Raw genomic sequence first — 284,976 nt, forward strand, 5'->3', positions numbered from 1 at the left:
TCTCAGAAACGTGATTCACTGCACCAGATTTTATAGGCAGAGGGCCTGCTTCTCTACTGCCTTGCATGTAGCGTAGTTATTTGCACTTGGGTGGGTGCTCCAGTCTCATCTGCCAGTGTTTTACCCTCCTTTGTACAGATTTGTAAACATTAGGAAGTTAGAATGGTGTTTCACACCCACTTTGCACAGATGTAAACAGTGACAAGATGCAGGTGAGGGGAGAGCCAGGCTCTAATAGGTGTCTACACTGCAATCAAAAACCCACAGCTGCACCGGAGCAGTTGGGTTGGGTTGGTGAGGCTCAGGCTACAGGGCTGGTTAATTGCAGACTGAGGCTGCAGCTCGAGCTCTGGGACCCTCCCACCTCACGGGAACTGGAGCCTGAACATCAATACCACAATTAAAACAGCCCCTTAACCTGGTCCAGCTGTGGGTTTTTAATTGCAGTGTAGACACACCCTCAGGGTACATTACCATCCACTCTCCACCTCATGTGAAGACACAGCTAAAAACCTCTTTTCCTTCTTTCCTGTATTTCACATTTCCACTTATCTGCTAACGTTGCAAGGCATTTTGGGATACAGTTCATATGAAAGGCACTCCACCAAATAAATGTCCCATTGAAAGAAACACAACTATTGCAGGCAAGGCAAAGTCAGCCCATCCTTGCGCTGAAGCGTAGCCACAGTTCCCCAGATCATCTTTCTCCAGGCACCCCCACACACTTAAACTAATTTTCAGCACCTAGTCCAGGAGTCCTTCCTTCATGGACCCAGGAATAAAAAGTGACCAAGTGCAACAGCAGTTTCCCATCACCTATGTACCTGGGATTGCAGACAGGAGAGGTTAAAGTAGAACCAAAGGATGGAAGTGCCTGACGTGCACGCCAGGCCAGTCACTGGCATGGGCTTTATTTGTACGCCTAATGACAGTGTAAATGATTTGCCATGGCTTGTAAGCGAGGCACAGACAGTTCAGAAGTCATGAGGGTTCTCCCCCAGTGTTTTTGTTTTATGTCCTTGTGTCTTCCAAGAGTCAACCACCATGCAACGTTGAGATGAAAACCACATTATCCTGGTCCTGGAGTTTATAATCCAGCTCGCCCTGCAGGTCAAGAAAGAATGAGAAATGGTTTAATAGGCATTTCCAAACAGAGACTGCAAAAGAAGAATGTCTTATAACAGATGCCAGAACACTAGGGACTACAGAGGGTTACTTCTAAGAAAGGCAAGGTGGAGTAGACAGGAGAGGGAGCTCTCATACATTCACTGTCATGGGGAAGTGCCACTCTCAGAATGGACTATTATATCTGCAGACTAGTTAGTGACTATTTATGGTGTGTGATGCTGGGCTGAGGGGGAAGACATTAGCCTGTTTGCCTAGGCCACATCTGCACTAAAAAGTTAATCTGACCCAGCTACGATGCTCTGGGGTGTGAAAAATCCACACTCCTGAGCAGCATAGTTAAGCCAACCTAACGCATGGTCTAGACAGCACAAGGTGGACAGAAGAATTCTTCCCCGCTTTAGACATAATCCTAGTGCAGCAAAAACTGCAAGGGCCAGCTTAGCTTGTTCTACCTCAGCATGCTTCTTTGGCTCACCTGAGCATGGTCTTCACCTCCCAAGCACTCACCTTGTTATAATCAATGGCTCTTACAATTGCCCAAGGCTGTGAAGCAATGTTGGTGCCCCGCTAAGCAAGTGATTATCTCAAGCATGGATGACACACCAGCTGTGGGCTTCACTCCTCTGGGAACTGAGTTGAAGGTCAGGGAGTGTGGGTGATCTTCTGGGGGACTGAATGGCGGTTGAGCCTCAGCAGGTTAGATAAAGGCTCCAGGCTTTAGAACAGCCACAGCCAGTACAACACATGGAGGAACTCCTCCCTCCCATTGCCCACTACTAGATGCTTAGCTTGGGGTAAGAATCTAGAATAGCTTCCCAAGAACATCCACAAATCAGGCAGAGCAACATAACAAAGAAAATAAAACTGAAGTAGTACAGACCATTAGTTCCCAGTCTGCATCATTGATGAGCACCAAAATTCCTGGCCGCCTGCAGAACACAGAGAAGTTGTCAGGCAATAGGATTGCTAAAAGCTGCAAGGAGTTACCACCACTGGCTGTTAAAAAGCAGACCACAGGCAGTCTTGTCTGTGAAGCTGATGTGAAAAGGGAATCATAGCACAGAGGTGGAAACAGGGACAGGCAGCACCCTTTCTAGATCAAATAAAGGGGAAACTAGATTGATCCCAGAGCTCATTTGAATCAAAAGACACCATTCATGAGAAGGCTCTGAGATGACTCCATTTCAATACCACATAGAAAAGCCAGGTAATTAAAGCCCATGCACTGCAATCGAGTGCAGAGAGGTCAATTCAGAGCTAAGGAAAGCAATTGTAGTGCCCCGCTAAAGGTTGTAAACACCCAGGATCAACTCAGAGCTCCTGATTAGAGGCAAAGGGATTCCCCTTCTTTGATCTTCAGTGTCCTGCAATTGTCTCTCCTGCTACCCGGGGACCTGGCACATGCTTCAGCTCACAGAGACCTGTGAGGAATGTTAAACATCCCAACCTCCATTCTGCAGCTGGGAATTGCCTGCACAGCACATTGTGCTCCATTTCTTCTGGCCTTTTCCAATGAGATTGGCCCCATTTTAAAAATAAAATAAATTTCCCAGCAGATCTATTTGTTGGTGCTTCTCAGAGTGACTGATCCAAGCCCAGTGATGTGAACAGAGATTGCGCTGTGCAACACAGACACACAGCCGGAACAGGGGGATGATCTACTTGCTAAAACCTCAACCCTGCAATCTCCACACAATGCCAGTACTTGAGGTGACAGGGAAGGGAAGGAGGCCGTGAGTGCAGGGGGACCTCGTGCTGTGGGTCATGAGGAGACAGACATTTTGTGGAATTGGGTTGGGTTTAGGTTCAGAAGGAGCTGGAGTTCTCATAGTCAGACCTGGCAAAGAGCACAATCTGGATAATTCTCTAGAATATTAACCCATCTCCCTCTACCACTTTGCACTTGCATAGTCCCTGTCATCCAAGGAAATCAATGCCCTTTAAAAACAAAGCCTCCTATCCCTCCTTCGGGGTAGTATTTATCCCCGTTTTACAGATAGGAATGATGAGGCACAGAGAAGCTAAGTGATCTGCCTTTGGTCATACAGCAAGACAACAGCAGAATTAACCCTCTTTCCCTATTCAAGTCTGGCGTATCCTCTTCTGTGTCATTTCTTCTAGAATATGCCATATTTCAACTGATATAACTTTCTGCCTGCCACCAGCAGTAACATACATGCCCTCTGCACTAGGACTTGCAGATGGAAACATGAGCAAAGTCTTTAACATCTGTACTTACACGGTGTCCCCCTGAATAAATAATTCTGGTCTCTCTTTTAATAGATTCTGTTTGATCCACTTTAGCAGGTTTCTGATGTCCCCTGAAAGGAGAGAGGATGACAGTTTATAGACTAGCTTCCTTATCAGCACCAAATATCCACTGCTGTTTCACAGGAGTGCAAATACCAGGGTCCCAGCCCTCACTCTGCAGTTAGCAGAGATGCCATGCTCTTCCAGGGTCTTCAAGGGAATAACAGAAGGGATCCTCAAGAACCCACCCAGATCAGCATCCACCAGGAAGGGGCATCTCTTTTGTTAGGAGGCACACACCATGCACACTCACATCCCCATATACAGAGTTGGTTGGACATGCAGACCTGACCACAGAAATTGCAAAAAGCCTCTCACAGTTAATGGAACAGGAATCAAACATTTAAATTGCAAACTTTAAATGGTTAGGATTAAAACAATACAAGCGTGAAGATGAGGAATTCAGTAGTCTCAATGAGGACGACACAAGAAGCTAAGTTTGAAGCTTCTAGTGTTGGCTGTCTGAAGCAAGTACTAAAATGGATTGAACACACGTGGTAAAAGTGTCCCCCTTTCCCTCTCTTTCCCCTCCCCACACAAAATGGCGGTATAACTCAAAAGTGGCTGAATTGATTTCACTCAAGTCTCCTAAAAACATTCACCCTTGGGCTGCGACAGGCATGGATACTTGCATGGTGTGTAAGAATTTGTTTGAGAAATTGAAGAGGAAACTAACAAGTGGGTTAGAATGTGACCCTCCCTGGAACAGAGTAGCAGCCGTGTTAGTCTGTATCTGCAAAAAGAAAAGGAGGACTTGTGGCACCTTAGAGACTAACAAATTTATTTGAGCATAAGCTTTCATGAGTTATAGCTCACTTCATCAGATTTTCCACTGCATGCATCCAATGAAGCGAGCTGTAGCTCACGAAAGCTTATGCTCAAATAAATTTGTTAGTCTTAAGGTGCCACAAGTACTCCTTTTCTTTTTCCCTGGAACAGTCACTTTGATAGACACATGCAGGATACAAACAGACGACTATATTTGTAAACGTCTGCTCATTTTGGGCATCCCAATAAGAGACATCTACATCCCGGGGCTGGCTTTGTGTTTGTTAAGTTTTGAAGTGCAGAACACCCACTTTGGCAAGGGAGCTCAGTGGGAGATGTGAGCATTTGCCACCTTTGAAAGCCAGGCCCAGGATGTCTGAAGGCAGGCTGGCACTTTTGAAGGTTTATACTTTTGAAAACGTAACCCCCATAAGACATAGGCAAACATCCATGAATATACAGACACATGCATAAACAGAAATGTTAGAGGTAAGTGTAGTTCTACTCAAGCCCTTTATAATCTCCTTTGGCATCCCACCTTCAGCTTGGACCCTCTGCTCCCCCACCACATCCCCACGCACATGCTTTGTTTGATAGCTTCTTTATTAAAGCTCAGCCTTTATCTTTCTATTTCAGTAGGTGACAGGAAGGATTTGTCTTCATGTAAAAGGAGGAGGAGACACTGCTAGCAGGTTTTTATAGTAACAATTTTACTTTGTGAGGCAAAAACAATTTCTTTAGTGATAGCATCAGTTAATTTCCTATTGGAGAGGGGAGAAGCGTCAGAGGGAGAGAATAATCCATTGCAGAGTTTGGAGAAGCTGACAAATTACAACGTGGCGTTCTCCTGCATTTGCCTCTATATTTCACTGTTCCACAATCCACTTCATCATTCTGAATCTACAATCAGTTATTCTCCCAGGGCTCCTTTAAAGAGCCTTTTGAAAGCCCACAAAAAGCTTTATTTGTTTCAAAGGCACAAGGAAGTGTTCCCAGTGCACAAATCCACCTATCAGATATAAGGGCTTGAACCCCCTCTAACTGTATCAAAGGGAATAATGGGATGTATTTGCACATCTCTCTGTGGGTTATAAATGGTTCCTAGTCACTGTAAACATTTTCACAACCCTCTTTTACAGGCTGAGCTAAAATACTATTTTTGGTGCAGTTGTCACATGACTGATCCATGAAATAAATACCCTTGTAATAGGGTGACTCAGTCTTTGCACTGTGTCAGCACATTGTGTTGTGCTGTCAGGGAAGCTCCCTGGAATAGAGCTTTGTTTCTTTACAGTAAACCTACACAGAGGTAGGTGCTGTCTTTCACATTTGTGACTCTCCCCACATGAAGAGTAAACTCTACTCTGCTGTAAACAGGTGTAAGTCAGTTACAGGGAATGGAGATACACCTTCCCAGGAAAAAAATCCCCATCCGTTGCAATTTAAGTGCGTCTCCTCCAGAGGATTCCTTCCATTTTTTCCTCTTTCACACATCCTCTATGGCCCTATGTTGCTGGCTTCCTCTAAAGCACTGGGACGGATGTATTCTAGGCGGCCAGAGGGGATTGCCTAGAGAACCATGCCAAGTGATGCTGCCTCTCAAAACTGGGCAGTTTCCATCATGAAGGGAAGATAGTTTCATGGCAGCAGATTGCCCTGTACATTGGATCTTCACCAACGGTCAGAACGGGGATTTCTTTTTAATCAAATATCATTTAGAGAAGTTTAGTTTAGCAGCATGGAATATACTATCTTCCAAGGTGACCACTTCCCTGGAGACAGGGAGCAATAGATAGACGGCATACGGGGCAGGTCAGCCAGCCACCAGAACAAGAGCGAACGAATGATGTCAACCTTCCACTGAAAAATGAGGCTGCAACGTACAGCCCCCAGGAGCTCACCCCCAAACTGCTTTCACTCTCCATCACTATGAAATGCCAGCCAGGGAATGAGAATGAGAAACATTCCCACAGGAGGAGTGCAAAAGGGAAAACCATACCCACCACAGCCACACTATGAAGGGCCTTATACTTGTAAGCAATGCACTTGCATGAGGGCACAAAACAATGAGGTAGATGATAGAGTAAACAGCCTCCTTCTCCGGGGCCCTTCAGGACAGATCGTTTAAACACAAGCACAGTGCATCAGGAAACATGAGTTTAAGACAGGGCACTGGTCTGAATACCAGCTGAAACCCAGTTTAAAACGGGAAACGGAGAAAAATAATTGCATCAGCATCCAGCAAGTCCAGCAAGCACAGAATGAATCTTTTCGTCCTTTGGATACAGCTATTCAAAACTGAGGAATAAGCTTGGTGTATCCACTACTACATCACAGCTGGTCTTCTGCTACAGAATGCTGCATGGCCAAAGGGGTTGGTAATCTGCAACTCTGCAGGTCTTCGACTGCCTAATGCTTCAAGCCTACAACTCTGCATATTGTTGTTTTCATCTCATACATTTTTTGAGATGTATTTATAGAATATTGAAAACTGAAATATCAAGCATGACATGTATAACTTCCTTGAGAAAATACCAAACCAAAAAGGTACAGACATTCTGATGTTCAGTATTGGAATTACATATTATGTCCACTGCAGTTTTACTTTATTTGTACGACCTAAATTAATCTACGAATCTACTACCTTTTGGAACCACAATTCGAATATGCAACTAAACCTAATTGTAATGTAGTGTACATTAATTAGTTTTTAAAATAGAAAATGCCTTAAACCGGAACTAATTAGTTTTTCCCAGGGCAGGAAAAAAAACCCAAGATTTTACCAGGTAAAAGCCACACCATCCCTGCACTCCGCCAGCTGGACAGAGGATAGCCACCCAGAAGAAGCTTGCAATGTGGTGTGGCTGGCTTATTTCAAGACTGTACTGGAAGATTCCCCCCCACCCTTCCACAATAAATACATTATTTTCAGCCCCATCTGTGCCTTCAGTTACAGAGCCCAGACAGCTTGCACCCACACACAGAAGAACACTCACACCAACACCCCCCCAGAAGTCTCACACATGTGCATAGGAGAACTATACAATCTGGAGAAATTAATGCAACCCCATGCTCCGAGTGTCCATAGCCTCTGTTTGCCAGAAGCTGGGAGAGTGCGACAGGGATGGATCACTTGATTATCTGTTCTGTTCATTCCCTCTGAAGCACTTGGCATTGGCTACTGTTGGAAGATAGGATACTGAGATGGACCATTGGTCTGACCCACTATGGCCGTTGTTATGTAAGCTTTCCCTCCCCATTTATTTTTTGGCTATCCCCTCAGATCCGAAGGGCAATGTAACTCTCACTCCTTCTCCAAATCCTATCTCAAGACTCACTTCTTTCAGCTGTTCTTCCAGCACTGAATTCTGCTCCTGCCCTCGTATTTATCTTTGCTCCTCAAAACTACCAATAATATAATTTAAAGAATGAAAAATGACAGATCCAAGAAGCATGCACAGACAAAATACAAAAACTGAATAAGAATACTTAGATTGCAAGGTCTTTTGGTTGTTCTGCATTTGTACAGGGCCTGGCACAATGGGGTCCTGGTCTGTGATTGGAGCTCCTGGACTCCCAGAAAAAATAGTATGCACATCTAAAGCACAAGTCCTGCTCTTTTATTATCACAACCCTTATCTTTCCTACAGCAACCCCCGCTTTTTGTTACACCAGCTGTGCTATGTATAATTTGGTTTGTAAGCTCCTCGGGCTAAGGTCCTGTTTGTCTGTAAATCACCATGCAAGTGTATGGATCTGCAGAAATAATCAATTGGAAGGAAAGCCAGTTAAACTGACCACCCCCTCCTGTCCACCGCCAAGCTGAATCCTCACCACTGGGACACCAATTTTATACTTTATCTAAACTGCTTATGAAAGTGGACCCACATCATCAGAACAGGAGTATTTAATATTTACAGAAGGGCAATTTCACAATGTATGCTGCCCCTTGGAGGTGACAGATCACGTATTTTGTGCAATGGAAACTCTGTGTTGCTTATTGAACATTATACAATAAAAATAATGTTAAGACATAGGAAACTGGATGGCTCAGAGGATTGATAACAGGATCTTGAGCTGTTTTCCTTTAGTTCACCACTTTAAACCCAGCCCACTTAATAATGGCCAAGATTTGTTAACATCATATGGCCTCAGTGAAATTACTTTAGTAGTTTCAGTCCAGTTCCCAGCAGACAAATATCCAGACCATAAAACCCACCATAACTGCCAACAATGGGGCCAATTAGTGCTAATCTCAACAGAGGTGCCAAGGGCAGAATGGGCCACAGCAGCTGAACTACCCTCTGACCTCAGAGGACGTCTCTGCAATTTGGGGTTGAAGAACAATGGTGGGGAACCCTGTTTCTGTTCTGTGGACAGAGAGAACTCCGTCTTCAGGGCTATCAACCCAGTGCCTTTCACCAGCACAATATTCACAGGAACATTCTGAAGTTCATAGAAAAGCCAAGACAAAATAGCAAATGTGAGTGAACTGACCGTTCAAGTGCCTCGTGGGGGCTGAAAGCCGTAGGGCCACTGTATACGCACAAAACAAACAGCCCAATGGGAAAGAACAGATCCACGAAAATGAGCATATTTTCAGTGACACAAAGCCACTTGCTTGTCATGCAAGTGGACAGGATGTGAGAGCTGCAGTGAGCATATACCCAAATCCCAGGCTTGTTTTTAACCCACACAAGCTGCATTATAAATATCCCTGAATGTGGTTGAAAGATCTGCATAGTCTCCAGCTTGGTCTCCTCCAAAGTCTGATCTGCCATATCTAACTTTTCTGTCAGGAAGAATCAGCTGAATGTCCTCTTAGAGAAAGTAATGTGGGACTCCATCTGCGTGCTGCCTTGTACAAACACCTGGGCTCATTTGCACCCTCAGAACCATAGCTGAAACCTATAGATCCTTCCCTGCTCAATAAAACCTCCTGGGCCTGACGGATTCATCAGTGATAACTCAGCATAGAACGCACTTGCTGTAAGCAGAGAGAAACCAGTCATGGCAGGCAGGTGCCTGGAATAAGAAACACAGGGCCAGCTTTTCGCTGCAAAAGCTCACCAACCAGGTAAACATGCAGGAACCCAAACGTTGCCTGAAACACATACTCGCTGATCTTGCACTAACGTAATATCAGTGAATGTGAAAACACAGCCCTCCACTAACAAAGAAGCTGTACAAACACACAGAGGGCTGTGTGTGTGTGTCACTGGCAGATTTACACACACAAATACAACATACGCATATCGGCACCTCCCTCATACATTAACAAGCAGATGCACGATCCAACCCTCCTGCTAGGGCTTCCAGAGGGTGTATTTTCAGTAATATCCTTATTTTAGGTGCAGAACAGGAAGCCTATTTCAGAAAAACAGGGGACTCTTAAGGCCTAGATACTGGTCAGTTCTTTTCTGGTTTGTAATAAATAAGATGTATGCAGACCTGCTCACCAAGAGGTCAGTGTTGCAACAGCACAGCCGGTTTTCTCGGGCTGCCTTGCAGACACCCCCCCAAGGGGTACCATTTCTCTGACCCAGAATAAGATCATTTATCATACTGACCACGGCTGAGCTCCAATTTGTTGAGGTCACTAAATCTGGCCAAGCTCCATCCCACCCACATTCTCAGCCACTGGCCTGTAACCATGACAAAGTCCCCTCTTTGCGTGCCTCTTCTATCATTCCCTCTGGGAAGAGAATTTGTAACCCCTTTGCCAGGTTAGGTGGCTTATTTTTCAAAATATAAAAAAAAACCCAAAATACACCACTCAGGCAGGTGAGTGCCTTGTCCATTTTACTGAATTCTAATTAGCACAAGGGCCACATGTTATGAAAGGGCCCATTGTAAAAATGGACAAGGGGTTTCTCAGGCTAGTTAACGTGCAAAGTGAACCCCCAAAGCAGATGGCAGGGTACCATAAGCTGCAGCAGAAGGCCTGGAATGGCTTATATAAGCAGAATCAGAGGACAAGGGTTAAACTCTGGCTACATCTACACTCAAAGCGCTACAGAGACACAGCTGCACCGATGCAGCTGGCCTCTGTAGCGCTTCTGGTGAAGATACTCTAAGCCAATACTCTCCAGTCTGCTTAATTACTCCACCTCCCACAAGCAGCGGTAGCTATGCTGGCAGGAGAGACTCTCCTGCCGACAGAGTGCTGTCTACACCAGCACTTAGGTCGGCTCAACTGACATCACTCCAGGGTGTACCGAAGTAAGTTCTAGTGTAGACAAAGTCTCAGACTCAAGGCATGGTAACTCTGCATGGTGACCACAGCAAGGCCGAGAGACATTTTGAATCTGTTTTCACTGACATCTTCCAAGCCATTTCTGACATTTATAGGAGAATAAAAAAAAAGACTCCAATTTGGATTCTATTAACAGGGAGCTTTTAGTGACTTTGGTCAAAGAGAGAATCCAGATACTGGAACCATCAGCTTCTGTCTGTTAGAAGATAATGCCTGGGTCCTGGGTTTTTCTTACAATCACCTGGCAGAGAGATAACTCTCCCTCCCTCCTTGCCACCGCTTTTAACTGGAAGGGAGGGTCCATATTAGTGCTTCCTCCATTCCCTCTTATCCACAGCACAGGAAGAGACCAGATGCTGTGTTCTTCCATAACCCTTCTGTTAGCTAGGATGGAGGACCTCTGTCCTGGGCCCTGCATTTGGATGAGTCCTGGGCCCTGTCGGTCATCAGGAACATGTGGATCATGGGATTTTCTGTCAGCTCTTGTAAACTAGAAGGGAGCACTCAGATCCCGGATCTCACATTCCCTCCAGTTAGCTGGTAGGGAGATCACAAGTTCAAGGCCTCTTCAATCCCATTTGCCAGCCAGCAGCAAATTGTCAGATCCAAAGTGCTTCCATCAGTTCCTCTCATCTCTAAAGGGACCCTGATCTGATCCTCTGCGTAAAGCTAATCCCGCCACACTGCCGAAATCGGAGTTTCTAATCTTACAACACCCAATGCTATGGTCACTTAAGGCTTCTGAATAAATGCCAGTGCACTAAACTGTCTCTTTTTATTAGGATCATGGATCACTAGTAGTGGTACATGGTCCAGTCTCTTGTTCAAAATTATCTAAGGAAGGAGTTAAGGAGAATCTTACTAAAAGAAGGGACAATAGTTGGTGATTGTATTCAACAGGCAGTGAAGGCTGGATTAGGAATCAGAGAAGTTAGAAATGATGACCAGGGCTCTTCTAGTTTCTCTCTACTAGTCCAGGATTATTTCCTATGGAAGATTGTTTAGGGCTTTGTCCAGTCTAGTTTTAAAGGGCACAGGGAATGTGGTGCTTCCTCCACATCCCATGGGGGATTGTGCCATAGCACGCAAAGTTAGGAATTTTTTACCAATAGCCTAAATTCTCATTTTCTTAATTGCATCCTATCAACCCTAGTTATACAATACTGCATCACCCTAACTATAACCTCTTCCTGACATAAAGAAGTTGGTGTTCCCACCTAGCCACAGATACCCCATCTATTTCTCCACTCATCTATTCTGCATAACCTGGAATTGTTGATGATTAATGTGTGTAAGCCACTCAGGCAAATTCCCTGACAATTCAAAGAAAGCATTACTAAATGCAGACAGAGTCCATTTTAAATCCACTGTGGAAATGAACTTTCCTCTTACACACATTTCCCTACTGTGTTGGGAAAGAAACAGCTGAAAGAGAGGAAACCTAACCACTAACACCACAGACTATGTGGAATTATACATCCAAGACTCACTGCCCATGGAGGAATGTAACTATTCATACAGAAAGACTGCAGAGGGATCCCTCTGGTTCACACTTGCCCTGGCAGCATCTATTTATACAGAAACCTGTAGAGGGACTCCCCTGGTACAGGCTCAGTCTGGCACTGCCAGTTGAGCAAGACAGTTTCTTGCCCTGACTCCTCAGCCTCTTCCCATCACCTTTAAGAACTAGTGATTTGTTTATGGCTTGAACAGGATTAGTGGGGGAAAATAATTGATGTCCCATCCAATTGCTATTATGACTTTATTCCTCTGCAATACAAAAGCCACACAATTATCTGTGCCAGTCCTCGCCTCTCATTTTCAGCAGTTACTTTGCTAACGTTATATTTTCATATACAGCAAGGACCATTAAACCAATCCCCACCCCCCCCCACCCGAAACACCAACCTCCTAGGCCTTCCTTGAAAGGGGAAAAGAAAGAGCGCGAATGGGGGAAGGGGAGGAAGATTTACAATTGAATGGAGATAAGAATGGAGCAGTTTGTGGGATAAAGGGGCTGCAGAAAGAGCTTTACAGATGTGCAGAGGGACTGCGTCTCATTGTTTAATTAAGCAGAAAGTGGCTCTTTTGAAAAGCAATTTTGCACAGGAGCTCTGAGCTCAGCAAAGAGCTCCTGTGAGTGAGGGCAGGAGGAGAAAGGAACAGCTGGCACCCTGAACCGTGTGAAACGCATGCTAAGCAGTTTAAAGGGCCAGGAACCTCCTCATCAGCCTATGCTCTGCTGCCATCCTTTAAACAGTGGTGTCATGACAGCAAATACCACCAAGAGAAAAGCAGTGAGGGGTGGGGGTTGGGTGGTAGGGGATCGAAAGGTTATCCTAATAGGTGCCTGTGCAGGAGCACACTGGCTGGGAAGGACAGAAAAGCAAGGCTTTGTTATCAGAGGGATTTGGTCACACAGAAGAGAGATGGGCTTCTCAGTGCCTGGGAAGTTCCTTCTACAATGAGTCTGGATTAATCTGATCCATGGCAGAGGGTTAACGCAACTCCCATTACATTAAGCCTAGTAGGAAAGCACTGAGGTGACTCCCACAAGAGAATTTTAATTTTTCAATCTTTCCTTCTAACAAAAAAGACCTACAAATGAATCCGCTCAATCGGCTCCCTTAAAAATGACACACCCACTTCACTGGGACAACTGCCAGGACATACTGCATACCAGTGATTCAATGGGGGAGATGGCACAACTAGGCAGAACAGATTAAAGGACCCATCCACACAGTCCAAACTACCCTGGCAGGGACATATTAATGAGGCTTGGTAAGCCAGTCAACTGACTAGTCAAATTATGTCAATTGGCTGCCTATTACTTGACCATGGTCAAATATTGCCAAACATTCCAACAAGAAAGTCCTGATACAGACAGTGGCCTACCTTTTTATTGCATCTTGGCGTTCTTTCATTTTTTACAACATTTCATTTAATTTTTCGGAGTTAAAATAACTCCAGTAACTCGTTTTTTGTAATTAGGCAAACGTATCGAAGCCTAAGCCTAAACCTATTGGAGACCACAAAGTCTTACTCTTTTTTGTGACTGTTAGTACTATTCTAATAAGCCATTGCTTTAAAATATTTGACTGGTCAATTGACCAACTATTTCTGAAAAAAGAAAAGGAGTACTTGTGGCACCTTAAAGACTAACCAATTTATTTGAGCATAAGCTTTCGTGAGCTACAGCTCACTTCATCGGATGCAGTAGCTCACGAAAGCTTATGCTCAAATTGGTTAGTCTCTAAGGTGCCACAAGTACTCATTTTCTTTTTGCGAATACAGACTAACACGGCTGTTACTCTGAAACCTGACAACTATTTCTAGACTCGTCAAATGCCCAAACTGAATACTAATGGCACAGTGCCCTGATAGTGTCCTAATATGGATCTCCCCTGACATAGGAGATTTGGCTGTGCAGACTGGCCTTGTGAAAGAGGGGTCTGGGAGTCAGGACTCCCAAATTCTAATTCTACCTCTATACGAACAGGAGATGCTCTCTCTAGTAAGTCACATTACCTCTGCACTTCAGTTTTCCCCATCAGTAAATATATACTTAACTAGCCCATTGGGGTGTTGCAAGGAAGAGAATATTCACATAGTCCTTTGAAGATGGAAAATGACATGTCAGGTGGTTTGGAAGGATTAGTTTTTATTTATTTTAATGTCTGTGGATTAAGTCAACAATTATTTATTTTTTAATTTGACAAAAACTTTACTCTACCAGAAATATTTTAAACATTAATTTCAAAAAATTGAAAGAGAAGTTAGGAGTAATCAACTCAGCAATAAAATCATTCCAAAATACTGATTTCTTATTGACAGCCAAATGTTATCACCACTATTATTTTGTGCTTCTAGACAACTGGTGCCATCTTGTACGCTCAATTCTAGCTATCTTCCTGGCACTCAGGTACCACATTTGGGTCTGACTATCCCCTAGCCTACTCTATCTGAACGATTCTGTTCATACATTGGGGAGTGAGTGGGGGAGTGAGTGAGTGTATGTCCCCGTCCCTCTTTTGAGGTGCTGAGACTAATGCCGACTGATTTCAACAGCAGTGAAGAGCACTCAGCACCTTGCAGGATCAGGTGCTTGGACTGTAAATCCCTCGTATCATTTCCTGTGTCTCAGATAGCACCATGCACAGTCAAACTCAACAAATACGTTATTTTAATTCCCCCCCCCTCAAAATTGTGATGAACAATGGATTTTTCCCCTGTGAGATTTTGAGTAAATGGGGAAAATATACATATGATTATTGAAACTTATGGATTAAAATTTTATCCTTCCAAACCTGTGAATGCCAAGTACTTTAACACATCTAGAAGCTTCAGATTGGTCATTACTGCACACAATTGACACTTGGAACTTCTGCTCCAAAAGTAGACTCCTGCCACTTAAAGGAAAAATTCTCATGATCGTTAGCAGTGCAGGGCCTATGATACAGAGTTGAGCAGCTCCTTGCACAACATCCAGAGCCTCTTTAATCAGTGCTCTCACCTGAGCATACAAGATCCAGTAGTAAAAACGCTGCAGTGAGTTTTTCTAGTTACTCTTAGCCAACCTAACATCATGGATTTGAACCTGTGACTCTGCTGCAGGGGTTAAACGATGCTCGTTATTTTCCCATCCTTCCAACAGAGGAAATTAAATTCTCATGACCATAGACAAATCCAGCACTGTAAACCCAAGTGGGATGGAGGAAGGACCTCAGACATCACTAGCAGCAGCATTCATACAATGCTCTATTTGATTGTCGAAGCACGTGGTTAAATACATTACTGTGGTTTGTTTCAGGGGGATACTGCCAAATACATTTTCATAGTTTTTATTTAGGGTTTCTTTTCTTTATGCTTCATTGTTTCTAATAGCGCCTTTGATGCTTGAAATTAAGGTTTACTTTCTGAGCCAATTTAATCCTCTCTCCATGTGACATATCTCCTTCGCTGTCCTCTCCCACCTAGCAATGTTTTTATGCAGAATAAGTCAAAAGAGCGAGCTCCTTTAGTTTCTCTTTATCAGCATGATCAATGAGTTTATCAAAATTGTCAGCAAAATTCTGGGACAAATGTTCTTATTTAACTTGTGCTCTTCTTTCTGCATGGATCTGCAGCACCTGAGAAAAATACGATATGGTCTCACATAAAGTATGGTGATATGTGTACACGTACACACATACACCCAACACACAACCCCCTTTTTTGGGGGGGGAATATGTTCCTCAGGGGCAACATGATAAAAATCTCTACAAACCCCAGATAGCAAAGACAGCTGCTGCCAGGTGGCTCCATACATGGCCTGCGGTAGTCCCATTTGCAGCTCCCTCCCATCTGCCCTCTTTAACCTCCTCCAGACCCTCTTCCCTCTGGCCACTTAACACAAGAGGAGAAAGGGAGAAAAATCTTCATGTGTACATTAGCCAGGTTTAGAATCCAACCACATTTTCACCTCATGCCTAGAATCAGGAGATTAGCGTGTAGTAATCTCACTAATTAAATATAAAACCAATTTTTATAATGCAGAGAGCACTATCCAGGGCAAATTTGGAGCACAGACTATTTTATTCGTTTATACGTTCTTACGTATTTGTTCACCTAGCTCCCCATCCCCCTGCATCTGGGTGTTATACAAAATGTATACACAAACAATTAAATATAGTTGGGCCCAACGTCCCAGAGAGAAGCAGTTGCTCTGCAAAAAGAGGGACAAAAAATAACAACAACCCAAGAGGAAAGGAAGAGCAAGGGATGCCAAAATGGCCAAAAATAAACTTTACTAATAAAAAACAGTTAAAATGGGATGATCCTAGTATTCATGAGATCTGTATTGTTTTTCTTCAGTACACTACGACATGAACATATGGTGCAAAGTAAGTGACTAGACAAGAAACATGGTGAGTTTGTTAATTCTTTAAATACACAAGGCCCAGTGATGCAGTCCTTACTCAATCTGGAATATACCGGTTGCTAAAAATCGCACTGCAAATGAAGTGTGGGCAAGTCTAGAGGGGAGGAAAATCGTAATCAGAATGATGTTGATATCCCGAATCACTAAGGAAATACATTAATGTTGTATAATCACTGGAACAGTCACTGGTCACTCAGTCTAGCAGTGTTTTGTTTTTTATTATATGCAGGACTGAAAAGAGGATGTCCTGCACATAAGGCGAGCATAATTTTCAAGCCCTAGCTTTGTCATGCTTGTCTGCATGGTTTAAGTATATTCAGTTGTTTTAAATTAAAATCAAGAGAGCGATATGCCTATATAAGCACAGAGAAAACTGGCTAACAGGCAGCTTCATGGACAGACCAAGGAGAATACACTTCATGAAAATATTTAGAGGCTGCTGGGTATTAACAGCATTCAGAGGAGAGGGCAAAATTTTTGAAGAAAGGAACTCACTTTGTGGTTGCCTGGAGGATGGGAAAGGTGCTCAGTCTATTTATGTTTTGTATTTACTTTGAGGGTTAACTATTGTCTGCCAAGCTAGCCAATCAATAGCAGCATGGCTGAAACTGCCCTAAACCACATTGATTCCAGTTGTAAACTGAACAACTGCTGTACAAACTTACTTTCCTTTTCACACACATTTCATTTGCTGTCATGCTTTCAACTTATTTGAAAAGCTCTAATACTCACAAGGCTCTGGTTGACAGGGCAGGGTCACCTGATGTTTTTTAATGCCATCAAACAAGAGCTCTGCTCCACCTCTGAAATAAAAAGAGAATGCACAACTCATTCTTTGTTTTATTGTCCAGAAGTTATAAATGGGGTAGTTTACAATGCAAAAAATTCAGAACAAACACAAAATGGAACTGATTGTATTTCAAGTAGGACCATTGTCTGTCTGTTTTTGTCTATTTGGACTGTAAGCACTTTGGGGCAGCAACTGTCTCTTACTATTAGTTATCTGTATGGCTAGCTATGGACCAGGACCCATTGTGCTAGGCACTGTACAAAACAGAGGACAGAAAGATGATCCCTACATCAAAGAGCTGACAATCTGCTTGTTTAGTGCCTAGCATAACAGGGCCTCAAACTCAGTTGGGCCTCTAGACAGTAGTGTAATACAATTATATTAAAAACTCACAGACTCTAATACCTTGCCCTTCTATAACACTTTTCTAAGGATCTCAAAGTACTTTACTAACCTCAAACCTCATAACACCCTGTGGAATAAGTATTATCCCCAGTTTACAGATGGGAAGAAACAACTCATACAAGGTCACACAGCAAGTCAGAGGCAGAGCCAAGAGGATAATCCTGGAGTCCCAGCAGTTCCCTCTTGGTCTATCAACTACATAAATCGCTCTCCCAAGCATTACAGCAGAAACATATGCGCAGTGTGAGTAGCAAGCAAAACAAGGGACTTTACATGCAAGTTGCACAAAATATCACTCACCACATGCTCCACCCTCTGTACTTCCTCCCTGTTGAAGAGGCCAGTTCAAAGTCTCTGTCCTGATATTTAAACACTCCCAGAGATATCGCCTCTCCTTCTGCGACCATTATATTACAATCCGCCAGCACAATTAAAATGCTGACCAATAAACAGAGCCTTGTGAGCTTAGGAGGCAGAACTTTATCAGGAGTTGATCCCAGACTATAACAATTTTGGGATTTCAATGGGATTTGGGTACCTAACTCCCTTAGGCCTATGAAAATCCCAGGCTAAATGCAAAAAACTCATTTCTGTGGCTTAGACTTCCCTCAAACTCTCCTGTGAAGAAAGTATGATTCTACTTTACAGCCCCGATCAATTAATTTCTTGAGAATACAGGATTGTAAGAACCCTCTGTACGAAGAGGGTTACTGAACTGGACCAGGAATCCGGGCCTTATTCCTGAATCTGCCACTAACTTCTTGTGTGTCACCAATTTCCCCATTTATAAAATAGCGGGCAATTAACCATCTCAGTAAAGTGTTTGAGGCTTTATTGTTTATGAAGTGCTCTGTGCTGAGGAGGACTCTAAGACAGACCTGTGGGACTGATTTGATGACTCATTGTCATAGTGGCACCTCACTCGAAAGCACTGATATATATTTGAAGGGGCAACCCATCTGAAAAGGCAGAGATTTTGACTTTGCTGCAAAGGCACCAAGAGGTATTTTCCAGCAGGCCAGGACTGACTCACGAAATGGCCCATGAGAACAACATTGAAGGACCTCAGCATGCACCCAGCAGAGCACACCAGACAACTGGTAAAATGCAGGAGAAATTTTGTAAGGAAATAGCAGGCATGCTGAAAATGGGAAGAACAACAGAGTCTAACAGTCCCTGGCTTCTCTAGTTACGGTCCCTGAAAAGGAGGAGAACAAAAGGGTTGTGTGTTGAGTACAGAAAGCTTAAGGATGTCTTGGTTCCTGATGCATACCATTTACCCAGGATCAACACCACACTAGACACCATAGGCAGGGCAAGGTTCCTGAGCCTCCTAAATTTAACAAAGAGGTATTGTCAAATTCCTTAAACACTGAAGTGCAGGGGGGAAGAAAAAAAAAATCTGCCTGTGTTACTGATTGAGGACTTTTTGAGCTCACAGCGTTACCTTTTGGGTTAATCAATGAAGGAGCCACATTTCAAAGGCTGGTGAATCACGCATTAGCTGGGTTACAGGAGCTTGCTTGACCCTGCAGAGATGACATTGCCATCTTCAGCAATTCGTGGTCAGATCATAAAAACCCAGTTGGGAATTGTGCTGAAGAAATTCAAAGACGCTAGTGTCATGGCAAAAATGTCCAAGTATAAAATGGATGCAGCCAAAGTCCCTTATCTAGGAGGACATTTGGAAGAGGGGGCCAGATTTGCCCAGATCTATTGAAAGTAGAATTCACTATTAACTGGCCTGTACCAGAAACCAAAACATAAGTTCAGACATTTATAGGCTTGAAGAACTATTACCACCAGTTTATGGAAGGATTTAGCAACAGGGTGTCTGCTATCACAGACCTGTGCAAAAGAGAAAACCTAACATGATGCTGTGCACAACAGCCTGTCAGAAAGGATTTTCTTTGCCTTATCACAGCCTAAAACCTATTCTGGCCAAACCAGATTTTGACAAGGAGTTTGAACTGTGCACCACCACTTCCGACACAGGCCTGGGAGTGGTCCTGACGCAAGCAGGTGAAAACAATAAAAAGCATCCTGTTGCTTTCCTAAGTAAAAACCCTGATCCCTGGCAAACAGAACTCCTCTGTCATAGAAACCAAATGTTATGCAATTGTGTGGGCGGTCAAGCAGTTAAGGCCTTACTTATTTAACAGGAAGTTTAGGGTCCTAACAGCCCACTCTCCGTTGATACAGCTACACAAAACAAAAGGTATCAACTCCAGACTGAGACACTGGGGCTTAGCAATACAGCAATATGAGATGAAAACTGTACATATTAAAGGCAAAGAAAACATGGTGGCAGTTGCACTGTCCAGGCTAAAGGGCTCCAAGCTGATGCATATGGATTAGCCAGGGCTGATCCTACTGCAGTAGTGTAAGAAGGGAGGTGTGACCCAGGGACCTCGATGTCAACTGACAGAGGGGATGCATGTGGTTTTACAGGGATCTACTGAATCTGGTACATACATAATAATTTACCAACGGGTGACATGTAAGGTGTCTACCACAAACCAGTAGCTTACTGGTCATCACAGTCATTGCATGTATGGACAGGTAATATTTAAGATGTTGTATATCTATACTGGAAATTATGTTCTTAAAGCCTTGAAGTTAAAAGTAAGCCACCAGCTGGTGACAGGCCTTGAACAGATTTTGTTCAGACAGGTAGCTGGCAGGATATACTTTTCTCTCTGTCTGGTCAAGTGTATTGTGCACTGTATTTATTACAATGGAGGCTTATTTGCATTACTGAGCCGGATATTAGTCAAGAGATTGCAAAATACAAGAGCAGAGAGCTGTAGGAAAAAACTAAAACAGCAGTGGGGTATCCTGTTTATGAGTAAAGACAATAATTTGGGGGTATAACTGGGGTCCTGAGTTACACCCTAGATCCTTCACTGAGGAAATGAACTGTCATTGTGTTTGGTCTTATGAAAGGAGGTCACAACGAACCCAGCTGGAAAACACTGCAAAGACTCTGGGTGAGCTAAACTTCACTAAAAAGGAAATTAACTTGTTAAAGAAGTCTAGGCTCTAGAATGCATATTACGATTTTATTTTACATGTAACTTTGTTTTCAATACTTTTACTTGCTACTTCTCTAACCTCTATTTTTGTTAAATAAACTTTTGCTTATTTTCACTATAAACATATCTAAGTGCTATGCCATTTTAATAGTGGCGCTGTGATCTAATGTGTAACTAGTAAGCGGAGGGATGCTGTTCCTTTGTGAGCAGTGAATGTCCACTGGAACAGGGGCTGGACACTCCAGGTTGGAGAGTACCTAGTGCTAACCTGCAGAAGGACAGCAGAGTCTGCGTAGGCCAAGAAGGGAGTGCTCATGTTGCCAGTGGAGTCAGGGAGCTGACTCTAGGCAGACGCAGACAAGGCTTTCTCATGCTAAGGGCAGGTGGTAGTGAGCTGCCTCACAACCGTGGGTATGTCTGGGAAGTGTCACAACATTATATAACAAGGAGTCTGGTGACACCTTAAAGACTAACAGATTTATTTGGGCATAAGCTTTTGTGGGAAAAAAAAACACTTACCCATGAAAGCTTGGGCCCAAATAAATCTGTTAGTCTTTAAAGTGCCACCGTACTCCTCGTTGTTTTTGTGGATACCGACTAACATGGCTATCCCCTGATACTTAACATTATACAAGTGCAACATTGGACAATATATGCTACTGACTCAGTTCTGCTTTGTGAGGCCAAGAATTTAAGAACTACGTGCCTAAATAAAGATTCAGACACCTAAGTATGAGGTTTCAGAGTAGCAGCTGTGTTAGTCTGTATCTGTAAAAAGAAAAGGAGAACTTGTGGCACCTTAGAGACTAACAAATTTATTAGAGTATAAGCTTTCGTGAGCTATAGCTCACTTCATATGAGGCTTGATTTTCAGAAATGGTGAGCAAGCAGCAGCTCCCATGGAACTCAAGGGAAGCTAGCCAGTTCATCACTTTTGAAAAATCAAGTAATTTAAACCCCTAAATCCTTAAACTTTAACACAATTTTTAAAATCTTGGCATGAGTCATTCTGCCTGAAGTACAGGCGCTGCTAGAGGCTCATGCCCTACCAGTATTGAATTTGGAAGATATTTGATAATGGATTCATAAAAACTACCAAACTCTGTGCAGACACCATTTAATCCTTGGAAAGATTCTCAGTCTTAAAACGCAGAAAATATTTTATAACTTTTTTACAACTGAGATGTACAAGTATGAGTCAGATACCTTGTATGTCTCACAACAATGTAGATTGAAAATGGTCTCAAAAACATATTTTAAAAGCAAACAGGTGAATAACATGGAAAATATTGAATCTACATGTGACTGAGTCCCTTTAAATCCAATATCTAAAAATATCACAGTAGGAGTTTTTCTTGGCTCTGCTATGGAAGAGCACAACAGAACCTGTGTTATGCTCTCAGCAGTGCTACTTATAGGCAGCGACACTCCTAAAGACTGCTCTGTTGGTGTTCTTCCACCAGTTCACAAAAAAATGGAAGCAGCAATTATTAACCTTAGCTGAGATTCTTGGACGAGAACAAGTCACAGTAATTGTATGAAAAACATTTTTTTTATGTAACGAAAACAAGGTCACACTGTTACTGTAGAAATGTAGATGGAGAGATAAGGTCCTTCTGTAATGCGCTAACTGTGGAGAACTCAGCTGTGATTTACACATAGAGAGCTCATTTATGCATTTCCAAGGGAAGCAAAAATGCTTCTTACTCTTCTGAGAACTAGGAGAGTTACTGCAGCTGGAAGTGGGGAAAGATTGAGGAAGGACCACTTACAGAAATGAGCATTTAAAGGGTTATGAAGATTGCGTATGTGTATAGGGATGGGGAAACCAAGCAAAGCCTTTTAGCTTTTGTAAGAAAAGACTTAACAAAATGTAAGACCAAGACAAATGTTTTCACAAATGTTGAAAACTGACCTTACTGGTTTACTTTGTCTGAGCTAAAAGAACTGCAAAAAGCAAACAGTATAAACATTGAAAAATATATATAAAAATTATTTCAATTTTAATCAATTTACTATCCCAAAGGAAAAGGAAATGATTTATAATCTATTTTTGACATTCACAATGGGATAATCCATCAGTAAAAACAACCTCCCTCCCATTGTTCAGCGAGTGAAGAACAGGAGTTTTCTCTAGGGTAAGGCCATCTCAGTAATCCTGCCTGTTAACTGTGGTATCAAATAAAACAAACAAAAACATTTTGGGGCAACTGTACTAGTCTACTGAACTAAGACCTCACTTGTACCCAACACCTCCCGCTAAATTGTGCATGCTCTAATTTGATGTAGTCCTTGGGCAATTACAAGACTGAGGACTTTAACAGTGAAAGACAGTAATTGGTACACAAGAGCCTACAAAACTAAATGGGAGGTAGAAAGCAGTGACCAACAGAGAGGCTTGTCATTAACATAGGAAGGAGGAACAGAGTAAATGTTACAAAACCCTGAAATATCAGACCTGGTACTTATTGAATCTTGTTTTAAAATAAATTGTAAATGCCTCTGAACAAGTTGTGTGTCTTCCTGTGTTTTTACAGCACCTAGATCAAAGGGTGCCTTGTGTGCTACAGTACAAAATGAAACTACAGCAAAGCTTCAGAACTGTTTTTGTAAAACATGTTGCCTTATCTCTGTAAATGTGTTGATTGTTTAACATAATTTGTCCTTTTGCCAACAATGAATGATGACAGAAGTCCTAAATTTTCTGAAAACTCTGGATAGTCACATGTTAATTACAACCCACTCAACCCATTCCTGAAACCCCAGTGCCTCTCTCACATCTGCTTTCCTCATTGATTAGTGCAGACCAGCTCCCATCCTAGCTAGTCCCTCATTGTGGATCCCTTTAAGGCACATTTTAAAGCCTCTCCTTCTTGTGATGGCCCCCCATATGTGTTTCAATAGGATATTTAAAATCCTCCTGATGAAAGTTGTCCCACCTAGAAAGCATTCCCTGAAACTAAGTTTCTGAGAGACAAAAAATGCTAGGTCTAGAACGACACCTTGCTCCTAAACAGCAGGACAGACGATCCCTATTTTTCTTCTCATTCCCATTGTGAAAAGCATTCTAGTCTGTGCTCCAAAGCAGTGACCACACACCCAACCATAGTCCTTATCCCTCCAAAACCCAGTAACCCCCTAAACTCCTACCCAATCAGCATTATCGACTCTAGTGCCAGCCTCGTTCCCCAGCCCTGCACTATAATCACCCTAGATGTTGGGCCCCCTGCACCACCTCCAGAGTCCCACCCCCACCCGGTGCCGTGTTTTGTGCCCCAAATCCTCACGCTTCCTCCACTCTTCCCCCACGACCCTATGCCAGCCCCCTAACCCCAGGGCCCGCCTGGTCCCCCGGACCTGCTTGCCGCAGCCTCTAGTACATTGGTCTCGCCACCTGCCTGCACCAGTCCCCCCCACAGCTCCAGACCCACCAGGCTCTATCTCCGTGGCCAGTCAGCGTGTCCGCGGACCTCCTGGCCCACCCCACGGCCAAACACCCACAGAAGCGGCTCCCACTGCCGCGAGCCCCAAACGCCCGCAAGGCACGGCCGCTCTAAGGACCCCTGCTCCAGCCTCCAGGCCCCTCGCTGCAGCCCCTCACTCACCCAAACTCCACCAGCAGGGACATGGGCGCCGCCATCTTGGCGGAGGGGAAGCACGAAGCTCAACCCGGAAGTTCCTCCTCACTTCCGGCTACCTGGGGTTGCGTAGCAGGCGCGGCGGCCTTTGAGGGAGGGGATCCGGGTGGGAGGGCGGAGCCAGCGCCGGCCTTGAGAGGGCGGGGATCGCGAGTTTAAACCAATCAAAGGGCGGGCGCCGGAGCTGAGCCCCGCCCCTGGGGCTGGAGCCTGCGGCCTGTCATGTGGCCGGGGGGCCTTTGCGATCCTGAGGCTCCAGGAGCTGGGGCTTTGGGGAGGCACAGAAACTCAGTGGTACCATCACTGTGCACGCTCACGGGGCGCTGATACGGGGCTGTCCAGCGCCAAAGGCAGAGCTGGGGCACATGGCCCCCTGGTACTCAAAGGCAGAACCCCTGGGGGTGAGGGCACGTGGCCCCTGGTACCCAAAGGCAGAGCCCCTGGGGGTGAGGGCACATGGCCCCCTGGTACCCAAAGGCAGAGCCCCTGGGGGTGAGGGCACATGGCCCCCTGGTACCCAAAGGCAGAGCCCCTGGGGGTGAGGGCACGTGGCCCCTGGTACCCAAAGGCAGAGCCCCTGGGCGTGAGGGCACATGGCCCCCTGGTACCCAAAGGCAGAGCCCCTGGGGGTGAGGGCACGTGGCCCCTGATACCCAAAGGCAGAGCCCTGCAGGGAGGTGAGGGCCGAGGGCTCCCAAAGGCAGGGCCCCTGAGATGAGGGCGTGGGCCCCCAGCACCTGAAGGCAGAGCCCCAGGGGGTGACAGTATGCGGTCCCATGGCATCCAAAAGCTGTCTGCCAGTGTAGCATACCAAGCCTAGTTCAACTGGGTCCTGCTCCCTGATGGGGGCTTCTAGGTGCTACTCGAATGCAAATAATAATAATAACCTGGCTCTGTCCTGTTCTGACAGTCTCTCTGGAGGTTTTTTTCCTCCTGTTTAAAATATTTTATTGCAAAAATGGCATTGTCCCCACTCACTAGCTCAGTGTCCCACCTGCCTTGAAGCCGCTGGTTGAACACTTTCTATGTCCTCCCATTGCTTTAAAAGTTGTAGTAAACCAAAACATTCACCTGATGTCAAGCAGACAAATACAAGGAATATGATCACTATTATTCAATCGGTAAAAATGCGACATGTATGTGGTCTGAGTGGTCCACCCAAGAAGCAGCCCCCCCATATTGTGAGTTAGACCAGGAAAGGCCACTCCTAGAGTCTTGTGCTGCGGGAGTCACGTTATGACTAAGTATCCTAAAGACTTGTCATATTGAGGGCTGAACTGAAAATCTAGGGTTAAGCTACGTGCAGTTTGCTCAAATACACCCTGGTTGTTATAACTTTGTAGATGCAGGAACCAGACTAAAGCTTTGTCATGTGAGGGGAGAATCCAAAAGCAAAAGAGGTGTAGATTAGTGCCAGGACTGGGCTTGAGATGGAAAAGGCTTAGGGCATGGCGCTGGAAGAGTAGGGGATGGTTCCTGACAGGTGGGGTAATCAGGAAGGAGACAGCAGTGGGGAACCTATTTTAATTACACTTTCATTAACATTCACGTACCTAGTGAAGATGCAGCCACCAAAGGAGAAACACCATAGCAATGGCTTGGCTGGCCCAAGCACTGCTCCTTGGATGAAAGGGACAGAGAACGTGTTGGCATGGAGAACTGTAAACAAAGAGCATCCAGGATCAGAGAATAAGCACAGTTCACAACCAAACCCCAAGATACTTAAGTGGAAAAAGGCATTTGATTGGCAGATGAAAGTTTAAAGCTTCCAAGATGCCATGATCCAAAATGCCGCTGCTAAAATCCTCCCTCCTGCTGCTGCAACCAGGTCATCCCTCCTCTTTCCCCAGATCTTTTCACTGGCTTCCTATCTCCTTCTACAGTAAGTGGGCCTTATTCGCCTTTCAGGGCCTCTGCTTTTGGCTATATCCTCTGCTCTCATTTAATTTTAGAAGTCAGCTAACAAATGCCACTACTGTCAACCCTGAGCACACATAATCCTTCTGCAGCAAAGCTCCTAGCGAAACCAATGTTCAGTACAAAACCTGGATAGTTTGCAGAGTGCTTAGAAATTTTTCTGAATGGAGATGGGCCAGGACAAAACCTGAGATCCAAACAAGCCCTTGTAATATCTCTTCAACAACTCTCTGCTTCTTAGTAACACAATGGAAAAGAACCATGTCAGATATTTTCCAGTGGTGAACTCAGATTGACCATCATGTACCATCCATCTATCTAGTTATATGGTCATTTTTAACAGGAAAATAGGAAAGGCCAGAATGGATCAGACTAGTCCAGTCTCCTGTCACCAACAGTGGCCAGATGCTCCGAAAGAAGGTATGATTTTGCATATAATAAAGGTCTTTGTAAATCAGCCTTCTATTCTATATAGGTTTTTAATAGCTCATTCATCACCATAATATCTGAGCGCCTTCTAGTGATGCGTTAAGGAACTTGTCTAACATCTGTTGTGTTTGTTCTCTCTCACACACACACAGCTCTATGTTTATGTTACAGAAGGCAAGGTCAAAGAAATGTGCCTTGCACTTGGAGCAGAAGGTGGTGAGGTTTATGATGATGGTCCTTAGTTCCTGGGAGAGTCCATTCCACAGTCTGGACCAGCCCTCCCCCCAAAAAAAAGTTCTGTCTCCTGCACAGACAACCTTCATCCTTATGGTAGAGAGTTCCATTGTGCCAGAGGAGTGTAATTGTTGACCATGGTATTTATCCCAAAGTGTTAGTTGATCTTTTAGATACCCTGGGCCCAGGCTTTGAGTGCCTTAAAGATAAAGATCGAGATGTTAAACTTGAGTCAATATGCTATGCAAAGCCAGCGTAGGGAGCAGAGGACGGGTCAGGTGTGTTTGCGGTAACCAGCGTTGCTCAGCAGATGTGATGCAGCCTTAAACTATGTCGTACTGCACTGTACTACAGAAAGTATCAGGGATATGTGCAGGGTCTGGTGTTTTGTATTCCAAGTATTTGTTTATTTGTAGTTGTGTTTGTCTTTCATTGGCTATTCTTTTTGGTTTCCAGAAGTAATATATGAGGCCAAACTAACAGGAGATCTGGTTTACTAATGGCATTTCAGTTCCTGGATTATAGGAATCTCACAAGAAGAACAGATTTGTGGGTTAATATCTCTTCATGGCCAAAAATAAATAAATCAGTAAAAACATAACTACAGCGTTATTCAGATTTGTTCAAGTATCCAACTGCACAGTCCTAGAAACTGCCCTGGTACAACAGTCACTGAATACTTCAGACACTAGAGATTCATTTTTAAGGTCATTGTGTGTTTTGGGACATGGCAAAGCCTCATCTTAGACCACATTGCTGAAATCAGAGCTGTCTGTGTCTCAAAATTCTCTTAGGAGAAAATTACCTGTCTTAATGAAATTGATATTGATCTGATTATTTATAGAGTGCTGTAAACATACATGATCCTCATGAACATGTGAATAGGACGAGGTTCCCTGGCTTGAGGAACTTACATACAAACTCAGAAGAACGCAATCCACTGGGTTGTGGTTCAAGCTGAGGAATGTGTATTTGCCATACCATGAATTGTTTAATCAAAGCTCAGGTTGCTCAAAAATCTAAAGGCAAAATCTTCTGTTCTGTTACAAAGGTGCATCTTCCATTGATTTAACTGGGATTGCACAGGGATACCAACAGCAGCATCTGGCCCACAAGTGTCCCATTAGCATTCATAGCCATGTAAGTGTTATTGTAGGAGTGGATACCCCAAGCTGATGTGCTTCTGCTTGTAACAGGAAACAGTCCAGACTTGCCTTGCTACAATCTCACTGATGCTCATCTCAGTTCCCCACCCACAGATTCAACAGCACCAAACAAAAGATAAGGTCACAAATTTGTTCTCAGTTGGAAAATTTAACCACATAATAAAAAGGGTTTCAATTCTTTCCTCCGACCTCTTTTCTTGTTTGTTTCTTCTCTCTCCTCTGGAGCATGGAAGGGAAAGGCCCCCTCCCCTTGACGACGGTGTATTCAAGAAGAAACGGTTTGGGTTTGTTATGGCATTTTACAGGGAAATGAAGTTTATAAATAAAGGATTTACAATGAGGCCCAGTGCTACGAGGAAGCATTTTAACAGGAAGCCTTGTAGTGGGGATTCAATTATTTTTCCACAAAGCATCAGGGGAATCCACAAACAGCTGTTTGCATCCCTCCACACAGCTAGTCAAACTTCAAGGCGAACAATAGATGGGAAAACTGGAGCCATCTCTGCAGCAGTGACAATGGGTTTCCTTACTCTGGCCTTTGTTTGATTTCCCAGTCTCAGTTTTGAACTCCCTCTGCATCAGAGAAAGGAGAGGGGGCTTGGGGTGGAGGGAGGGGGAACAGTGAGAGGGGAGGGAGGGTCAGTGGGAGTTAAAGCCTTTTGCAGCCTTTCTCTCCCATTCATGTGGTAATTGGGTGTCAAGCAGAGATCAGTAAGATGGAGCCCGGCCTCTGTGCCCGGGTTAAACTGCAGCAAAAAGAAAGCAGGAGCTGAACCGATGGAGCACTGAATGTCATTACAGCTCAGAGGAAGCTGCCTGCCTCCCCCAGGAGGCACTTCTGTTCCGGCTGGGGTGTTGTGCTGTGGGGAGTGCAATGCTTTTTAATTCACGGGATCGCTGAAAGCAGCTAAACAAAGCCGGAGGGCATTAAACAATACCGCACCCCCGTCTCTACCTTCAATAGGGGGCTCTAAACAGGCATTTAACCTTCAGAATAGCTGAAAGTGATACTCAAAGCTGAGAACATAGCTAACCCTCTGCTGCTTAGCCCCTTATTATTGCTGAGCCGGAGGCCACTTGGATGGCTAGGGGCTCCTGCGCAGGGGAAGGCTGCTCCTCCAGCCTTGACTTCCTGGTCCCTTTAGGTTATTCCTAACAATTATTTCTCGAGCAGGATGACAAGCGTGCATGGCCCTTTACTATAACCTGCTTGTGCCATGCAAAGGACAGGATCTCTAGCCAGCACACACCAAAGTCCCGTGAGGGGCGGGGTTGTACCTCCCTGGGCTTGGTCTTCTCAGGGCTTCAGCACATCCCAGAACTAATGCCAGGGAAAGACTGAATCATGCTGCAAGGAGAAGGCCATGGCAGTAGCACAGGTTCCACTTCACAGGCCTTCAGAACCAGGGATGAGCTGGAAGGGGGTCCTGGGAGAACCATGCTGAAATCCCACCTGCAGGCCACAGCAAGGGTTGGGGTAATCTTTCTGCTTCTGAAAGGGTTGGGGTAATCTTTCTGCTTCTTTCTGCTCCCCTCTCTGAATGCTGCCAAACCAGGCCTGACCGAGTTGAATTATTCCTGTACTCTTCATGGCCTTGATCCCACACCATTAGTCAATAGGATCAGGATCAAGCTCCAAATTATTCTGGAAAGGCAAATCATCTGCCTTTGGAATGGGCCAGGTTGTGCAAAGTGTACAGTATTTTTAAAAAAAATGTCTCCCCCTAGGCTTCCTGAGTTTGCTGACCAGTGGGGCTGCCTCCTTCTTTGGTTATGAGCAATGCTTTTGATTTCAATCAGAACATACCCCTCCCTCAGTGCACCTCTCTGCAGCACCCCCGGACACGTGGGCTTTATCACAGAGTAAGGAGTGTTCGGCATGTATTTACATTTCTAAGGAATGCATCAAAAGACAGCCCATCCTTGTAGCCCTGCACACTTCCTTTTGTACTTTCAAAAACTTAAAGGCAATGATAGTCTGCAAGGTGCATTAAACAAGTACCTACATTTCATTGTGTGTAAAGACTTAACATGTTAAGAGATGTCAGGAATAGGCCCAATTATAAGGGGTTTAAAAAAGTTTTACAGCCTTTCAAAGGAGTAAAAATGTTTCATAATTTTCCTTTAACATTTCAAAGACTTGATCCTGCAATTGCTGAGCATTTTTCAGGATTGGGTCCTTCATCTATATTGTAATATTCCCCTGCACTCTTTGCAAACCAAACATGGCTGCAGCAGACTAGTGCATGTTTGCCAGAGGCTGGGAATGGGCGACAGGGATGGATCACTCAATGATTACCTGTTCTGTTCTTTCCCTCTGGGGCACCTGGCATTGGCCACTGTCAGAAGACAGGACACTGGGCTAGATGGACCTTTGGTCTGACCTAGTATGGCCGTTCTTATGTTTTGAACAGTGTTGTGATGCATCAGGTGATCCGTCCCTGTTGCCCATTCCCAGCCTCTGGCAAACAGACCTTTGGTTGGTCCCAAAAGATTAGAAAGACATGGTGGGTGAGGTAATATCTTTTATTGGACCAACTTCTGTGGGTGAGAGAAGCTTTAAAGCTCATCTCTCTCACCCACAGAAGCTGGTCCAATAAAAGATATTCCCTCACCCACCTTGTCTCTCTAATGGGTAAATAGTAATTGAGAAAGGGATTCATTTTTAAAGTAAGATGTTTAACCTTATGCAATCACCTGTACTAATGTTTCATTCAAAAAGAGAATAATATGTCACACTCTTAAAGCACTTTTCATCTACTCAGGGGTGTACAGACATTAACTAATTGATCAGAAAAGAGAAGCAAGTCCCATGCAGTGCCCTTCAGAATGGAGATGGGATGAAATTAGTTTATTTCCTTTTTTGAAAAAAGCACATGCATCAGGTTTCATTACGACTAGCCACTGGCTGCTTCTTGCCAACCACTGCCTTCATTGGAACTGTTTCATCTATGCATTTAAACCCTGATTCCGCAAAGCACTTAGGCACCTACTCAAGGACCAATGACTTCAATGTGCTTAAGTGCTTTGCAGAATCAGGACGTTAAAAAAGACACCATGGGCCTGATCCAAAACCCATTGAAGTCAATGGATTTTGCATCAAGCCCCATTACATCATCTGTAGCAACACATCAACCTTTATTAAGTGCAGAACTAGCCCAAGTTGCATGTGATCTGGCTTGTGCCACCAGATTTACCATAGGGGAAAAAAGTGCTACAATAGTCTATAGTAATGGCTCCAAACAGCTGAGTAACACTAGCGTGAACTATAGTGGTGTAACCATTACAGGAGAGTACGACAGTGACAGCTGTCTACATAGACAGGTGAGGCCAGATTTTCAAATGCTCAGCACCCACAGTGGGAGTCCGGGATTGAAAAGAGCTCTGTTCCCATGTTGGTACCTAAATCATGTCAACCCAACTCTCTAAGTTCTTTTGAAAATCTCATCACTTATTTAAGTCCCTAGATGGGAGCTGAGCTGCTCTGAGACTCAGACGCCGGTTATGGGGAGGTGGGGGGGGGGGAATCCTAGGAAAGTTCCAGCCATACAGGTGGCATACATAGCTAGATTAGACTTACATCTTTTTGAACCAAGGTCTGCTGATTGCTTTTTTCTTGGCACGCAATTGGCCACGGTGTTTCCCGTTTGTTAAACACTCTTAGTCTCCCCAATACAAGAGCTCGCTGCTTGACCCTCTGCTTCAGGTCCCAAACCTCCCATCCAAACAGCCACACCCTCCCAGATGCCCCAATCATTCTCAACCTCATAACTTCCGTCAGACATATGTCGCCACAGGTGAAGCCCGGCCAAGCTCTCCACAGGAGCAGAGCTCCTCATGCTCCAGATGGACCTCATGTCTCCAGCCACACACCAGGACAAGCTTGTTTTCATTTTTGATTAGATTAATTAAAAAAACAAAACCTGATCACTAGCAGTATCTCTGAGGCAACAGTCCCCTAGGCATCTGGGCTCTGTTACATACAAGAAAAGCACATCACTTCCCCCAAGGGAAAGGTAAAGTGCTCCCACCCCCTCCTGCACAGATTAAAAATGTGCATCTCTAGGTGCTCTGTTCCATAGTGCCCACAGCAGAGGCAGTTTTGCCCTTCAGCTCTTAGTTTTTGCCATTGACTTCAATCAAACTATGATTTCACCTGTTATTTTTAGAGATGGCCTCAGGAGACCCTCTTTGGAATGAATCCAGTTCGAGCTGGGGTTCCGAATCAAACCAGGACTAGGGCTCCATGGTGCCGGAATCTTGCAGGCAGATAGCACCAGATTTCAGCCCCCTGTGGTGTAAACGTTACGAGACTGAGGGATCACAGGGGATTTCTGCCATTTTGAATCTGGCAAGAGCATCAGAACTTGCAAGATGTCTACCCTCTTGGGTGGCATCTGAGCTTGTCCTTTGGCTGCCCAGGTTGTACCTGTTCTGTAGTTCAACAGAAGGCATCGGGCTTCAGGGCTATTACCCTGGCGCCTTTCACCAGCTCTAAATTAACTTAAAACTGTGTGTCCCCATCAATCTCCCTTCACATCTGGCTCTAGAGGAGCCTGAGTCTCTCACAGATTTTTAATTGTACCGTACAGCACCCAGCTATTTCTGTGATGGGTGCACTAGAGAAGCTGCACCACCACCTTAGGCCCTGAGGTAACAGAGGCGAGGATGGAGCCCCAGCTCTCCCTCACCTCCCTTAGGCTGACGCAAAAGGAGGACTGCGCGTGAAGCAGGAGCATGGGCAGCTTATGTATGGTCACTCAGCGTGACACACACTTGCCTCACTCCCGTGCTTTTAGGAATGCCACTTGCTGGCCCTGCTGGCACAAAAGCCCTTCTGACCATCTAACTGCAGGGTGACCTTTTACAGACAGCCCAGAGGTTGGCATTCCAGTACCCCCGTGGCCACAGGCCTCTGTTTGCCCGTGTCAGGACGCCAGCTGCTGTGGCAAGGTCCTTACAAGAGGCGTGGGCCTCCTCCTTGTGCTGGGGCTCCATCTGTCTTGGGAAAGGGGAGTCGGTGGGAGCAGCTGTCGACAACCTGATCTGCGAGGGCCATGCATGGTAAAGGAGGTCGTGGGGGACACAAGACAGAGCCGCAGTTTTGGAGATCTCATTTCTCCTGACACTCTCAGGGCCTGACCCCTGGGCAGTTTATTGCAGCCGCTTTACACACCGGCTAGATCTCCCTCGCCACCGTTTATCCACCTTCCCTTGGTCCATGTCAGCTTGAAGCTCTGAGCCATGCCCCACGCCCGCACCCCTCTGTTCTGCTCCCACGGGCTGAGTGTGAAATCCCAGCAGAGCACACACAAACCAGTGCCCAGCACCCCCTCCACTGGCAGCTGCAGGAGCTGCACTGTGCTCGTGCTTCTCACGGCACCAGCCCAAGGAGACGCAGCGGTTGAAAGGACCCCCCAGGTGGCCTGGTCTCCGCACACATCCTGCTGTGGGACAATGGCCTCCCTAGTACGCACAGCAGCCGCTATAAGGGAAGAGGAAGCTTAAGGGGAAACAACAGGCCCCCCGTTTGCTCCCTCCTCTTTGGTGTGTAAAATTCTTCCAGCCTCAACTCCTGCTGCCACCATAGAACGGAGGTGCCAGGCTGCGCCCTGGGGAGTTCATTGACAAACATGGGATGGGGCAGAGTTGCCCCCTGGCCAGTTTTTCACCAGCCTGGCCGGTACTGCCTTTCATTTGCCAGAGGAAATTGTGCCACATGCTGGGGGGGTTCGCTTGGGAGCAACATGTCCTGTGTAAGCTGCACACGACATTTGGGTAACGATCACGCACACACGCAGCACATGACAGGGAGGTGGGAACACGGCCAGCGCCACGGGCGCCCCCCAGGTCCCACTCAATGTACTGGGGCTCCAATCAGCCTGTCAAAACTGTGCAGGGCCAGAGACCTGCAATCGGGACAAACCCATGGTGTGCAAGCAGGGAGGGGTAGGGAGCAAGGTGGGAGGGGAAAGGCCTCCTGGCAGGGGAAGGTGGAGGGGCTTCCATCTCTCGAGGACTGTTTCCCCTCATTGGGGGGCGGGGGGTCCACTGGCCAGGTTTCTTTTGCATTGTGGATGTGGCAACTCTCGAATGAGGACTTTCTCCACTCAGCCCCCCTTGGTTGTCTCCGGGCTCGAGCACCTGCACTACTCCCGCCCCGGAGAGGAAGAGGTGGTGGAGCTGGTCAGTGGCAGATCCAGCTGCTTCACTCCTTCCCCTCCCCAAAATCCCATCCACTCACCCCACACAGACTCCCAAATCCAGCCCCACATGCTGTTCCACAGGGCTCGGATTACCTGGGGGGAAGGGTTTGCCCCCGTAATTGGGGAGGAGGGAGAGAGAGATAGCTCAGTGGCTTGAGCATTGACTTGCTAAACCCAGGGTTGTGAGTTCAATCCTTGAGGGGGCCATTTTACGGATCTGGGGCAAAAATTGGGGATTGGTCCTGCTCCTTTGAGCAGGGGGTTGGACTCGATGACCTCCTGAGGTCCCTTCCAGCCCTGATAGTCTATGATTCAGCACAGGAAGAAGTGTCAACAGTAAATTGGCAACCCTACAGTAACAAACCAAGTGCTGAAAGGAAAACAGCTCGACAGGAGACCCGATTTCAGTTTCATGTGGCCTGATGAAAACCCTAAATAGCAAAACAGCACATGGAAGATTGAAAAGTGATGGGGAAACAACAAATGGGGATTGCGAGGGTTTGACTCCTGACAGAAACCAGATTTTCTCAAGGGCCATTATTATACGTAGGGCTCATAGAACTGCCCAACACTTCCCATGGCAAATCCATTTTGAGTTGTTTAACCAGCAGGTCTGACATTTTCCAGTCCGACATTTACTTCCGGCTCAGTTATGATTATTTTGGAAAATTTCAGCCAAAACAGTTCAGACCTTTCCAAGATCAAGGCTGGGGGAACGTCTGGCTTTGCCCATGTTAAAAAACGCTGGTGACTTTCTTTCAGATGCTGTAGCAACACCACGCTTAGCAGGAACTTGAAATTCAGGGGGTGGCAGGGAAGGGGTTGGGGAGAAGGAGGTACAAGGGAGCTGCCATGTACTGTCCTTGTGAAAAGTCTACGCACCTATGGCCAAGTCCTACACCTTTGAAAATTAGTAGTTTGTACATGCTTAGTAGAGAGCGCTTTGATTTTAGCAGCTACATTCCCCAAAGATTCCACACTGCCGTGTTCCAGCACAGTACTGCTAAGCTCGTTTTCCAGCTGGAGAAACTGAGGCAGAGCAAGTGGCAGGGACTTGCCCAAGGTCGCTCACTGAATTATCAGCAGAGCTACGCCTAGAAGCTATGACCCTCGACTACCAGAACCCTAATCTAACCATCAGACCCTTCCTTGTGTCGGCTGCAACAGCTCTAATATAATCAGAGGATAGCTGGGAGTTCCTTCCTCCTTTTGCAGGTGGATAGGGTAAATCTTAGTGATTGCGAACATAGACTTGAACTTCAATTTCAGGTTTCCAGGACTGCAGTCAGAGCACAAGAGAATTTGAAATCCACTAGTGGCCATAATGATCCCACAATTTTATTTCACATCAGGATTTACGAACTCGGCTTAGGTTTGACATGTGGAAACAGATGAGGGTCGTGTGACAAGGGTCAGAGGAGGACATGAAAGCGAAGTCCCATCCCACTCTTCCTCCAGGCTGATGGTAGAGATGGTCCTGTGGGTTGCCACCTCCCACCACTGTCCCACACCGCCCTTCCCCAGCTCCTTCCTGAGTGTCAGTATTTCAACATCTCATCAGTGCAGGGAAAACAAACGTTTGGCTGCTGGACGGACTTGCTGGGACATGCGAGAGGGAGGAACCAGATGCACTTACAGAGAAACATTCCGGTGTGGTGAGACAGGGGAAGGGGTGGGTTGTAGAGCGGAGGAGAAAGGGAGCCCAGTGCTGAGGACACAAAAACACCTGGCAGCATATGTGGGGAACTGCTCCCCTGAAAGAAATGGTAATGGGCTCAGCAAGGCTTCTGCTCTGAATGGCAACCTACTATGAGTTTCCTTCCCAGCAGGGTGTGTTCAATCCCCAAGCCTGCCCCCCTATAACAACTGGTCACATGGGGTACTCCTTTATTAGGCAACAGTGTGCTCTGAAGGCTGGTCTTCTGGCTGCGGCCCTGCCCAAAGCTATGCTGAAGTCAGAGTCCCATTGAGGGGTGTGGGCATCGCATGTGGAGGGAGCCTGGGCAGGCGGCTGCCAAGCCCCTTGCCACCAGCTGTTTCATTCATCTTCACAGTCAGCTCCTCCCCAGCCAGACGGGGCCTAGTGCCAGAGGATGTGGCCCCTTTTCAAAGCTCTGCAAAGCAACAGCTTCTATCCCTCCACTTACATTGTCCTCCTCAGCATAACATCCAAGGGATATTCATGATATTCTGAGCCAGCAGGGCTCCCTTTGGTTACACTGCGCTGCTAGGGATGGGGCTTGATAGTAGTCCGTCCGTCCCCCCCCCCGCCTTTGCTCTTCTCCCCCAGGCAGAGGGATAAACATGGAGATAGCTCTGGCAATAGGGAGGGGGTGCAGATTGTGAGCCTGTCTCCCGCCACTCCTTTTCCCCACTGATCTCAGGCACCATTTACTCTCAGGGTGATGGGCTGAATTACAGAATAATTTTAACAAAAGCTCTCGCACTAAGAGAGGGGTCTTTGAATGATAGTGAAACAGAATAAAGCCACCAGACTGAGATCGCTCACCCACCCATGCTCTGCGGCTGATCCCGTTTGTAGATCAGAGTCATTTGGTCTGGAGAGCCCTCACATTGCATTGGCTAGGGCCTACAGCTACACCAGCCTGGAGAGCGCTGCAGAACTGGTTAGCGACCCGCTGTTGTCCTTAAAACAATGCACTGCAAATGCTGAGGGCTGACTCAAGGGCCCTGACTGCACTAGGAAAAAAGGGGTTTTCCCCCCACATTAGCTAGTCTTAGGCACCCCCAGGCATTTTCCTGGACTTACTAATGTGAAAGTTACAAACTACTTTGTCCACACAGTTAATTTAGGCTCTAGCCCAAGCCCTCTTACCATGCACACACAAAGCCCTCTAACCTGTTGTTGCAGGTGCTTTAAGCCCAGGCTATCTGAGGGGACGGGGGAGGACAGGGGAGGTGAGAACCAAGGCTCTGCTTTAACTCAAGCTGGAACCCACTGACTTTACAGTAAGGAGAGAGAACAAAAACAACTCCAGTGCTGGTAGCCCTCCACGGCCTTCCCACAGTGCCCCCTGCAGGACAGACGTTCTCCCACAATTGATTGAGAGGAAAAAACAACATCCTAGGGCATCTCAGAACAAAGAACACACACACACGGGAACACAAACATACACACTAATGGGGACAGGGCTTTGTTGTCACACCCAAGCTAGGCTAATCTGAGTGCCCAGACCTAGGTGCTAATCACCCAGGTTAGCTATACAGTGAAGACAGACCGACCCTAGGATTCTACCACAGAATGTTGTCGAACACCCGTCTTCTTCTGCAGCAGGGTCACCCCCACTAGGCCTCCTTGTGGTGCCTGCACTGTCTGCAAACCCATCTCTCCTCACGCTACAGTGGGGTATTGCCACTGCCCCATATCTGCTGGCTGGAGGCCACAGCTATATGCCCTAATAATACAACTACCACTGATGGAGAATCTCCTTTAGCTCACATCACAGAGACCTGTGGCTTTGGAGCAGTGGAGCCCAAATTCTAGCTTGGCCAGGGAACACACTGGATGACTAGGGAGCCAGCCACAGGAGTATGCGCGCGAGACTCAAGCCTGCATGTCATGAATGCAAACATGCCCATTTGGCAGCTGGTCTCTTCACATCCAGCCCCAAGTAAGAATCGGCTCCCTCTTCCCAAGGACATTTCTGACAAGGGGAGGGATGTGAAAATTCTCCTCCTGTCACATGAAATAGCTTCCGTGTGCCAGTTTCCAACCCAGACCCCCCGCTACAGCACGGACAACCAAACAAGAGAGCAGCATCTGGGAAAATCCAAATCACTCATGCTCAGATTTAACCATGAGGGTAGAACAGATTCAGGGTGCTGGGTCTTGGACCTCCACAAGCAGACCAAAGAAAGCAGATGCCTACCCTACCGTGCTGACAGACAGATGGACATACAGAGACACTGTTCTCAGGACTCATCCCGCTACAGTGTAAACACTACGTGCTTTTCCCTGAATAGATCTTTCCTGCTCTCTCATCCAGCCCCCCATGGGATCACACAGAATCAAATGCGGCTAAGGATGCTACACTCTGAACGTGAACAAATGGATTTTCTGAGATGGCGAGCACTGGCCCCCAACAAGGTTTGCAGGTGCTCAACCCCTCAGCAAGAAAATAAAAGACATGCAATTAATGGCCTGGTCTTTACAATGGTGAGGCGCATGACACACAGCCAGGGTGGCAAGTGCCACAACACCAGATCAGCAGCGTCATACCCCTCACCCAGGGCATAAACTCCAACTGAAAGCAGCCCCAAGGAGGCGCAATTCCACAAGGTCACAGCTCCAGTCCCCTCCTGCTCCTGGACAGGTAGGTCTGGGAACAGATTGCCTGTGGACTTTGTGCCCTAACCTCTGGAAGAGAAGGATCAGGCCCAGATGAAGGGGGATGTATTCGTGTGAGAAAAAAAGAGAAAGAAGGATATTCTAGCAACAGGATGCCCCCACCACCCAGTGCACAAACCTGGGGCAGGTTAAAAAAAATACAATAAATTAAGACCAAAAAAAGTATGATAATGAAAATAGAAAAATCATCCCCTGGAAAGAATGAAGCATGGTAGAGACACTTGCCCTTCCCTCCTCTGAGCCCCACAACATGCCCCCACCCCCGTATGTTCGCCCCCACCCCAACAAAGTTGCAATGCTTCAACAGTGAACTACAAAGAGGGCAATGTTTTTTGCCTTGCATGATGGCCCCCAGCCAGCAGGTTGGTTCAGTGCAGAGTGCAAAGCTCACCTCAGCTTAGCTGCTTTGTGGGAGGGCCAGCACCCCATCGCCCTTGAGGTGGGGGGGTCTGTGAGAGGCACTACTGCCATCAGCCCTTTTTTGGCTCTGCAGTGTGAGCAGGACAGCAAAGGAGAGAAATAAACAAAGGCAGGGAAATGGAGGCCTGTGGAATGTGGGCGCCCCCCATCTCTGCCATCTTGGCATGGTGAAGTTCCCATGCCCCTGATCTTTGCCATCTTGGCCTGGCAAAAGTTCCATGTCCCTGGCCATAGATGAATAGAAGACCCCATGCTCACAGCCCAGGGGGCCACCCTTGTATGAAGTAGAAAATAAAGCCATAATGATTCTGTACTTTGGTACGTAACCCACCCCACCCAACACACTCATATGTGTCTGTAAAACTTGTTAAATAAAGCCCACGTGTGCCCTTCACATCATCCTTTAACCCTTTCCTTCCCCAGGCCCGCCCCATCCTGACACAGCAAAGGGATCCAAGAGGAGACTTGCAGAGCCTCGCCCATTACAGCTTCTGTTGTCCTGACTGGATCCTCCTGAAGGCCTCCATGTCCAGTGGGAGGTAGCAGCCTTGCCTGGAGTCCAGGAAGTATAGCCTGTCCTTCACCACAGCAGGGTCAAATCCGTCCCTGCGCAGCTCCATCTTCTGGAACTTGTAGGTGCCTGGGATGGAAGCAGCAAGGGGTTAGGGGCAGCGGTGGGGAAGGAAGATGGCCTGTGGACATCATGGTAGCTCCCTGTGCCTCCATTCCACCTCCTCAACAGATGCCTCCTCTTTGGAAATCAAGCCTGCCACCCTCCACTGCCACTAGGAACACCCACAAGGAGGGAATCAGCCCATCACCCCTTGTAGGATCCTGCCCACAGCATGGCTGACATGGGACTAGCAGACAAAACCCTTGCTAGCCAGATTCTGGGGCTATGCCTCACCTTTGGGTGAGCCATTTGCAGCAGGGATTGAATTTAGGGCATCTCCATCTCAAAGTGAGAGTCTCTATTAACTGAGCTCCCTCTGCTATGAGGCCCAGCCACCCCTAGAGGAGGACAGAGCACCACACAGAGAGCGTGCGTTCCACCCACACCGTTCTCCTGCAGCACCGTTCTCTCACTGTGCGCTGCAGACCATGGCCCCTTGGAAAGCTCAGTGCAGTCCTCAGCCATCACCCCCTATCTTCCCTGCTCGGGCTAGAGGGCCACTACTGACAGCCGTGTTTAAAGGCACGGTCAGTCAACCAGTAGGGCCAGGACATCCCAGAGCCAGGGCCTGGCACCCCACAGCTTTGCAAGGCGTGTGGTCACCAGTGTACGCGCGTGTCAAATGCCCAGGCACCATCCCAGAGCATGTGGAGGGAACGAAAAAGAAAAATGGACTTGCTAATGAGCCAGACTTTCCAGTCCCTTTGCATGCTGAGAATTAAGCCGCCCCGACCCGCCTGCCGTAGGTCAGTACACCCCCATTTTACAGAGGGGGAAGCTGCGGCATGGATGGGGAAGTGACCCACCTAAGGTCACACAGTGAATCAGTGACAGTCAGGAATAGAACACTGACTTCAAGTTTCCCCTATTCCAGGCAGGTCCTTCTGGAAGCCAGGAGAACACTCCTGGCTTTTTGTCAATTCAAAAGGAAAGTGCCCCCAGCAGGGCGGGCTCACTTGTCTTGTGCACTTCTGGCAGCACTCGCAAGAAGACGGGCCGTGCGTACAACGGCAGGGCCTTCTTCAGCTCATTGGCAAAGCTCTCCAGGTTGCAGGAATTCTTGGGGTCAGCAATGGCTGCCATCCCTGCCTTCCCCTCGATGCCTGGAACATAGGAGAGAAGGTGATGCACACAGTAGGAGGGGGCTGGTGCAATCACTCACATACCTCCCGCCCCCCAGCTGGGGAGCAGCTTCAGCAAGCTCGGTGCACCAGTTGGCCCTGGACAGAGCTGGCCAGGCCTGCAGCAATATGCCTAAGACTAGACACAACATACAAAGGGATCTCCACAGAAGCCCACCACAAGACAGATAATCCAGAGGGCTCTGGAATGCCAGGCCATTAGCAACGTGCTTAAGAGGCAGAGGCAACACACACGCACAACCCCAAGGCTCACCTTAAATAATATATCAGTGACAGAGTCTCCATCCTTCAGCACCCATACATACACCTCACCCCCCGACAGTGACCCCCTTGCCAGCGTCACCAGCATCAGCCCCTGGTTTGAACACATCCAGGAAAGCTCCAATCTCTCTGCACTGCTCCCCTACCACTGGGGATGGCTTTGGCTGGACGCTGTTGCCCTATAAACCAAGATACCAGTGATACCCAGTGGCCACCTCATGCTATTAGAGCTGCCTTTGGCCGAGATAAGTCCCAAGATCAGCGAGAATGGGGTTGGCTCTGCCCTGCACCTTGTGTTGTCATTTACACAAAGGCAAACCAGATCGACTGGAAACTCTCATCTAAAGTGTTTCGTGCACCCACAGCCGAGGGATGGGAGGTTCTGCACCCCAATCCTGACCTTTCCCCCTCCCTCTTCCATGCAGCGGGATAAACAATGAGACTCACAGGATGGAGACCAGGGCCCAGGCAGCGAGTGCCAAAGGGCCATCACTCCCAAACTTAGGACAAAGAAAGCAGAGAGACGCTCCCCTCAGCCCTGGTTACCTGGCACCTCCACCCCGTAGACGACAACGTCTGTCATGTGGAGGATGCGGCTCAGAGTCCCCTCCACCTCCGTCGTGGAGACGTTCTCGCCCTTCCAACGGAAGGTATCCCCAGTGCGGTCCCGGAAGTACATGTAGCCGTATTCGTCCATCATCAGCACGTCTCCTGTGGGAGCCAGAGGAAGTCAGAGGAGCCTACAGGCTCCCAGGGTGGGAGTCACCATAACACTCTGCTCTTCTAGAGTGCCCTCCATCCAGGGCTCTCCAAGCACTTCATGAACATCAGCCTCACTATCCCCCAGCCTTAGGCAGATCATGATTGTTAGTGCCATTCAACAGCTGGGGACTGGGGCCACAGAGAGGGGAAGTGACCAGCCCGCCAGGAGTCAAGGGCAGAGCTGGGATTAGAACCCAGGAGTCCTAGCTCTTGGGCCACGCGGAGCAGTGGAAGGAAGCGTGATCAAGTAGTTACTGCAACAACCTGAGCTTAACAATATACCAAGAACCTGCCACTGGATTCGTTGGGTGACCTTGGACAAATCACTTTCCCTCAGGGCTTCAAAAGAATAAACTATCCTGACTCAGTTCTTGGGTCAGGGAGTGCGTTTGGGAGTCTTAATTCCTGTTTGCAAAGTGGTTAAAGAGGGCAGATGGGAGGCTCTGGAAGGGTAAGTGTGATTGAGCGAGATTTGCCAGGTATGGATGGGGACAGCAAGCAGAGGATTAACCAAAGGCCTTGCTGGGGGTAGCGTGGGGACCCTGGAAACCAAGTGCACCTGTCAGCGTCAATCCCCTGCTCTCAGAGCGCACCCTCTGCAGCTAGGGGATAAGGGCCCTCACCAGTAAGATACGTCGAGTCCCCCTTGGCGAACACATCATGGGCGATCTTCTTGCTGGTGGCCGACTGGTTCAGGTACCCGTCGAAGTGCAGCAGAGGATTGCTCTGGATGATGCGTCCTACCAGCTGTCCCGGCTCCCCTGTGGGCAGAGAGGGTGAGGGATATGCTCAGACCCAGCCATTCTGCTGTCTCAGAGACAAGAGTACGCAGAGATCGCCGGCTCCGCATGGCGTGCACGCTTCCTGTCTCCGTGGGAGGAGGAGACGCTTTAGGGAGAACACTGGGGCTCTACTGTGCAAACCTCTCTTAGTGCACCGGTGTCCAGTTTACCTCAGCAAACTTCCCCCAGGCTGCCCTCCCAACCTAGCTCAACCCTGACCCGCAGGAACCTCCAACTGAGCTCCTCCCTCCGCCCTGTCTCCATGGCCCGTTCAGTCCCTGAGCTCTCTGCTGAAACTGCCCCCGGGATGGCCAGGGAGTGCCAGCTGTGGTAGTGATTGCAGCAATGTGGGAACTGGGCTGAGAACTATCACACTCACTTCACACCCAACAGCTGTCATTGGTGACCATGTCCAGTCGCTACTGAACCGGAGCCCCGGAGGTGCACAGAGTCACCAAAAGGGGGAACGGTTTCTAATCACAGCAGAGGATGCTTCTGGATGCTTGTCAGAACAGAGACTCCTGCACAGCTAATCACAAATCAGGGCTCTAGTTCAGGCCTCATGCAACGTAGGACACAGGGACGTAGCAATAGACAGAAGCTGCTCCCCGCATCGCCCCATCCCCCTTTACCTGGTTTACAAGGGATGCAGAGTCCATCCGGCCCACGGATCAGCTCCATGGTGTCTTCGTTCACCCTCACCAAGGTGACGGGGTAAATCCCAGGCAGGATCCTGCTGTTGAAGCCACAGGAACCAACCTGGAATCGAGAGAAAGCAGAGAGAGCCCAATGGCAGCTGGAAGTCTCTCTGTCCCGACCCTGGCTTCCCTCCTATTGCCCCAGCTGCCAGCCCAAGTGATTGCCCAGGACATGCGGGAGCTACCCCACCCCAGAGACCAGATACAATCTGCTACCTTCTCAAGGTCACTCAGGGCTCCCTGCCAACATCAGCGGAGGGGCCTTGCACCTGCCCCGTGGAGGGATGCTTACTCAGGATCAGAAGGGGTGTCTCCCGACATTCCCTCCCCTGTCTGCTCCCATCCTAGGCCCTTGCCATGGCCTGCTCTGCCAGCTCTCTGGGCACGGAGCGCATGAACCATCCCACCAGGAGCACCGAAGGCACGTGTCTGCACGAGACATCACGGTCGCCCTCGGCAGCCGGGGGTGGGGAGATGCAGCAGTGGCCAGCAGAAGGACACAGACAGGGCCGTACGTTATTGTCGAAGTTGCCCAGGCTGCAGTTGCACTCAGTGGCACCGTAGAACTCAGCGACTTGGGGGATCCCGAAGCGGGAGATGAATTCCTTCCAGATGGACATCCGCAGCCCATTTCCAAGCGCCATGCGCACGCGGTGCTGCCGCTCCACCTCCTGGGACGGCTGGTTCAGGAGGTAGCGGCAGATCTCCCCGATGTACTGGACAATCTGCGGAGGGGAAGGGAGACATGGCACACCGTGCCCTTCCACAGCACCCTCCACCCAGGGACCGCAGAGTATCTGAGCAGCATCAACTCTGAAAAGCCCCCAGGAGCCAGGTGGGTGTTAACAGCCCTGTTATACAGATAGGGAGGGACAGTCAGAGGAAGAGACTTGCCCAAGGTCACCCAGTAAGTCAGTAGCAGAGCCAGAATGGAACCCAGGAGTCCTGCTTGCCAATTCTGTGCCTCCCACCTAGCTGGCTGCCTCCTCGTAAATTGGAATAACCGGTCTGGCATTCCCTGTTTTGCTTGCAGGAGGCAACACCCTGACTGCCCTCCGGAGCACGATACAATAAAGAGCAGGATCAAGGAAAGGACGTGGAACTACTTGGATTGTAAACTCCTTGCAGCAGGGACCAGCTTTTGTTCTGTGTTTGTACAGCGCCTAGCACAGCAGGTGCCTGGTCCATGACTGGGGAGAAAGCTATTGCCCTCATCAGACCCAGCTGCAGTTACAGTCATCTCCCCAGGGAACAGCCAGCCAAAGCCTCGGTTTAAAGACATCCAAGGGCCCCACTGCCAACTGCCAGGATTCTCAGCAAGTTGCTGATTCTCAGGGTTCCTCAGCCAACCCCCCACCGCGAGGCCCCTGCGCCCCCACTGCCTCACCGTACAGTTGTACTTCACGCAGTCGTCCCAGAAGTGAGAGGCTGAGAACTTCTTGCGGATCACCACAGTCATCCCCTGGAGGAGGCACTGGCCAATCCCGACAATGTTACCTGGGTGAGAGGGGAGCGCAGGGGAAACCATTAACCTCCCGCCTCTCGGGAGAGGGTGGCTGATCCCAAAAATGGGACAGGCTGGCTTGGGGACATGGAGCCTTTCACCTTGAGGCATCTGGTTTGAATCCAGCCCAGGATCCAATAGGGACCAGAAGGTGTCTCCATCCCAGGGCTGTTGGATGGAGCTGGAGGGACTCAGGTAGGTTCTTAGTGCGTGGTGCCCAATTCCCAAAGTCACCATCAGGAGTGGTGCTAATGGGCCCCCTCTATACCCTCACTTAGGTCTCTAAGCACCTTTACCCCCATTTTATATATGGGGAAACTGAGGCACAGTGACAAGCCAGAAACAGGTCCCAGGGGTCCGTACTACCAGTTTCCCGATCTAACAACTAGCTGCCTTGTCCTGGGCTCCCAGTACTGCTAGGTGGCTACCACGGACCTTGTGAAGACCCCAGTCCTTCACACTGATCCAGTGGGGACAGATGGGCAAGCCCCTCCTCAGCACACAGGAGCTGGCGGTTATGTTACGACAGTCACTGCAGCAGCCCCTGGACTGTGAGTCTGATGACATCACGAGCAAGTAGACAGGCTACAGAGGCTTGGGCAGAGAGACATGCGAGCAGGGGCTCAGTGTGTACACAGCACTCAGATACCTGCCGCATGGTAGAGAGGGAGGCAGTCGTACATCACATCATCTGGCCTCATGCAGAATCCGTAATACACCAGGGATGCCATGCGGTAGTACCTGGGGCAGGAGAAATGGGTGCATCAGTAGCCATACCAGAGCAACAGCCCAGCAGAGCCCTCCATTGCTAGCAGGGTCCAGATCCCACCCCCATTCCCCTCGTACCCACCACAGGCCTGCCCCTGCACAGCCCCCCCTGACCTGCAATTGACCACGATGGCTGCCTTGGGCATCCCCGTCGTGCCGGAGGTGTAGATGTAGAAGAGTTTATCTGGAGGGCAGGTGGGGAAGGCAGAGAGAGGATTCAGTATCACAGCAGCATCTCACGACCCCCAGTGGCCTCACACCCTCTTTCCCGAGGAGCCAGAAGGGCCAGCGTGCTGGATCAAGCCAAGCTCCTGAATATGCACGCGCTCCCTGCGCTGGCTGTGGTCACCCCACCTCGGGCTGCCATCGAGTCAGCTCGCCCAAGCCGGCCTCATCATTTGTACAGCACCAACTGCAAGCCGGGCTCTTCGCTAAGCGAAGCGGGTTCGGACCTGGTAAATACTCCGATGGGAGACCTCCAGAGAGCTCAGTGGACTGGCACTCAGCATCAGTCTCCGAGCCTGGCTTGCACAACAGCAGGCCAGCGTAAAGCAACAGCTTCCCAGAGCTTGGTGCAGAAGAGTCACACGTCAGCAGACTGGGGAGTTACACTCGCTCCATCTCTCTGCTGCTTACATGGACGTGGCTGGATTTGTTTCACCTCAGGTGACGTGGCAGCAGATGAGCTGTTAGCACCCCGGGATTATCCATTGCTGGAGGACACATGGGAACAGCACAAAGTCCCTCCCTTCATTTGCCAGAGGCACAATAACCCACACTCCCCCTCCACACCTCGTCACAAGGGACATACCTAGGAAACCCTTCTTTGGGGGGCTTGGCAGGTGCCGAGGAGCCATCTCCAGGAGGGGGTCCAGGTGTTCTGTGCCTGGGGGTGCGGATTCTGGATTCCAGTCTCCGGAGCAGAAGAGACGAACAGATTTCCCCAGGGAGGGCTGTACCTCCTGCATGGCTGGAAGGGAAGGAGAGCACGAAACAGGAGCTCTGAGAAAAGACGCCTACGAGACACTGAGATCCAGCAGCACGGAGAGGGGGGTGGCAAGGTTTACAAAGCTAAGCCTCCCCACCCCACGCTTGTCCAAGCTGATGTTATGCCTGTAGCCTGCCCCAGCCCCGGTCTGCCTTCGCCCCAGACTAAGAGGGCAACTGGCTCAGGAACTTGCTTCACCCAGGTGGCTGCAGGCTAGGGCCTAGAGCAGCGACACTTGGACTCTTCAGAGCACTTTCGGGCCGGCCGTGAAACTGCAGCCAGCACAACAGGAAGGCCCCTGTCAGCCTCCAAGCCTGGACAGTCCGTGCTGGCCACAGCCCAGGGCCATTTTAGGCTCGATTAAAAAAAGAAAATCAGAAACTCCCATTCCCTTCTCTGCCCCCAGCCAGGTGCCTCTCAGGTGTGAACTCAACACTGATGAGGTCTGCGGACAACACTGGACCGGGCGTTAGTGGACAAAGGCCAGGAGTGCTGGAACTAGGGATGTTGGGGGTGTGGCAACACCCCCTGGCTTGGAGCAACAGTAGACGAATGCTGGCTTCCCTCATACACAGGCTTTACAGTTCTGAGCAATGGCTTTCAGCACCCCCGCCTTAAAATTGTTCCAGCACCCTGGCAAAGGCACAAGAAGATGGGGCCGAACTGCAGAGTGACCTGAAGAGATCTGGGCATGGGGGCCGCAGGTGATCGGGGAAAATCACTCCTAACAAATGTAAAGTCCTGCCCCGGGAGAAGAGAGAGACTGCACCGACATGTGATGGGGGAGGTCACCCAGCAGCCACAGCTATCCCCATAACGGGAGCTTGCCTTCATCTGGTCCCCTGATTTGACTCACTCGTGTGACCAAACGCCAGAGCTGTGATGGTGAAGCCATCACACGACAGGGAAACGTTCACAAGAGGAACTCAGCAGAAGTCGTGGACCTCTGTTTATCCACAAGGGCGAGCTTCCTCCACACCACCCTGCCAACGTGCCTCATCCCTATGCCAGAGGGACCAACTGTCAGGACAAGAGAAGTCAGTCTCTATTGCCTATTTGGTATTGGGTCCCTCTAAGGGACAACCAATAAGGACCAGCTGCGGTGATGGTTTAGGTGACACTTGTCCATTGGGGACAGGGCTGAGACCCGGCCAACCCATTTCACAAGGTGGCCAAACAGCTCTCAGGGCCTGCTTTACACTGGCATAACTTCATTATAGAGGTGAACACGGCCCTCAGTAACTATTGACCAGGACTGGATTTGAACCAGCAGCCTGAAGCGACAGCGACCCTTCTCCTGAACCAACTACTGTATTTTCTGAGGTTTGTTTTAAATATCCCCATGGTGGGAGCATCCCTCTGGAGACTGCTCCACAACCTGACAGTGGTCCCCCAGCTCCTGATAGTCAGGCTAAGTTTTCCCACCTGCCTTAGTTGTTCTATTCTAGCCCTTTGGCTCATTCTAGACAATGACTCTCCTTCCTGGGCATTTACACAGCTTGGATCTTGGCAGGAGTTTCCCCAATCCTATGGAGTCATCACAAAGGCGTTACCATCTGGTGCAAAACCTCAGCCATAGCCACAGCAGATTGGGGGGCTGCCAGAAAGGTGCCTATTCTCATGGCCACAAACCGCCCCCAACTGATACCCTGGCATTAGAGACCCTGGCTTAGCAGATTTCACAGCAGTGTCCCATTACAATTCTGGACTCCCTACCTACCTCACTGGGTGGCCCCTGGTGACACCCACCCCCCACACAGCCTCTTGAAGCCCCACCTCTCGTGCATGGTCCTCAAGGGCCAGCTCTGTCTCACCCTCCAGCAACAAAGCCAGAGAGTCTCATGTCAGCAGCCCTCCTGGAATCACCCCACTCACCCCCCCTACAACAGTTCAGGGACCCACCCATGGCTACTCTTACCACCGAGCCAGACTAGCCAGCAAAGATGCGGGGGGGAAAAAGAAGGAGCCCAATGCTGGGAGACCCAACTACTTTGCAGGCATGCGCCTGGGGACACAACCGACTGACTCCTCTCACCTTCCATCATCTCGGCCCCGAACACCACAGCCTTGGAGTTGGAGATGTTGATGCAGTGCAGCAGGGCCTCCATACGCAAGTGGGAGTTCACGAGCGCTGCCTCCACCCCAATCTTGGCCATCCCCAGCCAGAGGCCCACGTACTGGTTGCAGGACTCCATGAACAAGGCCACAACGTCGCCGGAGCGGAAGCCCTGCTCATACAGGTAGTTGGCCACCTGGCTGGAGTACTCATCCAGCTGGCGGAAGGTCCAGCTCTCACCCGTTCCCTGGAAGATCAGCGCCGTCTTCTCCGGATGCTTGCGGACTGTCTCCTGAAAGATCTTGGGGATGGTGTTCTTCCCCCTCAAGTGCCGCCACACCTGCCACTTCACCCTCAGCAAGACTAGCCCAGTGCTGCCAACCAAACCGGACAGAAGATTCTCTGCACTGATCCACATGGAGCTCATGTAACCAGATCCAGCCTAGACTGTGGGTCTCCCTCCCATTGCTCAGGGGAAGCAGGGGATCTGCGTGTGGAGCTTTCCAGAGAGACCCTTTACAACCAGAAATGGATTACACCCAAGAAGCAGGGAAGGGGTTAGAACCCAGCCCTTTCCCCTCAAAGTGGATTACAAATGCTCCTCCCCAACCCCCAAATGAGCTAAAGGAACTGCCCTGCCACCTCAGGGCAGCAGATATTGTGCAACAGGCCAAGGGGCACCTGTTCCCTCCAAGCCACGCCCCCAGGACTCCTCACTAGAAGGCAGATTGTCCTTGATCACGGTACATTCTTTGAGTCTCCTTGGCCCCGGGCTCAGAGAGCCAGGTCCAAGGTGCAGAACATGACTGCCAAATCAGTGTTTTTAGGGACTGAGGGAAGTCCGAGGTCAGAGACAGTCGCCAGCCTCGGGATCTCCGCTGCCATTATATCTCAGAGAGACCTGGCCAGAGATTTCAGGAAGATCTCAGGTCCCAAGAGCAACTCCCCCTGCCCTCGCCTGGCAGGGACTGCATTCCTCACTGAGCTGTCTGAGTAACCTCAGCAGGGGGCTGAGGTGTAGGCAAGATGCTGGTATTCAGAGCTCTCCACTCTCATCCCTGCATTGCCCCGGCCACAGCAGGAGGCTTTCCCCACCTTGGCTGCCCCAGCTCCCCCAACCCGGTTCCAAGCTGGGGGTCACCTTAATGCAAACGGGACAGAGAGAGGGAGGTTTCCAGTTAGGACACTTACGTGAAGTCCCTCCTTATTGTCTTGAAGACGATGCGCAGGAATTTCCATCCCCCGGAGCCCAAGTAGAATATGAAGAGGGCAGGGATCACCTGAACCCAGGAGAGCTTCAGGAGCAGCCTGAAGAGCACAAAGAGCGCGGTGAGGGAAGCCAGCCGCAACATCTTGACCTGTGGAGGGAGAGAGAGTGGAGATCAGTTGCTGGTTTTAACTTTGACCCTTCCCAAGGCAGACACCAACCTGAAGTAGGAGTGACAAAGAAACTGAAATTTCCCTGCCTTGGGAGGTGTCAAGGTGGGAATGGGGATAGCAACATGGGCTAAATCCTGCTCCCCTTAGCAGGCCATGCATAACAGTAAGGCAAGCAGGATTGAAGCCCTGCACGGCACCCCGTTGGGCTTCCCTGTAAAAACTGACTGGTAGCAGTGGATGCTACCAATAGGCACCGTCTGAAACTACAACTGCCAGTGTGTCATGGCCTCTGGCTGGGCCTCTACTTAGCCGTGTACCCCTGAGCACAGCTCACCAAGGTGGTGTAGATGAGGCTCCATCTGCTGGTTTGATAAGAACCAATAGTGTCTAACCCTGCTCAAAACAGGTTGATCACAAGAAGGTGTCTCCCTGGACTGAGACCATAACTTCAGGAAACTACAACATGCATGAACTAGAATCGTAATGAAATTCCTGGGGGCAGAATGGGACACAGGGTGGAACTCGGAGAAGGTAAAATGGCAGGATAAGAACCAGGGAACGAGTCAGGCAGATTTCTGTTCCACAGCACTGTACGTTAAACCCAGTGGGCCAATCCCCCCATTGGTGTAAATCGATGTAGCTCCATTCATGTCACAGAGACACCCTGCAGTCAAGCCAGTGGAACTATGCTGATTTACACCTGCATGAGATATGGCCCTTCACATTTGGGGAGCTGAACATAGGGACATAATCTGACAGATACTGAGATAGCGGAGAGGCGTGTGCCAGTAGCTGGAGCATGAACTTAGAAAGAGAGGTCTACTCCCAGTTCTGACACAGACTCTCTCTGTTGCCTTGGACAAGTTATGCCACCTCCTTGCCTCAGTTTCCCCATGTGTAAAATGGGGATAATACACAAGGGACCATTGTGTAGCTGTCAGATAGTGGCTGGAAAGCAATGCATCAGTGACAAGGATGATGTCTCAGACCTATAGACCCGCATCACCTAAAGAGCCGCATCACCCTCCAATTTATACCGAGGCGCCTCCTTTCATTTTACTCCAATTCTGCCATGACCAAAGCGGATTCGACTCTCTGGCTGTGCCCTGGCAAGTTGGTGGCTCAATGGGGCTAGCTCTTCCAGCACCCTACGCTCTGGCTTGAAGTGCTAGACCACATGGCCAACTAAGCATTTCAGCTTTACATGCTCCTTTGACAGGACTTAAAAAATAACAACCCACACACGCACATAAACAGGAACTAGGACAGAAAAGAGGACCTAAGTCCTTTGAGCTCTATAAGGCTTTGCAGGTTCTTGTATGACAGGGGTTCTCAAACTGGGGGTCGTGACCACAAGGTTATTATATGGGGGGGTCGCGAGCTGTCAGCCTCCATCCCCAAACCCCGCTTTGCCTCCAGCATTTATATTAGTGTTAAATACAAAAAAAGTGTTTTTAATGGATAAGTTGGGGGTTGCACTCAAAGGTTTGCTGTGTGAAAAGGGGTCACCAATACAAAAGCTGGAGAAACACTGTCATATGATCATGCCACTTCCTTGCTGAGCCTACCGAGGTGCAGCCAGAGCTGATCTAGAATGGTCACAGATGGGCTCCTGGAACAGATCAGACCTGTGTACCAGATGCACGCCACAGGGGGGCAGCAGAGCAGGGACCAGGGCTGGGGGGCCTGTGTAAGCATAGCCTTCATGCCTTCCTTCCAAGGGGCACAGGGCAATGCCAGTGATCAGCCTCAAGCACACACTGCTAGACACTCCCCCCATACAGACTCGCAGGTCAGCTGTGACTTTCCGCCTGCATTTCCACCTTCCCACCCCCACGCCGGCAGCCAGACCAGATGGGGATGTGGGCTGACACGTTCGCTGGCAGTGGCACAGAAGGGCAGCAACCTATGGAGGAATCCTTCCATGCGCCTCAAGCGGGAAAGGCAACCACAGGCTAATCTCCCACGCTGGGAGCTCAAGGCCCCACAGATAAGGCTGGTCCTTCCTGAAACAGGGTGAAAGGGAAGGAAATTAACACACTTCCTATTCATTCTTGCAAACCGATTTAACATCCCTGGACTGGCAAACTCCTTGGTCGCACAGCGATCGGAGCAGCAGGGATCCCCTCACAATTACAAGCTCTGGCCAGGAACCTTTCAGTTCTCTGGTCCCAGGATGAAGTCTGGGGGGAGATAGGATGCTCTGTGCAGTCATCCCCTGGGATTCACTCTCCCCAGACAAACATGGGAGCGTGGCTGCTTTTGAGCTCACTGAAGGAACCATCTCTTTGGCATCACATACTTCTCCCTGTCCACCGAGGTTAGCTACTGCAGTGCTGAGGGCCGCAGAGAATATCCTGCTTATTGCAGACAGGCTGTTAATGCAGGAACCTAACCCAGGGGATGTATGCCCTGATGCACATCTGAGGAGCCAATAAAATGATGCTGCACAGGGCGGCCCTGGTTGCTGACTGGATCCCCTAGGCATTTCTATAACACCCGTACATGATCATGGACCCAGATTTCCTGGGAATGTTGTGTGCAATCCCTCCCCCAGTTCAAGGATTCCAGACTCTCCCAAACTTCCAGCCCTGCCTGCTCCATATTAACATCCATCAAGCTCTCTCCTTACCCTCTTCCTCCTGAAACTCCCATGACCTCTCCAGCATATCCCGTCCTCTCGTGCCTTTCACCCGGGCAGGGACCTGCTCTTTGTTTGGCACATTGTGTTGTGATTCAGTGGTTCTGTCAGGGCAAGGGCTGGGGAAGCAGAGCAGGGCTCTGTTCCTGGTTCTTCCACTGAACCTCCCTTTTGTTCCCTGATCTGTAAAATGGGTATAATGGGGAGCATAACAGATAGCTAAGATAATAAGGTAGGTGGATATTTGTATTGCAGAAGTTCTGAGAGGTCCCAGTCAGGGTCAGGGCCCTATCATGCTTGGTGCTGTACAAACATATTTGAAGAGACGGGGGGTGCTTATCCGTCGGGGGGAAGGGGGAAGCATTATTCATTGCAGCGCATCTAAGCGCCACTTCTGCAAGCTGCTCCATCTGTGGGCAAAGTCCTGTACGCACAAGGGGCCCTATGGACTTCAGAGGAAGTCCACACAGGGGTCTGACCATGTAGATTTGATTGGGGCCTTTTCCTGAGCAACAGTTAGCCTCTTTCCATGGGTATCAGACTCACAAACACCAGCATTTAATGCAGATCACAATGCTGATATGGGCACCCTGTTCAAAGCGCCAAGTCTGTCTTTCCCTCTCCAGCCAGTTCCACATGTTTTCTGAGGCATTTGGCATTCCACCCCCAAGCGGGCTGTGTGCCAAGCACTCCCAAGCATTCACAGGGGAGACGGAGCTGGACACACACTTAACCAAGTCACTCCATATGCCTGCAGAAGGAAGAGTCAGATCATTAGATACAGAAGTGCTGGGATTGCAAGCAGCACTCAGCCAGGAGCAGAAAAACCCTGAGTCCCACCCCCTGGAACCTCCCCAGGGCATCCCAGCAATTTCACAAACATCAAGGTGCAGGAGCTGCTCCCAAGAAGACAGGCTTTGATGTTGGGCTTGTGCCCATTTCTGCTCCTTCCTGACATAAAGCGGGGGCCTGGGAGGCTTTGCTCAATCCAGGTTTATCTCCCGCTTGATTTTTACATTTGGAATTTAAGGCTTGTCTGGCTGCACCGGCACAAGGAAAATTAGGGCCCGTAACTCACTCGCTGCAGGGGGCAGTTCTCTGATGGCGATTTACTGCTCCTAGTTTTCCTAGTGCAGATGAGACCGTGGATACTGGAGAGCCAGTGAAATATCAGCCCAGGAGCCAAATGAGGCAAGCAGCCAGAAGAGGAGGGTACTTCGCCAAGCAGATTCCAACTTTTTCCTGCTAGCTTGCTTTTGTGAATACTTATTTAGCTGCAGCGCCCCATGAGAGACCTATCCCCCATCATCAGGGGGTGAGAGCCTGCAACTGCCTCCTTTTGGAGGGACAACCAGGGAGCCACCAATGCCCCAAAAGTGAGCAGAGCTGATTAGGGTGGAGACACACCTAGGATGGCTGTGGGGTGCCTGGATTCAACATAGGACATCCCTGGAGGACCTGCCCTCCAGGGTAAGGAGGTGATGCAAACAGCTCCTCCCTTCCCCAGCGATGCACATGTGTGTCAGTGAAACCTCACTATTCTGGAGTGACTCCAGCTTCTGTACCTTTCATGGGCTGTCTTGCCTAGCACAGAAACAATGTTCCAACGTCAAAGGAGATTTGAGCACGATCTTGTATCCTGCTGGACTTCATTTCAGCACCCAGCCAGAAGTGGCACGATCCAACTGTCTGCGATGGTGTGGCCAGGTTTCTAGGAGAGCCCACAACCCAGCCCACCTCATAGTTCTCATCCACGGTTGTACCAATCTTTCCCTTCCAAACTCTTCTGTCACACAGTGGTCCCCTGAAAGTTTTTTCCAGTCTCAGTAACAGACCACCACCACTTCAGGTATTCTGAACCACCACCAGGCTTGATTATAGCCCGTCAGCAAGCTAACTCCTGGAGTGTTATTTACATGCTATTTACGATGAGTAGCCAGCACCTGCTTCTGAGGACAAGTACAGCCCACTCACCTGCCTTCAAGTTCCCTACTCTCTTCCCTGGCACATCCTTCCTGTCTGTTTATATAGTCCCAGCTGCTGGGGTTACTTCCATTGGCCTGCCAACTACCTGTCTTTCAATCAGGTCTCAAGTAATGTATACCGGTGGGGATCTGAGTGACAGTACTGAGTCAACAGCTGACTCCACACATCCTGTTGCACCGTCCTTCTCTGCCCTTATCCCATCAGCATCAGCCATGCCAGCACTCTTCCCATCACTCCAGCTTGCATCAGTGCCGGCTTGTTCTGGTTTCTCTTTTTCCTCCTCTCCTGGCACCTAAACCCTCATCAAATCCTGCTGCCTCTTTCTTTGCAATAGCTCCAAAAATCCATCCCTTCCTCTCTACCCAGAGGACAGCCCATCCTCAGGGAATTTCAGTTGCAAGCACTTCCTATGCCATGCCTTTTCCCCACCACATCAGCTAAAGTACAGCTGCTAAGCCTACTGCTCTGGCCAGGTCTTCCCCATTCTTTAACCTCTCCACTGACTTCCATTCTTTTACTGCATTTTACTACTTCTCTTCATTTCCGTAGCTCTGTATGATTCCACCCAATGCCCATATTTCATTCCATCTCCTCCAGCATTCCCTCCTGTTTTCTCTCCTACACCTACAGCAGGTATCATGGGTCCTATTAAACCCTCCAACAGGAGCAACAGGCTCACAAATAAATTTTATTAGGATGATGTTTAAAAAAAAAAAAGTGAACCGTACAGAGTTTAAGCGTAGAAGTACAGATTATCAAGGCATGCGAAATGCAGTTTAAGATCAGATAGTGTAAGGAATAAATAATCTGCAATATCCCTGATTGGGGGTAAAAGGTTAATGGGTCAAAATACAAACACTGAGATATGAGGGTATGTTATTCATATGATGGCTATGTTCAGGTGTGGAGTATAATGAGTGGATACGATGATGAGGATGGATTGACCCTCATTTGTTGAGATTTAACATTCACCGAGCTTATGGTTCCAGTTCATATGGTCCAATGGAAAAAGGCTCTCGGTCCCTTTCTTGTAGTCTAATATACACGTGCAGAGACCCTTTCAACTGAGGATCTCCAAGTTCTTTCCAGGTCCAATAAACCCTCACAGTCCCACTACTCCCTATGAGACAGACATTATCCTCCAAAGCAGGCTGAGCAAGGCCCAGGAACACACAAACCCTCCACCTGCAAGCTTCAGAGAACTGGAGAAAGTTTGGGCAAGACTCAGCACTGATGTCAACAGGAGCAACTCCAGAGACTGCAACGAATGCTGGTGTGGCCAGTGTATTTGGATGGCTCTCTCTACTGAATCTACATTAATTAAAGGGGCCAGTTTCCAGATATGTTTCAGAGTAGCAGCCATGCTAGTCTGTATTCGCAAAAAGAAAAGGAGTACTTGTGGCACCTTAGAGACTAACCAATTTATTTGAGCATGAGCTTTCGTGAGCTACAGCTCACTTCATAGCTCACGAAAGCTTATGCTCAAATAAATTTGTTAGTCTCTACGGTGCCACAAATACTCCTTTTCTCTTTCCAGATGTGTTACCAGCTCTCAGTTGAGCCACCTGTTTTTACCTACGTTGTTTAATCTCCTTTGAGATAATGGTATCAATCAAATCTCTTACTTTGCCCAACCAAGGGCAAGGGTCACTAGCAGAGTCATAAAAAGAGATGACTGACCTCAACCAGCAGATGCACTATGTTAAAGAAAGATGCAGAGGGTCAGCGATTCACTCTTCTCTGAGACGAAGAACTTAAGTGGGAGGGAGTGGAAATCAGTGGCAGTGTACAAGGAAGCCCTTCATGGCCTACCAGATAGGGACAGGATGTGACCCATGAGCATCAGAGAGCTACAACAATCACAAAGCTCAAGAGAGATTTTTTTTGCAACTAATTGTAGATGCTTCCAGGCAAAGAGCTTGCCTTTCCAATTGGATCACAGAGAGCCCGGCACACTTTTGGGTGCTCTGTTAACAACACCAGTATACACCAGGCCCCTTTTCATACTACCAAGAAAGCATCTCTTGTGTTTAGGTGACATAGAGGTTGAACTAAGAACACAATGCACGACCCAGGCTTTTGTCCCCTTGTTGGTCACTGCACTGTTCGGAGACTCCAAACAGGGTTTGCCACCCAACCCTGCACCTCCCCCTAGTTTCTTTCAGAAAGGGGACCCAGCTGGGATACACACGCAGGGCTCACCGCAAGGAAACGAGAGCTCCACAGTTTGCTGGGCTGTCACATTAGGAACCCTCACACCGCCACCTGACTCGGGTCTAAACGGTCATTGCAGCAGGCTGATCTTCTAGCCAAGGGCAAGCCTGCCGCCTGAGAGGGAAGGAAAGCCAGTGTCTCTCTTTTTCAACTATTGACACTGGGGGCTAAAAGCAAGAGGGGGACCACAGTCGTGTAGCCAAAGAGAGGGGACAGCGATTTCCCAGTCCCCACCCGGCACCACCCATAAGCCAATCCTGCTCAGTCATGGCAGGGAGCCTGAACCCCCTTTTCTGGGGGTGATCGCCCCGCCCCCAGCAAACAATGGCTCACCCCGCGCCCTTCCCAGCAGCCTCTCCCCAGAGAAAGACAGACCCACAGGAGGACAGCAGTGGGTTTCCCAGCCAACAGCAGCCCACCTGGGGCCGGGCAGGGGATCGCTGTACCTGGCCCAGCCGGCGGACACACCCCACCCCGCCAGCAAGGGGAGGAAAAGGTCACCGTAGCCGCAACAAGCCTCCCTCCCTCTCGCCCCACACCGCCGGCGGGGGCTTCCCACGCCCCAGGCCGGGGACGAGCCAGCCCGGGGGGACCCACTGGGATGAGGCGCGGTCGCTGCAGGGGGGGCGCCTGACCCACGGCTCCCCCCCCAACACCCCACACTTACCCCTTGGCCCCACAGGCCTCTCCGCGCCCCGCCTCGGGCGGGACCGTCCCGCAGCGGACCCCGCGCGGCTGGTGCGGCGGCGGCGGCTGTCAGCTGCGCATCGCCCCGCGGGCTCGGCGCCCGGCTCTCAGAGGCGCGCAGCGGGCTGCGCCTCCCGCATGGCGGCGGCAGGGGCCGAGCTGAGAGCCGGGCGGCGGGCGGCTTCCTGCTGCTCCTGCTGCTGCTGCTCCCCCCGGCGCCGCTGCCGCTGCCCAGAGCAACCTGCCGCCGCTGCAGCAATGCGGGCGGGGATCAGCCGGGCGGGAGGGAGGGGAGGGGGCGGGGCCTGGGCCTGTGGGAGCCGCGCGGCATGCTGGGAGCTGTAGTTCTTTTGTTCACCTCCTACACGTGGTCTCCTGCCGAGAGCAGAGGGCGCGTCACTCCCCCTCTTCCTACTTCCCGGGCATTGTTCTCCTCCCCCCGCCATCACACATGCCCCCCCTCCCCCCGGGGCAGATCTGAGTGAATTGTACCCCCCTCCCCTCCCCCGTCCCCCCGTCCCCCCCACATCTCTGTCCGGTCTGTCAGCGCCGCCGCCCGGCCCCGTCTGGCATCAGCCGCAGCGTGCGCGGGGCTGCAAAAGTGTCTGGAAGGAGTCAGGAGGCGGCGCGCGACGGGGGAAGTTTGGCAAACTCTGCGCCGTGGGGCGCCTGGCGCTGGGGGCAGGGTGCGCTGGGGGGGGCGGGCGGCGCTGGGGAGCGGAGCGGCTCATTAAACGCAGGCGCCGGACGCTGGAGCCGAGCGGTGCCTTGCAAAGGTCAAGGAGGGGATGTGGAGGAGGCGAGGTTTATCCGGCAGGCTCTGTGGCGCAATGGATAGCGCATTGGACTTCTAGATCGATGACAGACGAAGTCATTCAAAGGTTGTGGGTTCGAGTCCCACCAGAGTCGCATTTTGCACCCTCCCAAAGTAATCGTGGGCAAGCGCGGCTGCTGGAGGGTAACAGCGGGTCGCCGAATCGGTTCGTTTTTGTAGGACGTCAGTTTCCGACCCGCGCGCTTTGCTGTGGCATTTTTAAACATCAGTTAGGTACTTGGAAGGTTGGTGTCGCTACGAAACCGATGTGTTTTTGAAGGATCTTACTAGAAATCCAGGGGACCACTTATGAAGCTTTACCTCGAAATGTGTTTTAATTTTGGCCAATGTTATTTTAAAACTCCCCGGCTTTGTGGTGAAGTATTTTTAGCTGGTTAGTTGTGAAGTTATTTTTAAATTGGTTCTTTTTTAGGACGCTGTTTAAAACACACAAAACCTGATTAAACAGGGAAACATAAAAATTACTCTGATATTTTTCCTTCAACGGCTGTTTGGTTTTGTTTCTTTGATGTTATTTCAAGGGCAAGATTTGTTAGGGGAAGAAAGGGTTAGGAGTAAAAAATATAGGTTTTTAACCCCATTGAAACGATCCTTTGTTTAAATCAGTTTATTTTGAGGATGTTTTTTAAGGCCCAGGTCCTGCAAACACTTAAGCATGTGGGTAACTTCAGTCAAAAGAGTAGCCCCACACCTAAATGTCAAAGTTATTCAGCTGCTAAAGCTCCAGCCCTGCACCTAGGTGAACTGCTGAGCTGGCATAGAGACTATTAAGGATGAATTGCAGAATTGAGTGCAGGATCAGGGACTAAAATGTTATTTTAGTGGCAGATGTGGGGGGTTGCATATTCTTACTTTCATCTGCCCCTGACATTTCTCCATACTCAGAGGAGATTACAAGTTTGATTTAAAACCCATTGAAGAAAATAGGAGTCTTTCCCCTGAGTGTACTGGATTTTTAAGCCAGTCCCTAGATCCCTTTGAGGCTAATCTGAAGATATTCCATGGCTGAAAATTAATTTTAATCAAGGGGACATTTTTTTTTTTACCCTACAAGGGTTTCTGAAACCATCCACAACACTGCTAAATAAAATAAAACCCAATACCTTGGACTGAGATGTAGCAACTTTGAGCCAAGACACGATATTTCTAACATATTGATGGCCAAGTTATGAATCCCTGAAAACACCAATTTATGGTTAAATGATGAGCAATAATAATGTAACAAACCTAGGCTGGCTCTACCAAAAGTTCACCCAGTTCATCAGGGAGCAGCACAAACACACAAGAGCAGCAGACTCATTAATGTCAGTATTGAGCTAACTCCCTGTCTAGGAATCTGCCCTTATTGTTTCAGTTGTGAACCTTTTGAATGGTGGGAGGAATACTTCAGGACATCTCTATTTTCCCTGACTTTATCGGCACACATTGATCTTAAAGGGTCTGTGTCCATTTTCCTTCCAGCCAAGGAGTGATTTTTTTCTATCCTTCATTATAATGGGCATGTCACTTCACTGATCTCTGCCTCAGTTTCCCCATCTGTAAAATGAGAATAATGATACTGACCTCCTTTGTAAAGTGTTGCAATCTACTGATGAAAAGTGCTATATAAAAGTTAGGTATTAATTATTATTATTATAGAGGCACTAACACACTTGCAGTTAAAGTTGTATTGAAAAATGCATTTAAAGCGTGGATTATGGGTCCGATCCAACTCCTGTTCAACTCAAATGAAAGACTCTCATCAATCACAATAGAAGCGGGATTAGGCTTTTATTTTCATGGATGTATAGAAAAACATTCAATATTTCCAAACTCATCCCACTTACTGATGGGCCCCAGGTTAAGTTCTTGTGAAAGTTGTGGGGCAGCTGTAAATGTGAAATTTAATATTATGATTGAACTTTTATATTGCAGTAGCACCTAAAGACCAAACAGCTCAGGGTCTTATGGTGCTTGCTGCTGTAGAAACAGGGTAAATATCAGGCCCTGTCCCAAAGAGCTGGCAATCTATCAGACTCCTTCCTGAAAGTCAGCACCAGTTTTATAGCATTTCTTTGTGTTCTTCTAGATTAATACTGTCAAAATTCAGACACCTCAAAAGGTAACCCATTGATAGAGACAGACCTTAGGCCAAATTCTCTTTTCACTTACACCAGTTTTACACTGTAACTTATCTGGGGCTTCTCCTGATTTACACCAATAGGAAAGGAGAATCCTGATTCTACATGTACTTTGATTACAAGTGAGTTTATTGAACTGTCATTTATGAAAGATGCAGTGGTTATGTCATAACATTTAACAAAGAACCTTAAGCTCAGGATTTCCTATGGAGTTCAGAAATATAGCCCTAACTCTGTTAATGCAGTTTTGTTTGTATAGATGAGATAATAGATATACACACCCTCCATGTAGGGCAGTGAGATCCATGCAGAGCTATGTGATAAATGGACTTACCATGTCTCTTGACAGGTACCAAGCGGATAACAGGGCTCTCACTTTAGAGCTTATGATCAAGGCTAGGGCCACAAGATTATACCAGTTGAGACCCAGATCGGGGCCTGGCCATTAGAACTGGAGCACTTTTGGGGGACTTCACAGAAGCAGGGACGGGCTCAGCCTTTCCACTGATTTGGGAGGCAGCTCCAGTGTGACATTTGACACAGTTTTAGAAGTGAGTGAAACCGCAAAGGGAGGGATCAAGGGAAGAGGTTTGGAAGGAGGGTGAAGAGTGGAGGAAGAGGAGAGGCAGGGCTGGAGTTACAGAGTCCTCTGTAGATGAAGAGATGACACTTCCCCCACAGGCCCTGTGGGAAGGTACAGGTACCCGGCCAGACCCCTCCAGTCTAGCTCCCCCCACCCCAATGACTCTTTGAAGTGCATTCCCTCCCACACACAGCTCCCCAAGCAGGACAGGAGAGTTGCACTCCCTGCTCAGCCTGTCCGTGCACATTCTGGGCTCTGGGCCATCTTCTCATCCCCCTGTTCTAACTTCCTCTGCAGAATAGACCCACCAGCCCCTCTGCTGTTTCCTGGCATGAGAACAGAAGTGGGGAGGGTGAGAGGCTGGGCTAGGCCAAGCTCGCTGCAAGCGTTGTCTTCCCTTGCCCCTTCCGACCCCTCCAGCCTCTCTGAGAAGCACCTGACCATGAGTCAGCGTCCGGGGACAGCCCAGTTTCCAAAAGGAAAAGGGAGCCAGAGCTGCAGTCAGTGCCATGATTCAAGTAGCAGGAAGGCTCGGGCAGTGCTCCAGGAAAGCGGGATGCATTTTGGAGGGACAGAGATGAGAGGAGGAGGTTGCAATACACAAGAGGGAGCATGAAGAGAACAGACTGTGGCCTCAGAAGGGACAAGTGCCAGGTGCAGGTGTTTACGAGCCTCCCCAGGCCGCTGGAGGGAGTTCGACAAGTCTGTCTGGCTCTCACCACTGGTAGCTGAGCACTGCAGCAAAGACCGTGAGACTGTGAGCAAGACCTCACAAACGCCTGCAGTGGCTTCCAGACACCGTTCACAGAACAGGAAGCCTTAGACCACAGTGCACTGGTCCTCTGTGCAGAAGGTACACGTACCTCAGTGCTCTGAGAACGTGTGGGGAGGCGGATGCTGTGCTGGGTCTGTCGCTGGAGGGACACGTCCAATGTTTTTGGAAGCTCTTTGCATCCCATTGTGGAAAGCCAAAATGCTGTCTGCACGGTGTGTGCTCTGTGCGGAGGGAGTGCGGTCTAATTGGTAGGGCATGGGGGCTGGAAATCTAGACTCCCAGGTGCTAGCCCTGGCTCTGCTTCTAATCCACTGGGGGACCTTAGCAAAGTCACTTGTCCTCTTTGTCACACAGTTCCCACTGGTAAATTGGGGATGATAAGATCCGTCTCTCAGAGGGTTGTGAAGATTAAACTGATGTTTGCAAAGGCACCCTGTGCTCCATAGGCACTGTGTCCCATCCCACCTGTGGCAAAGTACTACAAATGCAGGGAGAAGCGATTAATCCCAACAACTGGCTGTGAACACTGGCTGAAAAGAGCTGATCCAGGACCAAACCCCAGGTTATCAACAGTCTGCAGTGTGTATGCTGGCGACAAGGTCTGGCTCCCAATTGCACCAATGCTGCCCTATCAGAGAGCAGGTAATTCTGCCAGCACAGCCACTATGGAAGATGCACATACAAAGCCTGCTTTGTGTCTGCATTCCACTTGGGGGACATGTTGCACACACACACACTGGTGACCTGTTTCTGGCTGCAGCAAACGTACAAAGAACAGACCCCTCCAAAGGATGAGGTTACATGTCAGATCGTCTGATCTGTATGCTGGGGGGAGACAAATCTGCAAGTGTCACCAGGGATTTTATTCATGAACAAGGACCGTCAGCCTCAAAACGCCACATTAAAATACATCCTGCTTTGGTGCGTCCCAGCCCAGCAACAAGAACTATTCAATCTGGGCTTTGTTATTTGCCTTATAAGTATAGAACCCAACTTAGTTACACCGCACAGAAATCAGTTTATAAACACTGACCCAGCACAAACAGCATGTGGAATCTGAGAGTTCCACTCCCTGTGGGATTCATCACCTCATTCTCACTCACTCTGTTCTGCAGATATACAGCCTCACGGCCCTGGAGTGCACAGAGAGCTAGTTCACTGTTTAAAACAAAGATAAAATCATGTGGAATTAGTGGGGACCGAAATCTTCTCTCCTTGGAGCAGGCAGAGACTGGACAGGGTCGGTAAGTGCTTCCCCCCTGGCGAGCCTGTCACTGTGCCTCTATTATAAACTGGAAGGGACACAATTGGGGACGAGAGGGGAACTCCGGGCCCGTGGCCCATTCAATCCTTGGCCTGTCTGCTGAGACAGTCAGCGAGGGGGATGCCAGTGGTGTACTTTGTTTTAAATTGTATGCAGCAATTGACACACTGTGGCACACGTGCCCTCCCAACTCAGTGGGGTTTGGTTTCGCTGTGACTGAACAAGAGCCTAACTCCTTCCCAGCTGCCAAGGCAGGTATACGACTGATCGATCGAGCTGTACTAGAGATACGAAATACATTCCTACATCTACCATCAGTGCAAGCCGGTTCAACTGGGGGCAGAGCAGAGCACTAGTGCTGATCAGCTGCCACTTTGTCATAGGCAATGAGTCTGTCCAGGCGCTGTTTGGTAAATCAACTGGCTTTAACTGGGGTAGAATGATCCCCGAGGGCAGTGCTACTCAAAGTGGTGGTCCGCGGACCGGTGCCGGTCTGCGAGCCATCGGCGGTCGGTCTGCGCGCATATTGGGAAAAAAAATTGCCAGTCCCCCACCCATCAGATAGCTTGAGAAGCGCTGCCCTTGGGAATTAAGTCTCACAGCTCCCCAGTGGGGTAGGTATTCAGCTAGGGAAAGTTATAGCAATCAGAAGCCAAAAGTTACTAGATAGGTCCAGAGCTACTTTCACCCAGCTCTGCTTCCCCTTTTCCCCGCTCCAGTATTACAGGATAACTGAATGCAGACCACGGGGCCCTACCATGGGGTCTTGTGAAGAAACGCAGCGCATGGATACTCCATGGCCCAGCCTCTATTGGGATCTAGCTGGCACACTGCATGGTGGAACTTAGCTCCAAGGGCCATATCTCTACGCTGAAGACTAAGACAGCCACAGGGTTCAAATTCACCTTTGGTGTGAGAAAGTGCAAATTCACTGACATCAGCAGAGCTGCAGCGGCTTACAACAGCAATGAATCTGGCCCTAGGTGCAGCCCTTATATTCTTGGCAACCCAGCATCTCATTTGGGCAGACTGATGTCCTCCACTGCTGTAGGAGAATTCCCAGGAGGAGTCTCGAACCTGCAAAGGGTTTAGTCATTGCTCCTCATGCATGGTGCCCAGTGAGGCTCCACCCCGTCGGTGTGAAGCCCAGTATGCCCCCCGGCCCCCACAGACTTTCACACTCAAATAGCAGGGGGATGTAAGATTCCAATCTCCTCCCTCAGAGACTCCACCGTCTGCTCCCAGCGGTTCTCGTAGTAGAAATTCAGGACACAGCTGGCATTGCGGCCACTCTGAACAGCCCAGGGAATGAGCTCCATGGTCAGGATCTGCAGCTTCCTGCAATAAAGGTATGGAAATGGTTTTACTTTCTTCCCTGGGAACACAATCCAATAGCCAAACACATTACTGTACACAGCAGCACACAAGACTACTATACACTCTATCTGAGGGCCTTAAAGCACTTTAGCAGCATTAATTGACCCCCACCATGAGCAGGTCAAGCTCATTCTCCCCATTTAATTTATGAAGCAGTTATGGTCCAGAGAGGGGAAGTGTCTAACCCACGATCACACACTGAGTCAGTGACAGATCCAGAACAAGACCCACATCTCCCGACTGTCTCACGCTTGAACCACAAAACGATGCTGCTTCCCAGAAGCCAGTATGTGGGGTGCCTAGAGACAGCCCCAGGAAGAATCCCCAGGCCTCTGGGCTGAGTGGTGCCACTCATTGCTGTGATCCATTTTCTGAGTACATAATAATGTAATAACACTTCCATAGCACAGAGACTGGCAAATCTTGTTATCCCATTTTACAGTGGGGGAGATGGACAACCAGAGAAGAGAAGTGCTAAGGACGCACTGCGAAGTCAGAGGTGGACATGGGAATAGATCCCACGAGGCCTGACTCGTAGTCTTTAGCTTTAACTACTAGATAAAACGGTGCTTTCTGTTGCATGAAGACATTTCACTGGGTAGTGTTGGTAGGAACAGTGGTTCCAGACTGGAGGCCCTATTAGGATTCATGGCATAAATCAGACCTAGACAAGCAGGTTAATTCCCTTTAGGGATGTTGGACAGGTGCCATGAGACCTTTAATATTCTTGGGTGGGATAATCTCCTTCCACACCAAGCCCTCTTTGCCTATAAATATCTACGGAACATGAGTCCCCTCTGTCATGCCCACCTGCTACCATTTTATCTGGGATCTTGAAGACACACGTTATGGGAAAGAAAACCTCTCATTAATCAGACTTTTAAACCAGGCATAGGGTCTACAGAAGCCTGCAGGCTGATCAACCTACCGGGCATTGAGACGAACTGGGCCAAACACCGCTCCCAGAATGCACATGGGCAGGCCAGTCTGAATGGCTTCGAACCACTTCACCACAACCTCCCCTGGAAGAAAGCCAGAGAAGACCCAGGAGAATGAGAGCTCCCTATCTAGACGCATGTCAAAAACAAAGTAATTGAGTCATTTTTTCACCCTCTTCTTCCTAGTGAATTTTTTCCTCAGCTGCCTGTCTGGGCCACCATTCAGAGTGTACTAAGATTGTATGCGTTTCCTCTGGGCTCTAGAAATAATCAGACCCTAGCTTCCCAGGTAGGGTGACCAGATGTCCGATATTATCGACTGTCTTATATAGGCAATTATATTACCCCTCTCCCCACCATGTGTCCCAATTTTTCACACTTGCTATTTGGTCACCCTATTTCTAGCTAAGGAGGGGCCTCCTCCTATTGGCATTTGGTGATGGCATGGAGAACCACTGTCAACAGCTCAGTGCGCCGCTCTGGATATGATGCAGGAATGGCTGGGTTTGGCTCTGTGACACCTGTGGAGATGCTCTACAATAATTTATGAATATTGTGTGTTGACCTGGTTATGGGGCTGGTTATCGTACAAATAGATTGGTTTAGTTTAATGGGATGGAATGCTGGGAAACACAAACGGGAAGGAAAAAGAACGGCACCAAAGTAAGCAACTTTCCAGCACTGGAGGGTTGTTAAGGGACAGTGGGTGAGGCTGTCTAGGGGGCTACCGGAGGGGGGTGGTAAGCCATTAGGTAAGAGGAGGTGTATGCAGACTGTCGGTTTACAATCCTTTTTCTTTAAATGCTTTGGTCCTATTGTTAAATAAACAATCCTCTGATTTAGAAGACCATCTGATCACTCTATTCACCATTGGTCACAGACTCCCACACAGGTGTCTGATCCCTGTCAGACCTGCTCAACAAGAATGGTTGTTCCACAAGGTGCTGTAGCCCAGAGCCTGATTGGGAGAATTGCAGATTTCCACCCTGGGACAGGTAAAGGCATGAGGCTGACACCTGCGGGGTACCCTTAGAGCAGTGGTTCTCATCCTATTTATAGTTGTATGTCACCTGGGCCGCAGGTTGAGAACCACAGTGCCCCCCCAAACCCCGACCCAGATCCCTATGCCCAACGCCTCCCGCCCAGAGACCCCTCCACAGAGTGGGGCCAGGAGCAGAGCCCAGGGCTGGGTGACAGGGACACTGGACCCCCAACCAGCGAGCTGACAGCCCCGACCCTGGAACCCTGGATCCCGTGGGGCCAGGCGGGGAGCCCCAACCCAAGATCCCGCTAGGCCAACCGGGCAATAGCTCTGACCCAGACCCCGCTGCACAGCTGGGCCACAGCTGTGTGCTAATTGGGCCGCATGCATCCCGCAGGCTGAGAACCACTGTCTTAGAGAGACCAGAAAGGGGACAGAGGTGCGGCTGGCCCTGTAACTGTAACATGCACAATGGATCAGATTCTCAACTGGAGTCAACGGGTTTGAGAATCTGGCTCTCTGTTTTCACTCTGACAGTTTGTGTATAGTCAGTTTTGCTGTTTTCCTTGTATAATCCGGTAGAAGCTGATCCAAAGCCCATTAGAATCAATAGAAAGGCTGCTACTGACTTCAGTGGATACTGGATCAAGTCCTTAGTTAAACTGACTTGTTTGTGAGGATCTCGCACCCAGCCTATGGGAAAAGGGAAGGAAAACTTGACTGTAAAAGGATAAAAACTGATCAGGGAACTCAGGGGCTTGAAATCACTATTCCAAGTGGCCCTCTAATTTACACTGTAAACCCAGGGTAGTAAGTATCTGGCCTGCTCGATGTTTTTCTGCTGCCCACTTGGCATATTTAGATTCTCCAGAATCTAAGATTTCTTTCCTTTTTTTTGGTAAAGCATGTTCCTATGTGAAGAAAGCCTTCAAAATGTGACCGGAGTGCAACCACTGCTCTGTTCTAATGCCCCAGTCCATGGCCCATAATTAAACTACACCATCTGGCCCTCTCCGCAGAATGAGCATGACACTGCTGATGCAAATATCCTTGCTCTTTTCAGACAATGCTGCAAATGGGAGTTTTGCTCTTGACTTCAACAAGAGCAGAATCAGGACCCTAAGCTCTCAAGCCAACTTAACTTATTCTGAGGCACTGCAGAAGGATGAGAGCACGCCAGGCCATGCGCTGGTGTGAGACAGACGCACCCGTTGAAGGTAATCAAATAAATAAGCACCCATACTGCAGACCTAACATTCAGGTCCTATACAACAGTTAAAAAGTTCAACCTAAAAACGAAGGCTCTGATTTTCAAAGGTGTCTAAGGGAGTTAGCTGCCGAAATCACATCATCATAGGTATTACTGTATTGTTGTCAGGCTGTTCAGGAACACTGAGCTACTTGCACAGGTTTGTTATTGTAGGGTTGCTCGGGATCCCCGAGCTGCTGGCATTCAAGCATATCAGAATATTAATAATACCTAGCTCTTTTATAGCACTTTTCATCGGTAGATCTCAAAGCACTTTGCAAAGGCGGTTACAATCACTATCCCCATTAAACAGATGGGGAAACTGAGACACAGAGCAGTGAAGTGACTTGCCCAAGGTCACTCAGAAGGTTGGTGGCAGAGCCAGGAACAGACCCCAGGTCTCCTGAATCCCAATCCAGTGCTCTATTTAACAGCAAGATTCGCAGCTTGGTAATCTTCATAATGTGACAAAAATAGATGGGGCTGGAAGGGTGGAGTAGGTCAAATGTCAAGCCTCTCAGCAGGCACCATGCCGTCTTAAAATAAACATCCAAACACTGGGAAGCCCAGGCTCCTGCAGGGTCCTAAAGGCTTGTTCAGCTAACGGCAGGTCAGCAATTTCAGCCTGCCACTTGCTATTAAGTTTATTCAGAAGACTAGACAGAGCTGATCTGCGGATAAGAGCTCAACTAAAAGAACTTTTCTCCTCCCATTCCCTTCTCGTGAATCCAGCCCACAATTGCTCAAAGCTCGTTTTGGCTTACGAAACTGTCCACTCATGCAGTCGTTTTCCCTGCACTGCAGGTTTCATCATCGGCCCTTCAGGGCAATCCCCACCCAACCTCTTCCTATTCAGCAATGCCAGTGACTCAATAAGCATCTCTCTCATGTAGGTGAAGGGTGATTGTTCCTGGAGGCTGAGGTTCTCTTTTTACCCACAGAGCAGATGGAATGCTGACAGCGGCAAAGCAAACGTGCCCCACGCCCTGCCTCATCAGTGGCCTCCAGCCCCAACCTGAAGGAGTTCAGCCTCCATGGCTCATTCAGTCCTTGGCCTCTCTGATAAGGCAGCCGACAAGGTGGCCACGCTGCAGGGACAGGTTTTGTGATGTGGACATCTGGTCACTGGCAGCCTAGCTGAGACCTCCCCAATTCATTTCACACAGCTGCATGCTAGACGGTAATGACTCTGGGTCGCACCCAGTCTGGACTCACCAAGCATGTTGGTGGGCATGCCGAGGAGAGTATGCATCAGGTCATGGACTTCACGGTACCGCTGGATCACATAGGCCAGCTCCTCATCATCAACAAACTTGACCGGCATCCTGGTGTCCGGAGAAACCCTCTGCAAAATCAGAGCATCCCAGGTTCAGCCCCTGCTACCTGCCAGGAATTCATGTTTCACAATGATTCTTTAATAATAATAACCCTAGCTCTTACATAGCACTGTTCATCAGGAGATCTTAAGGCATTTTGCAAAGGAGGTCAGAATCATTATCTCCATTTTATAGAAAGGGAAACTGAGGCACAGAGCAGTGAAGTGACTTGTCCCAGATCACCCAGCAGGCCACTGGCAGAGCCAGGGACAGAACCCAGGTGTCCTGAGTCCAAGTCTAGTACTCTATCCACTAGGCCCATTTAATTTCACTGGAGGCTCTCTTTAGGCTCCCCTGTCTGCTTTCTCCCTGTACTCCCAGATGGCTCAGACCCCCCTCTGGAGCCCATTCACGCTCTTCTCACCAGACAGATCAGCTAACGCCATCCACAGCTCCCAAACGCCCTGCTGCCTCCCAAGGGCTGCTAGGTCTGATACTCACATTACTGTCCAAAAACCGGACATATTCTCGGCCAAACGTTCCATCCGACAGACCCCGGAGCCCAGTCACGTCCAGGGTGGAGAGCCGGATCCGAGGCCGCTCTCTGCAAATAAAAAAACAGAGTGGCTGAGTCAACCCACGAAACACAGCAACTCCCAAGGGAAGCTGAGAAAACCAGGGCCAGCTGCCCAGACAGCTGTATTGCTGGAATTCACATCCTTGGCACGAGGGTTTTGCTGATGCCTTTCCCCATTGGCTCTTAAAGTCGGGCACAAACACTTTCTTGCCTATTATTTCACACCAGTGGGAATAAGGGCACAGAGAACTTAACGGGGACATAGCAGCAGTAAAGCTGTTATCTCACATTTCTGCAGCACCACTCATCTCTGAGGATGCCAAATTCTCTATGCACAGCACCTCTGAAATGCAGCCACCTCTAAGGCAACAGAGACAGGTACATAGCACCGTGCACACCAGTGGAGGCAGGGAGGGGTAAATTTCGCCAAAGGGCTTCACAGCAAAAGTACCATGGCTTCACGAAGCAAGCAGCACTTCAGTGGAGGGAAAAGTCTGTCCCAAAGGCAGACTGAATGCCCCCTCCTGCGGAGCTGTTGGTGCTTCAATAGCTTCAGGACCTATCACAGAGCACAGCTGGGAACAAGACCCACAGACAGAAGGCACCTTTTTCCGGGATGTTTCTGATTTTCAGTAAAGAAATTTAACGGAGGAGCCAATTCAAAGCACTGAAAGGCCAATAACATACTACCTTTGGTTCCGGGCTGAAACTCCCCATGTACACAGGCTAGACCTAGGCACTCTTAAGTCCTCCAAATAAGGATTAAGGGGGATTTAAGTTGTGCCTTGGACTTACCCTGCCTGTGCATCTGACGATTCTGTTTCTCTTGGTTGACACTAAGCTGCACTTCCTATCTCATGCACTATTATTATGTAGTATTTCATTGCAGTAGCACCCTGAGGCCCCATCAGGGTCAGAGCTGCAACGTATCAGGCGCGCTACAAACACAGAGCAAAAGGCAGCTTCTGCCCCGAAGAATTTACAGTGTCATTAAGACATGAGAAGTAGGTGTAACGAGCAAACAGAAGATACAGAAAAAGGGGGACAAAGGAAACAGTAAGAATAATGTGCACTTGCACAGACCCCGTACCAGCTGGCAGTTTCCTGTAGGGATGAGGCAGAAGTGTGTCTTAAGGAGGGATCAGAAGGACAGGATTAGTGTCTTTCCAAACCAGCGTGGGGAAGGGGTTTCGAGTGTAGGAAGTGGCATGGAACAAAGTGAACAGGTTGTTGTGGGAGAAGCGGACAAACCGGTGATGGAGGCTACAGTCGTTGGCGGGCTGATGCAATGAGATCCAGCAGCAGGCACACAGGGTGGAAGTTGCCATCGCCCTCATGAACTGCTGTGGGGGGAGCTCACATACACACAGTTTCCCACATCTTGAAAGAGCACATTCACCAGTAACAGCAGCAGCAAGGCTGAAACCGAAGAGGAAGTGGGCAGGCCTGCACACCTGAAGGAGGAGCGTGCCTAAGTAGGTTTACTGCTGTTCTTGGACTTGCCAAAAAGACCATTCTAAACATCAGCAGGGGAGCAGAAAATCTCTTGGGAATTAAACAATAATCCTCCTGTCCCTGTAAGTACAATGATTCCAGAGGCCTCCCCGTGTAGACATGAGCCTGCACTACGTGCCCAGAAGCGTGCGGTATAGATACAATTGCTCCAGCCAGAGAGCTGCCTCATAAGCTTGTCTCCTTCCCTGCCACAGGCCAAGCATGATGGACAATAACGCACTGTAGGATCTGATAACCTTCAGGGTCGTGCCTCATTTTATCCCTCAGGCTCCGCAGGGCCGAAGAGCCAGTTGTCTCACCAAGGACTGCCACCATATCTGAAAAAAAGGGGGGGGGGGGAGAGAGAATGGATAGGAAACTGATTGACAATAAAAGAGCAACAGACAAACAGCGGTTCTGGTTAAGAATGAAAATCCTGAGGACACAAGATAGGGCTAATACATTTTAGGTACTTATGTGGCCTTCAACACTGCAATATCTGAGCACCTCCAAGTCATTAATGCACTTCTGTATGGTAGAGAAGACCTATTATCCCCATTTCACACATGGAGAACTGAGGCATAAAGAGACTACGTGACTTGCTGGGGTCACTCAGGAAGTCTGTGGTGAAGCACCCTAACCACTAGACCATCCTCCAACCTCTGGGGTTTAAATTGCCATGCGACTAGTCACAAGTGCTGCACAGAGAGGGTTCTGAAGATCAGGAGTGAGGTGTGGTGGCAGAGCTATGTATGGGGCCTGGGACTGGAACAACAGGGAGTATTGCAGATTGGGAGTGAGGTTAGCAGAACGGGGAGGTTTGGAATAATAAGGAATGAGATGCTTTAGCAGAGATGTACAGGAGAATCTCTCTCACTAACTGTCTGCATTAACAGCTTCTCTACGTGCCAGCCTCAATCTCTCAGTTTCTTAAATACAAATTCTTTCCCACAATGCAGAGATGAGGAAATAAAAGAATTAAAATCCCCAGGGAAACTCCCAATAGAACACAGATCTGGCTCCTAGGTGGGAGAGAAATACAGTCTGTATGAATGCAGAGACCACAGCTGGACAAAAGCTGCAAGATTCAGCTTACCATGCCGGTAGGGGTTGTAGAGAGCCATAAATGCTGAGCCAGCAGACAGCAGTGCTTTCTGCAGAGGGCTGGTGGGGATGTGCCCTGGGTACAGCTGGTAATACCTCTCTTCATCCTCATGCTCCTCTGGAGTCACTGTCAGGTCAGTGTGGGGCAGTTGATACCCCCTACCTGCAAAACATAGCCACACCAGGGCAGTGAGTTAACCAGAAAATACAGCTCAATTCAAAGACTCAGACAGTGTGTATCTGCCAATTTGGCTTCCTTTGTCCTTTTCCTGACACAGTCTGTACGCAAGGCCCGTTGGTGATCAGAGGTAACTACATGTCACTGGTTTCAGAGTAGCAGCCGTGTTAGTCTGTATTCGCAAAAAGAAAAGGAGTACTTGTGGCACCTTAGAGACATGTCACTGGTGTCTATAGTATCACCATAGCCCACGCGTTGCAACTATGCTCCATTATAAGCCCATACGCTTGGGTGTTCTAGCCAAGTGGGAGCTGTGGCTAGGACCTCTCTGGCTTGAACAACAAAGCTAATGCATGGTCCCTGTTACTGTTTGGATAACCAGGAATACACTTAATATAAGAACAAAAAACAAGACACCGCAACAAAAACAGAAAGACAGAATACCAGAGGTGCAGTGGCAGAGTTTGGGGCAGGTGGGACAAAGTAGCATAGCAAAGGATGTTGCCGGGATTGCTGTGCCTTTGCAAAACCGGGAGAACTAGGAAGCAGAAGACACCGCCAATCAGGCGACAGGTGCACTGCTGGGGAGCAGCACGGACAGGGGGTGCTGTAATTCAGGACTCAGGGACATCGGCAGAGTAGGTGGGGTGCAGACAGGCCTGCAATGGTAAGGGGGAGGAGGGGGGGGCTGCACACCAGGTCTGAGGTGCACTGGCAGAGCTGGGAGGGGGCCCAGGACTGGGATAGCAGGGGGCGCATCAGGTCGGGGACGCTGCCAGCGCCTCATTTCCCATGAGCCCTAAAACGGAGCCGGATTCGCTTCTCCGTCCCACCGACACGGAGTCTCGCCGGCCGCCCGCCCCGCGTCCCGGACCCACCAGCCCCGCATGCGGCCCCCCGGCTCGGCGCAGCCACTTGCCTGCGGAGGCCGGCGAACCTAGGGCGAGGTGCCGCAGGCCGCGCAGCGAGCCCGGAGCCCGCCGCAGCCAGCCCCCCATGCGCGCCCGGCCCAGCGCAGCCAGCATCGGCAGCACCCGCTCAGCGGCGACTAGGCCAGAACTCGGCCCCCCGCCGTCCCGCGCCGCAGCCCCGGTGCATCATGGGCCGGGGCGGGATCCAGCCCCGTTGCTAGCCGGCGGGTCCCTCGCCGGGCCCGGGCGGCGCAGCAAGTCCCACCGGCTGCCCCGGGGCGGGACAGGGCCGCCGAGCGGCGGGGGCCGGGGCTGGCGAGACGGGGAGCGCCGGGGGCCGGCCGCTCAGCGGCTGGCCATGGGGCAGGGGCAGGCTGCTGATGAAATCCGGGCGCGGGTGGCGTCCCTCGCCAGGTCTCCTGCCGGGGCAGGGCTGAGGGGCGTGGGCCGGGATGAGGCTTCTTCCCCCCGCCATCCTGCCACCGGAGGCGGGGACCCTGGCGATCCCCGCCTGTGCCATCCCGCAGCAGGAGTGGGTCGGGGGAATACGGGGCTCCCCAAGGAGCAGACTCCCCCCACCAGGGCCCAAGTCGTCACTTCTGTAGCTGCTGCCCAAAGCGTGGTCCTGGCCTGAGATCTCACCTGCTAATGCATGGCACATCTTGGCTACTGTACCCAGCGAGGATCAGAGCAGCCTCCCCTTCCCGAGATCTCCCCGGAACGGGGGCGCCTCCTAGCGCGTGCTCCCGGGGGGGAGCGCTTTCATCAACGCACCCAGTTGGCGGAAGCGCATGGCGGGGCCCACTGGGGGAGCGGAGTAGTTGATGAACCCGTACGGCGGCGATTTCCTGCCGCCATAGGCATGGCCGCCCGCAGGGTAGCTAGGACCGGGCTAAACGGGCTCTTCGCTGTGTACAAACCCCCCGGGGTAGCTTCGATTAGGGTGCGGGATATCGTGGAGACCCTGCTCCTGAAAGGTGAGGCCAGGTCCTTTATCCATACGCTGGAGTCCCTCCTCCCCACCCCCCTGGGGACTCCCCCCCCACACACACACACTCCGTGGGGATGGGGGGCGATAGGGAGGGATTTCCGCCCAAGTGGAGGGGGGGTGAGGGAGGAGACTTCCAACTTGCCCCTCAGAAGATTTAGGGCAGTGGTTCTCACCGGGGTGTGCCGAGGTCTTCGGGTGGGTACATCAACTCATCTAGATATTTGCCTAGTTTTACAACAAGCTACATTAAAAAGCACCAGCGAAGTCAGCACAAACTACGTTTCATACAGACAATGACCTGTTTCTATTGCTCAGTATACTGTACACTGAAATGGAGGTGCCATATTTATATTCCAATTGATTCATTTTATAATCCTATGGTAAAAATGAAGAAGCAAGCAATTTTTCAGTAATAGTGTGTCTGTGACACTGGCATTTTTATGTCTGCTTTTGAAACTTGGGGGTATGCAAGACAAATCAGACTCCTGAAAGGGATACAGTAGTCTGGAAAGGTTCAGACCCATGGATTTTGGGGATTCTGAGACAGCCAAGTGCCCCCACTGTTTTCCTTCATCTCCAAACTCCCTTCCCACCAACGTGCTGCAACCGCAATTCAGAGACATTGGCACTTGAAGAAGCATGTTGGGTCAACAAAGGAGCCAAACGGGAGAGCATAAAGTTCCTAACATTATCTGATGCAGCATCCCTAGCAGCATTACTAGTTGCAGGATGGATGTGCATTTGGAGAGGGGCTACCCCTGTCAATTGACAATGCCCTCCTCTCTACACCTTTAGGCAACTTGGCCTGGTGTTAATGGTTCAGGCCATGGTGAGCTTGTGCTAGTGCATATAATCCTGGCCTTTCTAAAAGCCTGAGAGAACCCTTCGGACCTACTTATGCTGGTTTGCTGCCAGGAATGGTTGTGATGACCAACATTCAGAAGACCTAGTCCAAGCCTTGCATGAGTTCATTTGACAACTGAGTCCTCATCATAGAGAGGATAAAGCAAAGGGCACATCTCGTAGTTTGGTAAAATGATGAAGACCAGTCATTGTATGACACACATGCAGGCTAAGACAAGTGTTGTTAGAGAAAGCCATTGTAGAGGCCAATCTCCATCTCAGACCTAGCAGCTGTTAGGCTGGCAATCCCTTAAGACTTTTTGTTTAAAATGAGGTATCCCTCTTCCTTGCTGAAGATGATATACCTATGTCTACTCATCAACGCGGTATCTGCATTGCAGCCACCAGGAGAACTTAGATTCCTTTCAAACGCAAAAGAGATGGTCTCTTGTCCCACTCACCTCCCTTCAGGGACTGTAAAGATGCTGCTTACTAAAATGGAACTCATACTTGGCTTTGAAGGACTCTAACCGTGAGCCAAAGACACTTGACCTTGTCTGCACACACAAGTGGTGCCACTTTAATTATATGGTAATATTCGTTCCCCTACGGGAAGGGGAATAAGTTGTACCGGTATAATGCACCTTTATACTGGTATAATTGCATCCACACAAGATGTTGTAATGGTAACTATTTCTGTTTAAAAAAAAAAAAAAAAAAAAATCACATTCCTAACCAAAATAGTGATACCATTACTGAGTCTGTGTCTGTAGACCAGGCTTTGAAGAGAAACTATGTATGTTTATCACTCCCTTCGCTGTATTTTCTTTTCAGACTGTGCCCCATTGTTTTCCAGGAAGACCATCAGTGGGGGTCTTAACTGGACTTATTTGCAAGATAAGACACTTTAAAAATATCAACAGGGGCTTTCTTTACCATTTGCTGTAGAACTGAACTCTCTGGAACAGCCAGCTGTGCAGCAGCAAGTACGCTTCCTGCCCACTACTATAGAAGGAAATGCTGGGAAAGAGCTGACCCTCGCTGTTACCCAGTTGCCTGTCCTGGCTGCCCACCCACTAGGTAAGAGGCTGGAGAAGAATCTTGATTTCTGTGGAAAAGCTGGTGTATACCATTACTATCATTTATAGATTTGACTTGCCCAGTGAGAGAAAACAGTCAGAGTAAAAGAGGAATAAGAATTGTTAATTCCCTTAGATTTCAGCAGCTAATGATTATCTGTTAGCTGGTAATCACTGCATTCAAAGGGGATAATCACAGTGCAACCTGCTTGTAGTGAAGAAAAGAGTGAGAATCCATAGGAGAGATTGAGGACTTCCATTCTATTTTAGGCAGTGATTTATTAGAAGTGGTTTCACTATGTGCATGTTGTTTCATAAGATTTTTAACGCCTTGGAATCAGCAAGATTAAATTGCATTGGGACCACATATACTGCCTGTTACCATCATATTGTTGTTCAGAAAAGCTTGGTATATTTCTTTCTTTATAGTGAAATTAAATTTTGTGCATGCCACAAACCATACACTATATTTCTTTCTCTTGTAGTTAGAGGACCAGAGCTCACTCACTTGAAAATCGGAGCAGGTCACCGTCTGGATACAAAGTCATCTGGAGTGTTTGGTATGTTTTGTTTTGAAAAAGATAAGAATATAGCTTCATCATGAAAATTACCTGGTACAGGATAGAGGGGGTATTAACAGACGATAGGCTCACAAAACACTGTGCTGGCTACTAGCAGCATCTGAGGATTTTGTAGGGCAGGGGCAAAGGTAGAAATGGTAAGTTGCAGTAGAAACACACAAATCAGATACGATTGTTCTGAGAGGGTCCTGAATCATAAGCCAGGGAGACAAGAATAACTAGTTATTCTGAGAGGCAGTATGGTCCAGTGGAAAGCACTGAATTGGGAGACTTGGCTCTGTCATGTGTGAACCTGACTGCTCAAGTGTCTCTGTTTCCCTATCTGTAAAATGGGGATAATGATACTGCCCTTCTTTTGTAAGGTGCTTTGGGATCTACAGATGAAAAGCACAAGATGACACCAGCACTTAGCTCTTTTTAGTTCTGGCTTTAGAGGCAGTCAGAGGTTTGGGTGTGTGGTGGCAACTCTCAGCAACAAAGAGAGAGGCAGAAACAGTTAGACTATAAATTCTGGGAACATAGATATTGCTTTTTCTGTGTCTGAACAGTGCCGGGGAGACTGTGGTGCTATATAAAAATGTTTATGCCCAAATAGCTTTTTATGTGACTGATTAATGGCCTCCTGTTGTTTTTTGTATTTCAGTGCTTGGAGTGGGCCATGGGAACAAGCTGCTCACTGATATGTACAACGCCCATCTTACTAGGGTATGCACTGGCATTGAACCCTGTTTGGGTACTTCTGTGTGTAACACCCATTCTCACTAGAAATCAAGGTCCCATTAGAAATTACATCAAGAAAGAAGAGGCAAATGTGGCCTACTCTTATTAAATCATATGAGAAGTAATAACACACACAACTGTGAACCGGGACAAATCACTGAGATTAAGCAATATTAAGTAATCCTTTGGGAGAGGAGGGAAACCATATGAATGGCCTGGGAATTGGTAATGGGATGTGGAGCTTTTTACCTGTAGGTCATCTGTCTGAATCTTGCCTGGGCAGGACCAAGCAAAAGTCATTGCTATCTGGAGGCTTCTGTAAAACAAACTGGGTCTCAGTCTATTTCTAGTGGGGAGGGAGGTATCCACACTACACAAACCACATTTGTCCTGTTTGTTGGCAGTCCTGGCAGAGAAGCCAAAGGTAGAATGAGCTCTGGAAATGACACCCCCCACCCCCCCCAGTGTGTGTGGGGTGCACTCTGCCTCATTCCCATTTGTGTGTTTATCCAGCTGTTGTACCATTTTATAGGCCTAGATTGAGAGATGTCTAGGGCAGATCTCTAGGACTGTTGTACTCATTTGTACAGTGCTTAGTACAATGGGGCTCTGATCCCTGATTGGAGCCTCTAGGCACCAGAGCTGTATAAGTATTAATGATAATCTTCATCGACATTGCCATGAAATCATCATTCTAGTGGTTTGAGCCTGCAGATTGTAAACAAATGGGAGTCATAAAAGTGTGTTCATATGAGACCATATGAGCTTTAAGAAAGCTGTAACCATTCCAAATCAGAAACTAGTTCAGGAGCCTATGAGGACCTGGGGAGGTTGAACTTCTCTCACAAAGCATAATGCCTGCTTCTATATTGAGGCAGCTGCCAGCAGGAGTGGTTGTCATGCTACATTTGAGTATCAAACAAATCACCAATGATCCCAAAGCCATTAGCAGGTCATATGAGATAAGAGGCACCACTCACTGTGCAGAGACTGCAGCTTTCCTTTAGAGAAACTTTCCTGTCCTGTGATGCCCCATAGTTGCTGCATAGCAGGATATTGCTTTGCTGCTGTTTGCAAACTGCTCCATAAATTGCACTTTTCCGTTTTGAAGGCTTATACTGTTCGTGGACTGTTTGGCAAAGCCACAGATGACTTCTCAGACACAGGCAAGCTAATAGAGAAGACCACATTTGGTAAGAGTAATGGTCGATGTGTAAACAAAGATTTCTAATTAGAAAGTAAAGTGTTACACCTGTCCAGATTGAGCAACATTTAGCGCACCTTTAAGAGCTCTCTAATCTTGGTTTATGAGGATTCTCCCATGCAGTCTCACAACAGTAAACATGTTACCCTGCCTGTAATATGCTAAATACAGCCACAATATGTAGCTCACTGATATAAAGTCCTGATCATACCTATTCCTAAAGTTAGGTGTACCCCATCACCTTGTACCTTAGGAGACATATTATCCTCACCCACAAGGGAGTGATCCGAGACTTTCATAAAGGTTCTGAGGTTACACAAAGTCTTGAAATATCTGAGATTAATTGTGGTCTCCATCATGAAACCAATGCAAACTCTATTCCCTTTGCCCCAGGGATTGCTTTGCTTTAAGAACTGGCATGGTATATACGTAGACTGCGTCAGTTTCCTGTGCTGTTGTATTCTGTTACACTAAAGCCATCTTTCATGGGTTTCCCACCAGCCCATTTAGATATGACAACTTGGCCAGGAGATGGCAACATCTTGATTTCAGACTAAGACTCTTTGCAGGTGCTGGGTGTATCAAGGAAGATTTATGTCCCTCTTTTGCCTTCTCAACATTTACAGATCATGTCACGAGGGACAAGCTGGAGCGGATTCTTGCTGTCATTCAGGGAACCAATCATAAAGCTCTGCTGATGTATGTATCCAGTCAGAAATCCTGAATGACCTCCATGCTGCTATTTGCTAATCATTGGAACCCATGAGATTAGTCTGTTGCTTGCTGTAATGAATTATAAAGGTTTGAGCCTCAGAGAGGACAATTAGCTACTTTGTCTGTGGGAGTCGAGCTCTAATGAGGCTATCTTTGGCTTCTGAACTCCCATGTTACTTTAGGACCTACACATGACACCTTGGTAAAATTAAAGTTCTTCTGCTGAGTATGATAGTGTGCCTTTCCTCCCAGTTGTACCACCTTATTGACAGTACCTATGTTTGTAGCATTTATAGGACAATGAGTGCATCAGACACAGTTATAAGATTAAAAAGTGTGTGTCGGGGAGATTAACTTAGAAACTACAGAGACTGAACAAATCTTTAGTTTGAAGTGTGAATGTTGCATCTGTTTTATAACAAAACAGAGGGTCTTTGAACATGTGCTTCCAGTGCAACATGGTGGCCAATGGGGCTAATGTGATCCCTGGATGCATAAACAGGGGACTCTCAAGTAGGAGTAAAGAGGTTATTTTACTGCTGTATTTGGCAGTGGTGTGACAGCTACTGGAATACTGTGTCCAGTTCTGGTGTCCACATTTCAAGAAGGATGTCAAAAAATTGGAGTGGGTTCAGAGAAGAGCCATGAGAATGATTAAAGGATTAAAAAGGTTGCATTATAGTGGTAGACTCAAGGAGCTCAATCTATTTAGCTTAACAAAGAGAAGGATAAGGGGTAATTTGATTACAGTGTATAAGTACCTACGTGGGAAACATTTAATAAGGGGCTCTTCAGTCTAGCAGAGAAAAGTATAACGCTGGCTGAAAATTGAAGCTAGATAAATTGAGACTAAATAAGGTGTACCTTTTTAATAGTGTAATTAACTATTGGAACAATTTACCAAGTGTCATGGTGGGTTCTCCATCACTGACTATTGTTAAATCAAGATTAGATGTTTTTCTAAAAGATATGCTTTAGGAATTATTTTGGGGAAGTTTTATGACCTATTTTATGCAGGAAGTCAGACTAGATTTGTCATGACAGTCCCTTCTGCTTCAGAATCTATGAATTCATTGGGATGGAAGTGCAAATTCACTGCTCTGTTCCTTTCTCCAGGTACTCTAACATTGACCTGAAAACTCAAGAGGCCTACGAGCTGGCTATTGAAGGTTTAATTCGCCCGATGGAAAAAACCCCTCCATTAATCACAGCAATTCGATGCCTCCAATTTGCACCTCCAGAATTCCAACTAGGTAGGGTCTAACTAGAGCTGGAGTTTGGGAGTATGTTGGAAGTATGTATGAAGATAGTAGCAAAAGTCACGATCATCTAGCTGTTATGTGCTCTGTGTGAAATGAGTTTGTGAGCTCAATCCAGTTCCTAGTGGACAGGTGACAGCCTCAGCAAACACCCAGAGATTAAATTTGCCATAGAGATGGATGGATCCTCTAGATTAAGATTGAGCAGCATGGGGAAATTTGTGCAATTATCTGCCTGGTAGGAACATAACTACTATACTGGATCAGACTAATCGTCCACCTAGTCCAGTATTCTGTTTCTGATAGTGCTTCAAAGGACAGTTAAATTCCCTAGCAGGTAGCTATGGACTAATTTGCCCGTAGGGCACAATTCTTCTTGTGCAGTGTCTTCCAAATTTTTGAAAGCCGAGCCCTCCTTCAGGAAAACAAACCAATCTCACCCCCTTTATTCTGGTCATGTGTTTTTCAAGGCCCTCTCTTACTCCCACTTTAGGGGATACAGAAGATGTATACATTGACTAGTCATTTGATGCAGCCTCCCCCCCTTAAGGAAGCAATGAGTTAGTGGTCAGTTTATGCCCTGAAGCTTGAGAGTTTATAATCCCCATTAAACTATTTTTTATCCTAGATAATGTAACTGAACATAAATTCCTTTTTCAAATCCTACTGAACTTCTGGCCTCAGTGATATCTTGTGGACAAGAATTCTACAGGTGATCTGTGAATAAAGGATTCCAGTCTCCATGGCTGTTAATCTGTCACCTCTGTGATTCAAATTCAGGATTGAAAGACAACTTCTGCATTCTAATCCTGGCACTAATATGGACTTCTGTGGTATGGTGGAAGTCATATACCCTTGCTGCTTCATTTCCCCACAGCTAATGTGAGGATGATAATTTTCTTACCTGTCTCACAGGAATATTGCAAGGATTATTTCCATACACCTTGATTCTGCAATTGACTTTGTGCAGGCAGATCCTTGTGCCCATATAGAGCCCCACTGAAGTTAACAGAGCTCAACATAAGCCCAGGGGTCCATGCACATAGCCATTTACAGGATTGGGGCTTTAGTTTGAAGACAAAGCATCTATTAAACATTGTTAAAAGTATTTAATCTGTACAGATATTAAGAATTTGGGACCCTAAACAGTCTGTTTATAAAAGCTTTGTAGTTCACCTTTAATAGCCTTTCTGGTCCTAATGAATTATTCTGACAAACTCAGATACAGCTAAACTGACCTTTGCCTACCCAAATATCTAACTCTTATTATATGACCTTGTATTTGAAACTTGTTTTTATAAAACTGACTTTTTTGAAGGCTTGGGACATCATGCAAGACCTCTGTATAATCATGATTATACAGTCACGTACTTAAAAAAAACAGAGTATCTTTCCTGTTGAACTAACTCTTCTTTTTGTACTTTAATCCCAGTAACTGGTGTTTGAATTTACAGGTACGGTGTCTTGTTGCATATATTAGCTGGTCCTTCTAATGCAGTCTTTCTGCCTCCTCCAGAAATCCAGTGTTTGCATGAGACCCAGCAGTACCTCCGAAAAATAGTTCACGAGATTGGCTTGGAGCTGAAATCAACTGCTGTGTGCACCCAGGTCCGGCGGACACGGGATGGCTTTTTCACTCTAGACAACGCTCTCCTGCGAATGCATTGGAACCTGCAGAATATCCGGAATTCAATTCAAGACTCTAAGATCAAAGTGAAACTGGAGCTTCAGAGAAGCTTGGGCCACCAAGCTAGGAGTGGTAAAAGACACACCGATATGGATCAGGTTGCAGCGAGTGAACTGCACAGTACAGAGGGAACGTCTGCAAGCGATCTGACTCATAAAATGAGATAACCACATGCTGACTGAAAAGTGGAGAGTAATAGGAAGGGAAAATGGTGGTTGCAGTCCACAACTAGCCGTTCCTTGGGGTAGTCCTTGATTTAGCAAGGGTTGCTTATGTTTTCATTCAGGCAAGGCATTTCTCCATTGATAGGCAGAATAATTTTTGTAAGTATTGCACAACACTGCAGCAAAACTGTTGACATCTGAGATGAGCGTACATTTCCTTGCAAAGCCAAAACTGCTACTGACTTCAGTGGGAATGTCAAGTTTGGTGAAGGATGTAAGAGTGGGCCCTTAAATTAGTTTAGAAGTGGGAATACAACCAGTGTGTTGCAGGCTTTACTACTTTTATTCTCTTTATGCGCCTTGTGACAGAGTATGACCTAAGTGGTTCTTTTCCCAATTAACTAATTTTTTTTATTATGACACTTTCTATAGATCAGCCCCATTTTCAAATACATGAAAGGGGTAAAGATTAATTGTTCAAACCAAGAAAGGGTTCTGCTTAGGGGAAACTGCAATGTAAGCAACTAAGACTAAAGTGGTGAGGTAATACTATTTCTCATGCAGGGTAACTAATATCTGGAGCAGGTTAGTCAGAAAGCCAGTTAAAACAAGAGGAGGGAGAGGTAGGCTTATAATAGAGGACTGGAGTAGGATGTAAAAACAATAAGTTGGAATGGGGTGAATTTAAAATCCTAGGTAATATATTTTATGGGGAAAGATGCTGTTATTTGATACTCAAACTTAAGTCAACAGGGCCAAAAGCCCCTGCATTTTGTTTGCATGCATCTGTAGTCATCCGTGATGTATTTTTTCCTGCAGCAAAATTATACATTACCTTCAAAGAGAAACAGTAAGGAAGTACAGCTTTAGAATTCACTGAGATTCCATTAGTGCTCATTTAAAGCTACAAATCATTATTTTACATAAACGATGACAGTTACATTAGCAATCAGCTAATATATTTCTAAAATGTATAGGGCTTAAAGTGTGATGCCAAGATGTACTAAAGGATTGCAATCTAAGATTTTGATGGAGTGCCACTCATTAATATCTAGGTTATGCTTTGCAGTGAGAACTCTCCTCTCACGTGAGGGCTCAAAATTAGGGGTAACACCCCTCATTTTAGAATCTAAAAATATTTTAAATATAAAAGTGATGTTGCATTGGTTATTACCATAGTGAAGATTACCTTCTCCCCCACGCTTCATTAGAAATATCTTGCAGACAAATGTGTATTTTATTGACTGAGCTTGCTAGGCCTTTCAAACAAAAGTGCCCGCCCGTTGAGTGTATGTGCGGTGATACCTTTAGAACACTACATCTGACTAATTGCAAAATTTCCAGGAATGTTCTAGGCATCAATTGGCAGAACCCTATTGTTTTTTGGGAAAAATTAGAAAACCAGAAGGAAAAATGAGACAGACTGAGCATCTGCCATCCATCATGACACCTTGAATGACTTACCTCCCAGACAGAAGAGATATAATGGAGCGGGAAAAGGGGTCACAATGGGGAAGGGAGGGCATGAGAGGGGGTGCAGAGAATCCTGGCAATAGTAGGGGATACGATGGCAGCACACACTATACATGTGGGGGAGATGGAAGGAGCCTCTAATATGTGTAATGAGCTCAGCCTTTAGAGGCAACAAAGTATGCAACCACCACCACCACCGAATTTCTACTACCAAAAGAGATTCTACCTCTTCCAGGCTTGTACAAAGAGGCACATGTAGGCACTGTTTCTCCTTTGAAAATGTACCTGGACAGCTCTTAAAAGGTGAGAAGTAACTCTGTGACATCTGCAATTGTAATCGTGGCAGGGAAGGAAGTATTTAAGGACTTGTTTACACAGGGCACTCAGGTCTGCTCTACACTAGAAAATTAAGTACTGTAGGTTTAACTACAGCAGTCAACATGTGAAAAATCCACAACCCTGAGTGGCATTGTTAAACTGACCTAAGTCCCCACATGGCATGAAACTGATAGAAGAATTCTGTTGACCTAGCTACCACTTCTCAGAGAGATGGATTACCTACCCCGGGAAAATCCTTCCTGTCAGTGTAGGCAGTGTCTACAATGAAGCACTACAGTTGTGCTGCTGTAGCATTTTAAGTGTAGACAAGCCCTCAGAACATTAATCCAAATTAACTAAAAGTGTGGATTTATTCTGAATGAGATTTTCCACACAGTTTAATGCAGTTTAACTAATCCACTTTACATTCACACCTTTTAGTTAATTTGAATTAATTTCCCCGAGTTTCCCTGTATGTACAATAGTGACTGTCTCATCTCTTGTCCTTGAGGGTTTACAAAAAAAAAAAAACAATTGCTATAGCTTTAATTTAATTCATGGATTTTTTTCTGCTGCCTCCAAGTTCCTCTGCACAATGATGTAAAGTGAAGGTAAAGCAGTAATGGAGCACTGTTGCCACCTTATGGCTAAAGATTATACTCCCCCCCTACAGTGCAGTGTGTTAACTCTTTAAAGACAGACCTTGCATCTTATGTGCTCTAGTTTTCTTTTGGTATAGAACACTCATAGAAGCAGATATATTCAACTACACAAGCCTCTGTACCAACTCTTATGCATTAGTGACACACCCCACACAGACAGTTGTCTACCCAGAGAAATTTATAGAAAGTTTCACTAATGTGGAGTTAAGGTTGTGGGTGCACAAGAGTGCCCTATGTAATGAATACAAGTTTCAATCCCTAAAATGCTACTGAGGAAAGCCAGGAACTGCATGGGAACCATTACCTTAATTCTACAGCCATAACCCTCCTCCCTTTAGGATGTCAGCACCTTCTCTATTAGTTGAGGAGTGAGGTATATTTTGTCTTCTGTGACCTATGTTGAATACAGGAAAATTGTTTGAGGAAGCCCTTCACTATATTACTGATTTCTTTGAGACTGTATCTGGAAACAAAGAGGGAGAGGTAACCCTGTGTCCAGTCCGATATGCAACCATCAGCAATGGTGCCTCACTGACCCTGTTGAGGGTCCTTGGGAAGTGTCTGAATAGGAGTTCTGATCTGGAGTTATAGTGGCACACTGAAAATAGTAGCCTAAGGAGAGTACAGTTATGTTCTGTTTTTCTTAGCCTCTCTATAGGCCAGGGGTGGCCAAACTGTGGCTCGCGAGCCGCATGCAGCTCTTTTACAGTTAAAGTGAGGCTTGCAGGGTACCCTCCCCCCCATTCTCCACCTACCAGACTGGGGCGGGGGGGAGCTCAGGGCTTCTGTCCTGCAGCAGGGTGGTAGGCTGGTGGCTTCTGCCCTGCAGGGAGACAGGTCTCAGGGCTCCAGCCCTGCATGAGGTGCTCTCTGGGGCTCAGAGCTTCAGCAGATGTGGGGCTGAAGCCCTGAGCCCCAGCAAGTGCGCCCCCAGGGCTGAAGCCCTGAGGCCTGGCAGGCATGCCAGCTCTCGAACTTCCGAAGATCATCATCTGCGGCTTGCAGGGTCAGTAAGTCTGGCCACCCCCGCTATAGCCTATCACAGTGAGTTGCTAGGGAACATCAGAGTTAATCATTTATTCAGAGTGGACAATTCAGCACCACAAGTTAATGCTTTTCCATTTATTTACTACTATACACATGCAATGTCAACCAACTTCCAGAACTCAATTCAGTGAGGCACTAGGATATTGAGCGCCCACAACTTTTTCAGCACGAAGCATACAAACACCTTGCTCTTAGCAGTTTTCCTTTCCAACTTCTGAGGTTTTAAATAAACAAAAAACACAGCTCTGCATATTTGCCCATCTCCACTGCTGCCTCCTCCATCCATTTACTGATCCCTAACAATTGCTTCCCCATGTAAGACTTCTTTAAAGGTGCCCATAGAACATCAACATGTCAAAGAATCCCCATCACATAGTGCAACAGTGAAGGGGTTAACTATTAATTTTGAATTATAACCTTTTAGTTTTTAAAATAATGAACAGTGAGAGGAGCCTAATGCTCCTGGCACTTCAACTGAACCGCCTCTCATTGCCAAAGAGTAGAATGCCACTTTTCCTGAAACAGGGAACATGGGATGGGTTCAATAGCTTTCCATTCTAGAAGTTAGATATTCTTAGAAATGAAGCAGCCAAGTAACACTTCCTTGAAAGTCTCTGCATTTTTACTGTCCTTGTGTGTAAGTTCTCAAGGTGTACAGTACCAACACGCAGTGCCCCAGTAATGGTGATCTCTGCAGGAGATTGTAGTCTTCAGTTTCAATGCTAGTCAGTAAGTTCCAGATCAAATTTGGGGTACAGCTCCTTTGTGGTGACCCCTCTAATCGTGGCTAGAAAGGAAACAATACCTCAGCTTCCATTACAGATAGAGAAGCAGATTAGTTAGCAAGAGTTTTTGCTGTATGGTTTCTATGACTTGAGTTTAGGCAGTAGAATAAAAGACTTGACTCTCCCCGAGCCTAGTTGTTCTAAAGCTTTCCATTAGCTAAGGGATGAGTCCAAATGTCTTATCTTACACACTCACCCCACTCCACTCCTAACTGCAGGATTTTTTTCCAAGTCTTGTGCAGTGCAGAATACACAACTCTCAGGGTTATCTATCAATTACAGAAGAATCATCTTTGATAATCCATAGAAAAAAAACTAGCAGTCATTAAGTGACAAGTTCACATCCCACTGAGAGGATCAGGAAGAGACACTGAATAGCCCCCTGGTTCTGCCATTCTGTTGAGAAGATCCCAATGGGCTCATGACAGATGTATCTGTGCTTGAATATGGGATTTTAACTATAGAATCTTATAATTCAAGAATTAAGATAAGCCCTAGGACTGTAGCTTTCCCTCTTCTGTAATGAAACACATGGAAACATTTACTGAGAAAAGTTGCATATTAGTCCTGCTCTTCTTACCCAGCTTGCCCAGCAGCATCTGTCCAGTGTCTTTAATATCATTGTACTCATGGAGCAGAGAGATGTGTTTCTCCAATTCCTCCAGGCTGTAACCTCTGTAATAGCAAACCCAGAAAGGTCACAATGACACAGAGCAAGTACTCCTACTTCACCACAATTGTTTAGCAGAGACAAGATACTTGTGAGCGATAGCAGAACCTGCCAAAACCACACCACTTGCCCTGCTGCCTACAGGACTCTGAAGGCAAGAGCTCAGTCTTTAAAAACCATCAGCAGGGAGTACAGTCTCCATTCCAAGGGCTGTTCCAGATCAATCCTTCTCCCCACAACAAAATAAAGCTAAAAGTAGTTCTCAGAGTTAGGTATGAATAATAATAAATCTTAATAAATAAATAAAAAATAATAAATCTTGTGGCAAATATGAAGAATAGGTCTGATCGGTTGGCAAAAGGAAGAGTTAAGGAATTAGGCTGCTTATCGAAGATAGCAGGAAACAGCACATCTTTGGATCAACTTCATTTTGTTCCTTTTATTTTTACCTGCCTAATCTATCCTATGCACTATACGTGTTATCTGTAGAAGATAGCACTCAGGTTTCACAGTTTATAACCCACAAAAGGCACAGCTTCCAATAGTTAAACTGCAGTCCTTCCTCAAGAATCTTGCTGGTAGGCAAAACCCAGGATAACTTCCACCAATGCTGCATCATCGGGAGCCATGCCAGGGGCTTCAATATCTTTTAGATAGCACCCTTCATTTCAAGTTGTTTTACAGACCACTTGCCCACCATGGAAATACAGCTGTTTCTAGGGTGCAAGATGTGAAATGATGTTAAGACAGCTCACATCAAGCATAGGACAAGAAATGAATACTTCCCCTTGAAGTTTCACTTGGAATTTAGGAAGGCAGACTGTAGTTTAATCCAAAATGAAACTGACCAGGACAGAGTGATCAGGATCTCAGTTTCACATCCCATCTGAATGACAATTCTAGAAACACCATGCCCTTGAGCAGCACCACAATGTGGAACAGCACCACCTATTGAATCACAATTTTCACTCCCTGCAACCTCCAGGTTTTCCTTAAATCCAAGTACTGATTCAATCTAGCCTTGCTTTGCAAAAAACAAACAAGGTACTTGGTTCAATTTTGTATCTGAAGTGCCCTGTAATTCAAACAATGCTGAAATTAACACTATTCCTACCGAAACAGATTTTGGTCACAGTGCAATATCAGCACCACCAACAGGAGGTGGCAGTTTCCAACTCTGATACTCGGGCTTTGTTTTGTTTTAAAAAAAAAAACCACCCCAAGCCTCATGCTGAACATCAAACTATCCAAGAACATACTCAGCCAACAACTGTGCAATTTCCTGATCCAGAGCAAGATCTTTCTGTTTCAGTTCTTCAACTTCACGCTGTAGGGCTTCCTTATTGACTCCATCTGATTGGCAGGACCTTGGAGACTGGATCTGTAGAGCAGACAGTGCTTTTAACATTCCACTAACTCAGCACTGTGTGAAATGCCACTGTCCCAGAGGGGACTGATCAGAAGAGATATTAAGTATTTGTTAGTTTATTCCTGACTTAGGTGAAAAGGGAAAATAAGACTTCACAGTGAAAACCCGAGTAAACAAACTTATCACGCTATTTATTGCCAATCAGTGCCATGTAGTTTGAGAGTTCTTCAAAGCAGAAGGATGTATCTTACTCTGTAAACCTTTTAAAAAAATTTTTCAGGAAGCCAGTATCTAGCCCAGATAGTAGTGGGCAACTACAGCCCGCGGGCCACATCTGGCCTGCAGAATCGTCCTGCCTGGCCCCTGAGCTCCCAGCAGGGGAGGCTAGCCCCCGGCCCCTCCCCTGCTGTACCTGCTCCCCTGCAGGTACACCACTGTGTGGGCAGCACGGCTTGCGCTTGCCCACCTCCCAGGTTTTCCAATAAGCCTGTCCTGCCGCTCCGAGCAGCATGGTAAGGGGGTGGAGAGGGGGAAGAGAGGGGGTTGAATAAGGGGCAGGAGGTCCTGGGGGGCAGTCAGGGGACAGGAAGTGGTTGGATGGGGCAGAGGTTCGGGGGGAGGTAGGGGGGATGGGGGTAGGGTCCCAGAGGGGCGGTTAGGGACAGGGGGTCCCGGGAGAGGGCGGTCACGGGACAAGGCGCAGAGGGGGTTGGATGGGTCGGGAGTTCTGAGGGGGGCAGTCAGGGGATAGGAAGTGGGAGGGGGTGGAGGCCTGGCTGTTTGGGGAGGCACAGCCTTCCCTACCTGGCCCTCCATTCCATTTTGCAACCCCGATGTGGCCCTCGGGCCAAAATGTTTGCCCACCCCTGAGCTAGCCCCAGAAGTGTATGTATATGTAGTATGTATATGTCAGAGCACTAAAGTAACTAGCAATATTTTTCCACAGGGAAAGTATTTATTGCTGAACCACCACAAATATTAGGATCAACTGCTATTTCAGCCAAAAGAGAAAAGATTAAATAAGCCATGAAGACTAAACTATCCTTATCACTTGAAGCCAACTCTCCAGGATAGATGTGAACCCATTTACCTTGGGATACATCCTCAGAAATCCTAGACCAAATGTGACACTGCAGTGCTGTGTGGACTTGGCTACATGGGTATGGGTCACATGCAGCTCTGCAGCGTGGATACCTGTAGCTGGACCTGGCATGCACAGGTTCGCAAGCATGGGAGCCCGGGTATGAGTATGCTCTACAGCAGTGGTTCTTAACCTTTCCAGATTACTGTACCTCTTTCAGGAGTCGGATTTATCTTGCGTATCCCCAAGTTTCACCTCACTTAAAAATTACTTGCTTACAAAATCGGATATAAAAACACAAAAGTGTCACAACACACTATTACTGTTGTCTGTATGAAATTTTAGTTTGTACTGACTTCACTAGTGCTTTTTATGTAGCCTGTTGTAAAGCTAGGCAAATATTGAGATGAGATGATGTAACCCCTGGAAGATCTCTGTGTACCCGCAGGGGTACACGTACTCCTAGTTGAGAACCACTGCTCTGCAGTATAGACATGCCTCTAAACATAATAGTTAGCAGGGATCTTGTTCTGCTGCTAACTTTGCTGTGCCTGCTCTGTGAATACACAACTGCAATACTGATGGCTGAACATGACAGAGTGACACTCACACTAAATTCATATGGCTGTAACAAATGATGTGAAGTTTAGTTTTTCTCTGTGTACCAGGAGGGATAGAAGAATTGAAGATGAAGGATATCACTGCCCTGTATCTACACATTAACTGGCAGAACATCTAAATTCTACTCTGTTCATCACCATGTTATCTACCATGAAAGAAAGCTGATCCATGTAACCAACTGCCTTAGCTGCTGTTCATCTCTAGAAGAGAGAGGCAGCCACAGAGCAGGCAAGGGTACCCAACTGCGACATTGCCGTGGATGAGAAGGGTAGCAATCCACCACATCCCCTTGCTGTAGTCCAGGGCAGCACTGACTCTGGAGGTAAAACCATTCTCTTCCAAAGGGGGTGGAGAAATATATAAAAACACTTACTGGAGATTTGAAACCTGCATTGCAATTTCTCAGGAGTCCAGTTGGTGTCCTGGATTAAAACAAAAAGAAATTACCATTTTAAAAGGCATGAGCATAGCCTGACAGAATGAGACAGCCCTAGCCTGCATGCACCTTTGAGGAATGGCAACCCCAGAATATCCACAGCAGGGTAACAGCAAAGACCCAATATCTCTGACGTCTTCAAGCTGTGATGTGCCCTGGGCTTGGCAATTGGGGGCATCCCATCCTCATCAAGAGGCTCCCTGAGGCTTAAGAAAGTCAGTCCCACAAAGTCCCTTGGGAAGCGAGGAGCATAGCATGTCATCCCTAGGCAGCTGCAAGTCAGGACAGGAAGCTTTCAACTCCAGATGGCTGGGGAAAGGGTGGCTCCCCTTACTCTGTAGGCTGGTGAGAGCATCTTTATGGGCTGGAAAAGGAAAGTCCCATCCCTGAAAAGGGCTCCATATGAGATGGTCAGGAGGGAAGTCACAATTCCTTAAGAGCTGGAGGGAGGGAGGGAAGGTCCAATGCCACCTGAAGAGCAGCACCCTAGGAGCTAAGGAGGGAGATACATCCCTTGAAGACAGGCCTAGAGAGTTATATTGAACTTGCTCCTACCTCCTCAGGAAAGGCCTAGGTGACGGCCCGCTCCTCCCTCGCAGCCCTGGGCTCTGTTCCCACTCCCCGCCGAGTGGGGGTCCCTGCTCGTGGTGATCCAGCGCTGCCTGCGGGCCAGAGGGCCTGGAATCAACACCGGCCTCGTTACCACCTTGCATGCTGGGAGTTGTAGTCTCAATGCAGGGAGTTTCCGTCCCTCCCACACTGCCTGTTGGGATTTGTAGTCTCTGAGGACTTCACAAGTGCTCTACCTGCTGGGATTTGTAGTCTATGAAGGTTTAAACACTACATTGCACGCTGGGATGTGTAGTTTCTGAAGGCCTTAGCTCTGCCCTTGAAGACAGGCTATCAAAAATATTTTCTCCTATTATTTGTAAAAAATTTGTCACTGCACCACAACTTTATTTATTATTTTTTATCTTTGATAAATATATTTGATTGCTAAATAGTTGTTAGAGCTGAAGACTGGGATGAGCGGGGAAGGTGGGTTCTATTCCCAGTTCTGTCACTAACATGCTGTATGACCTAGGACAAGTCACTTTCCCTGACTGAGACTTACTTTCTTAGACCTAATATTAGTTATGTGACTTCAGCAACTTGAGTAATACTTGTTTATTATTTGTTAAGTGCAGAAATTGTGGTCAGTGGCACACAAAATGAAGAATAAGAGTTAAGGTTTCAACAGTACAACCTACAAGAACAATCTGCTACAACACTCAAAATCCTACCTGCTGCTATTACAATTCACTTTTGAAGTCTAAACATGAGGAAGAATATACTCAGGGTTATGTAGGAGGGACTTGTTATACTGCTCTGTACACACTCCTCCCTTCACAGTCCATTTAAAGAGCACTTCTTCATCCTTTGACATACTACTGGGAAAGACAGCCCGGCAGCAACAATTTCCATTAATTCTCCAAAGTCATATGATCTATAAGGAGTAAACACTGTCAGGGTCCATGAAATTGCTGTCTTCCTTTTTGTGTTGATAGTGCTGGCATAGCCATGAAAATAGACAATGGGGAATCACATAGTAGTAGAACAGCTGCATGTTTATCAGGCATTTTTCACTACACTTGAAGCCTTTGTGTCAAGCTTTTATCCTTACTTTTAGGGTCTTTGAATATTTGATGTTACTAATACTTAACACTTACGTAGCATTCACTATCATCTTCAAAATGCTTTATAAACAAACTAATCAGTCTCCACAACAGACAAGTGAAACAGGATAAATATGACTGAACGGGCATACCACTCCATTGACACAGGTAATGCTCACCCAATTAAAGTCCAACCTTACCGGGTGCCTCCTCAAACTAAAACTGCTATAGAACGGGAGATCCAGGATATGTTACAGATGAGTGTAATCCGCCCCTCTGGCAGTGCATGGGCATCTCCAGTGGTTCTAGTTCCCAAACCAGATGGGGAGATACGTTTTTGCATGGACTACCGTAAGCTAAATGCTGTAACTCACCCAGACAACTATCCAATGCCACGCACAGATGAGCTATTAGAGAAACTGGGACAGGCCCAGTTCATCTCTACCTTGGACTTAACCAAGGGGTACTGTCAGGTACCGCTAGATGAATCCGCCAAGGAAAGGTCAGCCTTCATCACCCATGTTGGGCTGTATGAATTTAATGTACTCCCTTTCGGGCTGCGGAATGTATCCGCCACCTTCCAAAGACTTGTAGATGGTCTCCTAGCGGGATTAGGAGAATATGCAGTTGCCTACCTTGACAATGTGGCCATATTTTCGGATTCCTGGGCAGAACACCTGGAACATCTACAAAAAGTCTTCGAGCGCATAAGGGAGGCAGGACTAACTGTTAAGGCTAAGAAGTGTCAAATAGGCCTAAACAGAGTGACTTACCTTGGACACCAGGTGGGTCAAGGAACTATCAACCCTCTACAGGCCAAAGTGGATGCTATCCAAAAGTGGCCTGTCCCAAAGTCAAAGAAACAGGTTCAATCCTTCTTAGGTTTGGCCGGTTATTTCAGGCGATTTGTACCGCAATACAGCCAAATCGCCGCCCCACTGACAGACCTAACCAAAAAGAAACAGCCAAATGCCGTTCGGTGGACCAAAGCGTGTCAGAAGGCCTTTAACCAGCTTAAAGCGACACTCATGTCTGACCCTGTACTAAGGGCCCCAGACTTTGACAAACCTTTCCTAGTAACCACAGATGTGTCCGAGCATGGTGTGCGAGCAGTTTTAATGCAGGAAGGATCAGATCAAGAATTCCACCCTGTAGTGTTTCTCAACAAGAAGCTGTCTGAGAGGGAAAGCAACTGGTCAGTCAGTGAAAAAGAATGTTATGCCATTGTCTACGCTCTGAAAAGCTACACCCATATGTTTGGGGAAGGCATTTCCATCTTCAAACCGACCATGCTGCGCTACGGTGGCTTCATACCGCCACGGGAAATAACAAAAATCTTATTTGGTGGAGTTTAGCTCTCCAAGATTTTGATTTCGATATCCAACACATTTCAGGAGCTTCTAACAACGTGGTTGATGCACTCTCCCGTGAAAGTTTCCCAGAATCAACTGGTTAAAATCATCCTTGAGATGTGGAAAATATTGTTAGTCTTTATATACTTGGTAGTATATTTATAGGTGCATGTGTCTTATTAACTCTGTTTTCTCCTAGAGCTCCAGGAAGAAATCACAGCCAGCATTTCACCCTATCTGTGATTTGGGGGGCATGTCATAAATATAAAGGGAAGGGTAAACACCTTTAAAATCCCTCCTGGCCAGAGGAAAAACCCTGTCATCTGTAAAGGGTTAAGAAGCTAGGATAACCTTGCTGGCACCTGACCAAAATGATCAATGAGGAGACAAGAGACTTTCAAAAGCTGGGGGAGGGAGAAACAAAGCCTCTCTCTCTCTGTCTGTGTGATGCTTTTGCCAGGAACAGAATAGGAATGGAGTCTTAGAACTTAGTAAGTAATCTAGCTAGATATGCGTTAGATTCTGTTTTCTTTAAATGGCTGAGAAAATAAGCTGTGCTGAATGGAATGTAGATTCCTGTTTTTGTGTCTTTTTGTAACTTAAGGTTTTGCCTAGAGGGATTCTCTATGTTTTGAATCTGATTACCCTGTAAGGTATTTACCATCCTGATTTTACAGAGGTGATTCTTTTTACTTTTTCTTCTATTAAAATTCTTCTTTTAAGAACCTGATTGTTTTTTCATTGTTCTTAAAATCTAATGGTTTGGGTCTGTGTTCGCCTATGCAAATTGGTGAGGATTTTTATCAAACCTTCCCCAGGAAAGGGGGTGTAGGGTTTGGGAGGATTTTGTGGGGAAAGACGTTTCCAAATGGGCTCTTTCCCAGTTATATATCTGTTAGACATTTGGTGGTGGCAGTGATAAAGTACAAGGGCAAAAGGTAAAATAGTTTGTACCTTGGGGAAGTTTAACCTAAGCTGGTAAAAGTAAGCTTAGGAGGTTTTCATGCAGGTTCCCACATCTGTACCCTAGAGTTCAGAGTGGGGAAGGAACCTTGACAGAGGCCAGTGCACCATTTGCCAGGTTTCTCAACTAATTTGGAAAAAAAAAATCTATAAATTGATCTGTGCTGTCATTCCTATTCCATGATTAATTTTCTCAAGGCTTAGAAAATCTCCTCAGTGTCCGTGTTCTTAGTTCTTAAGAAAATTAATTTTCTAATAACTCATTTTAACAATATATTCCTATATAGTGACTTTTCCAGAAGGATATCAGAGTACTGATATATGAACTACACACAGAACATTTTACCCACCATTGAAATGCAGCCATTTATGGGTTGAAATGCAACAGCTGTTTAATAGCACATAACAACACTCCCCAACAGTTAAGAATACAAAGAATATATTTTTCCATTTAAAATGGCAGGTGCAGTTTTGGGTGGGGGAAGAATATAATCAGAATTAACCAAATAATTTTAAGAATATCTCCTGGACACCTATGTTAATGCCCCAACTCTTACAAAAAGTGCCATAGGAATTCTAAGGTTCACAAGTAGCCAGAACCTTGATTTTACATTTAAGCCAAAAGACAGTATCTCTTTAAGCACAACATCCCTTAAGTCTTTTGGGGAACTGTCTCAGTACTGGCTCAGAGGGAAAAGAGTGCCATCATTACCACTTCTTATACCAGCAGTTTTCAACCAGGAGTCCGGGTCCCCCTAGGGGTCTGCGAGCAGGTTTCAAGGGGTCTGCCAAGCAGGGCCAGCATTAGATTCACTGAGGCTCAGGGTGGAAAGCTGAAATCCCACTGCATGGGCTGAAGCCAAAGCCTGAGCAATGTAGCTTCTTGGGGGCCGCTCTGGCATGGGGCCCCAGGCAATTGCCCTGCTTGCTATCCCCTAATACCAGCCCTGGCTTTTATATGCAGAAAACCAGTTATTGTGGCACAGGTGGGCCATGGAGCTTTTATAGCATGTTGTGGGGGGACTCAGAAAGAAAAAGGTTGAGAACCCTGTCCCATACCACACACACCATGTCTGACTTGGTCCAGTACTGACTTAGTAGAAAAGGCAACACCTGCAAAAATACCAGCACCACTTCTTGGAGCCCTTGAGTTTTCCTTTGAAATCTCTTATCCAAGTATAGCCCTAGCTGGACATTCCTCTCAACATCCCAACTGGACAAAACCTGGGATAAATGTTCAAATCACATGACATCAAAAAACAGCTGCTGGTTAGAGTAGAATCTGAAAAAAGAAAAGGAGGACTTGTGGCACCTTAGAGACTAACCAATTTATTTGAGCATAAGCTTTCGTGAGCTACAGCTCACTTCATCGGATGCTACTCCTTTTCTTTTTGCGACTACAGACTAACACGGCTGTTACTCTGAAACCAGTAGAATCTGAGTTAAAAATGGGTCACATTTCACAGCACTTGAAAACCTGAACCACATCCAACTGTCAGCTGTTTCACCTACATTCCTCTCCTTACTGGTGCTTTACAGTCATGTCTCCCTATGGGAGTCTTAATGAAGCATGCCGAGGGTAAGGTAAAAGGACTGTTTGTATTTCCTCTTTTGGAAAAGGATGCATGCAGGGTAGAAAGAGATTTCTGTCTATATCTCCCCTATCTGAACAGCTCCATTAGTATACATGGTGGTAGTGTTGATATCCCATATCAATGATAGGCCAAAATCGTAGGCAATATACTAGACTCAGTGGACCAATGGTCTGACCCAGTGTACCAAATGCTGCATATGCTCCCTTTAAAGAAAATGAGCCAAAGTGGGAAGGTGCATGAATTTTAATTTCATGTTGAGGACCAGAAAAAAGCAAAACCCTTCATGTGTCATGAGCTCCACAGGCAGGACAGTGATGAACACAGTATTAAAACCTAGACAGATTTGGTAGGACTGGGATAAACACCAGAGTACTGCAGAATAGTGGTGGGAGGATATTTGCACCATTTGTATATTACACTAGCAGTCTCTGCCCATACTGGCATTAATACACTGCCGATTGACAGAGTAATTTGCTCTGCTGGATGCAAAACTAAGCCACACAGTGGCATGATCACCTGCACCCCTTTGGGAATGCATTTATGTGTTGAGTGAGATGTTTTATGGGCTTTCTAGAGGGACCAGTGATAACCACTGCAAACTTCTCTAGTGTAAATGAGGTCCCGAAGAGAAAAATAAAATGAAATCTTGGGGGCTCACCAAAAACAGCCTGGGATGCTTGGCTAGGTTTCTAATCAAAGGTCCAAGAAAAGAGTGGATGGCTGGTATCTGGAGAGCAGTCTGTGCATGGAGGCGATAACACACCATCATCCTCTCGCCCATTTGTAATCCTGGAAAACTTGTTGGGAGGAGTTAAGGCTGAGAGACCACAGTGGTAACGTGTGGGAAGAAACCCCTGCCCTTCGGTCCACACAGGCCCCCAAGCTCCAGTCACACGTGCTTGTCAGCACCCATGCGGGCACAGGCAACTATGGAGGGAACATTGAGTGACATGGAGGTGAGGGGGGGGTGCCCGTGGTGCGGGGCAGCATCACGGTGGGATAGCAAGGGGGAGCACCAGGGAAGGGGGACGGAGCAATGCCCGAGGGGCAGTGAGGGGACAGTGGTGGGGCAGGAGTGTGTGTGGGGAGGCTGGGTGCTAAGGCAGGGGACAGCACCCATAGGGGAGGAAGGGAAGCTGGGTCAATGCTGGGGGTGGGGGAGTGGTGGGGCCGGTATTGGAGAGGATGCTGAAGCAGGGAGGTGGGGGGTGACTAGGCCGGAAGACACACAGCGGGGAGGCCGAGGCATGGGCAAGGCGCCTTCTGACTGGAAGGCCGAGGCGGGCGCGCGCCTCCTTCCTCTCCTCAGCGGGCTCGGAGGCGGGAGCGCGCCCGCCTTCGCGGGCCACGCGCAGCAGGGCGCGGCCTCCCTCTCTCTCTTCCTCCTCCCCTCCGCCGAGCGTGGGGTCGGCCGGGCGGAGTCTCCCTGGCTCCCCCTAGCCCCGCCGGGCTGACGTGGCCCGGCTCGGACATGGCGGACGGCAGCAGGCAGATCAAACTGGCTGCGGCCAAGAAGAAGGTAACGATCCCGGGGAGCCGGAGCCGGGCCCGGGCCCGGGCCTTCCCTGAACCCGGGGCCGAGCGGGGAAGGTGGCGCCGATCCCTTCCCCCTCAGGCCTGGTTCCCCCTCCCCCCCCAGCCCAGCTTCCCCGGAGCTGCCGCCCGGGCCCCCCCGCTCGGTCGGGGGAGAGGCCTAGTCGCTGCCTGCCCCCCGAGGCCTGGAAGGGACAGCAGGCCCCAGCCCCGTAGGGATCCTCCTCGCCTTCCCCCGCCGGGAAGCGAGGGCCCCAGCGGCCTGTGCGGGAGGGGGCCCCCAGGGCTCTCCGGAGGCGGCGGCGGCGGCGGCCCCCCTTTAGCTTTATAAGGGAGGCTACGTTCCCCACCGCGCCCTGTAGGGACAGTCCAGGTCTGCCCCCGTGCCCCCGGGCAGAGTCACGGCAGCAGCATTGGGGAGTTTCCAGGTGCTCACAAGTCGGTGATCCATCCTAACGTGCCTGTAGACATTTGGTTTCTGTGATGTTGTGAGAAGGGTTGGACCTTGTGTGATCTTGGCCATGGGGATTGTTCCCCCAGACCCTTCTTTCGCAGCCTGCCCAGAGCAATGGGGAGCTGACCCCTCTAGAGGATTCAGTGCTTGCTATAGATGCATTGGGGCCCCCCTGTTGAAGAGCCTCGTGTGTGCATAACATTTCAGAGGTATTCTTCTGATAGCAGTGACATCTTCACTGTAAACCCTGTAGGGTGAATCTGGTTTTAGAGCATATTTTCAGAAACCCAGACATGAGGGCTTTTTAAGATATAATATGGCCTGAATTCACTGTTGGTTTGTTCTCTTTTATTGATACAGTAATTACAAACATAACTTATCACTGATCTGTCACAGTGAGCTGCATCTGTGTGTTAGGCCTTCAGATTCTTCCTCCTTTTTCTCAGCTGAAGGAATATCAGCAGAAGAATAGCCCTGGAGCAACAGCAGCAGCCAAGAAGAAACGAAAAAGTAAAGATGGAAGTAGACCTGAGACTCCGACAAATGATGACAGAAAGTCTCCAGAGAATGTCAGTAGCTTGTTCTTTTTTTATTCCAAATTAATTGCCACCTTTACCTGTCTGCCAACCAGTTTGTTTCTGCATCTGAAGGAGAATTTTGACAGTAGTATGTGAAGGAGGGGGTACATTTTGTATACTAGTGTTTAGAACAGAAAGTAGCTAAAATTATTGAATGTTGCATGATGGGGTCAGGTAATACGGTGTAGCAATATGCGGCCCTATGAGCATATGCTGGAAATGGCTAGTGTTGATGTGTTGAGACTTCTTTTGGTAAAGAGATAGTTAACGTGAATTCCTTTGGCTACAGCAATCCTTTGATCAGTATTCTCACTCTGTCCTTTTCTGAGCCATTTCTCTTTCCCCTTTTCTTTCACCTCCTTTAGATTCAGAACATTCTGAAGGTGCTGGTGTCAGACCTTAACCGATCCAATGGGGTAGCCATACCCTCATTGGACAAGAGGAAGGTGAGACAGTGTTCAGAATCCATCTGACTAGCTTGCTGTCCATACTGCATGCTTCAGAGTCTATTTAAACTGGCTTTGATTTTTGGATGGAACCTCATTCTGACATGCTTGTTGTCAGTTGCTTGAGTTTTGTTACTGTTCTCCTTAACATTGAGCTATTTTTAATGTGCTTTTTTGTGCTTATTATGTGTCCCTTGGATTTGTGTCATATTTAAAATGTGAAGTGAGAAGTGCCAAGGACTGACTTTCCCTTATGATAAGACTGCGAGATCAGCTGCTTTGGGATTATGTCAGGAATCTTGGGTGAGGTTGTGTGCAATAGACTGACTGTAGAGACACCCCACTGTTCCCCTTCCCACTCAGTGTGTTTCCAGGGAGATATAGCATGGGGGCATAAAACCATTGTTTAAACTGGAATACAAGCTGGGTTTGTTAGTTTCTTAGCCGATAATCTTTTTGTTTGCATGTCATTGTTTTATTTATAAGTACCACGTCTCTGAAGGGCATGTTCTTGTTTATCTTTAATCAACCAGTTGCCCTGAGAAGCTGTGTAGTTATTCCAACCAACTCATTTTGTGACAGGTGATGAAACTAGTCTGGCAAGTAATATGGCTTTAAATATATCTAGGCAAGGAAGTCAGACATATTTTATATCAAGTGTTTACATGCTGTAGAGCAGGGGAAGTCAATAGGTGGACTGCAGGCTGCCAGACACTTTTGAACGGACTGCAAAATCTTTTTATTTACTACTACTTATCATTATTCTTGTGGTGTGAAAAATGTTTCTCTGGACCTTGATTATACCTTGACCAAGAAATTTGGATGTTGACAAAAAATAATTGACTATCCCTGCTGTAGCGTCTTTGTATTCCCTCTGTTCTTGAGACTGAAGGGAAAAGGAAGATTTCAACTAGCAATAAGAGACAAGTGTACAGGAACAAACTTATAACAGCCTGTCATTTTCAGTGTATTTTATTACCAAAAATTCCATTTAATTTAAGTTAAAGTTGTGATAAAACTCAGAGAACTCAACATAAAACCTTATTTGCCTTTTAACTTTATGCCATTGTGTCTGCAAAGGGCTCCACCCTCACTTTTGAATTCAGCTTCTCAACAAATAAACCATTATGATACTTGTATCTTTTTTTTTCTTTTTTTTTGTTCCAGCCATAGAAATAGTCGTGTTAATTACTGGGGGACTTAAAATGGCTTCTGTGCAATGAAACCTGCATGCTGTGATAGATGAAATAAGTCTTTCACTAGTCTTCTGTGCATAATAATGATGCAACTGACCTCAAAGACATACAGTGCACATAGAGGGCTCTTGCACTTATGTTGTTTGTATATTTATGGACAAGGGTGAGAATGACAGGAAAATTTATGCAAGGTCCTTCTCTGTGGGATTGGATGTGCCATGATAGCATCAGATTGTGCATACTATGACTGGAGTTTTCCTTTTGTATGGGGTCTATTTTCCATGTACTAAACATGGGTATAATTTAAATTTAGGTTAATAGGTGTGCATATCAGAGAAAGCAACTAGTTGTCTGTTACATTGATGGTGTTCTGTCTCAAATGAAGGCTGGACCTATACTTGGGCTTTTAGGGCTGTTGTGAAAGCGGAGAAGTTACTCTCTCATTTGTCTTGATGTCCTGAGTGTTTCTCTTATCTTCCTTTGCATGGAAAGAGATGTTTTGGTCTGCATAGCTATTTAGATTTTCATCTTGGAGGCTGTGGATTGTTATGCCCAGGGTCTTCAACAGCAACTTGAAAATTAACCTTTAACTGTAGTCTCTAATGAAAGAGAGAATTTCGGTTCCTAGTTGTCTTGCTGATAGAACTCCTGAGTCAGGGAAATGCTGCTCTGAACACTCACTTGATGCTAATAGGCAGAAAAGCTGAATGCTGGCAGCTGAGCAAATGCTGTCATTGGTGTGTCAACACAGCCAGGCAGATCCCTCCCACCTCACCCACTGTAGCTTTCTGGTTGTGTGGCAGGGAGAAGCTGACAGAACAGGAGCCCTTGAGAAAAAGCAAATGGATCCTCATATATATGAGTCTGGGTGGCGTTACTAGCTTTTTATTGAGAGTTGCTAGAATTTCACAACACAACATTAATTTTTTGAATGAGTATTTTGGTATTTTTAACATGCCCCTCAGCAAATTAGCTCTCTATGCCGCTTTCTTCTCAAAGCGCCTTTTCTGAGAATGACTTTTGTCACTATTACTGTTACCTTATATTGATTACATCTCTGAGCCTGGTGCACTAGATATGTAAAAAGACATGGTCCTACCCTGAGAAACTAACACATACAATTTAAAATCAAATACTGCATTGGGGTGGAGAGGGATTCCTTCTGTCCACTTTGTAGTCTGTGTTGGTGATTTCCTAAACCAATATCAGGGCAAAATAACCTGAGATTGGAAGCACTGGGGAGGGGGAGGGATACATTAAGTGTTGTTACGAATATTAAGTATATTGAACTCTGACAGCACAAATCAATCCTGCTAAAAAGACTTTAAAAAATTGGTATTGGCTTTCCCCATTCATCTAGCTCAGTGATCTTGTTAGTTTCATCAAGTCTGTGTCCTATACCTTGGTGTTTGTAGTATTTGGGAGAAGTTCTGATCAAGGAGAAAACAGGAGGCAGCAAAATCCCTCTGCACCTTCAAGTAGTCATGAAGGGGGAAGAGAAGAGAGAAATGTTTCATCTTCTCTCTGAGCAGCCAGGAAGGAGGTGGCTGGAGTAAGAGAGGAGAAGATCAAATGGAGTTGCAGAGAGCCACAGAGTGCTTGTGGGGCTTGTCTTGATGTTGCGCTATGGCATTTGCTTTGTAGCCTCTGTACATGATGACTGATCGCAGTTTGGCAATGTAATGAAACAAATTGCAACAGAATGCCAGACTGTTGCACTGGGACTTTGTGGCTCTCCAGGACTACTTGTTCTGCAGGGTTGAAGATAGATATATGAGGGATTCTCCAGTTGCTCTGTGGTTTGGTAGGGGTAGTTGGTGTTAAATTATGCCCCCCCAAAAATACCAATTTTATTTCTGCACAGAGATACAAAATGCATTTCTTGACCCTCTTCCTCACTTAAGGCAAATTCAGCTCTAGCAGATGAAAGTGTCACTCCTCTGGATTCCCACAGGAGTTGCATTTGCTTACACCAGGGCTGAGTTTGGTCTTTTGATTTATAATGCCCTCTGTCTTAGGCCTGGTCTACACCTAAAATTTAGATTGACCTAGCTGCATCGCTCAGGGGTGTGAAAAATTCTCACCCCTCAGAGATGTAGTTAAGCTGACCTAAGCCCTGGTGTAAACACCACTTAGTCAGTGGATGCTTTCTTCTATCAAGCTAGCTACCGCCTCTTGAGTGAGTGGATGTACTGTAGCAATGGAAAAACCCCTTCTGTCGCTGTAGTAAGTGTCTACATGGGTGTGCTATGGCAGCATAGCTGCAGCTGTGCCACTGTAGCCACCTTGTAGTGTAGTTACACCCATAGTGTCAAACTCTTCAGTTGATCGCATTCCACAGATTTCAGGAAAGGGTGTAGGGGAGTAACACTTGAGTCAAACTAACCCAGTTCTTGAGTGGTCGCTAACCCATTCTGTTCCATCTCCACTTGTACTCATTGACCAGTTTTCTCTCCAGAGACAGTCTGAACGTGGCGCTTTGCAAAGCAGAGACAATAGATCTGGCATTGCCCTTGTTCAGTCTGCTATAGTTCCCTTGCAGTAAACTAGCAGCTCTGACATTTCCACATGCAGGTTTACAGTCTGGCAAAATGACTGCCCCTTGTTAAAGAAGTGAGCTGGATTGCCAGACACTAATTCTGGATAAAGCGCCCCCATCCAAGCTGGAGACTGGGACAATAGGCGACAGTGTTTATTATTCAGTGAAGAAAAACAGGTTGATGGATTGACCTGGTTTGCTCTGGGGAGAACACAGTTTTTTGCCAATACATGTCTGTAGTTGACCACAGTGTTCACTTGGCATGTTTTGTGCATGGAGATCACATGGGTATTGTATTCACATGTTTATCTGTGTCCCTTCCTCCTGCATGTAGGTTGTAATCCTTGTGCTATATTTTGTGACAGGCATACTTTGACAGTGATGTTACCGCGCATAATGCTGAACAGCTTGCTGCTGATGTCCCCGTGTTATCTAACAGCAACAGTCTACCTAGCTGTGGCTCTGTCATGCCTGGTCCTGGTAGCATGCCGCTGTCACAGGTTTGTGAGCATTTGTATCCTGAATACCACCAGTGCACTAATGATGCCTGTCTTATGCTAAGCTGAAATGTTTGACTAGCACATGTTTTCCAAACAAGTGTGAAATTCTCTCCTCTCCACTCAGTCTTGGTCCAGCTGTGAGCAAAATGAGTTTCACACCATGTAAAGTGCTGTAGGATGCACGTGCCCATCCATCCTATGTTGCTCATTTCCCTTCCTCTCCCCCCAAGGAGCATCCTCAAGAAAAGAAGGGTCTTCTCCAACTGGAGTAACCCTCCTTTCTTTACAAAATGTTTAAGAATTAAATTGAAACTTTCCAGCAAGGCAAATAATTTGTGATATTGAGGAACTATTCAAGGCTTTGACTGACCTACTGTAATGTTCATCTGTTAAATACTACCTAAGTCCTTTCAACTTGTGACATGAGGAGTCCCAAAATTAGCAAAAATTATCCATAATCTAGGCCTGACTTGGGTTGTGCTTTCAGTGTTAAATTCCCCTTTGGACGGATTGTGGTAGTGACAAATGCTATGTAATGCGAGTCCTAGGGTGGTTTGTGTGTGTCTGTCTCTCTCTGTTTCTCTGGTATAGTCATGTGATTCTTGTGTTTTACCTCACAGATACAGGATGCCGATGATCCTAAAAATGCCTTGGATGAAAATAGGTGAGTGTCTTTGTTTAATAAAAAGAGCTTGTAACAGGGTCGTAAAGAGCCAATAAGTTGACTTTGCTTGTAGAAGTTACCCTCAGTGCTGTCCAGGCCTGGGCAGTGCCATGAATGGACCCGCTCCTAAAGGAATGCATTGTGTTTCTCCATTCTCAGGTCTCTCTCATCGACAGAGAGTCTCCGCCAGTTGTCTGAGCAGCTCAATGGCTTGGTCTCTCAGGTACCATTTCATTCCATTTGTCCTGTTAACTTTTTTTAAAACTCAACACTGGGGGAGGGGAAGGAGGAGTTGTTAAGTAGCCAGCACAGTAATGTTCTCTTTAATCCCAGAGTTCTTCGCAGCCAGCCCACTAAACAATAAGGCATTTGAACACTGAAAAGCAGAAACCATTGTTTTAGGAATGTGAAACTTGGTCAGTGGGAAGAAAACCAGAGTGGGATGTGGAGGACAGCATATATTCATGGAAACATGCTCTCTCAATTCAGTGGCAGTAAATCTGTGATACATGGTCTGTATATTTCACCTAAGACCATTTCTGTAGATGCTATGGGCAAAGGTCAACATAATTAGCATATCTTTAACCAGACCAGTATGTATGGTCATATTACATACCTACCTTTGTATGGGGCCTTGATAAACTTAAAGTGAAAGGCACTAGATATGTATTGTGCTATTGGGGATATGTTTGTACACCCCCCTCCTATTTATATTGAGCTTGTGCCCTTGGGATATTAAATTCAGTTACTTCTTTCTGACTTGTAGTCCACATCCTATGTGAATGGTGAAAGTGCTGTGTCTTCCACAAATATGAAGGAGATGGAGGTAAGAACTCAGTTTCTGATTCCATCATTTACTTGGATAATATCACTACTGATCACCCAATGGGACAGTCCGTGATTGTTGTATTGAACCTGCTCAGTAAAGACAGTGTGGTTTATAACCCTGCTGTGCCCAACATTTGGAGCCAGGCATCGGTGGCAGCTCCACCGTGGGATGCTGGAGCTATTAAGGACTCGTCCTGAGTGCAGCCACTACTCCCAGTTAGTGTCTTTAAATGGGAGTGAGGCCTTTAGCGGAATGGATAGAACATCTTCCCATCTAACATATACTTATTAAAACGGAAATGTATTTGTGGGGACTCAAATTAGATCAAAACTGTGATACTGAGTTATTTTCTGTCCTAATTATTGCCTTTTTTCCCCTTCTCCTCTGCCCCCTTCCTTCTCTTCCTTCTGTCTGCATGCGCCCATCAGACACGTTACCAGGAGCTGGCAGTAGCCCTAGATTCCAGCAATCTAACTAACAAACAGCTCAGTACAAAACTAGAGGAATTGGTAAGAAACAATCCAGCCAACCATTGTCCTTGCTGCTTCTCCATGCTCTCTGGATGTCTGCGAGATTATGGGTTCTTTTACAGTGCCACAAGGGAACTGTTCTCACAGCACTGTATGGAGAACAAAGTGGATTTTATGGAAATGCCCATTCAGAGGGTAAAAAGTCAAATTAAAAGATGACTCCTGAATTTACTGGCTTGTCTGAGGCATATGAAATATAGTCATGGGGTTTTAGGTAACCGTACTTTGCCCTGGGTGATTAGCCTCATGATAAAGCAACTAATACTGGGCCTGATCGGTATCCACTGAATTCAGTGGGAGCAGGAGCCAGTCCCAGTGGGAGCAACATTCAAATCTGTGTTTTCTCCAGTTGAACTTGCTGTTCCAACTTTGTCTGCAGAGTGTGAGTAATGGGGCTAGGAGTGAGCACAGGGACTGGTGTCTGATCATCTTGTCTGCATCTGTGGCACTATGAATGAACCACTTTGTCCTATAGCCTGCATGGATGTTGCTGCTGCTTTTCAGCCTGTTGCTTTAACACAGCAAGAAACAACTGCAAAGGATTGGTTTCAGTCTGAAAAGAGCCTTGCTTGGTTTGAAATGCTTTTCTCCCTGATTCATTTCCCCCCGCTTTCCTCCCTGCAGTTTAGGACTCTTCCCCAGTGCATCCCATGGCCCTTTTGTTTTGCTGCATTGTTTTCCCCTTGTATCCCTTTTTCTCTTGTAGTATTGAGGCTGGGCGGCAGTGGCACCTGGTATCAGATCAGTTCCCACCAGCGACTCTCGCTGTTTGCCTGCTTCCACACAGGCATATGAAGTGATCTCTTGCCTGGAATTACACAAGGCCTATGCTGCACTCCTGGGTTTGCACTTGTCCACTGGTTCTGTTAGGATCAGAGCCTCCAATATACTATCCTTCCACAGACAATCACCTTCCTAAAATGCATCTTGAGTAGGATTACACAAACAGTTTAGCCAAAGTTGATGTCTGTAGCTCCTGTGGAAAAGGCAGTAGCTAGCTATTGATAGCAAATAGGAACATTGCTCAACATATCACAGTTTTATGGCTCTCCTGTGGCTGCTAGTATAGCGTGGTGCAGAATCTCTGTTCAGTTTGTCTCCATCCTGTGTGTGCCCGTGCGCACACACACACCTAGCACATTTTTTTTCATTAAACCTCCAACCACCTCTCCAGTGAGATTAGAACAGGTTGGGACAGTATTGTGTATATGCTGGCGCTTTCTCCATATTTTACCCTTAGTCCTCTCATCTGATCCACATGGACAGGGGATGCCATGCTGACTTAAATGGGGCTCCACATGATATAAAAGTCTATCTTTATGCAGGCTCAGGGCTTTAACATATTGTCAGTGTAGTGTCTAAGAACATATCTGAGGGAAGGGAGGAGAGAATGTGGTTCCCTTTATAGGATCCTGATGTATCATTAATGTGATACAACATCAAGTACTACAATGATAAACACCTTAAAATGTAGGATGTGAATTTAAAAGGGATGGTGCTGAGATCAAATATAAGCATTTTGGGTTTTATTACCTCAGCAATGCTAGTGTGGAATGGGGATGTTCTGTTGAAGACGAAAGAACATACCCTGAGCTGGCTAATACACTTCTCAAGATCCACATGCCATGACCCTAGAATCTATTGTTTTAATAGTTGAAACATCCTGTCTTTGTAGAAAATGCCTAAAAGATTTAACAGAACTTCTGTTTGCAATAGCTAGCCATGTGTGTCCCATGTCTTGGTTAAGATTGAAGACAAATTTACTGATCTCATCAGTAAGAAAGTGATTTGTTAGTACTGATGTATCAATTTTGCTCCTTCTGCAGAAACAGCAAAACCAAGAGGCTATGAATCAGCTGGAGAAGGTAAAATGCCTCCCATAAGCCCTCGTCTTAGGAGAGGTACAGTAGATGTTCTTCTCCCCAAGAGGAGCAGATATTTGTGGTGTACTGTGGCACAGACATACATGACCCAGCCTTAGGTTGGGTAAAGTGTGTGAAGATGGCATTATATAATGTATAGAGGGCGCTGGGAAATCCTTCTGAACTCCATCCTAGTTTGGTTTAAAAAACATCAAGCACTACAACATCAAGTACTACTAAAAAAACACAAACACATAGTTAGAATGCTTACATATAGCTTTCCTGAGACCAACATAATTAGCTGGCATAGCTGACATACTGGCAAAACCAAAGGAAAAGTGTCTGTTCCAATCCACTGTGACAAGTGCCGAGTGTGAGAGTATGTACATGTGTGAGTGTGGGATTAAAAAACCCTGAAATGGAAAACATTTAATATTTTGTGAAGTTTCTCCTTACTGTTATCATCATAAAATCATAGGGTTAGAAGGGACCACAAGGGTCATCTAATCTAACCCCCTGCTAACATATTTTAAAGGAGATACAACCCTTACCTTGAATAAGTGTCTTTTTTATATTAAAAGTTACCAACCTCCACTAGTAACTTATGCTCTGTCTATAATTTGCACCTTATTTTTCCTTTTCCAAGATAACGTTAACAAAAGATCACATTTCATTCATAACTAAAGTTCTTGTTACTTAGAAACATTGTCAGGTAGCTTAGGCCCAAAATGGAGATTTTTGTACTTTGACTTTTTTTTTAAACAAAACCTTATGTTAAAATGAATTTTTATTGCATTTCAAAGCAATTAAGTGGAAATGGTTAAGTTTAGATTTAAACATTTCCCTGTAATTTGCAGTCCAGACACTGCAACATTGTGCTACTGTGTGAGAACCTCAAAGTAAAAGAGGTTTTTATCTATTTTTATCTAATCTATTTTTATTGCCCATGCTGAGCAAAGTGCAAAACGTAAATACAAAGTTTAAATGGTGAACTGCAAATTAGGTCTTAATAATATCCAATCGACACAGAATTTTAATTATTACCACAAGAAACCTAGGTTACAATTGTTGGTTTTTTTTTAAAAAAAGATCCCTTTAAAAAAAATTGTGTTTAATCTGCATGGTTTCTTTACATAGGAAAAGAAGGGGTTTGAACAGAAGTTTGCCAAGGAGCAAGGAGCATTGAGGGAACAGCTACAGGTAAGAAAGAACTTTTCCATTTCAGTCATATCATCTGGTCTTCACTTGGCTTTTTATGGACTTCCTAACACTGGGATGTTCTTCCTTCTGAAATCCAGCTATTCAGGAAAGGCATTTGGTCAGCCAGACTGTAGACTCATCCAGTGGATTTATGTTAATCTTTCTGCCTTTAGTGAATTATTTTTTTGTGACTGCTGTGGAGATGTAGTTCCAAGAACAGGTGTCTTACAACTGAGCTCTTGTTTTCTTTTCCCAAAGGTTCATATCCAGACGATTGGAATCCTAGTCTCGGAGAAATCTGAATTGCAGACAGCACTAGCCCATACACAACAAGCTGCCCGGCAGAAATCAGGTATATCGACTTTGAGCATTCAACTGAGGTTGTTGGAACAAACCAAGGGTCTTGAGTCATGGGTACTGTATTCACTGGCAGGCTGCCCATAACACTCAGTGACTTCTTAATGATAAACACTTGGCACAATCATTGTTTCTGTCATCCAAGCTATTCCCAAAATCAGAGCACATTGATTCCAGAAGAATCAAGGTTCTTTTGTATATTGCTAAAGCCCTGTTATGACTGTTAAATACTGGTGATTATCCAGGCTGTTACTTTCTTACTGTCCTGTTGACTGCTTCTCAGCTGAACACTACAGCTGTCATGGTAAGATAAGCTTTCATTCTCAGCTGAACTCCAGCAAATTTCTATATTATAAAAGTAATAATAAGCACCTAGTGCTTTTTCATCTGCAGACAAAGGGGGTATCATCTCCATTTCACAGATGAGGAAGCTGAGGCACAGAGAGGTTAACTTGCCCAAGGTCACATGAGAGTCAGTGGCAGAGCCAGAATAGAAGAACCCAGCTCTGTTGACTTCCAGACTTCTATGCACTGCGCCATGCTACCTTCCTTAAAGTGTGGGAGAGTTTAAGAATTTGTGGGCTGATTAGAAAGTGTAGTTCAGCCAGTTCTGAAGAACTGTTTGCAGCTTAGCCCCACCTGAATCTGTTTTGACTTGTTCAGGAGAAGCTGAAGACCTTGCTGCACGGTTGCAGTCATCTCGCCAGAGGGTATCTGAGCTGGAACGCACTCTGTCCTCCATCTCTACGCAGCAGAAACAGTTGGAGAAAGTAAGAGTTACCTCCATTTATACTTTAACAGTTGTGCTCTTTCCTGTGTATCTTTCATTAAACTGCTACATGCTTAGTGGTCCCATCTTTGAGAAGAGGGAGGCACAAGTCCCGTAAACAAAGTTCTGTACCCTTCATGATCACGGCAGACTTTTTTTCACTTTCTGCAACCACTAATCTTTGGTCAAAGCTTCTGTCTTCAGATCTGGCACCTCACTTTATCTGTCTTGCCAAATCCAAACAATGAAAGCCCAGCCATGTCCGCTGTCCAGGAGCTTGTCTATCAAAGAGACACTGTAGTATTGGTGCTAATCCAGACCTTTGAAGCATAACCTCATGGCTAGTTAATGGTGTCGGTTTGAAAAGACTGAGTAGATGAATTCTTGGCACATTTGTGAGAAATTTAATGTGGTGACAGGCTTAGCTCCAATGCTGGCCAGCTGTAGCCTGATGCGAAGTTCCAGGCAAATCCATTCTGAGGTTCCAGCCATAATAGTTCTGTGAATTCGAGTCCTTGACCTTCTTAGTTCCACATTAGCTGATCTGTAGAAGGCTGACAATAGTTGATTTTAAGCTTTCCTTGTTGGTCAGAATCTGAGGTTGATTCATGTATGTTTTCCTCTTTCTCTAGCATAACAGAGAGGTAGTGAAGGAGCGAGACAGCCTGAAACTGGATCTGTACAAACAAAGGTCAGTTCTACTCTGTATGTTACTGCAGGTTCAGTAATGTTTAACCCTGTGAGAGCTGCCCTCTCATGCCTAGAATACAAGGTGCCTCTTCCAGTGCACAGCCTATCCTTCTTCCAGCCACCAGAAAGGACCAGTTTGTAAACTTACCTCATGAGTAACAAAGAACCAGTGGCAAAAGTAAGGATTATTGCTAATTTATTTCTGTCGCTCAGCAAAGGCAGTGAGGAACTCAAGCAGCAGAACTCAGAACTGTCGGAAAAGCTTCACTCCCTGGTCTCTGAGAACTCCGCCATGAAACTGGATTTGGAGGATTTGCATAAGAAACTGGAAATGGCTGAACTGATGATTCAACAGGTGATTGCAGTGTTATTGGGAGGTGGATATAAGGGTAAGACCTTGCTCTGAATGTGGGAAAAGGGATCGTAGGTCAAAAGAGAATTGACCACTGGGTGGCTTTTACTCACTACCATTTACCAAGCAGCATACAATGCTTCACAGAGACAACTTCTGAATGAAGAGGTCTTCTTCAAGGTTTATGGAGAATGGGAGCCCGTTGTCTGAGGAGTTTGGAGTGGTGGACCGTAGACACCATGACATCCCAAGGATTGGACTAGTGTCTCTGTTTCATAGTGTGTGGGTTTGTTTTTGTTTTTTTTAAAGGCCAGAAGGGGCCATTCAATCATATAGTCTGACATCCAGTATAACATAGGCCAGAGAACATCATCTGGTTACTCTTGGATTGGATTGTTTGACTGATGTATATCTTTCAGAGATGTGGGAAAGATTGGAGCTGCCCCAATAAGATACTAGCTGTTGCTATCTCCTTCATACAATAGATAGATCTGTTGCATAGGGCAGAACCCCCATGTCATCCTGTTTCTAAACAGCCACTCATCTCAACCCATACTTTTTAAATTTAAACTTGTATTGAACTAGAACCAAAGAGGAATATACAGAACCACAGAAATTACCACATGGATCATGTCACAGGTTGCAATCAAAAGGAAGAGGTGTAAAAGAATACAAGGAATGTAGGAATTTGCCATAATTTATTTGATTTTCCTGGCAGTTTTCAAGTCAGTCTGGGATTCTGGATGCAAACCAGCAGTTGCAGATGGCATTGGAAGAGCGGGCAAACCTGGAAACACAGATTACTCAGGTAAGAGATCATATGGAATATGTTGAGGATCCATATTGCAGCCTTTGTAGGGGAACTTGTCTAGCAGGGCAAAAGAGTGTGAGACTCTGCACTAATACTGGTCTTCTCCAGCTGTACTCTTTGAGCAGTAATGCTCCAGTTTCCTCTGTCGTCCTGAGCAGCAGTCAGAGTCACTTCGCCAGCTCCAGGCTGAAAGGGATCAGTATGTAGAGAAGCTGAAGGAGGAGGGCAGTATCTGGCAGCAGCGGGTACAGCAGCTCTCTGAGCAGGTAAAAACAGCAGTATCTTCTCTGGTGTACGTGGAGGCATTATTTTTATTGACACTGGGGAGGCTGACTCTACTGGTTTGACACCTCCCTTTCTGGGACCATATAGGTCCATATGCTGATGGAGGAAAAAGAGAGGAATGTGACCCAGATTCAGGAGCTGGAAGCCAGTGTTGCTGAGATGCTAAGCAAATCAGGTAGGTTCAATCAGAGCTTAGCATTGTGGAGTGCTAGCAGGCTAAAGGAAGGCTTCCCATCCCTATTATGTAGAACTTCTGTACAGAGAAGGGGCACTAGGTTTGATATGCTCAAACCAGAAGGACAGCTAGGAAGGACTAGTAAGAAACTTACCGGCCTAGTGCCTGTCAAACAAGACCTTTCGAACCATCACCGAGCCATGTCTGCCTATTCTTATCCACCTGACCAAACCTCCAGCTCCTATGGTCCAGTGAAGAGGAAAGAGAACTCTGTGGGCTGTCCCTAACACCCAGCTGGGTAGAGGAAAGCTTCTTAGTGGGACTGAGGGAGCTAGCAGCACATAGCAGCAAGCTGTGGTCTTTCTCCTCTCCTTCTTCTTCTCTTCCTAGGAACCATCTGCTCCCAGAGGGAGGGTTGGATAGTGCTGTCAGTGACACACCCTTAGATAGAGGGGTTGAATGTTGTGTTGGCTGAGGGAAGGCCTATTCACATTAAAGGGTTCTGTGCTTCTAACCTATTGTGAATGGGTTAGAAGCACAGAACTTAGCTGATTGTAACCCATTTCGTCAACAGCTAAGCCTAAGGACAGTGAGCCTGCCCTGCCAGGAGGGCCCACAGAAGCTGAGCTGAACCTGTGGTCAGAGGTCCAGCGGTTGCAGCAAGAGAAGGAGGAGCTTCATGGGCAGTACCAGGCCCAGGTGCGGGATAACGAGCAGCTGAGCCACCTCAACCAGGAGCAGGAGGAGCGGCTGCAGGAGCTCGAGAAGACTGTGCAGCGCTATAGCGAGGAGTCTGTGGACAGACAGCAGATCCTGGAAAACATGCAGAGCGACAAGGCCACCATCAGCCGAGCTCTCAGCCAAAACCGGGAGCTGAAGGAGCAGCTGGCCGAGCTGCAGAATGGCTTTGTCAAACTGGTACGTCTCTCCTGGACATGCAGCCCTTTGAATTACAGGGTACAATCACAGTGCAGCATGAACAGCGACACTAACCTCCTGGCAGAAGCATTGTCCTTACCTTGCCCTCTGGCACTTCGGTTGTTACAGTTCTAGCGTTAGACCTTGGTGTGATGGCACTATGCAATCTCTCCAACTCCCTAGTGAGCTTCAGGGGGATCACCCAATATCTCTGCTTGTCTCAACGGGGTTTTCTTCTTTCTTTCCTTTGTGCCCTCCACCCCCAACTCGACTACTTTTCTTGACTTTGGGTATTTCTCCTGGCTCTGTGTCCTCGAGGGCCCTGTTGTCTGTCCCCATATTTGCATGCCTGTCACCCATGAGGAGGTTCTTCCCAGCTTTTTTCACCTCTTCCACTGCTGTCAGTATTACTCCTCGTGCCCCTGAATCCTATTACTGGCTTCGTGCAGTAGCATAAAGCTCCCCAGTGTCCTCTTCAGAGCTCTGTGCAGTCTTGCTCCCTATGTCTTTGCCCTCCTGTCCTTGCATTCTCCCTCTAGCTACCTGCTCTCTTCAGTCCTCTATGATCTCCTCCTTTTATCTCCTCACCCTCTTCACTTTGCCTTTTTTTTTTTTTATGCCACCCCTGTGCTTGGCGAGTTAGAGGCTGTGCTGTGTGCCAAAACCCTTTTCTCTTATGGCACCTTCCCTGTTTTGATCCCCATGCTATCGTCCCCTCGCTGTCTTGGTCAAGCTCTTATCCCTGTTTTGTGTTTCTCTGTCTGAACTAGAATGACTGTTCAGGGCAAGGACCTTGGGCCAAATACAGCTATTTACATGCCAGGATTGCAATACCCATCCATTTCAAGAGGAATTGCATCATGTTATGCTAGCACTGAGTACAGCCCATTGACTTGGTTTGTAAAGTGCTATGTACATTTATTGTACTTGATGATTTGGGGCAGTTTCCTGATATGGTGGCTCTGCATCATTTCAGACAAATGAGAACATGGAGGTGACAAGCGCTCTGCAGTCGGAGCTGCATGTGAAGAAGGAATTGGCCAAGAAGATTGGGCAGCTACAGGAGAAGCTGGCTGAACGCAAAGAGACGGTAATGCACTGCGGTACAGCACCAGGGTGATAACATACCAGGTTCTGAAATAGGATAGGCTTTGATGTAAAGATGGAAATTGTTCATTTTCACACCAGTCTGGGAGCCAGTCTTCACTATGTACTTTGTCTGCACCCTGCTGTGGATGTCTGGCATTTTGGGCCAGTCGGAGTTTAGTAGGGTGAAGGGCCCGCTTCTGGCTCATTCAAGGGGTGATACTGACAATTGTCTCCTAGCTGGAGTAAGAAAAGATCTGGTGCCAACTTCCACAGTCTACAGGAGAATCAGAAACTGCCTTGTTTCCCATGATGAAAAGGAGGGTGGTGCTGTATGATTTATGCACTGTGAGGATGAGGATATGCAGGGGAACGTACCACCTTAGGGATAGTCTTCAACTGTGGGTAAAGCTGGAGCTTTCAGTGATGAGTTGATCTTGCTCTGTTTGTCAGGTGGAATTGAAAACTCAGGAGGCTCAAGGCCTGCAGGAGCAGCGGGATCAGTACTATGGCCATTTGCAACAGTATATGGTGGCATACCAGCATCTGGCCAATGAGAAGGAGGAGCTGCACAAACAGTACTTGCTTCAGACGCAGCTCATGGACCGTCTGCAGCATGAAGAAGTGCAAGGCAAAGTGACGGTGGAGTTGCACCTGAAGGAGCTGCAGCAGACCAAGGTAATGGGGATAGGCAGGTGTTGAAGGATGGTAGGCAGGATTCTGTCTATATGTTGTACTTTTTGCATTACTCTGAGTGGGTGCCGGAGCTTCCTGCATTAGACAGGATAATGGCTTGTGGTCAAAACATACCACTTTTCTGTTGCTGGTGAAAATATAGGGCATCTAGTTTAGCTGGTGCAGGTCTCAAGTGTATGGTGGCCATCCAGCCCCTCCAGTGATTTCCTGCTTCTCTTACAGGAAAGCCTGGCAGCTGTAGCCAAAGAAAACAGAGAGCTGCAGGCCCAGATCAGTCAGTTAGCAGCAGAGTTGGACGATAAAATGTTGCACCGAGTGGAAGGTAACAGCAGTCTATCTTTAGGTGGAAACTTGGGCTGAGCTAGACCGTCTAGTGTTACAGCTCCTTTGTCTATTTCCCTCATCTTGTAGGAGATGGAGTGGAGAATGAAAAGATGGTAGAAGAAACTGTGAAATCTTCACTCATGATCCCAGAGGATTTTGAAAGCCGCGAAGAAATGGTGAGTCCATAGTAGGCAGCAAAGCTTCTTTCTTCCAACTACGCATAAGTACCTGTAAAGTGGGCAGGTCACACTCCCCTAGCGGGGAGACTGCGTGCATGCGATTGTCATCTGCTGATGCAAGGAGCATGCATGCACGCACAGAGTTAAGAGGCATAGTCAAAGCCCCATGCGCACTGCAGCAGGCACCCACAATTCTGAAGCACTGTGGTGTGGCAGACTGGAATCTATTGGCAGCTTCCATTAAATGCAAAATGGAGGGTAAAAAATATATGAAAATAACCCAATCAGCTCAGTAGCTTCTGTCTTATTTTGATCCTATATTCCTTACCTTGGGAGGCGGATTGGGATTGGTGCATCTGCTGGCTATTTTTGCTAGAATGATCATTAATGAAAATAGGTACTTATTTATAAAGTGTACACATGTCATCTTGGGGTTCAGATTTAACCCACTGAGGAGAGTTGGACAGTTCATACCTCTTTGGCTATTTGCTGCTTCAGTTTACTCTCAAATTTTTCAGATTTTATCTTCACAGCTGGGAGGGCCAAGATCATAACTCTTTAAAATTAAAGCTGAGGCTTTGGAGCCCAGTTCTGCAGTAAGGAGTGGATTCCACAGTAAGCTCTGCAGCTGCAGAATTGTGGAATACACAGGACCCTGGTCAAGCTCTAATGCAGAGGACTAGGAATAAGTCCCCTCAAATTCTGATCCCAGCTAGAATGCTGACTCACTGTAGGCAGTTTTCCCCATCTGTAAAATAGGGATAATCCTTACCTACTTCCCAGGGATACTGGGAGTTGATTGGACAGTAGAGCTGGAATTGCCTTTTAGGTCACTTTCTTGACATCTGCCATGTCCCAAGTGGAGAAGGAGCGAGAGGAGATGCGGCATCAGCTGGTGGAGCAGAAACGACAATGTAGAGGTCTCCTGCAGCAAATAGCAGCTCTGAGGCAGGAGCAGCAACACAATGTCACGTCGGGTGGAGGTAAAGCTCTGCGCTGTGTGGGGGAGGGAGAGTGCACCAGAAAGAGCCACACAGGGTGGGGGTGTGCGCGAGTGCATGCATTTGCCTCTCCCAGTATGAATCAGACTTGCAGTTTTATCGCTCTTCCGCAAACCGTACACACTGAATCTGTGTCCTTTCCAGGTTATACTACAGACACTGTCCCAGTGGAGGTTCATGAGGCTTTAAAAACTGCCATGGAGAAACTACAGGTGAGCAACTGAACTCTCAGCTGGGCTCTGGAGCCCAGCATCGGTCCCCACTGTATAGCAGACCAAGACTATGTTGCAAGGGAATAAATAGCAAATCTGGTTTCTATGAGACAACTGCCTCCTTTCCTGGGTTTCCTGTGAACAGCTGATCACTTCTGTATCTAGCCTTTGGATACTCAGCATGGCCTGCAATAGTTTAAACTCAAAGGGAATGGTGTAGGGGGCTGGCATTGGTCCTTGATCTTTTTCTGAAGCCATAGTGGTGGGGCAGGCTCAATACTGGTCTCCCCTTCTCACTCTCAGCAGAGGAGTGAGAAGCTGCTGCTAGAGGCTTAGCAATCTTGAAGTCTTCAGTGCCTGGGAAGCTGTGCTATTATGGTGGGGAGAAATTTAAAGGATTCCTTATCGCTGTGATGTCACTCTCTCTAGCTGTGTTTCCTTCTCCTCCTTCATCCAGCAAATCAGCCAGGCTCTCCCACAAGAAACAAGTGGGGAGGGAAAGAACAGTATTGTTTCCTAAGCTCAGGCTGACCTGGAAGGTGTTCTGTCAGGGGACTGTTGACTCCTTTGTGTGTTCTCTGTACAAGTGTAGTTGTTCAGAAGGCTGATGCTGGTTATGTGTTCAGTCCCGCTTCACAGATCTGATGCAAGAGAAGGCTGACCTGAAGGACCGAGTGGAGGAGTTGGAGCATCGCTGCATACAGCTGTCTGGCGAAACAGATACAATTGGTAAGATTAGCCAGCATGAGAGCAAGCTAGGTAACCTCTTCACAGAGTGCCCAGGGTGTTACTTCTCAGTGAGCTGAAACTACAGGTGCCTCTCTAACTGCTAATGGAGCCTGACCATTCAGCCACCAATCGGATTTCTACTGCCCAGCCTCCAGGTGCCCTAAAATAACCCTGCTGGGTAAGAGACTTCCAGTCCGGTGTCCAGATTGGCTCTTATCTGGATTCTAAAGCCCCATAGTTCATTTACCCACTGATGTAAAGTTCAAGCAGAGGGAGCTTTATAATATTGTAATCCCTCGGTGCATTGTCTCTGCCTTATGCTTTTCTCCTGTGTTCCAGGGGAGTATATTGCATTGTACCAGAGTCAGAGGGCTATCCTAAAACAGCGGCACCGGGAGAAAGAGGAGTATATCAGCCGGCTGGCCCAGGATAAGGAAGAGATGAAGGTAAGGAATCTCTCCTATCAAAATAGTACTCACACCTTGGTTACGAGGCCAGGAAGCACAAGCGGAATGTGCGTGTGCAAAAGCTGATCTCAGCAGATGAGTGGCAGGCATCAAAGGCACATATACAGTACAAACTTTTCCATACAACTCTGCCAGTTTTCTGAATTCAGACCTGCAGCACAAGCTGCTGTTCAGTTCTTGGTCTCTCCCGAGAAGATTGTCTCGTTGTGTCAGATTCACTGCTGGTTTTGTGATGTACAGTACAGCAAACTGATTTCCAAAATGCCTGAAACTGGGACTCAGTGTGTCTGTCGGGATGACTGACCTGCCCAGTGAGGTGCAAACCTACCAATTTTAAGAAGCCACAGGGAGGACATATATGTTTCATGGGTTTTGCTTTATTTGCTAACTTGCTACAGATGAAGTTATTGGAGCTCCAAGAGTTGGTGATGCGTCTGGTTGGGGAGAGGAATGAATGGTACAGCAAGTATTTGGCAGCTGCTCAGAACCCAGACCTGCTAGTAAGTCACGGAAGTGGAAGTGCCATTGCAGTTGAGAGGCACATTGAACTAAACGCTACTGATGGAGAAGGTGAGCAATCTTCCTGCTGGCTCGCAGGGAACCAGACTGCTCGGTGTTGGGACGGGAGTAGTAACCTGCCTCGTCTTTGTTCTTTACAGGACTGCGAGAGGTGAGTTTAGCAGATGAGCCAGAACAGGAAGCTGCAGTCCTTCAATCCCACGTATCTAGTCATAGCAAAGGCCCCCAGCCCAGTCCAGAGGATCCCACTGCTAAGCAAATCATGCAGCTTCTGAGAGAAATCCAGAACCCTCAGGAGAGGGTGGGGTCCCTGTTGGAAAACCCCTGCATTCCTTTCTTCTATCGTGCTGATGAGAACGATGAGGTCAAGATCATGGTGATTTAAATGGCATGAGAAACCTGGCTTGCAGCAATTTTCTGTGAGCCTGTTAAGTACCCAAACTGTTTAAACTTACCCTGTATCTCTGTCCAGAGCCCTCAGTCTGGACAGATTTCCTGTTCCTGTGGAAAGAGGGATTGCATCAGACAGAACTCGAGCACCAGACCTCATCATCTCTCTCTTTTCTCTCTCCTCCTGTTACTTGGTGCACTCTGAGTACAGACTCTGACTTGAAGTAATCATGTGAGGCAGTCGGAAGTGCTGCCTCTGCTGACCCACATGAAAGTAGCAGGACTTCTTCATGACCTCTGACAGAGTAACTTGAACACTTATTTCCTAGCTCTCTGACAGGACTCTGCTGCTGGCAGCCAGCTTCTCAGCAGCGATTGGCTTGTGACTGTTGCACCAGCCATGATCGCTATCTGCCCATCTCCTTCCAAAAGCCTCCTAAAGTAACTTATTCTGGCAACAAACTTTGGATTCTGAATGATTATTGGTATGTTTCACACCATGTATCTTAAACTTCCCATTTTTCTCCGCAGCCTGTCCCCTGCACTGTATCTGAAACCAGCCTTGTTAGTCCCAAACAGCCAAAAGACGCAGGCTTCCTGCCTGACTAGGCAGCACAACAGAAACTTTTATTCACATTAGATGGGGGGAAGTGGCCAGGGGTTGCCTTCTGAGTCCTCTTGGGACAGATGCTCGGTTACTTGATATAAGCTTTATGTGGTTGGTTGAGGGTTGGGTAGAAATGTAACTGCACTTTGAAGGATGATGTTTCACCTTGTTTGTCTAAAAGTTTTATTTATTTAAAAAAAGGGAGAAATAAGTAAAAGCAAATCACTTAATAAACGTGCTTTGTTTTGAATTTCTGGACTCTGGGATTCTAGTTCCCCATCTCTTGGATTCCTTTTTCTCCCTACATCTCCACACGGACAAGGCTTCCACTAGCTGAGTGCATTAGGAACCTTAGTCTGCTCCCGGTAATTCCAGACACACATGCAAGAGATGGAGCTGTCACCTGGAAACACTTCAAAGTTGCAGAACTGACTGAGGAGAAAACTAGGTGACAAACATTTGAGTTGAATGTTTGTGCTTAGAGAATCAGTTCCCTGATCTAGAAGCAAAGAAAATGGATTGTGATGAATGGAGCAACTCGCTGAAAGACACTCTAACGATGGTGTGTACAGGGCTCAACCACCATGGGTTACCATCTCCATCTGCTAGGAATAACATCAGTGTCTGATAAGTACATATGGGTTTAAAATCTAGAACTTGTTGCCTGCTGTCTGTGGGCTCAGCAATCCCGGTGGCAGGTCTCAAAGGAGAACTCTCTGGAGAGTGCGTGTGTATTTTAAGGAGACCTAACTTACGTAAAGTTGTGCAATGCAAGACAAATTCCAGGTTGATGACTTAAAAGCACATGCACATGCTTGGCTCCCATTGGTGCTGTTCTGTTTGGAACAGAGAGGCTCTGGCAAACAGGCTATGCTGGTTTATGACTTTTCTTAGTTAAAATTCTGCAGGTCCTTTCTATAATCAGTTCTGCCTTATTTTGATCAAGACCTTTTTTTTAACCTGGAACAGAGAACAGTTGTTCCACAGCGAAAAGCACACGATGATTGGGATTTTTTTTTTAATTAATTTAAACTTTTATTTTAGTGGGGAAAGAGGTTCTGTGGAATAAAATCAATGCACTCCTCTGAAATTTGAACAGCTGAATTTTAGCCTATCTGGGGAGGATAGAAACTGTTTTTAAGTCCTTTCATTTGAACAGCCCTGGTATTGACTGTCAGTGTTGTGGGCAGAGTGCTCTGCTGGAGGCATCATGCAGGGCACTAGCAAGGTGGGCCTACAAGCTCCTGTTTGCATGAGTTTGTGTACATAGAGTATCTGTGTAACATTTTGTATATTCCTTGAAAAAAGAATATGGCCCTTTGCAGCATTTTTGCCTGCTGGGGTTGCTCATAACCTGTATTATAAAAAATGATTTAACTGCAGTGGAGAAAGGCTGTGATTTAATACAGAGCGTTATTATTATAAAAGGGGTAAATATTTATTGGGTGTTCTAGTCCAGGAATGTGAAGGAAATACTGTTGGAGAAATTTTTGCATTCTGCTGCAGAGGTGATTTAATCCCATTATAAATTCTTTCTTTCTGAATAAACTTATTCAGGCAAGCACTGACTGTGTGCATGTTTTCTGTTCAGATCACCTTGAAATATGGACAGGAAAACTGATAGTGGATTCTTCCTTTCAGAGAGAGATCGGATATGATCATAGGAAGCCCCAGCTGTTACACTGACTCCCTTCTTATTTAACCTCTGTGCCTCCATCCCTTCAACTACAGAAAATGGTGAAAATACCCCTCTCCATCACACTGAGTTAATATTTTATAATGCATTACATTTTCACCATGCTTACTGTTTCTGCAGTTGCTTGTACCACCTACTGCCGTCTAAAGTCTGAATTGCAGTTCACATAGAGAAATTTCATGGCTGCCAATGGACTGAGGCATATCTTGATCTCTGGACTCAAGGAGATGCAGTCTAGTTACTAGAATTCATTATGGGCTCAGTCCTGCAAACTGTTAAGAACCTCCTGAGAAGTGTAGGATGCTCTGGGCTTCAGTTGATTTCAGTGGGGGCTGTGGGTATACCATACTACTTGGAAAGTGCTAACCTTGCAGGATTGAGCCCTTTGGCTCTCAGCAGTCAAAATAACTCAGTGTTTTTAAAGTACCTCCTATTTGGAACTAGTGAGTCTACTGTTGATATGTATGTAGGGTTGTAATTGCTGCAGATCCTGTAAGCTCATAGTATAGGACCCTGTTTTGCTACGATTTGTATCAACCTTTACTACTTCAGATAGGAACAGAGACTTTGAAGTCTAATAGATAGATGGCAATGGTAGAAGGAAGAGGGGGCTGTTTTATCAAAACCTGCTTTTCAGCGAGAAACCACTAGACTTCCAAAAAACATTGTAAATCAAGCATATCAGCAATCTCAAAGTCAGGATCAAGTGGAGAATCCTACCCCAAGCTGAAGACAAAGATCCCATAATCTGGAAAGTGGTGCTAACATCAGATGTAGGATGTTTGAACCAAACGGCCGAGACCCAATCTATGGCTGTTACAACATTTTGACTGTCTCTCAACTGACCTGCAAACAGATCTGAACCAATGGAATCTGAGAGAACACACACAGAGGAATTCTGGATTTCCGTCTAAGAAAAAGGGAGTTGGGTGGGGGTGTTTGACTCTGAAGTGACCTTGCTAACTCAGCTGGCAATGGTGCGAGTTCTCCTCGGTGGTAATAGAGGCCTCATCTGCTCATACTTCATTTACACAATACGTAATGCCAGACCAAAACCTAAGTTAGACATCTGTGCTTTTGGCAGATGAGTCTCTCAAAGGAGAGAGTCTTGTAGACAAGATAAATAACTTTCAACTCCAGAATCCTAACCAAGCATCAGCCTTAACAAGGTGAATGTCCCAGTCCATCACTTAGAACTATTACTGTAGATGGTCAGGAAGGTGAAATTGGGGGTTATTTTCACCTTCTGCATCTTGAATGATCTCAGATGTAAGTGGTTCAGGAGCAAGTAACATCAATAAAGTGTGGATCCTTTGTAATCAGTCTTATGGAGACCACAGACATGGGCTAAGTAAAGGTATCACTGTTAAGGAACTTGTCTATGGACCAACGTCTGACTATAAGCACATATGTTCTGATGTCTGATATAGATGAAGCCAGGATAGCATCTCATGAATATTTGTAGCTAGTTGGACTAATAAAAGCTCCCATGAAAAAAGGTGCTGCCAATGTCACATTTACAGGTAGTAATTTGCATGTGCTGTGACTGGGAAATGGCACTACACATTGACAATTCAGAGGAATTAGTGTTCTTAATTTCGATTGGGAATCCTAGATTTAGAGATTGTTTTCTCTTTGGTCATTGTCACTGAGTAACTATTTGGCTAAGTTTAAAACAACGAGAACACTTCTGAAGCATTTGTACCTGAAGCAGATCGCCTGCAATGCCCAACTAACTATGTTAATTCAAGGTCTTGCTGGTACCACAATTGAATAGGTTCTAGAACAAACACATCATGGGAGTAGCACTAGAGGGCCCAATCTGTTTACAACTGAGACCTTCAGAGCTAAGGCAGTGTGATTCCAAGAGTGGCTAAATGCATTTACTGATTGAGATGTTGTTGTTCCCTGATAACTCAGGGGATGTTGATGTGCAATTGGTTTTACGTAGAAAGAACAAGCCTGCACATCCGGTAAGCCAGTACTGGCAGATGATAGGGGAGCAGACCCTATGAAAGCTCTTTATAGCATGACTGTAGAAGCGCAGCACTAATGCCAGTGTTTGTACCCTACGTGTCTTAAGACAATCATAGCCTTTGATGTTTTTTTAAATTGGAGCATGTACCTTTAATTAAAAGTCTCAGCTATTTTCAGCATTAATAAGTGGCATGGCATTCAATGGCAGTAAGTAGTGAGTTGTGACAATTGGTCTATATAACATTTTTCTACTTGGAAATTAACCATGAAAAATAGGTCAAGTTGTTTTCCATAATAAATTTTATAAACAGGCGCAAGAAAACCAGACAGACTAGTCCACACCAAAATGTCATGCTGATATAATTCAAGGACTGAAAAAGCTGAAATCATGCTTGGTAAAAACAGAAGATGTGGAACTGGAAATTAATAAACCACAAAGGGTGTGTGGATATTAGGCCTAATTGGTGGACAAAATAATGAGGGGATGGGCTATTCCATCCACCACTCCCTTTGTGAGTCCTTAAAGAAAGAGACTGTGGGGGGGAAATACGTATGAACAGATGCAGGCTACTGAAGCAAGTTTTCATCATCAGGGCTGCCACCCCCACCATCTCCTGAGATCCTGGACTTTCTTTGTCCTAATCCTAGGAGATGTCCTGACCTGACTGGGCCAGAGAAAGGGACCCAGATACCATCATCCCCTCTATTGGCTCAGGCTGAATTACAACCACCTCAGATGAAATGGAATCGGACTTCAACAGCAGCAGTACCGACAGCTCCAGCCCATTTCAACTAATTTATTCTCTTTTCCACAAAAGAACACTTATTACCATCTTTGATACCATTCAACAGACTGGCATCGTTGGCCTGGCACCAATGTAATCCTTACAGATTAACCTAGTTCAGTACTGAGATTCCAACATTGTGGACATCACCAGATCCATCCAGGTTGATTGAGTCCAGTCCCTATAATCCACCTTCATTGACCCTGATGAACCACTTGCTGAAAAGGTCCAGTGCCCATTGTATATGGTATTAATGTTCCCATGACAGTCTGGGGTCAGTCTGTTGCTAAGATTTCAGCACCATTAGCTGTTCAATGGCTATATAAGTAGTGTTTGGTACTTGGCTCTTTCAGTGTGGTTGGGGCAGAGGATTCTGCCCAGGTGACCCTGACAAGCCACTTGCTTCAAATGGCTCAGTGCATGGTATAAATAGCACTAGAGCTGACCCTAACTGAAGTGGTACCTGATCCAGCTCATGTTGCAATAAGCTCACTGGACCCATCTGAGCCAGCATAGTGTGGTGACAAGATCCAGCATCATTAATATGGATAAACCACTTAAAGGGGTTTGGTGCCCAATATTAACACTACATGAATCCTCATATTTGCTCAGGACAACTGGGTCCAATGGTTCACAGTCTCTGAAGTACGATTTGTTAAAGGAGCATTATACTCTCCATCAGTGTCACCAAGGTTCTCTGATTTGTCACAGATTCAGGTGAATCACATATTGTGATGCTTTATGTCTAGCATAAATTAGGTTAATCTGTAAGGATTACATTGGTGCCGGGATGTCAGTGCTGAATCAGATTAACCTACAGCAGTGATTCTCAACCTATTTAGCATTGTGGGCCACATATACAGCTCTCTGTGTTATGTGGGCTGCAGCCACACAATATATATACTACCTGTACGGCCCTGCAGATGTCACATGGGCCACAGCTGTGTGCTTCCGGGTCCGCAAGTTGAGCACTGACCTACAGGGACTTGGGAACCTTGGCATCCACTTGATGGTCTCAGAATGTCCACACAAAATTCAGCTAACCTGAGGGCCTCAGCTGGGCATTGATGGGGCCAGGGCCAAAGTGCTGAACAGGCTGACTCTGGGGACCCAGAAACCTTAGTGGGGAAGAGCCTGACGTGGAGGGATCCGGGGATTTTGATACAATATCAAGCAGACCAGGACCTTGATGCTGAATCTGTCAATCCTGAAGGATCTGGAGACGTCAGCGCCACATCTGTGACATAATGATGTGACATAAAGCATTCAGTACCAAAGAGGTCAGCCTGAAGAGATCCTGGAACCTTGGCACTACATCATCAGTGCTGGGACCTCAGTGCTGACCCAAAGAGACACAGGGACCACATTGACAGTGCGAGAATCTTGGTACCAAATTAGATTGACACAGAGGAGTCTGGGGACCTCAGCACTGCCTGGCATCAGATGCTGGCTCGCACCAGCCACCAGGACTTAATACTGGGCTTACCCAGACAAAGCCGGGGAGATGGATGTCACTTAAGAGGGGCGCATTACCACTTAAGGGCTAATTGATGTCTGCAGTCCATGCTGGCCTTACACAGTGCCAGACATAGCTGACTGGGCCTAAGAAGCCTCCTGCAGCAATAGGGGTGTGTTAGGCTCCTGCAAGTCATCCAGGATATCTGTGCCTGATGGTCCTATTTATTCTTTATTCTTTCAAACTGAAGGAACAGTCCAATCTGCTAATCTAACCTTGTAAAAAACGTCCCCAAAGGGCAGCATCAAAAGGAAAAAAAATGAGAAAAGCATCAAGAACACTGCACCTTCAGTGGTTAAAAAGGAACTGAAAGGCAGTTAGGGGGACACCCTCTTTTATGCCCTCAGAATCCTCCATGGGAGGAAGAGACAACTGGCCCCAACAGATGCTGCTCACTAGAAAAATTCTGCAGCTCAATGCCAGGCCACTATATTTCACAAGTGGGAATAGGCATAGGCCACTTTAAGAACAGGTAGTTTAGTGTGTGGTGTTCTTAAAAACATACACTCTCCATTTCTGGGCATTAAATGAATGCCTGGTGCTTTATTTTCTTGTGAAGAGGATTTGCTTCAGTGTCCCTGACCAACATTTCCTTTCTGTCTAACTCTGTGTTGCTTGGTGCCACTCCTCCTCCGCAGGTGCTAGCCTCTGAGTGATGGGGGTGTGTGTGTCGCCTGTAAAGCTCTTTGGGATGAAAGGTTAAATTATAATTAAACATAAAGCCTGTTCACACCCAGAGAGAAAGAGAGAGAGAGTTTTATTCTACTTGTGGAGTCCTTCATTATACAGAAATGATAGTTTATTTCAACCAATAAACAAGAGTGACAGGTAGATCACAAACTGCATCACAGCTATTACCAGCACTGAGATGGTTCACCCACAAGTCTGGGCCAATACAATAGCACAACTGTACACAGCAGAGAATTTAACAATCAGCTCAAAATGTCAGGATTCAGTTAATTTGTTGGGTTTGTGGGTGTGGAATATATATATTCCTACGTAAGTAATTGCTAAAATCCACATAGAAGCACAAATGGCTTAAAACACCTGACATATATATATTTTGATCTTATATATATATATATATTTATAGATATTTATATAATAGGATATGTTTCTCATTACTACAATATACTTGTTTTAATTCCTTTAAGTAACTGGGAGGAAAAAAACAGTTTCACTAGAGTCACATCTGATATGTGTATGTCACAAATTACAACAGAATAAGCCATGTGTGAGATGAGAGTCAGACCATTCCAGGACAGAACAGCTAAGAGGCAGACAAAGATTCTCAGAGGGAGCAAGGCTACATTTCAAATGGTGGTTTTGGACTCTCTGGGCGGGAGGGACTGGCCTTGCCTGGCCTGCTGGAATTTAAAGAAAGACAAAAGAAAAAGAAGAAAAAGGAAGAGAAAGGGGGAGGGGGAAAAAAGCATTAAAACAATAATTAAAACACAGAAAGGAACTGGCATCAGAACCTCAGGCAAAGTGGATCCACAACAGAAATCAAAACCAACAATACTGGAATAAGAGAACTTAAATCTGAATCAGGGCTGGGTCAAAGCCTGCAGGGTGAATGCTCCTTTTGGCTTCATCATCTGAGATGCACAAGATAAATACACTTTTTAACACTTTTCTTTCTTTCTTTTTTACACATACAACATTAAAACAAAAAGACCCAAATTGTTAAGAAGATGAGTCGTGGTCTGCAGTGGTTACAAGTTTCCTCAAACACGTACCATCCGCATGCAAGAAGAAAAGGTTACCATAATCACCATGCTATCCAAAACAACACTGAACAAGAAATGTGCTTATTTGAAGCAGAGATATTTGCAATAAAACATTACTTAGTGAACTCCCTGAAAACTTTTGCTTGTCCGTTTGCAAAGGAGGGAGTATCATATCTATTCCCCTCAGTTTCGGGGAAGTCAATTGCAGGCAGTGATGTGACACAGCTGCTAGCAAAGGCCAGCGGCTCTCCATCAGCAGTATTTCCTCAGCTACTATGGAGAGCTGAGGGCAGGTAGATTCATCTGCTCCGTGCACTCTGAGGTGTGTGTATGTGCTATCTCAGACTTCGTTCTAGAAGAATTACACCTTTTAATAAAGTTCCTCCCCGTCTTGATCTCCCTGCCTCGCTTTGAAGTGAGGTTGATTGCACTGTTCCCAACCATATATGAATTTTTGCACCTTAATTCAAACCCATAGACTGGACATTTCACCTTTGTTACCAATAATGTCACACATTTTACAGCATCACTTATTATTATTCTGAGTTGCACTTTGTCTTCTTAAATACAACGTAAGAAAATAGCTACAGAGCTACAGATTAGTTCGAAGTGCTGAGACACTGCAGCTAGCCAATACAGGCAGGACACATTGTTCAGGCTAGACCAACCAGGTGGAACACTTGGCTGGGCAGCTGCCATTTGGGCTTACAGATACCCCCGCAACTGATCACTGCAAGGAGCCTGCGTCCTTCCAGGTCCCATGTCATTGAATGAGGACTACTCTACGCTCACAAAGCAATACAGGACGCACGAGAGAAGACGAAGAAGGGCTCAATCACTAGCTTGCGTTTTACAACACACCGGGAGAGGGCAGTGGAAGGTGAAGGGGTGGGATGGATGAGAGGAGTGAATATGCCTGTGGAAGGTGGTGTGGGGCGGGGAAGCCGCGGATACGGCACTCGTCGCCAGCTGTCTACAGGCCTTGGGTTATAAATCTAAGAGGGACGGTTCAGCTGGTCGAATTATGGTGGGTCGAGTAGGTGAGGCAGGGCCCTTCCTGCTGTGAAAAAGCAGAAAACAAAAACGAGAAGAGAACACACACCGTGGTTAGCATGGCAGTCACAGTCACAATCACACATGCTTCTCCACCTCATTGGAGCCAGTGGGAGGCACCAAAGAAAGGGAACCTCAGTTTGGGGAAAAGGGTTACCCACAGCATCAGCAGGAGTCCATGGAAAAATCTTGCAATTTTAAAATCAGCTAAACATTGGCTCCTCTGGTCACTGTGGATCCCTAATAATAATGAGGAAGAATTAACTGCACAGCTATTATCGCCTTCCAGCTGGGAATCTCAAAGCACAAAGACTAATTGCCAACGACTGCACTGGCACCTGAATGAGAGTCGAGAAGCATGGACACGAGAACAGTGAAGCTACGATACCAAGCAAGTGAACGTCAATCACACAGTGTGGACAGTGCCCTCTGGGAGGCGCTGTCACAGAGGCTGCTGGCTGGTTTGGAGAAGCACCCTTCCCCTGCACCAAGGCAGGTGACAGCCTGTAGAATTCAGTTATCAACAGCTAAGAGCATCTTTGAGATTAGCTACCAAACTAAATTTGATCCTTTTATTCATATAGTCATGAGACCCAACAAACATGACTCCCATTGACTTTAATGAAGGGTATTTGGCCCTTGCTATTTGTGACCTGATTTCCTTAATATTGTTCCAGCATTTCTATGCTGCAAATGTTTTAATAAGTTGAATGGGCAGCAATTTGGTCTACGTAGAAGGGCACAAACTTCAGCATTACAGGACTGGCTTGCTGTAGGGGCCACAGTCACTTTCTCTCATCTGGCTAAATGAAGAAGACAACATCAGCTTGAAAAAAGGAAAGAAGGAAAATTGTGCATAGTCTAAATGTGGTTAGAAATGGATAGCCTTTTCTCTCTGAATGAAAACTGTTTGTATATTTTCATTTAAAACACTGCCCCCTGCAATGTCTGCAACCCAAACCCAACAGCATCCTTTTAGTGCATGAGATCTGGAAAATGAAACTGATCCACACATAGCAAGACTAGTTTCATTGTCCAAGATGAATGAAATGCAAAGAGCAAACAAATGGGATGTGGTTGAAAATAAATGAGAATGATGATATTCTGTATGTTTTAATAGTCAGTGTTTGTATTGGTAACACACACAAGGAAATTTTGTTGAATTTGCACCCTGATAGTGTTACATTGATGTGAATCTGGATTCCCTGTGATCTGTTTAAGAAACAGAAACTGGCTACTGAAACTAAGGCCCTCTCTGTACGGAGTTTTTTTGGATGCTCTAAATTGTTACAAGCCCTATTTTGCACAGGCGCAGACTGCAGTAAGTGTATATTCGGCTACATTGATGTAGTTATAGAGGTGTGAATTTCTACAGTTTAAACAAGCAGTAAGTAGAACCAGAAACTTTCATTCCTAATTAACAGACACAAGGTCAAATTCAGCCCTGGTGTAAAGAGACACATCTCCAGTGAAGCCAAGGGCATTACAACCACCTACAGCAGGGCTAAATTTGACCCTTTGTTTCCTGCCTGGGGCAATGTTCGGCCACGACTACACTACAGGGGCTGCAGCAGCATTCCTAAGGCACTGCAGCTGTGCTGCTATAAGGTAGATGCTTCCTACATCAATGGAAGGGGGTTTTCTATCAATGTAAATAATCCACCCCACTAAGAGGTGGCAGCTAAGAAGAATTCTTCCGTCAACATAGCTTTGTCTACAGTGGGGGTTAGGTTGACCTAACCATCTCTCAGGGCTTGACATTTTTCACTGCCCTGGGCAATGTAGGTTGATCTAATTTTTAGGTGTAGATCAGGCTTACTGTACCACTTAAAGCTTTTTTAAAGAAAACGCTGAACATTGTGGTTTTTCTTTGACTCCGCAAATCCATCTATAATGCGAGAGAAGCCACGACTTCCCAGGCTGTCATGCACAAGTTGCTCTTCAAGTAAAGCAATATAAATGATGGGACTGAGTTAACCTGAGAATAATTCAATACCACTGCAAGGCAGTTAAACTGATACCTTTATACAGAGGAGGAAACTGAGTCACAGAAGGGCCATCCCTTGGGGAGGTGATGGAATGGGGTACTGGCAGAGGTGAAAGTAAGCCGGTACGCCCCGGTACGGCGTACTGGCAAGAGCTGGTGCACCGTACTGGGGCAGCCCGGCTTCCCCAGGGGGCAATTTAAAGGGCCTAGGGCTCCCAGCAGTGGCTGGAGCCCCAGGCCCTTTAAATTGCCTCCAGAGCCCTGCTGCTGGAGCCCTGGGGTAGCGGCTGCAGGGCTCCAGTGGCTAGTTAAAGGGCCCGGGGCTTCCCTGCTTCTACTGCCCCAGCCCTTTAAATAGCCACCGGAGCCCCAGCGCCGCTACTCCAGGTGCTATTTAAAGGACAAGGGCGGTAGAAGCAGGGGAGCCACAGGCCCTTTAAATAGCCCCCAGAGCCCTGGGGTAGCGGGGGCTCCAGGGGCTATTTAAAGGGCCGGGGCTCCAGCTGCCTCTGCTGCCCCAGTCCTTTAAATAGCCGCCGGAGCCCCCGCTACCCCAGGGCTCTGGGGGCTATTTAAAGGACCGGGGCAGTAGAAGCAGGGGAGCCCTGGGCCCTTTAAATAGCCCCCAGAGCCCTGGGCTGCTGCTGCTACCCTGGTGGGGGGGAGGAGGAGGAGAAAGAGAAAGCGGGGGGGCACTTACCTTACAGGGTGGGCTGGGGTTGACGCTGACCCCCTCAGCCCCGCCCCTTCCACCCTAGGCCCCGCCCCTTCCAGGGGCCAGAGCTGGCCCCAGCGTACCAGTAAGTCACTCAACTTACTTTCACCCCTGGGCACTGGCCTTCTTGATGCACTGAAGACCTGTGTGTTATTTGCTATAGTTGCTTACCTAGGGCCTTACTCAGAGGCCACTGAAGTCAATGGAAAGACTCCCATTGACTTGAATGGGATCCGGAGCAAATCCTTAGCTAGGTGCTATTGCACTGTGCCACCTGTATGCTAAAAGGCATTTTTTTCAAAAGCTCAGAGGTCAATTTGCATTTCATACGCTTAGATTCTCTTACTGTTCTTACCAGAAATGGGCAGAAAAGAGGGACTGAAATAATTGGAGAGCAAATGATGCAAGACACTCTGGCACAGATGGGCCATACCACCCTAATAGAGTACACAGAATTATATGCTTGTTTTCTTATATAAATATGCTTGTTTTCTTTGCTGATTGTGTACGATATACAAAGATGGCCTCATGGAGGGTTGGGCTCTTGCTCTCTGCTTGTTTTGTTTTACTTTTTTGCAGATCTTGACTTCGCTCCTCTTTTCTAGAGAACTTTGGTGAGACATTTAAAGGATCTGGATGCTGACATCTTCAGAGGCTGAAAACTGCCTCCCAACAAGGGCCTCTGCCCATTGCCAATGTCTTCAGGGACAAGAGAGAAGTCAGGTGCTGGAGGCTGGGGGTTAGGAACAGCAGAGACCTTCATGAGCATGTCATTATACACCACTAAATTCTGCTCCCTTGGTATCCACTGACAAAATTTCCACTGACTATAATGGGAGCAAATTTAGCCCTAAAATGAGCAAGAGGGGGCATAAATCAAACAATTATTTTGTTTGCTTTGCACTTTGCCTTCCAAACCCTATTCAAGCCAAGACCCTTATCATTTCTAGGACATGAGAGGACATCACAAAGATCAGGCTGAGAGATGAAACACTTGGATTTATTCTCCTGAGCTGCAAAAAGTTGCTATCTATAGTCAGGATCAAGAGGGTTACCCCCCAACACCACCATCCTACATTAGCTCTGATTTCCTTGGTGCTCTTTATAAACCAGACCAAGGGCAGAGAAAGCCTCGTAACAGCGAGTCCCAGAACAAAGCACAGACAACACTCAACCCTCCTATCCGAGACCAACTCCAGGATGAACATTTCTATTAGGGCTTCCAAAGATGTCTGGAACAGGCGGTGACTGGGGGAAGCTGTTAGCTGCTCTGGCACCTGTGCTGAGTCATCAGTGAGGAGGGCTGAGGATAAGAGATGAAGCTCTTGAAGCAAAACATTTACCCCTGAACAGTCACTGTGTTGGTTCTCTGTGTTGCAGCGTGTTTCAGCCCTCTGCCCAGCTACATGCAGCAGTAACACAGTCACCATTCACTATGAGACACGAGCTGATCGTGAACTCTGAGGGCTTGACCCAGAAAGGCAGTGAGCACCTGCAATTCCCTTTGACTTCAGTGGTAGCTGAAGGTGCTCAGCACCTCAAGGCAGGTGCTCTGTGCCTTGCATGATCAGGCCCAATGAATTCAATAGGAGCTGCAGTTGCTCAACACCTCTCAGAATCAGGCCAATCATGTAGAAAAATAATGCACATAAGGACAAAAATGGGCCTCACCACACATATCTATCTCACCCCATAGTGTCCCAAAGCTGCTCCACTCTACCCTCTCTCCTATCAGTAAGGGCCAGTGAATCTCAGGAAGGACAGGTAGATTCAATTCAGGTCCACATCCTTCTTCAAGGTACATCCTCCCCCGTATTTACTCAGATGAAAAGTTCAGCCCGAGTGTAAGGCCAGCACAGTACACTATATACCTGCTACTGGGCCATCTTGCTAGTCTGGTGTTCAGCAAACACGCTGCTGCAAAGTGCAGGGAGAGAGCAAAAGAGAGAAAGAAAGACAGACAGAGGCCCTGGAGCACAGTGGTGAAGGTGGGACATGGATTGTGGCATACACCCCCTTCCGCATGGGAAGGAAAATGGGAAGAAAGAGGGGAAATTTGGATGGCAAAACAGGAGAACATCTAGGCTAGAGGATCAAGAGGAAAAAGGATGTTTATCTCTAACTGGGATCAGATGAAACAGGGATGAATGGGGGAGCATTTAAGGGCAGGGTTACTGCATATTTGAGAGGACAGAAGTCACTGATGGTAATGCCCCAGAACCTTGCCCTCCCTTCCATGGGCACTACATGGCGATGCAGGGACCACTTTGGGCAGACATGCTGAATGTAAAACAAGAGTCTCAATCCACAGCTCCCCATCATGGTCTCAGGAGAGGCCATTAGAGCAGATAGAGAAATGGAAAAGACCTAGAGTTCATTCAGTCTCTCTCCCTGTCAGTGCAGGATTAAACAGGTTGAGAGACATGGCTCCCACCCCATCTCCCATGCTCCCTCCTCTCTCTCTCTCCCCTCACTCTGAACCTATTCACTCAAGGGTGAGGTTTTCTTCTCTGATAATTCTTTTTTTTTTTTTTTAACAGTTCCTGAGGCTTCTCCCAGCCTTCCCTCCTCCTGCAGCTCCAAGCAGCTGCTCCTGTCCGATTGTCCAGCGTTCTGTTAAGACTCCTCCCTTCATGGGACCCTGGCAGAGAAATGGTTGTTTGGACAAGGGGATCTGGTACAAGTAAAGTATCAGGTAGGAGAGGGGAGCAGCAGAGTGATGGGAATGGAGGAGGGGAGACACACTGACTCATGCATCGCAGGGAGAGAGTGCAGAACATACCGTGGCTGCCAGTCCTCAGGGGTCACTGATAGTGATTCTGAAAGACAACATGAAATCAACATGGCAGTTCAGACAGTTCAAAGCAGAGGCCACACAGACAGTCAGGAAGGTGAAACACACATACAGAGACTAAACAGACAGTCTGTTTACAGGAGCACACCCTACACATTCACAGCCACACCTACAGAGGAAAATGCACATCACACGCTTACGGACACACCTGTCCATACAGATGCATACATGCCAACAGAATTAAACATACACACCTAAACAAGAGTGCATGCATAGATATACACACATTTCTACACATGTACATACAGATGTGCACATACCTATATAGGAGCATATGACCCTCATATGTGCACACAAAGAGGCATACAAACCCATAAGTACATTGTGATGTACGCACACACACACAGCTGCATTCACACACTCACTAGCATATTCACATGGGCATACAAAGCTGGATCCACACTCAGACTCAAGGCACGTCGGCACATGCTCACATACTGACACAAGTGTCCATGTGCATTAAAGTACACTCACATGTGCTTAAACGAACATGCCAACAGGCACAGGTCTCAGGATTGGGCTGGCTGAATGTCATGCCATATTTCCCTGGAGAGCCAGACTTTCTAGTGATCTTGCAACACTAACTAGTTTAACACATTTAATCAAAAGAAACAAAGGCCATGAGAAGTGGAAATCAGGAAGGGCTAAAGTGCAGTTCTGGGTCTTGAGTACCAGCCAGGAGAGGCGGAAACAAGGACATAGCTTAATAGATTTTAAAGCCAGAAGAGACCATTAGATCATCTAGTCTGACCTCCTATATAACTCAGGCCATAGAATTTCATCCAGTTACCTCTGTATTGATCCCAATAACTTCTGTTTGACTAATGCACATCTTCTAGAAAGGCACCTCTATTTGACAATCATTCTCCTTGACAACAACTTTTTGAAATCTGTCCATTAGCCAGTTCTTAATCCATCTAGCATGTGCTTTGTATTGATATCGTACAGTGCTAGTTTTATAATCAAAATATCATGCTGCATAAGCCAAATGTCTTACAAATATCTAAGTATATTACATCTATGCAAGTTATCTTTATCAACCAAACTTATCTCAACAAAAAATGAAATCATGTTTGTTTGACAAGACCCATTTTCCACAAATGAGAATTTTGTGCACAGATCATAGATGCTCAGAACACATGGCCTTCACTGCATGGGCAGAGGCTTATGAGGTTTTTCTAATGTACAGTACTCTGAAAAATAGTTCCCAAGGGTACATGTAGCTGGTAAGCATGGACCTATGCAGGAGACTGAAGAACCAGCTGCTGAAGCTACCTGCCCAGGGATATAACCGAAGGGAAAGGATCCTGCTTCTTTGAAGACTGCCTGTTCAAGAAAATGGTCTGTGAGGTATTTGTGTGTGACAGCATATGTATGAGTGAGTATCTGTATATGTCTGTGGGGCAGAGAACACTCCAACATCACCAACCTTGAATCCAGATGTTCATACAAACCAGATGGAGATGAACACAAACATACATAGAGAAGACATATGTACACACATCCATGCAAGCACATATACACATGTACAAATACACCCAAACATATATGTCAGATCCCATTTTCTCACTGTACCAACTCCCACAAGGCCCACTCATGCTGTAAAGATAACAAGTTCCACTTCATACTCATATGGCATCCAGTGTAATCCATCCAGTGAGGGAAAGATGGGTATTAAAAGAAAAGCAACAATGGAAATGGTACCCGTTTACCCATGGCAGAAAGACCCCAAGCCCAGGTGCCAGCGGGGAACTTTCTTATTCTATATACAGAAGAGGGAAAAAGGTTGCCGACTGAGTTCCCTGGTGAATAGAGAAACCCGAATGGCAAACAGCGTATAAGGCCATGGGAGGAGTCTATGAACAGCTGGAAGTATGGAGTAGTGGGGGAGAGAGATTGAGAGTGAGAGCGTGAGTGAGCATTGCTTCACTACATGCTTTGGAACCATCCCATTCCCATCCAAACCATGGCAATGAGTCAGCACTGAACCATTCCCCCCCACAAGGGAAAGGGAGAGTGACCTGTCTAGTTAGACATTTCAAGTCTCCTTCCTCTAGTCCAATGTTGTTGTTTTGTTCAGAACCTCTCCGCTCCACGTAGCGGGAATCATCCATAAAAGCCTGTTACAAATGGGGTAGGGGTAGCAAAGTCGGCTGGTGCAGAAGGGTAAAGAATCTCCTTAGAGGCAGGAGCTCAGCTCATTTCAGGCTGTTTGGGGGATCCTACCAGGATAGCCAGGGTATATAGAATATTTTTCATGAGTGAGGAAATGAAGCACAAGGTGTGAAAGGGAGATGGAGAAAGAGAGAGAAATGTAGGAAACACACCAAAAAATGAACAGAAAAGGAGTGTCCTGTGGGGAGGTAGCAGCACAAGAAGCAAGAGCCAAAACTACACAAGTGAAGCATGCAGATATCCACAGGCATGACCAATGGTACTGCAAGCCCCTAGGAGGGGGCAGCAAGGCGCATGTAGCCAGGTCCCTGTGGGAGCAGCATCAAGGGGCAGAGGAAGGGCCAGGGCAGAGACATTGAGAAGGTAACACCATTTTCACACTAAAGAATCAATAAAAACTGATCTGCATCCTCTTCGGACTCATCCATTCCTGTTCCTGTCCTGGGCTGGATACAGAACCTTGCAAAGAACTCTCTCTCTGAACAAGCAGCACCCAGAGAGTCAAGGCATTATCACAGGAGAAGGACCAGGCAGCCACTAACATATACCATCACCACCCATCAGAGACAAGGTGTTATCACAGGAGAGGGGGCTGGGAAGCTTTGACATACACCATGAACACCCATCAGAAACAAGGTGTTGCAACAGAAGATGCCCAGGCAGCCTCTGACATGCACGATCAGCACCCATTGGAAATGGGGCTTTATCACAGGAGAGGGACTTCCTTATACCCACAGATGGGAAGTTCCTGGTTATTATTCATTTTACCATTCCGTTTCTTTCCATTACTTCAGCTGAGATCAAGGATCCAACACTGAAATGACCTTGGTTCCAGCCCATCTTCTTCCTAAAGTTTCCTTACCAATGCACTCGTGGCTCATTCCAGAGTGTCAGAAGTATTCACAGCGTGACTATACCTGGGGGAGGACCCAGTCCTACAGAGCTTCCTTTTGGGAATGTGAAGTTGTGGGCTCTCTAGCTTGGAAAGTGCGCTTGGCACTTGGAGTTAATTGTGGGGGTGATAAGCATGCTCACAAGGGAAACCCACCTCCCAACCACTTGTTCTCATACTATACTCCTACTCAGCTGGCCACTGGTACCAGAAGCAGCAGCCATGCTGGGTATGAAAAGCATCCACATATCTTGGTTGTAGTCCCCCTCTTCCTCGCCTTGAAACCTCCTGTATCAGGGGAGTAGAAAGAGCTCACACACTGGGGCTCCCCTAACATGGTTCTTATTGCCATGAAACACATTCTCCCGCCCACCCCCTGTCCCATCTCACTCCCAGCACTTTTGTTTCCCAGTTGTGCGCACAGGTACCAGCATTGCTGCTTTGTTTGGGATTATCATGAGCAATGTTCTCCGACCCAAGGTTACTCCCAAGCCCTAAATGCACTTTTTTTGCGGGGAAAAGGATGTCCCCCTGTTTCAGACATCTGCCTCCTCACTGTCTCCCCCGATAAAATGAAATTTCAGCACTAGTAAGACAAATAAAGGAACAAATATTCCCAACTGCAGAATTGATTCAAACACACAGAGAAAGGCTTCACCCATCCCAAATGGTCCATGACTGCTCTGTAAGCTGAGAGGAAGGAGGAATTACCAAAGCTGCCACCTGAAACCCTGATCTCTCCCTCTGCACAAGTGTCTCAGGACTTACCTGGGGACACCAGGAGGAGCACGGTTTGGCCGAGATGGAACTTGAGGTGGGGGCCCAAAAGGATCAGGGGAGGCACCTGGCCTGGAGGGCACAGGAGGAGCACCACCCAGGGTGGGTCCACCAGCAGGAGGAGGTCCAGGAGCTGGACCTCGGGATCCAGGCCTGGCTGGTGGAACAGCGGGAGCTCTCCTCTGTGGTGTAGGGCTGGACGTGGGAGACCTACCAAACAACCAAAGAGAAGTTCAACTGCAGCAACAGGCACATACAGTAGCCCTCCAAACCCCGCAGTGCCTTCAGCCCCCTTCCAGCCCCCCAGTCACCTTCCATATCCCTTCAGTCCTTCTGTTTGCCTTCAAGACTCCTCCAACCACCATATAACCTTCAAGGGTCTGGCAGCCTAATTCACCTACACAAAGCCCTAGAAGCTTCTATATAATTTTTAAGGCCTCACCAACCCTCATGTTAACTTCCAATACCCCAGAATCTTCAGCACCCATTAGCCTTCATATTCTAGCCCCTAAAGAGGCATCAGGCAGGTCCGTGGGGCACTGCCCCTGAGCCTCTGGTACCTGCGTCCAGATGGTATGTTCTGCACCTGCAGCCAGGAGTCGTCCACCGGTGGGGGCATAGGGGTGCTGATGGTGGTGGTGTTAATATCCCCGATGATGTTGAGTGCCTCTTTCAGGGCATGGTACATGCGCAGCATCTCATCACGCCGCTGGGCCTGCTCTGCTGACTCTTCCATGAGGGTGTTTTGGTCTCCACAGGAGTACAGGTTTGCCAGCAATTCCGAGTGGATAAAATCCTTTGTCTGTAACCAGAGCAGAAGAAAGAGGAAATCACAGCCATCAAAGCGTCCATCTGAATAATCTTTCCTGCAAAGCCCCCCTCTCTTTCCCCATCTCATTTAGACTCTGTCTCCCATTCTCTCCTCCCCTTCTCTCTCTTTCACTTCTATCCTGCTAGTCCACCCATATTTCTCTCTCTTTCCTCTTTTTTCCTTCTCTCCATGTCTTTCTCTCTTTCTTCTCTTATCTTTCTAGTTCTCCCACAGTCCCCAATGGGCTTAGCAGGGCGATATGTACATTGTTTATCATGAGATGCATGATGGTCTTAGGCATGAGATCTCGGATGGTTTTGTTGACAATTCCCATGTAGGAGTCCACCAGGTTCCTGATTGTTTCCACTTGTCTCTCCAGTTGGGGGTCCATGGAGTGCATGAAACTGTCAGATCCATTTTCCTCTGTATCATTTGCCTACAGAGGGAGGGAAAAAGGGAGAAGCAGCAGTTGGAAAGAGACAAATCAATTATTTAATATACCATAGGGGCCAAAAGCAAATGTGAAACAGCAAGGGAGACATGGGGGAACTTCATGCAGCAACATGAGACAGAAATTAAGAGGGAGATTCTCCAACAGTAGGAAGGGCACTTGGGCAACCCCTCCCATCCACATCATGGAAAACCTTGCCCAAGGTCACACTAGAAGTCTTTGGAGGAGCTGGGAATTGAGCCCAGTTCTCTTGACTCCTAACCCAGTGCCTTAACCACAAGATACAACTTGACTTTTCTTCTGATCTGTAATTATCAATACAGTACTCAGCTTGTATAACCAGGTAATCCTTCCCCAGCTCAATTTAGAGGAAGGGCCATGAATGTGAGTTCCATGTTAGTATCATTTTGTCCTACTTCAGTTGGTTATTGGAGTAATGCAGAGAAAGTTTACTCACAAGTTGGTCTTAAGTAGCATGCTGCCCTCCTTAAATTGTTGACACCAGCTACCATGCATGTGAAGAAAGGTGTACCCAGTATGTGTGCAAGGGCATGAACATAAATGCATCAGTCTGTGTGTAGGTGTTGCTGAACTCAAATGCACCCGCATTTCTGCAGGGCTCGGTATGCACAAATGTACCAGTATGTGTGCACAAAGTGATCTCCAATGCATTAATGTGTGTGGAGAGGAATGAACACCAACATACCAGTGTTTGTGCAGGGTGAGTGAACATAAATGCACCAGTGTGTATGTAAGAGTAGGTGAATATAAAATGCACTGCAAACATAATATAATTGCATATGTGTGTGTGTGTATGCATATGTGTGTGCACATCTGTATGCATTCATGCTTACATATTATGTCTCAGAATACCTAAGTGGACTGATGCACAGTGACTAGGGTAGCAACCTTTGGGAGAAGTGTTAGATTCTGTTCTATCAGCCAGCTCAGGCTGACTCTCAAATAGCCCTCATATGCAGGACTGGGGAGTGAGGATGCAATTTATACAGCTCTTTAGCACCGCTTAGTGTCTATCTATCCATACAGGTACCTAATGTGCTCATCACTGCAGTTTCTGGGTGCTAACGGTGGTTATAGGAACAGTGATAGTTTCAAGAAAAGTGTGCTCAGTCTTGCAGTTGCTATGTGAGGGCACCATTTGCAGCTGATATGAAGAAGGAGAAAAGGAAGAGGGTAGCTGGCTTGCGGGGAGGAAGAAATGACCCCTGATGAAAATGTGAGTGAACACCCTGCTCAGACTGGGTGCTATGCCAAGTCTCTGCCTTGAGGCGTTAGACCCTATTGGCCCAGTCCCTGAATTACGATAGGTGGAGTACTCACATGTGGCAGCACAAGAAACAATCAGGCCTCCCTTGATTGGGACAGGATCTCCAGGGTGGGAAACGTTTTAAAAATTGATGTATTTGGAATGGGATTTATTAATCAAGAGGGTAATGCAAGTTCTTCATTCTCCTTGCCAAGTCATTTCCCTCAAGATTCCATACAGTGAATAGTCCATGTATTAGAACAATTGGTATTAATATTTTTAACATTAATACCTTACACATCTATAGTGGCTTTAATGTTTGAGGCTCCCAAAATGCTTTAGGAACTTCGAACCTAATCTTGCAACTCTTGGTGATGTCAGCAGTCCCTAATCACATAAGTAGTTCCATTGACTTCAGTGAGAGTACTCACATGTGCTAAAGGGGGTTCAGTGTTTGTTGCTCTGCACCTGGTGTAGATACTGTGAATGTCCTGTGAGACCACTCGGATTTGGTAGCATTTTGCACCCACTTCACATTCACTTTGCAATCATGTAAATTACTATAAAATGTGCAGGGCAATGGAGAATCAAGACCTGGGTCTACAGGATTGAGCTCTATATTATTCAATAGTTGAAGTTCTGTTGGGATATTCACTATAACCTCCTGTTTTCACATGTTTATAACTTTCAGAAAAATTCTCCATTTGGGCTAAAATGTTCCATGCCTGAGCTCAATTCAGCTCTAAGGACCAACAAACATTAATTAATCCTCACAACCTCTCTGTGAAATAAGAGAGCCCCATTCCCATTATACAGGTGGGGAAACTGAGGCCCATAGAGATAAAGTATTTTGTTTGTAACCTGTCCTTTAAATCAGCTTCTGTACCCGATGACTGGAAGATAGCTAATATAACGCCAATATTTAAAAAGGGCTCTAGAGGTGATCCCGGCAATTACAGAGCAGTAAGTCTAACGTCTGTACTGGGCAAATTAGTTGAAACAATAGTAAAGAATAAAATTGCCAGACACATAGAAGAACATAAATTGTTGGGCAAAAGTCAACATGGTTTCTGTATAGGGAAATCATGTCTTACTAATCTATCAGAGTTCTTGGCGGGGGGGGGGGGGAGGGTCAACAAACATGTGGACAAGGGGGAGCTAATGGACATTGTGTACTTAGATTTCCAGAAAGCCTTTGACAAGGTCACCAAAGACTCTTAAATTAAGTTGTCATGGGATAAGAGGGAAGATCCTTTCATGGATTGAGAACTGGTTAAAAGACAGGGAACAAAAGGCAGGAATAAATGTAAATGTTCAGAATGGAGAGAGGTAACTAGTGGTGTTCCCCAAGGGTCAGTCCTAGGACCAATCCTATTCAACTTATTCATAAATGATCTGGAGAAAGGGGTAAACAGTGAGGTGGCAAAGTTTGCAGATGATACTAAACTGCTCAAGATAGTCAAGACCAAAGCAGACTGTGAAGAACTTCAAAAAGATCTCACAAAACTAAGTGATCGGGCAACAAAATGGCAAATGAAATTTAATGTGGATAAATGTAAAGTAATGCACATTGGAAAAAATTACCCCAACTATACATACAATATGATGGGGGCTAATTTAGCTACAACTAATCAGGAAAGAGATCTTGGAGTCATCGTGGATAGTTCTCTGAAGACGTCCACACACTGTGCAGCGGCAGTCGAAAAAGCAAACAGGATGTTAGGAAACATTAAGAAAGGGATAGAGAATAAGATGGAGAATATCTTATTGCCCTTATATAAATCCATGGCACATCTAAATCTTGAATATTGCGTACAGATGTGGTCTCCCCATCTCAAAAAAGATTACTGGCATTAGAAAAGGTTCAGAGAAGGGCAACTAAAATGATTAGGGGTTTGGAACAGGTCCCATATGAGGAGAGATTAAAGAGGCTTGGACTTTTCAGCCTGGAAAAGAGGACACTAAGGGGAGATATGATAGAGGTATATAAAATCATGTGTGGTGTGGAGAAAGTGAATAAGGAAAAGTTATTTACTTGTTCCCATAATATAAGAACTAGGGGCCACCAAATGAAATTAATTGGCAGCAGGTTTAAAACAAATAAAAGGAAGTTCTTCTTCACACAGCGCACAGTCAACCTGTGGAACTCCTTGCCTGAGGAGGTTGTGAAGGCTAGGACTATAACAGGGTTTAAAACAGAACTAGATACATTCATGGAGGTTAAGTCCATTAATGGCTATTAGCCAGGATGGGTAAGGAATGGTGTCCCTAGCCTCTGTTTGTCAGAGGGTGGAGATCGATGGCAGGAGAGAGATCACTTGATCATTACCTGTTAGGTTCACTCCCTCTGGGGCACCTGGCATTGGCCACTGTCGGCAGACAGGATACTGGGCTGGATGGACCTTTGGTCTGACCCAGTATGGCCATTCTTATGTTCTTATGTTCTAAAGGTCATATAACGAGTCAGTGCAACAGCTCAGAAAAAAAAACCACACGTCTTCTAACTCCAGGTCCTGTGCCTTAAACACAGGAACCTCTTTCTCCAAATTAAATCACTTTGGAATCCAAGAAAGAAAGAAAGAAATCCTTGCACCCATAACTGAAATACAGCATACAGCTATCTCTAGAATTAAATTTGGTAACCAATAATGCACAACAACACAATAGCACACCTACCAAGACTCATCCACTTGGAATTAATTTCAAAGCATGAAAGATTTTGCTGTGTGTGTTTCCAATGTGCTATTTAAAATGTTACTCATCTTATTTTTAAATTTCCCTCACTCACACTGTCCCATTTTGATACACTTGCAGCAGTTTAGGACATGAAGTGAAGCACAGTATTGTCTCCAATTTGGGGGAAACAATTCAGCAAGAAAGGGGAAATGTTCCTTTATTTTGTCTCTGTTTCCCCTCAGGGTTTTTTGTTTGAGCTTCAGCTGGAAGGATCATATGTATCCCCAAAGGGATGGAAGGCTTCACTGTCTGAGAAACATGGGGTTAGGGAGCTGGAAGTCACACATGACGACTCAAAAAAAGAGGATAAAATGCCAAAAATAAAGTTCTGATGAGACTCAGAAATCAAATACCAAAGAGGGGGAATAAAAAGAGAAAAGGAAAACCCAAGCCAAGAACAGAAACAAACAGCAGATGATCTGACAGGAGGTGCAAAGACAGAGGGAGAATAAATGATTGCCTCCCAGGAGATGATAACAAAGGGGGGAAAAAAGGAGAAAGAAACTGAAAAACAAAATCAAGCAAATCAGAACGAGCTGATAAGAGCCCCCAAGGGGCAGTACAGGCAGAAGAGGAGTCACTTACTTTGTCCTTGTCCTGGCAGGTCAGTTTGAGCACAAAAAAACAAAAACAAAAACAAGAAAGTGACAAAAATAAAAAACAGATTTTAGTTGGTCTGAGAGGCAGGAGAAGCATCTACTATAGCATTGAATGGAAATAAGACCAAACCCAATCAAAAACACAGGTCAAAGGGACTAAGTCACCCTGGGCCACAGAGGCTGAGCGGGTTATTAACTACATTGAAATGATCAAAATGGAACCTCTGCAAAGGAAAATGGCACATTAAAGATGGATGTCATGGGAAAGTTACTTATCTGCAATGGCTGCTCCTGTTACTCTCTCCTAAGTTGTGCCTAAGTGTTGGACAGGGATCACAACAGCCCCACAGCAGCACAAAAAATTCCAAATCTTCCCATTGCCTCAACAATAGGTGAAGTCATTGGAAGTCCTTCCATTCAATGGCTTTGGATATGGCCCAATGTCCCCTTAGCCCTCAGTTCCTTTCCCACCAAATGGTTATAGGATAAAAAGTAATTAAGACAAAATAATCATCTTCAAGTCTAGCAGAGAAGGTGGATGAACCTCTACCAGAAACACAACTGTCTGAAAAAAATGACAAGTAAGTAATTTTCACTGCTGTAATAGGCAAGTATAATGACTTTTCCCACCGTCAGAGACTGAAAAGTTTCCGGGATGTCTCTTTAACTCTCAGGAGTGTACAGTATGGTATGTAATAATACTGCTGCTTTAAGGGTAATTTCTTGAGAGAACACAACACCAGTCATTAAAGGGCTGCAGGAAAATGTCAAGGAAACACAGTAGGTCATATACTACATATTTAAGACAAGGGACCTTTCTACTGTAGGGGAATAAGATATCAAACAAGCAAAATATAAGAAAACCCCGTCCTGATAGGAAAACACAGCTCTGGCAAAGCTGATGGAGCTCCGAACTTGGCCATAGAGAAAAGGTACTGATGAGTAACAAAACTGATCAACATTATGCCTCTGTTTGGGAGTCTCTTGTCATCTAGGAGTGAGGTTGTTAAACAGTTTAAAATTATTGTTTTATTGGCCATTCCCTTCTTCCTTGTGCTGAAGTACAAGTCCCAAGGGCTATGGAAATGCCTTCAGCAAGGTGTGATTGTTACATTCACCTTGCTCTTCCTATCTCCTCATCCCTCCTGAGCAGAGTTTATCACTAGAGACCTGAGCTACTTCCCCAATCTGTCTGAGAAATTTCATGTATCTAGATTTACAACCCATAGGGAGGATAGAAGCCAGAAGGGCTTATCTTTGAGGTCCACCCTTTATCCCCCACTTGATGGTTATATCCTGTGCATCCTCACCGCTGGAAGAAGTACCATGTATCAGAGGAGGCTGAGAGCAAGAAGTTCAGCTGCCTTCCAACTCTACCCCACAACAGGAGGTGATAGAGATAAGGTCCTCACAATAGCATCCTGTTTAACTCAAGGGGTGATAGTTCAGTGGTTGCTCCTAAGACACTTGTATGCCACCCTTTCTCATCCCCTGTTATTGATGATGGCCAAGCCCTCAACCTACCCCAACACGCTCTGGGTACACTCCTGCACGCAGGAAGGAAGCCTTCCAGCTGTCCACCTCCTCCTGGGTCTCACAGGCCAACTCCAGCTGCCGATAGTCTTTGTAAACATTCCTAAGAAGTGAGACATAAGACAAGTTACTTCAACCCTCTACACACGACAAAGCAACCACGTCTCCATCTCTGCCAATGTTTTAAAATCCTTAGTGTGTCTGCACATCAGTAACAAAGTAGACTACCCTCTCACAGCCTGATAACAGCCTCATGCCTCCCCTGCACTAGAGCTCCCTATGAAAAGATGAGAGGGGGAATTAACTCTCCATTATTAACCCTAGCTTTCCTCACTCTAATCCCCCAGCAGACCCCAACCCTGCCCTGAAGAGACCACTCTTGGGGTGGTGGTGGTGAGAGAAGATTGCCTTTCCAAACACATTCAATCATGCATTTCTTCACCCGATACTCTGGGCTCATGAATTCTTGGGACTAACTTTATTATTCAACTGAAAGAAACAAGAGGGGTTCAAATAGTTGCTGTCTGGCCCTGGCAGAGATCCCTGGGGATAGGCAGCTTGGCTAGTTGAAAGCTGGGATCACATGGCACCAATGCACTGCAGCAAAGAAAATAAGTGGCCTGATTATAAGAGCTTAGGGAAGGATCCCAGAGTGTTTCCTTTTAAAAAGAGTTTCTTCCTAATGACTGTCCTCTAAGGAGATGTCCATCCTATCAGGACAACATTCCTGAGAGGCCCCATCTCACTATTCCCTCTCCTCTATAACCTGCTATTCCATTCCAGGGTGTCCCCAAAATACTGTACAGGGCTGAAGTTAGAGATGTGATTTAGTTTACGTATAGGAAAGAGCTCAGCATGCTCTGGGGAAAAGACAGCACCTCTGTTCAGTGTTGAAGAGAGCAAAGATATGCTTGCTGGACATGAAGCCCTTCTCAACATCCCGCAGCTTCAGGTTATCCACTGGCAGCATGTACTTCTTCTCCTTCTCCTGAAAGAAGATCAGCAACTAGTCACTCACTTCCACTGACCAAATCCTCATCTGGTGAAGGAGTCAGTCAGCTGTGGGATCCTCAGAGCCTCACTCCCCTATTCCCTCAAGAAGTCAACCAGCAATGGGGCCCTTACTGTTCAATTTCCCTAACTCTTCCAGGAGTCCGCCAGTAAGGGGGCTCTCACAATCCAGTCCCCACAACTTGACTGCCCTATCCCTTCTAGCAGTTATTCAGCAATGGGGCCCTCACAGCCCAACTCCCCCATCCTTTTCAGAAGTCAGTCAGCAAGGAGTCCCTAACAGTCCAGCTCTATCATCGTCTCAAGGAGTCCGTCATCAACAGGATACTCAAAGCCCAATTCCCACAAACCCTCCAAGTGTCATTCAGCAACTGGGCACCTCACAGCACAATTCTTCCATGCTCTCAAGAAGTCACTCGGCAACGGACCCCTCACAACCTGATTCCTCTATCCCATAAACCAGTCAGTCAGCAAATGAGTCCTCACAGACAAAATCTCCCACGCCCTCAGGGAGCCAGTCAGTAACAGGGCCCTCATAGCTCAATTCCCCCACCCTCTCAAGAAGCCAGTCAGCAGTGGGACTCTCACATCCCACTTCCTCCATTCCCTGAACAAGTCAGTCGGCAATGAGGCCCTCACACCCTGATTCCCCCCATTTCCCTAAGATGTCAGTCAGTAACAGGACCCTCACAGCCTGATTTCCCCATCCTATAAAACAGTCACCCAGCAAATGGGCCCTCACTCACAGCCCAGTTCCCCATCCCCTCAAGAAGTCAGTCAGCAAGGGATTCCTCACAGTCTAGCCCCCAAAATTCAACTCCTGCATCTCATAAAGCAATCGGTCAGCAAGAGGGACTTCACAGCCTGACTCCCTCGTTCCTTCAAGGAGTCAGACAGCAAAGGGGTCCTCACAGTCTGGCTCCACCATTCCCTCAAGGAGTCAGTCAGCAACAGCACCACCATAGCCTAGCTACCACAACACCTCAATAAGTCAGACAGCAACTGGTAATTCATATCCCAATTCCCTATTTCCCTTAAGGAGTCAGTCAGCACAGCTGTCACAGCCCAGGTCCCCTGTCCCCTCAGGGACTCACAGTTGAATTCCTCATTCATTCAAGAAGTCAGTCAGCAAGGGCTCTCTCACACCCTACCCCCACAACTTGATTCTCCCATCCCATAAAACAGTCAGCAAAAGGAAAGGCCTTCACAGCCTGACTCCCCATCCCCTCAAGGAGTCAGTCAGCAAGAGGACCCTCACAGTCCAGCTCCTTCATTCAATGAGTCAGTCTGCAAAGGGGCCCTCACAGTCCAGATCCACCATTCCCTCAAGGAGTCAGTCAGCAACAGCACAGCCTACCTACCACTTCACCTCATTAAGTCAGACAACAACTGGGCACTCCCAGCCCAATTTCCCCATTCCCTTAAGGAGTCAGTCAGTAACAGGGCCTTCACAATCCAGCTCCCCCATCCTCTCAAGGAGTCACTAAGTAAGGGGCCCCACAGCCCAATTCCGCCATCTCCTCAAGAAATTACTCAGCAACAGGGCCTTCACAGCTCAGCTCTCCCATCGCTTCAAGGACTCAGTCAGCAAAGGTACCCACATCACTTCAAGGACTCAGTCAGCAATGGGGCATTCACAAGCCAATTTCCCATCCTCTCAAGGAGTCAGTCAGCAACTAAGGACTCACAGCCCAATTCTCCCATACCCTCAAAGGCTTGGTCAGCAATGGGGCACTCCACAGCCCTGCTCCCCTGTCACCTCAAGAGGTCAGTTAGCACCACTGTCCTCACATCCCAATTCCCTCAAGATGCCAGTCAGCAATGATGTCCTTATAGACAGACTCCCTGATCTCCTTAAGGAGTTAGTCAGCTATAGGGGCCTAACAGCTTATTCAGCAACCACATAAGGAATCAGACAGCAATGGGGCCTTCACATCCCAGTTCCCCCATCCCCTCAAGGGACTCACTTAGCAACAGGGCTAGGGTGACTACTCATCCCTTATTTTAAGGGACCCTCCCTTATTTCCTTGAACTGCCCCTTAGGGTGACCACCCATCCCTTATTTTAAGATGTATTGAAATGTATTAAAACTGAAAATAATGAGATGTGTCATTCCATATTCTTTATGAAAATATGCTTATGATATGAATATGACATCACTGAGATGTACTTTATGCAAGATGACATGGGAGATATCATTTCTGTATCTGAAGATAGGAATATTGACTATGTATCTGTATTTCAACTATGCTACTTTGGGTGATGCCCACTGATAACACTTCAGGTACAACAATGAAAAAGCCAGACAGGGCAGATGGCCAATCAGCGAGGACAATGAGCTGTGAAAAGCTTGGCCTTCCTGTGGACGCTCCATACTGCCACTGACTCATGGACACTGTGATCCTACAGGGTCAGGTGGTCTTGTCACCTGATACTAAAACATTACCTGGGACTCCTTGCAACTTTCCACTGTAAGGGAAGGGGAGGCGGGGGGGTCAAGTTTGGGAAACAAAGGATTCCCGCCTTATGTAAATCCTATTTAAGGGTGGGGAGGAAGGCAAACAGGACTCCTCCTCTCTATCGCCTGTCAGCCCAAGAAGAAAGACTGCAAAAGAGAAGGCAAGGGGGGAGTACAGACTGAGACAGGGGTCCAGTCTGAAAAGAAATATAACTGCCTGCAACAATATCTAGGGTGAGAAATACTATTTGTATCTAATTTCTTTAGTGAAACCAGTTGTTTGTGTGTTTGATTTCATTTGCTTAGTAATCTGCTTTGTTCTGTTTGTTACCCCTTTTACCACTTAAAATCTGCCTTTTATAGTTAATAAAATGTGTTTTGTTTATTATTAAACCCAGGTTCCCGTAATTTCTAACAGGGGGGCTAAGAAGCGTGCACACCTCTCTCCACATTGAGGGAGGGGGCGAATTTCATAATATATCTTTGCGTCTGCACTCCAAGGGAGGTGGACATCTGAGTCCTGGAGCAAGTCCCTTAAACTGAGTCTTCCCAGAGCTCATCTGCAGCTGGGTGTGGCCCTGCCTGTGTGTGTGTTCGAGGAGGTTTTAAGAGCCTGGCTCAGCAAGACAGGTTAAAGATGGCCCATGCTGGCAGAACTGGTAGACTCAGTGGTATCTCAGTGCATCAGGTGGCTTCCCAAGGGCTCCAACCCATCACAAATAAGTACCATTTTAAACATTAAATTGATACTTATGATAATGTGCATTTGAGAAAAAAATACATGATATGCGAAGGGAAATGGTGTTTCTTTAAAATCCCCCTCAAAATAAAGCATTGTCCCTTATTTTTCATGTTTTCCCTTATTGCCATCCAACAAAAGTGGTCACCCTAAACAGGGCCCTCACAGCCTGATTCCCCCAGTCCCTCAAGTCAGTCAGGAACTGGCACTCACAGCCCAATTCCCCCATACCTTCAAGAAGTCAGTCAACAATGGGACGCTCACAACCCACCTCTTCTACTCCTTCAGTCAGTCAGCAAGGGAGCCCACGCAGCCCTATTCCCCCATCCCTCAAGGAGTCAATTAGCACCGGGGCTAGGGTTGCCAACTGTCTAATTGCACAAACCCAAACAGCCTTGCCATGCCCCTTGCCCCGCCCTTCTCCAAGGCCCCCCTCCACTCACTCCATCCCCCCACCCTCACACACTTTCACTGGCCTGGGGCAGGGGGCTGGGGTGCAGGGGGGGTGCAGGGTGTGGGCTCTGGGAGGGAGTTTGGGTATGGGAGGGGGCTCAGGGCTGGGGCAGGGGTTGGGGTGCTGGAGGGGGTGAGGGGTGCAGGCTCCCGGCAGGTGGCTTACCTCAGGCAGCTCCCAGAAGCAATTGGCATGTCCGACTCCTACGCTCGCAGGGGCGACCAGGCAGCTTTGCGCACTGCCCCTGCCACAGGCACCACCCCTGCAGATCCCATTGGCCACAGTTCTCAGCCAATGGGAGCTGCGGAGTTGGCACTCGTGGAAGGGACAGAATGAAGAGACGCCCATGGCCACCCCTGCACCTAGGAGCCAGAGGGACATGCTGGTTGCTTCTGGGAGCTGCATGGAGCCAGTGCAGGTAGGGAGTCTGCCTTAGCCCCGCTGTGCTGCCAACTGGACAGTTAGCGGCCTATTAAAATCTCCTGGATTGGTTTCAGTAGCCACTGGGAGATCAGTTCCAATTCCGGGAGACTCCTGGCCAATCCAGGAGGGTTGGCAACCCTAACTGGGCCCCCTACCACTCGATACCTCCATCCCATAAACAAGTCAGTCTGCTCTGGCATCCTCACAGCCCAGCTTCCCCATCACCTCAGGCTGTCATTGAGGAATGGGGCCCACAAAGCCCCATATTCCATCCCTTCAAGGAGTCAGACAGCAACAGGGCTCTCAAAGCCCAATTCCTCCAACCCTAGGAGGATTCACTCAGCGACAGGGCCTTCACAGCCCAGTTCCCCCATCCCTTCAAGGAGTCAGTCAGCAATGGCACCCACACTGCCTAGCCCCCACATCACCTCAAGAAGTCAGTCAGCAATGGAGCCTCACAGTCTGATTCCCCTACCCCATAAGACAATCAGTGAGCAATGGGGCCCAGACAGCCTGATTCCCCTATCCCCTCCAGGGGCCAGTCAGCACCTCTCAGCCTGACTCCATCATCTCCTCAAATAGTGATTGAGCAGGGTGCTGACAGCTATAAACTCTCTACCTATCTAATCTGTTTAGGCATTTATATCACACTCAGTACTGTATCTGTTCTGGGCACCCTCCCTCAAGTTTGTGTATTAATCACTGAGAGCCTTTCCAGTGACCAGCCACAGTGGCTCCATCCCATTCTGCTCTCTACCATTCATGGCATGTGGCTGTTCTCACCACAGATACCTTGACTCCTGGTCTCATTATAGCATACTGCCATCTGCTTGTAAATGCCACCAGCCATCTGAGTTGGGGGGTTTATTCTTTGTTAAACCTGAGTTTAAACAAATCAAGTGAGATAAAGTGAGGTGGTCATGACTGCAGGTTAAAAAGTCTTATTTTCATTATTAACCTTATTTTCAAGTTTCTGGGAAAAAGCCAATGCTTTGACACAAAAGTTGATAATTTTTCATAAGGATTAATGGAATTTAAACCACTTTTTGTCTTAGAAAAGCTGACACACCTGGTTCATCTTGCTACTTCATCCTACACTATGAAGGGCTCACATTAATTTTTAAATAATAATAGTGACACAAAACACAAGATAGGGTTCCAATGGCTCTTCTTTGCCACCAGGAGCTCAAACAGCAACTTTGTGGTTGGAGTGGTGTGGGATATTTGCGGGCCAGTTAAGGACCTTTTATATGGAAAATGACTAACAGCCATCATTGAAAATTCAAGCCAGTGTCCTTCTGACTAATCAAAACCCCAGGTGAAATGGGTGGCTAAACAGATGGGGGAAACGTTAAAAACTGAGGCCTAAATTTTCAAAAGTGATGAATGATTTTGGATGCCTCAATTTTGGGATGTCCAGTTTGAGACACCTTTCGAGGACCTGATTTTCAGAGTGGGAGGGCTCAGAGCTTTCCGATTATCCTTTAAAGTGTCTCCAGTTAAGCAGCTAAAAACTGAGGCACCCCACATTTAGGCCCCGGTTTTTTTAGATTTAAGCTTAATTTTGAGATCTGGATTCAGAGATGGATGAGGTTAGAAATCAGGGGATTTTTTGGCTTTAACCCCAAAAACTGAAGATCAGACTCTCCTCTCTCTTACTCAGGGGAAGATATGAAGTCTTTACTGGAGTTAATCTGGATTTACATCAATGTAACTGAGAGCTGAATTTGGCCCAAGGGCCCTACTTGTAAGTGTACAGCTCTAGTCAGGTATTGCTATACCAAAAGTGATCAAAAGAGGGAACCATTATACCAAACTCCTCACCTCAAAGCAGAGTGCAGATGTCTGAGATAACTCCAATAGAAATGTATTATGTATGTAACCGTCCCCCTTGTGTAGGGGTTCTGGTGTGTACGTCATGCTTGCCTCAGCTGGAAACATGGAGAAATGTGATCCCTTACAGGGGAAAGGGGAATAGAAAAGGCAGGCAGGCTGCTAGCAGAGATCCCAAAATCTAACTGGAAAATACAAGGGCAGAGAAGCGACTGTAGATGGTGATGCTGCTGACATGTTTCATAGGCAGATGGAATCAAAGCCCAGAGAAGATGATCTGACCATTATAATGGCCCTAAAGGCCTTAGTCAGCTATCTCACTAAGTCCTATTAATTCCTAAGTATACTGGTATACTCCTCTACATGTCTCAGATCCCCAATGAAAAGGTCAAATGACATTATCTGTTACAATATAATGTAGTGCTGGGAAAGATGTCCTGGAAACAGATGTTCTCTGGGATGGACAGAACAGGGACAGCTTGGGCAGCAACAGAGCTCCCGTACCCCTTCCACCACTGATCCAAAGGGACCAAAGATAGAAATGGTATTCAGATCTTAATTCCCCTGTTCTTTCTGTTGAGACTGCCAACCAAGGTGCCAGTTAGTCGAAATTCAGGGGGGTGAGTATTTTTGTGATGCGGATGCCTATTGATTAGGAATCTGGCTGAGACCCATAAAGCTCATTTCACATTCTGAAGATCACCTAACAGCTTCCAAATTGCAATAACTTTCAGCCACTATTGCTCCAGTTTGCAGATGAACTGGTGACTTAGAGGAGATGAACACCCATTGCTAAGCCCCAGGCAAGCCAACCAGTCCTACTGCAATCTCTCCTACTGAAGCACCTTATGCATCACCCATATGCAAACTCTGTGCTACCCAAAAAAGTAACTTCAATGTAGATGGCAGCTAAAGGAATAAGACGTAGAAAATGCTCCTCACATCTTTTTACAATGTCAGAAAAGTTTGGAGCTGGATGCAAAAGAAACATCTCATAGCAAAAAAAAGCAAGAAATCTAGTGGTGAGAGCAACAGAATTCCCCAGGTCCTAGGACCTAGGTGATGGTGTATGTGCGTCTTTACCCTGTACCCTTTGTTTCCATCAAGGCCTTAGAGTTCTTCCCCTTCATCACATAGGAATTGCTTTTGTAATGCTTCTAGCCTCTGCATGCTGTTACTTCCCACACCATTGCAATAATGCCACCCAACAGAGTTTGATCTCCGTTACACCAAGGTAAATCTAGAGTGAATTCAATGGTGTTAGGACCAAAACCTGGACCCACTACAGCTAATGGGAATTTGTCGTTGACATTAATGTGACCAGGATTTGGCACTTTCTCCAGATTTACACCAGTGAAACTGAGGTCAGATTTTGGACCCTTGACTCTAATGTGCACTAGGAGCCATACACACATATAAAGATTCATATTCCCAGTCTCTAAGTGCACTGGGAGCCAATACATTAGCACCAGGCTTCACTCTCTTAAGCTGGGAAGACAGCAAATTCCATCATACAGAATGCTAGTGCCAGGTTCCCAGGTTCTGTGGGCACTGCATCTGTGCCCTGGAGCAAGATTCAAACCAACATCCTCGAGGAGCAATTAGATCCATATTGCTGCTTGCTAGTGTATGATTTTTCAGCTTTGGGGGTAATGAGAGCCATACAAGAGCTACAGCACTGGTGCCAGGAGGTAAATCCCCTGGCTCTTGATTGCAGCATGATGCACACAGACACATTCGGCCAGGGCTGCTCTGACCTGCCATCTCACCATGCCTACACCCCAGTCTCTCAAAAGTCCTTTCTCCACTCTTCACATCTTCTCAGTTTTCACCCCAGCCTGTTTTATATCAATACTCTGACTTCATTTCCTGAATGTAGAGACAGGAAAGAGTGTAACGAGCTGCTGAGGGCTGAGCCTTTTAAAGTTTTGGCTGAGCCCTCTGCCCATATGTTAGCAATCAGGCAATGTGTGTGGTGGCTGAGACATCCCAAGAGCAATGCAGCCACAAGGAGGGGGGGAAGGGGCTCTCCCTCCAGCCTGACAGACGCAGGAAAAAATCAGAGAGGGAGGACTAGGTGCCAGTACACCCTGGGCTGGGGGAGGTGGCTTTGTGGAGCATGGTTCAAAGATCCTGGCTTGATCCCAAAAGGCCTGTGTTGCTCATCAAACATCTCATTTTGGTGGCAAGGCAGAAAGAGGATCATAGCAAAGGAGAGGCTGCCCTCTCAGCAGCAAAATATCTATCCCATGAAACACATGCATAGCCAAGGAATTACAGTGAAGCCAGCAAGGGGAAGGAGGTAACATTGTGGGCTATAGGAAGCAGGAAACTAAAGTGCAAATACAGGGAGAGAAGGGGTATTGGGGTGACAGGGTCTAATCAGGCCTGGTTAGTCTCACCCCTTTTAAAGGACCATCATTCCTAACTATAATCATAATGCTTGCATGGAGGACCCTGAATGCAGCAAAACCAGTGTGGTCCATTTGCACGGTAGGAGGATAAGAAGAGTCTATGCAGGAGATCTATACCCCATGTACACAGTAAAGCACAGCTCCATAGGGGTTGTGGGGAGGCACTGCCATAGAAAAGAGACTTGTGGGCAGTGTGGCACATGGATCCCCTAGCCATTAACCCCTAGTCATGGAGGGCAAAGGATAGTGTTTGGGGGAAGGACTGAGACTACACCTGTAGCTCCGTGGCCTGAGAGGAGGCACCCTAAGGGGGTCCCCATTGTGTACCCTTGTTACTCTGGCTCTGTTCTGGGGCCAGTGTATTTTAGATGGTCGTGGTTTGCATTGTTAACTGAATGTGCATTGTTCTCCTCTGGGCCTTCATCCCCAAATACATTTTAAACAGCCAGGTAAAAATATAGCATAGCTGGATTGGAATGAGGGCTCCTGGTTTGTTCGCAGGCTATTTCCTCTGCCCAGCCAGTCACTCTGTACAAAAAGGACTGGTGTTTTATATACTGGATACACATGAAGCTGAAGCTGATGGGGAAGCTCACACATGCATTCAAAGGAGGAATTTGGCTCTTGGAGTGCTAGGAGATAACTGACAGAACTATCAGACCTCACCATAATTAAGGAGGAGGACAAACCCAAGATAAGCTGAAGCTCTTATGACAAGTAAAACTTTGTGCACAGAGAGTCCAAGTGTATGTGTTCTGATTTATGGCTCTTGTGGAATTAAAAAAATACTGACTGAACCAAATGCTACTATTAATGCTAATGTACTTTGCTTTTCTCTAGTGTCAATGATGTGCTGGAGGAGGCGTTAGAGAGACCATTGTTAAAATCCCACCACCAAACTGACAGGAGGGTTGTGGTGATCTCCCTGTCTCAGGCGGTCAGCCCCACCTTAGATGGGGTCAAATCATCCGTGAGAAAAATAAATGATTTTTTGGCCTCATCAAATTACTTTGGAACAGTAAAGTCTTCACTTTTGTAATAGATCAAATTGTACCAGGAATTCAGTATTTTCAAAAATATTTACAGTGAAGATTCCCCCAGACTGCCTACAAATTATTTGCCCCATCTACCTCCCCACGATTCCAGTTAAACCCTGTTCCCAGTCAATTTGTTCAGTAACAGTGTACAACAATGCCCAGCATAGGGCCTTTTGTTTGCTCATTGTTGTCACCTCCTTCCTGTATAATGAGATTTAAATGGGGAAATAAATTAATAGATTTCCCCCCAACCCTTAAATGTTCCTCATCACGGGTTTAACCTATTAGGGACAAAGCAGGAGCACTGGGTGTTCATGTTTTTAGCCATAGATTTAAACTCTCTCCTCTGGCTCCCCCTCCCCTGTGTGTGAGTGCTGGTGGGTTGCATATTGTACCTAAAGCACTCTTTATCCCTGCAGCACAAGAGAGGAAGTGAACCACATGGCCCGGGGAACATCTGGAATCGCTACACAGGAGCCAAGCATCAGAGAGAAAGCGGCATTCCTCAAGTTTCCATCCAAGGTATGGAACCTTCCTTTCCTCCGCGCAACCTTATCCGTCAGATGGCTCACTTCCTGTCAACCTCTGACCTCCGCAGCAGCCAACAAGCTCCTCCCTCGAGTCTAGTTAGCATTGCACTGCCACGTCAATTGAGGCAGAAAGACAGAAGGGAAGCAAGAGAAGGGAGGGAGCAAAGACTAGAAAGAGGGAGGGAGGGAGGCACAGTGAGTGCCAGACGCGATGGGGGGAGGAAAGGAGGGAACTCGGATCGCTCCCATGGTAGCCGGAGGCTAGCTGCAAAGGCAACTGGCCAACACGGGTCAAAGGACCCTTGTTATGGGCTTGGAACCGAAGGCTGGTCTTGTTTGCTCTTTGCTCCGGACCCTGGGTAGAGCGACATTCTACAGGACTGAGAGCTGGGAGGAAGGAGATCAGGATGCATCGGGCCTGAGCGTCCTCCCACCCGCTGCCACCAACTGCTGCGCCAGATGTGGGGGGTTGAATAAAGCAACGAAGTCTGCACATCTGGGCAACGGCCAAGACTTAGAAACATCTTCTCCTGGGTTTGAACAGCAGTAATTTATTTTTATTTTTTAAAGGTACGACGTGCCCGGGGGAATGGGGCATCAGCCTTTTGATGCCAACATCGGAAGAGAAAGGGGTGTGAAGGTTCGCTCAGTGCGGGGTACAGGCAGGAAGCAATCCCCCCTTCTTTCCAGTTGCCAATGGAGGAAACTTCTTCAAGCAGGACTTGGACTTTCCCTCACCCTCTCTCTGTCCCCAAAACACCAGCCCAGAGGCAGAAAGGGGGAAGGACTAACGTGCTGCTGCTAGCTGGAGAGCTGGACACAGAGGCTCCACTCCGTCTGCCCAGTGTTCAGACTACCTGTTCAGGACTACGAGATTGTACAGTAGTCTGCACATTGGTTAGGCTGTGCTGGGATACACCACACACACTGCCGGTGCCGCACAGGGATGGAAACGCCTGCATGGCAGCGGGAAATGCTGGGGTGTGAGCAACGCATGATAAATTCACCTACCTCCCCCAGTCTGCTGGGAAACTGATGCTTGGATCCTCACCTAATGCTCACCTTTATCTGTCACTATTTGCCATCCCACTTGCTGTCTGTCTGTCATTTCCTCCCTGACTCTCTTCACCCTCTCTTTGCAGCTGTTTCTGTTGGCTTCACATGCTTGTTCCAGTGAGAGCCACTCAGGATGCCTTATGTTTCTTGTGCAGACCTTTGCTATAAGTGTCTAAATCACAAGGACAGGGGCTATCCCCTGGGAGAGTTATGGCTGCATAGTGCCTTGCTAGCAGTCCCTATGAGGAGGAGGCGAAATTAAGCAGTGGGAAGTGACCAGTTGGGGAATTTTATGGTGTAACAAACTTTGTTTATTTTATTAAAAAAAAAAAAAAAGATTTCAAGTTTGGAGATTCTGGGAGGCGCTTTTCCTTTAAAGTTGGTTTCCTTTAAAGTTCTTTAGATGTGGACTGGGAGGGACAGGTAATGTGTATGTGTGTGCAAAACTACTAAATAGAACGAGTGAGTGAGAAAGAACAAAGAGAGAGTTAGAAAGAAGGAGGAGGGAGAGTGTGAGAAAAAGAAAAAGAGACTATGAATGAGAGAGAGAGAGCATGAGAGTGAATGAATGAAAGAGCAAAAGAGAGTAGGGGCAAAGAGGGAGGGAAGGAGTATGTGTGGTAGAGAGAGATCCTGAGGCTGGTATGATAACTGGGAAGGACTGAGTCTCAGAGCATACCTAGCTCTGTGGTCTCAAAGCAGAAAAATAGGTGACAAAATCTAGCTTGCAGCTGGACTGCTAAAAGCCACCCTCCCATTACAGCACCATCCTGATGGCTGGCAGGGCTTGAGCCACTGCAAAGACAACAGAGAGGGCTTCATGATGTGGCTGATCTGGGGCTAAATGCACAAGAGTGGCAGCTTGTTGTTGGAAAAGTGATCTGCTCCATGTTTCTGAAAATGGGGGTTTCAGAGGAAGATGTAATGTAATCCATCAAAGTCTGATGTATAGCAAATGGACACCTACAAGTGTGTGAATAAGGTCATGGCTTCTCCCAGATTATCCTGGCTTCTCCCAGCCAGGATAATCTGCTTGCATTCTCCAGTGATGGAAGAGAAGGGAGGTACGAAGCCAGCACAATGTGGAGTCAGGGCACAACTCTGACCCAGAAGACTCAAAATGGTGTATGAAGAATGTAAAGGATTCCCCATCATATACATGGATCTATATATACATGCAAACACCTACACACCATTTCTCATGCTCACACACACCATCTATGTGCACAGATACTTAACACATGCACATACTCAAATACTAGACACACACACACCAAACATACCCATTCACACAAGCACATAACCTCCTATTATGCACACACCCCATTCTCACTCAAACACAACATTCATACACAATCACGTAACTGCCATGTCATCCACATCCAGTCCCATGCATACACACCCACACAGGTCCAGGCCATTCATATGGACACATAACCCACACCAGTCTCAAGTACCCACAAATTCAGACACACATATGCACACCTGCACACACAATTAACATACTCAGACATTCATACATTCACATACCATGCACAAACATACACACCCATATGTCATTCTCAAACACATATCTGTGTGCATTCACACACACACACACACACACACACACACGCAATACAAATACCCACATGTATACATTCAACAACACACAGAGACACACCCACACCTCGCAATAAGAAGTGGAAGCTTCTTGGGACAGGTCTACACTTAAAAAGCTGCAGGGGTGCAGCTGCACTGCTGTAGCGCTTTAGTGAAGATGCTACTACGCTGACGGGAGAGCTTCTCCTCTCGGTGTAGTTAATCCACCTCTGTGAGAGGCATAGCTATGTCAGTGGGAGGAGCTCTCCCATTGGCATAGCACTGTCTACACTGGGGGTTAGGTCGATGTAACTACATCGCTTAGAGTGTGGATTTTTCACACTCCTGAGCAATGTACTTATACCGATGTAATATTGTAGTGTGGACCTGGCCTTAGTGTCTATACAGAACAGCAGTACTGAATTACCAGTTGCACCTTTGCTGCAGTGAAACAATTTGCTATTACTCTCATTCAACTTCCGTATAAAGGAATTTCACTCTATGCAAGGATCCTGCGAGCAGGTTCCACCAAGCATTTCAGCAGGACAGACACAAACATTTAGCTATGGAAATACACTGATGCCCTCACACAGGTATGAGCCAAGTCCTGCCTTTCTTAGACCATATTCAACCGAACCTTAGTGAGACTTTTGCATAAATAAGGACAGAAGGTCTGGGCTATGCAGTATATTCACAACCAAATTCCCACATGTACTAGAAGTAGACTGTATTCACTTGTCTGTGCAACCACTCAAGTACACACAATGACACATGTACGTAGTCATATGCATCCCAGTTTAAATTAACTCTTACATGTATCAAATGCAGGGCCCATGGGCCCATTCCAGTGCGATGTAGGCCTTGCTAATAGGAACCATGTAGCATATTGTTCATTATGCCTTAGGCTCAGGGCTTAATGCCCCCTGCCACATAGAGAACTAGAGGAAAAGCCTGGATCCTACCTGTGTAGCTGGGTTGTGTGCTGTAGATCTCTGGAGGGGATTAGGTGGAAGGACACCTTTTTCTGCTTAGGTTCTCATACCATGCTCATCACCATGGTAACTGAGTATCTAATACCAACCAGCTACAGTGCCATGGCTGCCACTCCAGTCTCGGGGGCGGGGTACTCTCCCTGGCTAGCGAGATCACCCTCTGTCTTATAGAATGGTCATTGGATCCATAACGTTGCCAATCCACCATCTTGCTGACCTACAAATGTCCTATAGGCAGAACCCAGCAGCACCCAGGAGGTGCTGACTCCCGGTGTGGGATTCCCAAATCCAGGCTGATCCCCCTTTCTGCAGCAGATCTATATTGCAGCTCTCCTTGGGTCAGGGATTTGACTCACACAAAGGAGACTGGAGGAAAAATGGAGAGAGAACCCAAAGAAAGTGCTCTTGGCAGCAGGGCAGAATAAGGAGCCAGCTTTCCACCTCCTCCCCTTCCCCCAGCATGCTCCACCAGCCTCCCGGAGCAAAGGGAGCCCTGTCCTCACTGACGCTTGATGCTGGAACCTTTAAGACACTTTTAAGTTCCAATTCCTTTCTTTGGGGGGAAGAGAAAACAAACCAGTGTTGTGGAAAGGCTGGTATTTCACTAATGGGACCCAGATGTCTCTACTCAGACTTGATGCCCAGTCCTGCCGTAACAGGGCAGGGGAGGGAAATGATGAGCTCCGTTCCACCCGCCTCAATTTTTGAGAGGTGCTAGCCTAGCCCAATGTCATCCTGCCACCCCCAGTCCACCCCTAATTCTCCCACCAGATCCCCCAAATTCTGCATCTGGCTCTTCCACCAACGCAAGGGTTTTCTTCCCTGGATTAAACACTCTCATTTCCTTTGGCTGTTTGCTACAGCGCTGTGCAGCTGGGGCAAGAGCCTAACAAGAGCATGAGAAGTCAGGGTTTTTGTCTGTCCAAAACCTAAGTGGATCGGGACTCCCAGGCTGCACTCAGGGTGACTTTGGGGCCTGAAAAGACACCATTCCTCCCTTCAAATCAGGGGGACAAGGAGGCAGACAGCCCTTTCTGGGGAAGAGAGTGGATCTGGGACTGAGACATATGGAGACAGCCATATGTGGATACCAGCCTGGTTTGGGAGTGACGGGTCTGAGAAGTCTCCTCTCAATAAGGGCTAGAGGGGCCGTGGGTGACGGAGACAGCCCTGTTGCCATGTGGGGCAGAAGGGTCCTGGAGGACAGAGTCCGCCCTGTCCCTGTGTAGGGTTAGGATGGGAACTCCAAAGCCAAGGGTTCTCCAAGTTGCCCCTGTAATGTACTGACTCTTTAAGCTGAGCCTGGCCATGGAATTCAAGTGGAAGTTACTTCCCTTTCCTTCCCCAGAGGCCGGAGAACTGGTGAGAGGGGGCAGGAGTGGGGAAAAATCAGAAATAAAAACATGTTCCCCCTTCCCCTCCACCCCTTCTCCAGTTAGAACAAAGGATCCTTTCTCCTGTGTTGCTCCTGCCTCGTCAGCACTGGGTCGCCCTGCGTTTATTTAAGGGATGCTGGCTGGCAGGGAGCTGTTTTAATTAGGCTGCTCTACCTCTCACCATGCAGAAGGGAAGCAGTGCAGACCTCCAGCTGTTATTCACCCCCAGGGTTACCCTCCTCATAGGATAAAAGGGGCGCCCCTTCCCCCTCCCATACAGCTGGAGTCTATTAATATAGATTATGCACTGCAACCACAGCCTGCCCGCTCCTTGCTGGGGCAGAGGGGTGGGGGGCTACGCGGTCATCGCTGGAATCCAGATGCAGAAGTTGTTTTTAATTTAAAACAAACGCTCAAGCCTTAAGTTATAACTGCCTGACCTGCATACATAACCATGAGGCGGTGTTACCACACCAGGCAGCTCTGTCTGAGAGTTCATGGGCCTTGAAAAAGGACTGGCTGATTTAAAATCTCCTTTGCACAATCAATTCCAGTTCCTTGCTGCTTACGGGACTGATGCATGCCCCAGCTGAACTTAGACCTGGTCTACACCTAAAAAATAGACTGATCTGGCTACTTTTTGCTCAGGGCTGTGAAAAATTTCACACCCTGTGCAACACAGTTAGGTCGACCTAGCCCACACTGTAGACGCAGCTAGGTTGACAGAGGATTCTTCTGTGGTTTTAGCTACCACCTCTCAGAGAGGCGGATTAACTACATCAACAGAAAAACCCCTTCTGTTGATGTAGAAATCATTTACACTTCAGCTGCACAGCTGCAGTGCCAAAGCTGTGCTTCTGTAGAGTAGACATACCCCCAGCTCCTGGTCAGGGAATGACATTTCAGGCCTGATTCTCTACTGTGTGGCACCTTGTGTCATCATTTCCAACTGTGCAAAGTGGCTGTTAAATGTGCCCACTGATATAACTGAGTGGAGAATTCTGGTCTGGTAGCAGTTTACAGGTATGTTGCACAGGTATAAACCATGACACAAGGTACACGGCCCTTTCTCTTCCTGACAAGTAGTTTGGAACCATTGCTTGGAAAAGCTGACTGAATCTGAATCCATTTGTAGCCATCCCCCAAAGTATTTTTATCCCTGGCAAGTTGAGTGGTATTTGAGTTTAAATTCATGTCATTCTGATTACCTTCTTGCTGTTCATTCCCACTATTCAGAGATTTAGGCCCAGGGGCCAGAGATTTTGTCTTCCTTTATGACTGGCACACTGTTGACAGTAGACAAATAAATAAATAAATAACAATAACTTCAATTTGGACATGATTCTGGCATCTGCTATCTTGCTCCCTGCTTGAGTGGAAGAGGAAGCACTGGGAAGCCATGATTCCCAACTTTCAGGAATATCTATTTTTAAGGAGGGTCTACAGAGCAGATCCATGCTACTTTCTCATTTATTTTCTGCATGTACTATTATAGTTTGTTAATAACAGTACGCAGCACTTTCACATTCAAAGCACTGTATGAACATGAATTAATTGATCTGCCCAATACCCAGATGAGGTGGATGAGTACCAATATTCCCATTCTGCACATGAGGAAACAGACAGAGAAGTAAAGTGACTTACCCAAGGTTACAGAAGGAGTCAGTGTCTGAGCTGGGATTTTAATTCCATAGCTCCTGGCTCTGCGTCCTGTACTCAGACAACTAGGTCACACCTCTCTTGAGTGACCACACAAGACTAGAGTGAAGCTTAGCCACAATTTAAATAGTCACTATAGTTACGGCTGAGAGTACCACAAAGCCCTGGGTATCAGAGCACTAACCCATCCCCTCCGTCCTGTGAGTCGGCCTGCCACAATAAGACAGAAAAGTGCCCTGCCCACTTTTTACTGACTCAGGAGCTCCAAGTACAGTCATTTCCAACTGGATTTTCTCTTCAGTGCCAGGAATGCTGCATCCAAATTAACTCCATGACCTTCACATTTAAAAGGAAATATCCTCATTCCAGCTGAAGCAATATCAAGGCCCCACTAAGAGTCAAATACAAGGCACAAGGCAGTAGATTCATGGGCTGGTGGAGGGGCTAGGCAGCAGCTGTTTGAACACTAACATATACAGGGTGTGACTAATGTGCAGGGGTCTATTTGGGCTTGCCCCTAGGGGAACACACAGTTCTATACCCAACCAACAGAATCTGTGGCATCCTGATTATGGCTCCCGATCTCCTGCATCCCTTCCTGGGAGGGGCTGAATACTGGTTTGTGGGATCACTCCAGGTCCCAGGGGTATGGGCTACTTTAAAAAAGCAGGTAATTAATACACAGAAAGTGTATTTATAATACCAAGCCACTGTAGGGAGCTAAGGGCCTTCTACAAAATGCTCAGCCCCTGAAAGTCAATGGGAGTTGAGGGTTCTCAGCACCACACAGAACTAGGTACCAAAGCCATAATTCAACCAGCCCTGAGGCTGGGCCACTCACCTCATCATCCTTATACCACGAGAGGTTCTCAGCTGTCAGGACAAACCAGTATTCCTTGGCGCCGCCCTTCATGATCCCAATGTTATTGATGGTGAGCCAGCCTTTTCGGATCACCTGTGGGGATGGAAATTGTCAGTGTCAAACATGGCACTGAGAACCTAGTCCTCCTAATGGCTGGGGAGAGAGCAGAGTGTGTCCCTACACACACAGACCAGGACAACAATGACCAGGACCACCGTGCTCTCTGCTCCTGCCAAAAAGCCCCTCACTAATTTGGAGCTCCGAGGCAATCTAGCCTGCACCTGTCTCCAAACAGGAGAAGGGTTAGGAAGGAAAGGAGTGGAAGGGAGGCAGGAGAGAACCTGGCTCTGTTGGGGGTTACACCATTTGCCAAGCACTCAAGGGGAAGAGAGAACTGTAGAGAGAATCTCAGACACTGGCCCAACCCACAGAAACCAAATCACAGCAACAATCACACCCAGAAAAGGCCAGGCCTAGAAAGAGCAAAGGAAGAAGCACACCCTGGCAGAGACAAGGAGCTCTCCCACCACTTGGGGTTGGAGCAGACTGCTTCACAGAGCTCAAGGGGATGCAATTCAAGAAGAAAAGTAGAGAGAGGTAAATGAAAAACAAATTATTTAATTTAGTAACACAAGGAGATACTGAACATCTGGGAATAATGATGCATCTGGAATTCACACCCTGAACTTAACTGTGTGAGATAAGTGGCACTGTTACTATATATATGTACATTAGCTTTAACACAGATATATATAAGCTATAGATATAAAGTCCCATATTTACATTCTGTAAGTGAGCTACGAGATTATTGATTAGCGGACTTTGTAACTTTAAATCAATGTTTGTCTATTCCTGTACATGTGAGTAAGTAGAAAGAGTATATGTATGTAATAGCTTAAATATAAGCATGATATATACATATATATATATGTGAATGTGCATTACTGCAGGTGTTCATCATTGTACATGTGTGCATGAGCCTGTGTTACTGCACATGTGAATTAGCCTATATGTGTATGTATCGCTGCATGTTTGTGCATGTTAAAAATGAGTGTGTTGTAAGCAGTATGTATGTGAACGGCTAGGTGTTTGTGCATGAATGAATACTGTTTTGTGTGACTTAATAAACATCTGCATGGTGTCTGAATCAGTGCATTCATTGTCCATATCTGTAGGCAGGGATGAGTGGATTGTCACTCCTCTCTTTCATGCTGCTGATTGTTAAAATTCACAATGGACCAATTCTCTCTGCTGGCAGAAGAGGGCACTAAAGCTGAACCCCAGATCCTGATCTCTAGATTGAATGGTCTCCCCAGCTCCTCCTGCTTACACACTTTAGAGGCAGCTAAAGAAATTCTCATCAACATGCTGCCTTTGCTCCCCACTTCCACTTCATCTGTATCTAACATCAGCAGCCACTTCCCCCCACTGCAGTAGCAGGTGGAATGGTCCATGTGCTGTTCCTGATCCTGCTTTCCCCAGATGCATCATTAATGCTCATTAGCACAGCCTGCTGAGCGGCCTTCTACTCACCAGGATCTCATCCTGCAAAGGGGAACCATAGCAACAGCAGCAGAGAAGAGAGGAGAGGAGCAGAGAGAGGAGAGATTGTTACTAGGAAAAGAAGAGTGGAAGGAGGAAAGAGCCTCAAAAATTAATCATCAGAATCTTTTACCAAATTAGCATGTCAGCTGCGAAAACATCAAAGACCCCAGGCCCCAAAATAAAATCTGCTAAAGGAAATGAAAGCTCAAGCCAGTGACAGGCAAATCCACAAATGAAACGGAAAAGGACTGGCTCCCAGAGCCATTCCACACCCAGGGCAAAGGAAAGGTACTTGCTGGTACCCTTCAGAGGATGGTCTCCCTGCAGCTGGGAGATACCCAGTAAAGACCTTCAGAAATAGCATCCAGAGAAAGCGATGATCCAGCTGAACCTGCCAACCAGCCTTCAGCAACTTTGAAGCTCTAACTGTGTTTCAGGGAAAGGTGGCCAAATATATTTTGAAGATGATTCACTCCAGATGAGCACCTGGGGTTGGAAAGGAAGAGGTTTTTCACCTACATTCTTTGCTGGGCTGCTTCTGTACCCTCCTTCTGTAGAAAGTGCCCATATCTCTCTGCAGACCTTCCAGGCCAGACAACTCTGTGGTTTTCCCCATAGCTCTAGGACAGGAAGGTCTTCTTTGCCCCTCTGGATTTCAATAGGACGTACACTCCATGCGCTTACTACAGAGAGGCAGCAGGGACTTCACATTCCTTTCACTATTCTCTCCCAGGAGAAGGCTCCCCCATGAGGATGCCCAACTCAAGCAGGGCTGATGGGTGCCAATGACATCTTCCCAAGCAGGTGGGTTTAAAACGTCCCTTTCAGGTGGGACTTGCCTCTTCCAGAAAATGTGACCCCAGAAGTTCTGCAAATTGCCCTTTGGCCCCCAGACAGTGGAGACCATTCATGTGGTCAAGAGAGGTGACTGGGAAAGAAAACTCTGGCATGGCAGTTTAGAGCTGGGGCTGGGGGAACTGGAGAGAATAGTTTGCCCCAGTTTTTGATGGACTGTAAACTTGCATCAGGACCCACCAAATCAGAGAGCATCCTCCAGCTCTTGCCTGCATAGAAAGGTCAAGCGCAGCTGGGAGAAGTGAATGATGCATCCAGGGATGTGAGCTGAATTAACACTGACATCTGCCACTATCCAGAAAGCAGTGGCTTATATGGCGAGACCCCTGATCCTCCCCCTGCACTTTCAGCTCTTTATTGGACCATTTGATAATTTAACTGTCTAGCATGTTGCTGGCCCAGTTGTAAAGCATGGTGAACCCATCAGGGAAATGAAAGGTCACCCAAAGAAATGGATGAAACTCGAGATGCTCTGGACTCTGCCCAATACCCAACGCCAGGATGATAGTAGAAGGGGACTAGGTCATCATATGCAAAGTGACATGGTTTCTAAACCAGTTCTCTACTGCAAGGATCCCAGCCTCCCCTCTTTTAGAGGGTCTTGCACCCTGCATACCTCCCTGCACTGAGGAAAGTCTGCAGCACCCATCCTTTGAGCTCTAAGCTAGGGCAGATGTTCCAAGCCTCTGTAATCACCATGTCAATCTCCCTCATGAGATTCTGCTGGGCCAGCTCCTCCATTCACTTACCCTTAAAGCCAGTGGGGTTGCACCAGAGACACTAAAGAATATGATTTGGACCTTGTATTTAAGCAGCTAATAGATATCCACAGTCCTAGTCTTACTGAGGACAATGCCAGCTCCATACATAACAATTGTTCTTTTGCAGGAGGGACAGCTCATATTCTTCCGAAATGCTTCCCCTTTGTCCTTCTCACAAGCTTCCCTAATCCCATATATTTCAGTGGGGCTAAGGTGTCTCTCTAATCTTCTTCCCATCTGCCTCTCTTTATACCTTTGAAGAGCTGCTGTGTCTGGCTCAACATCTGCTCAACTGATAGCCTGTCAAGCAAGGTATGTATCCCGCTCACAGCCTCAAGCAGGAGGGAACTTACCTGGTTGCCAGCTGTCTTCTTCTTGCTCATCTGGCTGCTCCTTTGTTGAGCACTACAAACAAGATGAGACATTCAAACCCCATCCAGCTCTCCCTTCCCTCCTGAATCCTGCTCCCTTTGCAACAGCACATTTACGCTTCTCACCCTCAAGTTCCAAACCCTGTACAGCCCCACCTCACCTACATCTTTGCTCTCAGCCTGACCTACTCAACCCCTTGCTCCCTACGCATCTTCTAAACCAACTGCTGACCACCCCCTCTGTATTCTTCCTTCACTCCTGCCTTCATTCTTTCTCCCATGCCATCCCCTAGGTTTGTAACTCCCTCCCTCTTCTCATGCAACCACTTTCTCCTCCGTCAAACCCCGCTTGTAAACAAGTCTTCCATGAAGCCTTTCAACATTAATACACTGAAGAAAGGAGCCAGACAGAGAGCTCTGCAATGTTTTTAGACTACAGCATCTGCTGGTCTCTGCAGCATTTTGGGACATATCTTGACCTCAAACTGCAAAACAACCTTTGACTGTGATGGGATCTAGGTTTGGCCCTACATGCCTAAACTGTAAGGTCTGTCTAAGTTCCAGCATCATCTTCTGGGGACAGAGATCAGGTTTTGCTCCACATTTCATAAAACACTCAGCACACTAATGACTCTCCATGAACAATTTTATAATTCCACCTGATTTTTATTCTTTGTCCTGCCTGGTTGGATATGATCATTCCCTGCCCTTCCCTAGTGTATTTCACCCAAGTTCTCACTTGTGCTTTACAAACATGAATACTTAGCCTCACAAACTCCTCTGGGGTGAGTCAATGTCATTATCTCTGTTCTATAGATGGGGAAACTCAAAATACATAGGGATTAAGGGACTTGCTCAAGGTCAAACAACAAACTAGTAGCAGAGCCAGGGATAGAATCAAGGTCTCTTGGGCCTGTCCTCTAACCACCAGTCCATCCCTCCTCTCAGTGTGGAATGACATGGTTGACATGCCAACCACAGCACTGTAGATTTTCTCTAGCTTTGGGTTTCTTTAATTTCTATCCTGACAGCTCAGTGCTCACTCTGCTATGCCACATTGGAGGCCTAGCTTTACTCCTTGCTTCCCAAGAAGCCTGGGGTTGAGGGGGAAGGGCATGAGGCGGCAACACCCGTCTCCCACCTCCCGAGGATGAGATGCCTCACAATAACCTTCCAACCAATTAAGGAGTTAGTTGGCCTTGTGTGGGGGGTGGGTGGGCTGAAGTGAGACACAATCAAGTTGGGGGGTGTCAGGACTCCACAGAGAACTGCCCTCACCCCCAGGGGAAGAGGGAAACCTATTTCTCTCTTTACCATCCTGCACATTATACCTCACTTCACCCTCCCATCAAAGCCGGTGTGGCAAACTGCTCCAAACTCTCCACCCATGGTGCTCTGCAGTCATGTCCTACAGCCCACCTACCAGAGCACACACAGAGCAAGGCTGCAGGGGAGCAGGGGGAAGGAGGCAGTTCAGGGCACTGGTGCTTACTTGGCGAAGCCAATGAAATCCTCGTGGTTTGTGTTCATGTATGCCAGTTCGATGTCTATCAGGAGCATGACCTAGGGGGCAAAGACATAAAGAAAGTGGGTGAGAGACTAGGGATAGGTGCTACTAACACAAAGGCAGGTAGCAGGAGCCACCATTGAGTTGCCTTATGGCTCTTCTCAGCCAACACCTCCTTGTGCTTTGTGGGCACTCCTCTCCAGATCCCAACTTTACAACAAGGCCCATCTCTATCCCTATAGCTCAGACTCTTTCCCTAAAGGCTTCCCCTCTGCCTCCTGCCCTCAGGCAAGACCTGCAGGCCCTACCTGATCCTTGGTCCTGCCCTCTCGCTCACGAATGTGCGTAGTAACAATCCGCTCCATCTCCTCCCGCAGGTGAGGGTACTGGCTGAGCTGCAGGAGAGAGAAAACACGTGCACGTGGGAAAGTGGGGCAGGGTCTGGGGAATAACACTCCCCTCCCAACCATAACAGGGGTCCTAGAGGGCTAAAGGCACAGGAAAGCCAGAATTGCAGACAGATTTTCCCAAGTTCCTGTGGGGCCAAAGATCTCACTCACTGTGCTTTGAGCTTCTTCAGAGAGCAGCCCTTCTCCTCAGCAGCAACCCTCCTATCCTGCAGGAGACCAGACTACTGCCAGCCCAATTTGTTTCACATAGCGAAGGGCCCATCCCCAGATCTGAACACACCCAGTCTCGGGCATGTCTGAAATCCCAGTTTTATGGCTTAAGCCCATGGCTGGTTGTATCCCAATAAGCCCAATGAGTAGTTCTCTGAAGAAGGTCAGCTTCTTATTGGCAACGTAGGAAAGCGATGCCATGGCATTGTTGCCCTGGCTTTTGGCTACACTTTTTTTAAAACCTGCAGCAGCGAGTTCTCAGAGTCCAGGTCTACAGACTTGGGCTTGTACTCTGGCGCTAAAAACAGCAGTGCAGATGTTGCAGCTTGGGCTCTTAAACTCCCTCCCTGGGCTTCAGAATCCAAGGGCCAGTCCGAGCCCAAACGTCTACATAGCTGTTTTTAGCGCTGTAGTACTAGCCCACACTGCTGTGGGCTCTAAAATGCAGTGTACTGTGTAGATATACCCCCTGACTCTAAGGGGAGCATCCTGGGTGAATGAAGACGATCAAAACTGGTCTCACATCCCATTAGCTAGATCACTAGTGGACAGTAGCCTGCCCTAACGAGCAATGCCACAGGTGGAGACGGAGGGCATGGCCAACCTCTCAGGGAACCAGCCTTCTCCCAAGGAGAAAGCAGGAACCCTGGACTTTATGGGTGCTCCGGGTGTGTGGCTATAGCATTTCACTCCCCTTCTGCACTCCCTTTGCACTGGTGCAAGGGAGTAGAAAATCAGGGCCAGCATTCGTGTCACTGGTAAGTCTACTTTACCACTAATCGCTTGTTTCACACCGTGAGAAGGGAATTCAGTTTGCAGCACACAAACAAAAGGGAGTGGAGGGACACTGTCATCTGCAGTTGTTCAAGGCGGCGAATCCATAGAGATTGTGAATGAGAAACATGACAGTGCAAGCCAGGAAGCTGAATGGGGGCCGTGGCAACCCTCTGGCATTCAGGCAGCACTTCCTTTTTAACAAAAAAGTGCCACAGTATTCTACAATAAGGGGGCAGTGGTCCCAGTGAAATCATTGGGAGTTTTACCATTGACTTCAGTGGGATCAGGCTTTTGTTCCTAAACATCACATCCCACAGTGGTGCTACTGCAGCATTTGGGCCAATCCCTGGAGAAGGGAATCATTTTGCTTTCTTCCTTTAAAAAAAAAAGTAAACTTTTTGGGGCAGGGACTGTCTTTTTCATTTGACGTGTGTACAGCACCTAGCACAATGGGGCTCTGATCCCTGATTAGGGCCTCTAGACGCTATTGTAATAATCATAATAATAATTAGGCCCCTTTATTATCCAGTTAATCATTCTCTACTTAGCACTTAACCAGCATGAATCAGCTAATTCCTGCACCATTCCTGAGAGGAACAAGTGCCACTATCCCCCACTTTACTGAGGAATAGTGAGATAAAATGACTTGCCCAAGATCACACCGTAGGGCCCAAGTGCTGCATTAACCTCAATAGGGCAGCAACCATGTAGTTCTGAGTGCAGGATCAAGGCCTACATTAGCTGAAGTCTCAACTCCAGGCCTGTAGTCAGATCACTCCTTTCTCTCCCTCCCTCCCCAGAAAGTTGTTTTTTTTCCATTTTGTTCTAATATTTTGAAATATTTCAATTTGACCATTTAACGCCAACTGGAATTTCCTGACATCATCATCATTACCTCCTCCTACTATTTTGGGCTTCATTTTTGGCCATGTCTCTCATCTGCCTTAGTACTGCACTGCCTCAGTTCTGCTGATCTGATGGGGGTTTTTAAATCTGATTTGGCTTTTGGATTCTTATAAATAAAGGACTATGACAATATGCTACAGGAATCAGCCCAGACCCTGCACAATCACCATTGGAAGCTCAAAGGCATAGGGCAATTGCCATCAAGTACTGAGGTATTTGGGTCTGCTTCACCACTGTGTCACTCCAGGTTAATTGCACCACTGCCATGCCCTTGAAATCAACACAGCTTCCCTGGCATATGGCTGGAGTAAGGGAGCAGGGGATCAGGCCCCTCTCTTTATAAATAACTCTTCTGTTCTGAATGTCACTGGCTCCAGATTGATAGGAACAGCTTTCTGCTCACACTGAAGGTGGCCCCATGTGGAAACGGGCTCCCCTTATACCTTGAGAAGGGGCATATTAAGATTTCTCTTGGATCTTTATAGTCTAGGCTGCTTGTTGCTTTAGAGGGAGAGGCAGCACTTCCTGTTTTCTTCTGAGGTTGAGGGGGTGCTTCATGTCAAAGAATCAAAAACAGGAAGTTGGAAAATCTCTAAGCAAATCTCAGCTTCTTTGACTCAAGAACAAAAAAATAAATAACATGAACAAAGGCAAGGTGAGGTGCAAAACGTTCTCAGTTTATTCAAATCAGGATCAACCAGCAAAGGTTACAAGCAAAAGAAACCAATAGCACCACGTTCACAAGACGTCATGCAGGAGGCCTCCCACCTCGGCATGCGTGGGAGAAGCAGGGGTGGGCAAGAAGGGGGACATGAAGACTGGCCACAGGATGTCATGTCCACTGGGGAACATGCAATGGAATGCAAGGGGTGGGGGTGGGGTAATGCCAGCAGTGCAAGCAGCACCCAGAAATGCCATGACTCTGAAAGACGGGAGAGCAGGTGACCCTGCCAGGGGCTCTCAGCCGGTCTGGGAGGGATTTCCACACTCAAGTAGGTTTTCACTTCTGACCTAATTGCATTTCCCTCTCCAGTCATAATGCAAGCTCAAGACTCTCTCTTAAAACAGCCTAGCCCCAGGGAAATCCTCATGACACAGCTCTAGGTCCCTGTTCTTGCTAACACTGAGTGCCCATCTCTTAGTCAGGAATCTTAAGATCTCTAACTGAAAGAATCCTGATTTGTAAGGCACCCTTTCTGCATACATAAGGCTCTGCTGTGCAGTTTGGACACAGAAAGTTCCTGCTTTTTGCAATCCATGAGAGGGGATGCTACATTCCTAGAAGCACTGGCTCCGATTCTCTGCCTCCCGAGCAACTGAACTTCGTGCAGCCTCAGTTGCACAGGGTATTCTTGACTATCTGCTCACAACTACTGCATGATGTTGCTGTGTGCGGTGAAAAACTCTCTCATTATACCCCAGAGTAGGCTGATTTCATTGGTGGATGAAGAGATCCTTGTAGGAGCAGTTTTAAAGCACTTTGAGATCATTCAGGATGGAATAAGAGATTATGATTAACAACTATAATAACTAAAGATCCGTAGAAGAGACAAAGCCATCTGTTCTTTGGCGCCTTTGTGAACATGGTTTAGCCATGTGAAGAGAGACTAGCTATTGACTGCTATCGAAGAGACAGCCAAAGTTGGGTTGGGGGAGCAATTAGCAGCAGTTCCTTACATGGCCTGATTCTGATTTTATTTACAGCAGTGAAATCGGGTGTAGCTCCCTTCAAGATAGTTTTTCATAGCACACAGCAACATCATGGAGTAGTTGTGAACAGATAGTCAAGAATACTCTATGCAACTGAGGCTGCATGAAATTCAGTTGGTAGGGAGGTAGCATATAGCTCCCCCAATGCCCAGGAAACTTGGATTAACGCTCCTCTTATGAAAAGCTTTGTGGGTCTTTAATAAACAGAGTCTCAATTTTTTGTCTCATCCCAGAGGTAGCATAGGCTCCTAACACTATGGTAGGATGGTGGGTATTCTACCATGACAATTCCTGCAGAACCTAGACTTTCCTTGGAGGTCTCTCATCCAAATATTAACTAGCCCTAACCCTGCTTAGTTGGAGATCAAGCAGGTATGCTGCCCAAGACGTATGAAATAATGGACAAGTACTACACATCAGTAAGTCCTCTACACAGTTCATCTCCATAGCTTTACATCATGAGAAAGTGTCACATGTACAGCCGACCCTACAGCTAAATCTGTCCTTCAGGCCCTCAGAATTTCCCATCTTGATTCTGCAACATCTGCCTCCATTGCCCGCTCCAATCCATACAAAATGCTGCTGCTAAAGTCATCTTCCCTGCCAAACATCTTGATCATCTCTCTCTCTCTCATACACACACTTGGAATTCTGTTCTCCCCTCTGCTCCCCCATCCAATACAAGTTTCTTGCCACTGTTTTCAGAGCCCTGTATAGCTCTGCTCCCCCTCCTTGTCAAACCTCATTTTGTTCCGCATCCTCTGCTCTTCTAATGGCGACAGCCTTGATTCTCTGTTTATCAGCTTCTTGCACCATCATCTCTGTTGCTTCTTCCACACTGCCCCCTATGCATGGAAAACCCCTTCCTGAACTCATCCACAAAGCTCCTACTTTCCTGGCATTTAAGTCCCCCTTAAAGACTCACTTCTGCTGTGCTGTCTATGAAAAATCTAGTTGACATATGTATATTAACTGCATTTTGTCAAGATGAAGGTTAGTCCCACCTAGATCATAGAATCATAGAATATCAGGATTGGAAGGGACCTCAGGAGGTCATCTAGTCCAACATCCTGCTCAAAGCAGGACCGATCCCCAATCAGATCATCCCAGCCAGGGCTTTGTCAAGCCTGACCTTAAAAACTTCTAAGGAAGGAGATTTCACCACCTCCGTAGGTAACACATTCCAGTGTTTCATCACCCTCCTAGTGAAAAAGTTTTTCCTAATATCCAACCTAAATCTCCCCCACTGAAACTTGAGACCATTACTCCTTGTTCTGTCATCTGGTACCACTGAGAACAGTCTAGATCCATCCTCTTTCAGGTAGTTGAAAGCAGCTATCAAATCTCCCCTCATTCTTCTTTTCCGCAAAGTAAACATCCCCAGTTCCCTCAGCCTCTCCTCATAACTCATGTGTTCCAGTCCCCTAATCATTTTTGTTGCCCTCCGCTGGACTCTTTCCAATTTTTCCACATCCTTCTTGTAGTGTGGGGCCCAAAACTGGACACAGTACTCCAGATGAGGCCTCACCAGTGTCAAATAGAGGGGAACGATCATGTCCCTCGATCTGCTGGCAATGCCCCTACATATACATCCCAAAATGCCATTGGCCTTCTTGGCAACAAGGGCACACTGTTGACTCATATCCAGCTTTTCGTCCACTGTAACCCCTAGGTCCTTTTCTGCAGAACTGCTGCCTAGCCATTCGGTCCCTAGTCTGTAGCAGTGCATTGGATTCTTCCGTCCTAAGTGCAGGACTCTGTACTTGTCCTTGTTGAACCTCATCAGATTTCTTTTGGCCCAATCCTCCAATTTGTCTAGGTCCCTCTGTATCCTATCCCTACCCTCCAGCGTATTTACCTCTCCTCCCAGTTTAGTGTCATCTGCAAACTTGCTGAGGGTACAATCCATACCATCCTCCAGATCATTTATGAAGATATTGAACAAAACCAGCCCCAGGACCGACCCTTGGGGCACTCCACTTGATACCGGCTGCCAACTAGACATGGAGCCATTGATCACTACCCGTTGAGCCCGACAATCTAGCCAACTTTCTATCCACCTTATAGTCCATTCATCCAGCCCATACTTCTTTAACTTGCTGGCAAGAATACTGTGGGAGACAGTGTCAAAAGGTTTGCTAAAGTCAAGGAACAGCGCGTCCACTGCTTTCCCTTCATCCATAGAACTACTCTATTTATATATTGTACCCCTCCCCCTAAACTCTATTTGAATGTATGTCTGTCCTCAGATTGTGTGCTCCTTCGGGAAGAGACTTTCTTTTTTGCTTGAAAAGCACCTCACACACAGAGGGCACTGTCACAAGCAATATTAATAAATCACTTTAATAATAGATACGCCCAATTCAAACCCAACCCAAATCTGGATTTATAGGACAAAGACACTGGGCAAACATCAACTCCTCACCTTTGGTGGGATGAAGGGCTGAGATTTGAACCTGCCACACCCGAAAGTCCAGACATTTCCATCCTGATTCTGTAGATGTCTAAGCCAATTACACAGATGGAGGGAGCAACCTTGCACTGGCCAGGCAAAAGAGCAAAGTTTTTTCCATCTCTAATTTGTAGAGACCAAATTCTGCAGTCCTTGTTCCAGCAAAGCTTCCATTGACTACAATGGGACCATCTCTAGATAAGGACTGTGAAAGGACTTCTGGATTCAGTCCAGCACTATCTTACAGCGGATTTTCTTTTCTTCCTGCCTCATCAACTCCTGGTGACAAGCTCTCTTCTGTCCCATCAGCTACATTTCCCCCTTGCTTCCTTTCCTATTTTCTGTTGCTCAGAGACCTGGACATGGAAATGTAAATCCTGACTGTACAACTCCATTATTTCATCTCCACCCTAGAAAACCTCTACCCTCCCTTTCTTCCTTCAGTGCCAAATCTGTCCATCCTACCACGCCAGAATGAGTTTCAAAATCCACAGAAGGTGGATGGGTAAGATCCCAGCCATCTGAGCAGGGTGCCACACTGTAAGAAGCTAGTGTCCACTAACACTGCAGTTTTTCTTTTTCCCCTCTACACTGATTTCTCTCCCCTGAAGATACAACTTCAATCAGAGACAGAAAAACATCAATGGAAACAAACCAAAATCACTACAAGCAAACATGGCGGGTGGAGGGGGAAGGATGGAGGAGTGTCTCCCACACTGAGCTGGAAAACAGGAGGATTTAGAGAGAGAAATCCTTTGGGATGGAGCAGCAGTGCTCGAGGGATGGCAATGAGCAAAGTGCAGTAGCTGCTGAGATCAGCCCTGCTGAATACAACGAGGTCCCTTCATCTGCCAACCTCAGCTCTTGCCATTATTCTGAGCTCTTAAATTTATACTGGATTCTCCCTTCTTTCCCACCTGTCTCTTCCTAATCCTGCCCCACAAATCTGGGATTATATATGTTGGCCAGCCCAGACCCTCCAATGCAGAAAAGGGATTGTGGGTAATTTTTATAGAGGCTTCCAACTGGAACAAGAAGTGCTGTCCCCTTTAACTCACCTGGCAGAGAAACTTGCACAGCTGGGCTGGTGGGGTGCAGGATTTTAGTCCTTCCTTGGCAAATTAACGTATTAATTAGTTAGTCTACCCTTCTATTTAAAGAGGTGTGTGGCGCCCTCTACTGCACCATACAGGCCTAGGAAACCAACCCACTTTCCCCCAGACATATACTAGCGCATGTACGATGGCCTCTACTTATTCAAATGGGTGGTACCTTTTTCCACTTTGCTGCTCTTTAAGATACCCTGGAATTTGCCTCCTTTCCTTTGCTTCGGGGCAGGGAAAAGCAGCACAAGATTCATCCTTCTCTCTTTACTAGCATAATGTGTAGAGTTAAAGATCAGCAGGAAAATGAGAGGGAGAAGACATAGAGCTCTGTCATCTGGAGGGAGGCTGGGGTTATTCTGTGGCCCAATAATCTGGCAGAGGGGCCTGGATTCTTTTTATTTTTTTAAGGCCTCTCTCTAACTTGTTTCCTTGTTCTAAGATGTTTGGATTTCCAAAGAGGCAGCAACAAAGGGACACAGAAAGGTTTTCAACGTGCAATCAGGAAGAGTAGGGTGAGGGGCTTGCAAGGGGGTTTATTCTACACCAAGCTGCATGCCAAGGGGCTGAAGTGAGGAATGGGGGCTGGCTAGCAAACAATCAGCTGTATCCAGCTGACTTCTGAATTCATAGCAAAGAGATCCATCAGCTGAGGCCTGATCCCTCTCCCCTACTTTTCACACTGCTTGGATGCCTGTGGGCTGCTTCTTTCCATCAGATGATTATTTATATAGTAGAACCTGACTTCCATGGCTGTTCTCCTTGTTCTCACCAGATTTGTTGTTGGTCCCCTGGTGTGAGCCCAGGCCCTGAAGGGTGTGAGGAAAGGGTATGTGTGTGTGTGAGAAAGAGGAGTGGTGCTTTGCCCTTTCTTTATGTTGTTGGTTTCTTTACCTTTTCGCTACACTTTCTGATGGTGGATGTGAGCTCACTCACTACCATATCCACACACTTCAGACTCGGCTCCTTCAACTTCTGCACCTGCTTTTTCACTATGGCTTCAAAAGCGAGGTCAGGCGTGAAGAGACCCGTTCTGCACAGTGAGGGGCAGGGAGGGAAGAAGCAACAAGGAAGAAAGAAGAGCAAAGCAGACGGAGGCAGAGAGAGATTGAGAGAGAGAGCAGAAAAGGAAAAGAGAGAGAGAGAGAGAGGAAAAGAAAGAAGAGAAAAACACAAGGCAAAATGAGAAGTGAGATTTTGGTTCACTCCACAGATAAATCGAAGCAGGTGAGCATTGCTGCAGGGCCCATGTGCTGCCAAGTATCAAGGGATTCTACAGATGCATGGAAATGGCACAGTGGGAAGGAACAGACAGAGTAGGTGAAACCATGAGCTACAGAGCCCAACAAAATGGATGGGTGGATGGATGCATCCAGGGATCCCTCTCCCAGAGCAAGCCTTCTCCACAGGCAATGAAGGCTGAACACACTGAGCCTCTCACTCTTTTCTTCACCTGGGTCAGTCTCATTTCTCTCTGCTGTTCCATGGGTCTCTTTTCTTGCCTTTTTACCCACCAGCTTTATCCCTTTCTCTTTCTTCTTCCCTTAAGTTCCCCCTAATCCATTCCATCTAAAGATGGACTGCATGGGGGTGGGGACTGGGGGCAGTGGCGCAAGTAGAATTTATTTCTTACCAGTATGCTGCACATACATAGGCGACTCATGGGAGGGACACAAAGGGGGGGGCACATGACCCCCCACACACATGACTCCTCCCCACCTCACCCCCAGCCTGGGGCCCCCGCACTCTCCCTGTTCTCTCCCCATCCCACATTACCGGGGGTTGGGGGGGGCAGCAGCTCTGTCCTCCCGCTGTGCCAGATGCAGACTTCTGAACTGCAGTGCTCTCTGGAACCACAGCAGCAAAAGGAGCAGCTCCTCCAGCACAGCTGTACTGCCCCCAGCCCTGTCCACTGGCACAGCTGTCCAGAGATACTTCAACCCCAGACATACACTGCTCCATTTTGATCACAGCACCCTTTCCCATGCATTATGTCACTTACAGCTAATGTGAAAGGCTGCTCTGTTCATGTTGGGATGTGTAGTTTCCAGAGTACCCATCTCCTCCCAGGTGCACTTCTCAGAGCCTGGCAGGTTGCCAGTGAAGCCCTTGATTGGGTAAAGAGCGGGTGCCCTTAAAGTTAAAATGGCCCCTGCATGTCTCAGAAAATATGTTCCAGGTCTCACTGCCTATTCAGAGATTCAACCTGCCTGCTAAGTTCAATATAGCCCCTTTAGATGTATCTGAGTCAGGCTCAGTGGATGGAGCCTGGGAAAGGGACCCTCACACAAAATGTCCCTTTAGCTATCTGAAAATTTTAGTAACATCACCACTTTGTTTCTTTAAAGTCAAAAATGTCACCACTCACACTTGCGCACACACACAACATGAACTGCAGCAAACTCAGTCTCTAGCCTCTGAACCACTATGGGACCCAAACCCGCTACACTAACAAGAAAACACCTTAAACATTCTGATTCCCCCCACACTCCCTTCAGACCATCGTCAACGGAGACGATGGTCTGACCCAGTATCTCTTGCTATAACTGACCCAGTATCTCCCCCAGCTAGATTTGTTCCTCTTTGTCCACCTCTTTCCAACATTTCCTCTTTCTTTCCTATGTGTGTGTCACCCTGTGTACCACACCTGCCCAGTCTCCCTCACTCCATTAGAGGTGGCTGTGGAATACTGAGTTCCCATCTTCTGTCCCAAGGTCTCTTTCTGTCCTCCCTGATCTTTACATTTCCCTCTCTCTTGGGTACCAGGTATCCTCATGGAAGGAAGAATCTGTCCTTCATGTCTATAATAGAGACAATTTCACTACTGGTGTAAATTCATTCCTCAAGGAAAAAGAAAGAGAAAGACAAGACAATGAAGGTGGAGATAGACAGAAATGGGAAAGAAAGAAAGAAAGAAAGAAAGAAAGAAAGAAAGAAAGAAAGAGAAAATGATTCGTAAGGGAGAAGAGGGCAGGAGTGATAAAGACTTAAATGATGCTTGATGGATGGTAAAACTAACCAAGGGAGGATTAAGGGGACTTGAAAAGTGGGCGCTTCAGATTCAGTTACTGGATGACTCTGGGTACTTGGCAGCCCAAAGGTCTTTGCTTACCTGTCACCAGCACTAAGGGCAATTTTCTGGGTGCTCCCCACAGCTACATACCTCAACAGAAGACAGCAGGATAGAAAAAGGAAGCTCCTCCCAGCATTCTAAAAACTTGAGGAATCTGTCACTGTCTGTCCACTTTGCTCTCCCAGTATGGACTGGGACAAAGCACATGTATTTGAGCCTAAGTACCTCTGCAGAGACCTCCAGCCCCAAGCAATGCAGTCTCTTGCAGAGCAAACCTGAGACTCACCACTCGCGCCCCCTCCCCCCCTGCTTTTTTTTTTTTTCTCCAAATTCGAGGTTTCAATCTCCCTTGGGAGTCTCCTGCAATGCCCTCACCTGGTTACCTGCTCCTGAATGGCCAGCAGTGATCCGACATACCAAGAGTCTCCAGTGCCCACGCTATCACACTCTGGCTGAGATGCCCTTTCACCAGGACCTGGACCTGTCTGAAGCAGCAGGCCATGGCTGAGAGGAATGGCAGGCAGTCTCCCCGTCTTTCTCACACTGCTTCTCAACATTAAATCCAAGCCCAAACTCAGACATGAAAATCGCAATATTTGCAGGATCGACAGAATTATGACTGGCTCTCTCCCACATCCCAACTGAAGTCCACAACAGTCAATCAGAACCCAGAGAATGAAACCTCCAGGGCACCCCCATCACAGCAGGAGGAAGGGAAAGGCAGGAACTCAGGAGAGAGTGGACACCTCCACTTTCCTTCTTCTCAGCCATTTACTGCTCCTTCAAAACAAGATACAAACCAAGCCAATCAGAAACCATACCAAATTCCACAAGCTTAGGAACATCTCCCTGTAGGGAAGCCCACAGCTTGATCATTCCATATTAGCAAAGCCTACTTCCCCTCTTGAATCTTGATCCTCCACATTTGAGAGTTTATGTACCCTTTTGCTCTGTGATGGTCAATCAGGGGCCAGATTGGGTGATACCAAGTCCCCAGAAGTTCCCAGGGGAAATCTATATCCCAGACTCTGACTTGGAAATTAATATCAGAAATTAAATTCAAATCAGATATAAACCATCAGCCTCTAGAGGAAGAAATAACCTTGGCTGTTATAAAGAGTTAATGTTCATGTTAGAGAGCTGGTGGAGGGGGTTGTGTTTCTGGAATGGGCATGTGGGGGGAGACCCCAATGTTCCAAAGACACCTCTCATGGAATGGGGGAGACTGGCAGCAACCCACTCCTATCAGCTGTCCCATCTGTTTCTGATTGGCTGGTTGGCTGGAATGCCCCAGGCTAGTATCACTCAGGTCTAGTCATGCTGCTGAGGAGGTGGTTAGAAACATCAAGTTTCACTGCAGGCAGCTCCTTGCCCAGATCACAGTGCTGTGCTTCAGCCAGCGAGCAGGTGGGCGGGCAGGTGTTAGCGTGTGAACTCCATGTTCCCTCCGGTTACCTTCTTGGTGCATTGTCTAACGGTATTGATTAACTCCGAAATGACCATGTCCACGCATTTCAGGCAAGGCTCTTTAATCTTCTTCACCTGCTTTTTCACAATGGTCTCAAAGGCCATGTCGGGCGTGAAGAGACCGGTTCTAAACACCCAGGGTGGGGGACAAGACAAGGCAGGAGGGGAGGTAGAGGGGGGAAGGAGAATGTCACAGCATTACACAGACATTTCAGAGCAGGCCCTTGTATCACTGACACCCAGCTCATTGGCCCGGAGGAACCATAAAACCCATGAACAAAACCTTACTGAAATCAACGGGAATGGAGGGTGCTCAACACTTCACAAAAATGATCTCTTAGGATGAAAATGACCAACACAGGGACCAACACTAAGCTTATGTACCACTTCAGCCTTTAAGGCGGGGGGCATTTAGGGTTTAAGTAGTTCATAGGGCTGGCCCTCTGGTGAATATCACCCTTAGAGAGTTTCAAGAAACCCTTTCTTAATTATAATAAGGGAGCAATAAATACTAATACTATTGCTCAAATGAGCCTGACCAGATCAGATGGAATGAGCTGAAGGAGAAGAAAATAAACTTGTCAATATCTGATCACCTGCTTGCATTCTCCAGAGTTCAATAGAGATTCTGAGGGGTGCTGGGCTCCCACAGTCCCCACTGACCACAGGGGGAATCGCAGTATCTCAGCATCTCTCAGGTAAGGCTGCCTGTTAGGCATCATAAGCCACACATCATTAATCTTCTCTAACACAAATGCAAAGATGTTAACTTACCATGCATTTGGGACCTGGTCCTGCAAAGTACTGAGCACCCTCAGCTCCCATTGAAGTCACTGATGGTTGAGTGTGCTCAGCACCAGCTTGCAGGATCAAGCCCTAGCAGATCTGGGAAAATAAATTAAAACAATATTTTAAGAAATTAAAAAGGTGTGTAGGAGGTGTTTAGCATCCCTTCCTATGTCACTTCCTCTTACTACAATGTGATGTCACTTCCTCTTTCTCACATTCAGCACAGGAGATGAAAGAAAAAGGATGATCACCAAGACAATTTTACCTTTCAGGCTCCTGCTGCTCTCACATGGAAACAGAAAGCAAACTGATTTGGATGAACATCAGTACCACCCAATACAAGGCAGTTCACCTGCCAATGGCTCAGACAGGTGTTCCCTCCCCTCTGCTGACCTACCGTACCTCTGAAGTCTTCTCCGCTTGGTTTGGAAGGTCTAGAGATATTTACAAGGCTGTGCAGTCATAGGCCTGCCTAGTGCATGATACATGCCTGATACCATGGATGTTCTTGATGGCGTAGCTGATCTCTCGCCGGAGTTCCTTCTCGTCAAACTCCATCTGCACCAGAAGAAAAGATTGTCAGAAGGGGCCCGGCAACCCATACAGCAGAGCATCATGCAGATACAGAGCAGAGGGCCCCTGCCAGGTCATGACTCAGCCCTGCAAGATGAAGGTGTGGAGCAGGAGAGTGGCCTGTTGGCTGGAGCACAGGAGTGGGAGTCAGGAGATCAGGCTTCTGTTGCCAGCACTCATATGCTGTGTGAACTTTGGAAACCCAGCTTAGGGCTTGACTGTCCGTGTACGTCTACACCCAAGCTGGAGTTGTAACTTCCAGCTTGGGTAGATGTACATGTTAGCTCCAACTGAACTAGTGTGATAAAAATAGCAGTGTGGCCATGGTGGCATGGGCAGTGGGTCAGACTAGCTCCCTAAGGATGTACCTAGGGTCCCAGATGGGATTGTACTCGGGCAGCTAGCCTGTCCCACTGTCTGTGCCGCTGCAGCTACACTGCTATTTTTAGCATGTTAGCTCAATTGAAGTTCGCACATGTACATCTACCTAAATTGGAAAATACACCCCCAGCTCCAGTGGACGTGCCCTCAGAAGTGCTGCCCAGTTCTCATTGACTATACAAATGTCCTTAGAAACAAAGGGAATGAGAAACTAAAAATATAAGATTGTGTCCCAAATAAAATGGTTTGCCTTGCAAGGTTTGCATGCGATCTCAGCAGCTGTTTTTTCCAATATACACATAACAAACTGGATTTCTCTCTCACATAGAAAAGTTACAACATCATCAAACACAATGCAGGCTCTTGTCTTTCATTGACAAGGCCTCAGCATCTCATTCAAATGGAAAGGATCATACTACTACTAAGTGAAAATACAGGCAAGCCAAAGCATAAGGGGAACAGATTGGCTCCTGCTTGATCTTCTGTTCTGAAAACCATCAAGAAAAGGTTATTTCATCACCTTTTCCTCTGGAGCTTTTATACATTATAGGTCAGATTCTCCCATACAGTGAAGGCTCTGTGTGTCTCCCTGCAAGTGCAATTTGTCCCCAGCACCAATGTGTGCAGTCCCAGGAGGACACCACAAGAAGATCCTCTGGTGGTGCTAAATCAATGAAGGGCCATTTACACCACCCATTTCTTTGCTGCTCATGTAGAAGTGAAGGTCTAATGTGATTGTAGCAAAGGAGACATAGTTAGGATGTCCCTGAACCCCACTGATCCTTGGCTGTATTTTCTGCCCCTTGGGAGTGTTTAAGAGTCAGCATAAGTTGGAGCAGCCCTTAGTTTGGTATTAGCTTGGCACATCGGGACCAGCCCTGCCCACAGCATCAACAGGATCAATGGAATGCAGTTTTCAACTATCTCTGCATCTGCCCCCAAACTACACCATGTGCAGATCAGCCAGAGGCAAAGATCTGACTCTACCTCTCTACATGGACATTCAGCTGACCAGAGACACTCTTTGGCTTGAGGTGAACAAACTAAAGCTTCAGCATTTGGGGTCCATGTCATCAGAACAGTTAAGGTAAAACCCTTTTACATAACCAGGAAGAGAAAGTGAGGGAGTTCCTATGCTCTGCTACCAGGGCAGGAGCTGAGGTAGAGGCCATGTTCAGATACTGGAAGGGTGCTGAAGGAGAGGACAGGCTCTGGCAAGGGGTGAGGGCTGAGGGAAAAGAGAAGCCAGGAATGGAGGTGAGAGAGAGAGAAAGGAGGCAAAGAACAGAGAGGACTGGTAAAGGAAAAAGAAAACAGCAGGTGAGAAAGACAGGTGAAGAAGAGAAAGAAAGTGATGAAGGTAAAGAGAAGGTCAAGGAGTAAAGAAGAAGCGAATTAAAGAGGAGACAGCCGATGAAAAGGAGAAGAGATGACAATGAGCCAAGAAGATGGCAGCTGAGAAGGACAGGTGAAGAAATGACAGCAGGTGGAGAGAAAATAGGCAGGTAGGTGAGAAGGATAGGATGGGGAGTGGTACCTTCACCAGTTCAAAGGGGAACCGCTCATGGAAGATGCGGTTGATCCTAGCTCCTCCAGACAGCTCGTAGGTATCAATCTGGTCACCAGAACCTTCAATACGTTTCTCAAAGTCCACAGCAAACTGCTGGACCATCCTAGGCAGAAAGAGAAATGAATGGGGGAAGATTGCCAGACACACTTCTCTTAGGAGGGGCGCGCAGCAGGAGTCACTTACTGCAGCAGAGCTTTGGTCTTCCGGGCAGGATCATCAGGACGGAAGTTCTTGTACTCATCCACCTCTTTCTCAATGGAGAGAAGCTGGCTCTGGAGTTTGTTTCGCAGGCCTGGCAGGGTGTCTCGGATGTGATTTGTCAGTTGCTGCACAAGTAGAAGGTTGAGAAATGGGTTAAAAAGCCTGTGATTGAACAGGGTTTGCTGACTCAGCAAAAGGGCAGAAACAAAATGGGCTATTTCTCTGTGACAGGGGGATCATTAGCCCTGTGGGCCAGAATAGGCTACTCCTATGAGCCACAGGGCATCAGTCTTGTGTGGCAGAGTGGGCCAGTCCCACTGACTGAACTAGGTTTTGAGTGGGGAAAATAATGAGATTATATCAAGGGGAAGCCATCATTGGACAGGTCATCTCTCCAGTATAAAGGAAAGAGCTAGGTTATGGATCTGTCTTTGGAAACTCCTAGGGCTTCCCTGCAATGCAGAGGTAGCAGAGAGACCAGGCAGAGCAGGGACAAAATCAATACCTGAAAACTTTTAGACAAATTGGCCCCACCAAGCTTCAAATATGCATGAAAGGTTGATGAATAGTGCAGCAAGGCCTATTATGTGGACATAATGGGGTTGTCAGGTTCTAAGAAGAAAAGGAGGTTGGTTTCTTTTGACAGTCCAGTGTCCAGGTGAAAATACTATCTATTTAGGTACTTATGTGGCCCTCATCACCATACTATCTGAGAGCCTTGCAATGCCCCTGTGAGGTAGGGATATCTGGCTTTTACAGACAGGGAACTGAGGCACAAGGTAGTTTTAGGATTAAGCCCTAAAGTCCTAGGCTGAGCAGAGACTTGAACCCAGGTCTCCTGAGTTGAACCCCAGTCTACCCAGTTCTCATGTAGCTAGGCAATGCCCTTTTCAGAAGGCCATCAGACACAGAACTATACTAGCTAGGAGAAGTACATAGTAATAATATTCTATACTTCCCTAGCACCTTTCAACAAAGGATCCTAAAGCACTCACAAACATTGACTAACTGAGCCTCAAAACTCCCCTTTGAAAGAGAAATAATTTGTGCCCATTTTACAGATTTATTACTGCTCTTGGGTAAAGGACAAGAAAAATTAAAATTATGTTTATTTCCATAAACTAGCCAAACAAAGGGGACTTCATTTCTATTTTGGGGGTGGATTTGGAAATGTATTTTATTGCAACCTCTTTAATCTTATCCATAAACGTATCAGACCTGCCAAATCGGACTCATCTGAGGACACCCTGTAAAGTGTCCCATTTAGGAGGATGAAGGACTTTGCTGTGCGAGTTTCAGCATCTTTAAAGCACTAAAACGTTAAACTTTTAAACTATGGGCCCTGCTGGAGTCTGGACAGGATCTGGGTTGGCTCTGAACGTCTTGTTTTAGGCTTTGATCCTGTCAACATGACACAGTCAGTCAAAAAAAAAAAAAAAAAACCTGATCAATTTTGAAAAATATTTTTAAATCGGGAACAAAAATGTTCATAGAAAATTTCCAAGTTTTTTTAATTTTCCAGTTTTTCAACAACAAAATGAGGTCTGACTGTCAGATTTTCATTAAAAAATGGAAAATTTCTACAAATTTTTTTTTTAAAAGTGTTTACTAAATATTCTGTGGAAAATGCTTACCGTTTTCCGACCATGTGTTTAACTTTGACGCCAATGGGACGACAAACATGCTTAACGCTAAACACGTAGCTAAGAAGCTGCAGGATCAGGGCCTGGCTGTTTCCTTTGCAATCTTGCCAAGCAACAGATGCAAATGGTGGCCAGCCACAAGCACTGAGCAGGAAATAGCCTGCACTGGCTCCTCCTGGCCACAGGGGCCGCTGTTGCGCCAGCACTTGAGCAGGGAGACAGTTTCTCCTCCTCTCAATGCTCCCCCTGCCAGTGCCCAAGGTGGATCCTGTGGTGCTGGGGAGTGGGAGGCTTGTGCCTGGACTAGGAGGGGACAGAATGGGGGATGGGAGCCCAGGAGCCCCCTTGAGCCTCAGTCCCTTCAGCCTGGCCCCCTTTGAGGCCTGGCTCCTCATTCTGTCCTCCCAGCCTGGGTCTGCTTGACCGCGGCTCCCTCAATCTGTCCTCCCAGCTCAGGCCCCTTGAGCCCCACCCTGGCTCTCCTTGAGCCTGTGCCCCCCAGCCTGTGCCCCCAGCCTAGTTCTCCTTGAGCCTCTGCCCCCATCCTCTGTGCCTCCAGCCTAGTTCTCCTTGAGCCTCTGCCCCCCATCCTCTGTGCCCCCAGCCTAGTTCTCCTTGAGCCTCTGCCCCCCATCCTCTGTGCTCCCAGCCTAGTTCTCCTTGAGCCTCTGCCCCCATCCTCTGTGCCTCCAGCCTAATTCTCCTTGAGCCTCTGCCCCCCAGCCTGTGCCCCCAGCCTAGTTCTCCTTGAGCCTCTGCCCCCATCCTCAGTGCCCCCAGCCTAGTTCTCCTTGAGCCTCTGCCACCCCTCCCCCATTCTGTCCTTCCAGCCTAACCCGCTTTAGCCCATGCTCCTCATTCTATGCCCCTGGACTTTTCCCCCTTGTAGCCTCTGTTCCCCTGACTTGCAGCTCACCTTCCCATGTCTGAGTTGGTCTCTCCACTCCCGGATAAACTCTGCGCACAGGAACCTCTTCCCCCACGTCCTCACTGGAACATGCCAAGGTAAAGGCCTTTATCACTGTATCCCAGTATTCCCTTGATAGTGGCTATCTATGATGTTCGTCTCTAGCACAAGGGATGCGGGGACCTGAGCCTATTTGCTTTGATGGAAATGGGGTGTATGGTGAATGGTTTGAAAGCCACTACTACAACATCATATGGTCAACTGGAATTTAAAAAAAAATGACTAATCACCAGAAATTCCAATTTTTGACAATCCTGTTTAAATAGTGTCCAGAGTAAATATCCAGAGTTTGATTTAATTCCTTTAAAACAAATTGCATAGGATTTTGTCTGCTCCTTTCCTCATGTACCTGAGGGGTCTTTCCAGCAAGGGAGAAGAAGCGGATCTGAGAGCAACATTATCAGATTGCTAATGCATGAGCTGGGAAGTACAACTGATCCTCAGCAAAACAGGGAAACTGATGATTAGGGCTACAGATTTGTCACTGCAGTTTTATTAAAAAATCAGGGAGCAGTCACTGTAAAAACAGACTCCAAAGAGAGACTGCTGAATTGGAATTAATTTGCAAACTGGACACCATTAAATTAGGCTCGAATAAAGACTGGGAGTGGATGGGTCATTACACAAAGTAAAGCCATTTCCCCATGCTTATTCCCCCCCCCCCCCCCCGTTACTCTCATCTTCTTGTCAACTGTTGGAAATGGGCCATCCTGATTATCACTACAAAAGGTTTTTTTCTCCGGCTGATAATAGCTCACCTTAATGGATCACTCTCGTTATAGTGTGTATGGCAACACCCATTTTTTCATGTTCTCTGTGTATATATATATTTTCCTACTGTATTTTCCACTGCATGCATCCAATTAAGTGGGTTTTAGCCCACGAAAGCTTATGCTCAAATAAATTTGTTAGTCTCTAAGGTGCCACAAGTACTCCTCGTTCTTTTTGTAAATGTAGTAAAGTTTGCAGGTTACTAAATTTACTGTGACTGCTCCCTGAGCTTTCTCCCCCTGCTCTCCTCACCCTGCCTAATGGGCACTGACCATCTGCAACAGCATGTTCCACCCAGGCACTGCAACCCTAATCCTGCCTGGTGAGTTAGGGCAGCCAGGACAGGACAAAACATGAGTGATACTGTGACCCGGTGCATCAGGTCTCAACGGTCTGAGCAGGGAGCTGGGTTCAGCACCACAGGATAGGAGCCACTGGGCTTGCTCTCCAGTGTGGGCCTCCCCTGGGCCTGGTGACCCACTGTTTGGGAAAATCACGGACAGGAAAAAAAGACACAGACAAACAGAAAAATCATGGTATGCATGAGATTTTTCCACCCATGGCACACCTACAGCTCTACTGATAATACACAGTGTGTTTCATCTATCTGTGTATCTTAGGGTTTTATACTGCTACCCATCATTATAGTCCAACTACCAAAATCAGTAGCAATAGCAAAGTCCCTCGAAGACTTCATGGAGTCTCTGACACTCTTCCCTTTTTGGGGTCAAAACACTGTTTGAGGGAGAGATTTTGGTTTTGATTTTTTTTTAGTCTTTAAGATTTGTATTCATTTCTCTCTCTTTTTATTTTTTGAGTTGGTAGGGGCTTAGAGGCAGAAGGGGGAGTCAATGCTGTCTTATTCTTATGGTGAAAAGGCTTTTTTTAAAAACATTTTTTCACAATTTCAAATATATCAAAAAATATACCAGAAAAAATAGAGAAAAGTACATACGCTTTTGCTAACTTCTTTCAATTCTACTGATCTTAGGTGTAATTGAACTATAGCAATTAAAAAATTGTCAGACAAATGCAATTTGGAAGTTGATGCTGTCCCCTTAAATCTTAACATTTGAGGTTTTGGTTTTTATAGTTTCCTCCATCCGATGTGTCCCAGGAGAAGGCAGCCCTCCAGCCAGATTAGAGTCTTATCCAAATTAATTTATAAAACAATTTTCTGATAGGCATCATTTTTAATTGAACATCCAAATCATTTTAATTAATATTATAAGACTACAGGAAATGCAATGGTCTCTTGAAGCTAAAAACCCAAAAACATGGTAGGCCAAGTTCTGCTCTCACTTACAGTGGTGTAAATCAGGAGGAATTCTACTGGTGTAAATCCAGACTAATGCCATTGACTTCAGTTTACTTACTCTGGATTTATACTGATGTTACTGAGAACAGAATTTGGCCTTTTGTCTTTAGTGCATGAACTTGATTTTCAGCCCAGAGGAAAGTGTTTTTCATTATTTCAGTGTATTTGAGTCAGGCACAGTTTAGTGGTCCTGTACTGACACTCTCTCCTTTTGTGACCTTGGTCAATCATGTAGCTGTTCTGTGCCTCAGTTTCACAGCATTAAAACAGGGACAGTAATCATGTATCGATCCACTGTGAGTATTCATTAATTCATGTTTGTCAAGTGCTCTAGGAGTGTTTAGTATTAGTATTATCTCCAAGTAACCCTGGGTGACAGCCCCATTTGGGTCTGTTCTCTGTCCTGGTGGTACCCAGCTGCAGAGCCCAGCTTCCGTTACCTGGTTCAACACTTTCTGCAGGTAGGGGGTACCCATGCGTTCAGCCATATGTCTGTAGGATGGGTGGGAGAGAAAGAACTTCCTCTCTGCAGCCAGTGCAGCCTGAATGTCCTTCTTGCCATCAATGTCCTTCTGACTTCTGTTGACCACACCGATGTAACCTACCAGTGAAAAGACCAAAAGTCAGATGGCAGCACAGAGGAAGTGCAGAAACATTGGACACAGCCAGGAGACAATCCAGGGTATGGAGAGCCTGCGATATGACACTAGGAGGGGAGGGTAAAGGGGAGTCGAAAAGGGTGATTCTGCACTTGGACTCCTGGTAGTGGAAGGAGAGGGAGACCCACTGATAACTGGAACCATTAGAAACAAGTTGAAAAATTTAAACTGGAATTTCCACTAGACTCTGATACCTGGGAAGGAAAAGAGAAGGCAGGTGGAGAGCTGCAGTCACTACTGCTAACCAGCTAAGATTTGTGAATCTCCCATTACATTTATTTATTATCATGTCCTCTCCGCAATTCAATTATTTTTCTCACCCACCTGTTATGTCTTGTCTTCTAAACTGTAATCTTTTTGGGGCAGGAGCTGTCATTTATTTTATCTTTGTATAGCACCTACCCAATCTGATTGTGTCCTTTAGGGCAATGGTTCTCAACCTTTCCAGACTACTGTACCCCTTTGAGGAATCTGATTTGTCTTGCATACCTCCAAGTTTCACCTCACTTAAAAACTACTTACTTACAAAATCAGACAAAAATACAAAAGTGTCACAGCACACTATTACTGAAAAATTGCTTACTTTCTCATTTTTACCATAGAATAAAATTAATTGATTGGAATATAAATATTGTACTTACATTTCAGTGTATAGTATATAGAGCAGTATAAATAAGTCATTATGAAATTTTAGTTTGTACTGACTTCACTAGTGCTTTTTATGTAGTCTGTTGTAAAACTAGGCAAATATCTAGATGAGTTGATGTACCCCCTGGACGACCTCTGCATACCCACAGGGGTACACATACCCCTGGTTGAGAACAACTGCTTTAGGGTACCACAGTATAAATAAGGCTTCTGTTTTTATTGTTTGTTTATTAATTTAGTTTTTCAGGGTTTATTTTTAGCAACTTTTAAGTTTTATGCAGGTGTCCAAAATAGAGGTGTTATCTTTGTGTATATGGAAATAAGTAATGTCTATTATATATATTAGTATATATACTACATACAGTAATATATACTGTAATGAGTAATCTCTTTATAATGTTCCCTAGTGCGCTTTAACACACTACTCATTCAAACAGCACTATGTTAAAGTGCACTAGGGAACCTTTAGTGCACACCAGCAGGGTCTACACAGACCAATTAATGCACAGCATTGGTGTGCTTCAGAAGTCACACATAATACTGCTTCCTGTAGACCAGCCCTTCAATACAAGTAACCATTTCCGGTGTTTCTCCAGTGGTATTGGATAAACACCAGTTTAATTCTTTTTATCAGGGGTGTTTTATCTGTGTTGACCAGTTATAATGAAAAATCAAAAGTCCTAAATATAAATGTTAAAGAAAAAGAGAGCCCAGATTCTGATATCTGGGAAGGAGGGGTGAGACCCAGGTTCCCATGTCTACAATTTTTCTTCCATAGAAAAAGATATAACACAGAGAACAGGATTCTGCTTTTGGGTTTTGGCTGCCAGGACCGCATACTGAGGTACAAAGACTCTTGGGAAGGGATTCCCTGCAGAGGAGCATGGCCCATTTCCCCTTACAAAGAGGTAGGGAGGTTGGTTATTCTCTCTTAGAACTGAGGGACCTCTGTTTCCAGCTTGGAACTGAGGGGCCTAGTGATTTAACATCAGGTTTGGGGCAGATATTCTATCAGAGAGGAGAACACTGTTGTGGCACAGGTTCTGGGGAATGTTGGAGGAAGGGGATGGGACCAGGGGGAAAGAAGGGAGGAGAATGAGGAGGAAATGGAAAGAGGATCCATACCTCTTCGAAGGGGAAGTAACTTGTTTTCTAGCACATCTCGTGCATCCGTTCCTTCATCCATGAGGTCCAGTTTAGTGATGACTCCAATGGTGCGCTGGCCTTGGGGACACAAGCAGACATGTTAGCTTGAACCAACAACAATTCCTGTGAACTATTTGGGCAGAGGAAGCACTGCAAATTACCTGACTGGGTTCCACAAGGGCTCTTGAACTCAGCACATGGGACTTCCAGCCCAGGGTTTGGGGGAGAGAGGACTGGAGCATACCAGTGTGGTAGGAGAGGAGAGAGGGAAGGCTGATTCTCAGATACCCCCATTCTGGACTACAGCAGAGAGGGGGCTTAGTGCAGATGGCTCTAACTAACAGCTCTATCCCCTTTAGGGAGAAGTTGGGTGACTGAAGGGGAGAAGCCTTTTTCCTCACTGGAGGGAGAACCAGGAACTTCTAGAACAGGGGTCAGCAACCTTCGGTACGCGGCCCATCAGGGTAATCCACTGGTGGGCCGTGAGATATTTTGTTTACATTGACTGTCCGTAGGCATGGCCCCCCATGGCCGTGGGTCGCTGTTCCCAGCCAATGGGAACTGTGGCGGGGAGAAGAGGGAGGCGTGTCTGTGGATGATCAATGTAAACAAAATCTCTCGCAGCCCGCCAGCAGATTACCCTGATGGGCTGCATGCCGAAGGTTGCTGATCCCTGTTCTAGGACAACAACCCATGTTGAAGCAACCTCAATAGGGTTTGACAGGGTACTTCCACAGGAGTCTGTGTGTTGAGCATGCCACTGCCTTGCTGATTGGAGGGTACATGGGTTGAGAACACCACTGTCTCAGGGGGTTGTGTGAACTGGGCAAGAGCTATGTGTGTTGGGAAGACTGTTTCTTGAGCAGGGTAACACGTCTTTGGCATACACCATTACTCATATCCAGGGACAAGGGAGAACCAGATCTAGTGCCAGAAGTGCCATGCTAAAACAAAAACAGAGGCTGGATTTACCTTGGGGGTCAACCTCCTTTGCAATCTTGAGGGCATCAGAGTTGGCGAGATCAGAGTTGGCTGGGGATACAGCCAGGATGAGGCAGTTCTCTTTGGTGACGAACTGCATGAGCATTTCCCGGATCTGGAACTCAATGTCAAGTGGCTGGTCCCCCACTGGGACTTTTGTCATCCCTGGTAGGTCCACAAGTGTCAGACTCAGGACTAGACAAGGAAAAGGAGGAGAGTGAGGGTCCCAATTAGGGTACCTTGTTGTGTTTATGAGAGGGATCCGTAAATTTAAAAGTGGTTACCTACTGCACGGATAGGCATGATAGATATATACATGTAACTCAGCTAGCAGCACCCAGAGTCTCATGCATCCCAGAAAAAAGTAAAAAAAGATAGTTCCTTTTTGTTAGTGGAGAGAGCAGTGGACTGGGACTCAGAATTCTATAGGTTCTGTTCCCAACACTGCCACTGGCCTGCTCTGACCTTGGGCAAGTCACTTCATCTCTTTCTACCTCAGTTTTCCCATTTATAAAATAAGGATGATGACACTGAGCTCCTTTGTAAAGTGCTGTGTGCTACTGATGATGCAAAGTGAATTATCAGGGCTAGGTATTATTATTAATAATAATAATAATAATCATATTAATAGAGAAGTAGTAGCTATGAGGTCTAGTAGTTAGAGCAGGGGACTGGGAGCCAGAAGACTGGGCAATATTCCTATCTTGTGTCTAATGGTTAGAGCAGGGGAGTGGGACACAGGACTTCCAAATTCTACTCCTGTTTCTGCCACTGACTGTGTGACCCTGGGCAACTCATTTCTCATCTCAGAGCCTCAGTTCCCTATCTGTAAAATAGGGCTAATAACATTGACCAATCTTTCTCAGTTGTTTTGCAGTTTAAGGAGCTTTGAGATCCCTGGTTGGAAGACACCAGACAGGGACAAAAGATTTATCAATCCAAATATTTTGCTGTGTATTAATCTCTATTATGCAGCAACTTCTGAAAGGCTTTGATTTGCCACATCCTAGTCTCTTCAGTCTCCTGCTGCCAAGGCATCTCAGTGTAAAGTGGGAGACCCTCCTTTCAGTATGGCTGATGTCTACACACCATGAGTCATTCCTGCTCAAGGGCCAAACGGTGCATATACTACGAGAAACTTCTGCAGCATCTCCCCATCTTTGGTGCAGAAAAGAGGTGTTGGGGGAAGAAAGACAGAGATAGAGATACAGTGAGAGAGGCTTTCAGTGAGCCATTCACTCCATCTCCCTTTTGTGTGGCAGTAAACAATGCTCATAGGTTCATATATACAGGAATAGGGCCCATATTATATTATGCCATTGATTTTGGTGGGGGATTCTGCTTAAAAAAAGACAATGGTGTGACATGATGCTAGATTTCCTATCAGCTTTTAAATCTGAACAACCCCTTGAGCTTCATTTGGAAGTGGCAATTCATTGCTGCAGTAGCAGTTAGGTAAGTGATGTTGAGAAAAAGCCAAGCACAAGATGATTAACCAACTATAGGGCTGTATCCTGCAATCCTTTCTCAGGTAAATGTCCAAATATCTATGACAGGAGTTTTGCCTGAATAAGGGCTATGGGACTGGGCCCATTAAGATTAGGGGCAGGATGTAACAGGTAAGGAACTGGAGCACAGGCACCAAGAGACTCTGTCTTTAAATCAGTGATTCTTCAACCTTTTCATTCTATGGAGCACATGGAGATACCTTCACCATCTCTGTTCTGAACACCATACATCTCCTGATCATAGTCTGAGAACAGCTCATTTAAATGTTAAAAGAAAACCCAGCAGAGGTAATTGTGGAGTAGCACTGGCAGATTATGAAGGGAGAGTTCCCAGCAGCCATTTAGGCTTACAGAATTATTTAGTATCTCAATCAAGAAGAAAGAAAAGGAGTACTTGTGGCACCTTAGAGACTAACCAATTTATTTGAGCATAAGCTTTTGTGAGCTACAGCTCACTTCATCGGATGCATAAAGAAGAAAATCTCATCAACTATAAGGTCTTTGAATGACCACTAAGGATTTTGTAATCTTTATTTTTTCTGGACAGGGAGCTAATCTAATCCCATTTCAAAAGCCACACCCCATTCCCCTATATCATAGCATCTCTCCTTTCCACCAATAGAGTGCTGGATGTGGCTCCCTTTGAAGTCTATCAGTGCCGCCCCTGTGTGAACTGGGGGGGGGAATCACTTGAGAGCCATGCAAGGTGCTCTTTTTCCCCTGAGCTGAGCATGCTGTCTCCACAGCAATCCCAGTCCCTACAAACCTGGCACAGCAGGATCCCATTTGAGTCTGGATCTTAGGTCCCGCATGGGGCAACACAGTGTACTACTGTCAGAAAGCTGAGTGAGTTGTCACAATGTGGTCAAAGGGCTGGAGATTGGTCCCGCATGGTCCAGCCTGTTGTGGGGATTTGCGAGCAAAGAGTCTGCAAGCTCTCACGGCAGCCATTTCTGTTCTTACTACCTTCACTCCAAGACAGAGCAGCATCAGAGTGCAAAGTCAACCCCACCATTCTGCTCCCCCCCCCCAAATACTCCAGTCTTGGATGTTGTACAGTACTTACCATGGGGAGAGTAGACCCGGAGGTTGATGGGGACAGGGGAAATTCCCTTGTTGGAGCCAGTAACCCTGTCTGTCTCAGCCTCGATCTCCAGACGTATTTCTTCGAAGTCGGTGAACTTCTTCCCTTTGCAGTGTAGAAACTCTCCAAATTCTAGTCAAACAACACTGGAAACTTATAGTGTGTCCCTGCTGGACTGAGGAAACCGTCAAAAGGGATAAGCTGTGGCAAAGGTCTCAACCTCTAGTGCCAGGAGGCTAGCAAAGAGGAGGTAACTAAGGTACTCCTATCACTACCAAAAGCTGAGGGAATCCCCTTCAGCTCAAGCCAGAGAGCTGCTGATCCTCAGTTCATGTCCCAGGAGGGGTAGAGTCCTCCCCTTGATATCCAATTAATGATTCAGGTCTTCCTCTGTTGAAACCAAGGCAGCTAAATATACACCTGTCTGCAGGGATAAACACCATGCACACACAGCAGTGGAACACAGTGTTTAGTGTTGTGTGATCAGTGTCTAGCACTTTGTTAGAGCGTTGGGGTAAATAATGGTGTCATCCTCTAGTGGTGAGAGGACCAACTTTCTGCTTACCATTACCTGAGGAGTAGAACTGCTGCTTTACAGATCTGAGAAACACAGGCTGGGATAAGTGTCCCACACTCTCAAGCACTAAGAACTCAATTCTACCATTGAGCTACACCCAGCAATCCCACTGATTTCAATGAGAATTCTGCACAGCGAACATTGGCAGGGTCTGGCCCTAAGTTACTGGCTGAAAAGACTCTCCTTGTATCTTCACGGTGAAACTTCAGTTCCCACTATGCCTGTCTTAGGTATAGCAGAAGAGACAGTTTTAGCTAATATGCTCCTGATGTAAATAACTAAGCCCAAATGTCATTTCTTTTTCTGTAACTGACACTCTGATGCTTAGTTCTCAACACATTTAAATTACATTACAGTAGAACCTCAGAGTTACGAACACCAGAGTTACAAACTGACCAGTCAACCACACACCTCATTTGGAACGGGACATACGCAATCAGACAGCAGCGGAGTCTTCCCCCCCCCCCCCAAAAAAAATTTTTTTTTAAAAAGCATGTACAGTACTGTGTTAAATGTAAATATTCAACAAGGTAAGGAAACTGTTTCTGTGCTTGTTTCATTTAAATTAAGATTGTCTTTTTCTTTTGCATCATAAAGTTTCAAAGCTGTATTAAGTTAATGTTCAGTTGTAAACTTCTGAAAGAACAACCATAATGTTTTGTTCAGAGCTACAAACATTTCAGAATTATGAACAACCTCCATTCCTGAGGTGTTCCTAACTCTGAGGTTCTACTATAGCTACTAATCCTATGGAAAGCTGACTGCTAGGGTTCTCCAGTCTTATCTAGGTCTCATCCATTCAGTAAATCATAGCTCTGCAGTCAAGGGAAAGCCAGGAGGATCTTGGTGAAGCCACCTAATAAATTCAGCACAAGCTGATGAGAAGCACTTTGCTCCTGAACATTTAATGCAGCCTAGATTTTAAATAGGCTGAAATGAAAGTACTATTTTTATGGGAACGTATTCCAAGTTGCTTTCTCACATTGAGTAGTACCACTGATTTCAGTGGGACTGCTCTCAGAATAAAGCAGAACTCATGCTGAGTACAAGTATCAAAACCTGGCTCCTAGTGAGTTTAGTGCTGGCAAAAAGTGCCAAATTGACAGCCTTGTGGACTGTTGTCTTCTCTTTCCCACAGAGCAGGGATAGCATGGCAAGGTTCTGACAATTAACTTTTATCCCAAATTGGAGGGGCCTCTTCTAGGAGTGAGCAGGGAGTTCATCTCCATGTCCCATTCAGTCCTTGGGTTCTTCTCAGATTGTCAACAAGTTTGCCAATTTTGTGTCAACTGTCGTGGTGGGTTTTGTGATGTGGACATCTGTCCATCGGGAAACAGAGTGAGAACCACACAAAGTGTGTAAGATTTTCAGTATACTCTGATTATATTCCTATAGATCAGCCATAAAATTTATTAGAGGTTGGCAATGAATATTTTTTCTGTCTGGGATATAGCAATACAGAAAATGTTGGTGTCTGCAGAGAGGGAAGGTTGTACCTCACTTCATTCCTTTGTGCTATGTGCTGGGTTAGGATGGGAGTGGAGATGGCTCACATACCTGTTGTAGAGTTTACCAGCTGCAGGACCAGTGGGCGTCTGGTGACAATGCCTGATCCACGGGGCAGGAAGTCCCTGAAATAAAATAGGAAGTTTTTGATGAGTGATGGCTTCCTTTCTTCAATCTTTTCATGGCTTTGCTGCCTTTAGAAATTCAGAGATTCTAAAGCAGAGTGTCTTAGCCAGGGAAAGAGAGCAACAAAATTCAAGGCATTGGAAAACAAAACACCGTCCCACCCCCCCTGAAAAATAAAGGGTTATGGGGGAGATTTCCAACAGCTCCTAAAGGATTTAGGAGCACAAGTTCCCCTTGAGTCAATAGGACATGTGCTCCTAAATCCCATAGGCATTTCTGACAAACTCCCTAAAGGTATTCTTATTAAACTGATTTCCACAGAGCTCTACCTCAGCTTTAATACTCTGCAATACTGGGAGCATGGTACTGCTATCGCTCAGAATGCTGGAGAGGCCTGCACGACCACCAACCCTGCTCCAGAATGCTGGGAAGGCCAATGCTGGGAAGGCCTCTTCCTCCCGTCCCCCCGCAGTGAACGTGCAGTATTTCTGTGTCAATCTAATGACGCTCCCTATAATCAAGGAGCAGATATCTTGATTTGGGGGATGAATGCAGGTTTAACCCCCCCCCAAAAAAAATGGAAGGGAGAAATCCAAGCAACATCTGAAATGCTTGGTGCCTCCTCAGATGCTGTAAGTGCAGTGTTACCCTAAAGAGGGTTGGGCTAGTTAGTGAATCACACAAGCCCTGTACTCTGGATTTAGAGGAGAAACTGCATTGCTCAAATATGGATACGGCATATGATCCTTCTGGAACAAAATCCATAGCAGCCAAGGGCTTGCCTCCACCCAGGCCTCCTCCTCCTGACTGACTGCTCAGAGCCAGGAACTGCTGCCAGGTCATCAGCAACAGCAGCTCCTTCCAAAACCAATTCACCAAATGGTAAAATTATTAGAATACAGGACATTTCAGGGAAGGAAGGAAGCCTGTCTATATCCATTTCCTAATGCTGACTTAGCAGCCACAGCTCACAAGCTTTTTTTTTTTTCTTTTTCATCCAAATACTTCTCTCTCTTTTTAAAGCTAGGCATGCTTATTGCATCCACTGATGACCTTGCTAGTTTATGGACAGATTTTGCTCTCAGTTGCATCTGCTGGATGCTGAGCTCTTCTGAAAATCTGACCATTTTATTTCAATGCCTAAATGGGGACAATGTTCTTTTGAAAAATCAGGCCCCTATTCCATACATAAGATACATTCTTTGTGAAGAAATCCTGCCTATGTTCCATCAGTTCTAGGCCCCAAATCCCCCCTCCCTTAACGATAGTTTGACACTAGTGTAACATCACTGACTTCAGCAGAGCTACTCCTGATGTACACTGGCATGGGTGGACAGACCCCAACACTTTAAGTCCTTGTTCTTGTCCTGCTATTGGAGAGAAGGTTAAGAGAGATGAGATAGTCTTCTGTTTCAGTCACTAGAGTGAGACTCAGAAAAACTGTTTTTAATTCCTGGCTCTCCCACAGACTTCCTGTGTGGCTTTATGTAAGTCATTTCACTTCTCTGTGCCTCCATTTCCCCATGTGTACAGTGGGGGTAAAAATAAATTTCCTGTCTCAAGGGCTGCAGTAAGGATAAATTCAGTAAAGTCTGGGAGGTGCACAGCTACTCCCATGATGGGAGGACAGAAAAATAATTAGATAATCCTTAAATCCAATAGCTCTATATGATAGCAGGTGAATATCTGTTGTCAATTGTAATGTAATTGTAGTGTAAATCTGGAGTAACACCATGGAAGTCAATGTAGTTGCACTAGATTTACACCACTGCAACTGAAAGGAGAAAGTAACCCAGTCTCAATATTCCAGTCCTTTCAGAAATCTATGGTTCACTGAAGCCTTCTTTTCATTTCCCCTTTCCCAAAGAATACAGCCCTAGTTTCTCTATTCCACTGGGATTACAGCTAAAACCTTTGAGTCTCTGTATCATTCTAGGTGCTAGCTACTGCCTAGTCTCCATTTATATAAAACATTGTGGGCAATATTCCCAATAAAGTCCCACACTAGTGTTACAATAATTGCCTCTGACATTATTGATGTCAGTATTTATATGTCCCAGAACTGTATTGAGTTGTTCTTTTTAATTGTGATTATATGATGAGTGAATGATATCATATTACTAGACAGTCCCTTCTCCAAAACACTGGTACAATATATAAGGGCCTGATTCTGCCAAGCACCTTGTGCAAAGTGTCAAGTGCCCTAAATTCCCACGTAGTAGAGGGAGATGCAGGCCCTGAGCACCTTTCAAGATCAAGCCCTAACTGAACAAAATTGCTCTTCATGCTGATCTTTGTGTCTCTCTGCCCTGAAGCCTGCTTACTATTCATACTTTATATGGATATGGTGTGTTTAACCTTATACTCTGCCCTTTGATAGTTTTTTATCCTAAGATCTCATATTGCTTTAAAGTTGTGAATTCAAAAAGCCTAACATTACTCATGTGGCTTGTTTGGTAGAAGAATTTTTCAGCAGTGCATTCAGGGTGCCGGACCTTGTGTCCTGTAACTGTGGTACCTCCTCCGCTTAGGCCGGGTTGCCCTAGAGTAATAGAGGTACCGTCGGACTTCCTACTACCCTGGAGGCTAGCTTAACACCTTCTTGGCTTGGTAAGACCTGCCAGAGCATACGGTTCATCATACTTCACTGTCGAACCCCGTTCACCCCCACACCAATCCTGAGGTAGGAAGGTAGGATTTTGTGGGGGATTACTCCTGTGAAGTAGGTAAATGTTTCTCCAGTTTTACAGAGAAGGAAACTGAAGAACATAGAGTTTATAGTGAAAAGTTTCCAGCTTGGGAGTCTAAAGTCGTCTACACAGGGAAATCTTGTTCCAATGAGATTATCCTACCAATAAATTTCCCCATGTAGACAAGATCTAAGGTTAGTCACCTAAATCAGCAGTCTGACTTTAATCTATTTGCCTGGGTGAAAATTAGCACAATTTGGTCCCTAATACAGAGAGAGGAATTTGGACCCCCACCTCTATATTAGCAGAGAATGTGTGGAGTGTAACCTATTGACTTTAACAGGAGTCAGGTGGCTCTAACGCTGCACAGCCCTTTGAAAAAATAGCAAACAGTATCATGTCAATGAAAACAACTTCATGAAATTTACACTGAGAAAATGTAGAAGGCCCTTTGGCTGGTTGTTTCAGTGATGAATATTATTTCCTCCTTGACTACCCATCTGCCTATTTCCCTCTCTGCTGACTTCTGGACAGATTCCCTCTTCCCAGAATATGCCTGTTCCTTCCCCCTAGTGCTTGTCTTTCTGGCAATACACAGTGCCCCTCCTGCTTAGGGGGAGCCCATTCCACTGGTGGAACCCTACAGCTAAATGGTAAATGCTATAGCTAGCTGGCTGCAGGCGGAAGGCAGGGTGAAGAATGTTTGTCTGCCTCTTGCAGCAGGTTTAATAAACTGTTCCTGTAAATGAAGTACACTAACAGAGGCAGTGCAGCACTGACTACGCGTTTACTTAGCCCTGGTCTACACTAGGACTTTAGGTCGAATTTTTTACTGAGTGGCCAGAGAGGTTGAAGTGTTCTCCTAACCGTTTTTGAAGGATATAATTCCTGATGTCAGATATGTGTCCATTTATTCTTTTGCGTAGAGACTGTCTGGTTTGGCCAATGTACCTGGCAAAGGGGCATTGCTGGCACATGATGGCATATATCACATTGGTAGATGTGCAGGTGAACGAGCCCCTGATGGCGTGGCTAATGTGATTAGGTCCTATGATGGTGTCACTTGAATACATATGTGGACAGAGTTGGCATCGGGCTTTGTTGCAAGGATAGGTTCCTGGGTTAGTGTTTTTGTTGTGTGGTGTGTGGTTGCTGGAGAGTATTTGTTTCAGGTTGTGGGGCTGTCTGTAAGTGAGGACTGGTCTGTCTCCCAAGATCTGTGAGAGTGAGAGAGAGAGATCATTTTTCAGGATAGGTTGTAAATCTTTGATGATGCGCTGGAGAGGTTTTAGTTGGGGTCTGAAGGCGACAGCTAGTGGCGTTCTGTTATTTTCTTTGTTGGGCTTGTCCTGTAGTAGGTGACTTCTGGGTACTCTTCGGGCTCTATCAATCTGTTTTTTCACTTCAGCAGTCACCCCTTCAGTGATAATACGCTACAGAGCTCTGAGCAATGAAATGATGAGGGCATTTTAAGTTCTAAAACAAAGGAGACCCTGGTGTGATATAAAAGCAGTGTAATCTCTACATCTCATTACATGAAACACTGTACAAAATGTGGTGTCTGAAATATATTAAATTAAACAGGAAGGTGCTGTCTTGAACACATGACACAAAGTAGAGTGGAGAGAATCTTATATTAACCAAAAAAAATTTTTTTTAATTGTATTTAACGTCCCTGACAAGAACTTAGAAACTTTCTGACTTCCAAGGCTTTTGAATGGGAGCTGAATTTTCTCCATCCTACACTGCATCGTCAGCTTAGGCTTCCTGCTGGGAAGTATCACTGAAATGGCAGTGCACCTCCCCGCCCCCACCTCCACCCCCACTGAATGAGAGAGCAGTCCTATTCACATAATGGAGGTACTGATTTTCCATATATATTTGATTTGATTATTGGCTCCTACAGTTCCACAGAATGAAGTTTAAGGTACCAATTTCAGGTAGCCATCTATATCCATATGTTCTATCCAGTTCCATTCAGAGAAATATAAGACTATGAACAAAGATATGAGATAATGAAGGAGGAAGCCCTCCTTGCTCACATGGTGCAAAATAACAACTAGGGACGTGACCTGAGATAACACTCATTATAATACTTCGCACCTTTCATGTCCAAAGTGCTTTCAAATGTTAATTCATTATTCTCACAACAACCCTATGTTTGTCACATTTTACAGAAGGGGAAACTGAGGCACAACTGCTAACTGACTTGCCCATAGAGGAAATGGATGAGAGTGCTGGGACTATAGCTCAGGAGTTCCTGGTTCCCAGGTCTACATTTAGATTGTTATATCACCCTTCCTACTCTCATACAGTAGAGCACTAGCTTGTGATGGGCAAATTGGATTAAATGACCTAATTTCTATTCCAAGACAAAAAAGCATGTTAAAATAAGATTAGGGTTAAGAGTATCAGTAATTTAAAAGTTAAAAACATTAGAGGGACCTATTAAATATCCCCACATGAATAATTGCAAACCCATGAAATTCATAGTTAAGGCTCAGGGGATCCCTGAGTCAGACTGCAAAATGCAAGAGCTAGAGAATTGATTGGTTATAATTGTGCAATTGACCCTGGAAGGAAGATGAGACACAGAGATGCTTATGGGCCCAGTACTCTTTGGAAAGGCAGTCTTGGATTTCTGAGCAAGGAATCTGTCTGCTGTTGTTAAGAGTTCAGGAAACAGGACTTTGTGTATGCTCTTTGTAAATAAACAGGATTGCACCAAACAGATACCCAACTTGTATCACCAATTTCTCTTCCTAACAGAAACATCTCTGCTGAGGCAAAAAGGGGCAGGAGGTGATTATTAAAGCTTTGCATGAGGGAATAGTACCCTGATGCCTCAATGATCTGATTCATCACAGAAGGGGCCACATCAGGCATATTGTGCTCGGTTCTGATGCTTTGTTGTAAATAGGATATCTTAGAGAAGACACAGAAGAGAGCAAGAGGAATGATAAGGGACTTGGAGAGAAAAAACACATACTTAAGACTGCTCCTCCCTTTCTTGCTAAAAGTGGATTCATTTGCTGCTCTAGTTGTGTGAATTGAACTGTGCTCAGTCAGCAAAGATCAGTGACTGTCCGTAACAGCGGGATTAAATGTCACTACAATGGATACAATATCTACAGCGGACCAGCCTGTGCTCTTGTGACCCTGCAGTTCTGTGCACTCAAGTATTCGCTTCAAGGCTGTTGGATTAGAAAGAGAAGACACTCAATGGCTGAACCAATATAGAGGGATACCACAGCTCCCTCCTTACAATGGAGGAGGAATAGGATCTGTTGCATTTGAGTGTCCCATTTCAACATCTTCAGTCTGCAGTAGAGTTGAAACTTACATCTCTCTGTCAGTTCCCTCCTTCTCAAAGTATGTAGGAGCCATGTCTACTTTTAGCTGCCCATCATTTAAATAAGGATGTACAGAACCTTTGATGCTTATGAAGGGAGTCTTCCCAGGCCAGTAATACCCAATTTCAAGTTTGTCTACAAAAATAGCTGTGTAACAGGAGAGAGACATTATCACTAATGGGGTGGGGAGGAAGTGGTCTCAGGGAACTTGACTAGATCACATTGCACACCAGTGGCAGTCAAGAATAGAATCCAAATCTCACAGAACTTCAGCCAAACTTGTGAGCCAGCTGGTTTACATCTTCAAAATGGCATGTGGTAGGTGTAATGCATGATAGACTCCTGAGCACAGTGCCTGCGTGTAACAAACTATTTATTTTATTTAATAGCATGAGAAATCACAACGCCATACAAAATAATAAATCCTATAGGCATTTCCCTGCATCATTTTCTGCACCACTTCAGAGTATTCTTTGGACTGAGGTCAGAGTCAGCTGGGGCCACCCAGCATCCTTTTGCTATTGCAGTGCATGGCTTGTGTTCTCTCATCAGCTCGCTGTTGCTCTCTGTGACCTCGGCTGATTTGTCCTGTTCGCCTTTCCTGCCCCAAACTTCTAAGAATTTAGGTGTATTCTTATCACTTGGCTAGTTATAGAGGTATAAAAGAAAGAATCAAAATCACTGTCTGCCGGTGTAAGGTCCTTCTCTTACTAGGACAGTCTGAGGCCCTGTGCTTAGGTGAAGATCTTTGGCGAAGCAGCAGAGGCAGCCATAAGCTGGGAAGTGAATGGTCACCTCCTCACATTCCAAACTAGTCACATTGAAATAAGGTGCTATTGGGCTGTTAGGAATACAATCCTATCCTGATAATGCCTGTCGCCTTCAGAGAAAGGGAAGTGCCTAGAAGATGTAAAAGGAAACTTAGTTTGATAGCATCCTGTCTGGCAAGAACTCACTTATCAATAGCTGGGATGTGAAATTCTCATTTCTTTGTTGTTCTATCATTGTAGTCCCCATTTCCCTATTGTTTGTCTGTATAATCTGTCGGGTTCTGTGATTGTTTGTCTGCTGTATAATTAATTTTGCTATTAATTTAAAACTAATAAAGGTGGTGGGATATAACTGGTTACATAATCATGTTACAATATGTTAGGATTGATTAGTTAAATTTCAGTAAAATGATTGGTTAAGCTAAGCAAAACTCAAGTTTTACTATATAGTCTGCAGTCAATCAGGAAGTGGCTGGGGGAATGGGAACAGGGAATGGGGGTAGGGAAATTGGAATCATTTTTTGCTAAGGGCAGGAATGGGAACAGGCACACAGGTAAGGCTCTGTGGTGTCAGAGCTGGGAAGGGGAACACTAAGGAAGGAAACTGGAATCATGCTTGCTGGAAGTTCACCCCAATAAACATCGAATTGTTTGCACCTTTGGACTTTGGGTATTGTTGCTCTCTGTTCATGTGAGAAGGACCAGGGAAGTAAGTGGGTGAAGGAATAAGCCCTCTAACATGAGCCTTCCCTGAGTCCTTTTTAAAACTTCTCCTTCGTCACCTGGCAATTCATGAGCTGTAGCTCACGAAAGCTTATGCTCAAATAAATTTGTTAGTCTCTAAGGTGCCACAAGTACTCCTTTTCTTTTTGCAAATATAGACTAACATGGCTGCTACTCTGAAACCTAGAATTCATAAGCCATACAGATCGATTTCCCAAATTGCCACAGAGGGTTATTAACCATTGGAGCAATTTACCTTGGGATGTGGTGGATTCTCTATCACTAGACAAGTTTAAATCAAGACTGTAGGTCTTTCTAAAAGAGATACTCCATTTCAATCAGAAATTATGGGTTGAATGAGGCAATCGCTAGGTGAACTTCTCTAGCTTGTGTTATGCAGGAGGTCAGAGTAGATGATCATAATGGTCCCTCCTGGCCTTAAAATCTGTTAATCTAATCATTTGAAGGAATATGAGGTTGCAAAACAAACTCATTTTCCACCCCAGAGCAGCTTGACCTGATTACATAGATTCCTACTGGGTATCTGATGTGTTTTAACTCTTTGGTTCTGACACTGGGGAGCCTCCCTAAATTCAAAGGGTTTGATGTTGCAGAGCTGCAGTAGCACCTTTTGAGCACAGAAAGCCACTAAGGGCACGTCTTCACTGCCAGTCGCGGCACAGAGCTGGGAGAGCGCCCTCCTAGTGCTCTAAAAAAAAAACCCCACCTCCACAAGGGGCGTAGCTACCAGCGCTGGTGCACTGTCTACACTGGCACGTTACAGCGCTGAAACTTGCAGCGCTCAGGGGTGTATTTTTTTCACACCCCTGAGTGAGAAAGTTGCAGCGCTGTAAAGTGCCAGTGTAGACAAGCCCTAAGCCAGACAGGAAGCCACAGCCTCCTCTCCAGCAGGCTGTCAGCTTCTCCCCGCTTCTTTCTTCCCATTCCTACCAGGATATTACTACTTCCAGCCAGCATTCCTCTAAATCTACTATCGTTACCACCCTCAACTGACTAATGCCACTGAAGCTTCTCCATGCCCAGCCAACACAACTCCATATCAGATAGCTCTTCTCAGTTGACTATCACTCCTCTTCAGCACCTCTGACTCTTCCTCTAGCCACCCACTTGCCTCTCTCATTGACCCCCTTCTTTTTGCTGCTCCTTGCTTCCCACTGCCTGCCTCTGACACACTGCTTCTGTCTTTCCCCCAGTATCACCCCTACTTCTCTCATTTGCATCCCCCACTTCCACCTACATCTGTCCTAGGTCCTGCCTTTCCTCATCTGCTACTGCTTTCTCCCACAATCATGTCCTCTGGCTCCCCAGTGCTCTTGTCCTTCTCCGATGCCTTAGCCCAGTGGCTCTCAACCTATTTACCATTGTGGGCCACATATGCAGGTCTCTGTGTGTTATGTGCTGTATCCACACAATATATATACTATGCGTATGGCCCTGAGGATGTCACATGGGCCAGAGCTGTGTGCTGATTGGGCTGTAAACCACCCACAGGTTGAGACCGTGTGTCCAGTGGATCCCGCTGGCTGATAGGGTTAATCCATCACAGCCTATTATAACACATTTCTTATCTGCATAATATGGTACCACTGCTACTTGTGTGTGTAATATGGTACTGGCAACACAATTAGATACAATGGGTCTTTATTTCTGTGTACAATTCACATATTCTATGACACTAGTCACATTACTGCATACAATGATTCATTATTTCAGAATACTTGAATGCAAATAGTACTCCAAATAAAGTCAGAGATAATAATTCATGAATGTCAGAATACATACGACAATGGAAACAAAATTAGATACAATGGGCCTCTCCTTTCACTGCCTTGCATCTTGAGTCACCATTTACACCAGTGCAAATTGGGTGTAAAACACTCATTCTGATCTGATGGCATATATTAGAGGTTCATGGATTAATTCGCTCAGCCAGAGATAACCAGAGGTCAGTGGTGCCCCTATCCTGAAGAACACCCTCTATACCAGTAGCTGAGGAGGCTGGCATAGAGGTGCTACAGCAGCTCTGATGCAACCCAAGTATTCTCCTTACACAAGGAGAATCTCTAGGTTCCCAGTATGTCCAGCTTTCTGCAGCACTGGAATGGGGCTAGAATCTGGCCCAGTGAGACTCACTTAGACCAATTTACATCCAACGCATAAGGGAGTCTAAAGCTTGGTCTACATTTAAAAGTTGGGGGGCACACCCCCACCCTTGACTGACATAGGTGTGCCTTATGCCCCAGCCATTCTGCACCCTTGTAGTGGCCCGGGGAGCCACTGTAGCAGGGGCATAAACTAGCCTGCACCAGGGTCTGAACTGACACAGGGATGAATTTGCCCTATTGACTTCAATAGAATTATTCACACTGCTGTAAATCCAGAGTAATTCCACTGAAGTCAATGATGTTAGTCTGGATTTACACTGGTATTAATAGCAGAATCAGGCCTCATGGTTCTCAATGACTGGGATGAAGGTAGAGATGGTGCATTCCTTACCCCTATGACACTGACACATCCCTGCATAGAACAAAACCTAAATACACAAATAATTGTATTGTGCCTTCTGTCAGGGTAGGCTGCATCTATGGTATGGTGGTATGCCAGGATAGCTATACCTATATAGTCTCCATAGTGCAGACATACCCTTAGTCAGTGTAATTTACTGAAAAAGGAGTCAGAAGGAGGTGTATATTAATTTAGGGAAAGGACTACTTTAATTTAAACCTTCTTACACCCTCCCTCTATCTTCGTTTGTTGATACATTCCTCTCCCCTGGCAAGCTCTGACACCCTGCAAGCTTGCTCAGGTTGTGTCTTCACTGCAAAAAAGTGCATGTATACAGCGAGAGCTGGTCTACACTGGGAATTTACATCGGCATAGCTATATCTCTCAGGGGGTTGAAAAAGCCACACTCCTGAGATATGTAGCTATACTGACCTAACCCATGGCATATAGTGCTACGGTCGATGGAAGACTTCTTCTGTCAACCTAGTGACTATCTCTTGGGAAAGTAGGTTATCTATGCCGATGGGAGAACCCCTTCCACTGTAGCATTTCAAATGTAGACACTTAGACCTAAGATAGCTGACTTGAGATAGCTGTCTCAACGTAAAAGTTATCTGTGCCTTGTCTCCAGTAGGATTTCACAGTGAGATTGGTAACTCAGTATAAAAACTTGATTTGGCATTGAAGATGGCCTCAGATGCATGTCCAAAACTGACCTTATGATTCTATTATTGTAAGCTTTTTCTGTGTTTCATTTCCTTACACTGTGGCAGATGTGCAGGATATTTGTGTCTATAGGAGCTCTATCACCCTTGCTGTCTTCCCATCTCTCTCAAATCATGTATATTTCATTTGGAAAAACTGTGTACAGACAAAGTAAATACACACATACAAACTGAATAAGAACTAGCCATATCTTATTACAAGCACACAAATGCAGTACCTCAGAGAAGAATAACTACATCTGAATTGCACATCTTTTTTGTGATGGGGTATAAAATCATTCTCTAGGTTGCCAGTTTAAAAGCAAAAAGAACAAGGAGTACTTGTGGCACCTTAGGGACTAACTAAGGTGCCACAAGTACGCCTCATTCTTTTTGCTGATACAGACTAACATGGCTACCACTCTGAAACTTGTCACCAGTTAAAAGCAAGTGCAGGTCAGCAATGAGCTAAAGCTAGGCTGCCAGATGGCCATTATGTGAAATGTGGTCTGTTGCGGGGTGAGACTTACCGCTGCAGCACCTCCTGTCAGTCATCCTGGGAATTAACTCTTCAGCCAGGAGTGCCCTCTGCAGGCCAGTGTCTTGCCTGCCACTGGCCCCCCGTGTCCCTCCCAGACCCCGGTGCCCTCCTCGTCAGGGTTCCACCGCAGCAGTAACCCACAATCCGAGTCTCCCCACCCAGGAGATCCCCCAACCATCTACCCCCACCTTCCCTCAGTGGTCACTGCCAGTCACCATCTAACCCCTTTGTTCCCTGGAGCAGACTGCAGTCTATGAACCTCTCATCATCAGCAAGGGGGGGGTTGGACCCTTTGCAGCCCCAGTATCCTTTCATAGGCCTTTCACTTGGCCTGCAGCTTTGCTAGGCTAGAGCTCCCCAGCTCCCTCTGCCCTTCCCCAGCACTACTCCACCCTAGGTACCCTTCTTAGCTTCCCAGGCAGCCAGGTCCTTCTCTCTAGAAAACTAGAGAGAGTGTCTGTCTTCCTTTCTGAGCCTCTTATAAGGGCCAGCTGGACCTTGATTAAGCTGGCCACAGCTGTGGCAGCTTTCCCAATCAGCCTGCTTTTCCCATTCACAGCCCTCTCCAGGGCTGCTTTAACCCCTTCAGGGCAGGAGTGGGGTAGTCACCCCGCTACACGGTCTCAGTCTAATTCCCAGTGAACAAGTGTCTGTGGTGTGTCATAGGCACCCAACTTCTCCTAGTGCTGGTGGGTACTTGAGCCCCACCCCCACCCCGACTCCACCCCTGCCCTGCCCCCATTCCAACCCCTTCCCCAAAGTCCCTGCCCCAACTCTGCCCACTCCCTGCCCCTATTGGACTCCTTCCCCAAATCCCCGCTCCAGCCTCCCCTCTTCCCCGCCTCTTCCCCTGAGCACACCGCATTCCTGCTCCTCCCCACTCCCTCCCACAGCTTGTTACGCTGTGAAACAGCTGTTTCGTGGTGGCAAGCACTGGGAGGAGAAGCGGGGATGCGGCATACTCAGGGGTGGAGGCGGAGGTGAGGTGAAGTGAGCTGGGGTGGGGAGCTTGGCTGCCGGTGGGTGCAGAGCACCCACCAGTTTTTCCCTGTGGGTGCTCCAGCCCCGGAGCATCCAAGGAGTCGGCGTCTATGGGCACAACTACCACCATTATAATTGGCACTAAATGACATCTCTGCTGGCAGCCTCCACAAAGAGGCCAAGGACTGAACTGACTATGAAGAATGAACTCCCCTCTAAACCATAGGAGTTCTCTCTCTGTGTTGGGGCCGAAGCACAATTGTAGGAAAATTTTTGCTCTGTGCTGTACTTTTCTGGGAATGCATGGAGGATGACAGTAACCAGGTTGCCAGTCTGTCACCATCTACCCGTACTAGCTTCACACTAGAGGCTGGACCTTTTCCCTAGCGCAAGCTGAGTGGGGCTGTACCAACCTTGATTTGACTCAGATACATTATGACGTTTATCTGCTACTGTATATTGTTTCTGGGTGGCACCGGTACATGTCAATTTCCTCCTGCCCATTTCTGATGTCAGAAACCTCCAATGTTATTGGAATGTATTTAAAAAACCAACAACGTTGCTTTCTTTCCCCATGGTGTGGGGTGTCAAATTTGGGGTTTACCACCTTGACATTGTCCCTTTAAACAAAGCCACCCATTCTGTCCTACCCCAATCAGAGACCTCTAAAGTCAAGTACAGTGACTTGTTTAAGACAGTTGCAGGCTGTGAGGGGTTAGATAATCAGAGAGAGATGTGCCCAGAGCAGTAAATCTTCACATATATACTAAATCAACTGACTGTAATGGCATGCTCTTGAAACTCTGGTGTGTAAGCTTCAGTTGCTGGATTCAGAATGTAGCCTGTGTGGCTGCTCTTAAGCAAAACCATCAAACACAGAAAAAAGGAAAACCATGCGGCAATTTTTGCATAAATATATTTGTGTAGAAGCTGCTTATCTCCCCTCCCTCACCCGGCTCTCCCACCTCTTCACTTCCCAAGAGTCCTAAATCCTGCTTCTCTGAACTAATAGCTTATCTCTGGCTGCACAGACCAGCTCCCAGGAGCCTTTGCAGCCATTTCCTCTCTTTATCACCCACTCTCTGTCCACCTCTCCTTTCTTTGTGTCCCTCTCAACTCTTTCCTGCCTGTGCCTCTCTACTGGTCATCAGGATAAGGGGCCAGGTTTTCCGGTCACTTGTATTGGTGTGACTCCCTGAGCTTGATTTTCCTCCCACACCAATTTTGCACTGGTCTAACTCCATTGAATTCAGTGGAATCACTCCTGTTTTACACCAGGGTAAGAGGAGAATCAGACTCACTGGGCTAGATTCAAAGTTTTGCTATGACCCCTTTGCACCAGCCTAACTGGCGCAGGACAGGTGTAAACTCAGTTTAGGGGACCTCTGCCAAGTGCAGAGCTGGCTCCACCAGCTCTGTGCCACCTCAACAGGAGCCCTCTCGTGAAGGAGGCATTCAGGGGCAGTCGAGAGAAGGGCCAGGGCATTCTTATGCCCCAGCCATTCTGCACCCTTGTAGTGGCTCAGGGGAGCCATTGTAGCAGGGGCATAAACTAGCCTGCACCAGGGTCTGAACTGACACAGGGATGAATTTGCCCTATTGACTTCAATAGAATTATTCACACTGCTGTAAATCCAGAGTAATTCTGCTGAAGTCAATGATGTTAGTCTGGATTTCACTGGTATTAATAGCAGAATCAGGCCTCATGGTTCTCAATGACTGGGATGAAGGTAGAGATGGTGCATTCCTTACCCATATGACACTGACACATCCCTGCATAGAGCAAAACCTAAATACACAAATAATTGTATTATAACAACTACTAGGGGGCTGCATTACACAAGATAATGTAGGGACTTCTGCCATGAAGCTTCCATTCTGTCCTTAGCTGATCCTGCATAACGTATGAGCTAAAGTCCCTATGCAGAGAGAGGTGAGGTAAGGACAAACTAAATGCCTTTACTTGGAATTTCCTTGTTTTGGACGATTTAAGTTAGATCCTACAAATATATTGGGTGAGGGCTGATATTTATTCTTCATTTTTCTTTACTGTAGTTGTATGGAAATTGTTAATAACTGAAAATAATAGAAAATCAGTGTATCAATACAATAAGTCACGCTGCTGTGGCTGTCCATTGACATCTTTATGGCTTCAGAGAAGGCAAAAGGCTTTTGTGGGGAAAACAAGAAAAACAATTATTGGTAAAATATTGTTAATGACCTTTTGGCAGGTGTGTGAATCTGTCAGTGCATTGTGAAGTGAATCGTTCTGATTACAATGGGCTCCCTGCTGTTATGCTAGGGCCCGGTGGCTGGGGCCCAGTCAGTAAGGTAGGTAGCACCATATGTCTGTTTTTCACTCCCCTCTTTCCTCCCATCTAGAAATGTAACTTCCAGTTTCAGATTTGTCTCTGTCTTAAAGGGGTCAGCTTCTTAAGGAGATGTGACAAAGAAGAAATTATTGCCATTCAAAGGGAGGTGATCTATACCCTATACAGGCCCCCAGGCCATTCAGCACTAGAACTTTTGTTTCGGGGCCTTTATGGAGCACTCTGCTTCATGTTTTCAAGTTTTGCTCCGCAACCATGAGGGCTAGAAACTAGAGTCATAGTTATAGAGTTTAAAGCCAGAAGGGGCCACCAGATCCTCCTGTATATCACAGGACAACACCACCATCAGCACCTGCACACTAACCCCAGTAGCCAAAATTAGACCAAAGGAAAACTGATATTCCCACCTAACCACTTGACTCCAAGAACTGGGACTTTATGAAAAACACCAAATATCACAAGATTTGTGATAACATCATGAGAGGTGGCAACACTGGGACCATGTATGAAGGACCTCAGCTCCAACCCCGCTCAGGACTCTATACCAAGCCCCAGCTCTTCCCTGTATGGGAGCCTGCAGAAAAGTGCCAATGCAGCTCATGACCTTAATCATCCTCCTAACTGAGGGCTTGAAGGTCTGAGCAGGACACACATACTCCCAGCTGTCGGCACACTAAGGGCTTGTCTGCATATACGTTTAGTTCATAGCAAGCTGGGGTGTGAATCTACCCTGCACGAGCCTGCTGCAGACTAAACCTCCAAGTGGATGCATTTTAAAGAGGACCAGGTCAAAGCACCATAACAACCTGTTAATGTGTGTCTACAGGGTCCACACGGACAGTTATTCTGTTGCAGGCTAGTGTGATGTAAATTCACATCCGAATTTGCCACAAACTAATTATTTATGTGGACAAGCCCTAATTCAGTTCTTCTCCCCGGATAGTGGTGACTGCGGATAATTCTGCTCTTCTCACGAATGCCATACAGGGCTGTGACTTTGGAAATCATGGCTCATGACCTCAGTGCTGTGTGACATTGCCACCAGGGGGTCCCTGTGATGCAAACAAACTGGATCTGCATACCTGTGGCCCTAGTGATCATCGATTAATAATGATTTAGGATATCACTCTATCAGGGCAGCAGCTTGAAAAGGGATTATCTGCCTTCCTTCAATTACAGGGCAGCAGACAAACCAATCTAGGAGAGAGAACAAGTCCCGGAGGGATAATTTCGTTCCCATTTCCTGACAACACAGTGGAAATCAACAGTTTCCATGGAAACAAGTCAGTTTGATGCCTGTGCATTGCCTGCCTCTTGTGTTGCTGCATATCAGGCCCAGGCTGAAAGATTCTTGAGCCACAGCCATGGATGTTTGTTTTAGGGAATATGGGACATGATGCATGCATACAGTACCCACTGTCTTTACTGACTGTGTTACATATTTCAGCAGAGCTCTCTGCTGTGACAGACAGTATTAACCATGAATATCCTCCCCCTCCTCCATTCTGATGGATGGACTTATCCATAGGATCCCTCCCCAGTATCGTCCTGCAGATGGGTTCGTCCTGAAATACAGCACAACCTAAAGCACTGGCAGGAAAGAACACAGGGTGCACTGGCATAAGGACAGCCCCATCCCCAGCTGCTTGTGTGTGCACTGATTTCCTTCCTCTGCACTTTGGAGACAAGATCTGTAGAGGGATTTCCCTGCTTGAAGATTGTTCCTGCTTTATGGACGAGGACAATGTATAGAATGGTATAGCCTACAATGCCAGTGTCTAATCCCCAAAAGTAACATCCCTTTATAGGAAATGCCACATTGACTCTAAGCTGCAGCACCTGGGGCCTTAGGGGAATAAAGAATGCAATGCTGGTGCTGTGCAGCTCCCTCTGGGATCTTGGGGTACCCTGCGATATTCAGGGTAAAACAGGATCCAGTGCTGGTTCTGTGCAGCAGAATCATGAACTTCAGGAGAATACAAAACTTGATGCACTGTAGATTGCAGCACTGGGAATTCCATGATAATAGACAACTTAGGGTCTGGGTCTGGAAAAGGAAGGCTGGGAACCCCAGAGAAATATAGAAAGCAGGGCTGGTTCCAGACAAAAGACCTGGAATTGTCAGGGTAATAAAGAATGTAGCACTGTTTTTGGGTGATGACATCAGGGATCCCAGGATAACAGTGATTGCAGTTTTGGTTCTGAGCAGTTCTGGGCCTCTAGAATTCCAGGGTTACAGAGTGCTAGCAGAAGCATATGCTCCACTCCAGGAGCAGGTAAAATGGCACATTTGTTTGGATTTCTTGCTGTATTTTCTTGATCACTGAAGTATTTGTTTGCTGAAAAAAATCCACCTTTCCTGTTTAGCCTCTGTCTGTGTGTCTTGCTGTGCTGTGTACCTTAGCTGTCTGCATGACTCCATCCCAGAACACCCCTGGAGCTCACAGGAGGCCTCCTTCCAGTGTGATGATGCCATCAAGCACCAACAACATCCTAGGGCACCAAATTAGTGCAAACTAAATGACAGGAGTGAAAGGATCCAACTTTGATGGACATGCAGGGATACCAGGGACTCAGCCTCTAAGTCTGTCACCTCCTCAAGGCTGTAGTGAACTCTAATGACTCTGCAGTAACACTTGCTCCACTCACACCCAGTGCACTAAAACAGCAGGACTCCTGACTTGCTGGCAATCTTGGTTTTGCCATGGCAGAGGGAGCTCTAACTCTCCAAAACGCCATCTGTATAAATAGTGCCCAGCACCTTGGCAGGCAGAAAAATAACAGGGCAACCCACACAGTAACACTGGAGGGAGGAAATGGCTAGTTGCTGTGAAAACTCCAGCCACGATCAGGCATTGGTGTTAAAATGTGTTAAGACTGAAGACAGCGTCAGCCTAATGCTTTGCTATGATTTTCAATGGCCTAATCTGACTCAGTGATGTAAAGGCAGGCTCGGGTCAGGATATACCTCAGAACAGACAAAAGAGTGCTGTGGAGTAAAGACAGGCTCTTCAGTGTCAAGATGCCATTACTTGGCTATAAAGGGATAGGTGGTATGCTGTGGCATTTCTCAAAAGTCAAGACTTGAGTCCTGAATGGCCAAGTACTCTGGCCTGTCAACACACACAGACATGTTTCATGTGTCCTGTAGGCCTCTCTGGAGAAAGAGGATGAACTATCCTTCTTTGCACCCCCTCTCTCCCTGGAGATAGGAAGCTACCATATAATAAAAGGCTTCCAGCTACTAAGGCCATGTATATAGGGCATGCATTAGTTATATCTGGTCAAGAGTCTAGGGGTATATCTGCAGTGCAACTGGGAGTTGTGATTCCCAGTATGGGCAGACAGACACACACTAGCTCTGCTTCAACTAGCACACTAAAACAACAGTGTGGACATTGTGGCATGGGCAGTGGCTCAGGCTAGTCATCTGAGTTCGGACCCAAAGGGTCAGGTGGGCTTGGATTGGGGTGGCCAGTTCAAGCTAGCATGGGTCTGTCTACTCATGCTGGGAATCACACCTCCCAGCTGCAGTGTAGATATATCCAAAGGGTCCTGGACTCGAGCATTTGCAGAGAGAGGAATAAAGGAGAAAAAAACGTAGTTCAGGAGATGTTTGATCCCTGCATCCTCTTGCACGGCACTTCCTGTGACTTCCGACAGTCACAGACTGCAGGGTAGATGGGGTGCTGCGGCATGCGGCAATCTCCCCTGGACCTGGATGCATTACCCTATGTTGTGCAAAGCTGGGAAGGGTACTGGGAGGGGGGTAAGGCAGACTGACTAGGGTCCATACTCACTATTACAAACCTGTAGAGGAGGAAAGTGTTGTGGAGCAGAAGGTAGACTCCGAGGGTCTGTACGAGTTATCACAGGCTGTGCATTAGAGGCACAGGCATTGCAGGAGAGGGCCGCCTCTCCAGGATGCATGCATGTTATCACAGACTGTTTGAAGATATGCTGCTGTCCTAGAGAGAACATTAAAATGGTGTTGTATACCTCCAGTCCCTGTCTGCCTGGAAGAGGATGCAGGAACGTTACCAGGTTCCTTGCTGTATCTTGCACCACTGCACTTTCAGATGTAATTAGGATCACACTGGCTGAAAACATGCTGTGTCAGAGACACTGCTCCCCTAAACCATGAGAAACCGTAGCTTGATCACTAACACCTCCAGTACAGCAAACCCCAGGCATTATACTGTCTGATTTTTACACTCAATCTGATTTCCAAACCTCGCAGCACTAAAGGAGGGAACAACAGCTCCAGGAGTGATTGGTCATGGAGGCTGAATCTCCATTCTCACCCCAGAAGAAGATAATGTTTCTAGGTCAGGATTGGGACCCATTTTAAATTAACAGAGCTTCAACTCCTCTGTCACACCAAGTGATTCCTCTAGGTCAAGACAGGGATCCATTGGAATAGTAATGTGAGAAGAGGACTGATTTGAACAAGCAGGCAGCAGATAAAACCCTGGACTTCCATTCTCATCACTCCTGTTCCTTATCCTTCACTTTCTTAAGGAAGAAAAAAAAAAAAAAATCACCCAAAGCCCCTTTCCCTGTACACAAACCAAAACAACAAAAAAGCGCTGCAACCAAATTTTTAAAAGTGGTTTCTGATTTGGGGTGCTTCAGTCTTTGGTGCCAAGTTTGAGACACCTTAAAGTTTCTGAATTGATGCTGCTCAAAATGGAGGCACTCAGAATTAGGGGCCACTTTTAAACATGTTGCCATTAAAAAATAAAAGCCAATAAAATTCATTATCAGTGGGTCCTTCCTCCTCTGCTGGGTATCCAGAGTGTCAAGTACTCTCCAGCAAGGCTTCAAATGGAGAAAGTCAACATCACACACACAATGAATAACCCGTGGAGAAAGCAGGAACCGCATGCAGCCAAGAAAGAGAAATCCTGCTATGATCTCTTCCAACATCCACGCTGAAGTGAAAGAGGTGACCTGGTTTTGGGGCTGAAGCAGAATGACTGGCTCTGCAGAATGACACATCATGTACCACCCCATCAGAGATCTCTAGAGTTCACTCTGCCTTTTGGCCCTCATTCCCATCTGGCCACAATTTTCCACTTGAGGCTGCCACCATGCTCAGGCAATTCCCAGCTATACATAGAGGCGTTTCTATTAGAAGTAAAAGCACAATCAGCTTAAGAAATAGCCAGAGATTACCAAAGAGATCACAGCAGCCAGAGCGAGAGAGAGCGAGCAGTAACCTTTATATGTGTATTTATTAGAATCAAAGGACCTTACCCTGATCTCAGACCATCATAAATCAGGAGTAATTCCAGGGAAGTTAATGTAGCTATGTCTATACAAAATGTGTGAGTGAATCAAGCCCATAAAAGATAGAGACTTATTATGTCATCCACTGCATTGTCCTGCCAGTGCAGAACTGTTCCCTCAGGGGACGTCTGTACAGAAAGCTGGGAACTATAATGCCCAGTGCGAGTGGACACACGCACTGGAGCCTAAAAATAGCAGTGTGGCCACGGCCGCACATGCAGCAGCCCAGGGTAGCTGCCTGAGCACATACCCACGGGGTGTTGGGTATCTTTGTACTTGGGTGGCTAGCCCAAGCAGCTGCTTGTGCCGCTGTGGCCACACTGCTATTTTTAGTGTACCAGTTTGAGCAGAGCTAGCGCATGTATGTCTACCCAAGCTCAGAAGTACACCTCCCAGCTGCTGTGTTTGTAGACACACCTTGAGGGAGACATCAGGATGTATGGTGAGGAAGCAATTGTTTTTTTCATTATAAACCCCTGTTCTTAGAAGTTTATAAACTGTATGGATGGGGAAAGGCTTTCTGAATTGAAAAGTGGTCTGTTAATTGTCACCCTCAAAACAGAGGGCCAGATCCTAAAAGACTAGTCTATACTCAGGCTAGACCTGCACTGAGGGTAATGAACATGGGCTTCACAATTTTGCCTTTAGGCCTTTTTCCGTCCCAGTGTACAGGAAACCAGTACAGGCTTTTTTCCCCTATCTGAGGAAGGCAGAATAACAGATTTTCTAGTGCTCTCATGGGCAGATTAGGTCTGCTCTAAAAAAAAAAAAAATTTTTTTTTGCAGATGTTGAGAAGTGAATACTCAGTGTCTCTGTGGACTTCTGCTTGTTGATGTTCTGAGAAAAAGTCTTTTCATACAGCTGAGAAAGAAACTCTGCTCTGAAACATGACTACAGTTTATGCGCAATCTTAACGTTTTTACAATGCTTCAGCCACACTCCTTGGCCCGTTAGCTAAGATCCATGGCAGTATCAGTTTAATCTGATGTGTCCTCTTTCAGGGGGACCATATCCTGCCCTGGCACCTCTGCCATCTTATATCCAGGGTGCAGAGTCATTGCTACAAAATGATTGCACTGGCATGATAAACAGGATCTTGACAATTCCTGATACTCGTTACAGTAGCATTACACACCAGGGAATTCAACCTTCACTCTTCATCCGTGTAGCTTTAACAGTGTGACCTAGACCCATATGAAACAGGAAGTGAGAAGTAAGGAGGGGTGGTGTTGGTGGAGTGGGTTATTAAAACAGCATTTTTATTCCCCAAGTCCTGAGTTCAATTCTTAAGTCACAAGTGGAAAGGAGTTGAGCTCATCCCAAATCCCATTTTGCATATCTCATAGCTTGTCATGACTGACAATCTTAGGAGAGGCCCAGGTTTGTGTTGCCAGCCACAAGCATTCAGAAACCATGAGTAATGTACCAAAAAACATGAGATTATATTTAAAATCTCAAGATTTTTAAACCAATACATTTGGAGTTCTTTTTATTTGTCTCCGGGTGCTGGAGCAGTTAGTGGATCACATTTTCAAGCTCTTTTCTGCAACACGGAGGCTACAAATTCACTTTTTTTTTAATACAACAGCTGAGATTTTTAGTTGATAAAGCCCCAGATGCAGGAATCAAGTTAAGAACAACAAATCGTGAGATTCTCAATAGAATCACAAGAGTTGGCAACATTAGGCAGGGCAGCAGGAATAATTGCATTGGGGAAATGTGCACAGCATCTGTCCCCAGTATATCTTCATAAACACTTAATTCACACAAAATGTTAAGAAGAGATTGAGCATTTAAAGCTGAAATTCCATCCTTCATCCCCTCCATTATGCCTGGGTCTAGCAAAGACTTCAGAATCGAGAACCATGGGAGGTTTTACATACCATATTTGCAGATGGATTTAGGGTCAGATTTCAGACTCAGGGCTCCATTCTTCTTCTACTTACAGTGGTGTAAATCAGCAGCACTTCCAATTAAGTCAGTGGAACTACATCAGCACAAAACTGATGTAAGCAAGAATAGAATCAGACTTAGCAGCTGACTAGGAGCCATGAGCTCCTGACTGCTGATCACAAGTCTGACACTCATTCACTGTGTGGCCTTCAGCAAGTCACTTAACCTCTCTGGCTCGGTTTCCTCATCTTTATAATGGGGATTAGGACAATACTTAACGACTTTACCTCATAGACAATTATTTATTAGTGAATGATTGCAAAGCACTTTGAAGATAAAAAGCTCTACTTAGGTGCAACCTATTATTAATTGTTCTGAATATCTTGACTTTTGAGCTTAAATCAAGCTGTTAATATAATTTTAAAACCATTAAAACAGTGGTATTGCTTTAATAAATACTGAAAGGATGAATAAGAGAGGAACATTCACAAGCATCATCTTCAGCCACTCTTCACTACCACCCTAATATTTATATTTAGTAATAAGCAATGAGAAAAAATACTTTCTGTGACTAAAACCCATCAGATCGGTCCAGGTAAATAATATGTAAATTAATGCCTAGATGCTATGATGGATACATTACAAATGCCATAGATGAAATTAGATAAAGAGGCTGGGGAAGAAAAAGAAGAGAGCATTTTGGAGCTGTCAGAACCAGTACCCCTTACATAGTCTGGCATCTGGAGCCCTCCAGGTCTGAGCAGACTGGTTGAGATAGTGACTCTAGACATCCTGAAGTCCTAAGCTGTATTCTGACCTAGGGTCGATGGAATAACTGATCACTTCCCTGTGCACAGATCCATGTGACTTACAATCATTGAGGTGCTTTCTGTTCTGGTTCATGATTGAAGCATATACTTTTCTCACCAGATAAATCTAACCATAATAGAAGCCATAATAGGAACAGCCCCTATTCCAACACAATCTTGATTTATACTTCTCTTTTTTTCTATTATCAGTACTGTGTTATTAATCATTATTGTTTGTCAGATCAGGGCCCCATTGTGCTAGGTACCGTATAAACATATAGTAAAAGACATTCCCTGTCCCAAAGAGCTTACAATGTACACAGCTCTCCATGTTTCTCTGCATGGCTATATATGTGAGAATGTAGGAAGTGCTACAATTAAACACACTAGTGATCCATCTAGTCTGGTATCCTGCTTCTTGCTGCATCATAACCAGATCCATCATATCTTGTAGTCTATCTCTGAAAGTGGCCAATGCTGGCTGCTTTAGAGAAAGGCACAAACTCTCCATATAATACACTTAACTGTGCAGTACTGTCCCAAGGAGGAAATTTCTTCCTGATATCAGCTGGTAAATGTGAATTGCATGGATGTCTACAGCTCTCTGGCAAATCATCTCAGTAAATAAGAATACTGCTCCTTCATTTTAAAGAACTGCAAGATGAATATCGTTGTCCTTATTCCTGAAGAGCTTGGATTTAGCTATTAATAAAAGGGAGACCCTTTCTTTCCCATATAACTATTGACACTTCTCTTGCACCCTCTATGTTAAGATCAGAGCACTTCCATTCATAAATTAAGATTATGTATGATGTGACATAGGTTATTGTATCACATCTATGACTTAAGTAGTAGGGTACAGATGGGGAAGTAAGATACAGAAATTGAGTGGCAGTTCCAGGAATATAATTTAGGTCTCCTGAGACCTAGGCTTGTTCTTTAGCCACAAGTCCCACCTACCCACTTACTTATGTGTCCCCCTCCGTTGGTGTTCCAGTTTTCTGAATCAGAATGTGCAAAAACAGTTCTGAGATCAGAGGGGATGCTGTTTAACTGTGATGAGAGTGTTGTCCTGTTGCAAAGACGTTTTCTATCATGCATCATAACAGTGAGGTGTTTTTAAAATACAGATCTAGTTGCAGTTCTCCTCCGTACCAGTTGTGCCATGACTTGCTTCATTATACATTGCAAAGAAGAAGGAAGGAAAGGATTACACCCAAAGATATTTTTAAAAATTCCATTTAGCCTGTGTCTCATGAAGGCAGTGGATTGACTATGGGTATTGGTAGCAGGTTACTTTTCATTCTGAGAGGCTTCCCCAAAAGAAGTTAATTTTATCGTGGGCATCTGGCCAGAAAACCATTACATTTTGGGTGGCTGCCTATAACCCCCTTAGCCACGCCTCTGGTTTTGCTACACTAAGGGCACTGAATAAAAAATCCTAGCATTGGTTCATATGGGTGGAGCACACATAGGTTTGGCTCCTGCTTACAAATAAAATCTCTGCTCAATACACCATGGCAAACTTTGCTCGTGCAACTAAAACAGCAAGAGACAGTTTCTCTTTGATTCATTAACTTTTATGTTAACTTAGTTGCTCTCTCAGGGGCTTATCCTGCATGCTAAGCACCCTCTATTTGGAAAATCCCACAGACTTCTTTGGGGCAAGATCAAACCCTAAGTCAGTGCGAGCTGGGGATGCTCAACATCTTGAAGCATCAAGCCCTAAGCCAGGCAAGGGAGGGGTTAACATTTTTATCTTATTTTACTGTATTAGGACAACATTTACAGATGTGGCCTCTGATTTGGAGCACCTCAATTTCTGTAACCAAACTTGAGGCACCCACTCAACTGGAGCTGTGGCTGCTCAGCATCTCTGAAAATCAGTCCCGAAATGTCTCAAGTTGGGTCTCAAAACACTTGCCTTTAATTCTTTAACTTCACATCATTATATTGTACATAATTATGTACAACATGGTGAACGTTTATATGCGCTTTCTTTAGAAAGTCTAGTGATTAGGGCAGGGAACTGGTATTCAGGACTCCTGAGTTCTGTTCCTGACGAAGGGCTTGTCGTCACGTACGGTGCAGCTGTGCTGCTATAGTGAAGATGCTATTATGCCAACAGGAGAGCTTCTCCAATCGGTGTAGGTAATCCATCTCCCCAAGAGGCAGTAGCTATGTCAGTGGGAGGAGCTCTCCCATTGACATAGCTCTATCTACACTGGGGGTTAAGTCAGTATAACTACATCGCTTGGGGTGTGGAGTTTTCACACCCCTGTGTGACGTAGTAGTTATACCGATGTAAATTTGTAGTGTGGGCCTGGCCTCAGTGTGCACTCAGATCACTTAGCAGCTCTGTGCCTCAGTTTAACACCTGTAACACTGGCATACTAACATTTACCTACTTCAGCAGAGTATTGGGAAGATTAACTAATGCTTGGAATGCTAGGACAGCTTCAGATGAAAGGCACTATTGAAGTGCAAGGAGGAGGAGGAGGGGGTGTGTTCACACTAGGAAAAAAGGTGTGTTCTTACCATGTCAGCTAACGTGGTAATTAACACATGATGAAATCCTAGTGAAGACAAGGCAGTTTGTAGTTTTCACATGTTAGCAGGTTGAGGTAAGCCCTAGGGGAGCCTAGGGTTTAATTCGATGTGCTAACACACATTAAAACTACAACTAACTTGTCTTCACCAGGATTTTACCCCTTGTTAATTACCACATATTAGCAAACATATGGTAAGAACACACTTTTTTCCCCTAGTGAAGACAAGGTCGACACTTACGTTACAGTGTAGGAAAATGTCAAAAGAGCCAAGGTGAAAAGTGTAGTGGTTCTTAGGGTGTGAGACCTCTGGGAACTGCTTCAGGAAATAGTGATGATATATAATATACAAAGAAACTGGTGTTTATTTAGGGCTTGAGTCTGCATCCTCACTCATGTGAGTAGCCACAGGACAAATCACATGAACAAGAGTTGCAGCAGGGCTATCTAGGTTTGCAGTGATATATTTATATTCTCTGTTTACAATATTCTGATCATCCGTGTCATATTTTGGCTCAAATGCTCTTCCTTTCGCAGGCAATTGCTGAGAGCTATGTACATTTCTCTTGAGTTAATTCCTTTTTCTTGTGGTTTATCATGGCATGCTATGTACATTTATTCTTGTGCTGCATTGTACTTTGTTGCTTTTTATTAATCTTAGGAAAATGGATGTATGTTCTTTACTAAATCCCAGAGGCTTACCACTGTTTGGATGTACACATACAGCTAAAAAAACAAAAAGGTTATAATTCAGGTGTTGGAATATAAATGGATTCCGTTAAAAGGCATGAGCCCAGGGCTAGGAGTAGGAGTTCTCTCACTCTATCAACCTCTATTGCCCTGGACAAGTCACTTCACCCCTCATGCCTCAGTCTTCAAAATAGGGATACTATTCATCACTTTCCTCACAGGTGTGTGTGTATTGTATAATGCTTTTAAGGTTTGCCACATTAAGGTCCCTTTACAGCACTCTGGATGTGAAAAGGGGTCCCAAAGAGAGCATGAATCACATTTACACCCACTTTAAGGCCCCTTTATGCTGCCAGAGTTGTCTAAAGGGCTCTTGGTATAAATGAAAATCTGACCATTAAAGTAATATATAAATGCTGAGCGTTACTCTGAACAGTGACACAAGAATACCGACAGGCTGAGATTTTCAAAACTGCCTGGGTCCCGAGTTCACATATGCAGCATTGACTATTTCAGCCATAGTGTTTGCTCAAGAGAGAAGTTTCAGCTCCATACATTTTGAGGATGACAGAGTGAGCAGTGATGTACCCTGCTGTACCTGGACAGGCCAATGCGTGCTCCTGAGATATCTTTTGCTTTTTGAGAATATGTGTCCATGAAGATTGCCTTTTCTGAGGGAATTTCTAGGCAGCACTGTATCTAAAATAATGCCAGTGCGCCTTTCCATTACAAAGCATTTTACAAATATCACCTAATTAAGCTTCATATCATCATCTCTGAGAGGTAGGCAAGTATCACTATCCCTATTTTACAGGTGCGGAGAATGAGTCACAGAGACATTAAATTACTCACCAAAGAGTCAGAGGCCAAATAAAATCCAGAACAAAGTTCTTGGCTCCTAGCCTTGTATTCAGTCTATTGCAAAACACTTTTCTAAAGGTTCTAGCTTAGTATTGGCAGGGCTTAGGTTTATATTTGTTCCTTTGTATTCTTTCACCTATATGCTGAGCATCCCCTTGAGGCAAATACATTAAGACCAAGTTTTTGTACACATATAACTATGTTGGTTAGGGGTGTGGGGTTTTTTACTGAAATAGTTATATCAGTACAATCCCTAGTGTGGCCACAGTTATCCTGGCATGAAGGTCCTTACACTGGTAGAGCTCCTCTTCCCATATGGGAATATGCTATACCACTATGAGCACATTTATGCCAGTAGAACTAGATCCTCCATAGTGGTTTGTACCGCTTTAATTATACTGTATAGTTAAAACCGTACAAGTGTGTGTGTGGACAAGGCATAAGATTCCATACTCGGCATGGAAAGTATTCCATCTTTGGAAGGGGCTTGATCTGGATATAAAAGTTTACGAGGGAAGAAGGTCTTGAGGCTAATGCACAGGTCTGGGACTAATAAAATGTTGGGTTGGTTCTCATTGCTGTGTGACTCTGGACTTAGCAGCACTGCATCTTAGTTCTTTCATCTAATAGTGATAATAGTTTCCTACTTCCTGGGGTATTGGAAGGCTTAGTTATCTCATGTCTTTAAAATGCGTTGAGATCGCTAGACAGCAGGGCATCTTTTTATTTATCTACTTATTTTGCCATGTACCATAAAAGGAGAGTGAACATTTCTGGACTTTGGAAATAACTGTGTCCCCATTTTCTTGCCTACAGACTCTCTATTTGGGAAGTCCAATTTCAAATTAGATCAGCATCAACTATCCCCATGCTTTACTCACTCAATCCAAGCCATTCATCCAACATTGGCAGTCTGTAGGGCCAATTCATGCAGACACTCTGAAGTAGCAAATAGGCATCACGAACAAAAAGGGGAGGGTGATGTCATAAGATGTTGTCCTAGTGGTAGCACATCCACAGTAGCCAATGCTTACGGAGGACCACAACTAAGCTTCCTGCCAGCTCTGAGGCCCCAGCATAAACCAGTCTGGGAAAAGAAATGTCAGCTGCCTTTCTTCTATCAGGCTCATCCCACACCATTAGAGGGTTTTACCATCATCATCTGGTGTTAGTCACCATGCTGAGACCTCAGCAGCAGACGCACATATAGCAGCCGCATCAACATCTGCCATTATAAATACAGGCTTTGCATTGTTGGGTAATCCGTTAACAGCAGCGTAAGTGATACTGGGATAGTAATTAGCAGTGACTAGCAAACCACTGCACTCAGAAGAAGTACTTGTTTGATAAGATATCAATCAAAATAACATTTATTGCATTCAGTGTAGTTCCTCTGTATTTTGAAAATTTCAGCATACACTGAATGTTAGTGTCAGCAGAAGATGCTGGATTGGAAGCCCTAGAGACTGAAGTCCTGTTTATCCACAGATCAGGTGTGATGTTAGTGAAACCATCCCCATTCTACCATGCTGGTGTGATCTGGAGGAACTACCTCTAGAATTAAGAGGGGAGTTTAATCTTCATGACACATTCAGCCTTCAGCCTCTCTGCTGAGACACCTTCATCAAAAGGACCAGCTACTGTCAATTGTATTGTGTTGTGTTGTTTGTTTTTTAATGTGGCTAGCTGTCCATGTGGAACTAGGCTGAGACCCACCACTCATTTCATATTGTGCACTAAACAGCTGTCAGGTGGTGATGACTCAATCTCACCCACAGCCTGATCCCAAAAAAACTGGAGACATAGGTTTCACCATAGCAATAATCATGTTTTAATGTGTGTGTTCCCGCCATGTTATAACACAGATTCTTCCTCCCTGTCTGAACAGAAAAAAAACATGTCATAAACATGTTAAGGAACCATGTTTTAGCTGAGATACCAGTGAAGATTAAAGCATGGCTCCCAAACATGACTTTCTCTGTCCACACAAACAAGGAAAAGAATACCTTAGAACCTGGCTGGGTCACAGCCATATTTAAACACAATTCATTTTGTAATGTAGACAGGTACTTTCTGTGGCAAGAGATTTCATATCTATTACCAATCCCATGAGCCACCCAGCCACCTAATGGCATCAAATGGAAGAAGTCAATAGTTCCCTTTGACGCGTTTTCCATTTTCCCTCCAATTATTTCCGTGAACAATCTTGTCCTATCAGCTCCTGTGTGGGTACCCTTCGTTACTTCATTATCCTAAAAGCTCTGGCACCGTAATGTGCTACCATGGAAATAACTGATAGGATGCAGTGAGGTCATGAGCCCTACTGAGACAGAGATCATTGGAAAATTATGGATAATATAAATCATAGAATATCAGGGTTGGAAGGGACCTCAAGAGGTCATCTAGTCTAACCCCCTGCTCAAAGCAGGACTAACCCCCAATTTTTGCACGAGATCCCTAAATGGCCCTCTCAAGGATTGAACTCTCCCTGAGTTTAGCAGGCCAATGGTCAAACCACTAAGCTATCCCTCCCCCAAATCAGTTCATTTACCCTCTGTCAGGCAGCTAAACTCTGCAGCTGTGCATTGGAGTCAGTGGAGTTACAGTTTGTCCCCTTCTGCTTGCTAGATCTAAAGGAAAGGAACTATTCGCTCTGATACTGTTCTTGCTCATTGGCCATACCTGGTACATCATTGCAGCAGTCACTGTTCAGAACTTCCATAAAAGATAGATTTGACTCTCAGCATTCAGAGGTCATGGAAGCAACAAACCCAACAGGCTAACCAGGGTTTTGCTCACTAACAGTTCTGGGAACCCTTTTTCTCTTCTCAACAGGTTTGATCACAGTAGGTTGTAAGCTCTTTGGGGCAGAAACCATCTTTTTGTTCTGTATTTGTACAGCACCTAGCACAATGGGGTCCTGATCCATGTTGGGAGCTCCTAGGCACTGTGGTAATACAAATAAATAATACTTATAGCTGAGGCTTCTGGAAGTCCTTCCCTTACCATGATTCCCAGGAACACTTAATAAGAATGGGATCTCCAATAGGTTCTAAAGTAGACCATTGAAAATCAGCAAGCAAGAATCTCAGGCTCTTTTGAATATGCAACGATGGGGGGTTTTGTTTAAACAACTACTCTGATTCTTGCTCTGTTTTCTTTTCCCCAGAAACAGCAAAAGTGGCATCTCCCTAATGCACACTGTCTCCCATAGCTCAGGGACACCTGGGCCCCTGTACAGCATATTGGACCATTCTGTTCATATACCGCCAAAGATGGACCTATTCAGGCTCATTACAGGCTCTTTCAATGATAAAAGAGTTATAAAAATAATTTTGTTAGTAGATGTCATAGTGCAAGGACTAGAGGGGGCAAAAGAAGAAGAGAGAGAGCGCCCACGCAACAAAGCAGGGAAAGAAAAGGGAGAATACAGTTTGTGGAAGAAAATAATCTAACACTCTGTCACAGCAGCAGTTCCTCCGAGGGAAATCAGCAGCAACCTGCATCCTGGTCATAGAGGATAGCATTGCCTAATAGGGAAGGATTAACCAAGCTACAAACAAGCTCATGATGCACTCCAGGTGTTGTGTATAATATGTGTGTGCAGACCACCTTCCCTGGTCACCAGCTATTTGTTGAAGCTGCTGGTGATTATTGTGAAGGTCACATGAAGGGAAAGCACCAGAATATTTCTGTCACAAAATGGTAGCACCCAGGGAGTTGAGCACATAGGGGAATAACCACTGCTTTTTCTGCTTCTCCCCTTAGCTCCTGACATGGCATCCACCATGGAGGACAGAGAAGGGGGGTGGGGAGGGGATGAAATTGAACTTAAATTCCACTACTGCTCAGCCTCACAACAAGCACATCCATCTTTAGGTGGCTGTGTAGCGTTCAAGGCATGTCCTGTATCTAGCCAGACACAATCAGGAGCAGAGGACATGCTATGAGAGCATACTCTTCCTAGCATTTCACCTTGTGGGATTCTTCAGGGTGAAACTTAAAACAAATAAGAAATCTAGTCTTGATGATCTGTTCAGATCACAATGGCTAACGGGCATCTTGGTATTTAACAGGGATTGTATACCGTTATTTATCTGCACACACAATATTAACTGATCAGTATTTTTTAGAATCACCATAGATAATTCATTTTAGAAAATTATGTGGAAGCTGTATCATTTCTGGCTCTGGCTTGCAGGTCTCTAATGTGTGATAAAAATAAGGGACATCCCAGAATATGGCTATTTTTCTCTGACATTTCTATCCCTGACATTACATAACATATGGAGCCTTTGTCTGTGCTTTACTGGATTTCCATTAATTTTCTGTACATTCTATACAACCATCTATGTTATTCATTCTCTCCTTGAAGCAGTGCCTTCCTCCACTACTCCTCATCCTCCCCACCCTGCCAGTGCCCAGCAGCAATTGTCCTCCAGCAGCAGAGGTGAGGGGGGACATCCTACCATCCTGCTCATCCCCAGGATTCTGCCTTCTTGTATTTAGCTCCCATAAATAAATAAATAAATGATTTAGGATTAAAACCATTAAATCTCCTGTGATGTGGACAACACATCAGCTCGGTTCCTTCTTACTCCCTCTCCACCCCCAAACAAATGGCTTCTTTTGTGCATTAGTCACTCCAAAAGCAGGATTTGTCTGGTGCTGCATCCTCCTCTTAACCTCTTTCACACACACTCCCCCCGCCCCTCCCAGCCCACCAAGCAATATGCTGCCCAGCATCGATCTGCTTTGATCAGTTCCCAATCAGATATTACCATTTCAAAGCGGACATTTATACGCACATATGCGCTTCTAATCTTATGCTGAGGGGAGGGCTCTCCTGCTAGTGAAGGTGACAATCAAGGGAATAAGAAAAGGAGTACTAATGGCACCTTAGAGACTAACCAATTTATTTGAGCTCATGAAAGCTCATGCTCAAATAAATTGGTTAGTCTCTAAGGTGCCACAAGTCCTCCTTTTCTTTTTGCGAATACAGACTAACACGGCTGCTACTCTGAAACCAATCAAGGGAATGTCACGGGTCATAGAGACTCCTGATTTCTGCGTTGTAGGGTGCAGTGCAATCCCGGCACTAGGATCTGTGTGTGTCGCAGGGGCTGGGATGATCCATCTCCAGTATGAATCCCAAGTTCAGAGGAGCAAGATCAGCCCCCCTCCCCTGTCCTGGATTGCACTGCATTAAGCTTTGCACTGCATGTCCATTGAGCAATGCATTGCACAACACAGATGCATCGGGGACATCAGCCCTCATAACATCCCCTATAATCGTCTATAGTTTATAAATCTTACCTTCCCACAAAATTTTCCAACACTGAGCTCTTGCCGGCGCTCTGTCCCCCCACCACAGCGATCTGGGGCAGGTCCAAGTCGGCGTTCTGACCGATGGAAGCGAAGGCGTCCTGGAGCTTGTTGACCAGGGGGATGAGGTCTTCCATCCCTCGGTTCCCCATGTCTGCAGCTCCGCCTGGGCTCTCGCCTCCTGGGCTTGCAACGCAAAGCCCTCTTTCTCCCCGCTTGCTTTGCAAAGGATTTACTGCTGGGGTTTGGCCCCCCAAGCCCTCATCAGGGGTTGTCCCCACCTCACAGCTACGTGGTGGGTTGGTTTGCCCTCCACTCTCCACCTAACCTGGGTCCCTGGATCTCTGCAGCAGCGCTGCTACCCCGACTGCCAGCTCAAGCCCGCTAGCCCCAGGGCTCCTCACGGGATTTAAAGCGCACGTTCCAACAATGGCCGCTAGAGGGCTCCCTCCTGAGGGCCGAGAGCTTCATGGGAGTTGTAGTTCATAGGGATTGCTAAAGGGAGCTACGCCGTGAGCCAGAAGAAAAGGAGGACTTGTGGCACCTTAGAGACTAACCAATTTATTTGAGCATGAGCTTTGGGCACCAAAGCTCATGGTCAAATAAATTGGTTAGTCTCTAAGGTGCCACAAGTACTCCTTTTCTTTTTGCGAATACAGACTAACACGGCTGTTACTCTGAAGCCCTGAGCCAGGTGTCTTTAGGGTACCTGCCTCCGTAGCCTGGGATCTGCTCCCAAGCCGGGACACTAGAATAAGGGAGGCTTCCAGTGTCTCACGGAAACACAACACAATTCTCCAACACAAAAGGGGGGTTCAAAATTGGCATTAAAATCAACCCTCCAGAATGTGAAATCTGGAGGGTCTGCATAATCCCTGATATATTTATAATGAAGAAGCCAAGAATATTTCACTCCTCCCAAAACGCAGTAAATCAGTGCTGACTTTAAATATTCAAGACACACTGCAGATTAACAGCTAAATATATTTTTAACTAATATCTCTGTAAATAATCTCTGTTCTTGTAAGTGCCCTTACCTAGTTTACTAATCACTAAAGTAGACGTTTATTTATTTTATTTTATTTTACTTTTAATTTACTTTTCACTGTTGCTGCTGTTTGATCTTTGCTTTTTGCATTTCCCAGAGTAGGAACAATGAAGAAATGCATTTCACTTTTGTTCCCAATCAGTTTCAATTTCTGATTGTAATGCACTAGCACATTGCTGCTATGTTTGATTTACAAAAAATGCAGGGAAATGTTTAATGTTATGTGTTTCCACTGATTTTTTTAAAAGGCTCAGATAATAAAGAGGAACTATTTGGCTTAGTTTGCAAAATAATGTTTTTACAAAAATAATATTTAGGGCCATAATTAACCTGAAAGTATCCTTGGTGAAAACAAAAATATTCCTTACAGGTCAGGGTCAAAGTATTTCACTCTGGCCATGTAAATGTTTGCAGGCCTCTTCCCCCCTCCCCATCTTGATAGGAAAACTGCCATTTACCAGAGGTTTGCTGTAATCAGCAATTCTAAAATTTACATAAAATTGATTGTATTTGATTGCAGCTATCAACACTTTTTGCTAGCAATAGCACCATCAAACTATCTGAATATTGGACCCCCATCTGGCTGTTTAACATACTAAACAGGCATGTCACTCTGAGTGAGTTTATGTTCCAGAAATTATCATTTAGGATCGTTCTGTTCCCTATGAGATCTGAAATTAAATTTAAACATTTGTGTTTCTCTTAGAAAAGGCTTGCAAAAGAACATTGACAGTGCATTGTGTCAGCAACTGACATTCATGCCTTAAAAAAAAATCTGACTAATATAACCAGAGGAAGGGAGAGAAGGGATGCAACAACTGGATTTCTTGTGAGTTCTCACTCAGCTATTCTTACTTTCATATTTATTTTTCGTGAAATTAGAATTTAAATTACTAATAATCTTTGGCTCTCAAGCCACACACACACAACTTTTGTGGAGTCCACAGTCAGAGATTTTCCTACACCCCCCTGGGGGGGGTTATACCCTCCCTGAATTTCCCAACCCACCCCCCGCAGTTTTGTGAACTAGTTACATGCAGTGTTGCCAATTTAATGATTGTTTGGAAATTTGAATTTAAATTGAAACATTAATACACACTTTAAAAGCATATAAAGTGTATGATAAAATACATGTATCTGAAAAAGTATAATAGATTTGAAAAGTATGAACATAGACTAGCTTCCTTATACAGCTGCTGTTTTTTATGACAATGTCAGTGCATTCATTTTGGTGATGTTGGCCAACCTAATAATTTCAAATTATGATTTGTAAGCAAAGTCTAAATGAGCTCTCCCTGACAACTAGTGATGAGCTGAGGGCTGTGGGGAAAGGCTTCAGGACCAGATTGTATTTACATTCACGCGTAATCTACCTAGGTATCCAGCAAAAGAGCTGTGTTGCCCAAGTGATAGATTTTGGCTGGGGCTGGGTTACAAATCACTTGAATGCAGGGGGAGGGGGAGTAATGAAATGTTGTTATTCTTATTGTATGAGTAAAGGGCAGTAGAACTGTTCTCAGCCTGTGCTGATTGAGGGCATCAAGAGAGAGGGTGGGGACAGGTTTTTTGCTTGATGGTCTGCCTGAGTCACAAGTCGTATTTGACCTTTCCCTCTCCACTGTTTAAAGACAGAGCTGATTAGGCTCCATAGATAGTCTTTTGTTTTGTTAAGTGACCACTACTGCTGAAATCACTGATAATCAGGTCTAAAGTGCTTAGCCCTGCTGTTGGACAGTATATCTGTGGAAGAGACAGCCCAGCCTGTACTAGCAGTGAGGTTCCCCCACTGAGAGCTCAGCTGAAATCACTGAGAGCTGGGTGAAACCTCAAGAGACCAACTCACAGAGGTTACAGTGGCAGGTGGCAGCAGAAGGTGATGGTGCAGGGCCATTGGCAATAGGGTGATGGAGTGAATGGTAGCACAATGAACAACAGTGGCCAGAGCGAACAGCGAGCAGCTGGAGGAACAAGCAAGGTGCCTTCTTGCTCCCCACCTGGGAAGTGAACTCATGTGAAAGCACCTCTGAACTCTGAGTCTCCACTGACCAAGGACAACACCGGTGAGTGTTAAGGAGGCTGTTAAGAATGCTGGAGACACAATACAGTTCATGCGAACAAACATGGCTGTGGCATCATACTTTCTATTTAGGCAAGAGATACTACAAACTGGAGGCCAATGTTAAGTGCATTGTCACTTGTTCATCCTGAAGTTGAACACTGGTTCTGAACAAGACCAGCAAATGCTCACTATCTTTCTGCAAGAAACTCAACTGACTGGTTGCAATGGTGCAACAGTGAAAGACTCTTCAGTTGAAAAAACTGAAGAACGCTCTCACCACATTCAAAAAATTTGCATACATGGCTGATGAATGCACTGATGCAAATGGGCATCAAGTATTAAGTCATCGTGTATGTTATCTTGATGTCAGTGGTAGGCCAGTAGATGCATTTCTAGATGTTCAAGTTATAGAAGACACATCAGCTGCATCTGTGACAACCCACATCTTGGAAGAGTTAAATGGTTGTCAATTGGACCCCAAGCAGATGGCTGCTTGTGCATTTGATGGAGCTGCAAACTTCTCTGGAAGACATGGTGGAGTACAAGCTTTGCTTAAAGAAAAGTAATCCTAATCTCTCCTATACACACTGCAAAGGCCATCTACTCCAACTAGCGCTAGTACGAGCAGCAGGCTCTTCAAAAGACATTTTAAAAAGCTATAAATTTAATGTCTTCATTATATTCTTTTTTCAGCAAGAGTCCAAAAAGACTGGATATCTTGGAAAATATAGAGGATACACTAGGACTGAAGTTCAAATTAGTCCAACCTGCAAAAACCCTCTGTCTTTCTCATAAGCAATCCTTGGCTGTTGTCTTAAAATTACTCCAGCCGTTATTATTGGCTTTGGAAAGTATCTCCGAAGATGGGATGGAGCTAAATAGTGAGGCTGGTGGATTACTTTTGCTACTACGTTCAGAGAAGACTATTGCTGTTCTCTCTCATAAGTCTACTGTTGAAACCACTTGGGTCATTAAACAATGCCATCCAGGCATCTGCTACAACAGTAGTAGATCTTTGTCCAGCAATAGAAGCTACATTTGGATCAATCAGAGAGCTATCCATTGAAAAAGTTCTGGAAGAAGCAAAGACTTCAGTCCAGAAGTTGACTAATGAAGGCATTTATATTGAATCCTTAGTGAAGAGGACAAGAAGTGTGTGTTAAGACAACTGAAAAAGTACGCAGACTTGATTGTTAAAAATCTACAACAGTGACTTCTAGATTCGACTCAACCTCTACATAGCTTTTTACAGATCACTGTCCTATAAAACACCGACAGTTGAGTGGAGTGAGGCACTACCAGCAATGAGGCTGCCATGTGCTCAGGACAGAATAGAGAATTTGAACACAGAGTGGAATATTGTACGACGAAGGAATGAAGATTTAACTTCAACTTTTTTATCAACACTAGTGGCTCAACCAAATCTTTGTGCTGTTTCCTGAAGTGAAAGTAGTATGAATTCATCTCTTGCTACTCCCAGTCACAACAGCTATAGCTGAGTGTTCTTTTTCATCATTTAATAGAATTTTGTGATCTGAAAGAAGTTGCTTTCTGCCTGATCATGTGAATGAACTAATGAGCATATCAATTGAAGGAATGGAAGTACCAGACACATGAGAAGCCACCAAAGATGAACGCATTGCATTTAAGAAGTTCATTAACAGAGTTGTGCAAAATTATAACAAGAAACCATGAAGGATGTAGATGTTGTGCTTCATAGAAAGCTTGAGAAGGCAACTTTAATTTGTGTGGTGATTTTAAAATATGAGTTAAATCTAATAAAATGGTCATGAAACATTTTTCAGTTTTTACTATGGTGCCATACAGCCAGCCCACCTTCGCCCTCGCTGTCTCACCCCTCATTAGCGCTGACCCCTCCCCTCCACCCCCATTTCAATTCCTGGGGAAAACACTGTCCACAGGTCTGATGTGAGCTCTTTATACCCTGCCTCATTTCAGGAAGAGTGATGAACCCTCTGATCACAAAAGCTACTGTACCTGATACAGGTGAGGCAGCAGGGGGCAAGAGGAGTGCTGGGGAAACTATCAAGAGTAGCAAGCTCCTTCTCCGTGCAGACAAGAAACTAGGGAAGGAGAGAAGAAAAGAATGAAAAATTTGCAGAAAATGTCAGTAAATTGTGTTGATGCTTTCACTCAAAATCTGTAAATTATCATTAACATTACACTGAAAGCTGCACAGAACATAATGCCTTTTACCCAGTTTTCAGATGCACTTGTAAATGAGGATGCAATATTGGTATGCAACATTTCAGATGTAGGGATTCATTAATATTGCCACATAGTGAGTCTACCTAACCACTTCTGCAACAGTTCTTGTCATGTAAATCATGGGCAGCAAAGCGGGAGCCCCAAGCACAAATATGAAAGAACCTGTCATCTGATTTTAAGAGGTTCTGATCACCCACATCACTCACTGATGTCAATGAGAGCTGCAGGTAATCTGCACCTCTCAAATTCAGATCCCTCATCTTCTGCTTCTGTAAGACCCTTGCAATGAACAGTCTATCTGCTGAGTGTCAAGATGTGATGGTGCATGCCTTATGACTCCAAAGCATCTCCTTGCTTGATGACTTATGCAGCAGTTTGTAGCACTAGTTTAAAAAAAAAACAAAAAAAGAGCTATGTGATCATCCTGTGTAGCAATTACTGGAAGAAAAGAGAGACTTGGAAATAAGTAGGAAATTTCCAAGCAGGAATAGACAAGGAAAACCACAATTTCTTTCTTGTCTAGAAAGCCCTGCTTTCGGACACGCAAATAAATTGAAAAAGAAAGTGAAAGAAACTATTTCTTTAAAGTGTTTTAAATTACCTAGGGCCACATTTTCAAATTAATTTCTAAAAATGCACCTGTGGATAAATGCACCTTGTATTTGCAGGTCCATCTGTTTCCAGGCAAGCATGTAGCTAGGTGCACTGGTTTTGTGGGGGTAAATCCCCATTAGCTCGTGCAAACAGTCCTGCCCACAGATATTGTTAGTGCAGTTTGAAAGCCCCTGTTTGAAACTATACCCCTTAAAAAGTGATTGATCTGAGCAAGTAGCTAGCAGAGTGCACCTCCACAAGACAGGGAGCTGCCTCTCACTCCTCAGACCTGTGGAGACAATGCCCAGTGTCCTGTCCCGCACCCACACTCCCTCCTGGAGCCCACCCCCCCAAACATCCCAATCTCCTGCCCCATCCCTCTCCAGCACTCCAAACCCCTCATCCCCAGACCCACCCCAGAGTCTGCACCCCCAGCCAGAGCCCTCACTCCCCTGCACACTAACCACCTGCCCCAGCCCAGAGCCCCCTCCTGCACCTCAAACTCTTCATCCCTGGCTCCACCCCAGAGCCCACACCCCCAAATGGAGCCCACACCTCCTTCCACACCCCAATCTCCTCATCTCCAGCCCCCAGACCCCTCCTGCACCCCAGACCTCTTATCCCTGGCCCACCCCAGAGCCTGCACCCCCAGCCAGAGTAGTCACCCTGCCACGCACACCCCAACCCCTTACCCCAAACCGGAGCCCTCTCCTGCACCCGAACCCCTCATCCCCAGCCCCATCCCAGAGCCCGCACCCCCAGGTGGAGCCCTCACCACCTCCCACACCCCAACTCTCTGCCCCAGCCCAGTGAAAGTGAGTAAGGCTGGGGGAGAGCAGGGGATGGAGCAAGGGGCGGGGCCTCAGAGAAGGGGCAGGGCAGGGGTGTTCGGTTTTGTGTGATTAGAAAGTTGGTAACTTTATAGAGTAACCCTACACCAGGTGGTTCATGTTCTTGAGCCTGTGTGCATCCAGGAGACTTCTATAAATAGACATAAGAATATAAACACTAATGAAGGGTTGGGGGAACAGGATTGCCACCATGTTTATCAATATAGAAGAATATGTATACACACATACACACATGCACTTTTACAGTGCCTATTCTGTGCTACAGCACTTTGAACAGATTCTCTGAGTTATTCAAAAGGAGAGGAATTTCTGTCTTTCAAGGTGGTTGCAATAAGAACAGTTATCTGGAATGGATGCAGCCCATAATTTGTTATGTTTTCAGATATGTAGTTTGCCCTTTAGGAAAATCACATGAAATATATGCTCTGTTACACTTCACTTCTGAAACAGGAAATTTGTTGAACAACCTTATACACCTTCACCTTCTCACAAAAAAAGTTTTAAAAGGATAAATACTTTACAAGACACTGAGTCAAATATGTCCCTTGTGCAACGCCACTGAAGTTGGGATCTAAGCAAGGAAACAATAAGTTGAATGATATTGTCCAAAACAAAAGGGATTTGGACAAGAATAGATGCTTGGGTAAGTGATTAATATTTTAAGTAAAGCAGAATTCTCTGTGCATTTCACATGCACTGAGATAAGGTCAAACAGTAGCTGTGATATATTTTAACCTAGGGAGACTGAATTAGTAGATTAATAATTCTGAATTAATATAAGTTATTTGCCAGTGTGGTGGAGAGGGTGCACTCAAAATAAATATTTTAGTTCATATACAGTGGACCTGCCCATCAATCAAGAACTATTGGGAACAGGTTTATGGGGCAATAGGACAAAGAGTGGATGATAGGATCTTGAGATGCTTCATAAGCATTAATTAACTAAGGCTCACAACATTAATTAACTAAGCCTGTGGGATAGATTAATACTACCATCCCCATGGACTTCAACTGGAGTTTTGGGCACCTCTGAAGATCGCCTCAGGTTGGGCACCTAGAAATTGAGGATCCTGAAATCAGGAACTGCTTCTGAAAATGTTCCTCCTGGAGGAATTCTGTGCAAAAAAAAAAGATTTAAAATTCTATGCACAATATTTTAAAATTGTGCAAAATTCTGCATATTTTATTTGTCAAAATAACACAATATAATCACACCAGTTTCAATTATTGTGGTAATTTATTTCAAAATACCTGTCAGCAAGTATCTCCGTAACAATACAGACAACAAACAAGATTCAGGGAATGTTTTTTGACAAATAGATTCCTTACTAGGCATATTAATACAGAACTTGATGCATCTTTGTTGACAGTTATCTTCTGTTTCACTGAAATTAAATATTTTATTTAAACCAAGTCATTACAGCAAAGCATGTTATACGAAAGTATTGTAACAATCTGGCCTAAGAGGGCGCTAGCATCCTTAAGGACTGTTTTGGGTCTGTCTGTTATGTCTTGTACAAATTCAAGTTTCGATGTGTATTGTAAGGTTTTTGGGTTACGCCACTGTAGCAGGAGGAAGGCTGGTGAGTTAGCGATAATTTAGTTGTAGGATAGCAGGTGGTTAGGATGGGGAGGGAGACCCAGGGTAGGGTGTGTGTGTTTGTGTGAGTTGGCTCATATACATGTTTGCCAGCCAACACCCCTTCATCTCCAGAGGTAGTATGTACACCCCCCGTGCCAGGCGAGGGTGGGAATGCTGGGATGTGCAGTGATAGGTGGGAGCAGAGGGGGGTGGGTTCAGGCTGGCAGGGAATATAAGAGGGAGGATGGCACCAGTAGGGTCATGTGCGCGCAAAGACATTTACACGTAACTAATACATTTGAAACACGCAAAACCGGAAAAAGGAATCATTATGGTGAAAATCACAAATTCTGCATGAAAAAATTAATTCTGTGGGGAACATTAATTCTGTGCAAATTCCACATTGTGCAGTGGCACAGAATTCCAGCAGGAGTAAAATTTGAGCATAAACTTGTGCAAAGTCACGCAGTGAGTCTTTCACAGAGCCAAGATTAGGACCCACAAGTCCAGAACCCATGCTTGTACTCTAGATCACATAGAAGTGCAGCACAAATTGTCTCACATGGAGGGTGGGTGGCTGAGTCAGCTCAATGGTTTTAGTCTGTTTAATTGCAGGTGTTTTTCTAGCTTTTTCTTGTGTTGGCCTTTTAGTTCTCATAATTGTTTAATTTATTGCCATGGTCAGTGAGACAGGATGGGGACACCGTAACTGGAGTCCTGTGGGTGCTCGGGTTTATGTGACAAAGGGATTGATTAGAAATATTGTATTGTTTACTTACTGAGGCACCACAGTTGTTTAGTTTTCATGTAGCCTCCTGGAATGACACATATTTACTCCATACACACATGTTTTGCAGTATAGAAGCAAGATACAGGATCATTAAAAAGCACAAAAGAACTCTTAGCCCCTACTGGGGATGAGAGGTAATTCCCCATGTACAAGTGCTGTGTTTGATTATTTGTGGTACCATTCAGCTGTCAGCAGGGGTATGCTATTTTGCTTCCCACAGCTGTGGCTAAATATATATGTATATGAAAATGAGCTAAGGAAAGAAAAAGAACCCTAACCACGTTTTCTAGGCTGGTCACTTAAGCCTCTGTGTTTACAGTGGGCAAACTGAAGTAAAGAATAATGGGATGATTTCTCTTCTCTCTACTAGCATTTTCTGTATTCTACTAAACCATCCCTGCTAGGGGTAATTTATATCCAAGGTTAATAAAGGTATCTCTAAAGAGCAATTTATGGAATGTCCCAGGTTGCACAAAATGGCAGGTATTTTCCCATATAATTTTCTGAAATTTACTATGCCTGCGCAGAGACCCAGTGATGTCAAGGAGGTTCAGTGTGGGTGCAGCAGTGAACCTGCATGCAGTGAATTGCAGGCCTATGACCATAAATTCTTATGGCTGGGAGCAGCTCTTTATTTCATATTTGTACAGGACCTTGCACAATGGAGCCCAGGATTCTGTCTCTGATTGAGACCTCTAGGGTCTATTGTACCATAATAAATTAGTAATATAATTATAAACACTAATATAATATAATATAATATAATAAATTACTAGCAACCGAAAGCTCATGCTGCCGCATGGGTGTAATTCATAAACTCATGAAAAAGGGCTGAGAACTTAACAGTTGGATGATAAGAGACCACGAATCCCAGTGTTGATTGAACCTGGAGATATTCTAAACACAAAGCTTTCAACCATGCTTGTAGTTGATTCCAACATTTCACACTGACTCAACAGACACTCTAGGCTTCAGAGTGATGTTTGGGATTACTGTGTTTGCTGGCTGTGTTGTGGGGGTGATCGTGTTGATTTGTGTGTGTATTGTGTTGAGCTTGGAGAGTCATGTGGGTGGCAAATGAGAGATGTGTGCTGCAGGGAAGGGCTTTGTGTGATTGGAGTTATTGTGTGTGGGTTTGGGTTGGTGGGTGGTAATGTTAGTTTGTTTTGGGGGCAGGGGAGGTTGTGCTGGTAAATTCCTGCTGATTTGTGTAGGTGGCAAATGAGGGCTGTGTGTTACGGTGAGGAGCTATATGTGTTTGGGGTTTATTGTGTGCTGGTTGTATTGTTGTGTGGATGAACTTTGGCAGTTGGGCCAAGTAGTCCACTTCTGTGTCATATCACCAGTTAAACTACATGCAAATTAGCTGTAAAGGTGGTGCTCTGACTGAGTTACATCTGATATCACAGTGGTCTAGGACTCTAGCGATGGCGTAGATACAGGCCTTGCTGTGGCATGGGTGTGCAATTTGTAAAGTCAAAATGTCTGAGAATTTAAAAATTGACAGTAACAGACCATGAAACCCAGAGATGATTCAACCTGATAATACTCTGAACAAAAAGAGCCCTCAGCCATGCTTGTAGCTTCTTCCATCACTTCACACTGACTACAGACATTTTAGGCTTCAGACTGTCACACGGAGTGACATTCCTGGAATTTTATTATATAGACATTATTTTAGGTACTTATATGGCTCCCAGAACTGTAATATCTGAGCATCTCACAATCTTTTATATATTACATACAAAGAGTGAGTTAAAAGTCTGTTATTTAAGTTGCAAAGTCAAGCAGAAGTTAGGAAATGCCAAATGTATGATGGCCTCTGCAATCTTAATTCTGCTTTCTTGGGCACCACAGGTTTCAGGGTACATGTACATTGCCTAAAACCCTGCAGCCAAGAGTCTTGTAGCCGTGGTCAGCTGCCTGGGGCTCACACTACAAGGCTGAAAATTGTAGTATAGACATTCCAGTTTGGGTTGTAGCCCAGGCTCTGAAACCCAGGAAGAGGGGTGAGTCTCAGAGGCCAGGCTCTAGGCCAAGCAGGAACTACATTGCTATTTTTAGCCCTCTAGCATGAGCCCTGTGAGCCAGAGTCTGAGACTTGCTGCTCCAGGGGTTTTGTTTGGGTTTGTTTTGTTCTGAAGTGTAGATGTACCCTCAGTGTTCTGTGGAAAAAGCAGTATGTAATCATGTAGTTAAAGAGTATCATAATACATATGCACCATGGGGCTACTTAGAACCCTAAATATAAGGGTCACTGCCAGCTCTCCCAGTCATTTATCATCATAACACCCATGACATCTGTGACATAAAGAAGTGCTTTTATCCTCATTGTGGAAAATGGGGAACTGAAGCACATGCAGATTTATAAAGGTATTTAGGTGCCTAAAAATGCAGATAGGTTCCTACTGGGGAATTCAGAAGTGCTTAGGTGCTTCTCAAAATCCCCCTAGGCACCTAAATACCCTTACAATTGGATCCTAAATGGCTTGCCCAAAGTCACACATGAAGTCTGCAGCAGAGTATGGAATAGAGCCTGGTTCTTCTGAGTCCCAGGCTTATGCCCAAACTACTGGGTCAGCCTTCCTCTCTAACCGAAGTCTCTAGGACACTGATACTCAGACTGCAGCTTATGAGCCACAAGTGGCTCTTGAATGTGGCTCTTTGCAGCACATGATATTAAAACACTATGTGATTTAATTATTAACCAGTCACGATGCTTTTACTATGTTATTAACTAATTAAGTTATTAACCAAATCAGGATGATTTTACTATGATCATGTGTTTCCTTACTCATTAAGAGGTGTTGAATATATAGTACTGTAGTAAATGAAATAATAAATTCACACTACTGTGGCTCTTTGGGGGTAATGTTGATCATTAATTTGGCTCCTGAAGCACTGAGGTCTGTGTATCACTGCTCTGGATCTTCTTACAAAGGCTTTTTCCTGCTCTTCCACCACTGCAAATTATTCAGCCAGGGCAGTTTTTGCAGTAGGGTAATTATGGTGGAGGAAAAGGATCAGTTATGTGGAGCAATGTGAAAAAGACTCCATATAAATTTTCCCATGACTGTTTCCTGGGACAAAACTTAAACCACAAAAATCAACAGGAGCGTGTTTTTGAGCCATTAATGACTGGCTTAAGGAGTCTAGGCATCAGGGCCAACCCACGTTTTGGGTGGGGAGCTCAGATGACACCCCCGTGCCCCTCGCTTGGGCCAAAACTTTGAAACTCTGGGTCCTAGTGGCCCCCCACACACACAGTCTGGCACCTGAGGCGGCCCCCTCAGTTCGCCTCATGGTAAGGCCAGCCCTGCTAGGCATTAACACAGCTAGCCATTAAGGGTCAGGATCTCCAGATAGACTATTATAAAATCGTGACAGTACAAAAAAGTAAAAAGGAAAAAAAAAAGCCAGCTAAGGACCAATCCTGCAACCATTAGTCCTTCAAAAGTCTTTACTTGTGTGAGTAGTCTCACTGAAGTCAATGAGACCATTCATACGATTAAGAGCTTTTCAAATGAATAATTATTGTAGGATGGCTCCCTAGTACAGTAAACAGCAAAAAATCAGGACTTCAGTCTTATTGTCCCACTAGATTGAGTCTAAAGAGAAAATGAGAGTTCACAGCACTTCTTTCAGCTAGAGGTCTCAGATACTGGACACATACTTCAAATGAGTTCATTAGAAGAGTTGCCACACCCACAGGAAAGGTTTGCTTCACACTCTCACGAGAAAGCACCTAAACTTGTTAGAAAATCTTGTAAATAAAAATAAATTCTCACAAGAATGATGCAAAAGTTTCATTTTTCCCAGAAAGACAATTTTCTCAGGGCAAAGTTTGTGGAAATCAGACCACAACAAATTGACAGCGAGTGCTAGGGATTTTCCATTTCCTTAGTGAGACAGTTACCATCTGCAGCAGATACCAAGGATTCCCCTGGACCGTAAAAAAAAAAAAAAAAGATGTTGGCTCCCATCTGCTTCCCCTTTAGCAGTTTACTCAATTCGCCTAGCCACAGCCCCTGAACAGATGGTGCCCAGCCCTGCTTGTGTGCAAGGGACCCTACTTCGAATTGTGGGCTGCGTGGAGGACAAGGAGACGGTAGCAGAGGTGTCCCACCCTGGGGCAATTTCAATGAGACTCCAGGAAGATGGGGAAGGAGATATTAAGTGTCCCACTGAAACACGCAGCAAAATCCCTTGTTCCTAGCGGGAATCCCTCAGCTGAATGAGATTCGGGAGGAAGGCGAAGAGGTGCAACAGCTCCTCCAGGCCCCCAGAAGGAGCTGACTCGACAGCGAGCGCTGCGCTCCGGCTTCCTGGCTCCGCTTTCGCGGGGAGCGGGCTGGTTCGGTGCAGCGAGGCGGCGCTGAGAAGCCGGAGCGAGCCGCCTGGCAGCGGCGGCGGCAGGTGGTTATTGTTCTGGGCAATAAGATGGAGGCTGTCGGTCAAGAAATGTAAAGGCAGGTTGGTTGCAGCGGGAGTCCCGGTGCCCCGGGAAGGGGCTCGATGCAAACCCGAGCAGGGGGCTCGCAGGCGCCCCTTGAGGAGGGATTTGTAGGGGGTGCGGTCCGGAAGGTCCCCCCCCTCCCTGGCTGCTGCTTGCGGTGACCCCGGGGGGCGGCCCTCCGATGAGTGAATGGACGGGCGGCGGGTCGCGGCTCAGCGGCTGCTCCGAGCCTGAACCCCCCCCCCCCCCCGCGGGTGCCTCCCTCCCTCCCTCATTCTCTGCGTTTTGTCCCAGGCTCGCTCGGCGTGGGGCCCCCCAGACATGTTCAACCAGCAGCAGTTCCAGCTGCTGCAGCTCCAGCACCTCCTCCAGCAGCAGCAGCAGCAGCAGCAGCAGCATCAACACCACCCGGCGCAACAGGGCGGCCGGTAAGCGCGACTAATCGAGGCCGGGGACCGCGGGCCTGTGCCCGGGGACCTCCCCCAGGAAAGCCTGAGCGTGGCTGGTGTCCTGCCTCGCCTGCGCTCCCCCTCCACCTGTCCGGGCACCCCAGCCGGCGGAGGGGGCTGCGTGTGGGCAGGGGGCATCGGCGAGACGGATCCGTGCCAGGGCTCAAGGGGCCCGGTGGGAGGAAGGGCAGGGCTCAGCGCAGGGGTGTGAGGGCCCTGGGGAGGTGGCGTGAGGGAGGTCGGTGTGGAGCTTTGAGGAGCCCGGCTGGAGCGAAGGGGATCTGTGCATGGAGTAGAAGGGCCCGGCACGGGGCGGGCAGCTGGGCCACGAATTGACTCCGTTTCCCCCGGTGAGTCTGGCAGCTGAAGAGGCTCATCTGTCTGCATGCGCTGGGAAAGGGGTCTGTCTGGAAGCTGCGGTAGCACTGGCGGCAACGGGAATAAAGGGTTTGCCCGGCCCTTGGGTGGGGATCAGGGCACTGCCCAGAACACTCCTCCTTAGGTCTGTACCGAGGGGGCAGTAGGCGAAGGAAGCTCCTGCTGGGTGCAGCTCCTCCAGATCTGGCATTGCACCAGACAGTTATCAAATACTACAGTTTGGATGTCGAAAGGCTTCTTCCCTCCCTTGCAACAGATGGGGCACTGCCCCATTAAGAATCTCTGTGTCTATACTATTTTTAAGGTGCTTGTCACCTTAGTATTTCTCTGATCCCATCATCCTAGTACCTGAAAGCAAGTAAAACATAATAGTGTAGGATAGATCATATAAAACAAAATTCTGTAGAGTCAAAGTGTCCAAATTTAAATCAATAAAAGGTGGATGGACAACAATCCAACTAGAAAAGCTGATTGTTGTTTAAAAGTGGGGAATCTAGAGGAAAATGTTACCTGTTACAACTTACATAAATGTCCTACTAAACCTTTTAAACAGGAGCATGGATTTTACTATATTATCAGGCTCCCAACTCCCTTTTGGTTAAAACATTTTGTTTTATTATGTGTATATTATTATTTAGTTAGTGTAACGATGGGATTATTGAATTCAGTTTGAACATGTGGTAAGGTGTCTTTCAAGTGATGTTTGTGTATAAGCACAGATATTTGTGCAGTTGCACCCCATGCTGTTGAGGGTGTGACTTTGTATTTGATTTGGATTAAAAGACAAATCAAGACACCTGTCTGCCAGACACAAGCAGTAAAGAGGACAATAAAGAGTGAAACTGCTCATGTAACATGTAAGAGAGAAGACAATAGTTCTAGTCAAGGAAATTTGCCCACTATGATCAGAGATAGAAGATATACTACAGAAACAGTTAAATAATGCATTTAGGTGCTACTGTTCTCGTCTAAAACTTTATGCAGCAGGCATTCAAGGCTAAAGGGGGGAAATGTAAGGAGGAAAAGAAGTTCCTTGGCTACTAAATCACAACCACCATTGTATCAGTATGGTGAGATGTTATTGAGAGATGCTTGAAAACCTCTCTATTACAAAGGTAATATAAGAGAAAAAAGGATGGGAAAGTATTTAAATTTCTCTTCAAATAAATGTAAATGACCCACAATACAGCAAATATCTATCATTATTAAAAGGTGACCCACTATACTGAGAATATCGGTCTATTTATTCAAATGGTCTCCTAATAAAAAAATATTTTAAGTGGGGTGGCTTGGGCTGAGGAAGATGTTGTACAGAAGTAAATTTCACACCTGAAGGGCTTTCTCAACGACTCTTTGACTTGCCAGCCTAAGATGTGATGGTGTGTGATGTCAGCACTCGTGCCCACCAGCATAAGGCTTGTCTGATATAATCAAGCATTTCTCCTTTAAGAGGTTTAAAAGCCAGCACTGAATAGGCTCCCCCCCCAAAAAAAAACTGCTTTTGTCTTCATAATATTTATAGCATCTCTAGGAGTAGGGTAAGTAAATTAATATTGGCTCATAAATTATGGTAGTGGGGTTGAGAGCAGTGCAGTGAGACTTATTTTTAGAGCATGTAAGAATTGTGTAGGGTAATATATGGCAGTTTCTTCAATCCCCTGAACCAGACTGACGCTTCGCTGCTCAACCCTGTTCCCAGGATATTCCCACTACTCTCATCTTTTCCTTCTAGCCCATACTTTAAATATGAAAGTCATAGTTGACTGCCACTCTTCCCAACACTCACATTTAGGTGCAACTGCAACCATATGGACAGCCTCTGGGTGGGAGTAGTGGATTTTGGGTAGTGTACTAGGACGATGAAAATGTTTTAAAAATCAAGAGGAGTTGTTCCATGTAGGCAGTTGATCGCTACCTGAATTCGTCTGTAGACCTGCAGTCCCTTACTGAACTTCCTTAAGCTATGTCATTACCCTTTTTGTGTGTGTGGTGTTGAGAGGTTCTATCTCTTAAACCTGGCAAAGTTGCAGACCTAAAATTTTGTAATGGACAATCCCTCACCACGGGGTGCTCCAGGAGGATGGAAGAACGGGGATACAATGTTAATGCATACAACGGTGTTTTAATGCAAATGCATCAGTATTGCTTTTGTCCTTTGCTCCTTGTGTTGTGCTTGTAAGAGACAACAAGAGTGAATTTAAAGGATACATTTTTCTACAGGAAGCTTTTTAAGGGTTTGATCCCTTCTTTTCCAGGGGTTTGCCACCACCTCAACAGCAACAGATGCTGAGCTTACGGGCAACGAATCAAGCATCACTCCTCAATGCCAATCCAATGCTTCAGCGAACTCTGCTCTTGCAACAGATGCAAGGTACTGTCATTGTTGGAGATGCTCACTGCACTTATTTAGTCAGCCCTTCACCCCTCACTTAACCTGAGAGAGAAGTCATAGAATGGATATTGCATGTTTAAGCATCAGAGTCCTCTATGCTTTGGGATTCCATTCCTCTGCACTGTTCTTTTTCAAATTTGCCCCAATCGAAGTCTCGGAGGCTCTTCAGTTGTTGCTCCCAAGCAATTGAGAAATTGGATTTTCGACATTTGATATGGAAGTTGTGGTTTAGACGGTAAAGATAGATGGTGGTAAAACTCTTTCTCTTTTACAAGCCTAAGGCAAATAAAAATGTTTCTGAGAATATATTAAACAGCAATTATAATTTTTGTTTGGATTTAAATAGTCACTTGCATTGTCTGTGAACCCAAACAAATGTGTTGCAGAAAGTGTAACTAATTAGGTGGTCTTTTTTCCAAGCTCATTGAAGAGAAGCGGAAAAAGAAAGGGCATAGAAGCGAAAAGTAAATTTTTAAGAAACAGCTTTGTGGCATACTACTTGCTTGGAATAAGTCACTGTTTCTTCCATCATCTGGTTCCCAGGTAGATTGATTTTTGTCCATGGTCTGATAAGTTTTCAAGACAATTTTACAAAGCTGCCCCCAATAATAGTTGTAGTTTAATGTAAGGTGTTAGAAATGCGGGTAAGGAACTTCTTTGTATTTTCTTTTATTTTTAACCAGCCAGTCCCATTTTAACAAAGAAAAAGCTACCTGGGTTAATTTGAATGATCTCTTAACTTAAAACTAGACCAGGGATGATTCTTGTTTGTGAAGGTTTATTCTGCATGTTGTTATCATGCCCTTTGTTCTCCCTTGCCTAATCAATAAGCATGCTCTCTCATGACCCCAGTGGCCATCTAGAGATCTTTGTTTGGCCGAGGAAAGCTGAGGCAGTAAGGGACAAACTCTAATCCAAAGTTAGTGCTGATTTTAAAGTTTCTGATGTATGTTTGTATGATGAAGAGAGCTTGGGGCCAGCAAAAATATGAAAGGAGGATGACTGATAAATTTGATGTTAAGTAGTAGCATGGCTTTTCTCTAAAGGTGAACATTTTATTGACAAATTGTATTTAAAACAGAAATATGTCCAATGATCTGAAACAAACTGGATATGCCACTTGAACAAGGTGTTTTAGTGACCAGTCTAATGTACTGAGGTGGAGTATTATCCCCACCTTATTAGCAAGCTGGAACTAGTATCTATGATTTCCATTTTTGACATTCTGCATTGTCTCATGTTTAAATGTGTAATAAAGACCATACTGAACAATACGACTATACTTGTGAGCTGAATTTTTGTGGTCACTTACAGGTTTGGATTACATGTGAGAATATCTGATGCCCAGGTATTTCAGTGCCTGAGAAACATCAGAATAAATAATTCAGTGGAAGCCTATGGTTTCATCAATGGAAGTGGGGAAAGAACAAATGCCCTTCTGAGTCTAAATGGATGTGCAGTTCTTATAAAAATGCTAAACCATGAACAGAAGGCCATTTCTTCAAATAGATTTCTGTTCAAAATTGAGATAGATCTCCTTACAAGAAGAGATCTTCTTTTTCACAGCATAATTGACAAGTAATTAAAATCTGTGGGAATTCCTTGTGTTGTGTTGCAGCCTTTATACATTATACCAGGGTCATCTGGTGCTTTTGCATGTTGTTGAGTGTCAGAACTCCTAGGTTCAACTCTTGACTCTGCCACTGACTTATTGTGTGGCCTTTGGCTAGTCACTTATGTAAAATGTGAGCTCTGATTTTGGATGTCCATCTTTAGACAGCTACAGCCTGACTTTCACAGGTGCCGAGCATCCAGAGCTCAAATTGACTTCAGTGGGAGCTATGGGTCTTCGGTACTTGTGAAAATCAAGCAGTTGGTATTCTAAAGATTGGCAGTCAAAATCAGAGGCCACTGCTAAAACTTTGGCTCTAAAGTCTGTGGCTTCCCTTCATTGGAAAGCGTTGATACTTACCTAATAGTTATAAAGCACTTTCAGGTGGATGCTCTGCTGAAAAGAACTGTTCAAAAGACAAAACATTATGATAGAAAACGGTAGCATCTTAAGTGTCTGGGTTTAGTTTATCATTTTGAGCTTGCATGATAAATTTGGTGGCAGAGAGGCCTATGAAATCTCTTGTTTAAAAAGTAAAACGCTGTTTTTAATGAAATGCTCCAATCGCTGCTGCTGTTCTGTCCAAAAAAAAAAAAAAAAAAAACGCATCCAGATCACAGTTTGAACTGCCAGCTGCACAAGAATCTTTGCAAAAACAAGATCTTGTCTTTCTTTAAACATGGGTGACAGTGTTTGAATCAAATAATCACTCCAAGCTTAGCTTGCTGAGCTTAGCTTAGCTTGCTGAGCTTAGCTTAGCTTGCTGAGCTTAGCTTAGCTTGCAGTAACAATTATAAACAGCTGAGTGGTAACACATCCCCACATGGCAGCAGTGATGGAGTGAGATCTTTGGGGTGGTTGGGGGAAGCAGAAGCCGGCTAGCAAAATACAACTACTGATATCCATTCCTTATGGAAAGGGAGGTTCAGAGTTCTCTAAGCTCTGCCCCTCCCGGCTGTCATCATGGCTTGGGGGTTTGCTGTCTCATGAACACACCCTACATGGGAGTGATATATTGTATGTTTGCATTTGTAGGAAACTTACGAGGATTTAACATGACAGCCCCAGCTCTGCAACAGTTTTTCCCTCAGGCTACAAGACATTCCCTTTTGGGGCCTCCACCTGTCGGGGTCTCATTAAAGCCCGCACAGCTGGGCTTCCCAGGCCTTCCATTCCAGCGGCAGAATCGGATGTTTCGTAAGGTGAGCTTGTGATTTCCAGATCTTTAGAGACTAGCTCTCATTTGTTGCTGGCTGGTGCCTGCTAAGATGATTGCCCTTATTGTACATGGGGCACTAAAGAGAAATGCAGGAGGATTAGAATGAAAAAAGAATCCTTTAGCACCAGATTGCTGACGTAGAAGCTCTTTGGTCAAACCAACCCATTTCCAGAGATCCCAGTTGTAGTGGTAGGGAGTTCGCCATCCTCTTCCAGTAGACCCCTCCTGTCCTAGGATACCAGGATTCATTTGATTAGTTCTAGGTAAATAGCAAAATAATAAGAACCTTTAGAAATATCTACCTCAAAGTAACTACAACACAATGTGTGAAATCCTGGCTCAACTGAAGCCTAAGAGCTTTGCCATTGACTTCAGTGGGTCCAGGATATTTCACTCCATGTCCTTTCTCTAGTAAACACCTCATGGCTGCACTCCTGGAGACTGGCCTGAAACATGGAAAAATAGAGCAGGAGGTTGGGAGTCCTTGGCTCTATTCCCAGCTGTGTGCTGACTCGTTGTGACCATCAACAAGTCACCTAATCTCTCTGTCTCCATTTTTCCACCTGTAAAATCAGAATAATACCTGCTTATAGGGATGTTGTGAAGTTTAATTGATGGAAGTTTATAAAGCCTTTTAAGATTCTCAGTGAAAGGTATTACAAGATTGTAAAGTACTACTAATCCCCACCTCCTCCTCCTTTTGAATCCATTCCCCAGGTCTGAATTCAGATTTGTCTGAGAATCTACTGAAGATGGTCTCTTTTAAATGGCCAAGATTTCTCCTCTCTTTCAGCCTCAGGTTTTGTGTTACCTAGTTCAGTGCCATTTTAACTGGAACTTCTGTCTTAGATCAGCATTCTCGTTGGGTCTGGCCCAGAGAGAAAAGGAAGAGTAGTTATTTGGGGCTCTTCTTCATTCCAGCCCATGCAGGTTTTGCATGTGCGTTTCTGAAGTACCCTGGACCTGCCACAGCTTCCATTAAAATCCTGGAGATGTGTCAGTGGGTGCCTGCAGTCTGGAAACCATGTACAGAGCTCTGTTCATCCACTTTCAGTTGCTTACAGGTGGAGAGTCTTAGACAAACCCTCAGGCTCTCTTGTATTGGAATTTCTGCTCTGGTCCTTCAATAAAACCTCTGGAGCTTTGGGAGATGTGCTGAGTTTTGAGAAAGAGAAAAGAGCTGGGTCTTGAGACTCTTTGCTAATTGCAGGATTACCAGAGGGGCCCTGACAAGAAGCGAGAACTGGATCAGACATCCTCATCTCAGGCACAAGGAGTTGATGAGAAAATTGAAATTCCAGAGGGTACCCAGGCTGGGTCAGAACAGAACAACTCCTCACCCACAGGTAAGAAAACACAATCTTCTGAGTATGCTCAAGAAACCTCTTTAGGATATTGATGCAGCAAAAACAGGAGATGGCGTTAATCTCTCGTTAGCAGCTTACCGCAAGAGAGGATTTCTGGAAGACGAACGTATCTGGCTTAGCCTCCAGTCAGAACCCCTGCACTGGGCTTCATTTATGCCATTAGTTAGGTGTTTTGATTTTGCAAACTAGCTCCATATCTCTTATTTAATCGGGTGGAAGCTGTATCCATTACTGAGATGATGTACGTGATGTACCTCTTGTGGAGCAGGAGCAACGTTCCTTGTTGCATTACAGCACTCTCATGATATAATCCCCTTCATCTTTTCCCCACTGGTGCCTGTTTCAGATAAGGTTACTTGTTCCTTTGACTGTCTAGTAAGTCACTTTGGTATAGAAGAACCTCTGAGTGGGATGAGAAAAGGAAATAATTTTGGAACAATAGCTTGTCATGCTGCCTTACCAGCATTGAACTCCGCACGGCAGCCATAGACTAAAACTTGTATGAGGTGGAACTCACTTGCAACCAATATGTTAAAGAAACAGACTTGTTTAATAGGATGCTTGTTTCCATGTTGATACCTGGAATCTTACTGGGACACCATTGTGCTAGGCACTCTACAAACACGTGAAGATATGGGCCCTGCCTCAAAGAGCTTACAATCTAAGAACACACAAATTATAGTGTATCCCCATGAATGCCTCATAAAGGAATGATTTTCCAGTTCAAATGCAGTGGAAATCTGATATTGATTACAGGGATACTGAGCAGTTTGACAGGTCTAATAATTGACCTTAATGTATAGTATTGGATTTTTGTGGTGTGGGCTCTTGTCCCCTTGGTATTGGACTAAGACCCAAACAACCATTGGCTAGTAATAAATTCATATCTCTACTTCGGGGGTCAGGCTTAGAGCAGTAACCTCTACAGATAAAACTCCATCCCCCAGGTTATTACTAATCTCTTGAGTTAGTGATCCATTTCCACCTTTCTCAAAGCCAGAACTGGCCAAGTGCTTTATAGTCATCTTATCTGCTCTAAAGTACTGTATCTGACATAGGCCATTTGGTAGGAGATCAAATCAGATGTTCTGCTAAGGTAATATCTATCTTTATCCCTGCAGAACCAAAAATGCCAGCAGAATCTATACTGGACATGGAGCCTGCAGCAAAGAGACTGAAGAGGTAATTTCCACTGAAAAGGCCATAGAAATGCTCATCGGATTTAGATTGCTTGTCTGCTTTTGTTGGTGTTCCATTGCTATATTCTCAGTAAAATGGAGCACTACAATGCCAGCTTGACTTCTGGCATTTGGGGGGGAATATCTCTGGTGCTCAGGGTGACTCAAGAAACCTCAGGGCACTTGCTAAGTCCAAGGATGCTGCAAGTGGCACAGCCATGAAGATGATGAATAGAGAGATGGATCAATGAACCGTGTCTAGACAGGCTACAAAGATGACCCTTCCTGAGCCCCACTTGTTGCCTGGATCCATATATCACTTGGGTATAAATAAACACAGGCAACTGATATTATTTGAATGAAGGTGGAGGGGAATGACACACAATATAAAGGCCTATCTTGCAAATTCTCTGCTCCCTAAACCAGGAACCATGCAATGTCCTGACGCCATCTGGTGGGAAGAATATGGAACACAGTTCAGCAAGTAGTCTATGCTGTTCTAAACGGTATCCTGCTCAGACCTGTTACTGTTATGCATCTATAGGGCGAGGGGAGTGAATAAGAATTATTAGAGAATTATTCTACATTGATTTGATAACTTTTTTTCCAAAGTGAATTAATTTGCAAAATCCCTTTTCTGTTCAAGTGCATTAGAAGCTCCCTAATATGCACTAGCGATGAAGAGTGAGGACTCCTGCAACCTAATCTGTTCTCTGCTACCAATTCACTTTGTGGTCCATGGGCAAATCTCTTCGCTTCTCTGTGCCTGTTTCCTCATCGGTAGATTAGCGATTAACACAGATCTCTGTGGAGGGTGTTGTAGGATTGATCTGATGTTTATATAGCACTTTGATCATGTAAAGTGTTATAGAAATGCAAAATATTATTCCGCATTTGAGGCTGCATTGTGAATTAGCAAGACAATGAATAAATGCAGTTAAAACAAAGGCTGACTCCTTACACCATATACTTTGTTCATCCGTTTGCCAAATTAGTTTGGTTTTAATTATGCTGATAATTTACAGTGTATATTAATCAATGTTTTGTAGCATAAATTGAATAAATAGTTAAGTCTTAGTGATAGGAGACCCTGCTGCAGTGACTCTATTAAGTCTTTACTGAGCAGTGGCTAGAGACTACCAGATTTACTGTGTATCTTATGTATGTAACTGAATCCTTGGATTAGCTTTAGAGAGTGTTTTTATTTATCTGAGAATGACCTGATGATGAAACTCTGGAACAAATGAAGTTTACTGTTCTAAACCTCCCTTTCAAAACTCTGAACCGCACCACCCTGCGTATATTTCTGCTCTTGTTTCTTATCACTTCCCACCTCTCCCTTTCTCCGCCAAAGATCCCACCCTCATGCTCCCTCATTTCATTCTCCCACTCTTGCCTTCATGCCTTCTGCCCTGTCCGTATGCCTGGAACGACTTCCTTATCCCAATGCAACAGGCAACCACCCTTTTCATTCGACTCATTGAAATCCCATGTCCTCCCACAAGAGCCATAAATGGTAACAAGTATCAATATAATGCTGCCGCCTCAGTTTCAAAAAGTGACACCACCTCCTCTAGGTCTCTGATCTTAGAGACCCTGAGGAGCTGTCTCTCCATCAGTGTGTCGAGGGTGTGTGAGCACATTGTCAACACTTAACCAAATAACGATAATACAAGCCACTCTTGTTTTGCCCTTGTCTGCATTGTCAAAATCTTGCTGTTTATTTATAGCCATGTAACCCAGTTACTTTATCACTTATCAGTCTGCTAAATTATGGAGTGTGTGTTTAAATCCTAATACAGACTGCAGGCTGTTACCGAGTTCGGAGTGCGCTGTCGTGTGTCACAGGTGGGAATGTAGTTCTGGCCTGGAAAGAAGGACATATTTAAAACCTAGCTGAAAATTCTGAGTGCTGACATATAATCAGAAAGAAATCTGCTTTATCGGATCATTCTGCTGATCAGTCACTCATTCTTAGCAATCCCCTCAGGAGCCTGTTTCCACTCCTTAAATCAGACCAATGGCAATAATGAAACACCAAAGCTAGCTCCTATTAGCAGAGTTTGGTATTTAGAGCTATTGACCTACTGATTATCCACTGCAATCAAATGCAAAATACGTCAGGAAAATATTCAACGAAACTGAAATCTTAGTGAGACAGAACTCCTGAAAACCTCTGCTTGGCTACCAACAAGGTCTCCTCCTGACCTCAGTTTTAAACTTCCCCTATCCCTAGAACAGGTGCGTGTTGCAGTTGTCCTGGAGATCACCAGCCAGGGCACGAAATGAATCCCAGAACCCCTTAGTGTGAATAACCTCCAGGCAGTCCTCTCCCCATCCTTCTATCAGGTTAGGACAGTTATTCCTGAACAATTGATTCAGGATCTTTTGGCTGGCTTTTAAACACATTTGTGTGTATGCTATGGAGCCCCTCCTTGTTCTGTTTTGCTGGAGGATCACCAGAAATATCATTTGCAACAGTAAAATATTATCAACTTGTTTTTGAGATTTAATGTTTTTGCTTGATTATTAAGAACACTGTAGATTGAACTCCTTGGCCTGTGGTTTAAACACCACCTTGTGTATTGGCGTAAGCCTCTCCATCTTCCTGGCTTTGGACATGGGAGATAATCTTGTTTTTCTTTTTCTTTTTAATTGAAGTGTGGAAGAAGTGCCCATACAAGAGGATGCTGCAGGCAGCCAGGAAGCAGAGGAGTTGAGCATGGAAACCCAGGCAGATGGTAAGGGGTTATCATGACAGACATGAGCGATGGCGTCCCCAACCTGCTGGTGGAGTTGTGTGGATATGTAGGTTCTCTCCTGCTAGAGATACGGTGTAACACATGAGGTACATCTACACTTCATCTGGAAGATGTAATTCCCAGCCTGGGTAGACATACACGTTAGTACACTAAAAATAACAGTGTGGGCTACCTACCCGAATATAACCCCGTCTGAGATAGTATGCATGTACTTGGGTGGCTAGCCTGAGCCCCTGCCCTACACACCTCTACAGCCCCACTCCTATGTTAGCACACTGTCTGGAGCAGATCTGATGTGTGTATGTCTGCCAGAGCTGGGAATTACACCTACCAGGTTCAGTGTAGGATAGTCTTGGTGTCTGCAGATACCCTGAATATTTTCAAAAACACACTCCAAAGATGAAAAGTGAAGGAAGAGTAATACTGGGACCAACACCCTAAGAATATGCCCCAGTAGCTATCCCTCTTCCAATTAAATTAGGGGCTTCCAGATTGTTTTGAACAGTGGGATGAATTTTCCTGTTGTGCAAGGAGTTTCTCTAAGAAAACCAGGTTGAGGCCCTGTGAAACTAGGGTAATATCTGTGTACAGGGGTGATGTAAGCTTCCCAACTTCATGCATCTCTTTCTTGGTTTTCTATCAGAGTTTAGTTTTAATCCAGCTAAAGGGTCTTTCTGTTTTTAGGACCAAACAGTGTGAGGGAGAATACAACTGAAGATGCCTCCAAGGAGAGAAGCTTCTCTGAGGAACTGAAAGCTCCAGAGGTAGGTAGGCAGGTCCTGAGCATAAAGGGACAATGTACTCAGAATGTCTCCCTACCCCAAAGCATCTGCTTTACCCAGATCTCCATTGTGATTGTAAACCAAGTGGCACCTGGCTCTGGGGTTAATATCAGTGGCCCAGGTGCGGCATTGTGCTGTTGTAGGAAGCTTCTATGCAGGGTCTGCCTCTAATTAAATTACAGCAGATTGTGGCAATGTTTTAATTGTAAATCTACACCCCTGTTAAAAGCTTGGAAGCTATACAGTATTGCCCTCACGCTGACCATTGGAGTTATGACTAATTTAAATTTCATACTAATCTGGAAGGATGGCAGGCTTTTGTATGTGGGTTTTTTTCTTTTTTTTCTTTAATCAGTCTTTTAATGCAAAATTTTAAAAAATCGCTCTTAAATGTCTGAGTTTCCCAAGAGGCACCTCTCTCAGCCTAGTCTGGGAAGGGGAACAGCCATCCCCATCAGGCAGGTCTGTTTTGGAGGCTGTAGAATCACTGAGGATAAACATGAAAGTTGGTAGAGAGATTGCAAGGGATGCTGTTAAAGCAGATGGAGAGCATGCCTTTCTTTCCCTACCATTCCTGGGAAGTGAGCTGAAGGCTGGCAGCTACCTTATGGTTTGAAATTATAGCAGGAGGGAGAGGCTAGCTGGGTCTTGGCACTCCAGAAAGTAGACTGGAGAGAAGCAGGGCAAGGTATAACACTATTGGAACCAGCAGGGAAATGCACCTGCAGACTGGGAGCCTGTGCTAATAGTTTAATCATAAAACAACACCTAAAGCCCTGTCTGTATTCCAGGCCAGATCTGACATGTCCGACTCTGCCAGTGCGTGGCTGTCTGCCATGGTTAGTGACATCTGTGTTCCAATGTGGGGGTGTCTTTATATGTGGACAGGACAATACGCTGACAGAACTGTGTTAAGGAATTACGTTACAGCCTAGATCCTTGCGTGGAGTGCTGAACAGCCTGTAATGGGGGAGCACAAGCTGCGGGTGTCCCCCCAGCTGGCATTGTGGAGCACTGCAGTCACCAATAACTGGATCAGCCTGTAATGTCTCCAGGGTCCACTAAGAACTGTGAGCATAAAAATATACATTAGCCTGGGAGTGACTCTGTGTTGGAAGATCCAGCAACTAATTTAATCAATAATGAAAGTGATTGTGGACCAAGCACAGCGATGGTAACACTGTGTGTGTACATAAGTAGGGCCCTCCGAAATTCTCAGCCATGAAAAACGCGTCATGGACCATGAAATCTGGTCTTTTGTGTGCTTTTACCCTATACTATACAGATTTCATGGGGGAGACCAGCGTTTCTCAAATTGGGGATCCTGACCCAAAAGGAAGCTCCAGGGGGGGTCACAAGGTTATTTTAGGGGGATTGCGGTATTGCCACCCTTACTTCTGCGCTGCCTTCAGAGCTGGGCAGCTGGAGAGCGGCGGCTGTTGGCCAGACACCCAGCACAGAAGGAAGGGTGGCAATACCATACCATGCCATCCTTCTGCACTGCTGCTGGCAGCGGCTCTGCCTTTAAAGCTGGGCTCCCAGCCAGCAACCGCCGCTCTCCAGCTGCCCCGCTGTGAAGACAGTACTGCCACCAGCAGCAGCGCAGAAGTAAGGGTAGCTGTACAACAACCCCCCACCCACAATAACCTTGTGACCCCCCCCAACTCCTTTTTGGGTCAGGACCCCTACAATTACAATACCTGAACTTTCAGATTTAAATAGCTGAAACTGACTGTGAAATTGACCAAAATGGACCATGAATTTGGTAGGGCCCCCATACATAAAACTTGAAATGACATGAGATTGACTGACTGAAATTTAAATGCATTTTTCCAGGTGCTATGGAAATTGGATTAACCCTTTATTCACCGGAAGCCCCTAAAGATCCCATCTAGATTAAACTCTCGTTTTTTTTCTTTATGGTAGGTGCTGAGTTCGGGGGGCTCATTGAAAGTGACCATCCAGCAGAGCAGTGAGAGCAGAGCTATCAGCACCACAGCCCTGAAGCCAGGACAGTGGACCTGTGAGCTGGGCACAGCTGATACCGGTCCTGAGTCTGTCCTTAAATTCTTCTGTTACATCTGCAAGACCAACTGTTGCAACCAGCAGGTATAAACACTGGAGTCTGTCTGGGCCTGGGGGCCAAGGGAAGGAATTGCATGACCAGGGGCTTGTGGTAAAAATGTTGCACCATAAGACATGTTTTCAAGGCATCAGGCACTACGGTAACAAGAGGCCGAGAAAAGCCTATAAATAAACAAATAAAATAAACCACTCCTCCAAAGAGCTTGCAAGCTAACATCCTAAAGCTCCAGCGCTGACTAATCCACAGGTAGCCATGCTCTTAAGCTTTTAAACTTTCCAAATATTATAGATCAGTAGAGGGAATGGAATTGAATTGACCAGCTGTGTTGGGGGTTTTTAAATTTTGAGTCCATCTAAATGAATTTTCTCCTTTATTAGAATTTCCAGTCCCACATGGCTGGAATTCAACACCAGCAGCGACTTGGAGAGATTCAACACATGAGTAATGTCTGCTTTGTCTCACTGCTGCCCATGGTGAAGGAGCAGACGTTGATGGCTAAGAAAGATGGGTATGTGTCAGTATGCTGGAGGTGGAAGGTAAAGAGGGCTGATCCCAGCTAGGTCAGTACCTAGATATTGTAGTGCTTCGAACTTTAGGAATACCTTTGATGTGTCCCTACTGGCCTTAAAATATCACCCCAAAAACCAACATTGCAAAGCACAAGTCTGTAAAAACAGATTAAAATTCTGGATACAAGTAAAACTGTCCCGTCTTCCTCACTTCTCAGAATGTACATAAAGCGGGGGGGGGGGGTGAAGAAAAACCCCAAAGCAGTAAAAACAGCATTCACTTTCTATGTTTTGTGAAGAGAGACCTGCTCAGACGTGGACAGGGTAGGTGTCTCTGTATGGCTGGCCTTTAATAGAATACATGTCACAGCATATATCCGATCTCAGATACTGTCTAATAGAAATGCTCAAGACACTTCAGCTGGGACCTTCTTGCCAGCAGTCCCTAGTTCTGAACATGGGGTGCCAGGGCTTTGAGTTGTAGGCCCTTGACTTTAGAACTTGTCTCTGCATTGGTCCCACCCAGCCAGTGTATGTCAGTGTTCAGGGTAAAGTTCAAGGCCTATCTGTTCTCTTAGGCCTTAACCCCAGCAGGTAGCCCCCTTCTGGGAAAACTATTCATTTGCTTCCTATAGGGTAGCTATACTGCCTTTGTCACACTATAGTTTTTAATGCAGTTCATCAGCCTACGGACTGTTGTGAGGGGTGCATTTTTATAGACTGAATTAAACCAAACCAGCTAAAGGTGGAGGAGATAGTCTATTGAGGGAAAAGCACAGTAAGTGCTGAGATGGCGCAGAACTGCAAAAACAGTGGGGAACACAAGGGAGTCTCTTACTGAACCATTCTTCTCGCCACAGAGAGACCCAGCAGCGATGGTGTAACACCTGCCAGATACACTTTACAGGGGATCTAATCAAACATCGTAGGACTCAAGAACATAAGGTAACAAATTACTGCCCTGATTTACAAAGCGGGAGGTCAAGTGATAAGATGCTCACTTATCCTTAGAGGCAGGGGAGTAAGATGGAGGGAATACGCTGGGGCATTGCACTGTGGTGATGAGGATATTTCTAGTTGGATCTCTTTATGCATCTAGTTTTCTTGGGCTCCTGCACACTGGTGCTGGTGGAACTCCTGGGTGTCATGCTGAGCAAATTGGCACGGACTAGCGGCTTGTTTTGTTTTCCAATTATTACTACTACAGGCCCTGCTTATTATTAAACTCTGTCCAGCCAGAGGTATGATAGCAGCATGGTTCTTTCCTTGATCATTTTCAACTGCATGGGGAATTTTAGGTAGGCAGTCTGTAATTACCCAAGCTGGAATTTGGTCAGGACGCTAGAGTTAACTACCCCATCTCATATGACAAGTGCCATGAGATCTTTCAAGACCATGAGCGACCAGAGCCTTTCTGCGTTGCTCTTCCCACACATTTGCCACCTCTTGGGCATGTGGAAGCGTGTGTGCCAGAATGCCCCCTCTCCTGCTGTAAGAAGGTGGCCTGACTGTTCTAGATTCACAGTCATGATTTTGAGACAGAAGTGGTATAAATTAAGCTTAATTGAAACAAAGTAGTGCCTGTCTTAACCAATCAGATCTTCTCATCCCTCTTTGCTCAGCTGGCCAAACGCTCTCTCCGTCCCTTTTGCACTGTCTGCAGCCGCCACTTCAAGACCCCTCGGAAGTTTGTAGAGCACATGAAGTCCCCTGAGCATAAGCAGAAGGCCAAGGAGGTAATGTGAACTGGATTGGGGGGAAGCACTGCTGGGTTACAGAAGTGGCTGTGCTTGGTATGTGTGGGAGGAGTATGCATCTGTCCTACTTGTCTCAAACCAGTGAAGAGATGCATCATTTTTCCAATCAAGTGGTTCCTCTCCTCCTTGACTGCATTCTAATACCACTTGAAGGAGCAGACTGATAATTGAGCACTGTATGTGTGACTGGGAGCATGATCACCTTCTTGCTTTCTAGAAATGCCATCTGCTCGTCCCAGAATGCGGCAGTCCCAGACTCCACCGGGAGTCCTCTCCAGTCCTCCTAATCAACAAGAGTGACATTATATGAGTGCCTGAAGTTAGCAATCTAGTCTGGTCTGATCTTTCCTCTGTGTGTCTGGCAGGTGAGGCTGGGTGAGAAGGAGCTAGGTAGCCCAGAAGACTCAGAGGAGCTAATCACAGTTGATGCTGTTGGCTGTTTTGAAGATGATGACGATGAAGAGGAAGAGGAGGAGGAGGGAATTGGTGAAGAGGAAGGTTCTGAAGTGGTGCAGACAGATAGCGAAGATCCTGTCACCAAGCAGGTACACAGTGATAACAGAAATGGAAGGCTGTATTATATGAGCATCCGAGCTGGATCCTAATAGCTCAGTCAGTCAGGGCCAGTTGAGCTCAGGGCATTCTGGAGGCTTATCTAGTCCATTCCCAGAGCACAGGACAAGATGGGGACTATCTAAGATACTTTGAGATCTGATTTTGCTTTTTGTCAAAGAGTGGGAGGATCTTTGATCGCCATGAGTGATACAGGGGAGCCCTTACATGTGCAAGAAGATATCCTGGCTACCTTGTCAAGGTAGGCAAAACAGTTTAGACTTTACTCTCAACCATTCTGCTTTAGCTGACCAATTAGCAGCTTTGCTCCTGTTCCTAACTGGATGGATGGATCCACAGATGGATACATCTTGGCAAGTGTTCTCCAGAGGAAATAGCTCTCTGCTTCAAGAACAACTAACAATGGAAAGGACACAGTTGATGTAGCTCAGGCATTAAATACAAGGTGTTTTTTAACTCTGTTAATGAAATGTTCTCCTGATAGTTGGTCTTTGTGTTGGGATTTAATCTGTCCCATACACTATGCTGTTAATGTAACCTGTGCAGCATGGAGTAAATGGCGACACAATTAAGGGGTGTATTTTACAGTAGGAAGGGGAAAATAGGAAACAAAAGCCCCTTCCTGCCATGTTGGACCTCAGCTTTGCCCCCAGGCTCATTGGAAGGATTAAAGGCCCATGAGAGGAGCTGAGCAATGGATGCAGCCCGAGTAGACAGTCCTTGCAGGCTGGGGACGTGCACTGACTTGGTCTCTTGGTATCTCATTCAGGGTGGGCTGAAGGAAAAGACTCCGGAGGACTGTGAAGGAAATGAGAGATACTGTCCAGATACCCCCTATGGTAAGCAAACCCAGACAAGCAGTGTGCCCAAGAGTGCCTTCTGGAGCCAGGGGCTGCCATTGTATGGAGGGTGGGCCTCAGCGCAAGAGCGGGTTGCCAGCAGTAAGCCGCACTCTCTCCAGTGTCCATGTCAGACCAGTGAAGGTTAGTGGATTCTGGAGAAGGGATGAAGTTTGATCATCTGAATTGTAAGTGTAAGGCAAGTGCTATTTGTCAAAGTGTAAATGGGTTTGGCAGGTGCCTCTTGCCCTTCAAGAGGTGGGGCTGAGAACCCTTGACCTCATCTTGGAGGACTAAACAACTGTGGAGTGGGGAAGGAGCCAGTGCAAAAGGGTGAAGTGCTGAACAAGCCATGTCGAAAGCAGAGTTACTAGATCAGGGATGCCCCAAAGAGGAGCTCAAGTGCCCCATTCAGAACACTCCCGAAAACTGGTGCCTCAGTAGAGCTGCTTCTCTCCTGCATTGAAGAGCCAGGTCAGCACACCGTGACTTCACAAAGGAGATGGAACTGCATGCCTGTCTTTGGCATGAACGCTCTAGACTAGTATCTGATCAGAACAGACAAGCTGCTGACCTCAGGTGCAGCGCTGCCTCCAGAACATTCTTTTGTGCTCTCTCTAGTCACCACCCTAATCTCTGTAAGCAGCTCAGATTTTGGTTTCTAAAACTTTTCCTAGCCAGTTACGCATTGTGGGGAAGGCACGGGGGCGTATGCACTAGCAGAAGCTGCTCTGTGCACAGGGAGAGCTCTGTTTACACCAGTTTTCCACATTGCTGTAACCTTCCACTATCATGTGGCAGATGGAATAATGATTAATGCTGTGAATGTTCTCTGTGTTTCTCTCACGTGCCTGCTGTCTTCTGCTTGGATTGAGCCCATTACTGCTGGTCATATGGTCTCTGTAGTTTTCCATTGTATTTTTTTTTTTTATGCTGTGTAGTTTCTTTTCTTTGGCAACCTGATCTCTCTCTGAATATCAGCCCACAGCTGTACTGTGGTAAAATGAGATATTCAGCAAGCGATCTTGAAAAATCCGCAATTAACAGAAGCAAAACTTTCCTTTTTAATTTCCCCTTTAACATTCTTATTGTTTTGGAGTTCCGTTCAATGTGATCTGTGATTTCCATTCCCCTCCCATTTTGCAGGCCTGGATTTTCTGGTCCCCGTCGCAGGTTACCTCTGCAGGCTGTGTCACAAATTCTACCATAGTGACTCCGCTGCCCGGGTCACACACTGCAAGTCCCTGATGCATTTTGAGAACTTTCAGGTTAGACCCCTTTGGCAATTGCATGGCCTGGCATTTGTCACCCTGTGTGTCTTCTCTATTCCTTCAGCACCTTCCCATTGTCCTCAGTGTCCATCACAGTGTCCGTCATGCCACAGCTTTCATCTGGTATGCTCTCTGCTTGTCTTCAGCTGCCCTTGTAGATCAGACATCGTTCTGCTCCTGCTTTCTTACTACTGCTAATGTCCACCATTACCCATTCTCAGCTGGAAATCCTCCATCTCCCCAGCAAATGTTGGATCTGTTCACTGAACCTGTGAAATGGAATCCCTGATTCAGCCTGGGACTTTCCTGGTCCCTTAGCGAGTACAAATGAGTGAAGCTGGTGGGGGACTAGACAAGAAGAAGCTGCTCCTTTTAAAGAGAGCAGGAAATGATACGCATCTGTCTAGGTGAAGCTTTAGTGTCCGTAATCCTGGAAATAGGCCCTGACACTCAAATTACATATAGGTAACATCTATACAGGGGACAGGTAGTTGGAAACTAATCTTTAAAATGGTAGAAATGAAATTCCAGGCCAGTTTTAGAAGATGGAGAACTCCAATCTGTAAGTTGTTGAGAGTTCAGTCGGTCAGCAGGGACTAAGCAGCAGCAGGAAGCAACTTGGGAGTTTCTGGTAGCTTGTTTGGAGGCTCTTCACTGGCACAGAGTTCAGCCAGTTAATGCTGTTCCTCTGCTGTATCCAGTCCACACACAGAAGATACAAGAACGGCCCTTGCCTTCAGCTGTAAACTCATGCACTGCCTCTTGCAAATTTTGATGGCTGGACCCGAGTTTGCCACCTCCACTCTGGGCTTGGATTTCAGGGAGGGCAGTAATCAGATTTTGTGACCATCAGGCTGCTCTTGAGGCAGGTAGTGTTTTTCATTCCCCTTTCAGTGACCATTGCTTGAGTTGTATATATGGAAGTGGCATTCCCTGACTCCTGGGATAGGGGGTAATTCCAATTTGCATTTCCTCTGCTGGTTTGGGCCAAGGCCTGCTTCAGCAAAAAAATCCCATTTCTCCTCCCACTGTGTATTTATAGTTTCTTCATGGTGTGTTCTGTGGAGCTTTTCTGCTAGTCTTCAGACAGGTTAACCTTTGACTAACCTGGCAAAGGAGTTAACAATCCCCTTGCTATCCCTGTTACCTTTACCAAGAGCTGGGGGAAACAGTGTCCCATGTGCACTGGCAGTTCTTAAAATCTTTGCAGCAGGTGAAGCTGCAGCTACTCCTCTGGGTCACCCATTCCCTAGACAGATCACTTCCAGAATGAAAGAATCAGTCCCCCTTGTCCCTGTTCTGCTTCAGTACGTTGATCTGAATAACTTAGTTACGTTCCCTTTCAGCTTGTTAAAAATGAGTCTGCATAGCAGCAGTGAGTGTTCCTCCCCTTCACCTTTAGAACCAGGGGAGATGCTAGTGTTTCCACCCTTTGGGGTAGCAGGAAGGAAGTTGTCTAGTAGTTAGGGGACTAGGAGTCAGATTTCGTCTTGTCTGGCAGTGAGTTGCTGTGTTACTTTAAGGAGGTCACTTAGTCTCTCCCTTCCTATCTGTAAAATAGTGAGGATGGCCTCAAGGGCTACCATGAGGGTTAATTCATTAATGTTTCATGAAGTGGTTGGAAATAGCTGAGTCCAGGTGTGACTTGGAGGAGTTGGCCTTCTACAGATATTTAAGGCTAGTCTCGGTGTATTACTAGCCCCCTTCCCTTTTGAGTCTTGTGATCTCAGCTGGAAGCAGTTACTCCCTGGACTGTGCATATACTGCTGGTTAGAGGTCTAAGGACTGTCATGGTCTTGGCATTAAATGCCTTCTAGTGTCTTTCAAGTGGGGTGAATAGCACTTCTGGCCAGAATGACATACTGGAGGCTTCTTAGCAGCTTCCATCTGAGGCAGTCCAGTGCACCAATCTGGAAACAGCTACCTTGCACTTGATCAACAAGAATTGCCCCAGTTTAAGATGTGACTTTTAAACTGATTTAGTTACACCAGTATGTAATGTAAGTGTAGCCAAGCCTTAAGTGTCCACAAAGCATTTTATAGTGCTCTAACTTGAAAAATCACCCCCCCGAGCGCATCAAGTTGGAGCGCTTTAAAGCACTAGTGTAAACAGGCTCCAAGCGCTGGGAGCTGGGCTCCCAGTGCTCTGAGCTACTCCCCTTGTGGAGGTGGATTACCAAGAGCCCTCTCTCCCAGTGCTCACAAGCTTTGAAGTTTCCAGTGTAGCCATGTCCTTAACCTGGTTTAAACTGCTCTATTCTGGTTTATTTTAAATCATTTTGGAACAGACAAAGGGTCCACAGAGGGGTTTGCACCACTTTAACTTAATCAATTAAAAATTAAACTCACGCAACTCTGTGGCGTAGACAAAAGTGCCATCAGGCTTGCAGCAGCAGGGTGCTGATCAGAATAACTCTGGTGCTGAGTAAGTATTCAGTTTGCTTTGAGTGCATGAGATGTTTGTCTGTCAGTGCAACTAAACATTTCACATAAGTGTCTGTCTACCCAGTTGACAGCTTGGCCTTTTACCTGTTTCTCCCTGTGCAGAATGGGCTCTCTTCCTCATGCACCAGGAGCGTGAGCAGGGACAAACTCTTGGAACAGCTAACCTAAAAGATTAGGACTTACTGAGCCTCCTGCTGCTTCTGTTCTGTGCCACCAAAAGCAGGAGCTGCATAGAGCTCTATTTGAAGAGTGATAAGAGTTGTACTCACTCTCTAGGAGCCAGGAAAGATCACAGGGCGGACTTACCTTTTGTCCTCAGTACCAAATGGCTAATATTGCAGCCCCTTCAATGGCCAAGTACCATAGTGCAGTTCAGATAACATGCTGATACAGTAAAAGAACCTGAATAGAATAGTCCAGTTAAACTGTTGGGTTCAGTACAAGCCCCTTGTTCCAGGGCTTAAGTTTAGCATCACCAATCACTTTCCTATTTCTGTGGAAGAGAAGGAGCCCCATGCTGTTTACTTAGTGCCATAGTCTTTCTAGAAGTCTTGATCACCACCTTGCTAAGTAAAGGCCTTCAGCCTGATTAACACACTGGAGAAAATCCCCTTGTGCCTTAGGATCCCATGGTTATACTTCTGTAGGCTGGCTCCATGCGGCTCTTGTGTACTATTTTTCTGAAGTTGCAATGACAATTTTAACCTCCTTGTTGATCTCTCCTTGGAGGTCTCAGTTTAGGAACCTATCAAATAAATTGTCATGCTGACAGTGAATTTAGGCCCTATATCAGCATTATCTAGTGAATGTTGGAGCACTCTTGCAAGTGGGGACACTTACTACTAAAAATACTCTCCTAGAAACATCCCCTTAAATGTGGTTTTACTGAAGAGACTTCCCCCTCCAACCTTGAAGCTCTTGCCAAAGAAGCAGAAAGTAAATGTGCATTGCTTAGATGAGCAAAGTGCAAAAGGAAACATCATTTCATTGTGTTTAGCTGCTGCAAAATTTGTTAATCTAGTTATTCCCCTTTAAGATGCCTGTAAGGAGTGCAAGCAACCACTAGTCTTGTATCAGGAGGGTGAGACTACATGTCTCCTGCCCACCCCCACAGCTAGATTCAGTCAATAGTTGGGATGAGAGTTTTCTTGCTTTCACTTACATTCAACAGGGCTATTGAGATCTATCATCTCCAATCAAGATGAACAACGATCAAAGTCTGGTTCTAGCTCTGTATCCCCAGCCTCATTCTACCTAATCCTGCCACATTAGCACATGCAAGAGGGAATAAAACCTTAATACCATCACTTTTTGCTAGGAGCTTGAACTCCTTCCCTCAGCAGCCCACCCAAGAGAGCTGTAGATGTGTGCTTTGTTTGGAGATTAGGCCAGCCATTGCAGTCTGTCACTCACTACTGTCTTTGTGCAGGTTTCTCCTGGACCAGCTAAAAACGTCCTGTAATGTCTCAGTCCAGTTATTGCTCACATGTTTTTCCTTTGCACAGAGATACAAGGCAGGAAGGCACCGTGCCACAGCAGCACACTCAGAGGCCTCTTTGTGCTCCCATGGCTCTGGCTTCCAGTCATCGGATGAGCAGCAGCAGCCTCCTGCTAAGACAGAGGATGAAGCGGAGACAATGAATACCAATCGTGGCATAGGAGAGGAAGATACAGAATTTTTGCCATTAAAGGAACAAACCTCTAGGTCTCTAGAGAATAAAAGTGAGCTGGTCCCCCCTGTGAGAAGGGGTGAAAGCCCAGCCAGTGAGACTGATGTATGTGGAGCGCTGGTCATAGAGGAGGAAGGAAGTCAGGATGAGGGTAGCAAGTCCCCCACCACTAGTGAAGACTGCCTGCTCCTAGATGAAGACAGTGCCACAGGGGAGTTGCTGGGCCACAGTATGTGTAAGGAAGAGGAAAGTGATGAAACCAGGCAAAGGGATGGCACAGACAAACCCCTGTACCCAATGAGTGAAGGGGATTCTGAACAGGGGGCAGCAAGCATCAGAGAGAAGGAGGCAGATACCTGCTCTCCAGGCAAAGGAGAAGCAGCAAATCTAACCCCAGCAGGGTGTAGACGCTCTGCTAGACGCAAACCCAGATAGAACAGCTTTAAAGGGAGAGCCCTTTGCATACAATATTTGCTGGAAATGTTTATTTTCAGAGTCCTTTAATAGAGCAAAAAGCCTTCTACTTTACTGCTGTTTTTATTTTAAAAAATAAAGCCTGGCTTTAGCGTGTCTAATAGAGGATGGCACTGGGTGTTGTTTATACAGCTGGGCTGTGATAGAGATCCTTGGGAGAGCCAAAGCTCCGTTAAACCTGAAAGGGTTGCTGAAGCTGACCTTCCTAAAGCTAACACTCACTGCTTGAACTGGCAAAGCCTGCTGCAAGACTGAGACTTCTCACTGTACTAGTTATCTACTGCCTTCTGTGCTAAGGGGGTTCCCTTTTCCCAGGTCATAAGCCTGATGATACTGATGTGAGCAGAAAGAAACAAAGGGAATTCTACTGCTGGGAGATGAGTCAACCCCCTATGAACACAATTTATGCACTTTCACAGAATATTTTCCCATGGAATCAAGCCAATGCACTAGGCCACAGGCTCACTCAGGACCCAGTTTTAGACTAGAACATGAAAGAAGCTCAGGCATTTGATCTCTCAGCACTTAAAGCAAGGCTGCCTCAAATGCTTCCAGGAGGACATTCAGTTTAAGATGACTAAAAGTTTATTTATAAATACTATCTCTAAACTGTACATATTGACAGTCACTTCACAATGGTAGGCCTTGACATGAGAAGCCACAGACACAATCAAAGCAGTTTCACAGACTTAGTGGTCATGCAGTCTTACAACCATGTTTTTATCTCCCAGACATTCAGGAAGGACAGCACGACAGCATTGCTGGGCAAGCCTCCCCTACCCTCTCTCACACTGAGGCTGTGACACCACAAGGGGAGCAGATTAGGCTGCTCTATGGTAATACCTCTCAGAAGCCACTGTGGAGTCTCTAGAATTGGTTTAAGGAGTTACTCAGCTGCTCTTTACTCTCCCTTAAGTAGAGCATGAGGGTAGCTTACACTACAGGGGTTTGGAAGGGGGAATATTGGACTGGAGTCCTGTCATTTAGCCAATGTTTCTCATCATAGAACTTCTGTAAGCTTAACTGAAGTGCAGACTGCAGGGAGACTGCAGCTACAGTGTAGAAGAAACCAGATGATTTAAGCCCCAGAAGAAGCCTGTTAACACAGAGCAAGTCTGGGCCCAGAATGGCACCACCATTTGGTATGGATCTCCAGAGCTGTAAGGTTTAGAAGCCCAGTTTACTGGGGGAAAGGAGTCTATGAGGTAGACAGTCCTCAGAACAGCCACCACTTTCCTTTGTAGTTGAATTGTGGCAAAAGGGGCCTATACATGAATGCCCATACTTGCAGGAGAGGCTTCTCATATCCACTTCTAATGGTGTCACTGTCAGCTCAGAACTGGAGCTACATTTGGGAGGTGGAAGTTTTGACTCCACATCTCTCCCCTTACCCACCTATTTGCTGATGTAGCATCAGTCACCAAGAGAAAACAAGACAACACAGAGAAGGGCAGAACATTTAACCACTGGAGGGAATGCACAACAGCAAGTACTTTTCTAGTCAAGTTTTACATTAAACCAGACAGCGGAGGTCCCATTGGAAGTAAAAACTATGACAGTGTGTGTCCAGCAAAGAGCAGGAACTAGATGTCCATGTGTGGTCCCTGCACATCAGTCTGCAGGTTCTGCCCTTCACTCAGCTGCTGCTGGAACTCCAGACGTGTCTGACGGTTGGATTCCAGCAGCTCCTTCAAGCGGGCATGCAGATGGTCATTCTTCTCCTCCAGGTGATCCAAACAGGAGTTGATCTGGTCCAGCATGGAGTTTATTGCTGCATATTCTAAAGGAAGGAGAACAAAAAAATACCCTGAATAATTTAAATTCTTGTACTACCACCACTCATTCTAAGAAGGTATCAGGCAGCAAGGCCTCTTGCAAATATACCTCAGAACATAGAGGGCAAGTCCTCTATCTCAACTGCATCCTCTTTGTATCATGGTACATCACATCTACTAGTGAAACTAGGTCTGTGGGAAACGATAGTTCAGGGGATTGGTCATGTGATCTAGGATGTTTTACCTCTGTGCCACAGACCAGGCAGGAAATTGCCATCTGACAGCTGTTTGGTAATCTCTCAAGTGGTTGGGCTCTGGCCAGCTTCCACTAGACAGGGATCCACATTGCAAGAGGGCTGAATAGAAAAAGGGTGAATTAATCTCTTCACCCTCCCTAGAGGTGGCCTTGCCTAATCAGGGTACAGACACCTTGAAAGGGTGCTGCTGAGAAGCTTACCACAAAGGGTACAGCACAGAGTGTAACCTCCAGAGCTGCCACCCTAGGACCTGGCACATAAGAATCTGGAAAGAGTTCCAGAACATCACAGCTGCTGATGTGGTAGGAGGAGAGGAGAAAGGTGCGATAAAGTGAAGCCCTTTTGAATGAGCTGAATAGGAACATCTCATAAGGTCCTAAGGGGAAAAGTAGCCAGAGGGATGAATGTGGACCAGTTCTGATTTCCATGAACAGCACTTATCCCCTTAATTTCTGAAGTTGTTGACCCAGTGCAGAGACCACATAGGTCTTGCTTTACCATTTAACACACTACCCTAGGAAGCAAGGATTCATTGTAAACCACCCTGCAGGATCTATGTATCATGCCATACAACCAGCATAAACTAGGTCCAAAAGGCCATTCAAACCTACTTGCGATGCTGCTGCTTGCACGGGGAAGGAGGAAAAGCACTCACATCAAGCCCTAAGTAAAAGGAAAAATGTGATTTTCATGTACATCTGCAGAGAAAATTATCTAATCCAATTCTCAGGAGGAGCCACAGATTTCACTTCACACACAAGGTCAACCTGAGCTTGCATGGGAAGAGAATATTTTTAATGTTTAAATCACTAGACCTGTTCCGCTGAACACAGCAAGGGACAGCAACAACCAGTCCTCAAACAGCATTGTTTAGAACAGACCACAGTCTGAAAGGGACTTCTCTGCCGCTTGCACTCAGACATCAGAAGCATGTGGGGGAGAGAAATAAGAGGATCTGATAGTGAAGCTGTTTTCAGGTACCAAGACCCTGAACACAAGTACTGGTTCTCCCAAAATCTTTTAGAAGTCAGTGTGGGAAGTCCTACAATAGCACATGCCACCGCTGAAAGCGATTAATGCTATACCTTAATTCTGATATTACATTCTAAATTAAAGTTGTGAAGTGACTTCCCGAGACTGGAATGCACAGGGTTAGAAAATAGTGCAGTCCCTGCTTCCAAACTGGGAGAGCTTTGCGGGACAGGTTAAGAGATGTAATAGATTATTTAGCAAACTCATCATATCTCAGGACTTCCCATTGAAATTCAACTATAGAGATTCCCAGTAACAAAAGAATCAGCTTCTAAGGATCTGAGTGATTTCATGAGGAAACACCCTTGACATCTTCAGAATCTAATTCTAAATTGGACGGACAGCTCAAGTGGACCCAGCAGAAAGGATCTCAAGGCAGGTGATAGTCCATAAAGCTCAAATTCCCAAAGGAATTGTCATAGGAGACTATGTAGTTAAGCATCCCTTTTTCATCAGGAGGGAGAGGAAGGTCTAAAACATGATATTCCCTTCCTGGCTAGTAACTAGTAGTTGTACTGTCACTTCCCAGAACAGTATGATGAAAGGCCTTTTTAATCCTAGAAATCCTCAAGGATTTTTTCAGGAAAGGAGCTCTTAGATTTTGTTAGAAGGCACCAAATGAGGGTGTTGGGTGGTTTAGTCTTATAAAATCATAGAAATGTAGGGCTGGAAGGGACCTTGAGAAGTCATCAGGTCCAGCCTCCTGCACTATGGCAGCACTAATTAAATCTAAACCAGGGGTTGGCAACCCTTCAGAAGTGGTGTGCCGAGTCTTCATTTATTCACTCTAATTTAAGGTTTTTGCATGCCAGTAATACATTTTAACATTTTTAGGTCTCTTTCTATAAGTCTATAATATATAACTAAATTATTGTTGTATGTAAAGTAAATAAGGTTTTAAAAATGTTTAAGAAGCTTCAATTAAAATGCAGAGCCCCCCGGACTGGTGGCCAGGACCTGGGCAGTGTGAATGCCACTGAAAATCAGCTCACGTGCTGCCTTGGCACACCTGCCATAGGTTGCCTACCCCGATCTAAACTATCCCTGACAGGTGTTTGTCCAATGATGGTGATTCCACAACCTACCTTATTCCAGATCTTAACAACACTTCTAGTTCAGAAGTTTTTCTTAATATCTAACCTAATTTTCCCTTGCTTCAAATTAAGCCCATTATTTCTTGTCCTATCTTTAGTAGATAGGAGAAGAGTTGATCACCAGTCTCTTTATATCAACCCTTAACATATTCAAAGACTTAATTCTACCCTCAGCCTTCTTTTCTTAAGACTAAACATGCCCCATTTAAATTAAAAAACAAACAAACAATCACCTTTCCTCATAGGTCAGGTTTTTTTAAGGCTTTTATCATTTTTGTTGCTCGTCTCTGGAATCTCTCCAGTTTGTCCACATTGTTGCAGAAGTGTGGGGCCCAGAACTGGACACAGCACTCCAGCTGAGGTCTCACCAGAGCTGAATAGAGCAGGACAGTTATTTCCTGTGTGTTATATAGGAGTTCTGTTAAGATACCCCAGAATGATAGCAGCTATTTTTGCAGCTGCATCACATTGTTGACTCATACTCCATTTGTGATCCACTATAACCCCCAGATTCTTTTCAGCAGTACCACCACCTAGTCAGTTAGTCCCCATTTTGTAGTTGTGCATTTGATTTTTCTTCTTCCTAAGTGAAGTACTTTGCATTTATTATTATTGAATTTCTTCTTGTTGAATTCAGACCAATTCTCCCATTTGTTAAGATCATTTTGAATTCCAATCCTGCCCTCCAAAGTGCTAGCAGCCCCTCCCAGTTTGTTGTTCATCTGAAAATTTTATAAGCATACCTTCCACTCCATTATTTAAGTCATTAATGAAAATATTTAATACCATCAGACCCAAGACTGACCCCTGCAGGGCCCCACCAGATACTCCATTCCAGAAGAGGAGTAGGTTGGTTTGGCAGGATTTGTCCCTAATAAATCCATGCTGGCTATTCTTTATAGCCCAATATCTTTCCAAGTATCAGAGTTGCACTGACTGGGATATAATTCCCCAGGTCCCCTTTTTTAAAGATAAGTGCTATGTTTGCCCTTCTCCAATCTTCTGGGACCTCACCTGTGCTCTAGGAGTTCTCAAAGATAATTGTGAAGGGTTTGAATATTGCTTTAGCTAGTTCCTTAAATGCCCTAGTATGAATTTCATCAGACCCTGCAGACTTGAATACATCTCAATACTCTTTAAACTGTAATTTCCCTATTTTGGCTTGCAATCCTTCCCTCTCCTTCATATTAGTTGTGTTGAGTATCTGATCATTATTAACCAAACGGCTGTGTGCTGGGAGCAAGCCTGCTGGGGGGTCTGTGGTTTATCTAGGAAGGGGGGGTATGCTTGGAGCAGGGGATTGGGGAGGGAGGGTGTCCAGGGCTCTCCCCAGGCAATGGGATGCTAGGAGTAAGGAAAGTTTGGGGAGGGGGAGCCTGGCTCCCTGCCCCAGGGCGCTCAGAGCAGGGCGGGGGTCCGCGGCTCCCCGCCCCGGGCGGGGGGACGCTGGGCGGGGTCCCGGCCGCTCTTCTCTTACCGGTATCCCCGAAGCCGTCATCGTCCCCCTCCTCGCCGTGCCCGGCGTTTCCCGCAGGCACCTGCGGCTCCCCGTTCGGCCCCGACATGCCGCCACCAAGTCCCGCCGCCAGACAGTACCCAGGTCGCGGCTGGATTCCGAGACATAGGAAAGCCCCGCCCCTTCCCGGATGGAACGGCGGAAAGTCCCGCCCCTGACCCAGAAAAAGGCGGGGCTTGGGTTGAGCTAGCCACTCGGAAACTTCAGCCGGGATCCTAGGGACGCCGTGTGGGGTCATATCCTTCCCAGCCCCGCCCCAGGGGTAAAGTCTATAGTTATGGGAAAAGAGGGGCTGACCAAACGGCGGGGGCGGGCGAGGGGCAGCCAAGCAAATAGACTTTATAGTTGCGGGGGGCCTCTGCCTACAGAGAGGCGGGATCCCACCTCCAACCTCCCTGGACGCTTATGTTCCTACCTCTTTGTGCTCACTCTCTGCAGTCATCGCAGAGGGATTTGCTGGCAGGATTTTATATGGGTGCAAAAAATATTCAGCGAACTCAGAAGAGTATCTGCAGAAACCCAATGTGACCTTGGGAGTATCTGATGAAGTGAGCTGTAGCTCACGAAAGCTCATGCTCAAATAAATTGGTTAGTCTCTAAGGTGCCACAAGTACTCCTTTTCTTCTTGGGAGTATGAAGACTCACAGCCAAGCTGGCTCTACGAGCCACAATCATCCAATCAGAGTTTAGGCTTGGGTGTCCCCGTCAAAACTAAGCACCACCGTTAAGCATTTTGGCTGACAGCTGCTCGAGAAAAATCTGCTGATCAGAAGTTATTCACAGAAATGATCCAGCAAATAAATTTAAATCAATAAAGTGAACTAATCTATCAGCAAAAAGAAAAGGAGTCTTTTTGCGAATACAGACTAACACGGCTGTTACTCTGAAACTAATCTATCAGCTACTCACAGACCACTTTGAGAACAGAAAATGTGTTGAATAAATTATTCACATAGCTTTGCTTTGTTTTCCCCTTCTACAGTGGTTTTCTCTTAAACCTTATTCCATCCATACTAATTATCTCAGTTTATTACATGTATATTTATTCTTTGTAGACTGTTCTCAGGAAAAAGAAAAGGAGTACTTGTGGCACCTTAGAGACTAACCAATTTATTTGAGCATAAGCTTTCGTGAGCTACAGCTCACTTCATCGGATGCATGAAATATGGAAATATGTTTATGGGATGTTCTCAAGAGATATGTTCACCTGTATAGAGCCTTTATTTCTGGAGCTCTTAAAGCACTTTGTAAACATTCATTAGCTCCTGTGAGGTAATTTTACATATGGTCAGACAGAGGATGGTTGGTTAAGTAATTTGCCCAGAATCACACATTGAGTCAGTGACGCAGCCAGGGCTAAACCCCCAGGATTCTTGATACCCAGACTTCTGCTTTTGCCACTAGAGCATAGTCCCTTCCTGTTTTAATCTATCCAGTTTTAGTTAATGGTTGTTTAATTTAGCTTAATTGTATTTAACAGAATAAAGTTTGTTTCAGCTGTTTTTGATTTTTCCTCTTAATAATTGTAACCGAAGTTAGTAGGTCACTTTCAAATTTCCTCTTTCCCTAGGACAGTGAACACAATTTTCTCTGCCTTTTTTTATAACTAAGATTTCTTTTTTTAGACTTGATATTAGTCATATGTTTCACCTCTCCTGGGAAATCATATCATTATATCATTTCTTCCATTTTATAGGATATATCTTTAGAGATGAAAATAACTTGCAATTAGGGCATCAGTGTGTCCCTGAGCTGAACCTGGGCAAAGACTGATTTGAAGAGTTTTTGAATTCCAATTGAGATGGAATTTTCAATGCACAAGGAATGAAGGGTCATATCCTCAACATCACAATACATTCTGTATCTTTCCTTACTATAAGCTGACTACATTCTGCTGGGTTAGGGCCCCATCCTATGCCCTAACACAGTTATGCTCATCAATATAATAGTATGGGCATAACCAAGCATAAGTGACAAAAGTTAATTGCCCTGAAGCATGAGGTTATAGGTCTTCCTATTGTATGGTGGAATACAATTTCACAATTAAGTAGGCTTATGTAACTAATGTCAGTAGTTGTCTTTGAGATCCTTGCATAAGAGGCACTATAGAAGTGGAAACTATGACTATTATTTTTTATTCCTATTGTATGTTTTAACATCTTTATGAAGTGCTGAGGTTTAATTATCCATCATGGCAAAAGCCAGATAACTATAAATCTGACTTTGCTAGTATGACAACTACTAGATACTCTGAATATTTTGTTCTTGCGTTTCACTCTGTGATTCTAAAGCAATTTACAAAGATGGAATTTTAATTGTAATTATTTATTGATTTGGAATGTTACCATAAAGTCATAGACTATTTGAGATTTTACCTAATCATCTAGCTCTGTTCCCAAGCATGGCATTCAATATTCACATGACACATTGTGAGCAAAATTAATCCTTAGTGTAATTTGCATGAAGGATGGAATTGGGCCCACTATGTATGTAGCTGAGAGGTATGAGTTCTAATACTTGGAAAAATAACTGGCCAGACTGCACTCTTTGTATGAGCTGAATAATGTCTTGGAGTTTTTGCTAATGATTCAGCAAATTCTGTGATTTAAATAATATTTAAAATGATCTAATCCAGGGGTTCCCAATATGTTGGCTGAAGAACACTTGCTGATAATTCTCAAAGATCTGACTGGTCACATGGTGCTGGCTCTCCTTGTTTCCAACTGCTGCTACAGGTGTCCACACTCTTCACTACAGTGAAAAGCCACCTGTAAAAGAAGCTGGAAACAAGGAATAAACATTAAACAATAAACTTTTGCCGAGAGCAGCTATTACATAAATAGAGAATGAGAGGAAATGAGCACTACCACTCAGGGACTGGAGATATCAGTGGGATTAGAGTTGTAATCTATATGGCAGCTAGGTAATATTTTCAGGAGAGCTAAGCAAAGAAAAGGAGTTGGTGGCTGGACAGCATAGCCAGAGGAGCAAGAAACCAACTGTTAGGGAACCCTATGCAGGTGGGAAAGAACAGGGTCTAGACAGCAGAGGAGTGAGCATGTGTCAGTGAGAGAGATTAATAACAAACATGGGAGGAGCAAATAAAATTAAGAGTAAAAGCAGGTGGTGGGTTTGATTCTTTTTTTTTTCAAAAGGAAAAAACACTAATTGCATCAGGAAAGGAGGTGTTCATGAGACACTCTCAGTATTAAGATATATTCCACACTATGAAAATGTTTGAGAGCACCTGATCCAACCTAGCAGGATTTTATAGCACTTGTCATCCTAGCATAGGTTATTACATTGAATGTTACATTCTCTGCTACAGGAATGCATCTGATGAAGTGAGCTCTAGCTCACGAAAGCTTATGCTCAAATAAATTTGTTAAGTCTCTGAGGTGCCACAAGTCCTCCTTTTCTTTTTGTGGATACAGACTAACAGGGCTGCTACTCTGAAATCTGCTACCAGTGTGATTATTTTTTCAACCCACCTGTGCCATTTATAACCATTTCCGACCAGGGTAATTCTAGGCTCCCATTACTGGAGGGGCAAATGGATATTTTGGAGCCCTTAGAAATTAGTCCCTTAGAAATACTTGGACTTTTAAGAGTTTAAAAAGAAATTGTGGCTACTGAGTTAGCATTTCTCTGTGATTCTATAAGTTATCTAACAAATGAAATCTCTTCCATCTGCTCATTGCTTAACATTGTATAACTTTGTACATATTTCGGCTTTTCTGGCAATGATGGGGTGGGGGGCTTGAAAATCATTTGGGGAGGCAAACGTTCTCTCCCCTGGTGGCGCCGGGCTTGCTTCCCACCCGTCCCCAGTTCTGTATGGGGATGCTGGCCCCTGTGCAGTACTGCCTTTGGGAAGAAATGATGCCGCAGCAAACAAACCAACCAATCAAAACACAAGCCCAGCAGAGGCGCTCTATCCTCAAGGCCTCCTCTGCTCTGGTTTAAAGCCTCTGGTGCTGGGTGTAGAGGCCCTCCCGCACTGTTCCCCCGCCCACCTTGTGGAGCGAAGATGGCAGCAGCCTGCAGTGGCTGGAGGTGCCTTGGGCTGCTCCCGTGGAGACTGAGGGCTGCTGGCCAGGCGGCTGGGGTGGGGCTTCTGCGAGCCCAGAGCAGGGGGTACTGTATCCCCTTTGGGACAGGACGCTATGCACGGGGCCGGGCACGGAAGGGCAGCCGCATGCTGGTGGGGGCTGCTTTTGCCCTGGGGGGCACCTTTGGCCTCTTCCAGACTCTCCAGTATCCCCTGAAGGCCCAGGAGCACCTTGCAGAGCAGCAGGCAGCCAAGGTAACCTCCCACTTCCCCCACTTTTAAGAGTACTGCAGGAAATCCGGAAGCTCCTTGCAATCCCTAAGGAACACCGGGCCCTATGGTGCTTTCCCATCCCCCACTTACAAATGATTCTGAAATGATGGTCCTTCCCGTGCAATTATATTGCCTCCCAAATATCTTCCATTTTTGGGGTGCACACTGAGATCTTGGCTTAATGAAATCTTAAGGGGGTGGCAGGAAGAACCTTGAAATTGTTTTTTTCCTCACCCCCTCACAGATTTTCTCTTCTATATGACGTTTCTATTTTTGTTCATTTTCAGATAGTATTTTAGCCTAGTCTCCAGATTAAAAGGCTACAAAAGTCTCTCAAATGATCTGTGGCTGCTTTTTCTATTTACTGTCTGCAAATCCTTTTGTAGTTTTTGCTGGATAGGCTAATTGCTACTTTAAAAATAATAATAAAGTTAATAATAAAAATAATTAGCTAATTAATGTTTTCCATGCCTATGGATGAATTACATGGTAAGTGATCTAGAATATACAAGTGATGCCATCAGGTTACAATATCCTAAACAAATAATGTCTACCAATTTTACTAATAACTCTTGTGTATTAAAACTAAACACTTATAGATCCTGATCCTGCAAGACATACACACATACCTAACTTTAGTCAATAGAAAGAAAATAGTCTTGTTAGTTTCAATTTTGCTTTTAGTCTGTTCGCTTTCTGGTTCTCATACACTAGCATAATGCTGCAGTATTTGGGGGTGGCAAACCCTTCAAGAGAAGGTTTAAATACACATAGCAGGCTTTTTCTATTGATTGAAACACACACACCTCCTTAATATTAGATGTTATTAGGAAATAACATTTAAAGTATTAAAATCTAAAGGCCTAAACTACCCAACATTATCTTCTTTGAGTAACTATAAAAATTGCTTTTAATGAATAAAAAAAGCAAAAAGTAGTTGTCAAGTGACAGGGAAAACAACAATTCTGTACACTTACATCGGGCTTTCCATCAACTAATGACTTCCTGCAAATACCCTGAGGGATTGTGGAAGTGAGAAACAAGGTAAAATGGTGGCATGTGTTTTATAATGTATGAATAATAAGCAAGGCACGTTAAATGTCTGTTGTGTAATTGCATTGTGCCTAATACTGATGCTTTATTCCTTGTGCACCCAGCATTCTCAGTGAAGGTCTGGTGTGCAAACAATGCAAGATCAGATTCTGTGTTTATATGTTCTCAACCAATACCTTGCAACCACTGTTCCCCAAAAAAAAGCCATTGCTTCCTGGCATAAGTCACTGGTATTTTTTTTATAAAATGTTGAAGGTAGGGTTTTGTACTGCTGTCCGTTGCTGTAGTATTTGAGCATCTTCCACGTAAAATAGATAATAGCAAAGTCTCTAGTGGACTTCATGGAATCTCTGACACCTCTCCCTTCGCAGCATAAAAACTGTGCGTGGGGGATGGGTTTGGTTTTGATTTTTGTGGATTTTATTACTTTTGGGGGGGTTACTTTTTGTTTTTTAAGGTTAATTTTGTTTAATTTTCTTAGGCTGGATGGTTGGATTTTTGTGTAGAAAGCAGAGTTGTGAATGTCATTCTTATGATGACTTGGTCCCTAACCTATAGGATTCAGTTGGCAAAACCATATATTCATAAGAGATCGGAGTTACTACAAAGGGATAAGGGGATATTTAAAAAATTAGATATTCATTATACAAAAAAGTTAAGTATTTATGACGTCATTGGAAGAAAATGTTGGTTAACCAGAGGTGTGAGCTTTGATTTGGATGACTAGATTATAATCTGAACACCAAATATCAGCAACAGCAATTTAAAATAAACATAAATCGATTGGGGGAGGAGGTGATATTTGAATTGAACATAGAAACTTCTGGCATTTTCCTCCCTCAGCTCCCTGCAGGTAGCCTGCAGTTGACCCTGTACCAATACAAAACCTGCCCGTTCTGCAGTAAGGTTCGAGCCTTTCTTGATTACCATGGGGTGCCTTATGAAATTGTGGAAGTGAACCCGGTAATGAGGAAGGAGATCAAATTCTCCTCCTACAGAAAGGTGCCCATCCTTTTAGCCAACGCTGGAAACACTCTGGTGAGTCTCTGCTTCTCAAATAACCATGGTTCTTGGGTTTACATCTAGCACTGGGTCACTAGCCAAGTGCGGGTGTAGCCTACTTTATTTCCAAGGTTGCTTAGCATCCTGTTCCTCATTTTATGGCTGTATACTTAGCTACCTCTTCCTTAGCCTCACTCTTATTTTGCCGAACACTCACAACGCCCAATGTTCCCTAGCAGTGACAAGCTATGCTGCTGCTAGGGAGTTTGGGGGAAGGTGAGACTTTAAAGTCCACTGGTCTTATTCTTCCCACCCCCATGCAGGATTCAAACAATTTGTACAGAAGTCAGTGGGTGTTACTTGTACTCTGTGGTGGAAGAATTATGACCCAAGGACAAGTGTTTTAACCATATATTTTCTTACCATGCTGGTTTGCCCCCTGGAATGCCAATGGCTCAGACTGAAACCCACTTTGGTTTCCACTGTTGGCCTGTCTAGAACAAGCAGAATAATAGATATACGGCTGTAGTATAGCAGATTTGCCTATGGAAATAAACGGAAGATTAGGGAAGAAGGGACTTGGGGACTACTTAAGCCCCAAAGGGGTTCAATTGGCAGAGCTTCTTATGAGCTCCTCCTCCTTAGCTCCATCAGCATCTCTTTTTAAATTTATTTTCATTCTATTTTGCAGCAACTGAATGACTCTTCAGTGATCATCAGTGCAATAAAGACCTATCTCATTTCCAGGTACGAGAACTGGATAGTGAGAATGTAGTTGAGTGTGAATTGCCTTAGGCAAACTGGAAAACAAGAACTCTTTTGTGTATGTGTGTGTGTGTGTGTTATAGAGCTCAGGTGTTTTTTAATTCAGAATTCTGCCTTTGCACAAAGAAGACTTAAAAGTTAGTCCAAAAATGAAATGAATCAAACCTTCCTCTGATTTTTTTGTTTTGTTTTGTTGGCCAGTCAGAATATCTGGAAATAAATCAACTTGCTGCTCTTGTAGCCTGTTCTTTAGATCCAGGTTACAAAGAGCTTGAGTAGGGAATGGAGAAGGAGGGGATCTTATATCTGGGACAACTTGTACTTCTATTCCTTTTTTTCCCCCCTGTGATATAGAGAACCTCAGTATATAGAAATTTAACCATAAGAGAGACATTGTTAGCTGCAGCTGACTATTCTGGAGTCTGGTTAATACTTACTGTGGGTTATTTGAAATGACACTTACTTGTACTCTCTCTCTCATTAGTTTCTTGCATTAAGCTGTTTCATAGTAGTGCATTTTAATGTGTGTGGCTTCAGTGTGTTTTTACTGTTTTCTTTTCATATACATTAAGTGCACTTTCCTCTTAGTCTTGCATCCATGAACACACTGCAACGTTACTACAACATATTACAGTAAAGATATATCTGGGATAATAAGGTGTATAACGGGCATGTATAGAGTCAACTTTCAAACTGAAACCATTCTAAAAACGACACATTTATGTTCTATCCATGATTCCAGATCAAATTTGCTCAGATCTTGAAAGTCAAGGGGTGCTGCGGGGGGAGGAGTGAGACTTTAAAGTCCACTGGCATTATTGCTTCCACCCCCATGCAGGATTCAAACAATTTGCACTGAAGCCAGTGGAAGTTACTTTTACGCTGTGGGGGAAGAATTACAACTGAAGGACAAGTATTTTAATTGTATATTTGCTCACTATGCTGGTTTTTTGTTTTTTTTTTATTTCCCCGTAACGGTCAATCTCCTCCTGAGACCTAAAAATTTAGCCACGATCTTTTTCTCTTACATTATCAACGGTAATAGAATATTCCACTATTGGAATCTGGTTTCCTTATGGTGCCGTAGGCGCTAGTTTGCTCTCCCACAGCTGTATCAGCTCCATAGTGCTATTAAAATCATCAAATTTTTTTACAGTCACTGTTATGACTAACTGCACCTCAAGATGGAGAGGAATTCTGAAAGAGAAAATACAGACTGCACAGAGATAGTCCTTAGATTTACAACCCCTGAGCTGCCTTGTTATGGAAGTCTCTATTTTTAGAGCAGCCAGTGTTTTGTTGCCCCAAAAAGAGGACTCATAGCAACTGTTTTTCCGTAACACGTGGAGAAGACCATGCAGATTCTGACTGTGTTTCTCCCCTCAGGAAGAAGAGCTTAGAAGAGATTGTGTCATTTTATCCTCCTATGAAAGCTGTGAATGAGCGGGGCAAGGAGGTGACTGAGTATGGGAACAAATACTGGCTCATGCTGGATGAAATGGAGACCCAGCATGTGTACCCCATCAAAGAAACTAGGGTGTAAGCATTTCATGTGCTAGGGGTCTCTGAGCTGGTTTCACAGCACCCCTCCTGTATCATCTTGGAGAACACGAACACAATCCTCCTAATGCTGCTCTTGACATGATACACATCAGACACCCATAAATAACTGGAATAGTTTTGTTTCAAGTAATTTATTTGTTTAACTTGCAAAATGTAATACTTCTATGTGAAAATCCCCCCGCCCCCGCTTTGGTGTATTCCGAGCCTCAACCATTGCACTAATTTTCTCCTTTGCTTTCTCTCCTCCCTGCCTTCTTCCCAGAGAGTGATGTCCCTTTAGGCTCCTGAGTTAGCTGGAAGGGTCACTTGGGATTGATTAATGTTGGGGAAAACCCATGATTATGGGACACACATTCCTCATGGGCCATCCAGCCTGCTTGCAACAATAGAAAGTGAATCTAGAGCTTTAGTTTGTCTCATCCAGCTGGAGTTTGGCATTAGAGCAGTTCAGTGGGGAGGGATCCCTCCTGACCACAGTTCAGGGATATTACCAGTGGAGCAGACTGGATGGGAACTATGTTGCACTCTCATCCTTTGCAGAAGCTCCAGCTACAGTTATTGTGATATCATCTGCATCCTCCTCCTCTGATTCAATGTTTCCACCTTGTTCACTTAAACTACTTTCTTGGGATGTCTACAGGGAGGAAATGAAGTGGCGAAAATGGGCAGATGACTGGCTTGTTCACCTCATCTCCCCCAATGTTTACCGCACACCTAGGGAAGCCCTGGCTTCTTTCAATTACATTGTCCATGAGGGAAAGTTTGGCACCGTGGAAGGTTTTTTTGCCAAGTACATGGGGGCCGTTGCCATGTTCTTCATCAGCAAGAGGCTGAAGAGCAGGTTGGTACCACTGACCCAGTCACACAGCAAGGGAATGTCTTTGTCTCGTTGGTTTTTAACCACCCTTAGCCATGAACTTCAAACAGTAAAACTCTGTCTCAAACACATTTTAATAGGCATTTTCCTTGCAAATAAAATGCAGTTCTGTTCTAAGGGTCAGTTTGAATACTCCCTCCATTCTGATCATTGTATCTGAATGATCACTATATGTGGACCCAAAACAACTTTCAAATCAGACATGCAGAAGCAAAATTTCCATTTCTGTAAGGACACATTTTTAATTTTAACATTAGCTCCAAGGCACGTCACTCCAGTTATTACAGTTTATGGGAGCATCAGTTATGTTCTTGTACAGCTGAATGCCATTCAGTGGTGCAAAATCCTTTTCTACCTGTGAAAATATCAAAGGAATTTATACTTGTTTGATCTGTGCAACTTAAATCTCCACTGATCAGAACAATCAGAAACTGGCTTTTGGGAAGTAATATTTTATTCCCATGAACTGAATGAATGATCACTGCAAGTGGAACTAGTTCCACTGTACCCTCACCATTTGAATAGTAGTAGGACCAGGGGATCTTTCCCCTTTAGATTTCTGCTGTCTTTCCAATAGAAGTGCCTTCTTTAATCCAGTTTATCAATTGGTGTAACCAAGGAATGGTCAAGACTTGACTTGTTTAGTGTGACACACTTAGTTAGTGACTGAGAAAGAATTACTGTCCATGATTTCTAGAATTCTGGTCCTTTGCTTTAACCACTACAGTAAATAGCTCATTAACCACTTAATCAGCTTTAAGTACTTATTGGACTTCTTTGAGCCCTCTAACCTTCTGAATGAAAGAGATGCTTATGCACACAAGTTACTTCATAGTCATCTTTAAAAATACCCAAGCCTTTCAATTCACTCTCTGAAGTGCATTCCCTGTCCCCAGCCATATATCAATCCATGGGAAGGGGTAATGAGAGGGGAAAATTAAAGAGAAATGAACCAGTTAGAGGACACCATATTTTCTCTTAACACAGGCACCATCTCCAGGATAATGTCCGAGAAGATTTGTACAAAGCAGCCAATGACTGGGTAAAAGCTATTGGCAAACACAGACCATTCATGGGTGGCAGCCAGCCGAATCTTGCTGACTTGGTAATGGTCAAGACCCTTGGTCTCTGTACTTAATTTATCATTCATCATGCACATAGTATGGTATAGGTGTGACTATAATTATGTATAAAATATGTACTATATCCTCTTGGTCTGTATTAGATATATCATTTGAGTGTCTTATGTGGGAGGTGAGAGTTGTGTTGTCAAAGTGTGTTACAGGTGCGGGGTGAGTATGTTTACTCCATTGTACAATATGGAGATAGTTCAGGAGCATACATTCTGTATTGGCTGTGTGTGTAGAAAGCATGCTAGCCAATTGCCTTTCCACTGGGAAATATACTCCAAGCACATACCTTACAAACATCATGACTTCCCAAAGTAGGACATTATCAATCTGAAGTAATGACAAAAGCAGTAATGACAAAAGCAGTTTAGGCTTCCACATCTGCAACTGGAGATGAGCCCTGTTGACATCAGTGGACAGGGTCATAAGTTAGCATGCATAGCTCAGACTTCAGGATTTGAATCTTAAACCATTTCCTGCATCATTAGCTCTCATTATAAATAATGATAATGGTTTTTGTTTTAATCTGAAGCAATATCTCCATAAAGAGTTTATATGGAGCTGGATACTGTACCAGATCTTATAATCACTTTTCATTTTACTCCATCTCCCAAAATTTTTGCCCATTTTGTTAGGCACTGCCTATTTATCCATCTAATGTCTGTGACTGTCTCAATAATCTCTGCTAATCAGATGGGTGGAATAGGTGATCGGGAAGGGAGTAGAGTTTTGGGACACTTAAATCTGAAGTTACATCCATTCCAGATGTAGAGTTAATGTTATCTATGTTAATTTCCAAACTCTCTCTCCTCTCTTGGCACAGGCAGTGTATGGGGTCCTCCGGGTCATGGAAGGGCTGGAAGCCTATGATGACATGATGACTCATACAAAGATTCAACCTTGGTACCATCGCATGGAGAAGGCTATTGGGGAGGCCGAAGTCCCGAACTGGCAACTGCTGCAGCCGCCTTACTAAAATTCTTGCACAGAAAAACATTAAAAAGGAAAGACCTTCTGTTTTAAAAATAAAATGCACTGGCCTTTCCCCCTGGACTGATGTGCAGGCATGTGGATTGTCCAGCTTAGAGCTAATAAGGGGCTTCGTGAGACCAAGAGAGCAGGAGAGGACAGGTGTGTACAGTTAAGTAAATATGACATTTAGAATAATAGAAACATGTAAAAGGTGCTGACCTGGGACCTCATTGTAGAGGAGGGTAAATTCTGATTTAAACAGCAGAGTGCAGCAAACTGACTTTCTCTTGGTGAGCCCCATACTAAGTATATGTTAAAAAGAAACCACAATGCTGGCTAGTGGACCCTGGAGCAAAAGCAAATATTTGAGGTCTGTCCAGGGTTGACTTCAGGCTGTATCTCCTCTTGTCCAAGTTGTCCTGAGTGTCTTCCTGACTATTTGAGGTACTGTGTAACTCTTAAATGGCATTAAGATTTGACCTGCAATAGCATCCTGTAAGTACAGTGCTGAGGGCAATGGGTGAATCAGCAGCCCTGAGGAAGGAATCCCTTTGCATGATGGAAAAGATCCTGCTGTCTGCAGGCCATGTGCTTCCAGTCTTCAGGGTGATCTCCATTTAAACTGTTATTTCAACAGGTGATTCTGGATTGTCAGTGATAATACAGGCTCAGTTCCTCTTTCTATGCAGTATATGGCATCTAGGGTTTCTCGTCTACCAGAAGATAGAGGCCCAGAGAGCACAACCTAGACTGAAGAAAGAATTATTGCAAAATGATTATTTGAAAAAAAGCTTCCTAGCATGAGTTACATGAAAAGTGTTCCTGGAAATACTCAATATGATCAGTTGTTATCAAGTGAGTGCTAGTGAATTTTGCAGTCCTCTGGCTCTCTAGATGCTTCTTGTAATGCAAGAGCAACAAAGGCTTTGCTGTGTGGAGTGGGAGCCATTGCTGTAAGCTACGTTGTACAGTGTGAACTTTTTGGAACTAGTATTTCCTCACTGAGTTCTGGCTAATACTAGTGCAGTGTGGAAATGCCAGTTGGTACCTGTCTTGGTGAGCTAAGTTGCAGGGAATCCTTTCACTTCTGGCTGTAGGTCAGAGAGTGAGAGATCTTCTGAATGGTACTAGGTTTTAATTTCCCTCTTCTCTACTTCTAACAATCCTTTCCATGGCATCATGGGCACTTTTAAGGAAACTGGTTATCTGGGAAATTAGTGGTGGAGATG

At 45.9% G+C, this 284,976-nt stretch overlaps 10 protein-coding genes and 1 non-coding gene across 38 annotated transcripts in view; 5 read left to right on the top strand and 6 right to left on the bottom strand.

Annotated features, from left to right (window-relative positions):
• Nucleotides 1-875: 875 nt before the first annotated feature.
• Nucleotides 876-24,324, bottom strand: URM1 (ubiquitin related modifier 1). Its single transcript, XM_048823195.2, has 5 exons — nt 24,218-24,324; nt 17,115-17,185; nt 3,368-3,449; nt 2,009-2,057; nt 876-1,104 (listed from the first exon to the last, which is right to left on the bottom strand). The coding sequence occupies exons 1-5, from the start codon at nt 24,250-24,252 to the stop codon at nt 1,036-1,038; spliced, it is 306 nt and encodes a 101-aa protein (XP_048679152.1). The 5' UTR covers nt 24,253-24,324; the 3' UTR covers nt 876-1,035.
• Nucleotides 24,325-35,522: 11,198 nt separating this feature from the next.
• On the bottom strand, nt 35,523-57,753 carry SLC27A4 (solute carrier family 27 member 4). The gene is made up of 13 exons (XM_048822957.2): nt 57,514-57,753; nt 49,817-49,983; nt 48,605-48,999; nt 46,393-46,551; nt 45,696-45,765; nt 45,463-45,554; nt 44,697-44,806; nt 43,825-44,034; nt 43,244-43,370; nt 42,453-42,590; nt 41,614-41,778; nt 40,621-40,767; nt 35,523-39,631 (listed from the first exon to the last, which is right to left on the bottom strand). Exons 2-13 carry the CDS (start codon nt 49,975-49,977, stop codon nt 39,474-39,476), a joined length of 1,932 nt encoding a protein of 643 aa, XP_048678914.2. The 5' UTR covers nt 49,978-49,983; nt 57,514-57,753; the 3' UTR covers nt 35,523-39,473.
• Nucleotides 57,754-58,349: 596 nt separating this feature from the next.
• On the top strand, nt 58,350-58,442 carry TRNAR-UCU (transfer RNA arginine (anticodon UCU)). Its single transcript has 2 exons — nt 58,350-58,386; nt 58,407-58,442. It is a non-coding gene; the product is annotated as a tRNA-Arg (tRNA).
• A 4,246-nt stretch (nt 58,443-62,688) lies between these two features.
• Nucleotides 62,689-73,966, bottom strand: COQ4 (coenzyme Q4). Of its 5 annotated transcripts, none has more exons than XM_048822677.2 (7): nt 73,879-73,966; nt 72,140-72,310; nt 71,285-71,381; nt 69,474-69,576; nt 68,872-69,001; nt 65,416-65,509; nt 62,689-64,448 (listed from the first exon to the last, which is right to left on the bottom strand). In XM_048822677.2, exons 1-7 carry the CDS (start codon nt 73,895-73,897, stop codon nt 64,292-64,294), a joined length of 771 nt encoding a protein of 256 aa, XP_048678634.1. In that variant the 5' UTR covers nt 73,898-73,966; the 3' UTR covers nt 62,689-64,291. The 5 variants fall into 5 exon arrangements, with proteins under 5 accessions (XP_048678634.1, XP_074976661.1, XP_048678631.1 ...); XM_075120560.1 differs by lacking the exon at nt 73,879-73,966 and adding an exon at nt 73,245-73,446 and having other exon boundaries at nt 71,315-71,381; XM_048822674.2 differs by lacking the exon at nt 73,879-73,966 and adding an exon at nt 73,241-73,441 and having other exon boundaries at nt 72,140-72,306.
• TRUB2 (TruB pseudouridine synthase family member 2) lies at nt 73,889-83,500 on the top strand. Its single transcript, XM_048822673.2, has 8 exons — nt 73,889-74,213; nt 76,019-76,150; nt 76,635-76,709; nt 77,374-77,435; nt 78,562-78,643; nt 79,281-79,353; nt 80,485-80,621; nt 82,144-83,500. Exons 1-8 carry the CDS (start codon nt 73,889-73,891, stop codon nt 82,479-82,481), a joined length of 1,224 nt encoding a protein of 407 aa, XP_048678630.2. The 3' UTR covers nt 82,482-83,500.
• Nucleotides 83,501-86,038: 2,538 nt separating this feature from the next.
• SWI5 (SWI5 homologous recombination repair protein) lies at nt 86,039-91,680 on the bottom strand. Its single transcript, XM_048822679.2, has 5 exons — nt 91,496-91,680; nt 90,878-90,926; nt 88,693-88,814; nt 87,344-87,438; nt 86,039-86,765 (listed from the first exon to the last, which is right to left on the bottom strand). The coding sequence occupies exons 1-5, from the start codon at nt 91,651-91,653 to the stop codon at nt 86,701-86,703; spliced, it is 489 nt and encodes a 162-aa protein (XP_048678636.1). The 5' UTR covers nt 91,654-91,680; the 3' UTR covers nt 86,039-86,700.
• A 6,204-nt stretch (nt 91,681-97,884) lies between these two features.
• Nucleotides 97,885-120,967, top strand: GOLGA2 (golgin A2). Of its 3 annotated transcripts, XM_048822902.2 has the most exons (28): nt 97,885-98,024; nt 98,939-99,061; nt 99,436-99,516; nt 103,617-103,751; nt 104,372-104,415; nt 104,575-104,638; nt 105,182-105,241; nt 105,673-105,753; nt 107,601-107,639; nt 108,774-108,836; nt 109,095-109,188; nt 109,857-109,963; nt 110,595-110,653; nt 110,866-111,007; nt 111,723-111,812; nt 111,974-112,081; nt 112,188-112,275; nt 112,850-113,193; nt 114,170-114,283; nt 114,733-114,957; nt 115,198-115,297; nt 115,387-115,475; nt 116,308-116,461; nt 116,624-116,691; nt 117,318-117,420; nt 117,760-117,866; nt 118,286-118,457; nt 118,547-120,967. In XM_048822902.2, the coding sequence occupies exons 1-28, from the start codon at nt 97,977-97,979 to the stop codon at nt 118,789-118,791; spliced, it is 3,147 nt and encodes a 1,048-aa protein (XP_048678859.2). In that variant the 5' UTR covers nt 97,885-97,976; the 3' UTR covers nt 118,792-120,967. The 3 variants fall into 3 exon arrangements, with proteins under 3 accessions (XP_048678859.2, XP_048678860.2, XP_048678861.2); XM_048822903.2 differs by lacking the exon at nt 105,673-105,753; XM_048822904.2 differs by lacking the exon at nt 99,436-99,516.
• Nucleotides 120,968-126,115: 5,148 nt separating this feature from the next.
• Nucleotides 126,116-229,426, bottom strand: DNM1 (dynamin 1). Of its 21 annotated transcripts, none has more exons than XR_007352986.2 (23): nt 229,007-229,425; nt 196,903-196,976; nt 194,751-194,900; nt 192,168-192,371; nt 191,175-191,273; nt 189,183-189,343; nt 184,026-184,168; nt 183,810-183,945; nt 181,809-181,876; nt 180,518-180,656; nt 168,730-168,816; nt 168,407-168,477; nt 166,897-166,948; nt 164,916-164,927; nt 163,362-163,475; nt 145,836-145,945; nt 144,949-145,060; nt 143,411-143,422; nt 138,637-138,807; nt 138,147-138,362; nt 137,552-137,770; nt 133,645-133,681; nt 126,116-126,744 (listed from the first exon to the last, which is right to left on the bottom strand). XR_007352986.2 is itself a non-coding variant. In XM_048822626.2 (23 exons), exons 1-22 carry the CDS (start codon nt 229,165-229,167, stop codon nt 133,660-133,662), a joined length of 2,559 nt encoding a protein of 852 aa, XP_048678583.1. In that variant the 5' UTR covers nt 229,168-229,425; the 3' UTR covers nt 126,116-128,167; nt 133,645-133,659. The 21 variants fall into 21 exon arrangements, 14 of the variants coding, with proteins under 14 accessions (XP_048678583.1, XP_048678586.1, XP_048678585.1 ...); XR_007352984.2 differs by having other exon boundaries at nt 126,116-128,164; XR_007352983.2 differs by having other exon boundaries at nt 126,116-128,167.
• Nucleotides 229,427-242,471: 13,045 nt separating this feature from the next.
• CIZ1 (CDKN1A interacting zinc finger protein 1) lies at nt 242,472-266,490 on the top strand. The gene is made up of 16 exons (XM_075120650.1): nt 242,472-242,584; nt 242,919-243,052; nt 245,707-245,822; nt 248,491-248,657; nt 249,885-250,020; nt 251,163-251,223; nt 253,881-253,960; nt 254,666-254,745; nt 256,690-256,872; nt 257,227-257,357; nt 258,219-258,303; nt 258,981-259,094; nt 259,481-259,660; nt 260,458-260,527; nt 261,674-261,795; nt 265,749-266,490. Exons 2-16 carry the CDS (start codon nt 242,946-242,948, stop codon nt 266,346-266,348), a joined length of 2,232 nt encoding a protein of 743 aa, XP_074976751.1. The 5' UTR covers nt 242,472-242,584; nt 242,919-242,945; the 3' UTR covers nt 266,349-266,490.
• A 464-nt stretch (nt 266,491-266,954) lies between these two features.
• Nucleotides 266,955-272,186, bottom strand: BBLN (bublin coiled coil protein). Its single transcript, XM_048822896.2, has 2 exons — nt 272,023-272,186; nt 266,955-268,167 (listed from the first exon to the last, which is right to left on the bottom strand). Exons 1-2 carry the CDS (start codon nt 272,108-272,110, stop codon nt 267,971-267,973), a joined length of 285 nt encoding a protein of 94 aa, XP_048678853.1. The 5' UTR covers nt 272,111-272,186; the 3' UTR covers nt 266,955-267,970.
• Nucleotides 272,187-276,034: 3,848 nt separating this feature from the next.
• The window catches only part of PTGES2 (prostaglandin E synthase 2), a 9,159-nt gene continuing 217 nt past the window's right edge, over nt 276,035-284,976 (top strand). Inside the window, exons 1-7 of one of the 2 annotated variants that reach the window (XM_048823183.2) lie at nt 276,037-276,367; nt 278,282-278,476; nt 279,132-279,187; nt 280,592-280,744; nt 281,409-281,609; nt 282,633-282,750; nt 283,599-284,976. The exon at nt 283,599-284,976 is cut by the window's right edge and continues 217 nt beyond it. In XM_048823183.2, coding sequence (XP_048679140.1) covers nt 276,092-276,367; nt 278,282-278,476; nt 279,132-279,187; nt 280,592-280,744; nt 281,409-281,609; nt 282,633-282,750; nt 283,599-283,751 — 1,152 coding nt within the window. In that variant the 5' untranslated portion in view covers nt 276,037-276,091 and the 3' untranslated portion in view covers nt 283,752-284,976. Of the gene's footprint in view, nt 276,368-278,281; nt 278,477-279,131; nt 279,188-280,591; nt 280,745-281,408; nt 281,610-282,632; nt 282,751-283,598 lie in introns of both variants that reach the window. The other variant, XM_048823184.2, reaches the window with a different exon arrangement.

This window comes from Caretta caretta, chromosome 16 (genome assembly GCF_965140235.1).
Source record: "Caretta caretta isolate rCarCar2 chromosome 16, rCarCar1.hap1, whole genome shotgun sequence".
NCBI lineage: Eukaryota > Metazoa > Chordata > Testudines > Cheloniidae > Caretta > Caretta caretta.

Excerpts from the sequence above, each read along its gene's own strand:
- COQ4 (XM_048822674.2), bottom strand. The coding sequence starts at position 73,350 with ATGCTGGCTGCGCTGGGCCGGGCGCGCATGGGGGGCTGGCTGCGGCGG. Across the intron at positions 72,307-73,240 it reads TCGCCGGCCTCCGCAGGCAA|GGGGTATCAACTGCCCCACA; the intron begins GTGGCTGCGCCG and ends TTTTGCAGGTAG. Across the intron at positions 64,449-65,415 it reads CCAGTTCGTCTCAATGCCCG|GAAGCTGCAGATCCTGACCA; the intron begins GTAGGTTGATCA and ends CCTTTATTGCAG.
- CIZ1 (XM_075120650.1), top strand. The coding sequence starts at position 242,946 with ATGTTCAACCAGCAGCAGTTCCAGCTGCTGCAGCTCCAGCACCTCCTC. Across the intron at positions 248,658-249,884 it reads AGAATCGGATGTTTCGTAAG|GATTACCAGAGGGGCCCTGA; the intron begins GTGAGCTTGTGA and ends TGCTAATTGCAG. Across the intron at positions 258,304-258,980 it reads GTAGGACTCAAGAACATAAG|CTGGCCAAACGCTCTCTCCG; the intron begins GTAACAAATTAC and ends CTCTTTGCTCAG.
- BBLN (XM_048822896.2), bottom strand. The coding sequence starts at position 272,110 with ATGTCGGGGCCGAACGGGGAGCCGCAGGTGCCTGCGGGAAACGCCGGG. Across the intron at positions 268,168-272,022 it reads TGACGGCTTCGGGGATACCG|AATATGCAGCAATAAACTCC; the intron begins GTAAGAGAAGAG and ends TCCTTCCTTTAG.
- DNM1 (XM_048822617.2), bottom strand. The coding sequence starts at position 229,167 with ATGGGGAACCGAGGGATGGAAGACCTCATCCCCCTGGTCAACAAGCTC. Across the intron at positions 184,169-189,182 it reads TGCAGAAAGTGTTGAACCAG|CAACTGACAAATCACATCCG; the intron begins GTAACGGAAGCT and ends CTACTTGTGCAG. Across the intron at positions 168,478-168,729 it reads AGGGCAGGACCAAGGATCAG|GTCATGCTCCTGATAGACAT; the intron begins GTAGGGCCTGCA and ends TTTGCCCCCTAG.
- GOLGA2 (XM_048822902.2), top strand. The coding sequence starts at position 97,977 with ATGGCGGACGGCAGCAGGCAGATCAAACTGGCTGCGGCCAAGAAGAAG. Across the intron at positions 99,062-99,435 it reads ACAGAAAGTCTCCAGAGAAT|ATTCAGAACATTCTGAAGGT; the intron begins GTCAGTAGCTTG and ends CACCTCCTTTAG. Across the intron at positions 108,837-109,094 it reads CATTGAGGGAACAGCTACAG|GTTCATATCCAGACGATTGG; the intron begins GTAAGAAAGAAC and ends CTTTTCCCAAAG.
- SWI5 (XM_048822679.2), bottom strand. The coding sequence starts at position 91,653 with ATGCAAGGTGGTAACGAGGCCGGTGTTGATTCCAGGCCCTCTGGCCCG. Across the intron at positions 88,815-90,877 it reads ATGCAGGTTTCAAATCTCCA|ATCCAGTCTCCAAGGTCCTG; the intron begins GTAAGTGTTTTT and ends TCTGCTCTACAG. Across the intron at positions 86,766-87,343 it reads GATGCTGCTGGGCAAGCTGG|CCACGATTAGAGGGGTCACC; the intron begins GTAAGAAGAGCA and ends TTTCCTTTCTAG.
- SLC27A4 (XM_048822957.2), bottom strand. The coding sequence starts at position 49,977 with ATGTTGCGGCTGGCTTCCCTCACCGCGCTCTTTGTGCTCTTCAGGCTG. Across the intron at positions 49,000-49,816 it reads ACAATAAGGAGGGACTTCAC|CACTGGGCTAGTCTTGCTGA; the intron begins GTAAGTGTCCTA and ends TTTGGTTGGCAG. Across the intron at positions 39,632-40,620 it reads GCCAGAAGTGCACAAGACAA|GCACCTACAAGTTCCAGAAG; the intron begins GTGAGCCCGCCC and ends CTTCCATCCCAG.
- URM1 (XM_048823195.2), bottom strand. The coding sequence starts at position 24,252 with ATGGCGGCGCCCATGTCCCTGCTGGTGGAGTTTGG. Across the intron at positions 3,450-17,114 it reads GCCCTGTCAACCAGAGCCTT|GGGACATCAGAAACCTGCTA; the intron begins GTGAGTATTAGA and ends CTCTCCTTTCAG. Across the intron at positions 2,058-3,367 it reads TTTATTCAGGGGGACACCGT|GCGGCCAGGAATTTTGGTGC; the intron begins GTAAGTACAGAT and ends TGTGTTCTGCAG.
- TRUB2 (XM_048822673.2), top strand. The coding sequence starts at position 73,889 with ATGGCACATCTTGGCTACTGTACCCAGCGAGGATCAGAGCAGCCTCCC. Across the intron at positions 74,214-76,018 it reads GGAGACCCTGCTCCTGAAAG|AACTGAACTCTCTGGAACAG; the intron begins GTGAGGCCAGGT and ends CATTTGCTGTAG. Across the intron at positions 79,354-80,484 it reads AATCATAAAGCTCTGCTGAT|GTACTCTAACATTGACCTGA; the intron begins GTATGTATCCAG and ends TCCTTTCTCCAG.